The sequence below is a fragment of the Strix uralensis genome, chromosome Z (assembly GCF_047716275.1).
Source record: "Strix uralensis isolate ZFMK-TIS-50842 chromosome Z, bStrUra1, whole genome shotgun sequence".
In the NCBI taxonomy this organism is placed as follows: domain Eukaryota; kingdom Metazoa; phylum Chordata; class Aves; order Strigiformes; family Strigidae; genus Strix; species Strix uralensis.
The window spans coordinates 69,619,154-69,898,119 of NC_134012.1; the positions used below are offsets into that span (position 1 = coordinate 69,619,154).

The 278,966-nt window shown below is 38.9% G+C and overlaps 1 protein-coding gene across 1 annotated transcript; it reads right to left on the reverse strand.

Annotated features, from left to right (window-relative positions):
- Positions 1-18,266: 18,266 nt before the first annotated feature.
- Positions 18,267-193,886, reverse strand: FBN2 (fibrillin 2). Its single transcript, XM_074855232.1, has 65 exons — positions 193,663-193,886; positions 192,713-192,795; positions 188,884-188,982; positions 188,229-188,324; positions 185,787-185,882; positions 152,844-153,041; positions 141,040-141,165; positions 130,104-130,229; positions 127,967-128,119; positions 126,963-127,196; positions 125,998-126,135; positions 120,623-120,742; positions 119,965-120,090; positions 119,216-119,338; positions 118,017-118,139; positions 111,975-112,127; positions 111,028-111,081; positions 105,567-105,692; positions 101,818-101,943; positions 93,351-93,470; positions 87,804-87,941; positions 86,553-86,603; positions 85,954-86,079; positions 82,766-82,993; positions 80,114-80,239; positions 77,683-77,811; positions 75,415-75,540; positions 74,569-74,694; positions 73,651-73,773; positions 73,402-73,527; positions 69,285-69,410; positions 68,079-68,201; positions 66,615-66,737; positions 64,833-64,958; positions 62,087-62,209; positions 61,591-61,713; positions 56,823-56,984; positions 55,709-55,777; positions 54,947-55,072; positions 53,739-53,864; positions 53,060-53,212; positions 48,226-48,294; positions 47,562-47,687; positions 46,600-46,725; positions 46,053-46,178; positions 44,368-44,484; positions 42,266-42,394; positions 41,837-41,956; positions 38,397-38,522; positions 38,007-38,159; positions 37,379-37,444; positions 36,982-37,107; positions 36,758-36,877; positions 35,416-35,538; positions 34,857-34,988; positions 33,396-33,521; positions 30,860-31,066; positions 30,038-30,163; positions 29,016-29,138; positions 28,747-28,863; positions 25,669-25,797; positions 23,913-24,032; positions 21,868-22,099; positions 21,035-21,194; positions 18,267-18,641 (listed from the first exon to the last, which is right to left on the reverse strand). Exons 1-65 carry the CDS (start codon positions 193,884-193,886, stop codon positions 18,267-18,269), a joined length of 8,697 nt encoding a protein of 2,898 aa, XP_074711333.1.
- Between the last annotated feature and the right edge of the window lie 85,080 nt (positions 193,887-278,966).

The following is a 278,966-nucleotide window of genomic DNA, read 5'->3' on the forward strand; positions in this document are numbered from 1 at the left end:
AACTTAGTTCAGAATAGTAGTCCACTGTGATATGAGGAACTGTGTTGGGAGAATAACTTGTAAGAGGCAGTTGCAAAACCATTTGTAAGCAAGACATGTTTGGCCTTCACTAATGTACATTCAACTAGAAACTGGTTGAAAAATCTTAAGAGCATAATGAGAAATAGCAAGTTTTTTTCTCATATCAAATTATACTTAGAACCCTTGAAGAACTTTAACCTCATCGATTTTGGTGCTTCCCGGTGTAGCTGGGTGACTGAGAATTTTTATTTGAAAATTAACCTCTAACAAATTCAGACCTTTACTATGTATCATTAATTTACTAAATACTTGTTGATTTAAGTCTTTCCATGCATTTAAATCTAGGCCTTGAGAGTGAGGTTCGGAGGCCAGTGGAAAAAGAACACTTGTTAAAAGTATACTGCTAATTTCTATGGCATTGGCTCTAACCTGTCTCAGTATGTAAAGAGGTAGAGAAGGTATGTAGCGGTTTTTCCAGATCTCCATATTTGCTGGAGAAGTGGTTGATCTAAGTAATGACACAGTATACTACTAGCTGAATTCACAGATAAATGACTTCATGTTTTTGAAGCTAAAAATTGAAAATTGGATCAAGGTTGATGGCATCACTTTGCTACACAGTGAAGATTCACTGCACGGCAACCCATTTTGGTTTTGAAACAGGAAAGCAGGACTCTTCATCTTGGTGAATGTTCCTCATTAGTCTAGTTACACTTCTCATATAACCCCTGTAGGATCCTGTAAATCTTGCCTCTACACCTAAAACCTGGTTTATGTTCAGCTGGACTGGGAGCTAGGCTTCAGGTCTTTGAGACTACAGAGGCACTGAATGGTGTTCTTCAGTACCACTGCCTTGCTTCCGTTTGGTGCAGAGTGAAAACTTCTGCTACTCTGCCTCTCGACGATATGGTGTAGAACAGGTTTTCAGAGTTAAGGCTGTGGGTTAGGCTGATGGAGGCTGATGCCTGCATTTAGGAGAAGGTGAAACAAGCAGGTGGAAATTATCACTTCCTGAACTTTTGAACTGAAAGAGGAAATACTGAAATACCTTCCCCAAACAGAAGCAGGGAAAACCTTCCTCTTCAAACAAGGTGCCTCATATGCCCAGAGGTCTATCTCACAATGACAAAGAAACTGTAATCTATCCTTTGGGCTGTATACATCAAACTCCCTGACAAGGTGCACAACCTGTGTGACCGGGCCTAAGTCAAGCCCCTGCTGAGTGCTGACATCCCTGTTCTTACTGGTATCAGTAGGCACAGAATTGAGAGCAGAAAAAGGAATGTGAGGACAGTTTCCATGCCGGTCTCACCTTTGATGTGCTTGCTTTCCCTTCCAGAAAAGGCTGGCTTTGTAGCTCCAGGAATCTGCTTTCCACCCTGCCCTCTGCTAGCCTGCCTCCCTTCCCTGCTTGTGTGGGCCCAGGGGTGCTCAGGTGCCATCACACAGCCTGTGCAGACATGTTTACCTACATGTCACAATGTATATGGTGAGAGGGAAAATGGATTCGTTCAGGATTTAAAACGTCAGGCAATGCCAAATAGAACTTTTCAACCACGCTCCCTCCAAAGAGCCCCATCCCGCTCCCCCTATAGCCCTTCCGTCCCTCGCTCCGCGCCATCGCACCCCCACGGCGGCACCGCCCCATCCGGCAGCCCCGCGCTCCTGTTGGCTGCAGGCTCCTCACCTCGTTCTCTTATTGGCTGCTGCGGTGGGCTTGCCCTGTCGCTCGCAACGGCCGTTAAACCGTCGGCCGGCTGCGGGGCTGCGGCGGGCCGTGTGGGGCCTGGAGCACCCCTGGCACTGCGGGGTGAACAGCTGCCCTCGCTGGTTTGTCGTAAGCCTGCCCTTCTGTAAAGTGCTCTGATGTTTGTTTATGCATGGTGTTGTGTGCTGAAAATATATTTTTGTTGTGCTTCAGTGAAATCTTGCAAAATATCCTGTCAACAGGAATCTAATGGCAGTAGCGCCTGGACGTGAGAGAAGAAGGGCCCCACAACTCTGCTCCAACCCTGTGGGGGTCTGGGGAAGACTGACCCTCATGAGCTGTAGCCAAAACAAATTCTAGTGTGAGGTTCTGGGTCTAGGTAGCTCGTCTTCATAGTCCCTCAGTTCCCGTCCACAGTAACAATTACAAAATCCTGCTAATACAACATGATTTTTAGTGAAAGAAATAGGAAACACTTTTTTCCGATCAGTTTTCTAGTATTCCAAAATACAACAGTAACGCCAGGTGGCACTATTGTCTTTCAACATTTCAGGTGATGCCTTAAACTGCCCTATCAAATACACTTTTCTTGCAGTATTACTTCGGTTTCATGGGCGAAACGACTTAGTGCTTTGAATAAACGCGTGTCAGCATAAAAGTATTATTTTGCATGAAATTTTCAATAATTTTGACTCTGGCTTGGAGAAAAGTTTAGTATTCTGCCCCACTCCCTTTGTGGGAAAACTACTCTTGTTTTGTTCCAAAGAACGAAGGAATCTCCATGCAGATGCTGCCTTTTGAGTTGAAACAGCCTTTTTACCACCAAGTAACCATCATTTCATAGAGCACTGAGTGATGCTAGCTTTTCTCAGTGGCTATTTCCAGCTGTGTTAACTGTAGAGAGCAGAAGAATAAACACTTCAGGCAGAGAGAGATGTTAGAAAACAAAACAGACTGACATGTCCCATCTAGTGTCAGAATGATCCATAACATTTCAACAAGGCATTTTTGTTTCATAAATAGCAAACAGTACAAACATCTACCACCTTCTGCAAGTACAGAGGTAGGAGCAAGATGATAAAATCTTAATGTCATTCCAAAATATTCAGGTACTGGCTGTTTAAGGTATTGGAGGAAATTGAATAGTGTAGCACTAGCCATTTCCAAGCTTCTTAAGCCTGAGAATAACTTCATCACTCTGTTGAAGAGTTTTACAATTAATAACTAAATCTTGGAACATGTCTCTGCAATTAAATTTGTCTCTGCAAAACAGATAGTGAAATGGAGTCACAAGAAAAGGATTTCCACAGACTCTGCTTGAAAATTAGAGAGCTGGGATTAGCCTTGAAACATCCTCACTCCTGGTCCTGTATGGTCATTCATTCATTCTTTCAGAGGAAACTGCCTGGCTGGCTGGTTCAGCTACAATGTTGCAAATTATAGGGTCTCTTGTACAATTCCTTTATGCTACTGTTACCAATTACATAGATTAACATTTAGAACAGTATTAAAAAAATTAATACATGAAGGAGCAGATGGCATATATGTACAAAAGAATATGCCAGACAATCCAACGTTAGCGTGTGTGTTCTGTAAACATTTTGGTCAATTTAATGCAACTCATCTCTGATGAGCAGTGGGGGTAAAGCAAAAAAAACCCAACAGATGTAAAATATAAGCACAAAAGATAAGCATTGCTGCTTGTGGTAAAACATAGTAGTTTTAAGCACTGGTAACCTAGAAATCATAGCAGGTCAAAGCAGAGTGACTGCCAAGAGGAGCTTGCACCTCAAAGGAAATGACATTTTATGGAGTCAACCAACAACAGCCATTCACAGTATTACAATATGAAATCAAGGCTAACCACAGAATAGTGTGGGCTTTCACATGGGATTTTGGCTAACCTCATACAGAATTTCATTTTACTTTTGATAGCACCATTGAGTGTTGTTAATTTTAAGAGTCTTTATTCTCAATAAAATGTTTCTGTATCCTTCAACTAACAATAGTAGTGTTTCAGACATGGCAGGATTTATTAGGAAAGTTCACGCTTTGGCAAACACATGCCAAACCTTACAAAGCACACTTTATCATTGATATTTTTATCTGAATTGTATTGCAGGGTTTGGGTGTTGCTGCTTTCTTGTTCTTGCCATGTTTGTAAGCACCTAGAAAAATAAGGCTTGATTCTCAGCTGGGACTTGGGAGTCACTGGGATACAAATAATTCCAATGGGTAAAAACAAAAAGAGGTTATTATTACTTGTCAACTCTGGAAACTAGGTCTCCCCTCTAGCCAGAAAACAGACCTGACTTTTTCCATCTTGTGCTATTGGCCAACCCTGAAACTCTTAGGTCATTCTAGAAACTCATTCTGTCCCAGACACAAACCATTCCAGTATTAATTTATGATTTGGAGTCTGTCTGTGCAAATGTATCTGTGTGCCATTGCTCTAAATGCATCATAATCAAGAAATTTTCACTTTACCAGGATTAGGCAAGGTTAGTAATAAAAAGCATCTTCTACTACAGCTTTGACTATAGGTAGTCAGCCTCTAAATAAAGGGCAATAGGTTCTAAGTTTGTAGTCCTATCCTTGTTCTGACAGTAGTTAACCATATTCTATGGCAGTTTTTATGCCAGGAGGTGACTTAGTGGCAGATTTGGAATTCAGATAAAATTCTGATTTCTAGGTTTTGCTGTGAATACAAGGAATATTCTCTTTACACTATAACAAGAAACACTTTTAAATGATTTCTTTGTATTACTTCTAACTTAAAAAAATTCCTGTGTTGTGGGATAATTGTTACTCATAAAGAAAAATCAAATATGTACCACAGCTTGTTCATTCAGTCCTTAAACATAAGGAAAGATCCAAGCTATCTACTTCCCAAATCTAACCAAAAGGAGGAAAACATGTTACGTAGTTTCACTGGCTTCACTACAATATATGTATGGATCTTTGAAATTCGTCTGTGGTATATGGAGCTTGAAGGAATGACAAGGTTCTTCCTAAGACTTAAGATTTTCATGATAGCAGTAGTAATGGTGGGGCTGGTCAGGTCACGTTGGCTAACAGATTTTTGAAGCTTGTACTGTTTGTCCTCCAGGTGAGCCACTAGTTAGTTATGGATAGGGTAAATTTATTTTTCTTATATTTAAAAAGCTTTAGAGAAATTCTTTTATGCTCCCACCTGCCCTCCTGGCCCTGCTTTAGTAAGAAAGCTGTGATCTTAAGAAATGTATGTGCATTGTTTGTTCTTGCTGTTTATTTAAGAACTGTTTATAAAACAAGTCACCAAGTTCTTTTCCAGGAGTCAGTAACACACAGAAGGTTTTAAGATGTTTGGCTCTATTTTGGGGGAGTTTTCATATTTGTAAAATACATTGTTTTGGGAGAGACCTGTGGAGGTTGTCTAACCCAACACCCTTCTCAAAGCAGCTCCAGGTATATCAGATTGCTCAGGACATTGTCAGGCTGGTTTTAGTGTCTCCAGGCCTCTCTGGGTATCTGTTCTTGAGTTCAAATTACAAGTTTCCATCATAAGGATGGTCAAATCAAACTTTCCTGTGTTGCCTCTCATCCTATTGTGCACCAGGAAGAATGCATTCCCCTTAGGTTACTGAAGACATGAATAAGATCTCCCTACTGCCTTCTCTTCTTAAGCTGAAAAAACTCAGTTTTCTCAATCTCCTCTTACATGTTGCATGCTCCAGCCCAGTCACCAGTCGTCTGGGTGACTATGATGGACTTGCTTATTTCCTTAGCATTTTGCTGCAAGTGAACTGAAGCCCATTTTATTGTTCTTCACATCTCTCAATTTTCAAGTCGAACTAAGCTGTGGATTTCCAAACTTCATCCCCATACATGTGATCAATATACTGGTATTCTTCACAGGCAGCCAGTCCCTGCATCCACCTTTTGTGTACTTGCGTTTTGTTGCATGCAGAGGTTGTTTCATCTGTGCTGGCCTTCTGCCATGCTTGCTCAACTTCCTACACATCTGATTGGAAGGTTCTTGTGCTTTTAAGATCAGCTGGCTTTTCTGGGTCTCTTTGCCCTGCAGAGCAAGAGAAAGAAGCCAAAGTCTGCTCTCCTGAAGTCCAGGGCTGTAAATCTAGCTTTTGTCTTGCTTACTTCTCTCAGGATTTTAAACTCTGCTCTTTGTTGTAGTCACTGCAGGGAAGACTGATCTTGGCCTTCAAATTCCCAGCCAATTCCTTCTTGTGGGAAAACAGATTCAGCAGAGATTGTGTCCTAGGTTGCTTTTTGAGCAGCTGCATTAAGAAATTATCACCGAGATGCTCAAGAAATCTCTTGAATTGCTTTCCCAGCTGTATTACCCCTCCATCAGATATTGCTGTGTTTAAAATACCCTGTAAGTACCAGAGCCTGTGATCAGGTGGCTTCTTCCAGTTGTCTATTTCAAGTATGTTCTGAGACATTTATACATATGCTCTTAGGAGAGTAGAAAGGAATATGAGGTCACCTGCAAAAATGGTAGAGGCATCCCATGTCTCAATTTAGGAGTTCAGGGTTGAAAAAATTTAGATCAGTCTGCCACCACGATAGCTGTGAAATTATATGTTGAAGCCAACTGGTAGAAGATGAATGCCTGTGAATGAGACGCTATGGTTCTGAGTCTTGTTTTGGAGGGGACATCATAAATGTCATAAGGGACTTTTAAGAGGATGGGAATTCAAATGGAAATCATTAACTGGCCACATGCAATTCACCTAAGGATGAAAGAAAGAACATGGGTTAGAGAGATTAGTGGAGTGCATGTTTTAGGTGTGAGAAGAAAACTGGGAACTCAGAGAGTAAAGACCCAAGGGATAGACTGAGCAGATGCATGAACCATGGACTAGAACTGATGGTAAATAGAGTGCTGAAAAGAGGAGGAAGGCCACAGTTTTTCTCTCACTCTTCTGGAGAAAAATTAAGGTCTTGTGTGGAAAGGTAGGTTGACATAAAAAGGCATTGGAGAAATGTTATAAGATACCTGCAAGTGCAGATGTGGGGTGTTAATCAAGTAAGGATGCATTTGAAGGAAAAACTTGATAGTGGAGGTAATCAGCTTAACATTTTGAATTATTTTGTTATTTCCATTTTCTATCAAAGCTGGTGTGTAGAGTGTATGAATGCCCTCTGTGCATACTAGATTTTTTTTTTGAGAAAGCACAGTGTACTATGGAAATGCTTAAAGCATTTTGCTATTTTTTTCCATTTTTCATATCTTTTCTTCATAATTAACCATTTGGTTTTTGAATACTTAATATTACTTTCATCATTGAAAATTTTGGGTTTTGACAGTTTATGTGGACCATATTCTGCTTTCTCTTGCTTTTTAACAAATCTTGCTTTTTGTCTTGGTCACTTTAGAATATTTGTTCTTGGTTTCTTTCATAACCAGCTTTCATCCTTGTATGCTTGTTTGGTGTAGACTGCATTCTGTGTCTGAATGCATGGTTCTTTGATATGCTAGTACAGTAGCATGTGACAGTCTCTGTGTATTTATGAGGATTGGTGATGAGTGTTCTGCTTTTGGAGATGAGACTCGAGAATGTTATGGAGAAAAATATGGGAGAAATCATGACACTAAGAAATTAAGAGGGAATTTTTAAAAAAAAATATGGCTGAAAGTGAAAATTTAAGAAAGAGTGGTTAATTAGGTAGCAACACTAAACAAAAGCAAAACTAAGCAGTTTTCTTAACCAGCTGATGGTTATTTCACAAAAAAATTATATAGTATTAACTGATGCTATTGTTAGTCTGAACAGAGATAAAGGACTGAGAGAATTAAGAGTGGTTCCTTCTCATGTCTAGAAGACATTTTTATTATATTCATTTTGGAAAGTATCGTCTGAGCAATAGAGAAGGTAAATCGGGCACTCTGACTGTAACATTTTTGCATGTTCTGTGGATAAATAGGTATGAACAAATTTTCTGTGGATGTTGGTCTTGAAACTTCAGAAATATTTTAAAAAATGCTGCTTTCCACAAAAGATGGGTTTGTTGTGTTTGGTTTTGGTTTTGTTTTTTTTTTTTTAAATTAACCATACCAAGTTATATACAGATTTGAGGCCCATTTCTTGTTCTTTTACTGACTTTTTGTCTCAAGCAGCAATGTTTTGGTGGGTTTTTAATGTAAATTTATGGGAACAGAGCATTTCAATTATTTGCTTTGCTGGTGCTCAATTCAAGCGTTGGTTACTGTGGTTTGTTTTTCTTGGCTATTTCCTCTGGACTGTGCTTTCCTTAAGAACGCATGCTCTGATGAAGGGTAGCTTAGTTTTCCTTTCACTGAAAGAAGCTGGGGAACATACAGGAGTAGACATGTTAAATACAAGCACAAATACAAATACAAAAGAGCTAGTTCAGTCCCTTTAAAAAGGAAAGGATAGAGTCGGAAGACACTGAAGTGCCTTACAGCATGTTGAAGTCACATCAACAACGTGACTGAGTAATGCTATCATATTCTGTTCAGTGTTGCATGAAGCAAGTGTTGCTGCTCTTCTCAGGAGAGGAGACTAGACTGAGTAAGTGGTGGATGTAACTCACTCCATTCAGAAGGAAACAAGACTCATTTGTGGTTAGCTCCATATTCCACAAACTCATGTATTTTGAAGTGGGCACATTTATAAAATTTACATCTGTGTTCTCAGCAGCTGAAAAATGACTTATAACTCTCAAATTTCCTTTCAAACAGACGTCTTCTACTTTCATCTTGGCTTTAAAACTGGATTCCAGGACAGCTACCATTTAGCCAAAAAACAGCTGTTTTGAGACAGAATGGATCTTATTATTCTGTGGGATACTTAGAAATAGTGTTTCTTTGCATCATATGGTAAGCAGGCAAAGGAATTTCAATCCATTTAGCTATGTCTGGTATACTCAGTATTTTCCATGGAGGAATATTAATAGATGGAGCTATCCCAATGAAGCTCAGCTCTGTTTCAAGAACAGCAATTTAAGACCATCTCTGTGTGCTTGATCAGTGTAACAATAGTGCACGTTGTAAGGATTTCACTGAGTTTTGGGTATACTGAAATCAAAGGCTTAAAATACTGTGCATTATGTGTCCAAGGATTCAATAGATTCTACTTCTACAAAGTTCAGAAGCCTGCTGAGAAACACATGGCGCTCTCCAGAGATGGGGCTACTGTTTACTAAACTGTTTGGTGATGTTAGTCTTACTGATCAAGAGTGAGAGACATAGAACTGAGGTATCTCAGTAGTGAGTTTGGCCTTAAACATACTGTAGTTCTTTTTTTGTTTTTAATTTTCTTTTCTAAGCTCTGTGCACCAATTGATAAATTTAGTGACAGGCATTTCAAGCTGAATCTTGATTCTTAACTGTCAATTTTCAGTCTCTCAGATAACAAACATCAGATCTTCTCAGGCTTTTATATTTAATCTTTGGGTTATGAGTTAAAACTCCTGGAAGAGAAGAAAAACCTCTTTTTTACTTCTAATTGAATTAAATTAGTTTAGATAAATCTCTTAGCAGTATCATACATTATTAACTTTATACAGGGCTGGAAGATAATTTTGAAACATATATGTTGATCCAAAAATAGACAACTTTTGGCCATTTAAAAAATACTTTTTCTAAAACCTATTTTAAAAAAGAAGTTGGATCAACTGTGCTATCCAGTTTGGTTTCTTTTAAATTGATCTGTGTTTAAGTGCATTATTCATAAGTAAACTAGTTTACTTTTGTTCATGAACAATAAACATTTGATGAAATAATACACCTTTGGGAGTAACAAAGGGAAGAAGCACAGACACTTCCGCATCAGCCTTACACACTCACTTTGGAGCATTATTACAGATGTGTAACAAGACTGAACATGGGATTTTACTTGGGAAATATTGATAGGGTCTTCCATTATTGTGGTAGCAATGGTGCCATTATGACCTGTTGTCATCAACACTTGTATAAAGATACAGAGGCAATAAAAGTTGATGCCAGGAGTGAGCTGGTAAGTTCTAAATACTTTTTTAAACCCTCCCCTCCAAAGTGGGAATGACTGCATGAGTTTACATAATCACAGATGATATAAACCTTAAGTATTATTTTAACTGTAAAGAAAACAGTAAGCGATGGGGACATGCATGGAAATTATAGAGGGAACAAATTCAAAACAGATTCCAGTAAGAGTGATTTGTACATAAAAAAAAAATGTTGGGCAATTCAGCACAGAAGGTTGATGATACTAATGTACCTAGGTTTACAGTAGAAACAATTAGCAGAAACACCTGGTATGCTGGGAGATGTGACTGTCTACTAAAATGCAAGTTCTGAAGGAAAGTGGGGTTTTTTTGTTTCTAACTTCCCCTTTCCTTCCTTCCACTCCTTGTTGGGACTTCATAAAAGGCTTTTAGACTAGATGAGATGTGGGCCATAGGGTAGGTTGTTTTGTTCAGTTAACGTTGCAAAATGGACAAAAATATGATTACAGTTTTCAACACAGTGTTTAGTGTTATTGGCTGGATTTTAGATTCACCTTTACATGAGCTGTTAAGAATTCTTTGAGTTGAAGATACAAAGCCCAACACTGAAATAGGACATGTGGTGCTTATCGTATTTCAAGTTGTATGGAAGCTGAGACTTTGTCTCACCTGTGTGCCTGCATGTTTTCTGAAGAAATTGAAACTTTGTGGCTCTTGTAGACTTATTGAAAAATGATGAAAGTTTAACTGAAAGAAACTGAAAATTTAACTGAAGATCATATGAATGCACTTATTTTCACAAAAATGTCAGGATTATGCTGTTAGTAGAGCTGGAATTTTCCTGCAGATTTATTAGTTGATTTGCTATCATAGTTTGACTATCCAGGTGAACAAACTTTAATTTAGAAAAAGTCTTCCTTGAAAGAAGTAATCTTAATATGTGCAGTGACCTTATCTGAAACTTAGACAGGGATTTGAGAAGACACACTAAGGGAAAATAAAGACCGCAGCAAACTCATGAATGAATAAATTAGGTTCTTCAGCTGTGTATTTGAATCAATGCCAGGAAAAGAAGGCATCCATCAACACTGTGACAAATAATAGCAGTCATTTTACAGTATAATGGCCTTCAAAAATGTGACACAGAAATTGTTAAGTTAGTGTTTGAATAATTTATGAGTAATTTAGATGGAAAAAGAAAGGAACTCTGTGACTGCCAGATAGTGTGGGACTGCAGACTTTGCTCCAGTACTGAAGCTGAAGATTGTGGTTGCCCATAAAACTAGGACCTGGAAACAAGTGTAGCTTGGATGTTGAGGATTCAGGAGCAGGCTAGGGCTATGCATTAGGCGGTGCTGAGTCAGTAGGGTTGAGAGGGAGACTGGTGCTGAGTTTAAGCATATAATATGATGTTTATATGATATTAAAAGTCAGTTTGGAGGAGGTAGGAGTTGGGTTTTGCCACAGTTCATCTGAAAATTCCCAAGTTTGATCACTTCATCACAGTTTAATCATGCATACACCCAGGTAAAAATACATGTGCAAAATAGTGATGTAAACTTCCTATCTCTATAGCATACCAGATGTGTTATATTTGTACTAAACAAGTTTTCCTCACTGATGTTAAACTGTTTACAGGTGACTCAGTCAGACCATAGATCATTTTTGCCTGTCAGTGTTGTGTGGGAGCCGTACTGCTCAAATGTTCTCATTGTTTCCTATATCTCATGTGCTCATAATTGCCTTTATTTCTGATTTTTAAGAATTTATGGCTTTCAGAAATGTCATATGAGTGAGGGAGAACAGTGCAATTACCTTTTAAGCTTGGGTGTGAACTACTTTGCAGGCTTTCTATTGAATTGGTAACTTTTTAGTTATTTCTTGCCTATTTTCAGCCTTCTGCTAGATGATTTTTCTGAAACAGACAAAACAGCAATGAAACTTGTGCCTTTTGGTGATATGATCTCTGTGTTGATTTTTATCTTAAAACTAACGTTTTTCAAAAAAATTGAGCATAGACTTGAAAGTTATGGCCTGGAGGTTATTTAACACTCCCACCCCCCCTTTCTTTTTTCTTTCTCAGCTATGAATGCAAGTCTAAAAGCATAGGGTAGAGAGGAGAACAATGAACTTTCATAAGATATCTGCACATTAAGAACAGTAAGACCTAGAGATATGGCAATTATTTTACAAAATTCAGAGATCCATGGTTAGGACCTTGTATTTGCATCACTTAGATATATAATGCATTATTTTTGCTAAATAAATATACTGGGATTGGGGTCCTGTCTTCCTGAATGCATATGTATTCTTTGACTTCAAACCACAAGCTGGACCTTGAGAACACTAGCTGGTATTCAGCTGTCAGTTTGGTGATCTGGCCTAAAATTCAAAATCTTTCCAAAATTCTGTTGTAGCAGACAGTAATTCAGTAGTTCTCTTCACTGCAGTGGAGCCTCTGTGTGGCTATCTGCATATGTGTGTTCTTTGTTTTGGAATTATTTTTTTTAGCAGCTTTTTTGGAGTCTTGCCCCAGGGCAAATCTTAGTGGCAACTGACAGGATTTTGTAGAGTCTACACTGGGCAAGAATTGCTATAGGATGAAGTATAGAAACACCAGATATTTCTTTAAGTATATAAGCAGCATAGAAGTACCAGAATTGGATGAAATGTCAGTAATGTAATACCGCCAGCAGTAAAAAGATAGATGACATGTTACTGTTAATGGAAACAATAAAAGTATTTCAGATTTACTTTATGTAGGAACATCTTTAGACATAGGATTTTAAAATGTACTGTGCACCAGAAAACTGCTACAGTATTGTTCTCTTTTTTTTTTTTTTTTTTTTTTTTTTTTTTTTTTTCTTGTTTTTCTGGTTCAGATGCAGTAGCAACCTAGTGCTCCAATCTAGCAGTTTTCTTGTCTGGACTTTGACAGTCTTAGCTTTCCCTGTACTTTAATGCTTCTGGTAAAACAGTGAGAATGGTTATACTTTTAAATATAAGGGTACTGTTTCCTTAAGTTACTATAGACCTGCATATGCTTCCCAGTTTTAGTGCCTCAGCATATTCAACTGGTATTCATATGACTGAACTGGAGTTCGGACCCTTGAGGAAGAGTCCTGTGTTTCTCATTCATTATGGGTAATGTTCACTCTGTCACTTTTTCATAATTTCTTCATGGTGTCATTTGTAGCAGTGGTTTCTAATGTTAGCTAGATTTGAGCTAGCTGTGAGCACTTCTGTTTAGGGCATACTGTAGTACAATATAGACACACTTTGGTGCATGGAAGTGCTGCTGAGCTCCTGCTTTGGCCTTGGAGTTCAGAATTTTAAACCTCAAAATCCCTGTTTGGGTAACAAGTACTTTTCCAGGCATCAAAGTGATGGCACACTACCAGCTGTTGGTGTTCCTTGTATCTCAAGATTTGGTTTTGGCCATGGGTAAAAACATCTCATTCTTGACAAACCCAAGCAGCGAGGAGGCTTTGCTTGCACTAAATTCACGTCCAAATACACAGGTTAAACATTTCTGTGATCACGCATGTTGACATACAGTTGGCATTCTTGGAACAAGCTTCACAGGTCACGTGAGACCACCTCCTTCATCAGTTCTGTAAGGCTATGGGAGCAAAGAACTTACTTCCTATCTCTGCTATAGAAATTTTGTGTCAAATACATAAGCAGTTGCACTAGGGACTAGGATTTTGGTTTAGATATAAAATGTTGTACTTCTGCCCTCTCATGTTTTCCTTCTCTCCTGCTTTAAGTGTGAATGTAGAGTTGTGAATCTTCATCCATCCCTTCAGAGTAAAGTTTATAAATTCAGCCCTTTTCTTGGATTTAAGATATGGTTAGTTTAGGTGCTTAGGCTTCATTCGTAACACATGGGAAGAATTAAGAAGCACAAGAAGTGAGATTTTTGCTGTATTTAGTTTTGCAGTGCGTTGCCACTTCTGAATCCTTCTGCGGGTTTAGCACAAAGGCAGATTCTTCAGCTGTCGGTCTGCAGACCACGTCCATTACATCAAAGTTTAACTGGTGATTCCAAGTCAGTCTAATAAAAGCCTGTAAAAAAATAGTCCATTCTAGAATGCTGACTGAAGAGCCTGGCCTATGAAAAGCTGTTACAGGCCCCATCCAGTTAAAGGAACATGAAATAACTGGGTGTTTGAATTGCTGTATTATTACTGCTGGTTAGATTAAGAGGTGTGACTATGAAGAAAGGACATCATCTGCTCAGAAATAGTTACTGGATACTTAGGCTCAGCAATACTTCCAGCAACGTTCCCTTGGCTGTTGAATTTGAGCCATGCTTGAGGAAGGATGAGCCCTGAGAAGTCTGGACGACTTACAACACATACATAGAGGTCAGTCTGGAGCATTTGAGGATAGCAAAGGAGGCATGCATTCTTTGATGGGCCTGGTAACATTATGTGGCTATAGTAAATCACACTGAATTTTAGTGCTGGCATGCCAGGAAGGCACCTGTTTAGATCTAGAGCTGAGGGGCTTGAGTCCTTGCAGTAAAGCTGGAAAGAACTGAAAGACTTTCCTCAAAAAGAAATTTTAGGTTATCAGTTATTTACACATACTTATTTTAAAATTACTATAATGAGGAAGTGTCATAGACTTGCTAGAATAGTGCCTAGCCTAGGCCTAGCTTGGATGTTACCTTTACGCACTACAGTCTTGCTTCAAGTTGCCAAGAGATTTATACTGCAGCCTCTCTTAAATAGCAAGACAATTTTCATTTTGCTGTTAGCAATGGATTTTGGATTTTTGTAGCTTTCTGGAACACTAGTCTTTCTGTTCAGTCAGCTTTCTCATTAAATGTTTAGAAGCTAGAAGCCTAGAAGCTATTAAAGGGTAGAGTTTGGAGAAATGAGTATACCATACTATGATAGGTTAGGTGGAAAGGAAGCATCTCTGGTTTCAGTTTCTTGCTTGGGCTTTTTTATTTTTAATCCAAGATATTTGTTCATCTGTATTTGAAGCTGTGGGTGACTTCTTTCTGGGTATTGTGCATAACTGTCTTGTGCGTTTTAAGATGGTAGAGAATAACACTGGCTTTCTAGTAAGGGTATAAGGTATTTTTTGTGCTTTGTACTTACTGTATGATTAGTTAACACAGGTGTTATCTGATGAGTTTCTTGCTCAGGAAAAAAGGCTTTAAATCTACTAAGTGCGCATAACACATGCAAATAATCTCTGTCTACCAATAAAATCCTCCAGAACTTGTAGCTTAGAGAAGTCATTAGTAAGAGTGTTGCTACAATTTTCTCTCCTTTTTTCAGAGTTGGCAACAAAGGATAACACTCTACTGCGTTCAGTCTGTTGTTTTTTCTTGCAGTAAATGTTTCCTGGAAAGCTCCCATTTTGGACAAAGAGTAGCCTTCTTGGAAACTAGCTGTTAGAGTTGTTAAGTCTTAAGTCAGTGCTGCACTGGATGTATTTATCAGACCTCTAGAGGTCTTTTTATTTCTGTGGACGTCAGTCATTTTACCCAGAAACAGCTTTGAATCATAATGAAACTTGCACAATTGTATCTGAAGGTAATGTCAAGTAAATCTGGTTCCAGGCAATTTCATGTTGTCTTGTTTAAATTGGTGCATTATTAAATGTCAGATAAATCTGAATGCATATGTAGGTTTCAAGGAATACTCAAGGCAAATAACTCTCATCAAATAAATCAGTGATTATGAAATGCAGTTAATTCCTGATGATGTTCTTTCTGGAGTGAAGTGTATGCTTCCTTTAAAAACTTGTATTTCTTTTATTATGAATATTTTAGGGAAAAGGAGAGGGACAGCAGTGTAGCAAGAGAAGTATGTTTGCTTGGATCTTTGAAAGCAAGGTAAAGAGCAATTTTATGCTGAAAAAAGTTTTCAAACACTAGGGAAACTCATTGTTACTGCATCCAGTAAGAACCTTAGACCTGCAACTTGGCATTTAATGCAAGTAACTTGTGAAGTCCCACTCCTCCAGAACAGAAATAGAATATGTAGGGCTAATTCTGCTGGTGCAGACTCTCTTTAGTCTCATATTCAGAAAGTAAAGAGTACATCTAAAACAAGCATTTTGCATCTTAATCCAGTGCTTAACACAATGTGTACGATTTCCCTTTCTCTGGCTATTATTGCTGTGACAAAAACATACAGTCAGTATTGGCTGTCACTTAAAACCAATCACCAGTTTAACTCTGAATGGAATAAAAAGTATGGCTTATGTAATGAGGTCTTTGTGGAAACCTTGCATACTCTAAGAAAAAACATTTTTTGCACTGTTGGGTTTGACTGTGTACTTAATGAAGGGTATTCAAGGAAGGGACTGCCAGCAAGCAGAAGATGCTCTTATCTGATTTTTGCTATTCGGGTAGGATGGAGGTTTTACACTCCTACTCTTGAATGTATGGGGTTTTTTTTAAAGAGATAAGTTATCAAACTTAAATTGTGATGGTCCTTCAGCCCTCATTACACAGATAAGCAAAACCTTCTGCAAGGCCCGCCCACTTGAACCTAATGTCCAACAGACTTTGAGAGGGTTGAGGCAGAGTTTTAACTTTGAGGACAGTTTAATTCCTGTGTTTCAGCTCTGTCATGACAGAGCGACTAAGTCAGAAAATGCTGTATAACTTAAATGTCAGTGAGGAGGAGTTTGTCCCATAACAGTTCCTTTTTCTGTTCCAAAATCCTTCAGATTCACAATTAGATGTTTTGTGTAAAGAACACAGACATTTCAAAGAAAAAAAACTACCCAAAATAAGCTTTATTGCAAGAAAAGTGTTGTCTTACTGATACAGACCTTCAAAGAAAACTTTTGTTAATTACAAACATTTGAATAAAAATGTACAAAGTTTCTTTTTCTTTTCAAAATCCCCAAACTCAAGAAAAAAAGGAAAGGAAAGGAAAGGAAAGGAAAGGAAAGGAAAGGAAAGGAAAGGAAAGGAAAGGAAAGGAAAGGAAAGGAAAGGAAAGGAAAGGAAAGGAAAGGAAAGGAAAGGAAAGGAAAGGAAAGGAAAGGAAAGGAAAGGAAAGGAAAGGAAAGGAAAGGAAAGGAAAGGAAAGGAAAGGAAAGGAAAGGAAAGGAAAGGAAAGGAAAGGAAAGGAAAGGAAAGGAAAGGAAAGGAAAAGGAAAAGAGAAAAATCACTGAGTATAACTTGATATAACCTTTGGTCAGCACTGATATGCGACTGAAACAATCGTGGACTCAGCGTGTGCATTGGCTATTTTCACATATGAGATTCCATTACAAGACTAGTTACAGGCACCAGCTGTCAAAAAAAGCACCATTGAGACATACACATAACACATAATGGTACGACATTCTAAAAAAAATTACTAAAGTAAACTAAATGTCAGCTCATTGTACAAACATCTTTCTTACAAAATAAGCTATGATAAAATGAGGCGTACGGTGTATAACTACAGTATTAATGAAACTTCTAAAAAATGGATTTCAAATACACATTTTCCTTGTCTGCACTGCATAATTATTTTGCACATATGGCAGTCCTGATACAGCTCTCAGTTTTTAGTAAATGCACCATTAATTCAAGCCAGCACCAAACAGTATGGAACATCACGTGTTCCCTTCAGAGAGACATTTTCTTCAGCTGCCTACAATAATGCAAGTCTGTAGAGCACCCTTTCTGAGAATGAGGTGTGGTTGCATGTGTGGTTCCTTGAGGTTATTGGAAGGAAGTACAGTAGAGTTTGGTTCTGCAATTCCAATGGTATTAAAAGCAGTCAAGGTATTTTGCTACAGCAGTTGTGCCTCTTCTTCCATTATTTGATGTGGCTGATTCAGAATGCAATCCTATTGAGCTGCTGTGAAATATGATCGCTGCAGAGACTGATACTGTAATTATTGTTAAGACTACTTTTTTTCTTTTTTTTGAATACTCAAAGTTTTGCAAGAGCACTTTAGAATATCCAGAAGATGTGCTACAGTGCTCTTTCAGCTCTGATATATTTTAAAATTAGTTGTACGCTATTTGGATGACTGGCCCAAATACAAAAGGAAACATCTTTCAAATCTATTTTTTTTAATTAAGAAAGTACCTCTAAAATGTTATAGCTCAAATTTATAAATCTAAAGAAAAACAAACATGTTTCCCTTTTTTTTTTACATAATTTGTTATTTTCTCCATATATTACTGCATTAAAAATAAATAAAATTCTATATTTTTTTTTTTAATTAGGAACTATAGCAAAATACCCGAAGTGTTGCAGACTGCTAACAGGAAAACAACAGCTCACATTTTTGTGCCATTTAGTGCCATATGATGACTTCTTGAACTTTATCGTTTTAATATACTTTAAATTGAGGTTATATAAAAGATACAGTAACCATGATCACCATTGTGATCAAAGTTTTGGCGGTGGCAGATTTATGTTACCCTTCTGCAAGGGTGGTTCTGCAGTCTTAGCAGGATGGAAGGAAAGAGGTCTTCCCCTTTTGCTTCCTGCCCCAAAAGTCAGTGACTGTTTCAAAGCCTTTTAAAAGCAGATATGCTCAGGTGGGTAGATAGGTGAATAGAAGAAGTGACTGAAGAACTGGACTCAGTCTGGAAGATGGCTAGTAGAGGTCTATCCACAGCCTCATTCTGAGAGCTTCCCCGAGCTCTCCTAGGAGGTAGTTGTCCTCATTGCTGTCTTCCAGTTTCTTTAGCTCCTTTTTCTTATATAGAGGAATGCTAGTGATTTCCAGTGTGTGAGTTCCAGGCACTGACTTTTTCTTAACTGTGTGCAAATAACTCAGTCCATCCCTTTGATGGATTCGAAAGATGCCATCATCATTGCCATGTGAGATGATGTAGCGCACATGGTTGGTAAGGGGCTCAATGGCTGGCATGAGTTCTAGGATGTGCTCCTTGTTGTCAAGCCTGGAAATGTTGACTCTCATCTTCAAAGGACTATCCATGTCTAGACTTTCCAAGCTAATCTGCTCGATCTGAAATAAAAGAGGAAAGATTGTTTAGAGCAGGAGAGAAACAGTTATTCACTTGCATTGAGAGAATAATACGTGATTATTAACAGTTTCTGCATTTGGGAAAATCTAGCTATGAAAGAAGCAATTGTAAAAACCTTTCCACCTGGGAGAAGTGCTTGATTCTGTATACACACCCTATAAATCTTAAAGGCTTCTCACACAGGCTTAACAGGATAATTAAAGTTACAGCATCAGATCTATGAAGGGGGCTCAGATTTCAGATTCTTTTCAGCATCTGTTTAACTTCATGCTTGCAAAAAGTCCATGTAAAGAAGAAAGCTGTGTTTACTACTGCAGTAAAGACTTGTACATAAGGCACAGTCTTGTTATTATGATCAACTTCAGTGGGGAACATTACAGAAACACACACCACAACACTGTATGGGAATTTCATGAAACTTCTCGCAGCATTTGGTGATGAGGAAGTACAGTGGTTATAAAGTAAACAGAAGTAATGAGAGAACTGCTGTACTGTTAGCCTTCTACAGAAAAGGCTAGCGTGTCATGTTGTGCAATTACATCCTATTCAGACCACTGAAAGGAGTGTGGATAAAAGTCCCAGCATTGTTTTTCTGACAAATCAGTCATGTCTTCTTTTTTAATTTGACCTTCAGTATAGTTATGCTGCAGGTGTGAATCTGTTCAGAGGTGTTAGCTGTAAACACACTTGTGGCAGGGGGGTGAGAATGAGTGTATTACTAGGAAAGCTGTCTAATAAGCAACAGCTTCTGAAAGTGTTTCTACAAAAATACACAGGCTGTAGTCTTCTTTAGGAAACCTGATACCAAGTGAGGTAGCTAGCCTACAGGTCAAGATCTTTTCATGCTTGTAATGATAACAGAGGATTTCTCTCTCTGGGGGAATTCCATCACATGTGAGTACATATGTGTCACTAATATGTAATGTCATTAAAAACACATGGTGAAAACAAGGAAAATTTGTGGACAGGAGCAAGTACTGTAGTGTTTTAAATACTGCACCCTGTAGATGTCACTAGTGACAAGATTATTTCTTTTTTCACATAGTTTTATGGTTGTGAAACCTTTCACTTTTACTGCCGAGGTAGTTCTAATACTAGAAACTGAAAATATTAATGCTATTAAAAAACATAATAACAAGGTGTAACAGTTATGAACTACATATGAAATTAACTGTGCAACAGAAAAAATAGTTTTCAAAACATCTGTGTATTTCTGTTGTGGGTTGACCACAGGATTCAGACTGGAACAGGTCCAATGGGAGTGGTAGTAGGGAGAGAAAAAAGATGTTTGTGGGAAGTGTGGATGTGTGTGGGGAAATCAAACATTTAGATTTTAAGTGTCAAGACTATATCCTTTAGACCAGAAATTATAGGATTACTGGCTTCTTCAGAAACTGCTAATACAAGAACTGGCTTTGATGGCATAATGCAAAGTAGCATGTACTAAGGCTGGAGCTTTGCGATTGTTTTATGTCCTTTCCCATTTAGAAAGGAGACTTGTTTCTCCATTCTTTCAATGTAATATGTGTGGCTAGCATACATTACCATTTGATGGTTTGCATTTTGCCTGTTTGCATTACACAGCTCTTGTGTTACTGAAGGAAAATCTGTGTGTGTCCCCACTTCTAAATTGAGTCAGTTTCCCATTACCGCAGATTTCAAGACCAGAACTAATGCTACAAGACAATATCCTATCATACAGAGAATGCAGGTAACAGATATACAGGTATACTCTTCTAACTTCTGAAAAAAAAAGCATCTAAAAGGTGTAAATAGTAGGGCTGTCCTTTCATGAGTATTCCATAACTTATTTTTATAAGCCCACAAAATGCAGTAAGAAAAAAAATTAAATCTGAAGTGTAATTCTCTAATACGCTCAGCAATTCTGCATATATTGGATTTAAGAATATCAGCTAGGTCATGGACTCTAATCCCCCACAATTGTGAGCAACCATGGAACAGACAGAGTAAAATTATCTGCAAGATCTATTTAGCTGTCCCAGACCATAAAATGCTCTCCAGTCTTCTGACAACAGAACAGATTGCAGACATGACCAGTTTCCTGGCTGTCTGTAATTATAGGAAAATTATCTCCCTGAATATATTTTCAGGAACTAGACCACGTCATACTACAAAGGATTCTTTACAAGCTTAAAAAACTTCATCTGTTCATAGCTGTTGATGTCTTTCTGATTGTGACATTGTTCCTGCCAATACGATGTAAGTGTGAAAACCAGTAAGGCAGGGGCAAGAAGATTTTCATGATTGAATGTGGCCTGTTATAAAAGTCCCTCCATTTATTTATAGTGTTGAGTATGATATCTCTTAAAATACCTCGAAGTATATTATAGTGCTTATTTATCCTGGTACGTACAGTGTTATTAGCACTTCTCTTCTTCCTGTTGTCTTTTTTGGAATAGCCATTGATTTTGCACTCATAACATGCTTCAGGGGACAAAGCATTCTCTTTATCAGCATCTCCATCCAGTGGCAGGTACTGGCCTTTGTTAAATCCCATCCCTGAGACACAGTGGCTGTTGAATAAAAATATCTGTTTTAGTTACTTCTTGTAGTTTTATGAACTGTCCTGTTAAATGGAAAGGGAGTGTATGTAATCTGTACCACAGTGTCTGTATCCCCATCTTTTCCCTTCCCTCAGCAGGAGGTCTGTGCATTAATTTTCTTCACACTAGTGTGGCATACTGGATGAAATACAACTGTTGGCTGAAGGCCTGCAGGCTTTTCTAGTTTTTATTTGCAAGTTTTACAAAGAAATAGAACAAAAACAGCCTGCCCTGAATCTAGCCATTGTCATGTACCAGAACGATGTTAATTTACATTTAATGTTCTGGGTTGATCGGTGTGGCTTAAACCCCTTAATTATCTCAGTACAGATGGCACCTATCCTTATGCAGCAACAGTCCTCATTAAGCAGGTTTGTGAAGGTGTTCTTGTGCTGATACTGGGGGAGAAAGCAGAACTAATTATTTAATGTTGCTTATATACTAGATTTAATATGAGTGTCATGCTGCATATACTGATATGTCTTTTTTTCTAGCTTCTGGATATCGTGTGCAAAGGTAGTAGAAAGGATGACTTAGTAGCCTGTCCTTCATTTGCACCTCTGCTCTTCAGTCTGACTAGGGTCCAGCCTTTTTATAGCCTTCTGAATGTGTCTTTGATGAATGACTGTGTGGAGGTACTCACCCTTGTCCAACTCTGTAATAGCCAGGTGGACAGCCACAAAGATAACCACCTTCAGTGTTGGAACAACCATAATTGCAGGGGTTCTTGGTAGAAGAACACTCATTCACATCATGGCATGCACTGGAGAATTGGTCATAAGAAAATCCAGATGGGCAGGCACACTTATAACTTCCAAGTGTGTTGTAGCAAGAAGCAGAGCCACACACATTAGGATTGGAGCACTCATTTTCATCTAGGAAGCAAACAAAAGTATATTGGTATCTTCTACTCTGATAGACATCAGGCAACCATGATGTAGCTAACAAATCAGAATATCTTCTGGTCCTAGGGCTCTGCTACATCCTTGACTTGGTCTCTGAAGAAAAAGTACATTGGCAAAGGTCCCAAACACATATAGCTGGGCTGAAAAGGTATTTTAGGATACTGTTACTGTTAACTTTATATTGACTCAATGCTCCCCCTTCCTTCAAGGTATGTCTCCTATTTTGCTTAGGAGTTTTCTTTCCCCTGGAAGGGTGCACTCCTACCACATAAAGTCCACAGAAGATAAATGAGCTGGAACTCCAGTCATACTCCAACCATGACAGTGTTACTGGGCACTTTGTACTTGTACCTGGGGAAAGTTGCTTTGTACTTGTCCCTGGGCAAAGTTGTACTTGTAGTGGAAACCTGCAGGCTCTGTGAGGAGGAGGACAATCTAAATAGCCAACCAAAATGAGAGAGAAAAAGCAAGTATTGTCTTCACCTTGTGCATGCTGAATTAAGATACAGAGAAGATGACTCCCCCAGTCAGTGTAACTGATTTGGTTCCAGGCTATATTGTGAAAAATGAGCTTGTTGTTCATGCTTTTGATAGGTGGCATGTGTTGCTTATTTTACTTATCTTACCAAGGTACTAGTTTCCTGTAGGTGTTCTTGTCTCCAATACAATTAGCGCATGCTTTACCCTTCTTGCCTGCAGTTACTAAGAGACACATTCTTTTGAAGCCTATCTATAATATTCAGAGACTATAGCTGGTTTGGAGTTCTGTGGGAGTTGTTCATTGTGTGTTCCTGTCCCTCCCACCCCAGTCCTTTTCTTCCTTTGCTGTAGAGCAGTATTAAGTAAGGAGTGATGATGGAGGTTGGGACTTCAGAAATTGCCTGGTGTGCTACTTAATGTAAAATGGGTGTAATAAAATAATTTATATGTCCAAGATCAGCCTGTAAGGAATGTATGGCAGTGCTCACAGCCATCCTCTGATTATGACACCATTAACAGAGAACCATGAAAGCAAACCTGAAAAGGTATGTATGTGGATATGGTGCCTTGTGAACCGTACAGGCTGGGGTTGTTTGGATGTGTGTTGGTTTTCATTAAAAAAAAAAAATTCACACAATTCATTTGGTGTGGGAGTTAGCTTAGTTCATGAAACATAGAAAAGAAATTATGGATTGAATGAGATAAACATACAATAAAACTGCTGATCTGATTAATTTGTCCCTGTTCCTAGCCCAAAGAACTAATGTTGGCCTTAAGACTGCGTTTTGGAAGTAGAAAACCCTTAATGGTTATGTTGGTACTTTTTCTCCCCATTCACCATAGATGCTATTCTGTAGTATTCTCAAATTGCTAATGATGGTGAGTGATTCTTACTGATGACAGGTGAGATATTTTTCTTTTGGTTTTGTCTTCCCCCCCCCCTCCCCCCCCCCCTGCCCAGGAGAGGTATTTACATTGATGCTTTCAGGTATTCAGGTGAACATCTTTCCACCTTTCTAAGATGGGGATTTTTCTGAAGAGAAGGGAGTCAGAATTTTGGCCTTAGTAGGAAAACTCCTTGTCACACAGAGTTTCAATAGGATGAGTGTGTTTTCTTGTTACCGTATGTCATTGACTTACGTTGGAAGTAGTGAGTGTATGGAAGGAGGGGGAAAGAGGTAAAAAAGATCTGTGTCTGAATACCCTTTGTTCTGCCCATTCTAGTCCTCGCCTGGTAGTTGACACTATAAACACTATGGCACCTTTGCTGTTTAAATGTATTCTGTGCTGTTTGGTTCCTTACCGACACACTGATTCCACTGGTAATGCTGAATATATCCTTGTGGGCATCCACATCTGTATCCACCCAGGATGTTTTGACAGTCATGCTGGCACCTATGGTTTCCATCACATTCATCCACATCTTTGCAATGCGGAGAGAAGTAGAACGTGAAAGAACACATGATTATACACATTGCCAAATATGTTACTCACTTTGATCATAATTATTTGAACACCAGTGTTTATGACAAAGGAGTACTGTTCTAAGATGGAAGCATCATTCACGCTGATCTTTTGGAAAGCCTGGAAGTAAATTAATAGTTCTTTCTATGAATAATCCGACTCGAGCTTTTGAGCCTTTACATTACTCAGATTTGGAGAAGGAACACTATTCCTGGTAATCCCACATGATGTTACTGTGATGTAATGTTTAGAAACTGAATGTTTATTTCAGTTTTCAAACAAACTAAACTTTCAGTCTCCTGGAACATATCGAATATGAGGAATACATACCAAATTTGGATGTAAGTGCTTACCTTTGCAATTAAAAAGAAAAAGCCATCTAAAAAGTCTCTGAGGTAAGTGTAAATAGAGGAGAAAGCCACAAAAACACCACAAAATGTAAAAACTCAGTCATCTGAAATAGTTTCTGTAATAAGTAGATTGTAAGCAGCTTAATGTGTCAGGTACAGTATGCAATTCTAGTAGAAAATGAAAAATCATGCATGGTATCACAGATTCTAAGTTACACTCTAGTTGTACTCAGTTTGAAACAAATTTATGGAATTGTGATGACCCAAAGCCTGAGGTGCAGAAAACCATCATGCTAGGAACTGAAAGTGTCATTTTATCAGTAATGGCATATAGAGCACTTCTGATGTGCCAGTTGTGTATGTATCTTGTAACTGCTTTGATATGTGTAACTTCACGTTTTGTAGGTGCTGGGTGAAGTACACAATAAGAATGTATCTACGTTGTGAGAACAGAGTAATCTGACAGAAGATAACGCTTTCTAAAACTTCTGGCTGCATATATTCTGCACTTACTCTAGAAATAGGCTCTAAATATCAATTCCTGTTTTAAATGCTGTATCAAGGTAGCTGACATTTTGAGCTGTCATAAATTTGGCATGTATACCTCTGCATTTCTAATTCTCAGCAGCCAGATGGCCTACTACTGCCTTTTAATTCCTTCTTTGCTCAATAGCTAAGGCCACTGAAGAGTCTGGAGCCCTCAAATAGAGATTTCCTGACTGGGGCTCCCTTTTAGACCAACTGAGAGAGATGAATCTCCACAATATAATTTGTATTTTTCATCGTAGTGAATACTCTTCTGAATATGTATCTCTAATAGGGTAGAAGACTTGAAGTACAGAATTTAGAATCTAATCTTAGGGACCTTCAGGTGGATGATTACAACTAGCTGAAACAAAAATTGTAGAGAGATTCGGTTTAGACTGTATGAAAGTGAAAATGAAAAGAAGAAACAACTAAATTTTTAGATGTATAAATCTATATGAAGTTGCAATGGCATCTTAGAAAAAGTTGTTCAAGAGTTCAGGTAAAAAGTCACTTTTTATCCTAGTTTGTGTAAAAATTTCTCACACACTATGTTCTTACAATCATGCTTAAAATTACTCAAATACATACCTGTTTCTTTCTGGGTGTTTACTTTTACTATGGCTGGTGCTCTGTTTTATCTGTCTTTGACATCACAGGATTCACTAGACACAGAAGTAAGGATTTGCACCATAAAAAAATTTGACATTTGCTAGTTACCTTCACAGTTTAATCCAGTAGAATCCAGAGAAAATCCCCTTTGACATTCACAGGTAAAACTTCCAGGGGTGTTTTGGCAAATTCCTTTTGATCCACAAAGCGATGGCTGAGAAGCACATTCATTGTTGTCTTAAAAATAAAGAGGAGAGATAAGAAGGTTGGTACACCTTGTGGCATGATTTTAGGCATGTTCACATAACATTTACAGAATCACAGAATTGTCTAGGTTGGAAAAGACCTTGAAGATCATCCAGTCCAACCATCAACCCAACATTAACAGTTCCCAACTACACCATATCTCTCAGCGCTACGTCGACCCAACTCTTAAACACCTCCAGGGATGGGGACTCCACCACCGCCCTAGGCAGCCCATTCCAACGCCCAACAACCCGTTCTGTAAAGAAATGCTTCCTAATATCCAGTCCAAACCTTCCCTGGCGCAACTTGAGGCCATTCCCTCTTGTCCTATCACTTGTTACTTGGTTAAAGAGACTCATCCCCAGCTCTCTGCAACCTCCTGTCAGGGAGTTGTAGAGGGCGATGAGGTCTCCCCTCAGCCTCCTCTTCTCCAGATGAAACAACCCCAGTTCCCTCAGCCGCTCCTCGTACGACCTGTGCTCCAGACCCTTCACCAGCTTCGTTGCCCTTCTCTGGACACGCTCGAGCAATTCAATGTCCTTTTTGTAGTGAGGGGCCCAAAACTGAACTCAGGAACCGAGGTGCGGCCTCACCAGTGCCGAGTACAGGGGGAAGATCACTTCCCTGTCCCTGCTGGCCACGCTATTTCTGATGCAAGCCAGGATGCCATTGGCCTTCTTGGCCACCTGGGCACACTGCTGGCTCATGTTCAGCCGGCTGTCAATCAACACCCCCAGGTCCCTCTCTGACTGGCAGCTCTCCAGCCACTCCTCCCCAAGCCTGTAGCGCTGCTGGGGGTTGTTGTGGCCCAAGTGCAGCACCCGGCATTTGGCCTTATTGAAACTCCTCCAGTTGGCCTGAGCCCATCGCTCCAGCCTGTCCAGATCTCTCTGCAGAGCCTCCCTACCCTCGAGCAGATCAACACTCCCACCCAACTTGGTGTCATCTGCAAACTTACTGAGGGTGCACTCGATCCCCTTGTCTAGATCATCAAGGAAGTTGTTAAACAGGAGTGGCCCCAAAACCGAGCCCTGGAGGACACCACTCGTGACTGGCCACCAACTGGATTTAACTCCATTCACCACAACTCTTTGGGCCCGGCCATCCAGACAGTTTTTTACCCAGCAAAGCGTGTGCCCATCCAAGCCACTAGCAGCCAGTTTTGCCAGGAGAATGCTGTGGGAAACGGTGTCAAAGGCCTTACTAAAGACAAGGTAGACAACATCCACAGCCTTTCCCTCATCCAATAAGTGGGTCGCCCTGTCATAGAAGGAGATCAGGTTTGTCAAGCAGGACCTGCCTTGCATAAACCCATGCTGACTGGGCCTGATCATCTGGTTGTCCCGCATGTGTTGTGTGATGGTACTCAGGATGAGCTGCTCCATCAGCTTCCCGGGCACCGAAGTCAAGCTGACAGGCCTGTAATTTCCCAGATCATCCTTCCAACCCTTCTTATAGACGGGCGCCACATTGGCCAATTTCCAATCTGTCGGGACCTCCCTGTTCAGCCAGGACTGCTGGTAAATGATAGAAAGCGGCTTGGCGAGCACCCCAACCCACTCCTTCAGCACCCTCGGGTGTATCCTATCCGGTCCCATAGACTTGTGTATGTCTGTGTGATGCAGTAGGTCACTGACTATCTCCTCCTGGATTGCAGGGGGGTCGTTCTCCCAGTCTCTGTCTTCTGGTTGAGGAGGCTGGATTCCCTCAGTACTAGTCTTGCTATTAAAGACTGAGGCAAAGAAGGCATTAAGCACCTCAGCCTTTTCCTCATCACTCGTTAACACGTTTCCTCCTGTGTCTAGCAGGGTATGGAGGCTCTCCCTGGTCTTTCTTTTGCTGCTCACATACTTATAGAAACATTTCTTGTTGTCCTTGATTGCTGAAGCCAGATTAATTTCCAGCTGGGCTTTAGACCTCCTGATTTCCACCCTGCATAGCCTCACAGCCTCTTTGTAATCACTGTGAGTGGCTAGCCCCTTCTTCCAAAGGCTGTAAACTCTCCTTTTCTCCCTGAGTTCCAGCCAAAGCTCCCTGTTTAGCCAGGGTGGTCTTCTCTGTCGCTGGCTTCTCTTACAGCACCTGGGGTCTGCCTGCTCCTGAGCCATTAAGACTTTCTTCTTAATGAGTGCCCAGCCTTCCTGGACCCCTATACCCTTCAGGACCATCTCCCAAGGGATCCTGTCAAGCAGTTGCCCAAACAAGTCAAAGTCAGCCCTTTGGAAGTCCAGGATGTCAGTTCTGCTTTCCCCTCTCCTGGCCTCTCTAAGAATAGAGAACTCTAATATGTCATGATTGCTGTGCCCTAGTCGGCCTCCAACCGCCACATCATCCACCAGTCCTTCTCTTAAGAGGTTGAAATCCACAGAGTGCAACAGTTTATTCTGAAAATTTAGCTTTTGATATTTATATACAAGATGACCTCACAATTCACGCAGAGCTATGAGTAATTAAGAAACTTGAAGTGCAAGCTGTCATTCAGTTATAAGTGTGAAAGACCCAGGTATTTAATTGCTGACAGTGGTAGAATGCTGCATTTCTGTATTAGGTGAGCTAGAACAGTTTCAGTTGGCAAGATTCATACATATGCTTAAGATTTAAAGACATCTGTATCTATTAAAAGAGAAAATGCAGTCTGTTTTTGTTTAACTATATTTTAAATCAGATTTTAATACTTTATCCTTTTGTCTCCATGTGGTTATACTTAGAATATAATAATATGTATTAAATATGTACAACTGTTTACTAAGCAAGAAAATATAAATGGTGGATAGACTGATTTTTCTTTAGGTATCATTGTTGATTTTCAAAATCTGTTTTCTGGACTGCTGATGTTATTGCTCTGTATTATTATTGTTTATACAGAGCAAAATACATGAATGAGAATTGAGAATGTTATTTTTACAGAAAAATAAGAAAAGAAAACGGATGTTTTTTTACCAATACAAGCTGTGTGATGTTGCGTAAAACCAGGTGGACATTTGCATGTGAAGCCTCCAAGGGTGTTGACACAGAGAAACTGACAATTGTGTTGTTTGGTTTGACATTCATCAAGATCTGAAAGTAAGAGATGTAGTTGTCTTAAGAAAAGTCAACAAAAAATAGAGGTACATTCGGTCTAACTTGATAAAAAGACCACACTTCAAAACTATTTCATTTTAAGTCACGGTGCAACAGAATTAAAAGTTACTGTGTATAACTTTATTTACCTTTACATGTCTTTCCATCTTCTTGAAGGATGTAGCCCCGAGGACATGAGCACTGATAGCTCCCTTCTGAGTTTTTGCAGATAAAATTGCATGGTTTAGGGGACTGGGAGCACTCATCAAGATCTAAAGAAAGAAAATGTTAAGTATCTGTTGTACTGATTTCTTTGTCTGTCTTTGAAGGGTGTTTTCTAAATAGGACTGTATTTAAGAGAAAAATGTTTGTAGAAGAAGTCCCCAATTTACATTTGTTCAGAGTTCCTATTTCTTTCTCTACGGATGTGTTGCTATGGAGTTTCTATAGAGTTGCCACTACAGTGACAAACTGAGGGACAAACTGAGTGTCCTGAAAGAGTAATATATTAGAGTGACAGTGGCATTAATATTTTCATCTGAGAGCTAAGTATTTATTTTTGGGTATACTTATATGTGTTAACGAACAGGAAAGTGGGAAAATGTAGACCATGAAGGAATGAGCAGGTTTGTCAGTCAAAATGGTTACACAGCTGAAACATATTTCAGTGCTCATTCTACTGCAGGAATATTGCCAGTACAGTTTGCTTCTTGATTTCCCCAAAAGAAATAAAAAAATAGAAGTGTGCATTAGGAAAAGAAAGATAGAAAAGAGATAAAAGAGATAAAGAGAAAAAGCTGCTTTGATACAAAGGTTTACAGAGGTTGATATGTGTGGAGGTTTGAACTCAGCCGGCAGCCAGACGCCACGTGGCCGGCCGTTCACCTCCCCCCTTTCCGGTAAGATAGGGGAGGGATAAAAGAAGAGAATTCGTGGGTTGAATAAAAAGAAAGAATTTACTAAATATAACGAGAACAACAGTAACAATAGTGAGGAGCAGACAGCCCGCGTGCAAGCCCCGGAGAGAGAGAGCGACCCTCCCACCTGGGCATGACATCACATGGTATGAAATACTCCAATGAAAATTAACTCCATCCTGATCGAAACCAGAACAATATGTCATTAGGTACAAATTAAAAAAATAACTGATGATTAAGATGCTGAATCTTACCAATACAAGATGTGCTGCTTATGTCAGTAGTATAGCCAACTTTGCAAAAGCATCGGAAGGAGCCCATGGTGTTAATACACTGTCCATTTCTACATAGGTTTGGCATGACCTTACATTCATCAATATCTGTGCAGAAAATAAATATGTCACCTTTCAGTTTTAAATTCAGCTTTTTTCTTCTGTTCCATTTTTGCACAGTTCCTCGTCATCATGTTTCTGATAGGAACTTTACCTTTTCTTTCTCTTTAAAAATGGATCTGAATGCAAAGTCAAATATCCTTCAAACTTTCATTATTGCTTTTTGTATCAAAACCTTCCTACTATTTCATTGGGTACCCAGGTTCCAGTTCTGCTAACTCAAAATACAAATCCCGTAGAAGTGAATTTTCTTATGACCAGTTAGATGATGTCAAAAATTATTCAAGAAAATTTTAAAATATGTTAGCTTCTGTTTCCTGTGTAGAAATAGTAACTGCAAAGCATTCAGTGAGACTGTTGTTAGAACAACTGTTGTTACCTTTGCCATGTATGCAACTTTTCAGCATACAAAAGCTTTGAGATAATTTCTACCTTTTAGTTACTGTTTGGTACCTCCTGTTTTAGATCCTAACCCTGAAAATTCTACACGGCTTTGAATATTCTGGTTGCAGCTACTGTTTAAAGGTGGTTTTAATTTCTGGTCTCTCAGCAGCATTTGAAAAATCAAACTCTGTTGTTTCACAGGAAATTCTTCGACGGAATTTCAAAGAGAATTCTGCATTTTCTTAAATACGTGAGCATATTATTTTCCTCTTTTCTGCCTCTTTTCATCTCTGCTAATACCTCTTCCATCTGTAGTATAGCCTGGTCCATGTGGACAGAGTTTCTTATATTGGGTGGTTCCGGGAAGCGGACAGAGCTCACACTGGTTACCCCAGCCCCGGCCTCCATCACAGCAGCACTCAGATTTAGTGACAAGATTCCGGCTGCTTGAAGCCATCTGACACATTGTCTGTAAAACTTCAGCAAAGCAAAATCCTTGGCGATTATCTGTAAGGAAGAAGTACAGAGATCAAGAAAGAGTAAGAGATAAACATCAGATCCATCAAGCATCTGATGTATTATTCTGACTCTCTATCAACACATGCAAGCACTAGAAGATTATTAGCAACCAGTCTGTGAAGTCTATTTTGACTTAGCCTTTCAGATTTGTTGTGTCTTCTGATAATCTGCTGCCATTCCAAGTGTATTCCAGACGTCTCTAAAGTTCAGTACCTGCATGAGTTGGGTGAGAATTTTATTCTAGGGAAGTTGTGCCCTGGGGCGTATCTGGTGAGCTTGCCTGATAGTAAAACAGGCTGTGGGCCAAACTGAGCTTCCACTTAAGCTGGCTATGTTTGGCTTGCATTTGAACAATTTACTTGGAGTGGGGTTAGAAGTTTGTTTTGTTTGTTTGTTTTACTGGTCAGTATGTCTGATCATCCACCCTGATGCAGTTTAAATGACAAAAGCCTTAGCACTTAAAAGTGTCTATGAAATTCAGTACTTTTACAGTGGAATTCACATTTTTGTTGGAAAAAATATTTATATGACCTTACTGTTGATCTATTCCTTTCTAATTCTGTTTTCCTTAATTTTTAAACCTTTTGGTTAATACCTGTCAATCATGAAAGAGAAGCAAAACTTCAGAGTCATTAAGCTCCTACAAGTTTCCTTCAAACAGGCAGCTGAGGAAAGAAGAGATCCCAGTTTCCAGTGCTAATGGAAACTCTAAATTTTGCAGAGATGGTGTCTTCTAAATAGGCTATGTCACCTGTCTTATTTGTTAATTAAAATGGAGACATTGTCTATGGTCTGACAGACACTAATGTTTTTAAATGAAAGATTTTATTTTTTTCTCTTAAAGCTAAGATTTAAAATCCTTCAGATCCCTTAGAATGTGTATATGTATCAACACTCAGCTGTTCTCTTTTACAAGTATGAGAAGTAGAATCTGTTTCTTATGTGAATCAGGTAAAATGTGAACTTTGACTTTAGGCAAAACTTACTTTGGGTGCCTGGTAACTTAACTGTTTACATCAAACAAAGCTGTCCTCATTGAAAATGTCAGTTGTGTGAGACAGGACATTTGCTCTAGTAATGTGCAAGATTTCTCCTAGATAGGTAGATAGTGGAGGTCTTTATGCACATTATGACTTGAAGAACATATAATGCTCTGTCCCCAATTTGAGATGTGTAATAAATTTTAATGTGAATAAAATATAAAGGTTTGGACAATATATTTAAAATAATGTAATCTAAGACTTAATATTTGTGCTTTAATTCTAAAGAAATACTTTGTTTCTGCCAGACTGATTTTTCATTGTAATCTCTGACCTAAAAAACCCTAAAGGAAAAGCAGCAACAAGCGAACTAACCCAAAGCATAGTTTTCAGAAAATAGTAAGAAAATCATATATTAAATATAAGAAAGCAGTAATGATTCTCAAGCAGGTTATTTCCTTGGCATTAATGACTGGCTGGGGTTAACAGACTGTGGCATGTTCTTCCCATCTGGTCTTAATCCGTAGGAAATTCCCTGCACTTGCAATGTTATTGCTTTGCCATGAAGTCAGCACACTACTGATCACAATTTACAGGGAGCTGGTTTTATAGTACCTACATAAGGTAATATACAAGTATTTTTGATGCAAGAATACTAATAAATACAGTTTCAGTATTGTGAAACACTTCGAAGTATTTACACTTGAACACTGAGCATAAAAAAGTAAGGTTTTGCAGTTCTGTTTGGTTTCTAAAAAGGGAACAATTAATTTTATAGTGCAAATAACAAGTCTGAACATAATGAAAAGGAAGTACAGGTTGATGAATATAAACCCTTCATCAGGATTTAAAGTGCAGGTCTGCCTCAAGACTTTTTAATGTATCTTGTATTTTTTTGGGTGAAATCTTAGTATTTTGTATTCATAATCACCGTCTGAATTAAAGGTACAGAAAACTCAGATGCCTAGTTGCAGTATTGTGGTGCTTAAGATTGCTTTCTGAATATGCAAACACTTAATTTTGCTCTGCATCCCAGTTTTTGATCTAAGTTAACTAAATTCTGCTTCTTCTTTAAAAATGTCTGTATTTTGTCTGGATAGTGTTGCTCAGCACCGTATTTATGGACTTTGGAATTTAGACACTTCTATGTGAGGCCTCTGGCTGCTAGACTCAAGATGCCTGTCACTCCTATCATTATTATGTATTATATAATTGTTTAATTAATAAGGATCATTATTTAATTTCTGTAGATACCAGAACTGTTAGGTTCTCAGAAGCCTAATTTACACTCTGTATCCTTTAATGTAAGATGAAATGTATACGGAAGAGGCATTTACCAAGACACTCAATGCCTGATGGACTTGACAGGAATCCTTCATTACATTCACATCGATAGCTCCCAATAACGTTCATGCAACGACCATTTTCACAGATACCTGGCTTGGTGCGGCATTCATTTTCATCTTTACAAAAATAGAAAAAAAAATATTAAAGAAATTGTTACAACAAAATATAGCAGACTCATAGAATGCATTAATTAGTCTGCACAGTATTTGCAAAATATTTGCAAGAAGTGGAAAGTCAACAACTGATTAAGCCTGGAAAGGACTTTCCTAATAACACTGTCCTATTCCATTCCTTACGTACTGCATGCTAGGATGAAAGCTTTAATCCTTGTATGTTCTTTGCAATGTATAATAAGAAGCAGAAAACCCTTGCAGCAGAGCAAGTTCTAATCAGAACTTTCACCTGGCAAGCAGCATTTATATAAAATTGGAATACATGCATGATTTGAGTAACAATTTTTCATTTTGTAATCATTAAGTCTCTGAACATGTTTGACCTTTTCTGAAATCAGTCACATTTCAGTCCGCACATCATTTCTCTGCAAGTTTACAATCTTAACTGTATTTTCTTCCATAGCTAATGGCACAGATCTGTAAGCAATTACAGATGCTTAAATCAAACCTCAGAAATACATCAACTGATTTAAAGGCAGCATTACATGGCAAAAATGGCAAAATTCTTGTTAATACAAATTATCTCCCCTGAAAAAAAATCATAAAGATCTGTAAAGGAGAGTAGTCATTCTCTTGCTGAAGGAACACTCTTGTAAAATGAGATGGATTTTTTTTTTTTTCCTCTGAGCCAGTGACAGCCTCAGCTACTTCTATCCACAGAGAACTTTGGAATGGTCTTGGGGTTTTTTATGTACAAGAAGAAAGTATAATTTGCCAAAATGTAGTTATTGTTTCCCCCTCAACTAATTCAGAAAATGGTGGAGGAAAGCTGTTTGCTTACTTACAGGATGGAGAACTATTTTGAACTATGGCAGTTTCCACATCTTTTGGTCTTCTTTTATACGTTGTTTCAGAATCTTACGGTTTTAATTCTTTAAGTAACTGCCACATTATTTATAAACAGTATTGATGCTAAAGGAAATGTAACTTTTCATTTATGTAATTTTGCTTCGTACTCATCAAATGAGGTCTCTTTTTTTTTGAAACTTCATTTTTTAAATCTAACAAGTGTCTGAAAAACATTCTGATTTTGTTGTACAACAAAAGAATCAAAACCAGTTTTTCTTCTGAAACACTTATTAGTCACTCAGAACTACTTCCAGATAACGCTCAAATCTTGAAACAGAAAGAAAGCTTAAGATGTTGGGCATTATTAGCTATCTTAAGTGTCCTTTATGAATTGCTATTTTCTAGTTTACTATATACATATACAGAGAATTTTTCAGTGTTTGCTTGTTTGTATTTCAGTAGACGTCTTCTTCCCTTTCTAAGCTTTACCTGTGCAGCCTTCTCCATCAGGTCTCCGGGTCATTCCAGGAGGACATATGCACATGAAAGTACCAATCAAGTTTTTGCACATCATGCCTCTTGATTCACAGTCATGAAGACCTTCAGCACACTCATCTAGATCTGGAAAAAATAATGTATTTTGTGTTTGAACTTCCTTCCAGTAGCTTCAGTTACTGAAGAAAACTAGAACTTTCTCAAGAAAAAGAACATACAGTCTTCCCTAACTAACAAGCACCAAAGAAAAAATCTGAGCGCTATGCTTAATTGCAGTTGCTTAATCTTTGTGAACTGTATCATCTTGTCACGTTAAAGATGAACGTCACCACTGTGACCTTCTTGGCTTTACAATCCCCACCAATGGGTACACTTCATAACAGAACTAGATACTGGTCTTACATGAGTTCTGAAAGAGTAAATCATCATCCGCTTGGCTGCTCGCTATATTCCACTGAGAGGATGAATGCAAGATGCACAGAAATGTTTGGATGATGCTTTGGCCAGTGCAGGGTGATGGAAGTTTGGGAAAAGTTTATACATCAGTCATTACCTTTGCACATCTTTTGGTCTTCTCTTAGTTCATAGCCGACTGGACATGTGCATTCATAGAAACCGTAAGTGTTGATACAACGAAAAGCACACAGCAAAGGATTCTGAGCACACTCATTTATATCTGAACAGAAAGGAACAAAATAATTGTTCTCCAATTGTTCTCCACTATGTTTTAAAACAATCACCAAGAAGGTTTTCTTATACCTCTGCTTCTCTTGTCAGCTAAAAAGTATCAGAAATGTAGTAATTCAAACCAGAGACTTGTGGATGTTTGATTTTGAGTAGCCAGAGAAAACTTAACAAAACCCTGCCTAAAAATAATGGCATAATAAATATGGAACTACTTGAGCTTAGAACAGCAAATTGGGACAGGCTTGTTTCAGATTTTTATTAGATGATGATTTTTTAATGTATTTTTGTGCAATGAGAGATGTCAGGTTTTTCTCCCAACTCTAAAAAACAGAATTCTTGCTTCAGAAAGCAAACTAATTATGATTCATAAAAAACAAAATTTGTAAGAAGCATCCTGATGAGCATCTGCTGAGAGCAGAATGGTTGTACACAATTCCCACACTGTGAAAAATAAGAGGTACTTAATCAAATGTAACATTGGATTAGTTTAAAACAGATGAAGGAAAATACTTCTCTAAGTAGTGAGAGTAGTGACATCCCAGATTTTGTTGCCACAGGATACTGTGGAGGCAGATAGTATAAGCAGATTCAAGACTGTAATGGGCAGATTCTTGGACAACAGATCTATAAGTGGATACTAAACCCATGCTGTAGGGATTCATCCCCCAGTTTACATCACATTTTCCCTGTATCCTCAGCTCTTGTATTAGAGGAGTGAACTGCAGAAAGCTGTTAGTCGTGCTTGTATGCTGAATTTCAATGTTGAGGGATGAAATAATGGACAAGATGGACCAGTGGTCTGACTTAAGTTTATTATGTTCAGCATAACTCATTTGCTATGGTATGAGTGGGTCAGTGCATAACTGCTCTGTCTCAGTTATGAAAAATGCTCTGTAAATTCAGGCATTTTTTCCATGGTTAGCTACACTGTTTATGAGGATATTTTGGGGGCTCAACAGTTACTTCCTTCCCACTCTGCCCTTTCCAATAAACCACTGAATAATGTAACATGCAGTTTGGGAAATCCTGTGATAAAGTAAAAATACCGCTTAAATCAATTCAGGACTTCCTTTTCAGTGACATATTTCAAGCAGAGCAACTTTTTTTCATCCTAGTTATTACAGCATCAAAGGCCTGGTTAATAAAGTAATTTGAATACCAAGGACTAGAAAAAAATGAAAGGGAAAAAAATTACGAGGACAAGTTACCTTCACAATTCATCATTGGGCCTGGTTCAAATCCTTCGTGACAGCTGCACTCAAAACTGCCAATCACGTTAGTGCATGTACCGTTTCCACATGGGTTGCCAACTGAACATTCATCAGTATCTATATAATGAAAAAATGCAAACTGTAGAGAACTGGGGCACGTTTCAAAATGTATTTTAAATTCAAGTATTACAATTCTTAGAATTTATGAAATATGGACACACCGATGCAATGTACTCCAGTGTAATCTAAGTTGTATCCCATGGGGCACTCACAGCGGAATGATCCGTCAGTATTGATGCAGTGACCATTTGAGCAAATCCCTGGGCTTTCAAGGCATTCATTGACATCTAAAAAGCGGGAAGATATTAGCAACCAATTAGCTGACGCATTTCTGTATCAAGTCTTAAAAAAGCATTTTAAAAAGACTAAATGCCATATTCTGTTCTCCAGTCATGGAATTTCAAAGGTAATCTTTTAACTATCATAATGGTCCACATTTACTGGGTCAGCCTCTTGTCACCTGGGGCTGTGGGGAGTAAGCCATCACATACTATAGTATCTGACTCTAGTTTTACGTATAGATATATTTTTTTAATTATGAGGAAAAAGAGTACCTACCTTCACGTGTATCATCAATTCCAGGAATAGTTCCATGACCATATGGACACAGGTCCTGAAAAGCAACTGAAAGGTATGGTTTTTAAAAAAAAGAGTGAGTGAGAGAACTGTGACAGATGGTTAAAGCCATCCAAAATTCTTCTGTATCAAGTTTTTCAAAACTGTCAACTGTTTAAATCATGGTCATTACACTGTCTTGCCAGAAGCAAAAGTAATACTGTCTCTAGTCCAGGGAATTAGCACTAGAACTTGTTGAGCTTTCATGTGCACATGCTTAGTGCCTTCTTGTTTCTGTACTTGGAAAAAAACAAGAACTGAAAACTGTCAATTACTTCAGGGATTCTTGGCACTGTCCCATTTTGTTCTTCTCTTTTGCCTAAAGCAGGCTAGATCTATAGATGGAGGCTACTAGTTTATTTCCCTAGAGAGCAAAACCAACTCAGTATTTCTCTTTTTCTGTGATTTCTTCTATTTATTTCTTTTGTTGACCTGAAGATGGTTCTAGAAAAGGCCGTTAATAGAGAATGCCAAAAAAGAGCTCTCCTTCTAATGATCAAAAGGTACAACACAAATGTGCTCTTCTTTCTCTCCCACCTAAAAAGGCTTTATTTGAAATCTTGATGTGTACCTTCTTCTTCCTTTGGACAGAGCTCACAAGGATCACCCCATCCTTCTCCTGGCATTTTACTGCAGCAACACTTTGCCTTTGTGGTGTTGAAAGCCTTTGGCACTGAGCATTTCCCATTCTCAAAATTAATGAAACAGAAGCTCTGGCGAGTATCTAAAAGAGAAAATACAGTTATGTGGAGCTAGCACCTCTGACCTGGTTAGATGATAACTGGCAAGCCCTGAGAGGAATAATGTTAGGCCTGCATTTTTCATACTGTTTCGAAAGCACCTTCCAACCCTCATAAGGGCATTGTTTGGAAGGCACCTGCAGAGGTCTCTTTTTACTCATTTCTACAGAGTATCTGTTATCTGTTAGAATAAGTTATTACATTCCTTAATCATAACTTACCAAAACATCTCCGACCATTATCTGACAGCACAAAACCTGTAGGACAGATGCACTGGAAACCTCCTGGAGCGTTCGTACAAGAGCCAAAGAGACAGATGTTGGGATCCTCGTTACACTCATTAATATCTGTAAATTAAAGAAGAGGTTCACCATAACCCCACTGGCTGTGAATTCCTTGGTTAGGAAAGATTATTTATTTATTTATTTATTATTTCAACTTCAGCTGGGGGTGCTCCTCCAATAAAGCACCCAAGAGATAAAGCTGCCTGAAGGTTCCAGTAATTCTTTCAAATTAGAGCATTTCACTGGCATGCACTTTCCTCTCCAAATACCATTCTCTGTTCTTTGTCACATTTGTATTATAGACATTAAATAAATGCTTTCAGACTGAAACAGAGGAAAAGATGTATTTGTGATAAGAAAATCCTTTTTCTGTAAACAAAACATCCAAAGATGAATTTTAAAAAATTTTTATATTGGGGTTCTTTGTAACTGAAGATGGGCTCTTTTCACTCTGACTGATTCTTGAACTGAAGCTATAGCTAATTATTAGTAGAAGGATACCTATGATTATATTTATATATTCAGATTTATATTTACCAGTCTTCCACTGCCACTCTTGATATGTTATTTAAAATTTTTCCTCTTCAGTTGCATAATTTAGAATATTTTGCTATGACTATTTAAATGTGATTTATTTTTAAAAAAATAGAGATCTTTTTATAGCAATTAAAAACTTAAACCAAAATAAAAGAGCACAATATAAACACCAAGTGCCTGTAAAATTCTGCAGTTCAAATAGCATCAGGCTGCATATCCTGCATCTATATAGACAACAGAAGAGTAAGAAAAGTAATACATTAATAGACCTTTAATTTTTCATATCTATTATTTAAAACTGTAGTTTAATTTATTCTATTCTGCAAATATTGACAGAAGATATAAGCCTCCTTCATAAAGTAATTTGTAAAGGTAAGTATAATTTAATAAATTCTAAAGTGTATTTTAATAATCTTCAAAGCTATACTCGCAGTACAACCCTTCCTGAGTCTTTCTGCAAGAGATATTAAAAGAACCACCACAGAGACCTATGGCTGTATAAGCATTCTACAATAATATCCATATTGATCTTAATCAAAGTGTAGGCAGGAATAGGTATTCTCCATGAAAGTAAGCTTCATGGATCTTGAGTCACAAATTTGTAGCACCATTTTTCCTGTTATTTGTTGGACTCTCTACTATATGGAATCTTCGAAAACTGATCTGTACTTAGCAGATAAGGAAACAATGGAAACACAGTCTTTATCACTAGGAAAATGTAAGTGGAGTGATGGAAGAAGTCAGGTAGGAATAGACTCTGTGATGTTACTTCTAAAAAATATTACCTTGAGTCCCATTTTCAGAAGTTACTATTAGGTACAGCGCATGAACAAACCACTGTAGCATAATCTGGCATATAACCAAACCCTGCAATAGTTTCCCATGGACAGGCTCTTACTTTGTGAAGCATTTTAAATCAGCTTATTTCAGTGAAAAAAAGGTAATTAATTTCCCAGTTAGTATGGCAGTTGTTAATATACAAAGCTCAGCTATTCAGCTGCATTAATGGGATAGAAGAACTGCTCTTCTGAAGTACTGCTCACTAGTGTAATGAATGCCTTGGGACTAGTGGAAGAAACTCTTTTCGTGGCCATGATGAACAGGCAACTAGCCAGACTATGGAAGAAAATTAGTCCTCTCCTCTTCATTCCCATAAAATGAAAGGAAATATATTAAATGGGTAGGTGAAAACTATGAATTTTTCTGTGGCTCCCATCTGTTTTGTTTTCTCCTGCATGTAATCACCCTGAGCTCAAAAAGTAATCTAGCCATTGCCAACCTTCACATTACAGGCAGAAATAATGAATTCTTATAAAGCTGTTTGCATATAAGCTCAATAGAAAGTAATGGGGACTGTACATTGCAAGAGTTGTCATAATATTCATCATATCATCATGTAAGTATTAATACAATCACGTGATTATCTAAGCATTTTCTAGGAACTTTAGCTGCTAATTTTCCAAACATGGCAGAATGAAGAAAAAGAATGTAATTAAGTCCCTTTTACTTGGTTTGGGCAAAAATCTGTTTGGCAGTCACCAGTGCTGTTAAAAACATCAAGAGATTCTGTGAGGATACTAAAGTGGCTATAAACAGTGATCTTCCTAGAAAACCAAAAGCTTTCATTTTAAATTCATGAATTTACAGCTGTAGGTGATTTGGATTTATCTCAAACATAATTGCTACTATGGAAATGGCAGCTGCCAAAAGAAACCACAAAGGCAAACTGAATATGGTGGTGTGATACAAAAGGATGAGAGAACTCTGGGGCTCAGAAAATATATCCTCTTGTTCAAGACAAAAATTAAAAAAGGTTCCTGTGATCCAGTTCCTGCGCCCATACAGGTCAGGTGACTATAGGCTAAATCTTTATGTCCTCACCAGTGTTTTCTTCAGTCTATACAAGGACAAGCTGCTCATTTATTATTGGAAGTTATTTGGATGAATGTGTGTCTGGGGTGTCACACCAGCTAACTTCAGTCATTTAAGCTGAAAAACAGGTTTCTTAAGATAGTCACAGTGGAGAGACAGGTGCTTACTCTCTCCTCTGACCATGCAGAAACCTAAGACTTCTAGGTTAGCTACCTAAAACTAGTTGTGTGCAGTGCCCCACATAGTTAATTTAAATGTCCAATAAATTCACAGCAGTCCTGTGCTTTGCTCTGCTGAAAAAGGGAGTTGTAACTTTGATTTTATTTCTCATTCTCTGCCACACCAAATCTTAATTTATTGTGTGACATTCAGCTTCTGAATGATATTCAAGGCTTTAAACGAGAATTATATGAACAAACAAGTACATGCAAACTGATGAAAGGTCTGCTGTACCCTCTTCCTCCTCCTGTGGAATCAGAAAACAATTGTTAGAAGAAACCAATTTAAGCAATTGTTCCCATACGCTCCATAATTTTATCAAGATTTTTAAACTTCATAGCCCTCTGAAACCAGAAGCTTAGTTCATCCAATGATTGCCAATAATTACCTTTCTGTAAACATTATATGAATTCAGTACACAGGTTGGTTTGTTTTACGAATGATATTTAAAAAAGAAAGTGGATGAAAGATAAAATACTTTTTTTTTAAAAAAAGGAAGTATTTTTATTTGCAATAATGAAGAAGTTAATGTACAAAATAAAGTACAATACAGTACAAAATATCTTGCCTTCCATTTTTAAAACCTCTTCCTGAAGACTCTTCCTATTTACTTATTCCCTGTCACCATGATTTTAAGTTGGGCGACATTCACAAACATTAGGGTGTACAACTACTTTCCACCACATTAGAACCAGACACTTACTCTAATCTTTAAATTGTTCAGAAGCAACAAATACAACTTGCCTTACCAATACAACTTTCACTTTTGACTTCATATCCTGGTGGACAGATGCATCTGAATGATCCTTCCAAATTTTGACAGGTACCAGGAGAACAGGAACCAGGTAGTGCCACACACTCGTTAGTATCTTTGGAGAGCAGATGAAATCAAGAAAGGTTTAGAATCATGTAATTCTTATGATAACAAAACAGGCTTATTCATGAAAAAGACTGTAGGATTCTTTTCTAATTTGCTTTTTCTAAGGCATTTAAATGCTTGAAGATTAACAACTATTCCAAAACCCAGTTACTTCCACTGTTTTTTCATTAAAGTAACTTTTTTTTTTTTTTTTTTAATACTTCGATACTCAAGACTGTGGTGCTTCCCTCTAGATGGGAGCTAATAGTTTATTTCAGCTCATCAGTACTTTAACATGTCCATGTGGTATCATACATACCAATGCAATTCTTGCCATCAAGAGTAAGTTCATATCCTTCATCACATAAACATTTGAAGGAACCAATTTCATTGAAACACCGTCCATTTCTGCACACCTGACCAAAGAAGGAACTGCACTCATCGATATCTATAAAAAAACAAAAATAAAACCCCAGAAGCAAGAGTTGAGTCCCAGAATAGTATATACAGTATGTTATAAACACGCTCAAGTTGCAGTATATATTTTGGTGGAAAAGGCAAATCTTGCAAAAACAAGGGAACAGCTTACAGCTACTGGAAATTAACTCTTGCTCAAGTACATTAAGGTATATATTCTATTTAAACAACACTCTTTTTTAGTAGGGTATTATAATTTTCAAACTTTCAGCATCACCTCAGCTACTGCATCTGGAGGCATTCAATTACTGCCAAGTGACTCTATGAGACTAACTCCAGACACAGAAAAGAAAATGTAACATGGAATGTTCTGGAGTTTATCTGGATTTATATGTGCTCGCGTTTCATCCTAAAACCTGCCTTGTGATTTTCCAATTTTGGAATATGTCACTTGCTTTCTGCAGGATGATTTTCTCCTTCATAACAGCTCTGAAAACGAGGTTTGAAAATGCTTATTAGTTTGTTGAGTTACTTAAAAAATGCAGACTTAAAGGAGCACTGCATATTGAAAAATACAGATGAGAAAGTGTCAGAATAAATGAAAAGATAAAGATCAGATAAGAATCATGGCTAAGAACAAGTTGCACTTCACTGTTTTACAATACTTGAATTTGAATGATGAACACTAACATCAGCTTTACTGAAGATGTTTTAGTTGTCTTCAGAGGCATTACCAGCTCCTGAATAAGATGCACCTTCTGCTTCAGACAGTACAGCCATGCCTGTGTTACTAGTTTATTCCATAATGCATTTCTTCTGTGTTACAGTTCTACAAGCACAAATACCTCCAAAGTATTATACTGAGATGGGCTAAACTGCCTTTGAATGACTGGGATAGTTTGGAAGAAAGCCCCAAGGCTCTCCAAACTGTCAAGAGGAGTGCTATCAAAAGGCCAAGTCTCCGAGTCAGCTTGGGCTCCCTGGCCTCCTTGAAGGCACAGCCTGGAGCAGAGGTGCTGGATGCTCTGGGCAGTAGACTGGCAGCTATACTGCCAAGGGAAAGAATCTCCTTGGCAAATAGGGCCATTCTTTGGCAGCAGACTCTGCTTACTTGAACAAGTTTTTAATTTTCTCTTTCCTCAACAGGGAGAGAATTTCAAATACTTACTTAAGATGTTTTATTTCTCTCCTGAACCAGAAAGGAACCAGTAGACTTTGTTCTGTCTTCCTTCTGTAGCAGGAAGGAATGTAAAGCCTTCCTGTCTTTTGGCTTATGGTCTGCACAAGGGAGAGGATCTCCAGAGACTTACGAGCCTGTTCTTCAGCCCAGGGAGATTTTAGTTGCTTTATCACAAGTATCCAGGAATTTAAATTGTCCAAACCCATCAGATATTCTGGTGTCCTGTGCTTTAAGGAATAGGAAATAGCAATGCCTTTATAAACTCTGTATAACCAGAGTTCATTTTAGGAGAGCAGATTTGGTAGATTAGTTGTACTGGCTTTCTTACTGCTGGTCTGCTTCCTCTTTCGCACTGTGTGTAAATGTCAAGTAATATGGTGAAAGAAAGAATTGATTTTAAATTCATGAGGCATCACTGGTGGTGTGATATAATATATGCTTATTGGGAGTGTGCCAGTTGTGAGTATTGAAAGTGTGCCATTTATTGGACTGTGCCAGTAGTCAAGGACATGTGCTGTAACTGCCCAGTAAATGTAAAGGAATTGAGGGCTTCATTAAAATGTCAGTTAACTGTAAGGTTGCCCAAGTGTTCCAAAGATTTCAGGTTTACATTATCTCAAACTGGCCAGTAAAAAATATTTTTCATTAGCTTAAAAAACGATAGTAGTGATTAATCTCTAGGGCTGGTAACAGTATCAGTTACTGCACTCAATTAACTTTCTTGGCACCCTGACCTGTCTTCTCTCTGAGTTTTAACTACTTACCATCCTCCTTGGCATACCAACCGGCAGCAATGAAAATAAAGTTTGGATTACATCACCTACCCATACAATCATTATTATGAGTTAATTCAAATCCTGGATAACACAGGCAGTTATATGATCCAACCGTGTTTTTACAAGTTCCATTTCCACATGGATGGTGTTCGCATTCATCAACATCTGCAAAGAGAAACAAAACTGTACGCGGGAACTGATTTTCCCAGGTACATGTTAATGTGGTATCTGTGCACAGTGACAGTATTCTAAACCTCAGTCACTCCTTTCATCTGCCATGTCTTCTATTTATACTAGTGATTTTTACAGCTTCTGGGTACACATAGTAAAATGTTACACGATGCATTTTTTATGTGTTTTTTAGAATAAAAGATACTATTACATGCAAAGATAAAAGTAAGTGCATGTGCAGTATCTCAAAGGCTCTCTTTTTATTTTTCATACTAACATTTCTTAACTCATTAATGTACACTAGTGATCAGAACTTAGTACAAAGGATGAGCGTCACAGCCCTGGAAATATCTCAAATTTTATGTTCATATTTTACTCTTAAGCCCATGAAAACCTGTTCAAAATGCTCTATAAAGGAGTTTTGTGTCATTGTTCACAAGTCAATTTACATTATGTCAATACTATATCCAGAATTATAAAGACTGCTTACAAACTCTCGGAAGCATGCGTTTTTAAAAGACACTAAAATTCAGTGTTTCCTGCTGTGTGTTTCAGTAATTTCTGGAGTTTCATGGGGATCTGGAAAGCATTTAGATCTTCTCCTAGTTCTTGTGGACCTTCTGAAACATTTTATTTATTTACAGAAGGTAAATATTTTGTTGTATGGATCACTTCCATAACCTGTCATTGTCTAGATTTGTGTTTCATGCTATGAAATTTTTAGAATTAGTTTTAGAATTATTTAAGCTACTGTTTTGAGTAACTGGGCTCTCAAAATTTTGCATTGTTAACACAAATCACTTTCCCAAATATCCTCCTCAGATGGGTTTGACAAATGTGATTTAGTCCAAATATGAGAAGACTCAAGTTGTGTATGAATACGTGAATAGGTTTTAAATGTCTGTGTTCAAATTGGAACACACATGTTACGGAAGACACTGAACTTCTCTATAGCTTATAACTGACATTTAGATGATCACTATTTCAGAATCAAAATAATTTTTTGGCTATCTTTCTCAAAGAGAACCAAATTTACAATATGCATCGCCTTTTCTTTTTAAAACCCTGTAGAACTGATTACAAAACACTAAAAGAACAAGAAAAACAGTAATATTTAGCAGTCTTATTTCTTATATCATCTCTATCATGTCAATAGAAAATGAGTATAGATTTAAGATACATTAAATGTGGGATTCTGTTTTTTAAATGAAACATGAACTCAATGAATTTCTAAATAATTGAAAAGACTGTCTTTTTTTTTAGTCTTCAAACTCTATCACTCTGTGGTATCTCCTAAGCTGTCAAATAAGCCACTATGATATATTTTTATGAAAATTGGGTTAATAATATTCTTCAGTAACATGGAGCTATCTCTGAGAATACTGTGATTTTTTTTCTTCAAACTAATATATCCACTCCAAGAACAACTTCACATAGTTTATTCACAAAAATCCAAAAACGTCTGAATCGGTCTTTTAATGTCACTAGAATGTTGTCAAAAATCTAGACTCATCAGTTTAAAAAAAACTGAGCCACACACAAAAGCATTTTTTTTTCCATACCCATGCACATAGTCTGGTCTTGGGATGCCTTAAAACCATTGTGACATATGCATTGGTAACCTCCTTGCATGTCCACACATAAACCATGACTGCAAACATTAGGAATTTCCAGACATTCATTACGATCTATAACAGAAATATAAAACAGATGGTACACATTATGGACTTTTATTATTCATTCATTTTACAAAACCATGTTTTTACAATCTGTTATTATTAAAACCAAACTCAAAATTCTCTATAACTAAACCTGAATCATAACAAAACTTCAATTCATAGGAACTTCTTGCCTATACACCTCAAGGTCAAAATTACTGTTAGGATTTGATTGATACATCAAGAACGTTCTTTTAAAAGTTTACCATGTCTTTTCTTTCCCTTCTACAGAGAAACAGGGCTATAAAGTAAAAACTGTTACATAAAACAGCAGAATACGCAAGGTAACAGAAAATAAATGATGCTTTTACCCTTCGAGATAATCACGCAGATACCATGGATAAGGTACAAACAGATTCAAACAGATGAGAAAACTCAACTGATTTCTTACCAACACAGGCACCATTGGGTGAAAGTTTAAAACCTGCAGCACATTCACAGCGGTAACTACCAGGGCTGTTGATACAGTCTGCATTTCTCTGACAGAGATTGTCTCCATTGCTGCACTCATCAATATCTGAAATACCAAGAGCCATGGTTCAGACATTAGAAACCATGAAAGAGTTACTTCTGCCTAGAATTTAGATTGTACTCTCTGTCTTGTGCAAGATGAATCTTTCACCCTCAACAAAGCATGAATATTCTGACCTTCAGCCTCCTGTGCCATAAATGCAAATGAAAAGCAAAATCAATACAATTTCATCCATAACACACTTTATGCATGAAGGAGGATCCTATGAATCCAACTTACTACACACTGAAGTGGCTTTGCAATTTTAAATGTCTGCCTGAAGAAATTAGTTTGTATTAAAAAACGTTCCTCTTTGTCTTTGAACTGAAATATTAAAAGGCACAGTTTGTTAGCTTTTTAAGGTGTACATGTCAGCACAAGACCCTTGAATACCAATGACAAAACTCCTATTAACTTTTAGCTTCTATGAATACCTCTACCTATAAAAATGTAGAACAGACACAAGATAGAAAATATCAAGGAAACTTTTCTTTGAGGAGTTTTAAGAACAAGAATTAAATTTCCCCCCTAGAAAAAGCATTTCATTTACTTATAATTTACTTATAACTTTCATTTACTTATACTTACAAAAGCGTTTCATTTACTTTCTATTTAGGAGTCAGTGAATTGCTTGACACAAAGCTATTACAAATTTTATTAAGTACATGTGCATATGTATTAAAGAAAAACACATCACAAACTGATTTATAGACTTGAGCCCTACAAACCAGCTCACAGTCTGTCTCTTAGATTTTGAAAAACATGTGAATTAAATGTTCCCCTTCCCTTTAAGATAAGCATACTTATGGGGCTAAGTAGAAAATAACATCCTATCAAATCACCTTCACAGACCAAGAGCAGGTCATTGTAGCTGAATCCAGTGGGGCATTCACAGCGGAAGCTGCCAATCTGATTGATGCAAACACCATTTGAACAGATTCCTGGGATTTCCTTACATTCATCAATGTCTGAAAGTGAGATGAGCTAGTCAAAGTACAGTACTTTATGGCTTTATGTACTTCTTGGATTCTCAATTTCACTGTGTATAAAACTGAGTTGTATTAAAAGTTCCTTTTAATCTACAGAAATTGTATACAGGATATAAATCTAAACATACACTCATTATGAGAGAAAATAAATTATGTGAAGTTCAGGAAGTGATCAAAACAGAGTAATACTAAATATTAGACAAGATGCAGAACTGTTACAAGTGTGCAGATAAGTCCTGCAACATTTTTGAAGCCAAAACCTTTTATCTTAACAATTAAAACTCAAACCTATGAGCTACGATGGAGGGTGAGCCAACGATCATAACAAAATGTAGACATTAAAAAAAATATATCATCAATATTTCACACAAAATTGGTCTCACAATTTATGTCACCACTGTAACTCCACAATGAAATTAGAGTTTTATTATATGAAATGTTAATTTTGGTACCATTATGCAGCTGCAACAACCTATGCAAAACAATTTTTGGTTAAAATAAGTTTAGTGAAACTTACCAACGGCTTTTCCGGTATGAATGTCAAAAGTGAAGCCAGGAATATTCCCGCATATGTTCTTGAATTCAGCTAGAGCAAACAGAGAACAATGCCTTTGTAGTGAGTATTTATAAATCTTCCAAGAATTACTTATAGTCTTCTCAGCTTTTCAAGGGCTGATACAAGCCATATCTACTCAGAAGGGCCATTGCCTCCTGTACAAACTGTGTTGAAAATTCAGATTGCCACTAAATGAATGCAAATTAAAACACTAATTCATACTTCTTTTTTCTCAAATCTTTGCAGACTTTTGCACATGAGTAAATGCCTGGTTTGAGAAAGCAGCACTTCAGTTTTTAAATACAATGCCTTAACTTACCTTTTAAGGTTTATTCCTGCTTTCTAGACATCTGTAGACAGAATCTGCAGCAAGTTTCAGATAGGAGAAATAAAAGTATCTTACCAGTACCTAGCTTTCTTTGATGATACTATCTCTGTTCATTTCTGCAGAGATTACTGCAGCTTAATTCCACTAAACTGCAGAGCAGAACGGATACCCTGCTCCAAAAAAAGTATTGGTTTAGTATATTCATTTTATATCCTCTTTCCCAAAGCACCTTGAAAATGGGAAATGCACAGTATAAAATATAAAATCAATGGACCTATGGTTTTCCTGGCAAGGTGTATGAAGTTGAGTGGATTTGCAACATATAGAGAAAAATTTCTAGCACGGACTCTATTATTGCAGGATGTAAGAAATAATTACTTCTTTTTAAAAAGTATTTCTTATAAAGCATCTATGTTGGCATAAGAGTTTACTGGTAAAACAGTGCTTTCAAGAAGAAAATGTATTACACCTTTACAGTACATTGATAAATTTTGATCTAGGTAGAAATATGAAAAATGACAGGCCTACAACTATAACTATGTCAAATTTGTAAAATACTGACTACCAGTGGAATTGTGTACTAAAAGCCCACTTGTTTGAGGGGAGCAAAATAACTCCAGTGTGAAGACACAACCAGTTTGAATTGACAGTTTGCTTTAAGTGTGTGTTTGCAAACAATAACCACGCAGCTTCTGTTCTGTATCTTTGGGGATCATATCAGCATTCAAATTCTCCAGAAAAATATTAAGTATCTTTCAATATTAAGTTTCCAAACTATTGTTAAGCAAAAATTCCAAAGAACACGGTAAATATTTGTACATTCAGGGCATTAAGCCAAGGTAAAATATCCTTCTAAAGAACATGGATAAAATTTACAATAATGTCCCACTGACATAAAATTCAAGGGGGTTCTGGAAGTGTAAAATATGAAGACTGCCATGAGTCACTGTGACAGGTCTACTGTTTGTACTGCTGAGGACCTACAGGAGGCCTATTTCTATCCAACAAGAGGAAGCATGTGGAGTCTACCTTTAACTCACCTCTAAATCTAAAATGCAGACAAATTATTAGTCATCTCTTTTAGCACCTTCTGGTTTTGTGAGTAATGATCTTTAATCTATAGAGGTGATAGTTTATTTCTCTACTGGCTGTACTTTGAGATTCTTGATCCTCTGTATTTTAATGGCAGCTCTTCAGTAAATTTTGTAGAGTTTAACCACTGGGGTTGTAACTTAAGTAATTCTTGTCTCCCTTACACCAAACATTCTTACTTATTAAAATTTCAGCAAATCTAGTTGATCATTGCTCAGAATGAGATTTGGCAAAATATTTTTTTCACATTCAAACATTTTTGTTATGTTCTGTATAAGCCAAGCAGGATCCAATATACCTGAACTTCAGCATTTTCTTCTTTCTTCCATCCTATTGTTTAATGACTGCTTAATGCCTACTGAGGTTATTCTTGCAGTACAGGATACTGGGCCATAGAAGTCCCTGCCACAGTGTTTTACCATCCAGCAATTTTCTGCTCTGTTATACTAACTTGTTTAAGTTTTGAGGGTTAGAGAACAGTTCTTTTCTGCAAGGAGCTTTATGCCATTTTCTGCTGTCAGTAAACCTGTGAAACATATACTAGATAAAAAGGGTGCCTTGTGTTCACTACCCTGTCTCCATGGGCAATGACAACCTACTCCTTTGATAACGCCTAACACATCAGGTCTGGGAGGATGAAGAAGAGGCTCTAAGATCTTCTTTCATTCTGTGTTATGCTATTACGTGTTCTATGTAATAGAGCTTTTTCGATTTTTTTTCAGTTTGTACTGTGTAGAAAAAAGAGCATGTAATTAGGTAAGGACTGTATGATAATGCCTTTATACACAGTGCCAAATTATCCATACACAAACACACCAGAGATTTACTTTCTGAAAGCTTGCCTGGCATTAATGACTTAAAAAATATTTCAAAACCCCATATACTTATCACTGTATTGTTTTTCTAGGACAAAAAGATCTATCACATAACAGGAAAAAAACTCTCTAAGGTCAAGGACTCTTGAAATGATCGAACCATGAAGGAGTTCTGTAAATACTTGATTACCTTTTAGCAGTGAAGTAGCTTTTTTAGACTTCTTTGTGTGAAAAACCAACCAAACAAGAATGATTATTTCTGATCAAAGTGTACATGGTAATGGTTATGATCTGTAATGTGTAAAACCAAGCAATACAGTCTTTACTACCTAAAGTCATCAGAGATAAATTGTTAAGCATAAATATATGAAAAGGAAGGAAGAACTGTTCACAAAGGAAAAAAAATGCAAATGCATTGGCATGTTAAGTTCATTTAGAGAACAATACCATTCTCATCAGAGCAGAATAATGCTCTTAATGAGATACTGGGCTCAGTCTAGCAAGCTGGTTAAGGTCAGTGTATCATAACCCCCGTCTGTGATGTGTAGGCCCGCCCCCAGACTTCAGAACAACATAGAAGTGCAGCTATTCAACCATTTCCACTTGGAAATTGTGTTTGATCCCTCATGCAATGTCTTTTCATGGTGAAAAAGGTTCAACCATGTCTCCAAATACAGTAAAGGCATTTAGAAGAGCTAACAAGGCAATATTGAAATATTTCAGGAAATATTTTAACCCTGTAACTGCTTGCAGACTAAGTGGAGTTGTCTTAACAGATCTTTAAAAGCTGTAGAAGTTTTTGAGAACTTCACTCTGATGAATTTAAAAGGAGAATTCTTTCCTGTATCCAAGATTATTAATTGCATGAATCCCTCCTAGTACCTTCCTGTACTTTTCTCATCATGTCGTCATCATGATGGCGATTTTATGGCACTGAGATAAATGACTATGGGAAGGAATTTTATGAGCTCTCTGTGATAGCAAACATGTATTTCCTCTCTCAGGCTTATTTCCATCTCCCATTCCTCACTGCTAGGAACAATCCTTCATTCTCCATCCTCCTACTTAAGAAAGAAAAGGAAAAGGCTGTTTTTTTCTTTTCAGTCCCATTTTCCTCCTCTTTACTGCTTGTGTGAGGAAGTCTTTCCTAAATTATCCATTTCCCTTATGTGATCAGGATGAACCACTTCAAACAAAAGTAATACGTTGCTTACACTAACACCACAAATGATGCAGCACCAGAGGTATGGATACGTGGCAGTAAACTTGGGGCAAAGTCAATTAAACAATAAAACGTCTTTGTACTGAATGGGCACCTGAGTTTTTTAGTTTTACATAGGCAAACTCGCTCTTTTTTGCAAATATAAGAATCTTTTAATGAAGGCCAGGTGTTACTGCCTGGTTTCCAAGTTGGTGATTCTCCCATCAATTATTTTTCTGAATTGAGGTTTCAAGGGTGTTTTGCTCCAGGCAAGGAAATCCATAAAGACTAACTGATAAAGAACTGAACCTTATTATTTTCACTTTCCTTTACAATGCCCAACTTATTGAGATTTTGCAAGTTCATCACCTTCAATACAGAAAATGTAAAAGCAGCCGAGAGGATCACACTCAGATGTGAGACACAAGTGAAAAATCTAGAAAGGCAATACATTCAGTAAGGAAACCCGATCTTTTTGTTCTGACAGATTAGGACTGCCAGGATAATGTATCCCCAACTATGCAGTAACTAAATTATACTATCCTAAAATAATTATCCTGGAAAACAGACCAGGCATCTCTTGTCAGCCAGTATCTTCAAACCCAGTATTATTGCCTGATGACTGCTCTTCCAGAAACCTCAAATTGACAGCTTTAGAGACAGGAGTTCTGTAATCAAGCATTCAGAAAACTTGTTTATGTCTACTGCGCCACGCTGGTGGGTCTTACCTACACAAACATAGATTTCGGACATAAATCTAAATAATTGAAAGTAATTCTATGTCCATACACCTCTGAAAGCCTTGGTATTGTTAGAAAGAAAGGATAAAACAATATATATATACAGCCCCACCAACAAAAATAAAGGTCTAAATAATTAGATCTACCTACAGATACCTGTCTTACAAACATCCTTTTAGCTACAGGGCTGACATACTTTTGCTGCAGATGGGAAGGTCAGTCTGTACTTTCCAGGCCTTTTTATTCATCTCAGTGACATCTGACAGTAGTTTGTTCCTTTGCCCTTGCCTTCAGGGGCAGCTGAGAGGGAAAATATGTATGTTCTTCCTGAATTTTTTTTTCATCCAGCGGGAATGATTGGTGCCTTCTAACTATTCAAGCTGTATCTTTCCACTCAATATGGAGTGATACTTCTTCCACTTAAATATATGGAAGAAATACCTATTCTTGTTTAGCACACCAAGACTTAATCCAGTCAGTGACAGGATGGCAGGATACTGTCACTCTGTTTTGGGAGTACAGCAAAGGTATTTTGGGGCTGAAATGTTAACAGCTAATAAGTCAAAGGAGCAAATAAGCAAAGAAAGTAACAAAATGGCATGATTATAGTAGGCTTTACCTGTTCCTGGAGTTGGACATGGTTCACAAGGTTTGTTCCAGGCTTTCCCAACATTGTACGTGCAACAACACATCTTTTTGGTCACATTGAAGGGCAGTTCATTCTCACAGGAGGTTCCATTATAGCCTCTGTAGCAAAAGCTTTTCCTCATGTCTAAATGTGAGAAAAGAATCACTTACAAAGTAACCAACAAACTAACTTAAGTGAATATCAACCCCCTACCACCACAGACAGTGGTTCATTAATTCTGGCTTCTGAATACAACCCAAGCACATATATGGATGCATTTAAAAATAATTTAAGGATTGAAGTAATCTACAGTCTCTGTTTTAGATTTACCTGAAATTTGGCATATTTTCAGTTTTCATTCAAAGACACAAAGGAGAAAAAGAAAAATTCCCAAGAAATCAGAAACATGCTGTAGATGCTCATCAGATCCATTTGTATAGTAAATCCTACCATTTGGAAACGACTAGTGAAAATAAAAAAAGATTTCTGAGTTCTGTTAAGGAATAAGAGCACTTGAACACTGCACATCAATCATTGGGATGTCTTTCCTGGCTACATGACAATAATTATCTGGGAGTTAAAGGTAGGAAAAAGCAATACAAGACTTTAGAACTGGCCCTGAAACTGTCTGATATTCAGAGAGTTCTAGTAAAGATGACATTTTGCATACCCATGCAGTTATGTCCTCCGTTCACCTGCATATATTCAGGTGGGCAAATGCAGGTGTAGTTCCCCAAGGTATTGTAGCAGGTGCCAGGACCACAGACACCAGGATGCACAACACACTCGTCAATATCTAGAGACCAAGTGAAAACACTACAATTAACAACGGAAAAGAGGACCAAGTCCTAGCAAACGTTTCTGAGAAATATGACCATAATAAACCATGCTAAGGTAACAAAAATGTTTCCTGTAAAGGCTAGCTTGGAAACTACAGCTCAGATTTGGGTTAAGTAGCTATTGTAACAGCTGGTGAAGAGTAATATTGTTAACCTGTATTAAGGCCAGCCAGTGAAGTGCAAGAGAACAACCTAAATAAATTCAAAGTTGTTGAATTTACCACTGAAACTGGAGCACCATCAGCTCCACAAAAGACATTCACACTTTCTTCTCACAGGAATGCTACTGTCAATTTTCATTTCTGTCAATGTGTTCACTACTTCACTGAGAAATGACCTTTCAAGTACTCTATTTAGAAATAGGCAAGCTGAAAAATAACATAGTCTTGCTGCTCTAACTTTGGATCTTTTTAAGGCATTTGTGGTGTAAGGCTTTTGTGCCCATACAATTTTAATTTCAAACCCAGTTTGGTCAGTTTTCTTTATCCAAGCTTAGCAAAGTCTCAGGATTCACAGTCTCTGTTTTGAAAGGAGACAATTTGTTTTTTCATGAAGTGAATGAAGAAGGGGAAGCTGACTTGCAACACTCCAAGCTAGGAGAAACCATGAAAGATTCTTTACATTTTTGGGTCTATTTACAATTTTTGGTTCTAACACTTACCAAAACTCTCAAACACAAAAGGAAGACCAGTATTAACTCTACTTCATGTTGTGTAAATTGAACTGCTGCTCTGAAATACTGTGAAGAGAACACCTTTTCTCATTTAAAATACATGGAGCCTAGTGAAACTAGCAGGAGATACAAGATACTGAAGGGAGAAGCCAGAAATCACAAATAACCACCTTAGTTTACTAATAGACATAGCTGAGATTGATCACGTAGAAACGAACATCCAAGTGTTGCATATTAATTTTATATTAATCATATCACTGGTGCCAAAGATAATGATGTATGGGTACCATATCCACTTAGGGATACAAGGTTAAAAATGACAGTGTTTTTTGTAATAACTGCACTGTGATAGAGAAGGGTATCAACCTTCACAGATTCTTGTCTCTTCACTGAGGTAGTAGCCTTTTGGACATTCACACTGGAAGCTGCCAAAAGTATTGATGCAATTTCCACCTTGGCAGAGACCTGGCAGTTCCTGACATTCATCGATGTCTGAAAAGAGAACAAAACCCACCATGTTTTCATTCCAGAAAGAAAAGAAACAAGAGGCTTTGAGTAATCCCCTGAAATTTTACCAACTAGTAGCTTTTAACTGTCACGTGGATTTTTTTTTTTTGCTTCTAAATTGCACTCCATGAAAGCATGGATGGGATACTCATTCTCATCTACTTAAAGAGCTCTTCAGGAGCACATTTCAGCTGGATGAGCCCATGGAGTTCAACTTCCATTACTGTTTACAGGAATTTGGCACCTAATTCCTCATTCCTGCGTGCTCACTGGTACCAGAGTTTCTTTGTCCAATGAATATTTCCTGAAACGTATACCTTCCACTGATAAGCTAAAATTTTCATAAATGACTTATCCTTCAGGGGCCAATTTCAAAGGCCAATTCAAGTACAGAGGCACACAAAAGGTATGCATCAGCTTATCTTCCTACTGAAATATTGCTAGACTTCTTCAATATTCTTTTACAGTACGCCTTTCATCATGTTGTCCAATTTATATTAGCAGATGGTTTTGCTTTGCATTAGATGTAACGGTATCTGCAAGATATAGTTCCTATATACACCTCTCCGAAGTTGACACTTTTTTATTACCAGCCATCACAGACATTCATGATAAACTCACCCTCTAAAATAATAGTGATGGGATTTGGTCTGAATCCTTCTCCCCCTGGACAGAGAGTATTATATTCCGCTAAAGTATAACAAGAGAGAGCATGTCAGTCATATGAAGAATAAAATGCTAACAGCAGAAACATAAAATTTAATTTGTGGTTTCAACGACTCACTGGTGTTCTACTTTTCTTGACCTATTCACAGTAAATAAAGCAAGTGTATTAGACTAGTAGAAAATCAAGGTAAGATTTAGAGTTCTGCTTAAAACATTACCAGAACTTCAGATACTCTTAAGGCAGGCATAATGTTGTTTTCTCTGTACTGTGCCTTTATAAAGGCACATATTTTCCATTTTGACTAATTGTTTAATGTGAAATGTCAGTATACCATCGATAAAGATACGTGTTAAAATTGGAATCCATGCTATTATAAGACTACTAAGAACAACATGCTTGACATTTCTGTTGCATTATTCATTCAAACAACTTCAAAGTTCTACAAAATTGCTAAGTATCATTGGTAACAGTTTTGAAAGTACTCAGAAGTGACTTAGAAATAGTTACCCAACAATTACCGACACTTTCCTTTGAGAACTACTGTAGCTCTCCAAATAAAAGGCATGATTTGAGTTCTAAGCATTACTAATTTCTTTATTTTCCTACCAACATGGAGTTGCTGAGTAAAAATTCCTAGTAGATGCATGCAATCCATTCAATTCTTAAGACACATAAGCATATCCACAACTACCTTCATTTTTTTAATGGGAGAATTAAAAGCGAAATAAGATAAAGTGCTCCAAAGTACCCGAAGTACATAGGCCTGGTCCAGTGGGATGTGCCTTCTGAAGTCACCACTGATTACTGTGAGAATAGGCACCAAGTCAGTCACAGAAGACTAAAGGTCAGGTCTTCCGCTACTCAGGTATCACCTCTGCCTCACCCCTCTGACAGTGGCAAGGAGATTTTCTTTTACAACTGTGTCAGAACACTGCTTCATGAAGTAAATCAGTTTCTTAAATGATAGATGTATAATAATACAGTAAAAGATTTCAAATACTTTTTCCATCCCTTGTTAGCGTCTTCTATACTAAGAGAGTGGAGGAGAATAAGAGAACATTTTCTTACTGCTGTTTACAGGGGGACATATCTCACAGGGGTTTCCCCAAGCCTTTCCCAGAGAGCAGCAGCACGAGGAACGACTGACTCCAACCCCTATTTCAGTGTTGCAGGATAGGCTCCCATCCCCTTGTGGTCCATACTTCAGGTAGCAATTGCCAACACGGTTATCTACACATAAAGCACATATGACTACAGCTGCACACAATGAGCCAGACAAAGGAAGAGCAGGCATTAATTTTAAAATTTCATAGCTAGAAGCAGGAAATCAGATAACATTATGCTTTTGAAGTCATTGGCAAGCTCAACTACTCATGTACACTGACAGTTACTGATGTTGAGAGAAACAGCAGGGAAAATGGGTGGCTAAGTACCCAGACATGAGTTTAAAATGTCTGTATGTCTTCCAAAGTCACAGTATACTCTAATGTAGCACATACACTATTCCGTCTTTCACTCCAGAAAATACCAGAAACCTTGCTGCAGTTTGCTGTTAGTATTTCTTCTCCATATTCTGATCATGACTAGGCTATGACTGTTTCCCATGGAATTAGAATAATTTTTATATTTTTCTATGGAATCACAGAACAAAGTCATGTCAATGGAAGAAATCTTTTACTGGCAAAGAAATTATCCAAAAATTATTAATATTGAAACAAATAATCTAAATGTGCAGTAAGTTTGAGGAAAATTAGTTTGTTAGTTCACTCAAACTGTAACTTAATGATTTAGACAATTGCTGGCATCAGTAGAATGAACAAGGAATTTAAAAGAAGTAAAGCTATGAGTTTTCTTACTTCTGCACATATTCTCTCCTTGTTCTTTATAAATGAAAAGTAACTAGCAGTGAGTCATAAACATAAGGAACGAGAGGATAGTCAATTACTATAATATTTACTACAGCAAAATAAGATGAACATTAATTTCCTCAAAAGTAGCACTATAATTCTAAAGATCATCTCTGTGAATTAACTTGCTATCAAAGGTTGCCCCTAAAGAAGCACAGAAACCCATTCAAAATTTTTTCATAAATTCGTTGTATAAAGGCCGCAGTATCTTTTTCCATTTTTACTATTTGTTAATGGTATGACTAAAAACCTTATACATTCATTTTGGAATGATTTCCCAAATGCATATTTTACCAAGAAATATCACATTTTTAATTTACTGCTTCAGAAAGTGCCAAATGCTACAGTTTTAGCAATTTACATGGAGTAAAATGAACACAGTATGATAAATGTGGGTAGTTCATGCTTTCAGAATTTCCAGAGCTTCACAAATGTCTTTATATGACATGATTTTTTAAATTATCCTGAGGTTTGGGACATATCTATGAAAAAAACTTGAAGACAACTGAATTGTTAGGTACTACTTGTTCTCAGGATCCCCAAGTTAGTTAAATATGTTTAATATACGAACACAACTTCAAGTTAATTTTCAGACTGAGTATTTTTTTAAAGGGTTTTAACATCAATCAAAAGAAAACCTTCAAGCTTTCCAAAGGATTTAAATTTATTAAAATTTAAGCAGTAATAGACAAGTTTGGGTGAAACTTTCTGCACAGTTTTAAAAAGAGTGTACTTTAGCAGAGATTGAGAAACAGGAGTGTGTTCCTGGACCCCATATATTCTACAACAAATTTCAGTATCTCACCATAAATGCACATTGTTGTAAAGCTAAAATGTTCAGTTAAGAATTGAGTGGCAGATGCACATGTATTCTGTACCTCTGAGCTTCTGATGAAAAGAAACTTCAAGCAGGATATCTTTATCTCCCTAGGGGCAAGATTTGTCTGAGATCACTGATCAGCATATATTAGAGTGGAAGTCCTTTTTTTTTTTTTTTTAAGACAATATAAAATGGTCTGCTTTTTCAAAAGGGCACATCTTGTTCTCATTGCGGACTTGAGCTGAAACAACCCAAACATGGTTATTCTGAGAATACCTATCTCCTCCTGTTCTCAGAGGAACTCCATGCTTCTCTCCATCTGTGGTAGCATGAGACATCTGCTTTTCTAAGAGAAACCAAGAAAAGATTTGGCCTCATTCTTCTTGGGAAAAGTGAAAGACAATGGCCATTCTGGAAGACAGCTTCAGCCCAAGCCCATTAAGAATAACAGGAGATGATAGACCTTGGAATGAAGGCAGAGCCTGGAATTCTCTAGCAGAATATCAATACCAAGTAAGCTTCAGTTTACTACTCACATGAACTGTCTTGACATGACACCATGTTCATCTTTGCCAAGCATAATATTTCTGTTTCTTCTGAAAGGAACTAGAATTTAAATTCCTCCACCTTTTTTTCTCAAGTATGCAATAGAGAGTGGTATTGAAGAGAACCAGAACCTGCTGTCCTTTACATGAAGTTTCTGGAACATTTTTCAGCATAACTTGTGCATTCCAGAAGCAAGAAACTTTCCTCTTTCTTGGTGAGAAAAAGGAAAGCCTATGTGTTTTGGTTTTTTTTTTTCCCAAATGACTGCAAGCTTAGAGTGAAAACTGGGTCATGTTTTACCATGTGCCTGTGACACAAACATCATTGCAAGTGAAGTCACAATTTGGAATTGGAGACCTGAGACTATAAAGAATCACAAGCAAACTGAACTTCAATTTGTCCATCTTTGGACTGCCTAAGTCAGTGAAGTAGACATACCCAAAGCATACCAAATCTAGAACCAGAACTAGTATTAGAATGGCAACTGTCTCTGTTTCCACTTCCCCTGCAAAATCATTTAACCCTCTGGAAATATTACAAATGAGAACTGTTGGTTCAAAACCTAACAATGCCTATAATTGTATAAAATAGTATAACTAATATATTTTCAGTTGCACATGGTGCCCCATCTCTTCAAGGGCTTTGAAAAGAATGGGCACTGAAGTGTTATTTCAATCATGGATTAGGGCTTTATTTCTATTATCTTACTCTCATCATATTTCATGGGAAGCAGAGAAGCCTCTTGCTTGCCCCTGTCAAAAACAAAAGCTGAATGTTCACTGAGTGTTTTCTGGACTTTGTCATAGAATCATTTTGTAGAGAAATGGAAAGTGTACACCTGAGGCTTGCAGCTCCTCCCACAGACAGGTAAGTGGATTTCAGTTCTGCCACTGTCTGAAAAAAACTAAAAAAAAAAAAGAATCCAACCAAAAAACCCATGTTTGCTCGGGGGCCTAAGTCTTGGGAGTCTCTTTTCAGTACAATCAGTTGTTGAGAAACTAAAAATGCTTCTTATATAAGGGAAAGGAGAAGAGCCTTTGTACCAGAGAGCGGGACAGCCCTAGTAGTATTTCCTTGGGACAGAAATAAGGAAGGGTCAAATAGTTTTTCTGCCACTTTCTTATTCAACATTTTTTCTTCAGAGATGGAGGGCTTGCTCTATGATTTGGGACTCTAGATTTGCTAGATTTACCCTTGAGTAGTCTCCCTTCCACTGTGGAGGCTTCCTTCAGGAAACACGGCACCCCTGCCAAAAATGTCATTGGGACAACTGGTCCCAAAATAGAGCGCCAACTCAAACTCCCACTTTTTAGTGAAACACAAGTCAGCTAGCAGTAGGATAATTAAGTCTCATAGGCTTCTTCAGAGATCACTTAAATTCTTTGGACTTGCAGGGCTAATCATACACAGCATCTGGCTGTAGGAAAGAATGAGAATCTTAGTTATATGCTGCAGAAAGGGAGCCAAAAAGGTAAGATTCCATTGCTTCAACTGAATCTTCAGATGAGGCAAAGCTAAAAGCTAAAGTCAGACTGCAACTGCAGAAGAAAGGTATTAAGGCAGGAATTGTCAGAAGAGTCTACGGGAGACAGAAACATACGTTTCGAATTCAATGGGAATAGATTATGCTACACTTCAACTTTAAAAATCTCAGGTTAAAGATTTAGAATAAATTGGTCAAGACTGTGGATGTCTAAAGGTCTCAAACAGGACTTCTTTCTAGCATCCAGAGAAGCAACAAGCAATATTCATAGGCAGAAAATGGAAAAACATGGAAAAGATGAGAGGTAAAATTTGTTCTGAAGAAAATCTGTATTTCGTTAGAAATTATTTGCTTAGAATATATTTATTTGCCACCACACTGTAGTATTATTGTAAACATATAGAAAAGGAATAGAGTCCAAACTACCATTTCAGGAGAATTTGAGTCTTCCCAAGGTAATAAAACAAAAAGGCTGTTTTCCAAATAAAAAGTTAGAAGGCTTTCCCAGGATCACACCCAAATGCTGTGTGGGCTGAACCTTAGCCTCTGTCTAAACCCCACCCTTCCCCAAAACTTCTGTAGGTTCCTAGTATATACTCTAATCACATAACAGTCCTATATCATGTAGCAAGGGGGAAAAGTAATGAAAATTCACTTTAAGTCTGTGTAAGCCAGAGACAATTACCTAAACTACAGTGAAACATGTCTTTTACTTTGTTTCCAGTGAAATGGGTACCACAATCAGTTTTAATTCCAGTTTAAACTTAAGCTAAACACATAAATCAGTCTCAAGACAGATCTAGGATTAAAAAATTCAGTTTTTTAAATGAGAACTGTTGACTGTCAGGAGAATGAAAATACAGGTAATATAGGTTTCAACAAATTTTAAAAAAGTGTATTTTAAAGAAACTATAAACACCATTAATCAGTTAAAATAATTAACTCCATCTCCAGAAACCTATATAACAGGATATGCAGCATATGGAAGTAAGATTTTTCTATCTAGCTACCCTAATTCACATCAAAAGAGTCATGCTGGCTGTGATTTCTAAAGTAATACTTCAGGTAGCTTCTACTTACCCACACAACCCACTCCAGTAGGATTCAGCTGGAAGTCTGGAGGGCAGTTACACTCATACCTTCCAGGAGTATTTACACAAAGACCATTAACACAATTAATGGGATCGGCACATTCATTGATATCTAAAATAAGAAGGTTATGTTTATAAATCTGCTCCCTGGACACAAAAGAGTAATTTTACTTTTTAAGACAAAATGGGCAAGAAAATTTCAAATGCAAGGGAATTTTAGCTGAAATTGAACAAAAGAGTTACTAATAATTTACCAAACGTTTAGGAATAACCTTTGTAGAGCTGCATATTTAAGAAGCCATTCTTTTAGTTCCATTCTTACTCCAAAGCATGCTATTCTACACTTGGCTTGTTTAGTGGGGAAAAATACACACTCATTGTTCTAAGAGAATACAATGCATGTTTTGTGAACTCATATCTAAATTAACTTGGTGCAATTAAAAAAAAAGTAAGTCTTGGCATTTTTCTGAACAGAAAAGATATACCTGTACAGTTTCCCCCGGTTCGATCTAGTTCATAGCCATCATCACAGATGCAATGAAACATTCCTGGTAGATTATTACAGGTACCAAATACACATATGTTCTGGAAGGAGCATTCATCGATATCTGAAGGAATATATTAAGATCAGAAAGTGACATATCATTATCATATTAGTATTACAATAGTGTGTTGTACTACTGAAAGCAAATTAAGACACATGTAACTTAAAAAAAATTTTAAAAAGCAACACTGAGTAATCACTTTTGGTTTTGTGTAGAATGCTATAGCTAGGGATTTGTGAGGCATTCTCCATTAAGGTGCTTGGTACTTATTCCTGTTTTACGAAGTGTGAATTAAAAAATCACAAAACTGACTTCTCAGGACTCAAAATGAAAACTAAGTCAAAAAGTCAGTAAGTTCCTTTCAAAATGTGCATTAAACAGAATGAAGTGTAACACCATACAAAGGTGTCAGTCATTTCCTAGCTCATAGTCTGCAACATTTCTTACTAACGGCAAGTAAGATTTTCAATATACCACTCTCAGGAAAAAAAAAAAAAGTATAGTAAGAAGAAAGAGAGGGAGTAGGCATCAACAGTTACTTATATCTCCTTGGAGAAAGAATACAAGGAATATAGGAAGTAAGAATTATCTATGAGTTTCTCAAACCCATGTTAAACCAGTTACATAGAAACTACATATAGGTGATCTAAAATGCGTATAAAGGACTGCTCATGTAAATTCAAGATGAAATTAGGTGACTTTGTTAACTTAGTGCTAGAAAAGAAGTTAAATATTAACAGCACAGAGTGCAAGGTTCAGACACAAACTATAAAGGACTTCTGAGCTGAAGATAAGTAAGGTAAGAGGGAAAAAAAAACCCTGCACGTACTGTCTGACAGCAAGACTTCTAAGTTGCCAAAATAAAGCAGCTGTGCAGAAGGCTAATGAAACTCTAGCATGTACTACTGAGCTATTTTTAGCAGAGATGGGGAAGTGGGAAGTATTAATACCATTCTACAATGCACAGCTAAATCTTCATTTGAAATTCTGTGTGCAGTGCTCTCTTCAAGAGTGATGAACTAGAACTGCATGAAGTATAAAAAAGGGATATTAAAATGATTAGAGTAATGAAATATCTATTTCGAACTTGGCTGGCTTGCCTTAGACAAAACTTGAGAAGAAGCCTCTTTATAGGAACATATAAGAAGGGGTAATTTTTGAGGGGGAGAGAAATTTTTAAGGGAAAATTAAATTTAAGATAAATGCCTAATATCCAACAGTCCTGACTAAATTTCAACTGGAAATTAAAGGAAGGTTTCTAAGTGCCTTGGAGTACAGCCAAGGAATAACCTCCGAATAAGGTCGTGAATGCAACTAGTGTTCAGACGAAGCTTTATAAAGTTATGGAAAAGACTGCATCATTGAGAAGCTAATGTACTGACATCTCAAGGGTTTTCTGAAGAAATTGGATGAATTATTTGTATTACAATTATTGTAGTAAATCCGTGCTTTGGGTTTTGTCCATTGATTGCAGAAATCAGCCAAGGAGTCATGTTATCATCGGAAAAATTAATATATCAAGTTTAAAAGAAAACAACAAAAAACTTTTTTTAAGTATTCAGTACCCAGATCTTTTGGTTCTCCAACAGCACAATTTAATCTATGGAATGCTTTCAGACCTCTGTTGGAATCACAGTAATATAATAATACCAAGCATTGTTTCAAAATTCTTCAATTTATTTTCCAGAGCATTGTTGTGGACCAACTGAAAAGCCAAATGTTGGTAACCTGCTGTCCCAAGAATTAGAATCATATTGTTTTTCAAGACAATGATTGGCTGATACCTATTTGGGGATTTTTATTAGAACACTGACATGACTATAATATGACAAAGTAACTGAGCTGCACTGAGAAATTCAGTAAAGATGATTGTTAATACTTAGTAAGTATTATCAGAAGCACCTGCAATTTTTCTACAGCTGTAAGTCTGATTCATACATGTACACCTGAATATTTGAACAGGCTAAGTTATGGACTGAATTTTAGATACTGCATCTTGGAATCTGTTTTTAATGTCTCATCAAGAATTTTGATTTCCTAAGATGTTATGAGGTTTCCACCATTAAAGATGAAATAAATTAAAAAGATTTGGAGCACCAGCTAAAAAGACTTTATCTACTATATGGCTCTCTTAAATTAAACAAAAAAAAGTAAGAACGTAATAGGGAATAGAAGCTGAATTGGACTAGAAAGATAGTAATTTCTTTTGTACTTCAGATGATCTGCTACAATATTGAGGGTGAAAGGGTGATGATAAGAAATGTGTTACAAATGTGCCATATATAGCAGTGATTTGCCTACTTCAATATTCCTGAAAGCATTTATTTTACAATGAGGTCACTTAATGCAATTTGTGTCTCCTATGTAAAGATACTAAATAAACCAGTGATGAATACAGGATTTTCGACATACTACTCACTATGACAAAAAGGAAATATTTAAAAAAAAAACAAAATTACTGTGCCAAACCCCTGCTCTGGGATTTCTGGACAGGAAAACTTCATAAAAAGATCAAAGCTACCTTCAACAAAATTCACACTGCAAAATGCCTGAAGAAATTACTTATATGTGAAGCATGTGATGAATATTCTGCTTCCAGGTTGAGGTCCTTCCAGCACTTCTTATTGTTTGCTTTATAGAAGCCAATCCAAACTCAGAAAATGAACTTGAAGTACCAGTGGCTTACCTTGGCACGACTTGCTGTCCAAGGCGGGAGTGAATCCCATCTCACACTCACAACGGTAGGCACCAGGGACATTCAAACACTGTCCATTTTCACACAGATTAATATTTTCTGCACATTCATCAACATCTGTGGAAGACAGCAAATTTCTTTGAAACTACATGTTTCACTAGCAAAATACACATAATATTATCCTGATGTTCAAAATAATAGTGCTGTTGAGAATTGTTAATATTAAGCAAAAAATTGACACCTGAAGATGAAGTAAACTGAAAGACTGCAGAAAAGCAAACATAATGTCATTTCCAAAATTAGTCCTTTTATCTTGCCAGGATTCCTTACTCCTTGTCTTTCATTAACAGATTTAATTTTTTTTAAATAATGCATGGTTTTCAGATTCAGTACTATTAGCTTTGACAAATAAGTTGGATATTTTGCTTACAAAGTTAAAACTTTGTCCTCCTGGTATATATTGCTATGTTACTTTGACATACAATACATTCAAAAGGCAAATTTTCTTAAGTGAATCACACGTAGAAAATTATTTTCATATGTATTTTAGGAAATACTCTTTGAGGATTATGAACATTACAACTACCACTTGCACACTACTGGGGATTCTTCTAGTATGCCCCCCAAATTATTTTTTTTATTTTAACAGCCATAAAAGAGCAGAATGACAAAGCAAGGCATTCACCATTGAAGTCATCATAAGAACTCATAATTTGCTTATGATTGTCCAAAGAAATTTTCAATATACTTTCTTCATTTTAGTCAGTCCCTAGTATCTCACCTGATTTTTAAAAAACAGATCTGCAAACGGTGTGTGTTAATAATAGAGATGAAAGTTCTTGTTCATTAATCACAAACTTGAAACATAGGCAAATATTTGAAGATCCTTATTCTGTCATAAAAAAAACCTTACAATACCAATCAGAAGACTGTCTTGTTAAGGTGTAAATTAGATTTTGATTTTAAATTAGCCAGTTAGCTAATAATGAATGCATTCACATTAGTTTCTAGATATTTTACTATTATCAGGATTCATTCCTTCAAACCTTCAGATTTGCTGACTACATATAGGACACGTTAGAACTCAGGAGCAGAGAAAGAAATTGTTGCAGCTCCACTCTGTAACTGATAAAAACCACAGTAACTCAATAGTTGGCTATTAATGTTTAATATAAAATCTTTACATTTCACATAAACCTTTACACGTCAGTTTATTTCGAATCACTTGCTGCATGCTAAACAATGTTCATTATTAATAGTGAGCATTTACCAACAAATTTAAATGCAGACATCATAGGCAATATTTTTTAATTGTAATTTGTTTTTCTGTTTAAAAAGTCCTATGTTAATGATTAAATCCTGCTCAACTAACATAGTGAGGGGAAAACAGATGATGCCTTCCCTGCCAGAGACAGACCTCGCCTACAAGACAGGAACCGTAATAGAGAGCTGGTGTTTTGTCTTCTTGACTAGAGAGCCTGCTGCTGCAAGCAGCACATGTGCATTAAAAAAACTTGGCATGCAGATGAGAAGAAGGAAGAAGCAGACAGTAACTTCATTCAACAAATGGGCCCAGCGAGCCCAATTTGGCACAGAAATCAAAAGAACAATCAGTTGCCTCTGTTCACATTTCTTCAGCAGATAGGAAGAATCCTGATCTTAAAAGATACTTTTACATCTCTTATCTTGCCTTTCAGGCTTAGACCAAATTTGCAAAGCTTCCATGAAGCAGAAACAATCGATCACATGTCAGCTTTCACAGAAACTTCTTACCAGAACAAGCAAATCCATCCCCAGTGAATCCCCCCGCACAGACACAGCGGTATGACCCTGGTGTGTTCACACACTGAGCGTTCACGCTGCACTGGTGGGTCCCGTTGGAGCATTCATCAAGATCTGCACATCAGGGGGAAAAGAGTGCAAGCAGTAACAGAGCAGTTAGCATACTTGGTTTACAATTAACTGCCAAGCTAACAGGCAGAACTGCAAAGATGATTTATGTCTCCATAAATACATGAAGTTCTCTTTAGAAGATACAGGATTAATCTATAGTAATTTCATTTTAATATTTCTTCCTTTAAGTTAAAATTCATGGGATTGGGTAAAATGTTCCCAAGCCATCAGATAGAATTCAGCTTACTCATTACTGCCATACATTTGGAGAGTCTTCTCAAGCAATAGAAGAATGTGACAACAATGTAACCCCATAAAAGCTAATGCAAGCTTTCTTATTTAGTTGGATGTCAACTTGGATGAAAAAAAAAAAAAAAAACCAAAGGAAAAAGAAAAGAGTTTTCTTCCCCTCAAGGGCATGTTTGATGGGAATGGCCATATGGGTCCGTGACGTAAGAGTCACACTACCTAGTGCTATGGGGTAGCCGACAGCCCCTTCTCACTCATCTGCGGAGTGGTCTCCTGGAAGAACACTACACCCAGGAGCTATTGAAACTATAAGGATGTTGCCAGGAAAACTTTTTAAAAGTCTTCTCCTTCAAATGGGACTTTTTATTTACTTAGTAGAACCTCACATAATTTTAATTAAATGATAATAACAAAGACATGGAGGCCTTCCGCTTTTTCTCAGATGTGGCTTTAAAAGCTTAGAAGATCTGGGCTGCAGTAAAATCTCATAGTATGGTACTTTTACATATTACACCAACAAAGCCTGATTCTTAAATGAAGCTCCTCTTCTATAGATCCCAAAATGTTTGGGAAAAAAGGTAAATATTACAATCTTTTACACACCAAACTAAAGAATGAAGGCTAGGGGACATGATGCTACTCTAGCAGCTCAACAAAAGTAGAATCAAGTTTCCCATACTTCAAGTTCAATCTGCTTTATATTAGGGCCCATAAACTAGCCATGCTACAGAACATTTACAAAATATGGTATTAATTAACAGAATTAATATCTTACTGTCAGGAAATCACAAAAAAATTTCCATTTTGTTTTTGACTGATTTTTAAGATTTTCAACATTCTAGCACTTGTATATAAAATTTGTAAAATACATAGTTAATTCAGTAAGAATTCAGACAGGTTTTTGAGATGAAACCAGTTCCTTCCTCAGAAAACCAAATCCCTGAAACATAAGAATTTTGCATACCCATCTATCCACAGAGTGCAGCAGATGTAAGAATAACACTTTGTTTCTAATGCAGTAATCACATAGTCACATTACATGCTTTCATAAAAAAAAAGTAAGAAAGATAAAAGGTTTGTTTTCTATATACTTACCAATACATTTGATGCCATTTCCAACCCATCCTTCTCTGCAACTACATTTAAAACTTCCTGGTACATTGACACATGAGGCATGCATGTCACAGTTGTGAGCACCCATTTCACACTCATCCACATCTACAACCACAACGTAAACTATTAGTATTTACATCAAGAGCACTGGAATATTACAAATTATGTTCCTTTTACATGTTGTTTATTTCCACTGCGCAGGTTTGTAGTCCTTTAAAAAGCAAATGTTCAAGACTACAGAGTAAGTCAAGCAAGTTACTTTGTATTATGCGTTAATAAAAACTAGTGACAACTGAATTTTTATTTTGTTCCTTGTTTGCAAACATGACAAATTTAGTCTGCTCTCCAACAATTATTTTTCAGTTTGAAATTAAAGCTATCTTCCAGACATATTAAAAATGCTGATCTTTTTATGTCTTAAAATGGGATGAGACCTTTGGGTGCACAGGCATGTTTCAGTTATAAAAATGGTTAGTCCCAAGATTTTAGTAATTACAGAACAAATTCTTAAAGACCAAATTATAGGAGAACTTCTGTCAACTCTTCCAGAAGAATAAATTTAGATTAACTTAGCTTCTTGAATGCAGTGGACCCAGCTTGCAGAAGACAAGGTACTGCTTAACTATCACAGGAACTTGCAGAGTTTGAAACTGACTGACACCGATTCTTTAAAATTTACTGGCATGGGTTGAAGGATGACATATGCTTTCCCTTTCACATCACCACCTCTTTTCATTCTTTTACTTTTTTTCTTTTGTCCTGTTTTTACACTACAGACTTATTTCCTGCAGCTTTAGTTGACAGATGAATTCATACTTTAAGTATGTATGACAAATGAGTACTGATAAAATACTTCTAATACAAATGCAGCTGTGCCCACCCAAACTATGTTTCGTACCACAAATGCTCACCCAATCTACACTGATAAAAGCTTTGCCTTTAAGATTACAGTTATGTAAGGGGCCTCTCACACCATATGGTACTGGTCAAGTAACATATCTTGTCAAACTCTGGATACATGCTGACAAATGTAAAATGCTTATTCTTATATTTACTATTGTGTACAGATACCAATCTCTGACTTGTGTGTGAACATTTGTGCATTTATTTTACTTGAAAGCCAACCAAGATATGTGCACCTGAAAGTCAACCAAGGTACGTGACATACGTGCTGGAAATTTGCTTTACCTGTGCATCCAGTGGCTCCTTTCTTGACCGAGTATCCTAGCTGGCAGTGACAAATGAAGGAACCTTTAGTGTTTTCACACTCCCCAAACATACAGATGTTGGAATTCAAATCACATTCATTCACATCTGTAAGTGCACAGAAATTCATTATTAGTTGAACATTACTGTCATTTAACAGCATACTTTGTCTTTTCGGAATACTTTCATTCAGGTGAAAATATCAGAAGCATGGTCCACCCCTATGACATGTGGCATTTATTAATCTTCTTCATAATGTATTTCAGCCGTTCCATTCTGTATTCTTTTAATTCCCTAAAAACAAGTAAGGATGAATGTGTAGCCCAAATACCACAGTGTTTTCTAATTTGTTTAGAATGATAATTACTTGACTATGAAGTCAATTACTTCTTACAGGAATGACTTTAAAGCATTTTTAAAAAACATGTTCTTGATCATAATATAGCTATAAATTTCTTCCAAAGAAGAATTTACATAGTAAATTGATTACTTCTTTTGTACTGATACTATCTACAGGTTTCAATTTGCACATTTTGATTACTATTTAAAATTGAATAATGATATATACAAGTGTGTTGATACCTCCGAATAACATTTGTTAAAATTATAAACACAAGCAGTTCTTTTAGTAAGAATTCATCTTAAGAAAGACAATGAATCTTAGGAAACAATGAAACTGGTATAAGAACAAACTAGACTTGGGTACCTGTCAAGCGGGTAACTGAGGAGTTTCATATGAGTGTTCTGAGTCATACTGCATATGGCTCATATGGCCCAAGGGCTTTTCAAATACCTTGTCCAATATTTCCATTTGTGCCTTGAAATGATATTCACTAACAGTATTATACTATGACATTAAAGACAGCTACTATACTGTGGACGAAAAGGCATTTCTGGTATTTGTAGTTCTTTTGAGTGAAGTAAGATGCCATGTAATGCAGCCAAAGCAGAGGCCCACATCACATATAAATTAAAAGTGTATGGAATATAATTAGTATTAGCTTGCCTTAAACCCCAATATAAGCATGCTAAAACAGTGTAACTAGCAATAGCATGTAAGTATTGCGTAATACTGTGATGGCACAGTCAGACACAGTTTTGCGTAAGGATATGAGCAAGAAGACTGCCAAAAGGACAAAGAAAGATGGGTGTAGCTGCATGAAGGACATGTTAAAGTCATAGAAGTTGCCAGACAAAGGATGATATAAGCACAAGGGACTGCAGATAGGCAGGAAAACCTCACAGGTACACCAGAAGAATGACTGGCCACACAACAAAACAAGACAAGACCTACAAGGAGTAGAAGGGACCCTCCTTTTTGAGGGAGGCAATAGCATAAAAACAAAAGCATGGAAAATTGAAGACGACAGACAGACTCACCTCAGTTCCAGCTTTTCTTGTAAACAAGCGCTCAAGCCCAATCACCTTGACCTTTGTGACTAAGCAACACAAAGGGCTGGAAGCCAGTCAATGCAAACTACCCGCAACAGCTCTGTGATATTGTATACTTGCATATAGTTTAGAATGGGATTGTTAAAAAGTAAGTTTTGTATGTGCAGTGATAATGATCAATAATGTGCAAGAACTGACCATTGGCAAATGCGTTGTTATTAAATGAATTTAGTAAAATTTAATTCTGTATTTTAAAACAGGGCTGATTTCATCAGTCTTCTAAATACTCTCATTACAGCAACCTTTATTTCCCTAGTATATTCAGTTGTTACACTATGAGGCAAAGAAAGCTGCCATGCTCTATGTCTCTTCAGTTGCAGGAGCTGCAGACTTATCTCTGTAGTTCTGCTTGCTGAGACATCCCTGGAACATAAGAATTGACCTGCTTCTTCCAAAATCTCACTGGAAAAGCCTGAACTATGAAGCATATCAAACAGGGAACTCAACATCACAAGGAAACTTCAAACTCCTTCTCTTAGTAGATCATATCATGGCTATGAGTAGCTCTGGCACAGCCTTCCATTTAGGTTTCAGGGAATGACTATGGATCACTGGCAGCTTTTTAGTACAGACATATCTATCACTTTGCTATGTCATTAGAGAATGGGTAGCTAGGAAATATTTTTTACTAATGATCCCAAGTGTGTACGTGTGTGTGGCAGAGCGAATTCCTTGTGAAAGAAACAAAGTCCCTCTGATTGTGAAAGAAGCTGAAATAAACTTCAAGACATTTCAAGAGAGGAAGAAAAATCCAAATGTCTATCAAAGCTAAGGTTAAGTAAGAATGAAAGAAGAGGTCAATAACCATTGTCCTAATGGTGCTGCTGAAAGCAAGTTTGGGAGAAAGTAAAGAGCAGAGACATTAAGAGCATGCTGTTGAGAATAAATGCTTCCAAAAGTTAGAGCTATCTCTGGCACATACAAAGACACGAAGCCACCACAAAGGTAACATGCAAGAAGTCAGGCTGCAGGTGGAATGGGGAAAGACCCTTGCAGAAAGAACAGGTGATAAGTTACAACCAGAAAAGTTTTCCCACAACCATTTAAAAAACCAAGATAGTCAGAAGGAAAAACAGGGCATCAGGACTGTAGATGTGCTCATGTCAGACTCCCTTTCCAGACACTTCCAACAATTGACTGCTCAGCACGTGCTGCCTTGACGCAGACTGAAGTTTCAAGAGAGAGGTAAGTTTGCTACTGATGTCTCCCTGTTCTTCCCGATTTTACTGAGTGTTGCCTGTATGATGAAAACTTTCCATTAAGAAGAAAACCTCTCCTAAAGAATAATGTAGTTTGTACCTGAACTGTGTTTTAGATTCTTATACTGCATGCTAAATCTTCAATATAGGCTTTCAACTATAATACAAGGCTTCAACATTATTCTAGAATTTACCTAATTTGAAAGCTAAATAGTTCATAATTAAAGATCTGGTTAAAAACTTGAAGTTAAAACATAGTCTTATTGTGAGTTACACCTAGGTCAACTTTTTGTCTTTATTCAGATAGCTCCAATTTTACACTAGTTAAATGACAAAGATCATCTAATTTCACATACTGTCATATAAATACAAGATACTACAAATATTTTTGCTGAAAAAAAAATTAAGTACTTTGTTGAAAGTAGTGTTAGGTCCAGTAAGAAACTGCAGTTACCCCAAAGGCTTCTTGACAAACTGGGTGATGCTGTTAGCAAGGAAAGCAATTATATACATGGCAGAAATTCACACTTTCTCACTGTAGGTTTCTAAGTTTAATATCAGATGCTGTTTCCCTAGAGAAGAATATTTAAGAGCAGTTGTGTATAAAATGAAAAAAAGTACAACTACTAAGATGGCTAATACGAAAAAATTATTGAAAAGATGAATTCTAAGTTTTTAAGTTCTTTGCGTAAACATGGAGTCTGTGCACAAAACTTAATACAAGAAACTGAAATAACACCAAAGTGAAAGTGAAAAAAAAATTTTAAATTCAACCCTAACTATGGAAGAAAATAGACAAAACCAGCTCAGGACAGCTTTGCTCTGCATTACGTATAACTAGTTTCTCCCCAGTGTGTGTGTGTGAGTGTGCACACGTGCAAAGTGAATGTTTGTTTGACAGCTCTCACGAAATATAGAAACATGTTGTTAGTATAGCCAAAACCACATTAAAATATGAAACATAAGAAACTTTATATTAAATCTAAAAGGTAAGAACATCATATAAACACCAAGATAAACTAAATAGGTTAGGTTAAATTGAGGAGATACTTTTATTTTAATTTCCTTTATAATTACTTATGATAACTTTCTGTAGTTGAGGGAATAAACTAAAACATTTTTAAGAGACAGAACAAAATGCTGGGGCACTCAAATAATCTCTTCTCAATAGAGGTGTTTTAGAGGAATCATATAATTACAATTAAATCACTCCTATTTTTGGAACTATGTGATTTCATTCATCTTTAAGGACTTTTCAAATGTTTTTCTACCCTTCCTAACATCCATAGTGATAGACAAGAAAGAGCCACAGATTTTTTTTTTTATACTATACAGTTTCAATACCTACTTTCAAGGATTCAACAGTAAACCCTAAAACATTAACTGCAGAATTTTTAAATTAATTTAAATTAATTTTTAAATTAAATTTGGTGTATACAGCTACTTACCAATACAAGTTTTCATGTCCATAGAAGCCATAAATCCATCATAACAGAGACAGCGATATTCCCCTGGAATATTAGTACATTGCCCACCATCACAGATATCTGGACTGTTTTCACATTCATCAATATCTGGGGGGAAAAAAAAAAGCAGATAATAATTCTGTCACTCTGGTATGGATCGCCTAAAAAAATACCATATTCATATTGGCTGAAACACATGATGCTGAAACCTTTAAAAATATTAAAGCCTACCTGCACATGTCCTGACATCTGGCATTAGAGCATAACCATCACTGCAGCTGCATTCATAGCTGCCGTCTGAGTTAGTGCAGTGTGTGTCACACCCTCCATTCATTATCATACATTCATCAATATCTGGGGAAGCAACATTAGTAGTAGTAAGTCTGCTTTTATAAGGAAAAGTCATCTTCTCTTGCCATTTCACTTAGCAGATGAAAAAGTTTATTGGTGATACGACTGTGAATTTTATTCTCACTCTACTATCTCTGATTTATATTTTGTTCATCCTTCTTGCTTTCAACTGCGTTTTCCTCTGTTGGAGCAAGTGGCTACTTTTAGCTGTTGCTTTTGTTCGTACATATTACTAGGATGTAAAAAAAAGTTCAAAACACAACATGTGGAAAGAAGGAAAAGCCCTGAGAAACTTATGATTCATTAAAGCTTGAAATGTAGCACAAGTTTATATTTTTGCAAAAAACCCCAAAACCAACAAATAAAAAAACCTCTCAATACCTCTGTTTTCCTTACCAAGGTGATGACAACTACATAATTCAGTATTACTACAGTGAAGGATTTAAGAGATGTATACAATAAGGAGAAAAAGTAAAAGAGAAACTATCAATGCATGGGGCTCTTCTTGCTTAATCAAGAAATCAATATTTTCTAGTTGTTTTTAATGGAGTAGTACCACATGAATATTTTTTCTGAAAGTATTCTGTGGAGTTCAGTACAGCAACAATCTTTTTATTACTTCTTTATATTTCTAAGGTAAAAGAAGGGTCCAAAATAGTTCATGATATGCCTAACAGCAGATGAGAAGATGGTCCTGCTCAGTTTCAAAAAGAAGGTAGGAAACTAAATAAAAACAAAGACAGATGAAACAATATATGCTGAAGCACAAATACATAGGTGAAGGTGTACAACACTTGCCTATGCAGCCTTGTCTGTCAGGAGTGGCCTGGTACCCAGAATTACAGGAACACTGGTATGTTCCAACTATGTTCACACACCTGCCATTTCTGCAGAGACTGTCACTTAGTGAGCACTCATTTATATCTGGAAAAGAATCATTCATACCAATTACTTGTTATTCAGAATGCAGACTCTAACTGCTCAAATGCCAGAGAAAGAGGGTCAGAGGCACTATTTTAAACTGGTGGCTTTCAGGCTTTTTCAACTTCTTTCTTGTTCTTAGCATGTTCCAGTTCAAGGTATGGAGCTCTGAACAGTATCTTTAAGTCAGTGTCCGAAGGTTTATCTTCTTTGTCTCTGGCCCACAAGCATTCACTGAACAATCTGCTGGTTTAAACCAACTCTTGAAGCAACTATGCATCAAACACAGAAACCAAAGAGATAATATGCATTATGTATTTTGCATTTTTTCCACCATTTTGGTGAATTATTTGCAAAAAGGAGAGCTGTATTTAAATAAGGGATGATACTTTTTTCTGACTGTAGGAACAAAGTTCACTTTGTGCTTGTATGTATTTCACTTGAAAGTTGCCAACATGAGTGGTACAGTCCTTTGAGTTGCTAAATAACCTGTAAGAGGCCTGGTGAAATACTCCTCTTTGAAGGCAACAGCATTAAGGGCACTGGAGATTTTACAGGATCTGTTACAAGGCTTTAATTTGAAGATATTCATATAAAGGAGAAGCATGAATTTGTGTAAGATACTCCTGAGACCCCATCCTTGCCAGAGGCAAAAAGTTTTTATAGCACAGATGACTACTCTTCTTAGAAGGCTGAAGACTACTATTCTGAGTTGAAACTCACCTATGCATTCCTCACGTGACAGCGACAGCTCATGTCCCAGGGGACAGTCACACTGAAAACTCCCTTCGGTGTTCACACATGTACCACCTCTACACAGCAGAGGGTTGCGTTCACATTCATCAATATCTGTGAAGAAACCATAATAAACAAATACAAAAGCATTACTAAGGAGCAACAAAGAGAAAAGCAATTTCAGTGTCTGTAAGTGACAAAATCTGGAGGTCAGAAATAAAAGGATTGTTTCATTGAAGCAGTGCTGCTCCTTTTGTCATACTGCACAACAGGGCAAACAAAAAACCTATACATTATTAACTCTAAAAATGGGTATTTTTCCCCTCTAGAAAACCAGAAATTCATCATTCAAAATTAAGTATTCTAGGAGACACAGGACACAAGAAAAGACAGCAACTGTTTGGATGGTTGTTACTTAGATCAATGTATTAATGTGATGAAATTTTCAAAACACTGTTTCTTAATGCAACCAGACACCCATTTCTGTATGCATGGAAATTGCTAATAGGGAAGTGTGTGTCAACTTTTAATTAAATGGCTATTCAGTTTGATAACTCCTACATATGTCGTTCTGTGGCTGAGAAACATGCTTGCTACAGTTTATAATGGCAAACAATATTTGACTTACAAACCTGATAAAAACAGCTAACACTGTAGATGTGGATGAAGAGAAATATTACAAAAAGATGTTCAAGGTGCAGGATGCACTCATATTTTTGGGCTCCCAGGAAGCATCATGGCTACCTATTCTTGAAACTAGACTATTAAGATAGGCAGGCTAGTGTTATCTCATTAGCCTGAGAATTTAGCCAATATACCATTGGGTTTTGCAGGTTATTCACGTGAGGAAAGAAACTACCTGATAATAGAATTCAACATGTCTTTTGCTATAATCCTGCTTGGATAGTCCTCACAGCTCCAAAATGTTTTAATTGAACATTATGCCCTCCCTTAGTTCCTACATAAGGTCCTCAAGAAGTAATTTCTTGACTTATCTCCTCACTCTCTGCTTATTTATGTGACATCTTGCTTTCCTGCCTTGTTCTTACAGATAACATATCTCCACCATACAGTACTGATTCTCTGCATTTGTACTGTGTCTCTCATAAACGCTATTCAGCTTCCACAATTTAGCTTTTTTGTTATGTTCATCTGTGATTCGAGCAATGATTTTTTGCTGACTTTTGGAGTATAAAAGCATCACAATTTGCTTGGACATCAAGTAAGGTGATAGGAGGCCTGCATGGCCTCCTGGCACACAGGGGCATAGGACCACTTATCTGAGTTCAATTACAAGCACAAAACAAACTCGAACACAAAAAGGAAGAGTAAAATAGGCAAAGGCAGGGACAACTGATGCAGGAGAAATACAGAGCACTGTTTTGAGTGTGCAGAGATGAGGTTAGGAAAGCCAAAGCCACCAGGAGTTGACTCCTGCAAAGGATATGATGGGTATAACAGCAAAAAAATAAGGGGAAATGGGGGAAGTGAGCTGCTGACAAAGGACATGGAGAAGACCCATAAGTGCTAAGAGAGAGCTGGTCAATGTCATTTTGAAGCCCCTCCTGACCACCCTTGAAAGGTCATGGAAATTACACAAGGATCTTTAGGGTGGGAGGAGAGGAAATGCCAATACTATCTCCAAGAAGGGCAAGGAGGAGGACCCATTCATCAAGACGAAAATCTGACTGCATTTTCATTATATGTTTCATGATGTATTTCATGAAGTACTCCACAATACTAACTCAAGATTTTTTAAGATGGCTAGTAACTTTTGATATCTCCATATCTATTCTTACAACTTTAGACAGATTAGAGAGATGTGATCTTTCATGAAATGCTCTCAGAATTTCTTGAGTCCTAGAAGAATCAAGGAAAAGTGAATTACACTACTTTTGAAACTCTAGCCTTCTATTCCTAACTTCACCAAATGTTTGGATAGCTCATCAGCCACTTTAAAACTACATGAATGAATAGTTGCTGCCATTCTAAAACATCTATACAGAAACGTGTAAAAGTAATTAGCAAAAAGAACAAGCAAAGCTATATGCATAGTACATAGACGTGCTGAATTCTATTATTAGGCAGTTTATTCCCTATCTGTCCTATAAACTGTGTATCAGTTTCATTTGTTCAAGACGTCACAATAATTATGCATATGAAGTGTTCAGTGGATCAGACTAGAGTATAGTACAGAGTACAGTCAAGCTTTGTATGGTAAATGGACAGACTCCAGGTCATCCTGCCAATACTTACCCATACAGTTCTTCATCATCATAAATCCACTTTCATAACCATCAAAGCACTCACAGTCAAAACTTCCAGGAGTGTTGACACAAGTACCACTTCCACATAAGTCTGGGGAGATCCGGCACTCATCAATGTCTGTTTTATAGTAATGGAGAGGTAGAAAAAGTCAAACAGAGTTTAAGGTTACCCTGCTTTTCACAGAAGTGCACACTTGGCCATTATAAATCAACTCTACAGAAATCATATATAATATATAAATCAACAGAGAAAAATGAAATTAATTTAATATTTAAATGAATATCTGGTTATGCGAAACAGTTTGTGGAAGATTCATAACGCAATGCCTTCAGAGCTCTCAACTACAGATTAAACTATGCAACAGGTAGGCTTCCATTAAGTGTAATTTAAGGTTAGATTTCTAAGGAAATTACTAACTGTAACAAATTCTGAGTTATTATTAGAGGTATTATTAGAGGGGAGGGGGAGGGGGAGGGGGAGGGGGAGGGGGAGGGAGAGGGAGAGGGAGAGGGAGAGGGAGAGGGAGAGGGAGAGGGAGAGGGAGAGGGAGAGGGAGAGGGAGAGGGAGAGGGAGAGGGAGAGGGAGAGGGAGAGGGAGAGGGAGAGGGAGAGGGAAAGGGAAAGGGAAAGGGAAAGGGAAAGGGAAAGGGAAAGGGAAAGGGAAAGGGAAAGGGAAAGGGAAAGGGAAAGGGAAAGGGAAAGGTCTTTGTAAAACACTCTGGTAGTGAGTCAGGAAGCTAAGGAGGAATTTGTAATATGGATATGATCCAGTGAAACAGGTCAGTGTTGAAGGAGAGGACTGGAAAAAAGAACTGGATAGCCTTATATTTACTATCTCCTCATGTCTTTCCAGATTTCTGCCTTCCTCATTCTACTGCTCATCCAGTGTTTTTGGTGTGAACTAGGGTTAAATGCCTTTGTTTCATGTTCTCCTCTATACCCTCTACCTTCAGCTTCATTCACTACTATGTAATTAACTTTTGCATATTAAGAAATCACGAGTCTTTACAGGGAATAACAGAATATTTGAAACAATGAAGACATTAGTCCAGGATAGGGCATAGGATTGGTTCTGTCATACAAGAATTCCACAGAGCAAGGAATCAAAGAAGAGCATCAACATGATTGCAGTAAGTTGGTTAGCTGGGTAGTAGACTCATTTGCCTAAGTGGTTGAGGAAAACTAGGAAAGTATAAGCTTAACTAAAAAAACTGTTAAAGATTTAAAACATTTCTTTTTTCACCACATGCCAGAGTCTGTTTTGCCTCTGTATTGCCAGGTCAAGATAGTTCAGTCCTCACACACAAATGTGTGGAGGTGTCAGATGGTAACCCACGTGGTGGGCCTGGGATGTTACAGAGTACCTGGCCTCCTGCAGGCTTTATAAAACATTTTGTTGCTAATTTAAACCAAAAAAGAAGTCTTCCATTTAATAAAATGTGGTTCTCCACAGCTGCTCAGTGGAAGATTTTCATCAGAACAAACTTTCAGTGGAAAACTACCAAAAAAAGCATCTGTAGGGAGAAGTTTCCTGATTTATTCCTGTTAGTTTAGAAATAAAGTTTGTTAAACGCATTTCTCATCAATGCAATCACTATAAAAACACAGAAATCACCAGTTAGGGCAACGTTAACATCCAGACCAACCTCAGTCAACATGCCTTACCACCCACACTTCACATTACATAGACGACTGTGTGGTATAACAAAACCTTCTTCATTTTCAGCATAGAGCCACCCACAATGGTTCTCATAAGAGCTATTCAGGTTCTCATGAACAGAAAACTATCAAGCTTATCTTCTGTTCCAGGCAGTAAATAACAAAACATTAAACTTTCAAATTAAATGTACATCTCTTCTTGAGTTAACGCTGCACTGAAGTCAGAATTGCAGAGGTGCCTCTGCGTGTGCTTGGCTATCAAATCAAAATGAAAATGAATTTGCAGTAGAATCTCCGAGTTCATTTGGTAATACAATGATCAGACAGTAAGAAATGTAAATTAAGTTAATCTGTATGTTAAAACACTGAACTTGGCTTCGCCAGTGATCCTCATTGATTTCTCAGGATGTACTGAGTAAGCACGACCAGAGCATCTGTAACACCAATTAAAAAAATTCCTAATCTACGTCTACAAAAAGAATGTTACATTTATTAAAGAATCACTCTCTGAAAAGCCATTCTGTCCAAAGATTAAGCTCTTAGAAACTGAATTACATTAATTTTCCACATCACCAAGCTATGGAGGTTCCTTCAAAATGCCCCAGGCATGTGGTAGAGTCCCCGTGGCAGAGTCACTGGGTATCTTCAAGATGGACAGGGTGCTAGATAGCTAGATCTAGGCTCCCTTTCCCACAAAAGGTCCTTTCAATCTGGACTATTCTATGATCCTAGGAAAAACTGGGGAAAATGCAAGACTTACCTGTACAGTTTCTTTCCTCCATATCTAAAGTAAATCCACTGTTACATCTACATTTGAAACTTCCAATTGTGTTTCTGCATTTACCATTCATGCACATACCAGGGAACACTTTACATTCATTGATATCTATGAAATAAAACAAAAGATCATTCTTAAGCACAAATGTATATATAATTAATGTGAATTTCCTGTTCCTTTTTACCAATCATATTGGGCATAAAAGGTTTGGGTTGCAGGGGACTGGAGGGATGGCCTCCCCCTACACAGGTTAGGAGAATGGAAAAATGAAAGTGAGAAGGCAAGCAGGAGGGGACACTGTTGGAGACATGACTGGAGATGCACTTTTGGAAGGCAGAACTCCATGTCCGAGGAGGAAACCCCAAAGCACTGCCACCCCTGGAGGACCTATGCCAGGGAAGAGACACCCCTGAGGGACCACAGCCTGTGGAAGACCCACACCAGGGCAGGGACACCCCTGGGGAACTGCAGCTGTGGGTGACCCATGCCAGGGCAGACACATCTCTGAGGGACTGTAGCCTACAGGTGACCCAAGCAGGGGCAGGAACACCCTGAGGGACAGTGGCCCATGGAGGATGCTTGCTGGGGTAAAGACACCTCTGAGAGATTGTGACCAACATGCAATCCCTGCTGGGGTAGGGAGATCCCTGAGGGACCATGACCTGTGGGTGATCCATCCTGGGGCAGGGACACCCCCCCAGGGACTACAGTACATGAGTGATCCACACTGGTACAGGACATCCTGGAGGAGCATGGGCTGTGGACAACCTACGCTGAAGCAGGAACACCCCTGAGGTCCTTTGTCTATGGAAGAGCCCATGTCAGGGCACAGGAAATGAGTAAGAAGGAAGGGGCAGTGAACGAAAAGACTAAGCAACAAAGGATGACAAAGAGAAACCACTGCAGGGCCCTGTGCTGCCAACTGCCTCATCCATGGGACCAGTGGGGGCAGACACCAGGAAGGGTGGAGCAGAGGTGCTGGGCTGAAGCTGAGCCTGGCGGTAGGGTAGAAAAGATGGTCCCCTACCTGTTGAATTGTTTATGCTTTCTTTGCTTCTCAATATCCAAAGCAGTAATGAAAACTTTATGTTAATCAGCAATCAACCAAATTCAGTGAAACTTCCTAAGTTGAGACTCTTTTGCCCATGATGTCAACACGTGTATTGTGTTCTAGTTTGCTTTGTACCACAATGAATATTCATGGTGCTCCTGTGCCAGCTTGTAAAAGATGTAACCATTACCTGGTTGATTAATTGAGATTGCCAGAGTGGTATCTGGAGCTCAGTTTAGAAAAGGGTAATTTTTCTTTTGTTAAACATTGAACGAAATGTTTCACCTCTTCTAAACGCATTTTGCTGGACAGCTGGATAACACAGGCTGTTAAAGGATCTTGCACAAGACAAATAAAGGTTTTTCCTGTGTCAATCTCTCTCACAGGCACCCCCCAACAGCATTTACAAACTTAAATGAGCTCTTCTTACACTCTTTGATATAATTGGCTGGATCAATGTCCTTACCTGAGAATCATCTTTGATGAAACAAGATTCTATCTCCTGTATCTATGTGTTAAGTGTGAATGCAAGAAAAGTGTGGTCCAAATACAAAAGCAGAAACAAGATGCAAAACCTTACAAAAATCTTGGAGTGGACAAGATTTTATTATAATTATTAAACAATTAAGAATTTATTATTTCTAATTAAATAATTTTTAATAAAATAAACAATTATATTATTAATTTCCTTATTTGTTTAGCAAATCACCACTTAACGTTAAGAGCTTTGCCTGAGAATATTATCTCCTGAAAATCACAACTTATTTATGGTGAAGTAGAGGTCCAGTCTGTTAGTTTTCTCAAGTAACTCAACATATTTGAAGACAAATGTTTCAGAATACATCCTTTTAAAAATAAATAAAATACTAAAACATTTCCAGATCACCTCAGCTTCTGCACACAGAAATTTACAGTTTTTCTTCTCAGTTCTCAATCACCTAAAATATCTCAGATCTGGTTTCTTAACATTTTCCAGCCTCTTCAGTTTTGTTTTTGCTCTACTGCAGATGAAGCTGGTAAAAACTGGACAAAAGACTTTTATTTACTTCTTTATCACTGCAGCTCATTATTATTGCCCTCATAATTTTAATGCAGCATACCCCCTTGCCTTTTAACCACTTATTAATTCTGCAAACCGCAGAAAGAACCCACCCTTCTTAAGTCTCTCTTTCAGAGAACCCTAGCCAAATTTTAGTAATATTTTACATTTACATCTTAAATCCCTGACTTTGTGGAACTTCATCTGACCTTTAATTCACTCTTTCCAAAGCACTACCTCAAAAAAGGTGCACATTTTCTGTTATTCTCATCATTTAGAGCTCTGCTCCCTTCAGTCCTGTCATAGTAATTTTCTTTTTTCTCCTTACCAATTTCCACCTTTTCCTTTTAGGCTCCTGTAACACTCCTGAGCACCATGCAGGCAGAGTTTCCCACCTGTAAGGTCAGCTCTTTCAGGCAAACACTTTTACAACATCTCTAACCTCAAATATATAACAAATATAGACACAAATCCTGGCATTTTCTCAGAATATTCACCCAGACGTGCCTATAATTAATTTTTAGATCCAAGAATGAACCCTTACCTTTATAAAATGGCCTGCCAGTTAGAATATCTCCCCTGTTGGAAAAGCCAGGACCTCTGGGGCACAGAGCCTCATATTCCTTGGTGCCAGGCTTAGGACACTCCTCGCAGTCAGAGCCCCAGGCAGCCCCCACCGCACAGCAGCAGGCATCCATGCGAAACTTGCCAGGCACAGACTGAACGCACTCATCTTCATCCCATTTCAGGTAGCATTGCTCCATGCGAATATCTGCTCATTTTACAACAAAAAATAGGCATTTTACCCTTTGCTAAAGTTTTCTGTTTTTCAGAAGAACCTATTTCTGAGGCACAAGTATATGTTCAGCCATCTGAAGTTGCTAATTCTGCACTATGGTTAAGTTTCTGTATCTCTGCTGTACCACATAAAAGTATAGGCATTTCTTTGGTTGTCTTCCAAAATCATGATATACCATTACTCTGACATGATCATGCTTTTTAGGTTTCTATGTGTATTTGATAGGACAGAGACGTGTAGTTCTTTACTGTATCAGGCATTCTCATTTACAAACTGACCTGCATTCATAGTAAAGAAAAAAAGAATTCCTACCTATGTTTATTTTATTAAATTAATTTACTACACAAGGAATACAGAAAAAAAATTCTGAACGTTGTTAGGCCTAGCTTAACACCAGTTAGCAGGAAAAAACAATATGGTTTCCAGAAAAATTAATTATGGTTATACTTAATGGTCCCATTTGCAGAAAAGTAGGTCAACCAAAAGATAGATCAACCAAGTGTGCAGGCAAAATCTGGACTTGCATACCCAACTGTCAGGAAAAGTATCACATACTGGTCTATACACAGAAAAAATTAGCGTTGCTATATCTTACAAACAGTAAAAAATAACAACAACCCATGTGAAAGCATCAGTATATGCCGTACTTTTCACTTATTTTCAGTAAAGAAAAAGTTTACAATTTTTAGAAAAAATTTTAGTAGTTGTTAAAATTTAAAATTGATATCAAAATGGATTGTTAAGTCTCTATGTGATAATTTCTACAACACAGGAGAACTTCTATGCCCAAATTCCAAATGTCTGGCAAATAATACCAATAATGGGAAATGGACAGTATCAGTTATAACAGTGCTAGAGAAGATGTCTGTGATACTATGCCGAAATTTATTGGTAGCTTAATGCTCTTCAGGAAAAGAGTTATTTTCGTTGTGTAAGGAAGATCACAAGGACACACGTGTCTGATAAAATAACTTCTTTACATATTCTAGAGCTTCCTGACATGACTGAAATGGACTAGAGGTCAAGCTGTATTTTCAGGATAAATATAAGCATTAATACTTCATATGATATACTGGACTGGAAGTTAGAATTTAGCAAACCTAACAGAACTCTTAAATGCTTAGTGTAAAAAGCTTTGGAGAAGATGCAAGATATAAAAATAACACAGATGAGCTGCTGAACTGTTTTCCATACAAAGTTCCATTCAAAGTTGTTCAGATTCATAATATCAATTTATCCTATGCACATCTGAAGTTAAGCCATTTAGAAGCAAGTAGAAGAAATGAAAATTGTTCAAAGAATACTCATGGTTTCCTGTAAACTATTCTGCATCAAGATATTTACTTTAATTTTCAGAGACTCAGCAAACACACTGATAATAAGTATTTGCACTAAAATCACTGTAGTGGATCCTGCAGGAAATAAACATACCTCAGAAATACATGACATAGTGCACAGTGTAGCATAGGAGAAGGCACATATCTTGCAATACAAAAGGTCATTTTTTCATTAAAATAAGAAAAGGGAACATGGCTTTGAGAGTAAAGGAATCCTGTGTCTTGCTTGAAGATAGCTCCTTTGTTCCAACTTTATATCTACCAACCACAATTAAATTCACACCTGTCTATCAAATTTCTCATTAATAAATAATACAGGGCTGATGGACACAGATGTCAGCGACTGGCAACAGAATTACTAAGCTGGGGAGGGGGAATTGGGGGTGTGTGGAATATAAAGTAAAACCTAACATGCAAAACTGCATATGATATGCACAACATAACAGATACGTGCATCTCGGCAGACTTGGTTTTGAATTGTTTCTTTTTTCCTGAGACATTTATACTGATTGTACATACCTGCTTCATTTCAAAATTCTGCTTATTTAAAAAAAAAATCTCTAGAATTACATTCACATTATAAGAAACCACAACCTGGTAACTGTATCAGCTATTGGTAAGGCATAGTGCAATGAAAGCAAAAGTGTTTGCTTAAATTTGAATTTGCTTGAGGAAAGAGAACACTGTTGAAATAAAAAAATAAAGGTTAGAGTAGGAAAACCCTTGACGTCAAACAAGGGCTGAAAATTTTTTTTGGTTCTGTTGCACTGTTTTCTTAAAAGAAAACAATGCTGTCAGTAATCATACTGTTACAGTCCTTAGAAGTGGTAAGAAAAATTAATATGGATTCCAGAATCTATTCTAAACATTCAGTACCCCGACTTCATCTTTTTTCATCTCTGACCATTGATTTCTAAAGGTGCATATTAATAACACTAACTACACTTTCTACAGGATACTTCTGTTTTCTTGAACTTACACAGGGGTTCAGTATTTTCTACACCTGAAGTACCTTCCTAGAGAAATGCATGTGTTCACTCACAGATATCATGTTTTGTCAGTAGAAGATACTTATGTGTACATCAAAGATGTAGTCTTATTTTTATCTACATTCATTCTGATTACTCTCAGATCGACCAATTTACACCAGCATATTCGTGCTACAAGGCAGTATCTGAGTTTCACAAAATGACTAGATAGCAATAGAGAAAAGCACCATTCACACTGCATTACAAGCTGCTGGCTGACCAGCTAACTGCTCATCACCCAGCCTCCTAGTGACTCGAGTCAGGACATTTCTGTTCATTCGTGGGAGTCAGAGCAAGGGCAGCACTCTAGCAAAATGTATTGACTGTGCTGTGGGCAAAACAAGTTTTAACACAAACATTCATATTCCCCCACAGGATTAACAGCTGTTGCCTGAACTGGCATGGACACTTGCTATCTAAGCAGGCATGAACTAAAACATACACTTGACAAACTGCTTTTGGAGGCATTCAGAAACAAACCAAACACCCTTTCATAACCTTTTGAGAATAATTTTGGACAACTGTTGGACACCGCTAAAAAGCTGGCAAGAGTAGAGTGTGCTCTTACCTAAACACACTCGCCCTGTTCCATCCAGTGTCAGTCCTTCAGGACACTCGCAGTGAAATGAGCCTCTGCTGTTGACACACCGTCCATTGGGACAAACCCCCGGGAAAACATCACACTCATTTACATCTGTTGGGGAAACAAAGAGTTGAGTTATATGCTAACTCAAAGGAGACAGCTACAGCTTTATTGAGAATTTAAGCTACATGAAAGAAAGCGAGAGGCTTCTATCCATACTGTAGGAGGGCCTGAACACTTCTGAACAAGCATCTTGCTCAGTCTCAAGGGAATCTTGCAAGATTGTCAAGTCATAGGGCACTAAGATGTCACATTCTCTAAGACAAGATGTTGGATATGGATGAGAGAAAGCAAAAACTAAAAGGATTAAATTTATTTTGGAGGAGCAGCTCCATCCTCTTTGCATCATTTTGATATTCTCCAACAGTGTAACATAACACTTCCTAACAGTCACTGTTTGTGAAGGCATTCATCTAAGGCCAATATGATTATGCCTGACAAAAACAACAACATAATAAATCCCCTTTTATCTCATTTTGAAAGGAAAAAGTAGTGACATATTCAGTAAGAAGCAAAAACTTCACCTTCACAGGTAACACCCTTCACTCTGGCAAATCCTCTTGAGCAAGCTGTGTCTGCAATCAAGCCAGAAAGATATATGACTGCCTTAGAACGACAGAAATACAGGGGTAAATAATTTAACAATAAATATATCTCTGGAATTCTCTAATGATTTGACTGCCTAAGGTGGTAAATGCTCTAGACTTGATCAAGAAAAGTGCTGACTCATACATGTTACTTAAAACAACTGAATAGTTGAGGAAATTAAATCTTAGACAACTACTTTCTCATGTGCTTTCCTTAATGGAGACCAGAATGCTCAACATATAATCATATCAATCTCTGTACTCAAGATGTATCTGAATGGTAAAGTTGCCTAAAGATTTAAAGCTTTAGTGATGTCAGTATCACTAAAGGCTCTTCTTCCACTGCAGCTTAATAAAGGATTTGAGCAATGACATTATTTTAGGATATGCATGTAAAATGTAGCATAATGTAGTGATATGAAAGTTTGCTGAAATTTAACTAGTTAGAGAATAGGAAATTAAATGGCCACATATATCTAGTCTGAGCTAATTAGCTCTATAGATTGATTAGTTTTTGACTAGTTTTACCAGTCTAACCTGACCATGCTGCTTCCTGAAGTCCAAAGTAGTATCTTTGCTTGATGCTGCACCACACAGTGAAGAGCGCTGTTGGATGTTGTTTGCACCATGCTTGTTAGATGGGATACATGTGCCCACATTTATTGTTCCAATTAAAAATTAAAGGATAAAACATCCTGACACTGGTTCAGCTGCAAATGGCATTATTCAAAATTTATGGGGAGAATGTGGCAGTGAGCATTCCTGATTCCAACTTATAGACCTAGCCCTGTAATCTTAACAGTAGTACTATTCTGCAATCAATAATTGTACATAAGATGTGTGCTTCAAAACAGCTGGGAAAAGTGTTAACAGCCCACAACATAAAAAGCCCTCAAGACTTTTAGCGGATATTTCACTTTACTATTGTAGTCCTTAGTTCCCTACCCCAATGCACAGTCCCTGTGGAGATGAAACATGGGTAATTAGTAAAAGATTTATTCACCCGCTATTTCCTGGTAACTTCAAAGTTATTAGGATTATTTCTCATGGTGGAGATTACAATGATGCTAAACAAGACACCTTAATTTCATAGGTTTTTTGCAGTTTGTGTTCTACACAGAAAATTATGAGTATCTATCTAGTGGTACTTCCTCTCTTTCCCAGAAGATGCAGGATATGTGAGCATACCTAATTCACATCGCTCACACGGGCTGCCCCAAGCTGCTCCTAAAGTAGCACAGCATTCAGATTTCAATGTAGCACCATTGATGTTGACTTCACAGCGACTGTCTTGGATGTTAAGCCAGCAAGTCCCCTTCAGGCTATCTGCAGCGGAATAGAAAACAATATGGAATTGTCACAGAAAAGAGAGCTGGCATGCCATGTTCGTGCCACCAGTAGACAGAGTACCAAGCGAGCACAGGCTCTGCTTTAAAAGACGACCTTCCATCAGAGTAATCTGTACACATTTTAGTGTGTACAGCAGAACTGGTGGAAAGGAATAGTGCTATCACTAAAAGTGAGCAACAGAGCACACTGTTTGAGGCATTTTATAGCCCAGGTCCCACAGCTAGCAGAGTTCCCCCAGATACTACAGTGGATTTATTTATTTATTTTATCTAGTGACGGATCAGTCTAAAACACACAAGATAACAATAAAAGCAGAGATCACAACCTGTGACTCCACCTTCCAGCTCACTGCCTGAACCACTGGGTTATGAAATCCAGGTGCTCTTGCCTCTCTCTCATTCAGTGAACTTTCGAGGTTGTCAGGAACGAAAAAAGGATAAAAATGTGCATGGTAGGGGTGTGCTATATTCTTTTAGGGGTCTGGTTCTGCTGGTGCATTTGCTACGCTTTTAACATGCCTGTCAGGTTATACTCCACTCTCTGCTCCTGAGGGCTCAGCCCCAGTATGCCCATCTCCTGAATCACAAATCGGATTGCCAGGCTGGGAACCCAGCCCAGCTCAGGGCAAATCCATACCAGTAAGTGCCCAGCCACGTTAGGCAGCACCTCCTGACTGCTTCCCACACTAGAGAGCCACTGAACAGAGGGGAGATTTTTCAGTCACAAGAGTTGTCTCTGCTGCCTGAAATCCTCTGAAATTCCCTTCTAGGTACCCAAATCTTCAAGTCTTAAAACCTATGCTTTCAGTGCCCAAGCTGTTTTTTAAAATGTCAGTTAGATCCTAAATCAGTTATGTACTTTAAAATTTGTACCCACAGCACCTTTGCTCAGTGCCTTTACAATGTTACACTTAAGTGGTATAAAATTTCTTAAAGCAGACAACAACCTTTGTGATCAGATAGCAAAGCAATCCCTAAAGATCTAACCCAGACTGGGAGGTCAGCTTGGGTAGAGTTTAAATGCATGTGCATACTCAGAGTTCAAAACTAAGCAAGTGGTCCAGATGAATTTAATGAGATAGTTAATGAAAGACAAATAGGATTTGGCTTTAAGATTTACACATATTATACGTACAAAAAGCCAGACTGTGTATTAGATGCTGTTGATCAGTATTACTAACGCCTCATGTTTAGGAGCAATGTGCTTAAGATAGAATGATTCCACCTTATTTTTTTCAAACAACTTTCAACTTTTCTACAAAATGGTAATGTTACAAAATTATGTAGACCACAGAGGCCACAACCCTTCTTTGTCTTAAGTAACAGAGAAAAAATTTGCCCAAGAATGTGACTGGAATCAGCCCTAGAAACTGGGCAACACACTTCATTAACAGTTAAAACAGTTGTATTATTTAGGTTAATGTTGGTCTCAAACATGTGGGGAAGAATATCAGACTTAAAACAAGTGCACAAACTAACAAGGGGTATAGAAACATGGGAAAGGCATCTTTTCCATTCCTTGATCAGCCTTTAGCTAACCGTTGAGACTTGGGTTAACATAACAAAACCAAAGACAAAACTTGGGCAGTCATTAGCTGGGTTGGCTCTTAGGATGGGCATATCCTTTGTCATCGTATGTCCTAAATTCAGGGACCAACACAGGGAGAAGGAATATAGGTTCTTCAGCTGATCTTTTACACCACATTCAGCTTGCTGCCTGTATATTGATGTCTCTGCTTTATGTTATCAAAATGTAAATGCTTCCACTGTTTTATTCACTAGAAGTTTGTTGAGCTCAATATTATTTATTTTTAGTAGCCAACTTTACAGGATGAAAAACTCAGAAATTATTTAAACTCTACAAATTAGCCGGCGACCTTCCTCACACCAGCTGCTATTACATTATCCTGTCAAAGTCTGCTTGTCTTATCTTTTTCAGACTATCAATTAATTTCCTTTATTTTACATCATCTCTCTCATCCAGACAAAATCTGCAATGGGCAGTTACTGTGACTTTTTCTTTGGTGAAAAAGTTTTTATCCAGCATCAAAGCATTCTTTCTGTTGCTTGCATCTCTGATTCTGACTTGAAGAATATATGAATACTACAGGCATATGGCAGCCTACATATTCTGCACTGTATAAATTCAACAAATCTTGACTAAAACATCCATAAAAAGCATATACTGTGTATTTCAAAAAGCACAAATGGCAGTACCCCTACTGTATGAGCAATTCCAAAAATAGCAATGCAACACTTGTAGCACCAACAGATGTATTTCAAAAACAATTACAGAATCACAGAATCATCTAGGTTGGAAAAAGCCTTGAAGATCATCCAGTCCAACCATTAACCCCACACTGACAGTTCCCAACTACACCAGATCCCTCAGCGCTACGTCGACCCGACTCTTAAACACCTCCAGGGATGGGGACTCCACCACCTCCCAGGGCAGCCCATTCCAACGCCCAGCAACCTGTTCTGTAAAGAAATACTTCCTAATATCCAGTCTAAACCTTCCCTGGCGCAGGTTGAGGCCATTCCATCTTGTCCTGTCGCTTGTTACTTGGTTAAAGAGACTCATCCCCAGCTCTCTGCAACCTCCTTTCAGATTTCAATTCCACTCTTTTCCTCTAAGAGTGCAGCCTTGATACTGCAAACACTGACAGTGTGCAAGCAAAATAAATGCAAAATATGTATTTTTGCTGAATGCTTTTATTGTAACTGCTGAACTAACACCGCTCATTTGCCAGAGGTTTGAGCTTAAGTTTGAGCACAAATGTCGTAAGTTGAATTCTGACTGTAACTGTGAGCAAGTAATTTTTTCTCTACCCAGGAAAGCTCACAGAATGAGACAAATGTCTCATGTCTATGCTCATTTTTTTTTAGGTAATATGGATGCAAATGGCTCAAGCCACCTGGTTCTTCAGTCTTGAGGCTGAGCAGACTGAGCAAAGGAACCAGAGGAACTGACAGACTGAAGTCTTCTGTCCACAAACTGAGTAAAGAACATGCATCAGTCATATAGCTTCTCCATATAAGATCAGTCTAATGTGCTGTACATGACTTCAGTCCATGAGACAGTGAAAAACAGCAAAAAGACCAAGTAGCAACAAACACACTGCAGTAATAAAATCTAAAATAAAATTAACAGTGATGTTATGTTAATCCTTTCTTATTCTAATACTGTCATGTGCTTTTACTTAAAAACTCTGTGCCATTTTTAAGTTCAATAATTAATTATTATCATGAAAGAAAGAAAGAAAAACTCTTATAGTGTAGGACCGATTGTGGTTCTGACACGAGAGCAAATTTAAAATTAAAGAAAAACTAGAGAGGTGTCAGAATCTGACATTGCTTTACTTTGATGATTCTTATGAAGAATACAACCCATTCACAAACCACAACACTATTTTAGCCATACACTTATGTTTTGGCATACACTTTTCATATCTGATGCCTCTGGAATGCTTTACAAGAGCAATCTGCTAAAAAAATTAGGGCAAATAAATTCAATATACAAGTCTTTCACTGTAGTTGTAATGGGAAAAAACAACTTGCTCTACTGTAGAGATTTCAGATGGCATACATTTGCAAGTTTTTCACAAAGTGAACTACCTACAACTTCCAACACCTCACTCACTTTTCAATAATCCAGTCTGCTCTCCTCTTATCACTACCAATTACAATGGAAATTTTGCCAAGGTAGAAAAACATACAACTGGGGGCTCTAACAGTAAAAATCTGTATGTCTCATTTGCTGTACTTCTGACCCTTCTGTCTTAATATATTCTCACCTGTAGTACAGAAACCTCTTCCTGAGATGACTTTGGTCAATGCAAAAAATTAATTATTAGGCTCACAGTATATAGGTGGTTCCTATTCTTCACTTTTTATCTGACTGTTCAGGGGTTTTTTTGTTTACATTTTATGTTACTTATCACTAATATGGACCAAATGGGACCTTACACTGTAACCATTTCAATGGAAACTCTTTGCAAAGTAAATCCAGAACACTGTTATAACTAGGCCCTTAGTGAACTTGTAGCACCTTTGGATGTGAGAACACAACAAGGTTAGAAATAAGCAGTACAAAAAAGCATAGGTTAGTGTGGTCATATCAAGAAATCAGCACAATGTGATAAAGAACAAAAACAATATTAAACTTTACTGGCCAGTGATGCTACAAGGAAATCTAAGAGAAGGCTTAGGCACAGAAGTAACACTCACTTAAAAAACATAGGTTAAAAGGCGTAGACAGACTCCATCATTAAATGGAAATTAGAGTCTTTGCACTCAGTTTCTTACGAAAATCTTGGCAAGGCAAGAAAGTTGAACCAAGAACAACCAGACAAATCCATCTTAAACTAAAAGAACATTTTAAATTAGCACCATCCAGTTGTTAATGACACCAATTTATTCCACATATCCTACAATGGCTTCAATTATGTTACAGAAATAAGATGAAACAATGGCAGCTTGTGATCACCTGAGAAGTACTGATGTCTCCAATCCTTTGAGTTTTCTTGTAAAGGCAAGAAAAAAAAATTAATGAATGGCTTCCAAAGAGAATGCCAATGACATCTTGCAGACAACTGTTGCTGCTATCTCCAAAAAAATCTGTGCAGTGCTCTGCTTTTTTTCAATGCAAAAGAATCCTCAAATGATGCTAACATTATTTTTATATATATATATATATATAGTTTGTGTGTGTATATATATAAAATCAAGACAATACTCATGAGTCTGCTGCAGGGGCAGGGATCCTGACAAATTCAGATCTGTCTTACCTTTACCAGTTTCCTACAAAAGAGGTGAAGTATGAGATTGTGCTATAATGCAAAAGCCATTAACATTTCCTTATAGCAAGGAAAGTCGGTCTTCACAGTTTATGAAGAATGTCTGGAACCCTAGAAGCCATGTGTTTTCCTATCACTATTTGAGTAGATGTTCCCCAGTTTTACTTGCTTTCTTGTTTCAGATTTAAAAGTGGACAAAGAACTGAGTGGGAATTTCTGCTTTACAGTTTCTCAACTACCAGATTAATCACCTATAGCGTTACTCATATTCTCGTTCTCCCAAAGGATGAGATAATTCCTATTAATAAGACATCCCCACTCTCTCCCACCAATTGATACTTGCATGTCACCACTTTCACCATAGTTTGGACATCCTCATGAATTATGGTTCTCCCAGTTTGTTCCTGCTCCCATGGAAGCCATCAAATTAGTAAGTGTTTGTTTGGTTTTACCTACAGAACTAGACATATTGTCTGCTATCATGGGGAAACTACCCAAATACATTATTTTCCTCCTTAGTCAATCAATATGATCAATGTTTTTCAAGTTAGTAAGAAAAAGGGAGAATAACAGGAGAAAATACCCACCAATACATATCAGTCCTGTAGATTCCAACTTGCTGCCAGGTGAACATTCACAATTGAAAGATCCAAGATTGTTCCTGCAGGCACCATTGACACACGGGCTGCTTTCACATTCGTTTATATCTATAATCCAGAAACAAAAGACACTGTTAGCATTACAATGTGCTCCTGTGAAAGTATTACACAGTATAAATGCTTTGCCAAGACTGCCTGGAATATTTGTCCCCTGCCTCCTCTCAGCATGACATTCAAAAGTTACAGGGACAGGCAAGTCGCATGCATTTGCACATGTACAGGAACACAAATTCTGAAAGTGTTAATTAAACGGCTCTTTTCTACAAGGATAGTAATTTCCAGCAACTTGGACTATAAAGTTTTGCACCATCAATTATAACTGTCCTGTGAGAAAACAAAACTTTTTTTTTCATAGAATGCAATACATTCCCAGCCACAACATGCAGTTAACAAACAAAGGCCTTATTGTTTCTGTCATTTATGGCTCCATAAGGCTTTGGAATAATTAAGAAAACCCTGTCAGAAGCAAAGTGTTACAAACGCTGGCTGCAATTCTCTAGTTCTGGGAAGCGTTCAAGAAATAGGAGTTGAAACTGGAATACTGTAAATGGTACTTCCCTCTAGCCCCTAACTCCTTCTATTTACTACCCTGTGAGTTTTTTAAGCTTGTTCACATGTAAAGAATAGGACCCTTGCAAACAGTATTATGTAATGTTTGGGGTTTTTTTTTAAAGTGAAATCAGTTTTAAGATTAAAACAGGACTAGCAAGTTCTTTCAAAGAACAATTACAGATGCATATCCACTATTTCTTCCTGAACTCAATGAATTTCATTTTTTGATTTGGATCCTGAATCAAGCCATACATTCTAATCTAACCTGACAGTTCCTTTGGTGGGCCAGAAATAAAACTGTTTAGTGCTTCTTATGTTTGCTAGTAGTGCTTGAGGAATAATGTCATATCCATAAACTAAAATAGCCTGATCTGATTATACATTATATTAGAATTAATTATATATTAATATATATTAATTATATAGTAATACATATTAACTATATATCAATACAGGATCTAGTTAAGCACTGGAAACATTATTAGCATCAAAAGATCATTTTCAAGACAAACTAAAATATCTTCTTTATTTTTTAGAAGTTATGAAAAAGGTACCATTTGCTATCTGATACATTATGATGCATCAAGTCTTCGTTTCACTAGACATGTATTCTTTCATGATCTTCTGGGGTCACAGGAAGGAATATGCATTTAAAAAACTTACCAAATTATGTATATATTATTAAAAAAAAAAGAAATAAAAATGAGAGATGGAAAATGACCAGAAATCAGTAAACTTAGGAAAGTGTGATCTCTCTCTTCATGCTAAAAGCAAGCACTTAATTAAAAAGCCAATCTTCATAGTCCCTTTACTTAATGGAATTACCTACAAAGAGCAAATAGGACTTGAACGCCATCAAGTTTCTGAATAGCGACAAGAGCATTACATTTGTGCAGTCTACTCTTAAATTTGTGGATTACTCAGTTTACACATTAATCATACACAGATGCAGAAAGATAAAATCTAGGAGGCCTTATCGGGTCAAGAGAGTGTGTTAGATGAACACACCCACACAACTTCGATGGCTGGCTCTACTGGGCTAACTGCACTGTCAGCATCCAAGCTGGTAAAACCCATCCTGCTACAGGCTAGTAGTCCCACAGGGCATTAGACAGAACTTCCATGTTTCTCTGCAAACAGTTTGTTTAGAAACAGTTGGTCATGCTGTCTCAGGTTGGGTCCTGAGCCAGATTACTATGGAGAGTGCAGCACGATGTATGAGCAGGTAGGCCCACGCTGGGTCCGGCACTGCTGATGTACTGAATCGATGTGCTGGGAAGTGCAGTACAGAGGTACTCAAGCAGATCTAGGTAAAGCCAGTTAGCTCTGACAGAGTAAGCTCTAAGTCCCTCTGTATCTGAGCTGGTGATCTGGAGGGCTTGCCAACATTTTTGCTCTGCATCCCTTCTCTTCCCTGTAAATACATTTCACACTTTATAATCTGAGGTTTTATTATCCAAGGTATGCTCCCTGCCTTGCCTTCCGCTCTCTCCCCAGCCAGCAATACCTGGAAGTGGAGAGCAGTCTCTGCTGCTTTTGCAGAGAAACCAAATATCTGGTTTCCACAATCAGAAACAGATCACACTGAGACAAAGAAACCATCTTAAGTATGCACTGTATGTCGAATAATTCTCCATATAGAAATGCTCTTGGAGAAGGATACACTTTTTCTTCTGTTCCATCTGCGATCTCGCTTTCAGCAGTTTGGTTAGCTTTTAAAAAATGATAAAAATTGAAAAGACATGACAAATTAACTAAATTTAAGCTATATATAGTTTCTCCCTGTCAAAGGCATCAAATGTTCACTGTCTCTTAAAGTCCAAGAACAAAGGGACATGCAATGAAGCTGGCTGGTAGCAAAACAAGTAAAGAAATGGTTCTTCAAACAACAGGTAGAGAAATTGGACGTCATTGTCCTAGGATGTGGAAAGCTTGCATTCATCAATGGCCGTCTGGACAAGTTCACGGAAGATAAATTCACCAAGGTCTGTATAAGTTAAAGATCCTACTTCTGGTGTCAGAAGTCCCTGAAAACACATCTGTGGGGTATATTCAGAGGGTATTTTTGGAAAGTAATGTTGTATACTTGCTCTGGGTGAGAGGGATCTTTGATCAGTCTCTGCATTTACATGCTTAGTTTTATGCAGATATGATCCTCTGTCTAGTCAACTGCAAGTGCTCTTTCCTGCTTGTAGCTAAGATGCAACTTCAGAGAAGTTCCCATGAGGAACCAGGCATAATCTGTGCCACAGAACTAAAAGCAGTCTCCACTGAGTAAATGCTAAATGAGACTAAAACTTGGCCACATCTGAGCACATTTACAGATTAAAGAGGCACCACTCTGACACAAAAAATACTCAAGAAATTTCAAGCTGCAGCAGTATAGAGGAGTAACAGCTTTCTAAAGGAAAGGTCACAAGGTCTGCATGTTTCCAAATATACAAACCAGTATTTTCTTGGAAATGAACAAAACGTTTTGTCTGAAATTTTTAAAGGCAAAACTAAAATCTAGTCTGACTCAGACACCCAGTGAAGAAAATTACAGGTCAAGTGCTTGAAGTCTGCTGAAGATGTTTATAGGTAAAACCAGGTAATTTTCATGTGAATTGTCAAATGTTTTTAACAGCTGGCATCCCAACCACACACAGGTCTGCACATACACAAACAATGTGCAAGACAAAACACTGTAGTAAGCAGATAGTTGCCACTATCCAAAACATCGCTTCAGTCATGTTCAGGATATAAAAAGAATGCATGAATCTTAAAATACTTCACGTTTATAGATGTAATATCAGGTTACCATTCCTATCTTTAATTCTTCCTCATATTTAGCAAGTTAAATTTACAATCAATTTTCTTCTAGGAAAATACATCTTGAATTTCCAGTTTTTAGAGTTAACAAGAAACCCAAACCTAAGAAAAAACAGTTGAGGGCCACATCTGGAAGTCAGTGTCTCCAGAACTACAACTAAAGATAAGTGAGTAAGTGGAGACGGAGGGGCCAAAGCATCTAAAGTTCAAAACCTTAAGAACAGTGAAGCAGCTCGCTTGATTTCATGGGCCATGTTCTTCATTCTCTGCTCAAAGACAGTGAAAGGAGCAAAAAATGCTCAAACTGAACATAGAGGTGAGCAAAAATTGGGAAGAACAGAAAGGTGATACACTACTGTCAAAGCTGACCACTTTCTAGACTGAGAGAACTGCCTGTCCATTTCAAGTCAAAGGCAGATGATCTAGTCTAAATCCTCACTCATGTTCCTTGGCTGAACAGCTGACTTGATCTACAAAGGAAATCCCCCCTTCAGCCTCTCTGCTTTTTCTCCCAGTCTCAGTCTCTATGCTTCTCAAGTGCCAGTGCCAGCCCTGCACTGATCCCACAAACAGTCACTTTCCATTTTCTGGGATGAGAACAGCAGAAGTTGGTCGCCAAGACTGGGGGTGAGGGAAAATGCATCAGTGAATGAGACTCCTCCTCATTTCACTCTGCACTGATGCAAGCAAAGGAATACTCATCCCATTTCTCTCTATGAAGTAGAAACTGGGATAGCAGCTTTCACTGAGGATTAGGGTATGCATATCTGGAGGCATTAACTTTTGGTTGTTTCTGAAATGATCTTGTGACTATGCTCTAGGCCTCTAACCCTGAAAAAAACAATTTGTTACTTTCTGCATTTGACATGTTTCAGCACTATGCCAGGAAAAAAGAAAAAAAAAAAAAACAACCAGCCAAAAAAAGAAACAAAAACCAATGCTTTTGGGTATTAAAAGGTTTATAATATTGCATTGACTACTTCCCCAAACCACCATCCAGGAAAAAAAAAAAATAAAGGATGAATGCACTTCAGCATTAGTGCTCTGCTGAATCAGGTGAAAAAGTATCATTTACACAATGTAAACAAACTCCAAAAATTGTTTCCATACACCTTCTTATAATATTAAATGGTAATTTTAACAAGAGTGAGAAACCAAATTGATTTTAATACCATTTTATATTTTAAAATAAAAGCCACCATGTATGAAAATATTTATTGTTTTTTTTTAAAAAACACTTTTTTTTTAAAGTGAAGTGAGAGTACATTGTAAATGTCAGAGAAACAAAAATTGAAATAGTCCATTGTACATTCCTGGAAATGAACTTCAAAGCACATCTGGCTTACGTTTAACTAGTTATGTCACTGGAAACACAATCTAAACCACAGAGTTTGTTGTAAAAATCTCAACTTTCACAGACTCTGGAGCCTCAAACAACTCCCCCATTCCCCACAACAAACAGATAAAAAGTTTCAGTTGAACTATAAATGAAAACAGTGAAGGGTTTTGTTGTTCCTTCACAGCTACTGATGAGCATAATATTAATTAAAAATATACTGGTGACTAATAAGCATCAGAGCATTTTCAGAGCACAACACAAAGTTTCTGACTACAGAAATCTTTTACAACTAGTGAACTTGTAACTCCAAACCAAATTATGTAGTGTTCCTCTGAAAACAGAATTTGGACAGAAAGAGATTAATTTATTCCTCTACTGCCAATCCACTCAACGTTAGAAACAAATACAATACATTTAATAGATTCTATAGACAGCTTTTTAACCTGATCAGCTACATTTAAATGTAAATCTAATTATGAATCTAAGATGGAGATAACAGATCCTTCATGACCTATGTATTTAAGTTAATGTAGGTAACAATATTGAAAGAAACTGAAAATCCTTCAGATTCTGCTGTACAGACAACAAGAGGTATTTCAAGCTGATTACACTGAACTACTTTCAGAAAGGAAATACTCTTACAAATCTAAAGTTTTAGTTAATGATCAGTTGTTTGTTGGTTTTTTTTCCCCAAATGATGAAACAGGATTTTTTTTTCTTCTATTAACAAAAGATTTTATTATTTTAAATATTACTGCATCATTCATGCCCAATCACAGTCTCATTGCTCAGAGATCAGCAGACACACAGGATTATGAAATACAGGCAAGAAAAGCACAGCCACTGTTAATTTACAAAGATGACAAAATATCCCCCTTTTCAGTAACAAGCTAAACCTGATGACTACCATGAAAGGGAGATGACACAGGAACAGACTATCCTTTTTTAGGATCTTTTGGAATATCAAATAATGCTCTTTCTTTGCAGGAGACACAGTACAAATATTGCAAACATGTACAGATATATGTTGTTTTATGAATATCTAAAAAAAACGTTAAAAAAAAAAAGAATGAGAGAAAATGCATTAATCAAAATCTCACCATTCCCACCAAATAGAAACCCAAACAGCCTCACTTAATGAGCTTGAATGATCCTCTTGGTAATTAATGTTTTACAATCTAATAGATTTTAATTTACATAACAACCTGCTTAAATAAGGCGTGTGAGCATTTTCTACCTCATGCTCAGGTTGGCTCAAGTTATGAAATATCTCAGTTCCTGTACTACCAGATGACTGTCAGAGGCACTATAACATGGTAGTTTGAATAAATCATACTGGTTCTTTACTCATGTTTTTAGAATTGATTCATAAACTGGTAATTTGGAGAATGCACCTAAATCCCTTAGATGAAACTTAAAGTGGTCACATTCCTTAGAAAAATACACTTAGGTGCCATTAAGAGGGGCCTTGGCTGACATTTGGATTTCTGCTAGTATCTTCTCTTCATATACTTTCCTGTAAATTCTATTTTATCTTAATTGTAACTTTTTTTTTGATACTATGGTTTTGCAGTCAGTATCAGTTGGCAATGCTACCTGAAGAAGTCACCCTGTCCTCAATGAACTATTAATTCAAATGAACTAGTAAATTCATTTCCACTCCAGAATAACCCTCCCTCATACTCTTATCCATTTACACCCCTGTCAGAAAAAAAACTAAGATGAGGGACTCCCAAATTTGATTCAGTACAATGATCCCCAAACTTCTTCTAGCCCAGGAGAAAACACACTGCAATAATGATAAGGATGTCCAGAAGACAGAAAAGATCCCTTTTTTCCTAAGGTTGTGGTGGCTCAATGCAACCATGAAACCACCTTTTTGTTGGTGTTGTTGTCAAATCCTTATTTTGAGTCTCTATATTAATATTACTATTATTATTACCATTAAAAAGCAAATGTATGTTTCATATTTGAAAACCTAGATACATTTTACTCAGTAATTTTGGCTAGGTTGTTTGCATTCTGGCATTTCATTCATCTACCTTTCGCGGTCAGTGTTATGCTTTCAAGTTGATGGCCTTTTCATCTTGGTAATGAACATTTCCCTTTATCATACTATTCCAGTTTTTCCATCTAGAAGACTCCTTAAGAAACATGCACATTAAGGGCACACAGTAAGCTGTTTTCACAGCTAGAAATCGTTCAGTGAATGGAAATTAAATGTATAGACAGAATCTGAAGAATAAATTTCACCTGAACATTGTGGACAGATACTACGAATTGAGACAGCAGAGAGGCCACTATAAGTCCATGGGGTTATGATATAAGAAAAGCCCTACTCTGAACAAGTGCTACTAATTTGTAACACATAGGGAGAGAAGAAATTTTAACTTTTAAAAGTGACCTCTGAAACACACATGTACTAAACTATAAAGGAACATGATTTCTTTTGAACAGAAGGGGTGAAAAGGTGAATGATTTGATACTGCCAGAATTTAAACCATTTCATGAGATGTTTTCAATGTAAACATATGTTCACTTTCCAAACAGTTGGAGACATTCAAAACACTACTGCACCCCCCATGTTGCTTGCTTCCACTCCTCTGCTGAAAACTGGCAAAAAGCACGAGTGCTCCTCACCTACTTCAGTGCAAAGCTAGCCCATTCAGCATATGGTGCTAAGAAAATGGTGTAAGTTAACCTGACTGATCTTACACAGCAAGAATGGTTTACAGAGTGCTTCCACTTTCTAGATGTTTGTTCAGCTGTATGCCAGTAACTTCTGTCTGACCAGTAGTTAACAAGCAGCTGAGAACAATAATGTCTTCCGCTGCTTCAGACAAATTTGGACGATGACACCGGCACATAATAGGTATTCCATAACAAAGGATTATAGTTTCCCCATCACTCACTCAAATATAAGACTATTTACTATAAAAACTTTTTAATTATAACAAATATTGAGATTTACAGATCATGGAACCAAATAAAAAATAATGCAAAAGACCAGTAAAATTCTACTACTGTGAATACTAATGAAAAATTGATACAAAAGCTAATGCTTCTATTTTGACTTTTTTTGTACAGCCTTGTTTATTTTTTTTAATAATTAAAACTCCTCATTAGTTTCTGCTACGTAACATTTTAATTGCTTGAACATCTGTGTTCATTAGTAATATAAGAAAGCAATTTTGACTATACTGTAAAAATAAAAAACAATTTTAGTATCACCAAGCAGTAATATCAAGATCCCGGAATTCAAACATCACATAAAGCATCACAAATACCAGAATGTGATCTAGAATTAACTATCATCACAGATTGAAAGGAGAAAAGAAAGAAGAGACTGTGATCAAAATAGATGCATTCCCCTAATTGACAGACTAGGTGTCCCTGTTACATGATCAAAGGCAAGCACATATTCCCCTTTATTCCCGCTTAAAAATGTTTTATCTAAGGAAAGGAAAATATTTTCATATAAAAATGATCTGACCTTTAAAAGAAATTCAACGGCAAGACCCAACACACTAAAAAACACTGCAGAGAAATTACAAGAGGAATGCAATGACCGATGCAATATCTTTGTTCTGTCTTTTCCACTGGTATTTGTTCCCACTCTGAATCTTTTGCGATCATTTACCTTTAATGTTATATAATAAGCAATAAAATTAACACAACTTGCAGATTTTTCACCTTCACATGTGTCTGTTTCAGTGCTGAACACATAACCCTTTGGACAAGTGCAGCTGTAACTTCCAGGGGTGTTTCGACAGAGCCCGTTATCACACAGCAGCCCATTCATTGAACATTCATCAACGTCTGCAAAAAGAGGAGTTAGACATACCAGTGAGTGCAAATGCCATGACATGCCTTCACCTCCACAAGTAGCCCCTGTTGCTTTCTACATCAAGAATTAGGTTGCTGGATGTGTAGTCTTCTACAACAGTGACTGAACAAGGGAAAATGCCAATTCTTAGTTTCAAAAGTCTAATTCATTGTCAGATTCTTATTACTAAAAATTCTGTTCCGCTTTTAAAGTTTTTCATTAGCAGGCTCTAAAAATAGTTCGTGGTTAGTCTTGAAACAATAACTACATTTACCTGGAATGACCTCAAGATCTTTATCACCATGACAACTTCATGAAGGTATGTTTGCTTTGAAACCAGCATTATTTTTATTTTTTTTTAACACAGAAATAACGGTATGTTAGATTACTGTTCTGAACCTGGTTTATGGGCAAAGACTGATTTTGTTATCCATGAAACGAATTATCTCCATTAAAATCTAAATTGTACAGTTCATGTATGGCTGACATCTCAAGAGTACACATATGTACCTCCCCTCCAGAGGTATACTGTATTATAAGAAATCCCTATGATTAAGACCAGGATCTCAAGCATACTGAATAGGAAAAACCCATAATTTAACATTACCCCTGAACTCCTCTTATACTAACTGCAAAAAACGCTAATAAAAATAAACCAATTCTTTTCATTGCCCTATTCTTTATTTTTAAGTACACACACCCCTCCACTCCAATTTCAAGCAACTGTCCTTTAATGCCCATCACATGTCACAAATACTTAAGGTCATAGAAGAATACTGACAGGACGAGCCATGATAAACCTGACACTTCTCCCTGCTTCAGGGTGCCTCCAGTATTTTGACTGCTTGATTTCCCAAACATAACACTGCAACTGAAATCTTAAATCAACTAGATTTTTTAGAGAGTTTAAGTTTAAAAATAAAGAAGAAAAGCAAGAATGCAGTATAATTACAATCTGGAGGCTTTTGGTTTCCCAACTAGATTAGATTTTGCAAGCTATGCTTACAAATTCCTTTAGGATTCAGACAGTAAAGTCTAAATTTCCCTAAACGATGAATCTGAGATTTAAGTTTGGTCGCTGTAAAGAAGTTTTTCTAAACTAACTTGTCCTTAATCTAACCCCATCTGATTTTAAGTAAGTAAAGGAGGATGGATTTGGAATTTGACATTTTCAAGAGCAATAGACTTAATTTTGAGCTTGCTATCATACAATGCTTTAATCCAATCTAGCAGTGTTACGAACTTATTATTTCCTTAGAATCTCACAGAGTAACTTAAGATTTGGACTGTAATCTATTGTTATATGCACTGTAAAAACACAGTATAGCTCATGCTCTAAAAACAATTAAAAACTGACAAAAATACTGTCTGCATTCTGTCTGATAACCAGTTTTACTTCCAGATAGCTCATAATATGTATCATTAATTAAAACATTTCAAACCTTTGAGTATTCATAATTAAGTTATTTTGTGCAAAAATTATCCTATCTAAGAATAAATGCATCCTCACAGTCAGTATGCTTAAATAATTAAGCAGACATATACCTATACTAGAACTTACATAATCCCAAGTGTAACTAGATAAATAAAATCCCTTGCCATAAAATCCATTTGGAACATGATTATTATGTGAAGTATTTTAAAGAACCACTGATAGTTTTCTGCAGCAGTGATCATATTTAGGGTCTTTAGAAAGTAACTAGCTGTAAAATTCCTTAAGTCAAGCAGATGAAAAGAAACACTTTTATTACCTTTTGTTTGCTTTATATCACTAGGTAGGAACGTTTAGTATTAACATTATACTACAGTTATATAGTCCACATTTTCCTTACCAAAGATGGTGGGGTTTTGTGGACCACAAATACCACTGATAGGTCAGTAAACCTTTAAGTGCAGGGAGCAATAATTTCACAAAATAAAAACATCCAGCGGTAGGATGATACTTACGACTTTCTAATGGTTTCAGATAGATTTCCAGTAGCTTTTAATGAAAAAAAAGAACCCTTCCGTTTCCTGTTTAAAATTGAAGGACTATAACAGGACTATAAGCAGTATTACTGTAAAATATGCACTTTTTTTGATGTAAGAATTCCGCCCCCCCCCCCCCCCCCCCCAAATACTGAATTTCATGTATGACCATGAATAGTAAAATTAATTAGACAGAGTGAAACATGTAACATAGGTATCTTCCTAAACACTTACAGAAAATGTATCTGCAACAACAGTCTGGCATAAACTCAAACCAAACTACAAATGACAATTAGAGGTTTCTGAAGTGAATTTTTCTTGTATACTGGTGACTTGAAATTCTCGAGAACAAAACAGCTGTTACACTTTAGCCAACCTAAGAGTGGGTCATTGCTTCCTTCATGAGCTGAAGCTTTCAGAAATTAGAGGACTAAGCATGCAGCAATACATTCTGTTGTACTTTTGTAACTTGGGGACATAATGAATTATTGCATACTGCAGAGATTGTGCACATAGGCCACCAGTTATCATTTATTATGATGACAGCCATCTGTTACATTATATTATGCAAAATCGTGACCTTCAGCTCTTGACAAATTATCATCCAGCCTTCAAAGGGACACGTTTTAGCTCTTGACAAATGCTATACGTGAAAATGTATACATGAGCTGTGTGGAAGGATCTGGGGGTTCTAACTGACAAGCAGCTGAACATGAGCCGGCAGTGTGCCCAGGTGGCCAAGAAAGCCAACGGCATCCTGGCTTGTATTAGAAACAGTGTGACCAGCAGAAGTAGGGAGGTGATAGTCCCCCTACACTCTGCACTGGTGAGGCCACACCTTGAGTATTGTGTCCAGTTTTGGGCACCTCAATACAAAAGAGATATCGAGGTGCTGGAGCGAGTGCACAGGAAGGCAACGAAGCTGGTGAAGGGCCTGGAGAACAAATCCTATGAGGAGCGATTGAAGGAGCTGGGACTGTTCAGTTTGAGGAAGAGAAGGCTGAGGGGAGACCTCATCACTCTCTACAACTACCTGGAAGGACATTGTAGAGAGGTTGGTGCTGGTCTCTTCTCACAGGTGATTAGTGACAGAACAAGGGGGAACGGCTTTAAACTGCAAGAGGGGAGGTTTAGACTGGACATTAGGAAAAAATTTTTCACAGACAGAGTGGTCAGACAGTGCAATAGGCTGCCCAGGGAGGTGGTGGAGTCACCATCCCTGGATGTGTTTAAGGGTCGTTTAGATGAGATGTTGGTGGATATGGTGTAGGGGAGAACTTGTAGAGTAGGGCTGATGGTTGAACTCGATGATCCCAAAGGTCTTTTCTAACCTGAATCATTCTGTGATTCTATGAAAATATAACACAACCTGATCCATGCTTCTGAGAAAATGAATTCCTAACCTGCAATGATACCTCCTGCTTACACTTCCCAAACAGTAATACCGCCCTGCCAAATAACAGAAAAATAAACCAGTAAGAATATTAGCTATGCGGTGACTGAGAAATGCAGTTTCATTATGAGATTTTTTGCATTTTCACTGTAGTTTTAAGAAGTAGACGTCTTGCAACCTAAATTCTGTCAATTCAAATAAGCATCAATATGGTGATGAATTATTCAACAATAATAAAAAAATTGAGCAACTTACCCACACAATTCCTTCCAGAAGAATCAGGCTCATAGCCACTGTTACAGTTACAACGATAGCTGCCACGTAAGTTTTCACAAATTCCATTGGTGCAAATATCAGGATCCAATGCACACTCATTAATATCTGTATTAATCAACACAGAAGATAACCAGATACTGAAAGATATGAAAAACCTGATCCTGTGATAGATGTGGACAACATCTGACTCAATGGATGTTGGGGCTGTCATTCACAGCAAGGGTATAGCAAGGGTGCAGCCAGAAGGCTGAAAGAAGTGATTATCCCCCTCTATTTGACACTAGTGAAGCCGAGCCTGGAATACTGTGTCCAGTTTTGGGCCACTTCATGAGGTTCACATGGGTCCACTCCTCAAGCCTGTCAAGATCCCTCTGGATGGCATCTCCTGCCTCTAGTGAACCAACTGCACCACTCAGCTTAGTGTCACTGGCAAACTTGCTGAAGGTGCACTCAACTCCTCTATCTGTGTCACTGATGAAGACATTCAACAGTGTTGGTCTCAATATGGACTCGTGAGGAATACCACTTGTTACTGGTTTTCTCTTGGACATTGATTCGTTAACTGTAACTCTGCACATGATCATCTAGTAATTCCTTATCTATCTAACAGTCCATCCATCAACACATCTATCTCCAATTCAGTGAACAGAGAAGAACGTTGTGGGGGACAGTACAAAAGGCCTTAAGGAAGTCAAGGTAGATGATATAAGTAGCTCTTCCCTTGTTCACCGATGCAGTCACTATCGTAGAAGGACACTAGATTAGTCAGGCATGATTTTCCCTTGGTGAAGCCATGTTTGCTATCTCTAATCACCTCTCTCTTCCATATTTTGACATAAATTCCAGGAGGATCTGCTCCATGATCATATTGCACGCTGAAGTAAGGCTGATCGGTCAGTAGTTCCCACAGTCCTCCTTTTTACCCTTTTTAAAAAATTGGTATGATATTCCCTTTTCTCTAGTCACTGGGGACTTTGACTGCCATTTTTCAAATATGACGGAGAGTGGCTTAGCAACTACATCTGCCAGTTCCCTCAGGACCCTGGGATGCATCTTGTCAGGTCACATGGACTTATGTATGTTCTGGTTCCTCAGGTGGTCTTGATCCTGATCGTCTCCTGGGACAGAAGGAACTTTGTTCCTTCCCCCAGTCCCTGCCTTCATGTTAGAGACTTGAGAAATATGGTAAGAGTGATTACCAATAAAAACTCAGGAAAATAAATTGTTGAGTACCTCAGCCTTCTCCACGTCAGTTGTCACTAGTTCTCCTGTCTTATTTGTCGTGTTTGTGTGTGTCCGTGTACAGTTTCTTGTAATCTTCCTTTTCTGACCAATGTCCTGTAGAACTTTGCCTTCCTTGCCAAACTCAGCTCCAACTGAGCCCTAGCTTTCCCGATCCCATCCCTACACACCTGGGCATCCTCTCTGTATTCTTCCCTGGATGCATGTCCTTGGTTTGACTGCCTAAGCATTTCTTTCTTACACTTTAGTTTGACCAGGAGGTCCTTACTGAGCCACGCTTGTCTTCTGCCTTTCTTGTCTCATTTCTTACATGTGGGAATTGAGAGCTCTTGCGATCTATAGAAAATGTCCTTAAAGAGCTGCCAGATCTGTTCTGCTTCTTTATCCCTGAGGACAGTTTCCCAAGGGGGTCCCATGCACTAATTTGTTAAACAACTGAAAGTCTGCTCTCCTGAAATTCAGGGTCCTGGCTTTACTCTTCACCTGGCCCATATTCCTCAAGATCATGAGTTCTACCAGCACATGATCACTGCAGCCCATGCTGCTGTCAGTCTTGACCTCATTAATTAGTTCATCTGTATTGGTAAGGAACAGGTCCAGTAACACTTCTCCTCTGGTTAGGCTATCACCTGAATAAAGAAATTATCCTCAGTGCGCTCCAAGAGTCTCCTGGACTACATACAGCTTGCTTTGCTCTTTTCCAGCAGATGTCAGGGTGATTGAAGTTCCCTAGCAGGATCAGTGCCTGATGTATGAGAAGAGGCTAAGGGCACTGAACTTGTTTAGCCAGCAAGAGCGAAGATGAGAGGAACATCTATTAGAAGTTCTCTGGTCTTAATAAACAGTTACAGAGAAGGTGGAGCCAGACTCTTCTTTGAGGTACACAGTGACAGGGCAAGAGACAGCAGTTACAAATTACAGCAGGGAAAATTTTACCTAAACACCAGGAAAACAATTCGTCCCCATGAGAGTGGTTAAGCACTAGAGCAAGCTGCCCAGAGAGCCTACAGGAACTCCATCCTTGGAAATTTTCTGAACTCCACTGGGCCTTGAGGAATCTTATCCAACTTTGAAGTCACCCCTGCTCTAGCAGAAGGTTAGGTTGGATGACCTCCAGATATCCTTTCCAACCTAAATCATTAGGGAACTACATGTTTGTAAGAATACCTGGATGCAAAATATCTAGCCTGTGTACTCAGTGCCTGTGGTTTAAGGATGTAGGTAAGAAGTTATAAAATATTAGGTAACAGAAATACTTTTCCTAATACAGAACTAATGCATAGGTCAACACCACAGCATACTCAGTCTTACAGGAATTATAGCACTTGTTGGAAATTTAAAATTTTTCTCAGATCAACAAAATAGGATGATGAATGAGGTATATTCCCCAAATTTACAGTCCCATATAGAATTTCTGCTGTAGCTGGAAAATTCCAAAATATTCATAGGAACTGAAAGAATAGGAACAGGCTAGTTTAATGTTTTTTGCCTCTGAGGAAAAGAGGGTTTTTCAATATTAAGTTATTTCTTCCCATACGGTAAACCCATTACTTTAAATAGTTCCCTTTCCAAAAAAAGAACAGTAGGGGTGCTGGCCTAGCTGTGACTTCATAAAAAGCTTGTTTTATACTGCTCAACTTTTTGTAAAGGACATTTCCTCTTTAATCATAGTGCAGTTTAGATCATAATTTACACATACTCTGATATGCATTTGGAAAAATCATGCTATGCCTGGATTAAGCTCAAAGCTATGACACATTTGAAAATTTCATAAGAAAGCATGAATTAGCATATTATTTCAGCTTTATGTTTTCTTCTGACTAATGAGTTTTCTGTAGTTTACTAAACTTGTTTGCATCTTGGGGACTGTACTGGGTCTGGCTGAGCCAGAATTGGTTTTCCCCTGTAGCAGCCCTCCTGGTGCTGTGTTTTATGTTGGGAGCTGGCAGGGTGTTGATAGCACACTGGTGTTGTGGCTACTGCTGAGTGGTGCTTACACAGCACCAAGGCTCTTTCCGACATTTCCCCCCCACAGTGGGACGGGGTGGGCAAGATCTTGGGAGGGGACACAACCAGGACAGCTGACCCAAACTGACCAAAGGGATATTCCAGACCATATGACGTCTGCTCAGTATAAAGCTGGGAGAAAGGAGGAAGGGGGTGGGGTCACCCTTGGTCCTCCGAGGCAACCACTACATGTATCAGAGCCCTGCTTCCTGAGAAGGCCCGACATCGCCTGTTAATGGGAAGTAGACAATAAATCTGTTTTCTTTTTTGCTTCCGCGTGTGGACCTTTGCTTCGCTGTGCTTATATTAAAACTGCTTTTGTTTTTTTCCTATCTTATTTTCTTTGCCCTCTTTGCCCTGTTGAGAAAAAAGGGGGAAGGGGGCAGGGGGAAGTGATAGAGCAACTTGGTGGGTACCTGGCATTTAGCCTAGGTCAAGCCACCACAGGGACAAACCACACAATTTCATGACCCTTTCTCTCCTTATCAAATTAATGATTTCAGAAGCTCCAGACCTTCCTGTTACTTTTTATACTGAACCAGGCTGCAAAATCTCTGTCCTCACCTATGTTCAGATTTCTCTCACATTGAGTCATGAAGGTTTTGTGCTTGCTAATCACAAGAGGAATGAGAGGAGTAGGGATGTGGTGATGAACTACATAGTTTGTTAATTAAGACTGCATCAACTAAAAGTCAAATAAAATCTCTATGACAAGAGCTTCACTGATAAAGTGAATTCCCACTCACTCTCGATAAAATGAGGAACACAACAGAATTTTTATTAGGGATTGAATGTAGGATCAGTATTCCTCTCCTTTAGGAAACGGAATTGCAAACAAAGTCCCTTGGTATAAGCAGTGATAGGAGTAACAGCAAGAAAATTGTCTGCAAGGTCACAAGATGTACAGAAAATACTAGCATTTTTTTAATAAACCTACACAAAGAGGGACTTTAGCTGATACATGAACCCTGGAGAGATCATACAGTTCGCAGAGATCACAACTGGTTTTATGTTTTTACTGACAAATGGTATTTTCCATAGATACAAAAGAACATCTAACCTCCCTACCAGACTATGGGCAAATTCTCCTGGTAGGATGCTGTTTGTACACCAATATTAGAGTATACTGACATTATTTCTTCATGAAATTTAAAGATTCTTCAAATGGACTTTGTATAATTCACTGAAAAGAAAACTGAGAGAATTTACAAACTTTATGGATTTCAAATTACTTTTAAGTTTGGCAACATGTTAAGCAATGAGCTCACAGAGAAGAGAAAAACTATGCATACACACTTACAGTACTGAACAGAAAAAGAATTTATTTTATTACAGTACTATTTTAAAAAGTTATGTAGGCTATTACTAAGTATAATGATCAAAGAGTCTCATTCTGTTCCTGCTGAACTGGAGTTTTAATGCTGACAAGGATAAAAGCTATACAAACTAAATGCCTGGAAACATTAAATGTACAGTATCTGCTTTAATTTGGCTGCAACTTTATTAACTCATCAGGAACCTACCTAGCAATAAATCACAATATTGTGTTCCACCATTCCTTCTTCAACCCACTCTACTTATTTGGCAGTTGCAGCAGGTGTCACCCCTACTTCAGGCCTATCTCAGCTATTGGTTTTAAAAATCCTTCTCTCTGTGGTACTCAAAACAGGAGCTGGAGCTTCATAATTCCCAGTACTAAATGCAAGTGCTCACTTTCAGGACTTTTTTTAGGAGCATCTTTTTTCACAAGCTCCCTTCCAACTTTAGCTCACCAGAGAAACAATCCCTCTGTGGAAATGGTCCATGTAGTGAACACTGGATCTGGTGTAAAAAACTGCTGTATTACTATCCCAGCTGACTGAATATCAACTGCAAATGCAAGTGGCTCCTGTCATTCCCCAAATGAGGGAGAACTGTCTTATGCCTATTCTAAAAAAAATAAATTATAGGTCAAACCTTTAAAATGGATGACCTCTTTTTTCTTTCAGGGTCAGGCAAAATCCAATATTGTAGAGAATTAATTCTGGTGTTTTCTTTAGGCAACATTCAATTATTATACTTTGATAATGAAAACACTAAAATCAACACATTAATCTTGAGGCAAAAAACTCCACTCTAGTATGTTCACAAAAAATATAACTATTTTTTTTTAACCTTGAATCATATACATTAAAGAAAATGTGCAACATACCTCGTCCATCCACAGTAATACCTATTCCACTGCTACACAGGCCATGGAATTCAGCTACTCAATTGAAGCAAGAGATGTGGGGGAAAAAAGAAAATGTTATTTCCAGTTTTTCATCTTTTTAATCCTAAGCCAAATCAACCTGAACTTTTTTCAAAATAATTTTTCTACAGTGTAACTAATAAAATGTCAATGTTCACATGAAATAACTGTTTATCAATAATATAGCTAAATACATCAAGGAGCATTCCACCCTGAACTTTCAAATATATACAAAAATGAAATTTGATAACAAGAATTAAACACTCAAGCGATTTCATTGTAGTCTTGACAGTACTGTCTCCTTAAGTTACTGATTTCAACCATAATGCCAGTTTTACTCCATTTCTTCTAAGTAGTTTTGTGTTATCTCAGAAAATGACCCTAAATGGAAATGCTGTCCAAGATAAATCCTTTCAGTTCAGGAGAGGTTTTTTAATCAATCCCCCCGGTTTATTTTGAAAACTGATTCTTATAAAATGAAATACAAATTTCTAAAATTAACATGGGCTGCTCTTAAACTGGATTGATTCGATTAGGAAATTTACAGATTCATCAGAGAACTCTGCCTGTTCTCTTTAAAGTACCATCACTTATAGCCACACCTAAATCAGGAATGCAACTTCATCCGTAGCATACTCACGTTCTTCGTCTTGAATTTTGCACAGTCTGGTCAGCTCTGGAACTAGGTTCACCTCAAATGTTACAATGCATAAGCCCACAAACACTCAACATAAAACACCAGACGGTTTTTCTTTAAAGGAGAAACCATTTCCAGAATCAGTGTACAACTCCATTCAGTACCCTATTCACTTCTCTTTAAGGCATGAAATAAATGAACAACCTGATCTGAACAACATTTTTTAAGTCTGTATGTTCACTGTAGTAGTCAAACAAACACAAAATTTTACCTGAGTTTTTAGCAGGGCAGGGGTGACATGGCTCTCCAAAACCATAGTCAGGATTGGCACAGCAACATTCAGACTTTGTCACAGCACCAGGGAAAGGACGGACACACGCTCCTTTTTTGATGCCTCCATAGCATGTGCTACGCATATGAGTATCTAAGAGAGTGCAAGCAAAGAAATAAATAAATTCCTTAGGCTGAGAATGAAATGTATGCATACTATCTCAATGAGAGCTTAAAAAAAAAAAAATTTTGTTCCAACAAAATTGTTACATTGGCTACATCTGCATTGCTCTGCTACAATAATCCTTATAGCATCAAGGACAATTTTCAAAATGGTTAGCTCCTGGACCTCTCTCGCGAGCACTTTAAAACCACCTAAACTAGCATACTCAGAGCAAATTTAAAAGCACTCCATAGGACCAACAAAGATGACCCACACACCAGAGCAGCTATGTAAATCCATGAACACATATCTCAGTAAGAAACACAGAATGGCTTGAATCAGCATGTGGTGACTAATTTTTTCCTTCGAGCAGTACTACAACCGTAACCTAGACACACGGATCTCTTATTTACTTCCAAAATGGTTCCTGATGTAGGATAAGTCACCAGCAGTCCAGGGCTGATAATATGGGCGTCACCTGTTTCTGAAGGAGGAGCACAGCCTCCTACTGTATTTACAAATTTTGAACAGAATTGCAATTTCAGCAGATGTTCAGACCAGCATTTATGTGACATGGCTATCTTAACAGGTTTATACATAAGATGGCACCAGTGCTGGATTAGGGTCAGGATATCAAAGAGGTCCCAATACCTAGCTAGCAACAGCAGTTTAGCAATTCTTACTCGTGACTAGGTAGTGGGGAAAGTGGCACTACTGCCTAGAACATAAATCTCTGGAGGTTTGTGACTGAAAAGCCACCATGTAAATTACAGTGCCATCCCTTGGGAGAGGGCTGGAAAACACGGCCAGGACAAACCACCACTTATTACACAACAGATACCTGGAAGATCTCCAACCTCAAAAATCATGCTGTAAGAGACAGCAAAAAAATTATACAGGACAGCCACACAGCTCCAGAACTCACCATATGCATACTACCAGTCTTGCAGCTGATTTAGTCATATAAATCAATTTGACTGACTTGTCCAGTAAGATGTAGTAAGACTTATCTTCCAAGGCAGGCCTTCAGCCCTACTTTTGCAGATATAACCACCTGCTATACTTACCCAAGAACTATGAGAATGTCTCTCAGACTGCTTTTTAAGTATTTTGTTGCTTCGGGTTTTTTTGCTTTTTTTTTTAAAGCTGTTTTGGGGTTTTGTTGCTTTGGTTTTTTGGTCATTCCAGGGCTAGATGCCTGTTTCATACTTGCTTACAGGATAATATTGGAGATGTCATTGGACAGCCCACCTGAGTGTGTGGTTGAGAACTGCAGGATACAGATGGAGTAAACAGCCTTTAGTTTTCACTCCTATACTTTTACAGACACTTGTTGGTGCTACAGAAATATCCTATGTTTTAGGCATCTTTATGGACCAGGCCAGAACATGGCCTTAATTTATGCTCCTTGTCAATCTCTCATTAAAACTACCATACACTGTGGCCTGGACATGAGCCTGGCTGCACCCAGAAACTGAGTAGGGTCTCAGGGAATCCAGACAGTTACCTACTTAAAAAATTACCCCAAAACAACATAGAAAAGTTGCATGAAGAATCTTACAGTGGATGTTCAATATCCTGTGTCAATCCAAATAGGAACTGGCAATTCCTTATGTGTTCTGCCTGCTCCTTGAGTGTTGTAAGCTGGCTCCTATGAAACAGAATTGCCTGTACACAAATGTTTTCTCTTGCTTTTGGTATCGCATGGAACAGATAGTTCTGGAGCACAGCTAAATGTAGCCCCTATTTCAGGGTTTATTTCTTGCCAAGAGTCTAGGCGAAGCCAGCACAATTTGCTTGCACTTAACAGCAGGAGAAGATTACTATGCTTGACAACAATCAATAATTTTTGCAAAGGAAATGTTTGTTCATGTACTCTGCAAAACAGTTGCATTACATCCTTTCCCTTGACCTCTGACACGTCCAGATGCCACTCTGCCATGAATAAAGGGGCTTCAATCATTGCCCTGTCACAAAAGGGAAGGCTTCCCCCTAGCTATGTGGCTGGGCAAGAATGGAGAAGAAATTCAAGGGAAGGAAATGGCACTGAGGGAAACTGCAGGGGGAGAAATGGTTGGAAAGTGTGAAAGAAATACTCTGTAGAAAGGTCTTCAAAGATGAGAAGTGTGTGAAGCAGCTGGAGAAAGCTACAGATGTACTGAGCAACTGCTCTGTGTAAGAAAAGAGCAAGTACATAAACCAATGTTTTTATAGAAGCAGCACAGGGAACCTGGGGATGATTGCCTAACTAGTTACAGGAGAACAGTCTTATCTACACAGTCAGTGATTCACAAAGCTTGTGCAGGATGAAGAACCAAGCTGGCTTCTCCAGAACCAAAATAGCCATCATATGACAGGAAGAATGTCCTCCCTGGGCTGTGCTTCCCATGCTGATAGCAAGGCTGAGAAGGACAGGCACTGTGCTTTGTCCGTGGCTTAGTTGCTGTAGGCACCTCACCAAGTTCTGGTTCCCCATGTCACGACACTTCTGAGTGTGCACCTTAATGATGAACCTGCGCTGCTCCCCATGTATAGTTTGATCAGCCTTTGGCTACTAATTTCAGAACACTGGAGAACTTACTTTATGCCATGAATCAGAGTTTAGCATTGGTGCTGCTGTAACTGTGCACCTGTTTATAAGAAACTCAACTGTATCCCAGGGAACAGCATTTTTAGACTCTTAAATTTTGTGGTGTAGCACTTCAACATCTGCAAACGTTATCTGTGGTTAAGGTCAGGTGGACCAGTGGTTGACCTATTCTCAGTGAAAGTCACTGCACCCATCCAGGTTCCTTAGAAGGTCAAATCACGCAATTCTCATGACAAGCACTTTGAGGTATGGTTCTGTAAAATAACCAGGGTAAAATAAAACTTAGTTATTTTGTCCTCATGGCTATAGCTTTGAGCAGAGACGTGAACTGCAGACTGAATTATAATTAGAAGTGTCTCAGCAGAGAACAAACAACATTGCACAAAGCTATAGCCATAGCTCAGTACAAGTTCTGAGGTGATACACAAACACAAACACACACAAAAAAAAAAAAAATCCAGCATGGAGCTGCAGTTAGAAGTATAGCCAAACCTGAAATGCTAGTTTGGCTCTGAGTATTTATCTAACATTTCTAAGCATTTGTTCTCCCTTGTGGTATTTTTTTCCAAACTTGTATAACTGTTTTAATCCACAATTGTTTTGTGTTTGACTCGGCCATACTTATTAATACTCAAAAAAAGGTGATTTATTCTATGAGTAGTCCCACCAGAATCAATGGCACTATTCAGAAGTAAAAAACAGCCCAAAGTATGAGTATGAGAATCAGACTATAGGCTCTTTGATTTTATCTTTTTGCTAATTGCCTAGCACATTTATGGGGATACTGTTATTTATTAACTTTCAGACTACAAATATTCTTCTAGCAGCAGAATGTCTGAAAAGTATTATTCAGTTCATGCAATATAAGGGACAGAATAGTCCAACAGAGAATTCCTGTAGTTAACACACCATGTGTATGTATATATAAACATATATATACATACACACACACACATAAAATTCTGAACAGCAGATTGGCTTGGAAATTCTATTCTAAAGGTCCTGTATGAGGATAGTTTTGTTATGCAATGTTTGAAATTTCCTATGTTACTTTATGACTGGAATAATTACATCATCTTTTTAAGATGAATTTTCCAAATAAATCATGATTCTGCCTTATGGTTTTTGTCATATTAATGATACTTCCTGTTGAAAATTTAAGGATTTATGGTAAATCTTAAGGCTATGTGACATGTGGAGCTGAATATTTTCAAATAAAAAATAGCATTCACAGCTGATGGTGAACTTGTGAAGCCTTTAGCTGCTAGAACTGTGATGGCATTAGGTAAATGAAAGCACAGAAAATTGAGCACTGCTTTGATTATTTGCAGCTGTATCACTGACAGGGGTAAAGATGAGGCCAACTTGGACCACAAAAAAGGTACTGAACAGCTTGTACTCAAATCTGGTTTTGCTGCTGTGCCATTAAGCAGTGAAATTCCTATATTAAAAGGAGTATATCAAGCCTCTTCTTACTGTTTTATCTTTTCATGGCTTTTCTCCAAATGTTTAATAAACCAGAAGAAAACAACTTGGCTACTACACAGGAGAGAACAAGCCTTGCTTTTGTTGGTTCAATCTTTCGTACAGTTTTGCTTACTAAAAAATCTCATTTATTTAAAACAACAAATATTTGGATTCCAACTGAGAGACTGAGAAAGTGTTTTGGCTTTTTATTAGCCTATTTTTTAAGCAATTCTGAGGTTTTTCCATGCATTTTTTAAACTGACGTGGTGGCAGAAAGGGCCAGCCTGCACAGGCACTTGATAGGAATACTTGCACTAGGCTTTATTTTAAAGAATGATGAAGTTCTGCACATTTTAAAATTTTATTTTAAATGAATTGATAATAGCAATGTAGGATGTAGTATCTCACATCCCTCTGTTGCCAGATAACCTCCAAACACAGTGATGAAGGCTGTCTTTTCTTTATGTGGACACATGCAGATAAGACATATATGCATCCATCAGCAAGAACAGTCATTACACTGATTAATATATACGACTATTGCAGAGCTAAGCCAGCGGTCTCCTCTCTGCCTTTACTGCTTCATCAACCTGTCAAACATCATGACACAACCAGCTGGCCTGATCTAATACCAGCTCAAATAGCAGTCCACTAATCAGCAGCATCTAGCACACAAGGCCACATACCAAAAATGAAGCTAATGTGATGGTGCCAGAGGTGCGCTTTTCACTCAAGGAGGCACCGTTCCAGGCACATTTGCTTGCTGAAGCTTAATGTCATGCCTGTCCACTAACTGAGTCTTGGGTAACCAATATGCCTGACGTTAGATACATTCATGAGCTAGGAGAGAAGAAACTTACAAGGACAGAGAACTGATATTCTGATGGTATCAGAATGATGGTATCTCCTGTGGATTAAATTGGTTTAAGCCACTTTGCAGTATCGCAGTCCCTAGTGCATGTAGTCCCATCACTCCCAGAAATTTTTGTAAAATGTATATTCCTCTCCACCTCTTTCATCAGCAATCAGTAGAAAACAAGTAATATCTCTTGCCCCCTACCCTTTTTTATGCTTCATCAGGTTGAAAATGCTCCATTTTTCTCTGGTGAGCTCCCTGAAGCTATGCTAGAGCTCCTGGTGGAGTTGCATGAAGAATCTCTAAACTGTTACGCAGCAACATTTGAAGGGATAAAAGGCTGCAGTTCCAATTATATGACAAAAGATTATTCATCAGCAGACTAGAAAGGCTATGCTTCAAAACCAAAAAGAGATGCCAGGAAGAGTAAATAGCGTAAATTTAATTTATAGGAATAACAGGTAAACAAGAGGTGGTGCCACTCTGATTCCACAGAGGAATTTAAGCTTCTTGACTTTTAACACTAGGTTTATGGGATAGCACAATGCAAGATTTCCTAGTAATTCTTAATAAGGATATCCTAGTTCACAGAAACAAGTCTATCTGGTTTTCACTATTTCTCCTGCTAGAGCTTCTTCTTTATTAACACTATGGTACAGAGAGAAAGAAATGAAAAGGGGAATGTGACAATATCAGTGTTGCAACCTGTTGTATGTACCTGTTTTAGTGATCTGGAGCGAATGATACACAACTGAATGTAAGTACCAATATACATACATATACACGCACATACATGAATAAAGACACATAGCAGAACAAAAGAAGAATACTCCAGATTTATCCTAGAACAGATCCTCTGTAGTTTGATGTCAACATTATCTAGAAGGATGCCATTTGATGTATTTCTTTAATCTGACAACCTGATAATTCCACTTGCTTTTCAATGAAAAGAAAATATCTCACTTACCTACACACACACGACCATCAACTCCAACAGTCAAGCCAGGTGGACACTCACATCGAAAGGATCCTTCAGTATTTATGCAGTGACCATTCATGCAAATTCCTGATGTCTGACATTCATCAATATCTATCGGGAGGCAACACAATTCAACAATCTATTAGCCGTTTTTAAGCAAGATTAAAATCAATATTTTTAGAACATTACCAAATGACTTTATGATAGAGATGAATCATCAATATATCCTTGTTCTGTTTCAAATAAAAATCTCATCTTGGAATTACACTAAATAATCAAAATTTAAGCTGTGCATTAAAAAAAACCCCAAACAAACCCAACCCAGAAAAACTCTAGGATTAGAGGCACTTCAGATTCTACATTAAGCAAAATTAGTAATAAATTTTCCCCTTTGTCAATCCCATGATACTATAATTTTGTTTTAAACTGTGGTTAAGGAAGCACCAATCACAGAATATCCATATGACAGTAAATCTTAATTTTGAAGAACTTTTCACTGATCATCAATTTCTATCTATGTCAACAGCCCAGCTGCATGTACATTAAGAAAACTACAATTAATAGAAATGCTTTAACTTCAAATCAGAAAACTAACCATTTAGATGATTTAGATGACTTACTAGAAATGACTCAAGTCCAAACCTACTGGCATCAACAGGTATCTTCCATTAGTTTGCTTAAACTGAAGCTATATCAGACTCTATTCTTAAAATGTTTAATGTAAGTTTTCAATGACTCCACTTTTAAAAGTTTGTAATGCTATGTGGCAAATACAGTTTAAGTGTTATGCACTCTGAATTGCCAGAATAATGATGTGGTAAACATACTTGTTATGTTCGTCCATACAAAATCTTTTAAACTTCCCATATTGCTGCTCACTGTACCATTTCATGAAAGACCTGCATATTTTGGTGCATTTACAATGCTCCAAGGCTTTTCAAAAGCTAATTTATCATCTGTTGTAGCTTTCACAATACTATTAAATAATTCAGTTATTTCCTTCTGTAAGTTAAAGACCTATTTCTATTCTAAGCAGCTTAAGAAATCTACTGTAGTGAGTTAGTAAGGTATTAGTATGATATTAAATCCATGTGACGAGATTGCCATTCCTGCATGAATTAATGGACTGTTTTCAATCAAGATTCAACCAAGATTGTCTTAATGTGTTACCTCTCAGTTCTACATACCAGTACAGTAACGCCCATTTGGAGCCAGAACAAATCCTGGTTTGCAGATGCATTTAAAACTCCCATCTTCATTTATGCACATCCCATTTAAACACATGTTTGTAGTGGTACACTCATCATGGTCTGCAAAACAGTGCAAAGAAAACTGCTTATAGTTCCGCACCTTCCAGAAGATGACACAGTAAAAATAAATGATCAGGACTGATGTGACACATCCCTTCACTTGAAGATTAAATTCTTTTCACTCTACAGACAATGCAGCAATTTTTTTTCCCATTGTGATCAGTTACTTTTCATGTTTCAGCAGACTGTGTATAGGAGAACAGGGTATGTCTTTCTTTCTCACATGAAAGGATAAAAGCTTCAATTACCTGATAGAATTAAGAGCTTATTGTTTACCTATGAAGTTTGTTTTAGACACAGTATAGTCAAAATTAAAAAGTTACTTCTTCAGCAGTGCTGATACATGGAACACTTGCTATGAAGCTTTAGGAAAAAATGTTATTCTTGGCACTGAGTTACCTGGGACTCTCGAGGAAAGATTAGTTTCAAAAAAGTATTACCTCAAGTTTTCTTTGAAATCACGCAGTTCCATACAATAGCTATTTGAATGCAGGGGCTATAAGTTCACCTCATGTTGTACCTTATTTCAAAAAAGGTAATCCTTAATGATCCTTAATTGTAGTATGAAGTACAATTTCTAGAATCACCAAGCTAGTGCCTGCCCCATTATTTATAAGAGTTCTTACCCACACAATTTTTTCCATCTGCAGTCAGTTCAAACCCAGCATTGCAAATACACTGGAAACTTCCATCAGTGTTTACACACCGTCCATTTTTGCAAAGAACACCATTCTGGATGCACTCATCTATATCTAAGGCAAAAAAATAAAACCACAGAATCAGAGAATTACTGTAAGATAAAAATGTATATAGTGACAATTACTGCTTAGAAAAATACTGACATGTTATTTAAATATTACTTAGAAAAAAATTTCCAAAGATGGTTAAAAATTCATTCTTATTGCATCAAAGATAGGAAAAATTATTGTTTGACAGACTGTATAATAAATGCTACATTTTTTGATGCTCAGCAATTACTTTATCAACACCTTTAAAAAAGTACTCACACATTCATCTGCATACATACATAAATATACACCTGTCATACTACTAGTCTATTTCTTGGTTTTTTTGTAGAACTCCCAGCTGGGGAATCCCTTGGCCAAGCGATAGATACTCCAGAATAATGGATAAATGTTAAAAGACAACAACAGAGCAAATGGAATGGTAGCCTAGAACTAGAGCTCCAATTAATATAACAACTGTTGAGATTTACTGAAATTGCATTGCTAACTGTGTTTTGAACTCCAGTGGGATTTGACATAAGGGGTCAGAACATCTTACCGATGCAAGCTTGTTTGGTAGGAGTTCTCTGGAAACCTGCATGGCACTTGCAGTAATAGGAACCAGGTGTGTTGACACAGTCTCCATTGGAGCATGGGTTTGATGTACATTCATCAACATCTGTTGGCAGCACAGAGGAGCATTAGTGAATTCACAATGTATACAACATTTTTTTCAAGTCTGGAAGTTTCTAAGTGAAAAAGACAGTAACTAACAGTTAAATGCTAAATATTAAAACTTGTTCTTGGTGCAAAATTGCTACTTTCCTAAGAACTCAGATCTGCTCTTAGTCCAACTAGGCAGACATTTTTAATAAGTGAAATGCTCCTACGTCATTTATACACATCTTGAAAGCCAAAAAAAAGAAAAAGTATGAGGATTTTGAGACATGGGATCTGACACCTGCCTTGTGAAAGTGAACAACACTTAATTCTTCTTCGGAATAAAACCAATACAAATTAAAATTGGCATTTTAAAATTAGAGCAAATCATGACATCCCACCCCACCCCCACCCCCCCATTATATTACAAGTTTATTGTAGAAATGTGAGAAGGGGCCACACACCAGCAGGAGGCATTCTTAAAAAGACCATGATCTGCGTACCACATCTAACTACTTATGCCCCATTGCATCCTCAACCCCAGTCTTTGTATTTGAACAATGCCAGATTTAATCTAGCCCTTCTCTACAATGTACCTTATTTTCCTTTCCAAAGGTTTTTGGTATTTGCGTGCACCAAATACACCTTAACCACCTTAAATCTTAGGTAACTGCTCAGAAATAATTCCCATTTGACACAGGGCACTGAAAACTTTAACTCCTTTCAAGAACCTATCCCAAATTTGATCCCAAGTGGTTACCAATGAGTCAGTTCTGTCTTTGGCCCGAGACAGTTATTCCCAGTTCTAAAATAACACGGATTGCTCCTCTCCTTTATGCTCCTCTACAGAACTTCCCAGGATCCTTGCCCTCTGTGAACTAGGGAGTGGAACAAATGCACCCCTCTGGTCTGGCAAGCAGGATTGCTGGCTCAGTTTCTCCTGTAGCGACCAGACGATGACATGTGCAGCTCATCTCTGCTATAGCTAAATTTACAGATTATAAACTGAACTGATCCCTTGATGAAATCCCTCTTTCTTCATCAATCACCTTTGCTAACTTGACTTTTATCCCTACAGCTATGCCCTCCACTTCACTTACAGGTCTGAAATTACTCATCTCTTCGTTTAGGTAGGCTTTAACACCCAAAAGACAGTGATGACTTGAGGGCTTTTTGGTATCCGGCTGTAAGCTGCCCTAGGAAGCTATGGCTAAGTAAAGCCACTTCTGATCAGTTCTTAGTAATGATGATTTTCCATGCATTTTGCTGTGTATGCTACCAGAAATACCAGGAAAAACCCAGCATAATTTTGGTGATCATTTGTATTCACCCTTTATCAGGTCTACTTCTAAAACTTAGTTTATTACATCTTGGAAATAATGGGATGGAATGAGAAATTAAACTTTCAAGACATTTATACGCTGAATAAATATGTACTTCTAGAAAGCACTGTGCCAGGAATGACCTGATTCTAAAAAATGGCAAAAGGTTAAGTTTTGTTCTAATTTAACCATAAACAAGGCCATATATTTCACAGGATTTACTGTTTTAATGCATACATAGTTAAAACCTATAGCATCAATAATCAAATCACTGATTTAATGAGCTGGTTACAGCACTCTTGGTGCCTAGATACTATCAGATCATTCTGGGTAAACAGCTAGATGAATAAAGGCAAAGCAAATAGAAGAATCAAATACCTCCTTCTCATGAATATTTAGCTCATTCATATTTGCATAGCAGCTGATAGCACCACTCCAGTAAAACCACAAGAATGAAGCAAGATAAAGAAAAGAGAAATTCAAAGTGTTAAATACAGTGAAGAAAACATTAACTGCATTTTTATACTGCAGTAGACTTCTATGTAACTATAGTAGCTTCCTGCTCTCGTGCTTCTCCACCATGCCTGGCTATTGGGATGCCCCTTCTCATGAGCGCTAGATTGGGTATTTTTTCCTCCGTGCTCAGCTGATGTGGGAGGTCCAGGAAGATCACACATAATTCCTTCAGAACAAAGTCCTCAGCTACCAACAAAATGTCAAACTCTAAATCACATTTTCACATGACTAGTTTGTCAAATGTCTTAATCCAAATGACTTTACTGTGTATTTACCTTGCTTCAGTATAGGGGATGACAGGGGAAACTTATAAATACTAGATATGGCATTCATCTATTTTGTTTAGTTTTCCTACAGAGAATGACATTTATGATCTTATTATAGGCTTCAACTTGCTTCATCTGTTAAAGAAAACGTTCATGCTAGAAATGGATCTCACTGTAAATTAATTTATAAATTGTACAGCAGGAATGCAGTGTTTTCTCTATGAAATAGCTGACTTAAGCTTAGAAAATCCTTTCAAAGCCATGTGCATCAGATGATTTCCATACAAAATATGCATCTTAAGATGCTCTTATTTTTATAAGCTTTTGATAGAAGAGGGAAATGGCAAATATATGTTAATATAAAGGAGTTGTTGGCTTTGAGCTTGCATTGCAAGCATGCATATTCCAGCAGTACAAACAGGAAACATCTGAGACAGAGACATTTAACCCATTTATTCTATCTCCCAGACCACCCCTCTTGAGTGTCAAATATTTCTCTTTCACCACTTGCATCACACTTATCTCCAGTTTTCAGTGTTTCACCTGTAACACTTGTCAGAATTTCATTAGACACAGTATGGAACTTCCAAGCTTCCCTTAAGACTTACTGCAATGAGTCTGAAGATATATTACAGAATTTTAAATATGGAGACTGGTATTCGCAAAACAACTAACATTCAACACAGCAGATTTACAGGCTTGCTGCCACTTTCAAAGACTCTACCGTTTTATCCAGAGTTTCTATAAACAGAATGAAATAAGGAAAGGTAATAATATTACAACTGCCTATCATTTTGGGGAAAGGGACTGACCATTCAGTGGCAGATCACTTAAGACACTTACCATTCCTTGACCCATCAGAGATATATGAGAGCAGCATAATACAAGTTTAGGTCAGAGAACAGTATGTGATGCTATTATTTTTTGATTTGGCAGGATAATTCTGAAATTAAACTTTTCTTTAACTCTTTACAAAAATATCTAATGATTTCTGGCTTCCTACTTTATTGCCTGGGAAGTAGGCAGCCAGAGAGATAGAGGAGTATGGAAGCAGTGTTCATTTATATACCATTAACCTTACCCCATGCAGTGAAAGGTAACGGTTCCCAATGCCCCAAGACTGTTCTTTCAGTAATGAGTATCCAAGTTAGATTCAAGCAAGCCTTTAACTTCATTTAGTATGTATCAGTATACACAGAAATTCCATGTAGTTAAGTCCCTGCCTACATTTCCAAGACAACTTTCTGTGTGATTTACAGCAACTACCATTCACAAATCACCGATTCAGTGCGGCACTGAGGATACTCTGGCTATTTCTTTATAATACAATTAGACATTATCAGAAAACAAAGCTGTGTTATCTAAGATAAATATTCATAAAGTATACTCTCATAGAAAGTCTTCTGACTACAAGCAATCACTCAAAAGGCAACCCACTGAAGTCTTAGCATCATTAGTGATGACTGGTTTGTTTCACACAAAAAAAATAGACAAAATGACACTTAAACTTGCTGGAAGTCATTATTGGTATTTTTTCCCCACTTTCAATCTAGGACATTACTGTAGCTGGCACAGCACATTCTGCTTTTTTAAACCAGCTGAAATTTTTGTTTTGATCCCAGTGCATCCAAAATTTTCAGATCACTGTTTCATGCTGAGGTGTGCATTACAAAGTCCAGACTAAGTTCCCTAAATGAATACACCTTTTTCCTGGGCACATAACTGTGTGTTAGAGGATTAAACAGGTCAACAATATTTTGTTTCCATGCACCTATCAATCTAGTCTCACAGTTTTCAGGAACTTTAACCTCAAACTGAAAATCAGATACAACTTCGCTATTATCACAAGCCTGGAGTGGAAGGTGAATAGCAAGGCTGGTGGCCTACAGGGTGACTCCACATAAAAGAGACAGAATACCAGCCAGCTGTTAAGAACACAGTCTATCTTTCAGTCAGTCAATTTCAGCACCCAGACATATAAATCTGATGGGACTTTTAAAACACAAATGGTTGTCCTACTTTATTTTTTCATGCATGATTTCTTCAATGAGAACTGAAAATTAGAAGTTTAATTAAATCCATATAGCTGTACTTGCTGTGACCGAAGTATAAAGGGGCACAAAGACAGAGCGAAGGAAGCATTTCACAACAGGCTTAACCACAGAGTTTAAACCCTGTTCTGGACTAATCTCAAAAGCCACTCTCAGATGAAATTAGTACATTAATATCTGGCTGGGAAGCCAAAAAGGAGCCAAAGGCACAGAATGATTTCTTTTGTGCCAGTGGTTATTGAAACTAAGAACACTAAGAACAGAAGTCTAAAAGGTCACCGAAGCTCAGGAGAAAAGCCTATCGCTAACAAGATCTTGTATAACATTTTTCATTCACAGATCTCAAATTTCTTTATAAAGACTCATTAAGCAAATGTTCAATCAAAAATATAACCAGACCTTTCTATTTAGGATCCTATACATTTTCTAAGCTATATCCTGCATACAGGATTCTTCTCCACACAACTACCCCACAAGAACCCGCAAATTTTGTATTTCCCCTGAAATACCTGATGAGCCTTTGACATTGCAAGAGTGAAGTCCACAGTAACTGAACAAAAGTGCGGAATTCCAAATTCAGCTCTTGTTATAAAAAGTTAGCATTCAATATTTTCATATGGAATGTAAATATAACCAAAAGTTAACTCGTGCATTTTTCTAATTATTTGATATCTTTCAAACTGTCATTCATCCTCACGAGTAGGTAAAACATAAATTCTGCCCTTCGTTATCTTGAACATAACTTGACACTAACTCCTGTAGTAAAAATAGAGCTATTTGAGTGTAACAAAAGAGAACATGAAACAGAACTTACTTTACTGAATGTAAAGACAAAAATGTACAATACCCATCAAGGACAAGGAATACTCAATATCAATACTTGCGATTAAAGATTTTTTTTATTTTTAAGGAAACAGATAACTCTCATGAAGATTTTAAATTATTCTAGTGAAAGTAGTACCATCGTCTTTGCGCTCTCTTTCACAACAGTAGTATCATTAAAATGAATATGTATGTGGGGGAAAAAGAATATGCTTTGCTATTTTTAAAACCAGACTTAAAGCAGAAACATATTAGCATTTTAAAAGTGAATAACAGATTTTAGTAATGTGCACTTACCAATACAATCACCATTTGCATCCTGCTTATATCCCATGTTACACTCACATCGGTAACTAGAAAGGGTTGGTATACAACGTCCATTTAAACAGAGGTTGGGATGGTGCTTACAGATGTCTATTGTCTGATTGAGTATTGCTAATAAAAAAACCAGAACACGAGAAAAATATTCATATTTTCAAATAGAAGTAAATATGAAGATTATAGCTGGCTTCAGAAAGTATGTTATCAGGTGCATAAATATATGCACCAAATCAAGTATCTTTTTCCAAGCATGTTGACATGACAGTTAACTAACAAAAACTAGCTCTCAGAAACAAAAAAAACATCAGACAAACAGTTGTAATTATGATTTACCATTTATGTGTACAGCCTGATGAGATTGTGAGTGGCCTCATGAATAAACCACGATTTGGGTGAAAGACGAAGCAGTCTGTTTACTTTGGAATGTTTACTATTTTTGGTGTACCTGTCTTAGTAATACTCCTTACATTTTATTAACTTTATGGCTCTGATCCTAGAGATGTGCTTGCACATGTTATAAGCAACTTTACATATATGAGACTTCCCTCTGAATATTATTCACCTTGAGCTTCCAGTCAAGGCAGTGTTCCTGCAGAATCGGTAAGTTTTACATTTGGAAGAACGAGGAAAGAGAACGGTTTATTTTAAACCCTGGTGGCTTTTTGAAAACACTTAGAAATTTGGAGTTTCAGCACACAGACACATCAGCAGGGACAGCACAGGCTCAAGGACTCTATAACTGAAGCGAAGAAAAAAAATCTCTTCATCCGAACTCTTGTTAAAAAAAGGGCTCCTGAACTCCTTAATGTATCAGCTGAGGGCTCTTAAATGTGTTTGAATACCAAGGCATTTTTATGTGTTAAGAACACCGTATCATTTCTAGACTAAAAACTAAGCAGAAAGAAAAAAGAGAAACAAGTCACAACAATGCAAGTACTTACTTAGCCCTGTAATTACTGGGCCACTTCCAGCGGGACTTTGACCACCTGTCCCTACCCCTGCTCCGCCTACACCTGGGGAGAAACCATTGCTTCCAGGGATGGGAATGAATCCTCCTCCTCCTGGACTGTAGCCATTACCATTGCCACCAGGAAGGAACCCATTTCCTCCAGTCCCAACACCCCTGGAACCACCTCCAGCAGGAGTGCCATCCACACACAGTCTGCGGTGTTCATCTATTAAAACAGGAATGCACAGAGAAGCATAAAGTAAATCAACTCTTTAGAGTCAGCTTATAAAGAAGATACAGATCTTTGTATGCTACAAAAACTGAACACCAACTCCTCGCTTCTTTGTTGTTTGTTCCCTCTCCCACTCTTAATCTCAGGCAGATCCCATGTTTGTGACAGGTGTTATTTAAGGAAGGACACTAAAAAAATAAAAGGAAATACTATAATTTACAACTATTTGTTGAAACCTTTTTGTTGATGTGTTGCCAGCAGGACTGTAACTCCCTGGTCACTCAGAGATCTTGATATAGATAAACTGAAAATACGTTTCACTAGGGATGTGGACCATTGTTCTGTGAGCAGAGTTGAAAGAGTAAGTGAAATACTGATGCATTTCTAGTTCAAAGTAACCCAAAATGTAATGGCACAAGAGAGCAGCTGTTCCTTTAAATCAAAATGAACTATGGACCCACAGAGTCATTTCCTCTTTGAGCCTGACCACAAAATCTTTCCCATTTCCCAAGAACTACTTCCAAAGTCAACAAAAGGACATTAAAGAAACCAGTCCCAAACAATCATGGACCAGAAAAAAATGGTTCACAGATGGTAACATCAGTATTAAAAACACAAGAAAGAATAATAATGTAATTCCTGACTTTCTTTTTTCCATTTAGCCTACATTTTAAAGCAGTTTAAAATATACCAGTGACCTCCATCCTAACTGGAATGGACAGCAAGACGGAGAAAAACAACCAATCAACCAACAAGCCACTCACCAGATCCTCTGATAGGACACACATCTGGAACAGACCCGATGGCCCAGCACCGGCCAGACTCACAGCAGCACTGCCTTTTGGTCAACCTACCGGGAAGCTCCTGTGCACAGTGGCCATTCACTATGCTGGAGAAACATGTACTTGCCCTCTGATCTGGAAGTTAATTTAAAAAAAAAACAAAAAATAGTAACATGAACTCTCAAAATTACTTTCCCTTATTCAATTCATGGAAGGACTAAAATGTGTAAAAAGTAGTATTAATAGACCCACAAAACCAAATCCAAAAATACCCTAGAACACACCCAATAACCAAGGTGATCAGCACCAACACATTCCACATCTAGCTTAGCGCAGGATCACATATTTGCAGTGACGCTAGTCTTGCATTAATCCAACATGCAATCTTAAAGTCCGCTCAAGCTAACAGGAAATATAGATGATACAAAAGATACAAAGCAATACAAACAGAAACTAGATACAAATATACAAAAAGCCTACTATGACAAAAATTGACACATTTCATGTAACCTCAATATCACTAAATTCATTTAATGAATTTTTCCTTGGTGTAGATGTATCTGATTGAAGAAATGCTATCCAGTCTGCTCTGCTCAGCAGACCAAATGGACAACAGTATTTTCAGTAGTGCCATGTGAAAACTACTCTATATAAATATGTCAGTACTTAGTATATTCTAGTTCCTTCAAGAACACACCCTAGATCTTTTATTGTCACACTCCTGAATGCTGACTATGAGAAAAGCTCAATTAATTTGGAAAGACATGATACAATAACTGAGCACATCCTGATATTTTGGTTAAAAGCAAATATTTATCTTCAACTGGGAAGAATAATTTGTATTAATAAGGATTACATTCTTCACTTTTCTCCTAAGTAAAGGGGAAATTATACTTCTCAAGTATTCAAATTATAGTCCAACACTATAAACATTTGAGAGCACAAGAACTCTCAGACACATGTTCATTTAAGAGAAAGAGACTCTGTGACATAAGGGCCTTAGTGGACTAGGGCATGTGATTTGTGTGCAATTGGGTTTGGGAGCCGACTTTAGAAACCAGATTGTAAAACATGCCAAAATCCACAGAAATTTTGATCATATTGGAAATCATAGGTTCTCAGTATTCCTGAGGCCAGCCACGATATATTTGAAGTCTGGCACTCCTCAGATAAACCTGGATAACAAAAGCTGGCTACATTGTGCAGAAAATTATCCATGTGAAATCACTTGTAGGTCTTGTGTTGCTACTGGCATTTATCTGTAATTCAGAAACATCTTAGGAATTCTCATCCCTTTCCCAACATGAGAACAAAGTGCTCTGAGATGTCTGAAATAAGAAGAACCACATAAGATCTAGAGAAGACACTATTATTAGCAATTGTCAATGTTTTTTACACACAGTATACAGTATTTTTAGTTAATTCATCACAATGGCTTATACCATATATTTGACATGTGCAGCTGTATAAAAGCAATTATCACATGTGAAAAAAAGCACACATCTTTCTTATAATATAGGAACAGGTTTTAAATAAATTGTGCTGTAAGAGCTGCAGTCTACTGAAATCTAATATTTGTTTTATTATCTGTTCCAGGCAAATTAATGGCACCTCAGCATACACTACTTAATGCCTTCTGAGTTTATATATGTGCCTTATATTTGTCTCTAAAGCTATATGGGATGGAACTTGAAATACTGACTAAGGATAAATGTTTGCTCCTTCAGAACCAAAGCAAGCTTAGCTTTTTTCTTCATCAGATGCAAGTTAGAGAAACAAATATAATTAACATTTCCTATATTTGCTTAGACAATAGAGATAGTAATTGCTTTTTTTCTAAGAAGATCCAGATCTCAGACAGGAGTTTCCTGGCTACAATACAGCTGACACAGAGGGATCTACTATTTACATAAAGATGGTTGCAATGGCAGTGATCATCAGAGGAAGATGTTATGAATTTTAAGTAGCTGGATCAGAGGTACCAGTGAGTTAGCATATAGTGAGGTCCTGAGGTGCGGGGGGGAGTGCTAGGTGGTGGGATAGAAGTTCTGATGCTGCTGTGTATAACTTGCCTTAATAACCTTGAGAGCTCCAAAAGACTATAGGGTGCAATACCTACCAATACAGCGGGAGCCATCCACAGATGTGACATAACCCCGTGGGCAGATGCAGAAATAACTTCCTACAGTGTTAGAGCATTCACCGCCTTCACAGTTTCCTGGGATGATGCTGCATTCATCAATATCTACCCATAAAGGAAAGGACATAGGATAATTAGCAGAGCATTTGAACATACTGTATTAAAAAGAGGGAAGACAGCTTTTCTGAAATGAAGTTATTATTCAACTCAAATTGAATAACATATTGCTGGTGTTTGAAGACTGCACATAATTTTGTTTGCCATCTAATGGAGGCTCTCCTTATCAAGTGAGAGTACATGAAAGTAGCCTGGGATTTCCTCTAAATGACACATACTGAGTGCCATCTCTAGAAAGCATGCAAAAGCTACAATGCAATACCAAAATACACATCCTGATTCTGAGTGGAAGGAAGGAGGATGGTAGAGCAGCCAAGCATGACAGCTCTGGGCTTCTGCGAGCACAGTAATATTGCTCATCAGATCGGAGTGCTTTCTGGCCTTCTAATTCGCCAACTGTAAGCAAGAATTTTGGCCAAGCTCTTCAAATGCAACCAAATGTTGCTTTTTCACTTTCTTTCAGATATTTTTAATCCATTCAAATGTTTCTGGTAACTAAAAGCAGTGGTCTCATCTGAACACTGAAACAATTTTGTGTGTAAATACACATAACGTGAGATGTCATGAAGCTGATGAATGAGCTCTTGTATGTAACAAGGCACCGCTATGGCACTTGGCACCAGGACTGAGAGCACTGTGTGCTGTTCCAGCACAAACTGGAGCAAAATGAGGAGCTGAGGCAATGAGAAGCAATAGGAGGAAGCAGTCTGACTGTATTGTTGGAGATGTGAAGCACAGCAGAGCAAACTGGAATGGAATAAATACAAGCGGGAAGAACAGCATGAGAGTAAAGTCTGTCATGACCATTTATACAAACGAACCATTTTAAGTAACCATTCCACAGCTGTGACAATCTTCAGACATATGAACATTTTTAGGATCATTTTTGTAACCTAATTTTGCTTTTAAGTGACCTCTTTATATTAACTTTTGGAGTGGCCTTCAGTGAATGTGAACTGTGGCCCAGGTTTAACCTGGAAGGCATTCTGAGAAAACATGGGGAAAAGTGGGACAACTTTCTAACTAGCTTGAGACGAGTTGTCCTGGTTTAACCAGGATAGGGTTAAGTTTCCCCAGCAGTGGGGGGGAGCTCTAGCAGGGTTATTCAGATACCATGCGGACAGGACGTCACATCCTGGCAGGTCACATTTTTCCTGGCGCGGAGCGCGGTGCACTCGTGGTTTTGTACATCGTGCTTCAAACTGCTGTATTTGGTAGCTATTTTGCTCTGTTCATTGCTATCACTATTACTGTTATTGTTATTGTTGTTGTTTGTTGTGTTGCTATTGCACTGTTGTATTAAACCTTTCCTTATTTCAGTCTTGGGGCTTTGCATTTCACTCCCTTTGTGGGGGAGGGGCAGCAGCCGCGTGGTCTCAGACCCCGCCAGGGGCTAAACCACCACACGAGTTATGTTTTCCAGTTGGAATTATGATTCCACAGGTTTTGCATGGCTTGATACCAAAGGTAGTCACAGATACAAGACTTTGGCTTAACTTGTTTGTAAGAATCTGGATGCAGGATTAATTCAAATTAGCTTTCACACTGTGAAACAAAAATCAAAACAAAAAGTCAGACTGTTGAACCCAGACTCTCTCATAATGCACAAGTATCTGAAAGAGTATAACAGAAATTATCTTGTGATGTGTCCTGGTTTAGCCAGGATAGGGTTAAGTTTCCCCAGCAGTGGAGGGGGGAGCTCTAGCCGGGTTATTCAGATACCATGCGGACATCACGTCCGGGCGCCGAAGCGATACGGTCGGGTCAGTTAACACCTGTGTTATGCCATCGCTCTTCTCACTGCTGTATTGGTACATACCTTGCTCTATTCATTGTTATTACTGTTATTGTTATTGTTGTTGTTTGTTTTGTTGCTGTTGCACTGTTGTATTAAACCTCTCCTTATCTCAGCCCCGGGGCTTTGTATTTTACTCCCTTTGTGGGGGAGGGGCAGTGGCTGCGTGGTCTCAGACCCCGGCAGGGACTAAACCACCACATGATGACACTGTGAAAGTCTTCACATTCCTTCTAAGAAAGCCTTGGGACCCCACAGACCATTCCTTGCACTTTTACACAGACCTATAATTTCCTTGGACCTGTCACTCTAGAATCTATTCTCTTAAGATGAATGACTACTTGAGAAATAAACTTTAGCAGGTGTTAATTCTTAGGAGGCTTTTACATGATGAATACTTTGCTCCCTCACTTGCTACATTCTCCATGCTGAAAACTCAAAGAGTGCCAAAAAGATCTGGCGTGCACAGGGACTATATTGAAAAGGCAACTCGCCACTGTGGGAAGATCCACACATGAAGAAGTCCCTTCAGATATGAATCTACAGAGGACGTTCAAGTACTGAAAGGAAAATTAAGTTTTGCCACAAGGCCACTAAGAATGAGAAAACTGTTCTTTGTAAAGTGAAGGTATGGATAAAACACTCCCTCTCCCACTGCCATGGCATGTGGAGTGTCATTGTAGAGAAGACACTTTATCTTACAGGTAACATCTTCAAACTTCCTAACTAGTCCACACATTTAAGCATCCTGTGGCCTTTGTTGTTTGGTTTACACTATGAAGCAGAATCAGAGGAAGTAGAAATTTTGTCTTTTTAATAAGGTTATTTATTTAACCATTTCAGAGGAGACAAAAAGTTTAAATTTCACATTAAAATAGTTACAAAATTATGACAACTATTCCCCGCAATTTTAGACATCTGCTCAAGTGTGAAAAGAAAGTGTCATTTTTGCTAAATCAAAACACTTCTAAGAAATAATGCTTTCACTTAAGACTTCATAGTTCCCCACTGCAGAGATTCCAGAATTCCAAATAATGGTATAAATCAAAACCAAGTAATTCCCCAGGAAATCTCTGAAATCTTACATTAATTTACTATATTAAAGACAATATATATAGTGTGGTGAACTGCTTACCATCTGATTTAATCCAATGAAATGAAACCATGTGTGTAAGTCAAAACAGAACCAGAACCAGCTGCATGCCTTATTGAGGTCTTTCATGAGGTACAGGTCTTTCACAACCCATAAGTCTTTTAAACATGAATACTGTCTTCTGTATACACACACAGTCTGAAACATCACATCAGAAAGACAGGCAAGAAATTGGACAAAATGAGGACTCTGCAGGAAGAGCTTACTTTTTCTGGAAAGTGACACCTTCTGATGGCAGAGTCACTGGATGCTCATGCAAGAAAACTCCCTTATTTTACCATCCCTTGAAGCACACCTTTGATCTCAAGGAAATACTACATACTCTTTTTCACTACTGTAGTGGTTCCAAAAATAAATTCCAAAGTTAATTCTAAAGATCAGAGGCACCCAAACTTTGATAAAGGTATCACAATTTAGCAGCATGGAAATATTGTTTGAAGATGGAAATGATGTACACACGAATGGAATGGCACAAAGCTGGTAGTAACTGCCATCAGTGAGATGCAAGCAAGTTAAATTTAAGAATCCCTGTTCTAGGAACTAGTTACATAGCATTTTCAAAACACCTGTTTCATTCAGTCACTCTCTTTTAGAGTGGGTCTTAAATCTTGTAGGTTTCATAGCATTTTTTTGATAAATGAGGTACAAGAGCAGCTACTATACATAACAAAAAAAACCCCACAAACCACAAGAAAAATGAATCTATAAAAATCTGACTACTAAAACCAGCAGGCACTTGGAAACTGAAAGTTTCCCCTTCATTTTCACTCTGTTTGGCACAGGTACCTGTTACTTTAAAGGCAGTAATCTTAATTACAAGAACACAACACCTGATCTTCTACCAAAAGAAACCAAATTGCAAACTACTTGGTCATGCAGTACAAAGCCCATTGAGGTAATAAGTAGGTGGAGTTTGTAGCTCTGGCAATTGAAAAACATAGGAAGGAAGTAGTTAGCCACTTCTGCAAAACTGCAGGACGTAGACCATCCTTCTCACCTGGCTACATGCACAGGAGTTTAACACTGTCTAGGACTCTTGTCCAAGAATGACATGGAGCTGGGAAGGGAGGAAGTACCTTCCTGAAATCTGGGCTGTGACCAGAGTGGAGGGAAGACTCCACAGTTTTCTCCTTGTGGAGAGAAAAGTATTTTTTTAACCAATTAACATGGAGAACTCTTGTGGAAGAATAATCTTCTTACTTACTGGAGCAGCACCAAGTCAGTGGATTTTTTTTCACTACTTTTTGAGCTAAATCTCTGCTTCTCCCTCCCCCTCCCTGGTTCTTGCTTGTGCAATTCTGTCAACAAGATCTGTTACCTCTGACTGGAAATTCTGAGACTTTACCTCAGGAAGAGCTATTTTTAGGATGGCTGGCTGAAAAAGTTACTCAATTTCCTCCCTTCCCCCCTCCAAAATACACAAATTAATGGTCTCAGGGAAAACGCTCCAAAGATAGTAAGAGGAGATGCTGTCTTAAGGGTCAAAAAGACTAGTGGTGTGAATGGCTGTGGTTTCAGCATTGTACATGAGACAAGAAAGCCAGTCTCAATGTGAGAACCAATTTAAATGTGTGTCATAAATTCTGCAGGTGTGAGTATTAATAGGTGAGCTTCTGCCAAAAAAACCCAGCCTGGCTACCTGTAATTCAGAATTCAAGACTTTTACTGCTACAGTAAGCAAGATTTTATGAATAACTGAATTAAAAGTACCAGAAAAGGGGCTCCCAACTGCTGAGATCTGAAAAAGAGTTAGTTCCTTGAAAACAGTATTAGTCTATAGTAATACCAGGTAGTTTCAAATCTGAATAACACTGCAATGAATTTATGTATTAAAGCAGGAAAACCAGAAATAGAACTGTTTCTTTTAAAAGGTTCTTTGCATTTCGGTGCCACATTTAAAAAAAAAACCACAGGAGTTAGCTTTTGTCACATAGTCCTAGCCTTTTGATGCCAATAGTACAACTTATCTTTGTGGAAGTGCAACAGAGGCACCCTACCTCCTAGAATACCTCTGACTGCAAAGGGTGTCGTAACTAACTACATTTAGTCAAGGACCATGATGTATTTTCTATCTGAGAAGATAAGCGGACTACATATATTAGATCCTTGGAGTACTACTAAGTAGTAGTTCACCTCGTAGGTAAATCAGGCAAGCACAATTGAAAGCTTATTTCTCCTCTCAGTTTATCTATATAAAATCCATCTCTGAACACCCATAGAAGTAATCTCCATTAATTCTGGAAGATAACATCCTAAAAATGAACAGAATTTCATTCCTAAAAAGACAGTAAAACCTCAACATATTGTAGAACACAACTTTTAGGCCAAGAAAGAGAAGGATTTGGGGTTTTCTTTTGTGTAGTGAAGACATCACATTAGTACACCGGGTATCTGGAATTTGGTACAATCCCTGTAATGGTCTTTTCCAAATTTTTTCAGCTCTGTGCCCATTTCTTGAATCCTTCCATTAGTTGCCTTGTAGTGGAAGGAGTTGTCCTGACTACTGTGGAAGGTCTATAAATCAGGAATATAGTAAAGCTTATAAATAAATTCAGTGATGATGAACCCTGAGCTGGATTAATTTTAAAGGTTGTTATTTTCCCAAATAGCCTAAACTACCTAGTTACATTTCTGCACATGAGGGCACACACAGAGTTACACATACAAGTTGTTCTCATGTGCTTTGGAAATCCTTTAAACACTCTTTACTGATATGTAATTGCCATTAATTTCTGAAAGGGCACTGTCAGTAAACTGTAATCTGAGGCTCAAGATAAACCCAGTAAGACAAATATATGCCTTTTTATTGATTTTTTTTTAAAGAAACACAGGAATATAATGCAAGCAAATAGCCTAGAAAATCAATGATTATTGCTTAGAATAGTTCTAGCAAAATCCATTATAGCACAAAAAGCACACCATGAACATTCCTACTTATTCTAACAATAGCTATTGTTTCCAGGAGGAACAACAGGAAAAATAAACCCTAATCCACAAAATACACCTGGATGTTTAAGGGCAAAGGATATAGCAAGGGATCTCAAATCCCTCCTTCTTAAGTGGAGGACTTGCTGTTAAATAAAGAAGGTCTGAATAGTTAGTGTAGGATTCCAGCCTCTGTCTCTGAACACTGGAGCCTTGCCTGGTTACTGACTCCCAACTTGGATTTTGTCCTTTTTAGTCAGAAAGTAATACCTGATATACTTAAAGAAGGGAAAGGAGTGAGCAGAATACTCCATACTACATCACTTTTATAATGTTTTAAATAAAAAAACTTCATTAAAACAATGCAGTTTCTATTAATTTCTCTATAGGGAGGTTCTAACACATAGGAGACCAATTCCTTACATCCTTCCCAATGGCCCAATCCATATAGATAAATGATGTAACTTCACTGAAATGACCAGTCCCACTAATTGAAAGTGTAATTGCTTGAAGGACTAGCTATAGTTTTATCCTATGAATTAGGAACCCTCAAAACTTTTATTAAAAAAAAAAAAAAGCCTGAATATAACTATGGCTTGGCTTTCATTCTCCGCTCCATTCTTGGAATAATGTAGGCATTAGGCCAGTATCATTTTTGCATTACCACCCTGGCTATGAAGCATGGGGAAATGAACAAGTAACTGTTTCACTGATTTTTTTTCCCCCAAAAAATGGTACAAACTGAGCACTGCAGGTTGTTATCTGCATAATTCCTTGTGGGGAATTACGTGGCTAGGGAAGCCAGCACAGAAGCTGTGACCAGGGACTAATTAGTACCTAACTTCTGCCACAGACAGAAGTGGCAAGGCCTCAGAAGAAACAGAGCCGGAGATATGACCTGTTCTGCAGTAAGCTGCCAACAAAGCAGGAAATGAAAAGCCATTGATTACTGAACTATGAAACAGAAAATATTTCAGACTACAGATGATGTTTCACTTCTATTATGCATGGTCCCATAAACACCACAGATTTTTCAGCAGATATTTGTTAAAAATACATTCATATTTTCCTGTGGATACTATCAGAGAGAACTGATGAATAACATTTTTAACAATTAAAGCAAAGCTTTAGATAGGTTAAAGAAGCAGAATGCAAAGAATGTTTTCAGGAGGAAGGAAACCTATCACTGAATAAATTCTCCTTTTGGCATCAAATCTGGAGTGGAGATGCCAGGCAGAAACATAACATATACAAAACAACCCGCATTTTTTGGATCTCTATGAAAACATCTATTTGATGTACTTTAAATGCATCCTTGCCTGAGAGGAGGTATCACGTCTCCTTCACATGGAGCTCTACTAGGGTTAACAGCAGTAAAGTATGAGCACTGACATGGGCAGATTACAGACATCATCGGAACAGGACTTAATTTATTGAACTGAGACAGCAGTCCATCATAACAGATATCCAAATGCTGTCTTTGCTCTGATTATGTATTTACCGCATTAGAAATGCCTTTTTTTAGGACTAACACCTCAGCAGCTGGCTTGGGCAAAAGCACTATTGCCTTACTCCTGCCGTACAAGTCTCATGGAATAATATGAAATACACCGTGATTGAGAGAATCAAAAAACCAAGTGCGCTTCTGATGAACAAGGATAAGTAATTATTCATCAAAAGATGTAAAAGTTACTAACGTTAATCACTGCATTTAACACTATAAAAAGTTCTAAACAGGCTCAAGCTGAGACTCCTGACAAAATAAACAGATGTAATTCAAAGAACACTAATTTGAATAAAAGCCTTCCAATGAAACACCTTGCAACTGACAACACAAATCCAAGATGAGTAAGAACAAAGCATTTATTTCTAATCTATACATTGCCTACACAATCAAATACACTACGTGTTTGTTTAGCAATTACATCTGGTTTTAATTCAGCTTTGAAATGATGAGATGATTATAGTTCTAACATTTTCAAATCCAGTCTTTCAAGTGAGGCATCACAGTCACATTTTGGAAAACATTCAACATTTGCAAGTTTTTTTTCTGATAGTTGTTTACATTTAATGGCATAATTACAATAAATTTTTTCTGAATTTTGTGTACTTTATGTTGTAATGCTCAGTAAAGTTAAGCTTGAATTCTACTGAAGGATAAACTATACTGCCAGAACTTTTCGAAATCATGATAACTGTACTTATTGTTTGATATACCACATAACACAAAATTATGGTAAAACCAGCCAATTATGCAGACAATTGCAAACAGTAGACGTTTATTCTCTTCCTAAATGTTGTGTAGCCATTGCAGAAGTGCAGTGCGGAGAAGCTAATGACAGCATTAAGATACTAACAAAACTGATCATGTAAGATGTATGTCATATTTAAAGTGGCTATAGGTACCTGTGCTCTGAGCTGGTAGGATAAAAGTCAGCTCTGCTGTGCCAGTTATATATCTACATCAGTACAGCATCATGTCTGACCTGATAGTAGTGCCAGACATTGTTATATAAACTTAGTCATAAACTGCATGTAACTGTTAATGATATCTGCCAATGTACCTTTCCAAATTATTAGTCAATTATCAGAAAAAAGCCATTAGTGTTGATCATTACTATACATTTCATACTTTGTGTTCTCATTTATCTATTACTAATGTCCTTGCACCCATTGCCACTACTAGTCAATAAAGAAATAAAAAGGAAGCTATAATTTTAAGAGCCTGTGATCAAGTGGCAGGCAATTCCAATAGCAGCTGGGGTTTTGCAGTTAGCAACGAATGGAAAGGGATGCTTCATCCTTTGGGCTTCTTTACACATAGGTGGTGAGGAGAAAGAAGCCAAGTAAAGGGTCACCACCTGGTAAGCATGATGTCCTTTTCTAAAAACAGCAGAAGCAGTGTATACATGGTCTCAGTTACCTCCTTTCCACTTTTTCCAGCGTGGACAAGACCAAAGGAGGGCTCTTGTGAAGGGAAAACAAAGCACCCTGTCCTCTTCCTTGTCTTCTAATTATAATTCTCCTTCTTACACGCTGATGCCTCATTGAGGGCCTACCCTCAATTGAGGGCCTCAATCCTTACTCAGCCACTTCTTCCTGTTCGTTTCCCTGCCAAGAAAAATCCCACTACCACTTGCTTACAGTTACATTCCTATTCTGTCTCCCACAAAAAAGATTTAACTAGGATGTGCTGCCCAATTTATGCTTAGCCCTGTTCCTCACAGGTTGCTCTGAGAATGATTTGGGTTGGAAGGAACCATAAAGATCACCTAGTTGCCACTGTAGCACAAGGTAGATGAAATGCCTTGGATTTAATTCTCCCAAGGGAAATGGCTATAATTACAAATTTCCCTTTCAGTCATCTTTTGTAGGATTCCTCACTCCACTTGGTGCCTTCTGGTTTCTACCTCAATCCTGAAGAAGGCTATGGAGATGGTGCCATACTGTTCTGTTGCTCTACAACTCTTCTACTCTTCTATTGTCTTCAAGGTATGGAGAGATTCTTTTTCCCAATGTCTCAGCAAGGCTCTTGGTGTTCCCTTACTTCTAAAATGGTTCAAATGGGCCTGCTTTCCCTGTGACTGTGACTGCTCCCTGCAGAGCCCTAAATCTCTGTGTGTATGCTGGATACCTATCAGCACACTTGTATACAGTCAGGTAGATATACATGTGCACATGTACAGGCACATACATTTCTAGTATGAGAGAGGAGTTTCTAGTTCTCCTCCCATGGTAAGAAAAGCTCTATTTCTAAGGTTGCAGCTCTATTTCTTGCACACTGTTTCTTTGGAGGTTTTAACAAGATATAGGCAAGTTTCCCCTAGAAGAACTCACAACAGGAATGCACTTGTGTACCGAGCAGAAATTGAAAGTCAACATAAAAAAACAGAAGGAAGTGGAGGACAGGACCAGAGAAAAATACCTTTAGATATTTTTTTTACTTACTCTTTGGTATTACTTGCAACACCACCAGATGCGACATTTTCACTTATAAAATGTGATTTTAAAAGTGCCCGTATTACTTAATTTTTCTGTGAATTCTCTATCGTATACAGGCAAAACTAATGAAACCTCTGAGACAACCTCCAAAATTGGCTACATACCATGTATTTGTTTGTAACTGAATACTGAGTATAAGGTAATTTAGTAACATACTTAAATAGCTGCCTAACTACAAGCCAAAGCCTTGAAACCAGCAGATCTCTTATGTGTGTAACTTGAATATGAAGGTACTCACTGGTTGGGACGAAGTTTGAGAGTTCTGATTTCTTTTGAAGGCATGGCAAATTCACTCAAATCAGTGAAATCTTCATCAAACCCATAAAAACTCAGCAATTTTCAATTGCATTAAACTATACAGAATTGCTGCTCCTAATGTATCAACATTTCTGGTGAATAAACATGGTCTATGTTTATTAAACTATGCTTATTAAACATGGTCTATTTGATTTTTCATCCAAAAAAGAATGGACATTTTTAATGTATTTTTTACTTATCCAGGCTCTTCAACACAAACTGTCCATAGCAGTAATTTCTTACCTCCATTACCAAAACTGTCGCATTTGCTTTTCACGCTGTAGTCAGTAGGCTGAAAATACCGACCTGCACTAGAATATTTTGGGCATTTTTGAGAAAACCAAATCCTAATAACTCAGTTGCAGTTATATACTGCTCACACATGCGCTCTTTATCAATAGTTCTAAATTTTGAAACAGGATAAACACTGTCTTTACCCAGATGAGTCAGACAGAAAAACACAATAGATATGCAAAATATGAACAGCAAAGTAGAAACGTAAGAAGAAACAAAAAGCACAATGCATCTGTTCAAATCAGATGCTGCAGCTATTCAGAATGATTCATTGCTAAAGCAGTCAAATGCTTAACCACTTTTTAGGTACGTTCTCTGACAACATCACTTACCATCACATTTTTGAGTTGCCTCATTCTGCTTGTGACCAGCAGGACACTTGCACTCATATGAACCTACTGTGTTAATGCAGTTTCCTCCTTGGCAGACTCCAGGGATAGCCTGGCATTCATCAACATCTACAAAGACAAAAAAGAAGGAGTGCTTGATATAAGATACAAACTTTCAGCATGGCTTTTGCTGAAAGACAGACAAGTCTGAAATTATTCTTAAAAATAGCCACAGCAAACCCCAGCACGTTTCTCCACTTCAGCACCAATATCAGATATGACAATAATAGCAGTAACATGACTCAGACCTTCATGTGTGTTGTATTCAATTCCATATAAGCTCAAAATGTGTTACATGTGTTGACTTATGACTTTCATAGCTTTAAATATTTAAGAAGTGTACTTAAATCAAATTTGTACAACTTCACCGTTGGTATCCCATGACCTCAGATTGTTCCTTATATATGGCCACTACAAGATGCAGATCCTTATTTTGAAAGAATTTCTACCTGTACATATAGACTACCTTCCTGTTCACCTTAACTAGATATGATAATTCTTGCAGGACATTCTTTCCAGACAGAAGTCAAACTACTCAAGTTAATAGAAAATAGGTGCTATTCAGCCAGGATAAGTTATATGGCAAATGATGTGTATAACTTTATTTACTGAAGTAGTAAGTAGGCTAGAATTTCATAGATTTCTTTAGGCTGGACTGTCAATGTTAAATAAATGCTCTTAGAAAATATATTGCCATTTTTGCTTCATGTCTTACTTTCAGTAACTTCCTGTTGTATTTTATGATGTGCTATTTCCAGTTCAAATTGTGTTGGGTTTTTTGTTCCTTACTCTCATTTGTTTATACATAAAACATCCTGTATTTGTGTAGGCTTTTATACAAAACTATCACGACTCAATGTGTAAGTGAAAATGGGCAGTTAAAGTAACACCAAGTATCACAGAGGCCTCCATGAAATAACCAGTGCTAAAGCAGACTGAAATTATTTGTACACAAAGGGAGAAGTGGCTCTAGACTAGTGCATGATACACACATGTGGGTATTTAGCTTCTCAGTAGCTCTTTTTAAAAGTTCAGTTAATCTATGGCTATCAGAGTTTAGAATTATGCAACTGTACTAATTCGTTCACAACAAAATTTCACATGCATCCCATCGTTCATAGAGGAGAGAAGGCTTGGAAGTTTTGTTTCAAAATCTGCAGAAGCTCTTCTGTGAGATTTCATTGTCAAAGTTTGCCCTTTCACAGAAGAGGCAAAAAATCAACTGATTTTGTTAGTTCTCTGCATTGTGAAATAGAAATAAAGGAAAGTGGTCTTTGCAGGTTGTAGAAAAGGGAACCACATGGCTTCCAAAGAGTTTCTTCTGTGCAGAGGTCAATTACATGCTATTTTCTCTTCTTGGATTACAATTAATTATGGAATTCAATTATAGAGTTAAAGCAATACACTGCCTATTTAAAAAACACACAATTTTATTTCACTCCTTTCTCCATTATGATTAAAATACCTATTTAAGATTACTATATTTTTAAAGCATTTAGGAAAAATTTTTCATCTTTTCTTCACCAGATTTTTCATTAGTGCCAAATAAACAATGAATTTTAACCATTATCCTATTTCCCATTTTCAGTCAGTCTTCCTGTTAGCTTGTACGCATTATTAAATGAAGCAGCTGGTAAACTTTATTTAAGATGCAGAAGAAAGCATCTTTCCTCTTCACATTCATGTTTGTTTTCTTTCTCTATACCTTTACCCTTCCACAACCAGCTCTTTGACACTATGAATGTAGAGAACGATGAGACAAACAGTGGGACAAATATATTAATAGTAGAATACAGTACTCCTTTTCAGGAGGATGTTCAATATTTCTAAGCATTTACAAGACACTGGAATTCCACCTGAGTTTGTGAATTACAGTACTTTGAGTTTTTGTTACTCCTGGTGTTTGTGCTATAGATAAAACCTATGATATAGGTTTTCACCTGCTTTTTCATTTAAGCAGGTATAATTGGTCATAGTCAAGGAAGTAGGCAATTTAAAATAAAAAAATTTTTTTTTAACCACTGGACTTGGTTTTAAATACACTTGCTGGAGAAGTTTGCATTTAGTTCCTCAATCTGTGATGATTTAGTCAGCACAGTACCGTGTCGAAATGCAACAGACTGTAAATGGAATAAGGACTTTATCAGACGCATAAACTTTTTGCACGCTTTTTTTTTTTTTTCTAAATAACTAGTGCTTGGTGCAATCTAGTTTACCTGAAAAGCAAACTTTCTGTCTCTGCAGTATTTTCAGGAATTTGGACATGATTTAGCAACATCTAGACAGAATATGGGTTCCATCATTTGTTCACTCCCAGTGCACCCAGTAGCTCCCTTCTGAGTAAAACTAATATGGTGTTTGTCTTTTGACCCTTGGGCCAAAATGCATTCATCACACACAGTGTGCCTGTGCCTTGTGTCATTTATTAAGGCTTATTTAAATTAAGCCAACTATGTCAGGAGATCAGAAGTTAAAAATAATCACTGCTTATCCTTCACAGTTTTGTAAATCAAAGCTGTCAAGTAATAGCAAATTAATGGCAGTAGCAGCAGGAAATAAATACTTCCCAGAAACAGAAAAGGTATTACTGAAGCCTTGAAGTTAACAAAATTTTAAGATCTATTGATTCCATTCATTTCTTTCAATTCCAATCCTATGGTTTTAAGAGGACAAATGAATGTTAAGCTCTGATAAAGTCTGAAAAGCCAATCCTGATTAGGCAACACAGTGCAGTGCTTGTCCAGTGAAGAAAACAGAAATGGTATCACTAAGAAAGGTGAGATTGTGCAAATCTTTGAATCACATGTGCTATCTTGCTTTTCTGTGCTAATACTAATATTAATTTGTGAGATCTTATATGTCAATTATTCTAAGTCATATTTAAATGTAAAGAGAGTAAGCATATTCAACTTCAGTGTTAGCTTAAAAACATACATACACACTACAAGCCTGATGTTTGGTCAGTATGATGAAAACCCAAGTTTGTTTTAATATATCATTAGTGTTTCGGAACTGAGAAAAGTCAGAAAGGACAAAAGTATTATCTTAAAAGGGCATATTTTATGAATTGCTTCCTAAATGACATTTTAAGATGTAATAATATTTCTTCTCAAAATACAACAAATTTGAAATGAAGCATATTTTTCATTTACTTTTTTATATCTTTGACAGTCAGGCTAAGCCATATAGGAGTTTTAGTATTGTTAATTATCCATTTACTCATGCTTTTAAACCAAGCACATTACACAATAAACTTTTTGCCATTAACAGAAAATTAGGTGAATAACTCTTTAGATACAGTTCTGTTATTTAATGTGCTACAGGTTAGGCAGAATGTTTCCATGTGTTCAAAGGCTTGATAATATCTGTTAAGTGAAAAAAGACTCTTTGCTTTTGCAGAGTTTTTTCTGCAAAATGCCTGCAGGATTTGCACAGCTAACTTTAAACATGTACCTTTGAAAACACAGCCAAATTCAGCTTCCCTTTCTGAGAAGTGAACTGTTTCTTAAAAAACTCAGAAAGCTCAGGAAATATGAATCCTCTCAGATTTTGTATACTAATTTTGGAGAGTGCACTTTTTATTTACAATGGTAGTAATAACAATTACCAAAACACAAATCTTCTTTTGAATTCTACCTATAATATGTACAGGGAGTTTCTTTGCAATGGATTTGACATGTGGGAACTAAAAAGTAAACTCGTCATCAATACAATGGAAAACTCTTGGTTCTTCCTCTGCATCCTAGATAACAGAAATACTACAAATGCAAACACACAACAGAAATAATATTAAGCTTTTTTTGTGTGTGTGTGTGCGTTTTAATATTTATTTTCATGACAGCAGGACGGGAACCTAGATGACACTGTTTAAATACTGTCAGTAAACCAGACACATTAATTCCAAACACTGTATTATCTAAAAATCATCATCTATCACTCTTCATTGTGAATTTGAACCTTCATGTATCTTCACTCTTTTGTCCAGTCCATGTCAGTACCTTTAATATACAGTGTAGTATATTCCTACTGTACAATAGATTTTTTGGGATATTATCTTCTGTAATGGCTATATATACTTAACAATGTCAGCAATGGTAGCAGAAAGAACAACTTTCATATTTTCAGAAGCTATTCAGACAGGACTATTTTTCTCTTCTTAGTGCAAAAAATTAACTGTCTGAAGGGAAAGGGTGTAGCTGAGAAATGGACTGTTGAGGAATGCAGGGAGGAACTGAGAAAATGTCCACAGAATTTCTGTCATTATGCTATTCCTAAGGCTGTGTAGCAATGGCAATAAAGTACTTTCAAGTGGAACATTTAAGTTCCTGCTGCCTGAATTCTTGGGAAGAGGGATGTCTGAACAGCTACAATTTCTGTTTAAGCAATGACTGAATAGAAACTGTTGGGGGAAAAAAAACTCCACAAAACCAAACGATTCAAATTTTGATTGGTTTTGCTTCTCTAATTTTTTTAAAGCTGTTCATGGTAACAATGAAATAACAATACTATCATAATCTTCTATACAAGCACATTACTAAGAGAATATAATTAATCCTGAAAAGATGTTAAAGAACCATTTAAGATACACTAAAATTGCAACATGCACATCCTGTGAAGGGTAGGAACAACTTCATACTCAGTAGTTAAACCTCATCACACTCTGACATCTAACACATATTGAAATTATGACCTATTCTACTGATTTCAACTTGTTCGTATCAACTCCTGAACTAGGCCATCTGCTGATGTAAGCATTCACTTCACAACTATGCACTGAGTGAGTCTGGTCTAACTGGTATGTGACAAAGATACAGCTTTACTCAGGACCAAGAGGTTTTGTGTTTCTTTAATAAAAGTCTCTGTAAATCTGATGTCATCAGCCAAAAGAAAAGCATTGAAAAACATTAGCCAGAATCCTGTACTTGGTTCTAAAACCCTCAGAGAAAATATTTAATGCCAGTCTCATCTGACCCTTCTATTTCATGAAGTGAAGACTCCTCAGATAGGAGTTATCACATTTGGACAACTGTTTCCTGAACTGTTAATACTCTGCTCTTGTTAAAATTTTTGTAGCACCTCCCACAGAGCTCCATCTTGATCCCTTTTTTTTCTTCACAGTTTTCCTCGCTGCAGTCATACCTGCTGTCATTATTGCAGTTTCTGTCTACGCACAACTCACAGATCTACACCCCTTCACTCCTTCTACTTGGATTAAATTCTCCATTCACCTTTCTCTGCCAGGATGAGTTTGACACAGAAGTTTTAAGAGTTGATTATATTTCCTTGCAGTGTTGCAGTGTAGTAACAAGAACCTCAGTTCCAATTTGTTCAACATACCCCTTGGCTCCCTTCCTAGAGTTGCTACTTTAACCAGCTGGAGTTTTTTTTGACCCCCTGTGAACAACACTGCTCTATTGCTTTTTTCTAAAATTCTCACACCTAAATGTAGCAAAATCGTGTAGCTTATTTCTACAGACTATATACCCTAATGTTGAATTTGGAAAGGTAAACAGCGTCTCCACAGTGTCAAGTGCTACATCCAGTCCCTTCAGCAGAGTGGTCTGATAATTCAGGACAGAGTAGACAACATGCTAGCAACCTGCCAAACACCACAGAACTTAGATCAGGAGGAATTACTAGTACTCAGAGCTTAAAAGGCACTATCTCAACTGTTGGAAGTAAAGGCAGTGATTTTGTGGAACAAAGAAATTCTTCGTCTCATCTTTTCCACACCAAAAACCTAACTCTTCTTCATCTGTTTGTGCCTTACCATCATCGTGTAGCATCGCATGCCAACTGCTGCTGACATAAATCAGATCAGATCTTCCTATAAGATAATAATATGCCAAAAATGTAGCAAAAATGATGGCTGTTTAAACTTCCTTTGTTCATCCATCACACAAAGACTACCACATTGTTTCTATGCTTCCCAGTGGAATTCAGCAATGAACTGCATAGCTTAAAAATATCTGCCACACAGAATAAGCTGGCAGAAAAAGAAAACACAGTATTGTGGGCACGGGTGCTAAAAAGCTCTACTGATCTCTCGTATAATTTAAATGAAGCCCCAGAAGCTATGCCAGGATCAGTTTGGCAGAGAAATTTTAAGAATTCGTTATATCTGGCAAACATCTTCAACATACAAAGGAGTTTGACTTGGGGACTGTAACCAATGTGCATGCCTTCAGTATGCTGTTTCTGTTCACGACGTTGTTATGAAAAGAATGTCTAAAACATACTAATCACTTCAAGATGAACAGTAAAACATAAGCTGTTCTACACAGACAGGTCTATTTCTGACATATAGGGAAAGGTGCAACCAAATATTTCTCTTTAGTATAATTTAGATGCTTTAAGTAGTGTAAGCACAGAAAAACAGGAAAGCAAATATTTGAAATGAAGAAAAATGAAGTGATTTATTGTTGCTTAAAGCTAATCTAAGTATTTTAAATAAATAGATGCCTTTGATAAGATAATGCTGTGAGGAGTTCCATAGCAGTGAATTTGAGCCAATAGCTTCAGTTGTAGTTTCAGGTCAACCATACCACTGTGTGAATGAAAATTGAAAGAAAAATCAAAAAATATGTTTCATCAAGTTTTAATTTCTAAGAATTAAAAATCTTATGACATCTTGATCTTCTCTCAATTTTTCAGTTCAAATTCATAGAGGACTCTTACCAAGAACTCTTATGGAGGAGACCTGAAGTAGAAATCCAGCCAAACAACTGACTTTGTTAGATTTGTGGAATTTTAAGTCACTGAGCTATGATGTAGTGTAGGGGAAAGCAGCACTAAGAATGTTACAATATATGGATCCGTGGAGAAGACTGAAAGAGAAGGGAAATAAAACTGAGAAAAAGAGGACATTATCTAGTCTCTTTTGAAGCAGTAAAAGAGTAACTTTCCTGAAAACTTTTACAACACCATGAGCAACAGAAGGTGCCTGAATCAGGATGTTTTTCACAGAATCACAGACTGGCTGAGGTTGGAAGGGCCTCTGGAGGTCGTCTGACCCAACCACCCTGGTCCAGCAGGGACACCTACAGCAGGTTGCCAAGGATCATGTCCAGCTGGCTTCTGAATGTCTCCAAGGATGGAGACTCCACAACTTCTCTGGGCAACCTGTGCCAGTGCTTGGCTACCCTGACAGTAAGAAAATTTTTCCTGCTGAGGAGGATTTTCCTATGTTTCACTTTGACCCCATTGCCTCCTGTCCTGTCACTGGGCACCACTTAGGAAGAGCCTGGCTCTGTCCTCTTTGCACCCTTCTTTCAGGCATTTGTATATACTGATAAGATCCCCCCTTCTCTTCTCCAGGCGAAGAGTTCTAGCTCACGCAGCCTTTCCTCAGAGGAGAGACGCTCCAGTCCCTTCATCATCTTTGTGGCCCTTCACTGGACTCTCTCCAGTAGCTTCATATCTCTCTGTCTCTCTGGAACTCAATGCAGTGCTCCCAAGTATGTCCTTACCAGTGCTGAATAAAGGGAAAGGATCACCATGCTTGACCTGCTAGCAATACTTTTTCTTCCACAGCCCAAGATAGCATTCACTTGCTTTGCTGCAGAGGCATACTGCTGGCTCATGTTCAACTTGGTGTCCACCAGGACCCCCAGATCCTTTTCTGCAACACTGCTTTCAAGACCAGCACTCAGCAATGCTGGTGCCTGGGGCTGTTCTTCTCCAGGGGCAGGACTCTGCATGTCTCCTTGCTGAACTTCATGAGGTTCCTATCAGCCCATTTCTCCAGCCTGTCAAGGTCCCTCTGGATGCCAACATGACCCTCTGGCCTATCAGTCACTCCTCCCAGTTTGGTGTCATCTGCAAACCTGCTGAGGGTATCCTCTGCCCCATCATCCACTCATTAATGAAGATGCTAAACAGGACTGGATCCAGTATTGACCCCTGGAGTACAGTGCTAGTCACTGGCCTCCAACTAGACTTTGCGCTGCTGATTATCACCCTCTGGGCCCGGCCATTCAGCAGGCTTTCCACACTGTCTGCTCATCCAGCCTGTACTTCAACATCTTATGGGAGACAGTGTCAAAGCCCCTATTGTGAATTACCTAACAGAAATTCTTGCTAACACATGCATACACGCAAATAAATCCTGCTACTGTATGCTGCTTCTTAGTTTGTAAATAGGGAGTTAAAGTAGAAAGTTCCCCAGCACTACAGGGCATCACCTACACAAAAAAAATAGAGATCATTCTAATCAACTTTATCACTTTGTTAAGAACTCTGCCACAGAGATCTGCTTATGCATGCAATGCCTGCAGTATCCCAGCTGTGCTGTTTCACATAGATTTTGGAAGCTGTAAGATATGGATACACACAGACAGAATAGTATGTATATACTTTCTGAAATCTGAAAACAAACAAAACAAAAAAAAAAATCTGTCACCCAAAATTATTTGAACCTTTGTTTATCCGCAGATTGACTTGGGATTGATTGATCAGAAAGGATTTTGCTCTGTTAATTTATTTCTCTACACAGATCATAATCAGAACTCAAAGAACTGTGTTGATTTACAGCATCTGATATCAGCCCAAATACTAACCTTACTCTGCAATGCTCTGAGGGTAGGTGACCCAGATGGAGGGGCTGTACTTTGGCTGGGGTCCAACCTCCCTTCTGCTGGGTCTGACCTTCCCTTCTGCCCAGCAGCAGCACAGTGGCACTGCTAGGTTACAAGAGAAGGTGCAAAGGCAAGCGATGCAGCTGATGATGCAAGGTCTAACTTTACAGAAACAGAGAAAATGGGAAGAGATTATAAGATAAAGCAGTACAGATAGTCAGTGCTAAATTGGAAAAAAGGGCAGGACTAGGTATGCCCTTGAAGTGCAGGCCCTAATATGACATCCGGAGCACTGGGATGGGGACATCTGGAACGACCTCGATGAGGAGCCAGGTGACTGGCCATATGATGGTGATCATACCACACAAGGAGTCTTCCCCGTTATCAAACATGAGGTAAGTCAGGGGCCAGATGGGAGACCTGACTGGCACATAGTTAAGACCACTCCTTTTTTTCCACCTGGACTGCCCTTGTTGAACCTGTCAACTCCCCTGGGAGTACCTTGAGACCTGCAGACTGGGCAAGGAGTACCTTTTAACCACCCCACCAAGGGGCTTAAACAAGGCCTCCTTTTCAGCATGCATAATAATGTCTGGATCATTCAGACTCCTGACAGCAAGACCCTAAAAGCTCCCCACAAGTGGATCCAGGGGTAACAGTCTGGCCCTTCCCCACTGAGGCAGTTTTCTGTTCTGCAGGAATGTCATGGGTCAATTTACAACTCAGAACGGCATAATTTGGTTCACTTGTATGGTACATGGTCCTTGTATTTTGTTGAGACCCCACTGCCAGTACTGGAGGGAGTGAAGAGGTCAGTATGGGTTTGTGTAGGTTTTCTGAATTTTTGGTGCAACTGTTCACTGTGCAGCACCATGCCTCTAAGATGCACACAGCAAGTGACATTACACCAGAGGTGGGCTAGACCAGGCTCTGTTCTGGAAGGGCTTGGTGCCCAGTTGCTGCTGGTAGGACGTGGCCAAACAGTTGCATTTTGAGTGGCGTCACAGGCTCCCAAACCATGCCAATATGAAGTGGCTTGGCCTCTTTTTCCTGAGAGTCATTAGTGCAGCCTCACAGACAGATGCTTCCATTCAGGGATGCCTTAAAAGTAATGTAGTCTTACAAACGGTAACAGATTTTGCACGAGATGTGGCCATTAATAATGGTTCATTTTCTGCCTTGTATTGCCATGTCAGCATCAGCTGAGAGCTTGCCTTTACACTTTTATGGCTCAGGCACTGACATACCAGAATTAATAGCAAACATTTCCAAAAGAGGAGTTTCCTTCAGTACCACTGAAGGTGTCCAGGTGTGTTGTATTCCTCTAGCTTCACGTGCCATGTGCTTGAGCCTAAATGACAGTGAAAGCTGTCTGGAAGGGGTAGATGTCTGGACGACCACCAACACCACCCATACTTGGGACTGGACCACCCCAAGCAGTGGATTTAATTTAACTCACTTTAATACATCAAAGCCTAAAATCTCTGTTTCCTATATAATGTGAGATTGTGACATGACAGACCCAGGCAAAACATGCAATGGTACTCTCTGAGACACTGATTGGTTCAATTAAGAAGCAGTAAAACAGCAACTCCCACACTCATTTCAAATTCCTTGGTTTCAAAAGCAAGATGTTTCCTGGTACAACCACCTAGGAGGAAAATGAAATCTAAATAAGTGGGCACACACAGTGAATTACTCTAATGTCCAAGAGTTTAAAGTCATTGACTCACCTCAAGAGAAGTGGGTCCTGGGGTTTTATACTACACATCAAGCTTTATTCATGTGAGAAAAGAATGGTTCCATAGCGGTACGGATACCCCTGCATATGGTACATCTGTGTAGTGATGAATATGCCTATTCCAACTTTAACTGGTGGAAAAATGAAAGCTGGGAAAATGCCAGCCATCTACACCCTAGGTACCATTCTATTTTGCCCTAGGAAATGGATGTTCCGTATGTTGCACCCCTTAACTGGGCATAACAATCAGGTGAAGTGAGAAATACTTACTTGGGAAGAAATGAGTGAGGGTCAATGGCTGAAATCTGTAACTGGTTTATTCCAGATAGCAACATTAAGGCTAACATTATCATCAGAGATACCCTCATCCAACCTGGATGTCTGGTGAACAGCATCAGATGTTGGTCAACACACAACAGCAAGCCACCTCCAAGATGACACTACAAAACAGTCTGGCACTAGATGCCCTCTTGCTCAAACAAGGTAGAGTGTGCACACTCATCAACACAACAACAGACTGTTGTACCTCAGACTCTGAATCTTATTCCTTGAAGGGGCAGATAGCAGTATAGGGTCTGACTGCAGCACCTACTTGGTTTCTATTGCTTCTTGGGAGGGTTCTAAGACAACACAGCCTGCAAACTGACCATGTGCACCAGCCTGTAACAGGCAAGTAGTACATTCTCCTTCATGAGTTCTAGTATCCTCTGTTACTGCAATCGTTATGCACCTTGTTCTGAAATTTAGCCAATCAGCAGAACAGACATCTATCTTTCAGGATAGGTGGATTGCAGTATAGAAAGGAGAAGCAGCAAGTTTCTTAACATCATGGAGAGATATTGAATAAGGCAAAAAGTCTTTCCCTTTTCTCATACATTTTATGAATCTAAACATAGAAGACTGCAATCCTTCCTTACTCATACATGTTTCTAGCCCTGTACAAACAACTGAAACAGAGCATCCAGAAGGTTCGCCATGTGCTTTATCTAAATGATGGGATTAAAAAAAAAAAAAAGTCTGTATAATAACTCCCAACCACTTCAGAAAGAAACCAACTCAGTAATAAGAAATAGTGAATTTTTCAGTAGAATGAATGAAGTATATATTAGTTAAGGGCTAGAGCAACATAAGCGAGTTGCTTGATTGGTGCTCTACTACAGTATCTGATGGCTGTGCTCAACAGATATTCTGACCCTTTCATGCCCTGTATTTATGGATCCTTGATCGGCGTTCATTTTTTCCAGGCCCTTGAGTTTAGTTCTGTATGTACACTAGCTAAAATCTGGAAGCAGCAAAGCATATCCATATTTTATCAAAAGACGCACAACACACACAAGGAAAACAGTGATTTTGTTTTAAGTAGATGCAAGGTTTTCAAGATGCGTACCAGCAACACAACAGTCAAACACAATTTAAACCAGAAGGCTTACCTTGACATGCTCCAGTGCGAATATTAGGGATGAAACCACGACGGCACGGCTGAGGCTGAGCAGGGCACATTTCACAGGGGTGACCCCATGCACGCCCAATGGTTGCACAACAGAGGGTTTTTGTGCAAACAATTCCAGTTAGCTGGCCCTGACACATCTGGTTGTTAACTTGTGTGAAACATGGACCTGTTCTGTAATCTGGAAGAAAGGAAGGATCATTGTATTATACAAGACAGTGTACTTAGTAACTAAAGAAGGAATGAATTTTTAATCCAGTAGATACCTATATTAAGAAAATTCCAAGAGCACCTGGAAATTTAAGTTATGTTATTGCTCACAGAAGTAGCATGACACCTTCCATGGAAAGTAATTATTTTCACAAGGTTATCTTCTCTTTCAATTTATTTTGACAGATTCAAGTAATGAAAGGCAGCTGGACCCAAAACCACTCTGTGTATTGGCAATCTATCCAGTAAAATCCACAGTAAGTGAAAGAGTTTTACAAACAAACAAGCAATCAATCAAATGAGCAGATCAGATTCAGCAAACAAGGACTGGGAACCGGTTTTCTTGTTCCTCAGTTACTTCACCGTGGTTCACGGGAGGGAACTACAGACCACATCAGCCACACATTTGTTCACTCCAGATTGATCAAGGTCCATGACAGTGACCGTCACAGAATCAACACTCCTGGTGGAATGTTTAGTGCAAAATAGTGCTACCTACAGAGGACTAATTGGTAAACCATCACTTCTTTCAGAGGAATAACATGAGATAATACAACCTATTCAAGCTATATTGAGTACACAATATAGCCTACAAGCTGTATGAAAATATACTCCTAGTCAAATTCCTGTAAATAGGTAACTCATTAAGGTTCAACCCATATTAAAAGAACAATTTTTTGACCTTATGAGGCAATACAAACCAGGAACAACAATTAACTGGAATTCTCTAGGAACAAATGAGAAACAGATGGTTGCTCTAAGCCAGATTTCATCTCCTTACGGGAACTTTAAGAGGGAGGGGAAAAAAAAATAAAAAAGAAGAAAATGCGAAGCTTCCACTCAGACTGAGTCACATGAAAGAAGGCATAACAGTGAGCTTTGACGTGTTTGGAAAGGGAGAAAATGGTCTTCCCAGTGAGACTTCATATTAAGCTTTTTTTGCACTAAGACACAAGTCTCTTAAAGTAAAAGCTAGCTCAAACAGAAATAAATGTTCTGCTCCCTATCTTTGGTAAGGTTCATTCAAGTATCAATCTGGGAAAGACTTTTGCACACAGTTTTCTATACACATTGACAGCTAAATTTCAACTGAGATCTTCACTTTACTTAAATTTAAGCAAACACATAAAGTATCCATAACAAAAATGTGTAACAACAAAAGAAGATGAAAAGATCTTAAATACTTGGTAAGGTCTGTGAAATTTAATCTTTCTTGATTTTCACTAGAAAATAACCTTCAGAGCTATACCTTTGAGCTACCCCTGTATCCATCAAGCTACAAAGACAGTACTTTTAGTAAAATACATACATTATAAAAAGAAAATCCTGTCCATTAGAAGAAGGTTTCAGTAATCTCTCATCCAACATACAAGACAGGCAGCTTTACAATGGTCTCAGTTTAATCACATTGCCAAATCAGAGAGATGAATTTTTAACATAAAATACAGATGACTGATAGCAGAAGACAGTGATGTCATCAAGCTATAGCCTCACATAAGAACGACAAGTATTTGAAACACAGACTTCAACCATCAAAGATTTAAATTCCAGTAACTGACTGTAATCTTGTCCGGATTTTAGTTAAGGGGTAAGGGTAAGCAAAAGACTCCATCACAGATTATGACTGTACGCTTCTTTCATATAAAGTTTACTCAGGTGTTACAAAGACTGTGGGGAATACATGATAGACTGCATTTAACCTGCAAATTATCAGCAGTGGTCAGCCTGCTATCAGAAGAAAAACAGAACTGCTCAGAATTTAAGAACTGAAAGAAATGGAATTAAATCCTGGCTCCAGTGAAAACCAATGGGAATTTCGCTATTGAATTCAATGACATCACTATTCCATTCTTGGAAAACAGTATTGCACTCTTTAGCAAATAGCTGTACTATAATTTATTGCCTAATATTATCTGTAAAAGCATCCTCTATGTCACACAGCAAAAGTAATGAGGTTCATATGCATGGAAAAAGCTTTTACTACTGCTCAGTGAGCAGACTTCCATTCTAATTCAACTGAGTTATATACACCACTAATATGATAGTAATACAAATGATTAAAAAGAGTTCACTAATTTAGTTTTCTCATTAATGACTGAAGTACAAATAATAGGCAGATTCGGGGAAAGTTTGTGGCCTACTCTATGTATTGACAGCTGACTGTTTGACTGTAACCTGCACATTGCAGAATTTTTGCCCAAGTGATGACTGCAGTCAGAACAATAAAGATTTAGCCTTTCCTGAAAATTAAGATTGATTTTAGACTCCTCATGAATGAGATTTTCAAAAACAGGAAGCTGACAAAGATGAAAGGATGGTATGGGTAAACCTGAAATGACCATGTATGAGACACTAGCAACACAGAGTCTCATTATAACATATAATCACTATCAGAAGAAAGCTAGATTTCCACTAGTGCAAGGGTAGTGATCTCTGGATCCACACAGATCTGTATGGAAATACCAAATTCTGTCCTACTTCTGAACTTGTATTCTCCATCAGCCCAGATAGGCATGGATCTATTCCTGGAGGGATACTCGGTGTGCAATTCCTCTGCAGAACTTAAGCATGATGGCTGGTCGTGCATTCCTGACTCCATGCACTCAAATGGAGTTCAGTTCTTCATGGAGGAATGCTCTCTAAAGTTTCCAATGCTTGCATTCATCAGGACCAATGACCTTGACATTCCAGCTCACTTTGCAATTCCTGTTCAGAAAATAAGTAGTTTTGCTGGACAGTTTTGTATTTTTATAGCATCTGTTCTCTGAGGTACGCTTTTTTATAGGACCAGTCTTTGGATAACACGAAGCAATTACAGTATGAGTAGAAATACAAATTATGTATTTTTCTATTTAATGGTTGGTGATCCATAGGAATATTCTGGCCAAAGATCCTCCACGTTAAGAGGTTTGGAATTCAATCAGACAAGATTAAACTTGGAACTTAAACTTGAGTTGTGAATTGTATTTGAGTTGAATTACCTTCCCACAAGACATAAGATGATTATGTATATACTCTGTCAACCCTAGTAATGAAAAGGTCAGTTTTGAGGGTGTGTTTGAAAGAAGAATTAGAGAATATAACCAGACAACAAAGAGTGTTTGTGCAAGAGAACATGAATGAGTTAGATAAAAGCAGGAAAATCTAATACACATATTGGCTAATATATCCTACTGAGTAAGAAACATATGTTCTGAAAACCTGTATGTATGTGCCTACTCATGCCTTAATGAACAGAGAATGCATAAATCATAATGTTCAGGTTCTATAACCAAGAAACTTCCATCAGTGTAAGTCTGCAGGAGGGCATCTGAAAGTCTGGCTACTGCAACTTAAACAGCAGAAGAACAAATGAAACTATTATTAAACTTCCAGGTAGATTTACAAATAAAAATAAATTCAACCCAAAATGCTGAGATGCTGAATGATATTTCAGAATAATGACATAGAAGCGACAGATCCTGAGCTCCTAAGAGAATGCGCGGCTTATACAACCTTGGGCTACAGAAGCAGAAACCTAGCAGCAGACCATTTCCAGATCACAACAGGAAAGTATCCTGCTACCTGCACCCAGCAAGAGTGGTTCTTTGCACAGCTATGGCTACCACATTCCAAATAGGATGCTGGAAAACTAGAAAAATTATGCAAAGAGTTAAAAGAATAATTTAAGATTTCAGAAACATGCTTTATAGTACTGTTAACATTTAAAAATGATATTTTAAATATTTAATTTAATAATTTAAAATATTAACAAATAACAAATGTATCAATCTTAAAAATCTTTAACCATTCCATTTATCCAAAATGAAGTCCAAAGGTAAAGAATCTGAGTAGTTGCTGGTCTTCTATCCTGAGAGGAAAATGTAAGATTTTACAACATGAAGTGAAGGTAGGCATGCTTGGGCTAATAGTAAAGTACATCTGTTCCCCAAAGGTCCCTAGTCACATAGTATATTTTTACTTATGGGAAGCAAACATACTAAAACTACATGCCATTCTGAAGATACTCTGTAGTTTCAAATGAAGCTGTGGATTTAATTCAGAAATTACTGTGTGAGATTCTATGGTCTGTTTTACACAGTCAGTCAGACTACACTATTATAATGGTTTATGTGACCTTAAAAAAACAGAGTTTATGACTCAAATCATCTTTTCCATATTGGTTTTCTTGTCTTATTGTTAGGTGTTTCTTCATTTGTTCCCTTCCCAGCATTTCTGCTGGAATAATTTTGCCAGAAAGAACACAGATTAGAACATACGTTATAAATCATTTGTTGCATAGAAAGGTTAACTGCTTTGGTGAAAGAAAGTAATTTTCAGCACATGTGTTATGCGTTTTTTTAACCTCAGAAAATTATATCCAATACGCACCATGACTTGAAAAATAACAACCTTTATCAACAATCCAAATTTTTAATACAATTAAATTTAATAAGTATTTTTTTATTGGCATCAACATAAAAAGCTCCCTGAAAACAGCATACTGAACTTCTAAATTTATACTGCAGCATTTCTATTCTTTCCTAGAAGCGTGCATTTGGTATTCACAAATGGGACTATCCAACTATCATGGTTCTTGTGAACTTTTTCATTCTTTTTTAAAATTGTAAGTCTATTCTAATTCTACCTGTAATTTCACAAAGGCTATTTGACAGAGCGCCACAAGGATTATAAACATGAGAATTCTATTGTTGGGTATGGTCCAATATCCATCTATTTTTACTTCCTGTACCTCTGCCTAAAACCAGATGATTCAGATGAAGATGTAAAAGCCTGCTGTATGTAGACATAGGATAATCTGTCTGTCACTTTAAGTTTCCTCCTGGTGTCTAACACCCACTAGCTCAAAACCTGAAACACAATGTTTAACATCCCAACTACCATTTGTTGTTCTTCAAGACAAAACATGAAAATATTTTGGTAGAAATATTTCTACCTGAATTCTGTCAGTCTTAGCCTCCACAGTTTCATACTGTGTTAACTAACTACTCTTGCCTGTGAAAATTTTACCTCTTCTCAGGTAAATAAAAAGAGAAAAAGTGAGACAAAGAAAAAGAAAAGTAAAAAGGCACCTAGACATGTTGAAATGTCCACTGCAAGTTATCTGGTAGAATATGAAAACTTGCAGTTTCTTTTTATGGGAAAGCAGACTGAAATTTGAACTGAAGGCTCCCAATACCAAAATACTGTTTCTGTGTAAAGCCCAACAGTACTATTCATGGTGCAGCAGTCTCCAGCACCTACATGAAGCCTATCTGAAAGCTCTGGAAGGTTAAAAGGACATAGACTGCAGTGCTGGAGCATCATATTATCACAAATCCTGGATTTCATGTCTGTGAGTGCTAGATTAGCAAGAAGGAACTGTGAAGTCTCTTCTATCATTTTTATTTAAACAAAATTCCACAGAAACATAACTAAATAAGGAAGCTATGTGTCTGGAATTAAGTATTTTTAACTATAAGCTATTTGGAATATTGATACTTCTATTACTAAAAATAAAATACTGAAAACATTAAGTATGTTTATCAGTATGAATCACATGAGGACTGAGTAAAAGAGGACATCTGAGATATGCTCTCCTACCCCTGTCAATTAAAGAACAAAACCTAATACTTGATAAATCTGGTTCACTTCCTTACAAAGCAAATTTGCCTTTCATAAGGACTTTTTATAGAACCTCTCTCCCATAAGTATGATTTAGCAAATATTAATGAATGAGAAAATAAGTCATTTCAACTTCTATTGCCTCACTTGCAGGCTCAAGTGTAGTAAACAGCTTATTACTGATATCCCAAAAATTAGTTTTATACATCAGCACTATTAGATAAACAACTTAATACAGGGCACCTGAATGCTGGAAAGTAGTACCTGCTGTTAGGTTTACCAGGAATTTTATTCCCTTCCAAAAGAAAAACTAGCACAGTGAGTGAAAGTCCAAGAGATTGGACTCCGTGTCAGGCAACCTTCAGAGTGGACAGATCAGGTCTATACTGGCAAAGATCTGAATTTAAATTCACCTTGCTAGAAGATGCTCCAACAGAAAACATGCTGGAGAAGCACGTGTCTTTACTACACTTCTGACAGGATGCTGTGGTAAATTTCCCTATAATTTCTACTAACATTCAGAGATCTCCAGAAACCTGAAACTTATCTTTGCTGCTTGTTGAGCACCTGCTCCTTGATTATTGATGAGATTTTTCAAAGAACCTGTATCTGAATTTTATCCTTTCCAATGCTAAATCTAAATGCTTCAATAATTAAAAGCATAATTGAGCTCCATCTTCCTGCAATGAGAAATCACACAATGTGTGACTCCTACCATAATATCAGCAGGATTGGAAGAGCAAGGCATACCCCATTCTCCTACTGATTCTACATAAACAACAGCATTGCCCAGACCTTGTGCTTCCAAAAAATGGGAGAGCAGGGCTTTCTGAAAGGGTTGGTAATACTCATAGTTGTACTTGAGTTCAGACCACAAATCTGAAATGTATGCATATGCAACTATTATTCTTCTTGTTCAACTTCCAACATCTGCAGATCATAAGTCACAGTATGCAAAAAGATATTTAAACATTACAAAGATATATATGTTTGTTTTATTTAAGATTATCCAAAATTGTTTTTCCTTCAATATTTTAATCATCCTAATCTGGAATATTGTTCTCTTTGCGGTAATGTTTAGCTGCCAACACTGAGGGTTCACCATAAGGGAGGTTTCAAAGGTAACAGGAAGTTATATGAATTGTACTGATTCAGGCTTGATATAAATAAAAAGCATTTTTTTCAAAGGTGACATCCAACAAGTTATGGAAAAAAGACTGTTGGCTGAAAATGAGAGCTAGTCTCTTGGAAAATGAAAGGGACTTGGCAAAGCTATTGATTTCTCTTTGAAAAAATAGTCTATGGGCAATACAGCTATTTAAACTAAGAAGTTCACATAAAACAAAGCCTCAATACTAAAGTCTGAGCCTCCTTCCCCTGACTTTCTTTTTTTAAATGAAACTTGTGCGTCAAGTCCTTAATTAATTATTTAATACAATTAACTTTATGATTAACATAAACAATAAACAGCAAAGTCTTTCAGACATTTTAAATTGTGGATAACTTAAAACTGAGACATTCAGATTCTTCAGTCATTGTCTGAACCAATGATTTTCATAAAATTTATTCTGATATGTAATAGCAAAGAAGAAAAGATTAGTTAAAAAAGGTTTTGAACATTTATGTTAAATATCTCAGGAAAGCTTGAACATTTTTATACAGCTGACAGTTTTCAGTTTCAGGATGAATTTTTACTACTGTTCTACTGGTCCCACATGACCATTTTTGACCAGCTCCCGTGATGCAATAATTCCCACCAAACAAATTCCTGTGATTGATTAGGCAACTTAATATACACATTGCAATTAAAAGTGAGTGGAGGGCAGCTAAATGAAAAGAGGAAAAAAAAAGCATGTTTAATGCAGCAGTCTATGTGGCTTTTAGCTTTTAGCAAAAACCCAGTTTCCACCAGTACTCTGTCATGTCCATTCTAAGCACATTCTCATTTTCCTCTTGCTGGAACAGGGAAAGCAGCTCTTTTCCAAAAACAACATTCCAGGGTTTGCACACCCATTTTAATGTAATTGGTATTATGTCAGTTGTAAGCAAATAAAGTATTAGTATAATATTATCTGCAGATCTTAAAACTTTTTTAAATTAAAAATAATTAATTCTTACACACCTAAGCACATCGGAAAGGATGGCGAAGTACCAAATAATCAACAGTATTACTAAAATAAAATGAAATTTTCTGTAATCACTCTGAACACTGAAGAAAATAATTCTAAAATTTTAAGACACAAAACAGTTTGAAAAATATACACACACAAAAATCAGAGAAAGATAGAAACATGGAAATACTTTGCTTTTGTCATTTATGGGATTTAGTTGCTTTCAGAAGCAAAGTATTTCCATACACCTACAAATTTCTTGGAAGAAACTGTTGCCATTTGCAACAGCGGTATCATACACTGACTGCTACAAAGTTTCAAGTGCAGAATAAAAGCTGGGAAATAAATACACCTGAATCTTGGTTCCAGCAAGATCTCAAATTTTAGTTTGTTTGGAGGTTCATCCAAATATATATATTTCCTTATACTTCCATAAGCCCTGGTACTATGTAAGTTTGCATCCGATTTTGGATATTGGACTCTAATGAAATACCTCTATGAGCAAACACACAAGCTGAAACCCAATTAAATATTAATCATCAGTTATTACAAGTTACAGGCTGAATTACCCCTATGCAAAGTGTACATGGAGATAAAAAGATCACAAGAATACTTTTTTGCAAGAGTCAGCAGTTCATAACTATTATCCTAACATCAGCTTGTTACATCTTTGCTGAAATGTCTGCAGAATTCAAAGCAGTGAAGTAACTCTATCATGCTGCCTACTGCTCTCTCCTCTTATGTTTCTCGTTTGAGTTAAGAGGAATTCCGAGCATATTGACATTCTGGTCCACAACTCAGCTCCTTCAGAGTTACAGCACAACAAATGATACCCATCCTCAAAGTCCCAAGCCTCAAACCTCAAAAATTTAATGGAAGGGAAGTCAGAGATCTTCCTCTCCACCTTATACTCAAGGATAAGACTTAAGTCCACCAAATATCGGAAGACTAGAGTGAAGCCAAGGCCATTTAAATCCTCATTAGGAGTGCATGCTGTACTGCCAACAAAGCTTTGTAGGTGGAACAGGGGAGTGCAGAAAGCTTTTCTGTTGATTTTCTACTACAGAAAGGATTCTCCTTATCTCTGTTGAAACTCTGCACCCTGCACAACAGCTGGTATTCACATTTCATTGACAAGATTTGCCCATATGATGAAAAGAAAAAGATATTACTCATTAAAACTTAGACTCTGGAGAGCCAGACAAATGCACATTATATTCTTTAATTCCTTCATATCCCAACAATTAAGAAGTCAATAGCTTGCTATATGCCTGCAAAGAAAACATGGACCATAATATGAAAACTTCAATTACATCTTCCATAAATTTTTGGCTCCTCTCTACAGGAAATCACTGCTATTCAGTTCAACCTCAAAGGAACAGAATCCCTTGTCAGCAAAGAGGAAGTTTAAAGATTCAGGTATGCAGATGTGATAAACTTTTAAGAGTATTGAGGAACAGTGTAACGAGCACAGTGTAAACTCCCCCACCCCACTCCCACCCCCTCGCTTTGGAGTTCAGTGCCATTACTCATGCCAGAAACCAATCCCAGTAATGAAAAGTGAGGCGTTTTGTACTGGCTAAGACTTCCCACATGTAGAAGGGTTTGCAGAACAGGTCCATAGCAAATTACTCTCAAAAACTCTAATCTCACCATGGTATGTCAGGACACATTTCAGTTAGCTGAGTGTGAGAGCAGTCAGAACAATTTAAAGGTCAAACATACAGTTTTCTATAACTGCAATACTTAAAAGCAGCTAAAAGTAACTTAAACTTTTCTGGTAGGTGGAGAAGTGGCCTAATGAGTTTTCCAACCCTCTGGCAATCTGCGTACTACTTTGTGAAGTCAAAAATAAGAAGGAAGACATAAAAGGATATGATGTTCACATGTTAGACCCCAGCTGGCCACAACCCAGAGTCAAAACAAAGTTAGGCACCATAAGGTATGATGGAGCCTCTGCTGAAGTTAGATAAACGTGAATGACTAGAGCCATGGAGCCTCCCTCACTAACTGTATTCTTCCTAGTACTCATTTTAGGAAGGCCTTCAGAATACATCCATACTCACAAAAAGAGGAGGAAAAATATTTCATAAACAATTCCTGTGTAAATTAAGAAAAGCGTGCTATCCTGATACTCTGCGTTGACAATTAAGTAAAAACCTAGCCAGTTACTATTTACTAGAGTTCTCTCTGTGGAGAAGCAGAAGCACAGTTTCTCCTTCACATCTCTGATCTTCTGATTTTTGTTCAGCAAAACAAAAGAGCTTTAGAGATTTACCTCTTTGGCTTATACAATATTTTCAGTGTGACACTACAAAGCTGGGTATCTTTTAACACTCAAAATACAGGACAGAAGTTAATTCAGGGGATTCATCTCATCTCAATAAAGAAACAATTTACTGCCACTTCTCATATACCAAGCTATTATTCTGAGGTGGAATAAACCAGCACTCCAGTATTCTGCAAGACTGGATGCAATGTGCTCTTGACTGGCTTCAGCAAACTATATCCCTGATAATACTCTTTTCTGTATAACCTTATTAGAGTAACTATAGCTTTTAAAGACATTGCATAACTAATGCTTATGAAGACAGATATGGTTGAAAATTCAAAGCAGATCAAATTTAAAGAATTTTAAACCTTCATATTTAATTCAAGTTGAACAATAGTTTACAATTAAACATTTTCTTTGATACATAACTGACATGACTTCAGTGTCAAAATGATTAAAACTTTAATTCTGAAGTCCAATATGCTTTTCACCAGTTACATGAAGCTTTCTTTTAGACTGTTTCAAGCTGAGTAACAGAAATATGTTCTAGCCTCTGTCTTTCAGTTTCCCTTTTTATTTCTTATAGACCAGTTCAGTGCTACAGTATTTAGTTAGTAAAACCAGATCAATATTTAAATGCAAACAGTGGTTCTAAACCTGAATTCTGTTCTTAATCAAAACTCCCAGTAGCTTCTCTGGGATTTCTGCCAGACTTAGCAGTGCAGGACTGAACCCAAAAAGTCTATTTTCATTGGCTTCAGCTGCTCCCTAGGAATCTGCAAAGACAGAAGACTCTCATCTCTCTGTCAGCTGAAGAGAGAGTGATGACTGCAGTATGCTACCAGCCTTGTGAAGGGCACTCCATGAGGGGGAAGGCTGTACACAGGGAAAGACAATGAAGTCATGGCAAAGAAGGAAGGACACATACACTGCACATTTCACCCTCACCAGAAATAAGTGGAAAAGATACTCAAAAGTCAGTACTTCTTAATACTATATCTGCCAGCTGCCTGCATTTTATAAGATCCAATCTCAAACACAAAATTTGTCAGGGAGCTGGCAGCAGAACAGACATGGTGAAAAGTATCAGGGCATGTAAAAAACACAAGATGAGAAAATAGAAAAATAAAATTATTTTCAAGTATCTGGCATCTGTCTAACCCCCAACCACAGAGCCACACAGTTTTGTGTCCTCCACACTCATCCTCCTGGCTCAAGATTTAGACAGTTCTATTAAACTCCTTTTTTATTAATCAAAATAAATATAAGGTTTACAGTGAATGGCTATGCCCTTTAAGGGAAAAATAAACAAATATCTTCCCATTTCTTATTTTTCAACCTCAAGTTTCCATGAGAAGAACTGTTCAGGTGTTATTGAACAATATACTTCTTCTCTTTTACTTCTCACTTCAACCATTGAGCCATAGTACAACATTACAAAAGAAAACACAAGACCTCTTTTCAGTCTCTCTCAGCTCTAATTTGGTACCTCTGTGTACACAGAACATACATGCACACACCCAAGGTAAAACAACAATTCAACAATTGTGTTGTATGATGACCCTCTTCATGCGCTTTACAGGAGTTAGATCATTCTATGTGACAGTGGTGACATAAAATATGTAATGATTTATATTAAAGTATGCAAAATATAAACAAATGTAAACACACATTTATACTACTTATATTAAAAATAAAATACCTTCTTCATATATATGTATGTATAAACATATATAGTTACACATACACAACACTGTCAACAGCGCAGCAGTTAGCATATCTTTACTATGCTTGCTTGCACACCCCTGTGTAAGAATTTGAGAATATTTAAATATAAGTATTAAAATTTGGGAATAATTCTATAAATTATATAGCTATCAAAACTATAACCACTAAAAACACCCAGAGAAGTGATGTAACTAACACTACTGATACACCCCACAAGCTTCAACAGTTTAACAATAAAATTCTAAGACTACTGACAATGTGTAAAGATGTTTACACATTACATGGGGAGCATGCATGCTAATTTACATAACAAGCAAGGCTAATTTAAATATAATTAACCCATAGCAGATGCAATGGTTAATTACAGACCAATGAGTGTAAGTTTAGATAGGTTTTTACTAATCATGTAACAAAATAAATAGACTGTAGGTACCTTTGTGTGGTGTGCTAGCTTTGTGGAATTACCACCTAGCACCCATCTCTGCATGGACATGAAATAAAAAAATACCTTAACCCTCTGTGTATTGGCTTGCATACTGGGTGAAGAACCCTTCTTTTGGGGTAACAGATTAATTATATGAACCAGTCTAGTGAGAGGTATCTTTCCCTTCAGGCTTTCCTTCAGAAAGCATCTCCGTAAATGTGCTTAATTCGTGTCTGAATGTCACTGTACTTGCAGATGTTACTAGAAGCCAGTGCAGAAGCAAAAGCATATCCCATGCATTTAAGGGCTTTTCCCCTTCCTCCTTCGGAGGCTTTAGTTAATGCAACTGAAATGAACAGAAATCTTTCCACTAGATTTCAGTAAAGCTGGATTTGTTACAAGTTTCTGTGTTTGAATTCTACTTTTACATGCAGTCCCCACCCCTTCCTCTCCTAATCCATTCTAGGCATTTCCTTATATTTGTTTTTTTCTTCTTAGAGCGTAAAGTGTGAGGTGAGGCAGAGTAAAAAACATCATAGCACTGTATTTTTAAAGTACCAACAAATTCTTAACAATACGTGAAAGCATTAAAAAAATATTGCTTGTTATGGTGCTGTATTTTAGAAATAGGCACGCATCACGAGTAACTATGCTTTTGGTTCAGTTCATTGTAATTTTGAACTTTCTATATTTGATTTAGACAATAAGCAGAGTAACTTCAGACAGAAGACTGGCAACAGAGACAGAAGGGAACTGTAACAACACAGCACTACGAAGCAATAGAATTACACCTTTGGAGTGTCATGGCATTAATAAAAAGGAAATTTGCTAAAATACTATTACACCAGAAGGAAATGGCTCTACTTCTTTAAAAGTTACTGTCCCAGAAAATGAAACAAAAGAAAGTTCCTTGGTTGGAATGGTTTTTGCTTAACTAATGTGAAGATCTGTAGTTTAAGTAAAGTTTGTTGTTTTATATTGTAAGATACTCAACACATTAAAAGTTTTCATCATCTAAGATACACTAATAGAAATGAAGTGAAATGATTTTCTCGGCAAAAACGAACAGAGAACTCCAGTTATTCCTAGTGCCACACTGAAACTGTGATTTGGCTACCTTGTCAAGAGGAGATAAAATCATAGCTTTACTGTGCTTGTCATGCTGGCACATCTGTGAGCAACCTGATGTCTCCCAAAGTTAAAACCGCATTAATCATCTTGCTTATACTGGTTAATGACTAAGAATGATTGCTCCAGCAACTGTCAGAAATCAGACATCACCTACTAAAGTCCCTTCTTCAGCCTCAATCAGATGTAGGGTTATACAGGAGCAACATCAGTCACTTTACACTAATAAAACACTAACTGCAGCTTGCCCTGAAAAGTCTTCCCCTGGCAAGATTCTGATAGCCTTGGGGAGCCCTTAGAGCTCTGCAGTTACAAAGTGGCACAGCTCAGTATGCATTTACAATAAGAAAATAAAGGGTCCAAAAAGGGGACTTAAACCAGAAACATTAATTCCTGTTCTACAAAATCAAGGAAAAGTGAAAGTTTTATGTAATTACATTGAAATAAAATTTTTGTCAGTAAAGAACTCTGTATTATACACCTTAACTCTAACATGGAGAGGGAACATCTCTTCACATACATGCCTAAATTGTCATATTTGCATGCAGCAGTTAACCAAAGGAATCCTTTGCCTAACGAATACAAGATTAGATTCTAAATTGTACCATCTAAGACTTAATTTTGTGACACTGATCTCCAACTTTCAATCAGCCAGGGTTTTAAAAAAAAAAAATTGTTTTTCAGGAAAGAAAACATCTTACAGTTTCAAACGATGTAATTTCTATACTGGAAAATGTCTCTTCCATTATTACATTTTATTATTTTCACATGGTTTTGGTTTAGCTGGGAGGCCTTGCTTAAACTTTCCATTTACTGCACATATTGCAGATTAAGCTTGCATTCTACAAATATTCAGAAGCAATGAAAGTTTTTGGGCATCAGACTGCTGTGTGTGAGGTATGTACATGATGTCTCCAGTAGTACAATGTCTGAAAAGTCACATTATAGTAACCCATCAGTTAAACTAATTGAAATTAGGTCAAAAATTAATAAGGATTGTGCCTTTATATTTTTCCTGTCATTTATGCAACAAGGCACAAAGGCTGAAAAGATCTGAAAATATGCTCTGTATCTAGCACATAAACCAGGTTTTAAGTTTTCAATGCATAGAGAAGACACAGCTCAAGGTCTTGAAGCAGATGAAGAGCAAAATTTTAGCTCACACGCAAAGGTCACTTCCTGCCAGTCCTAACAAGAAAACCGCAGATTCAGAGTAACACAGTGTCAGGGACTCAGGAATGATACACCCACTCTGGAAATACACACACCTGTGCTGAAATTACAGGGAGGATAACAGAAACAGGCTACTGTGTCTCACCCCAACACAAAAGCATAATTAGGGAGGAAGAACAGAGCAGGAAGGAAGAGGCAGAACACTGGGCTGGGTATCATGACAGTAGGGAGATGTGTCTTTTTAGGCATGGCAGGAAATCATTTCTCTGAAGTCAGAGATTTATATCTGTAGAGAAAGACAACAAAGATTCCTGCATGAGAAAAAGTTTAATCTGACAGTTTTAGGGTGTGAAGACAAGGTCTGGACATCAACTATGAACATATTTTTCCTTGATGAGTTGCACTTATTGAAAGCACAATTCATTGGAGGTGCTTTGTGAGCCTGTTAGTTATATTAGAGACTGATTTCCAAGAAGCACCCAGCACTCTCAATAAAGTCAAGTAAGAAAAATGTTGTTCATCACCTTTGAAAAATCAGGACACTTAATCTTACTCGATTCTTGCAGGCTAAGAATCAGTATAATGCAAGACAGATGTAAAATAGCTTTTCTTGGTAGACAATGCTAGCTACTGTAATGCTGTACTCACATTAAAATGGTATTGCACAACTGCCTCTCAAAAGGAAAAAAATCAAGCAGAGAAGAGACTATACATGGTCATCACTCTGCAAAATTTTCTACGCCTCCTCAGCTCTGATTAAGAATATATGACCACGTTTATTAAGCCACTGACTGGAATGAGGAAATCTTTTGCCATTGTCCATTTGTTTAGGACATACAATGTATGCCATACCCTACTTGAAAATCAGCTCAAAGCTTACATGAAATACAAATCTGTGCACATATGGGAGAAGTCTGCATTGCGTGTTAAGCTGCACAGGCAAAATACAATCCTCAGGAAATGTCATCTGAAGATGACAAAGTATTCACAATAATTATTTGCCCAATAACTTGCCACATAAGTAGTCAACAGTTTATTTTTTGAGAAATAAAAATTTCATACCATAATGGCAAAACACGCAAAGACTCTAAAAAATTAGCAAGATTGTCAGTTACCAGAAAGCCACATGCCAAGGCGAGTGTCCTTAATGTGGCAGTTAAAAATTCAGAGAAGAGCAGGAAGACTTGTGCCACTACTCTTCTAGCAATATTTCCTTCATAAGGATTATTATTACCTCTTTTTTTTTTCACTTTACATTTAAGATCAGTAAGGACTGATCTTAGTGACATCCCTCCTGCTTTTTCTGAAATTTATCCAAAATCTTTGTTGCACAGCTTTTAACATCTCAGTGAGTTCAGCAGCATGCCAAGATTCCCAGCCAATACCTTACCAACGTTTTTTCAAATGTGGTGATAGTGTGTATAGCTCCACTGCTGTGAACCGACAGTGTGTTGAAACTTGGCTATGTACTGACCTTAACCATTAATGCCTTCATTTTCCATGGGGTTCATCAAAATGCTTTTTGTCAGTCCCTGTTAGATGCAGATTTTATCCATGCTGCTTTCATTCTATTCAATTTATATCCTGACTCTTTTCCTGACACTGTTTTCAACAGCTTATTGCTTCATAAGGAATATTTCAATTCCTGCTTTATTTGTTATTTCCATTGACTTTCCTTTGCTGTTCTTTTGGACTTTTCATGCTTTGAACACTTTGTATATCATTGGCTATTAGTTGGACAATTTAAGATAGTGATTAAATAATGAAAAATATTCTCTATAAAGAGTAATCTAGAAAAAGGTTAGCAAGAGGCTTTTACAAACCTGTGTTCCTAAGGAGATATCTGCCTGAAAATGTCATCATTTTCTTCCACCTTTACTAGATCATGAAAAGTCATAACTATACTAGAAACATAGTTAATATTGATCCATTAATAATCTAAATATCAATTACAATTAAATCCCATTTTACTGTTATAAACTTAGTTAATATAAATGAATTCTACTAGCACTTTGCTTTCCACTGTATGGAAAGATAGGTATCTGTCATCTATGTCTATCTATCATTTACAAAATTTAAAATTCTTAACTAAGAAACTTGAGCAAACAACACCCTCCCTTCCTTGCAGTTAGAACAACCAGAAAACCCACACCACTTGAACCTTCATTGGCTCAAATTACAGAGCAAACCAGCCTGAGCATGCAACTTCTAAAGGAAAAAAAAAAGTGTCCTCCCAAAGGAGACTTTCTTGTCAAACATGCCTTTTCATAATTTTGATAAAATTTGGCAGTTACACGCTTTGTGCAGCGTTTTTGGTTTGGCCATGTTCTTGCTTCTTCCCAAACAACAAACATGATGCAGCTAATTCTTCTTTGTTTTTCAAATTACAATGATTTCTATGACTATATGAATTATTAACTAAATCTTTTCAAAGGCTTTTAATCTTAGTATCCAAATACACACTGATTTGTTCTTGTTAAACTATGCAGCTGGTTATATGGTAGTATTCCTATTCTGAAGGTTGGGCAACTCAAGCATTTTTGAACAGGGAAAACGAAAGGGGAAATGCAACTTTGCGGGATAAAAAATTACATTCTTTAAATAGCAGGAGTCCTTTGCAAACACACACAAATCATAACACGGCAGTCTCAATGAGTGCTTAAGAACAACATAAATCAAAGTCTATTTTTACTCTAAAGAACATATACATTTGTTTCTTTAACAACTCTACTGAATTATTCATAGATTTCCTATATTGGTATGAGGCCACACTGACATTATGGCCCCACAGAAAAATGGTGACAAACATTCACTCATGACAAAGAGCATCACACCATTTTGGTATGTCAAAGAATAAGAAGGCTTATGATGATTCAGGGCCGTTATCCATCAATGTCTAAAGCCATAGATACAATGAGTTGCCAATGGCCATACTAGACAGGTCATAGAACAGTCAAGTATTTAATTATGTAAGTAGAGCAATCTACAATAAATGTTCACCAGATCATTTAGACATCTTACTATGAGAATGTTCTGAGTATGGCAAAACCCAAAAGGGGTTCTGGGGGCTCTGGAAATTAGAGGAAAGAACAGGCCCAACATCGTGTCACATAGCCTTGAAAACTTGTAAAAATGTGTAAAATGCCATTATTTCACCACTGTCAGAACAGCAGCTTTTCTCACTGTTTACTCACCTGTTTTTGTGAAAGAACTCAGATGAACTACCATGTGGTAACAACTGGAATAACAAAGCTCACACACACCCACAATGATACATTTTGCATATAAATGTATGACAGATCATGCACACACTTACCGTATTTGTAGTTATAACACAGTAAGAAACTGTGAGTATAGGAAAAACAATCCAGGACATCAGTGCTAACACAGTGGAATCATACAAAACTATCGTACAGTCCTATAGTGATGGTGTTATGGTTTATTTTCAATTTGCTGCACCAATAATTACATTTTTTGATTAATTTCAATTTCAAAAATTACTGTGAATTTCAAGTTGAACTCTGAACAATTCTTATCCGTTTCTTGTATTTTCCTTAAATAAGAAGTCCACTATAAATCTACACTGTCTGAGAAACTTTTTTGGAGGTACACTGCATCTGGCTGGGATGGAGTTAATTTTCTTCACAGCAGCTGGTAGAAGTGGTGTTTTGGATTTGTGACTAAAATAGTGCTGGGAACACACCTGTGTTTTGGCCATGGCTCAGCAGTGCTCTCAGTGTCAAGGTTCTCTTTCTTTATCCATTTCCTACTATGCTCTCCCCCGTGAGCAGGCTGGGGGTGGTCAAGAGGCTGGGAGTGGACCTGAGCTGACCAGAGGGATATTCCATACCATATGACTTCATACTCTGCAAAAAAAGTTGGGGGAAAGGAGGAGGGAGGGGGCAGGTTTGTGGTTATGGCATTTGTCTTTCCAAGTAACTGTTACACACGCTGGGACCCTGCTTTCCAGAAAATGGCTTAATAGCTGTCTGCCGATGGAAAGCAGTCAATGAATTCCTTATTCTGCTTTGCTTGCATGTACCACTGTTCTTCACCTATCAAACTCTCTTTATCTTGACCGACAAGTTTTCAGCTTTTGCCCTTCAAGTTTCTCTCCCCTATTCCACTGCAGGGGAGTAAGTGAGCAGCTAGGCCGGGGCTTACCTGACAGCTAGGGTCAACCCACCACACAGGCTGTTGGCTTTGCTGTCATCAATCGTATATGTCGAGGCTTCAGCCTGAGGCACTCGATCTTTTTTTCTGACAGCCTCTGTCTAGTTCCCATGTTTGCAATAATTGCTTTTTGTGGATGCCGTTAGCATGCAGGTCAATGACTAAGGATGGGAGAAAAAATTACTTTTTGATTCACCCGGTCAAGAACTGAAAATCTTCATAAAACTTAGATCGGAAAACAGTAAAATCTTGTTACTGCATTTTGATGCTCCACACTAAGGACAGTTAAAAGCTTTCCATTTAAAGACTTCTTCTCAAAACTTGATATTAATAACAAAAAATATGTCATATAGAACAACTGGAGGACAGGGAACATTCCCAAGAAGATTATTTGTTTCTGTACAAAGGATCCATGGCTGCAGTTTAAAAACCAGAAGATTAACATAAGATTAACATGAAGCAGGTTAAGTCAGAGCGTAAAAGGCAGACATAAACCCCAGAGCCAGAGCACAACTTTATTACCAAGCTAACAGAAATTCCAGAAATTCTTCACATTAAAAAAAAAAAAAGCAATAAATTGCAGAATCCCCATAGTTTCCATTCCTAAACCTGTCCTCATACCAATCTGAATTTAAAAAACATTCAGAGTCAAGAAGTATGCCGTAAATCTCCTTTTTCAACAGCTAGGTTTTAACTGATGTAGGAATACTGATAAGTAAAGCACTGTGGAAGAATCAAATCAATGCCACTTTTTTGAACAAAAAAAATCAAACCGTATATACCTAGTATAGTTCCTTAATGCATCAACACACCTATTAGGTGGAAGCAGATACACTCTAGCATGGTACCCAAAGGACCTCAACCATAGGCTCTTCAAGAAAACAAGGGATGAAACAAGAGGGAAGTTCCTTACATGGGCAAGAAACAAGAAAGAGGAAATTGGGAGTATGGGACTAATTTTCACACTGGAAGGAATGCTGGGACCCGCACTGATACATGTAAGTGATCTCAGAGTGAGGAAAAGGACAAAGCTTGTCACAAGCACCATGGAAAAAAGAACGACAAGGTGTCAAAAATGATTACAATGCCACTTGCTCAGAAAAATCCTGAGCCACAAAATTATCTGACCCTGGGAAAAAACTTGGGGAAATGCCACTTCTCCTGATAAACTGGCTACTGGCAGTGACGGGATCCTAGGCTAGACTGCCCCTTTGGTCTGATTTTGTACAACAACTCTCCCATATGCTGCAACTTCCTCTCCAAACATTTTCATTCACCTAATGTTCTTGGATAATATAAACCTCTATACAACATGAAAAGTGTTTCAAATTATACCTCAGGAGGATCTCTTTATGGGTAGTTTTTCAACTTTTACACAAGTACTTATAAACAATACAGAAATTCAACACAATTTCAAGCATTTGTGGTGGTTTAGTCCCTGCCGGGGTCTGAGACCACGCGGCCGCTGCACCTCCCCCACAAAGGGAGTGAAATACAAAGCCCCAGGGCTGAGATAAGGAGAGGTTTAATACAACAGAGCAACGGCAACACAGCAAACAACAACAACAACAACGATAACAGTAATAACAATGAACAGAGCAAGGTATGTGCCAATACAGCAGTGAGAGAACCGGCTGCGCCAACCCACTCGATCACCGATTCTTCCTGCGCTCTGGCGCCAGGACGTGATGTCAGCATGGTATATGAATAACCCGGCTAGAGCTTCCCCCCACTGCTGGGGAAACTTAACCCTATCCTAGCTGAACCAGGACACCATTATAGAAATAAACAACTTTCAAGGTTCCTGAATTTCCCAGAGGATCTCTCAAGCCTTCTCTAACAGTATTTGTAAATCCATCAGTAAATTTGTCTAATTTGTCCTAATACATTCTACAGTCACAAAAGCAAGGAATTGATTTTTTTTTTTCCATTTTCACAGTACTTCAGAACTGGGTTCTTTAAGTTATTTTTCCTTTTTTCCAATATTAAAACTTGCCTACAATGCCTACATAAGCAATACAAAACATTAGTACTTGCTGAATTTGATAAGTTTTCCTATTCAGTTGAGTATTTCAGGGGCCTTTGCACTTTCTTTGTTAGAGGCAAACGCTGTTGACAAGTCTCTCAATTTTATTGTGATCTCTAACTTACCAAGATATTCTGCAAATACCTCCAGATCTTTTTCCAAATATATTACAAATTAATTAGTTTAACAAAATTATTAATTTTCCTCATTTTTCTGAAGAAATTATTTTTTCTTCTGAAACTCTAACAAAGCCATCATGGCTTTGCTCAGCTCCTGTAGCCTCACACCTCCAACTAATTAAAAAAAAAGTCAGATTCCAATGCATCTGACAAACAGTACAATTTTCACTGAGGAAGGAAAGAGATAAGACTAGAGAGAATTTTGCAAAGACATATCTTCCCTCTCCTCTGCAACACATTCCCACTTCATGATTTTGGTCTACTGCTCTATATTATCAGACCCTTGTTTCACTTTTCAGTGAACGATCTCTAGATATGAAACATAACCTAGCCTAAGTCCTATCTAACATATAAAACCCCAGTAGTTTATGCTCTCCTGGACTTGTTCCTCCTGTAGGTAATAGCAAACACTGGTTATCAAATACCAGTACAAATATTTAAAAAAATATATATATGAAGAAAATATAACTATTTGCCATAAGTATAGAATATAACAACTCTGCTACAGTTTTTGCTTTCATTTCACAGTTTGGAGCAGTGTAGCTACAGGGCTTCTCTTTTAAACCTGACTTGAAGTGAAGAAGCTTTCCCTGTGTCTGTGCATTCAGAGACAATACGAATACACCCACTTTGAGAATTATTCAAGTAACTTACAAGTATACGCTATAATAGTAGCGGCATTCAAGCATAAAGTGACTTTGCTGTACGCATTGCTGATACTTACCTTGACTTTAGTAAGGCCTTTGAAACACCATTTTCCACAGCATTCTCCTGGCAAAACTGGCTGCTAGTGGCTTGGATGGGCACACGTTTTGCTGGGTAAAAAACTGGCTGGATGGCCGGGCCCAAAGAGTTGTGGTGAATGGAGTTAAATCCAGTTGGAGGCCGGTCACGAGTGGTGTCCCCCAGGGCTCGGTTTTGGGGCCACTCCTGTTTAACATCTTTCTTGATGATCTAGACGAGGGGATCGAGTGCACCCTCAGTAAGTTTGCAGATGACACCAAGTTGGGTGGGAGTGTTGATCTGCTCGAGGGTAGGCAGGCTCTGCAGAGAGAGCTGGACAGGCTGGAGCCATGGGCTCAGGCCAACTGGAGGAGTTTCAATAAGGCCAAATGCCGGGTGCTGCACTTCAGCCACAACAACCCCCAGCAGCGCTACAGGCTTGGGGAGGAGTGGCTGGAGAGCTGCCAGTCAGAGAGGGACCTGGGGGTGTTGATTGACAGCCGGCTGAACGTGAGCCAGCAGTGTGCCCAGGTGGCCAAGAAGGCCAATGGCATCCTGGCTTGCATCAGAAATAGCGTGGCCAGCAGGGACAGGGAAGTGATCTTCCCCCTGTACTCAGCACTGGTGAGGCCGCACCTCGATTCCTGTGTTCAGTTTTGGGCCCCTCACTACAAAAAGGACATTGAATTACTCGAGCGTGTCCAGAGAAGGGCAACGAAGCTGGTGAAGGGTCTGGAGCACAGGTCGTAGGAGGAGCGGCTGAGGGAACTGGGGTTGTTTCATCTGGAGAAGAGGAGGCTGAGGGGAGACCTCATCGCCCTCTACAACCTCCTGACAGGAGGTCGCAGAGAGCTGGGGATGAGTCTCTTTAACCAAGTAACAAGCGACAGGACAAGAGGGAATGGCCTCAAGCTGCACCAGGGAAGGTTTAGACTAGATATTAGGAAGTATTTCTTTACAGAACGGGTTGTTAGGCGTTGGAATGGGCTGCCCAGGGCAGTGGCTGGAGGTGTTTAAGAGTCGGGTCGACATAGTGCTGAGGGATATGGTGTAGTTGGGAACTGTCAGTGTTGGGTTAATGGTTGGACTGGATGATCTTCAAGGTCTTTTCCAACCTAGCTGATTCTGTGATTATCTAACAGACTGACTATGATAATGCAACCAGAGGAAAAGTGGAGGGAATACTAATCAACACATTCTGAAGTATCCACAGAAATTAAAAGAGGGAAACAAGAGAAAGATACTAAGATTATACTATCTTAACCATTACAACCAATGACATGTCCAGCATTATCCATATATTTTTTTAAATTACAAAATATTAAATCTTTTGCACAGCTAGAAGAGAGAACTTTTCAGATACCTGCTAACAACAAATGAACATATACTCTGTAGACATTTTTGGGGGGTTTTAATGCTTTAGATAGTTATTTGTCAGCTTGTGAAAGGCAAGGGAAGAAAAGACTGAAAACCTTGTTATTGGAGATAATGATGGATGGCAAAGATAGGTAATGTGGTGCCTGAGTCCTGTAATCCTACTACTTATTGATATCTAAGAGCATGAAAGCAGCTTTCTGAATTTGCCCTTCAGAACTACTGGAATCCGTCACAGATTGATGTATGCAAATTGTACAGGTCTAAACCTGTAGAAGGAAAGGAAGTTCTCTGAACAGGGTCTGCACTTAACTGTATGTATAATAAACATCTGATAACTACTCTAGTCTCAAAGAAACAATGACAGTAACTAGCAGGTTCTTCTAACACAACCTACCTATTTTCCTGAATCAGGTTTTACCTGATAAAATTTCACCTCTTATTGCTGCCAGTATTTGCAGTTGTTATCTCTTACTATCTCCAAGAGAATTAGACATATGCTTTTTTATTTTAAACTGAAGCTTTTTTAAAATTAATACCATCACTGTGGCATTTTGCTTATAATCAACTTTCTATTACATGTGAAAAACGCTGACAGAAATGTTTTTTAACAGAAAATTTAGAAAATAAAGTAGGAAAGCATGGTGAAAATGGAAAATTATAGGAAGATTCATATTTTGCAGAGCTTTAAACTACCACTAAGTTATTTTTAGTTAAATTGATTAAACTTGAGTGATTTTAGTTGAATTAGACTTCAAGTTGATGCTGTAACTTGCATTTACCCCAGCAGTGATGAACAACCCCTTTGAACTGGACCACGTAGTTAGAGTACACTACAGTGAACCAGTATTTTTCTTCCTCACTCAACAGGTCCTGAATGACTCCTTTACGAAGCTGCATAAAATCTCAAGGCCATATGCTCCACTTCCCAATGGCTAAAAGCAGACTGAAGATTAATTAAACTGGTGTTTAGCAGGTAAATATTCCACTTACTGTGCACTGAAAAAAATACACCAGGACACATGGCCCTGTGGCAAGAAGAAAAGAACAATGTTGGTTGATATTTGAAAGCAGCATTTAGTAATTATTTTTTATTTTATCTTATTGACTTCCTTTCTTCCTGACTTCTCCTAAAATGCCCTGCATTTTCATTTATACTCACACTCCTAGAGCATGCAAAATTCAACAGCCTTATACCACTTTAATAAAACAGACAGGATGACCCCCGCAGTTAAAACCTCAGACTGACACTCAGGGTATGTGGTTGATTGCCAAGTCTGATGAAGCTTCCCTGCTCAGCCTTCAACAAGTAACAATCTCATGTGCCTCAGCCTATCTCAGGGGCAGGTAAAAGAGTAATAATACTTCCTTTGTCCAGTTAGCTCTTCAGAGCAGGGTCCCGCTTAGGCATACACACATACACCCTATCCCACATGAAGAACCTCTATTTTGGTTCAGGCTAATAGTAGCCATTATAAAGCAAAAAACAGCAAAATTAAAAAGTTACATTCCCACAACTCCTATAAGGAGAGAAGAGCCCAGTGATGAAAACAGCATTTTTGCTGTTAAGCACCTGAACAAAGTTTACAATCATTGGGAGACAGCTAAAATAAACCAAGCAACTTGAGAAAAAGCACAGGTCCTTTTATAACTGCTTGTGAAGCAGTACGCCAGGGCTGGCAGGCAGGAAACACCTTGAATATAACCTGCCATAGACTTCAGAGCATGAAGTTCTGCCATTTATGAGATTACAGGGGTAAGACCAAATATACAAGATCTGAACATACCCCCAAAAGGTTTTCACTTCTTCCTATGGTACTGTTACCATCAACAAATATGGAAAAGTTCTGTAAAGTTAAAAGATCTTCTGAAGTTCTCTCAGAGGAAAGAGCAGTTTCTGAAAGTTATATAATTCCCTCCTTGCTTCATTTACACCTAATCACTGTCACTTAAGCATACACAAGCACCTTCAGCAGCACTACAGACTAAATATGAATTGTATGTTTTCTTTATAATAAAAATATATTTGAGAAGTATTGAGTCCTATATAAAATTGTGTCAGTTTGCTATATAAGCTTCATCCTGTTCATATGTATTATCCCAAAATGTAACTTCTAAGTGCTAGTTTCTTCAGTACAGCTCTCCTTCAGTTCTGTTTTTTATGTTCTTTCCTCTTTTGCCTCAGTTACTATACACTATTAACGCTTTCACTGAGAAAGCCTTTTGTTTCCTCCCACCTCTGTCTGTGTGGTGTTAATTAGCCTCTTCATCCTCTTCCCACCTTGAAGAAAACCTTTTTCTCATTTTACCTCTTTTTCCCCCTTTTTCTTCTACTGTCCTTAGACATAGGATCATCACTGATTATTTTCCTACTGGGAAGGGTCAGATGAAGGTAACATATCTCAAATACAGCGTTAGATGTATGTTCTCCTACCCCAGAAAATGAACCTCTATTTCAGTTATGCCCTTTGCCTCAAACCTTTTTCACTATCCTCTGCAACATTCTGTTCTTCAACCCCAGGGACACTTCACTTAGTCTGTTGCTGTCCCTCCTTGGACTCTTCAATTGCATGGGCCAAGTTCCTGTAGGCACTGCAAAACCGGCATAAAAATCCTGTGTTGCACAGAGGAGGGTTTCTACCGACTACCTGGCTGCATCTATGCAGAGTCTTCCCTACTGACCAGTAAAAACCTGCAGGGAGACAGCTGCCCCCATCATTGACTTACTGCATCTGTCATGAGGCCAGGCTCTCAACTCCTTTGATAGACAGAAATTCCAGAATTCAGACAGTCAGAGAAACTGTCCAGACTCCTGTACTGGGAATACCAGCTGCAACAAACACATTACGTTAAGACACAACAGTAATTTTCTTGACAACCCAAAAGCTCCCCCCTTTCCGAAGTTCTCAGGCTATATTCAACTACTATATTTCTTTGTTCTTCCTCTTTTCTCACCCACCCAGGCTTGATAACTTTATCTGAAATCCTCTCCCTTCTTCAAAAGGATATTCTTCCCAAGCTGTGCATTTCTATTCCGTCCAAACCCTTTTGCTTCCCATTATAAGCCACTCATGTACAAAGTAAGCCAGTGCTGTTCCTTCTCCTCCTACATGGAGCGAAGGCAAACTCAGATCAGTGACAGGATTCTCCTTTACCATTGCTGCACCCTCTCTTTAACCCATGATAAAGAAGGAAGAAAACATCATTGCTTTTGTACTGCTTCATACCCCTACAGATCATCAATTAAAAAATTGCACAGGCCATGTGCAGTAATACAAATGGCGTTTGCTCAGACAGTCTTGAGAAACGAAAGGAACTGGTCACACTAGAAAAAACTGCTCTTATGTGTACAACTGACGATGAGGCCTCTTAATCAACCGGTTTCTTTTTTCAATTATTTTTCACTGGGAAAAATTCAACAGCAAAATGTAAACATCTGGTTTTTTCTTTAAAAAAAAAAACCACAACAAAACAGACAATATCAAATGCTTGAATCTTGCGTGTTTACAATTTAAAGACAAGAAGCTGACCAAAAGAACAGATTTTGATCGGAAATACAAAAGGTCATTGTATATATCAGAAAGAGTAAAGTATGAGCTCCCAAACAGGTTCTGCTTTGTTGCTAACTCAGCAGCAAGTCTCAAGTTAAATACTGTAATCATGCCAGTCATTAGTTTCTGCTCAGCCTCCTGTCTCCAGCCCAGAAATTAACCTGTTTGGAGCCCAGACAGTTGAACAAGAAGTCACATTTTATCATACAACTGAGGCTGGGAGGCCAGTCTGAAGGAAAGCTATGTATGTTCTATATTAGGAAGAAAATACCTAATTTAAAAAGTTTAATTTCTGAAGAGCAGTAGGCTCGTTATGAAGCACAGGCAAAGGAGTCAAGGAGGAGTGGTAAACCTCTATGTCAATAACCAGCTGGAGCGCATGGAACTTTGCCTGGGGATGGATGAGGAGCTGACTTGAGAGCTTATGGGTCAGGATTAAAGGGAAGGCAAGGACAGGAAACATTATAGTGGGGGTCTGCTAAAAGGCCACCCAACCAAGAAGACCAAGCAGATGAGGCCCTCTATACACAGACAGGAACAGCCCCATGTTCACAAGCCCTGGCCCTCACAGGGAACTTCAACCACCCCAGTATCTGTTGGAGGGACAGCACAGCAGGGCATAAGAAATCCAGGAGGTTCCTGGAATGCATTGATGGTAACTTCTTTCTTCAAGTGATAGAGGAGCCAATGAGGAGGCATGATATGTTGGGCTTTGTTCTTACCAACAATGAGGGGTTTGTGGGGAGTGTGAAGCTCAAGGACAGCCTTGGCTGCAGTGACCATGAAATGGTGGGAGTTCAAGATTCTTAGGGCAGTGAGGAGGGCACCCAGGACATTCCCTACACTGGACTTCACAAGAGCAGACTTTAGCCTCCTGAGGGATTTGCTTGGTATAGGAATAAAGCCCTGGAGGAAAGAGGGACCCCAGAAAGCTGGTTAATATTCAAGGATCACCTCCTCCAAGCTCAGGAGCAGGGCATCGTGACAAAGGGGAGGTCAGGTAGGACCGCCAGGAGGCCTGCATGGATGAACAAGTAGCTCCTGAACAAGCTCAAACACAAAAAGGAAGCCTACAGAAGGCAGAAGCAAGGACAGATAGCCTGGGAGGGATATAGAGAAACTGTCTGAATAGCTAGGGATCAGGTTAGGAAGGCCAAAGCCTTGACAGAATTTTATCTGGCCAGGGATGTTAAGAGCAACAAGAAAAGCTTCTATAGGTACATCAGCAATAAAACGAAGGCTAGGGAAGATGTGGACCCTCTCTGGAAGGAAATGGGAGACCTGGTTACCAGGGATATGGAGAAGACTGAGGGCTGAGGTACTCAACGACTCCAAGTTGTATACTTGCTCCAGCAAGTGCTCCAGACACACTGCCCAAGACACAGAAAGCAAAGGGAGGCACTAGGAAAAGGGAGAACTACCCACTGGAGGAGAAGATCAGGTTTGATACCATTTAAGGAACCTGAAGGTGCACAAGTCCATGGGACCTGATGAGATACATCCATGGGTCCTGAGGAAACTGGTGGATGAAGTGGCTAAACCACTATCCATCATATTTGAGAAGTCATGCCAGTCTGGTGAAGTTCCTGTTGACTGGAAAAGCAGAAACATAACCCCCATTTTTACAAAGGAAAAAAAAAAGTTACATTCTTCAGCAGTCGGTGTTGGGACTAGTGCTGTTTAACATCTTTGCAAGGCACAGACAGGGGGACTGAGTGCACGCTCAACAAGTTCGTCAGCACCACCAACCTGTGTGGTGCGGTTGACACACTGGAGGGAAGGGATGGCATCCAGAGGGACCTTGACAGGCTGGCCCATGCAAACCTCATGAAGTTCAGCACAGCCAAGTGCAAGGTCCTGCAAATGGATCAAGGCAATCCCAAGCACAAATACAGACTGGGTGATGAGTGGATTGAGAGCAGCCCTGTGCAGAAGGACTTGGGGGTGTTGGTTGATGAGAAGCTCAACACAAGCCAGCAATGTGTGCTTGCAGCCCAGAAAGCCAACCACATCCTGGGCTGCATCAAGAGAAGTGTGGCTAGCAGGTTGAGGGAGGCGATTCTGCCCCTCTGCTCTCTGTTCAGCTCTGGGGCCCCCAACATAAGGAGAACGTGGATCTGCTTGAGTGGGTCCAGAGGAGAGCCATGAAGATCATCAAGGGGCTGGAGCACCTCCCTTATGAGGACAGGTTGAGAGAACTGGTTTGTTCAGCCTGGAGAAGACAAGGCTCTGGGGAGACCTCCTAGAGGCCTTCCAGCACTTAAAGGGAGCCTACAGGAAAGGTGGGGAGGGACTCTTTATCAGTGAGTGTAGTGATGGGACAAGGGGTAGTGGTTTTAAACTGAAAAAGGGCAGATTTAGATTAGAAACAAGGAAGAAACTCTCTACTGTGAGTGTGGTGAGACACTGGAACAGGTTGCCCAGAGAAGTTGTGGATGTCCCCTCCCTGGAAGTGTTCAAGGCCAGGTTGGATGGGGCTTTGAGCAACTTGATCTAGTGGAAGGTGTCCCTGCTCAAGGCAGCGGGGTGGGAGCTAGATGATTTTTAAGGTCCCTTCCAACTCAAACCATTCTATGGTTCTATAATTCTAATTTCCAAATAACCATGAAATGTAGCTTAAATCTCATAACAATAGCGTTCTACACATAGAATTGAAAGGCTAAGACTTTTAAGGACAGGTAAGAAATATGGATGCCAAAATACTGATATTTAATTCCTTTATGTGGCTTAAATTCTGCAACTTAAAAGTTTAACAGTGAATTGCAAGAAAACAAACTTCAATGCTTTCATCACCACAAAAGTTACAATACCCATATGTACTAGAATCTTTTAAACAAGTCAGCCTATTTCAAGTATAAGCATCATTATTAAAAACTCTGAGCCAGCATCACAGCTGGAGTCTATCTCCTATTAACATGATTCCAGAGTCCTGAATCTAGTCAGAGAATAGAAGCAAATCTTAACCAGGAATGATTGGTTTATCTGGGACAAAAAGCAAGCTTACTAAGTTGTCTTGCAATAAATAAAAGAAATCTGAATGCAATCAATTAAAAAAAAAAGAAATGAGTTTGCAATATTACAATTCTATCATGTTATAGTTCATCATAACTATCGTCCATCTCGGATACATAGCTTAGACTGTTAAATTTGGAGAAACGTAAGCTCCATCAGAACTAAAGCTCAAACTAAAACGCAACCTAACATTGTCCAATCCCTTGAAAATCCATTCTAAAATGACAAGACTTGGTAGTCTCTTATTTTAGCTAGAAGGCAGGTGTGCATTCCACTAAGACATATTTCTGAAAACTGCTGTAATTACTAAAAGAGTTTTTAACAGCATAACGCCTCCTATTTCCCCACTAACCAAAATATAAGAGTTGAGTCCTTGCGCTTTGTTCATAAGAAGCGACTACAGAATGGTCTAGATGTAACATGTAAAAGCAAAAATCTAAACTAACAGCAATGAATAGAAGTCCATAAATCTGGTTTTAAGAATGAAAGTGACAAGCAATTAGAGACAAAGAAACAAATTCACCCTTTACATTTCTCTGTTGCTTCTGACATCTAGTGGGTGTGCAAAACAGCCTGGAATAGCAAATAAAAACTCCTGGTTTTTCAGTGTTTGTTTAGTTATTTCGTTCATCTAGATGAAAATTATTTCCATTTCACAGTCAACAAATTGAATAAAATGGTGCAAGATATCTTCACAATTTATGTGCAGCTTTGAGCACTTCAGAGATGAATTTGAAACACGTAATCCCATAGGATTCCCTTCAGAAACCATCTCTAAACAAACACATGAATGACAAGAAGGTGTTTGGGAGCAGCCAGCATGGGTTTATCAATGACAAATGCCACCACTGCTTTCAACCTTAAGGTCACTGGTGCCAAGGACAAGGAGAGGGCAGTGGATGTTGCTTGACCTGAGCAAGGCTTTTGAGACAGGCTGCCATTGAGAGATTGTGATTGGTGAGATATAGGCTGAGTAAGTGAACAATAGATAAGGTGAGTGGAAAATTCACTGAACTGCTGGCTCAAAGAGTTGTGACCAGCAAAGTCCATCTAAAGGCCAGGACGAGTACCGGGACAAGTAACAGTTTAATGTCTTCATTAACAACCTGGGTGATGGTACAAAGAACACTCTCAACAAGACTGCAAATGACACCAAATCTGGGGCACCAGTCAATATGCTGAAGGGCAGGCCTGCTACTCAGAGTAACCTAGACAGCTTAGAAAAGAATGGGCAGACAGTTATCTCATGAAGTTCAGCAAAAGCAAAAGAAGTTTCATATCTGGGATGAAATAACCTGATGGAACAACATAGGCGGAGGGTAACTGCCTGCCAAGCAGCTCTGCGAAAAGGATTATGGGGGTCCAAGTAGACAACAACATGAACGTGAAGCAGTAGAGAAGGCCAGCTGCATGGGCTGTCAGGATGAGTGGTAGCATCCAATTCAGGGAAGTGGTCCTTCACCTTGACTTGGCACCTGTAAGACTGCACCAGAGTACTGTGTCTAGTTTTGGACTCCCAATACAAGAAATAGACACGCAGAAGGAGAGGGCCACCAAACTGGTTAGGGAGCTGGAGAACTTACCCTGTGCGGAGAGGCTGAGGGACCTGAGCTCATATAGCCTTAAGAAGAGAAGATTTCAAGAGAACTTTATTGCTGCCTACAGCTACCCGTTCAGAGAATACAGAGAAATTGAAGCCGGACTCTTCCTGGAAGCTCACAGCAATCAGACGAGAGGCAACAAATACAAGTTGGAACATGCAAAACTGCACTTAGGTTGTTTCATTTGATTGTTTTTAACATGAGTGGTCAAATACCGGAACAGGTTTGTCCAGAGATGCTGTGGAATCTCCATCCTTGAAGGTGTTCAAAACTTGACTGGACATGGACCTGAGCTCTCAGCAGGTACTGGACTAGGTGGCCTGTGGAGGTCCTTTCTGCTTTAAATTCTTTTATCAACCTAAGAAGTCTACTTCTGCCCTGAGCGGGTGTCTCATCCACTGCTAATGTGAATTAAGAATGTGACTTTCTATTTTCTATTAATGCAAATGATCCCATTACCCTTTTTAGTCCTGACAACCTTCTGAATATTTCAAAGGCATAAGATAACAGCGCATACTAGTATTCAGCATTTCACACTATGGTTGCTCAGTTCTTCAGTACCCTTTTTGATGAGAACATGTATTTGCAAACACACCAACTTTGAGAAAGACATAGTATAGTATTTCTGCTAAGCTCTTCACCATCATCTTTGATGATGCTTGAAAACTTCATGTTAAAGGATGTACAACATTAATGTTTTGATAAGCAATTTGCACTATATCCACTCATTAAAAATCCATTCTAAATAGACAGTAATTTGGGTTACACTTGTCAGTTTGATGCACAAAGAATACGTTACATCTAATTATATATCTATATATCTAATTATATCTAATGTTGAGTGGTTCTACATCACTACATTTCCACAGTTTTGGTTTCAAAATACAAACAATGCTCTGATTTATTAAAAAACAAGAAGTACAGATGTCTTACAGTGGAAGCAGGTTTATTCTAAATCACTATGTATGGACTTAGTGCCTTAATTAGTCTAACACTAAAAACATTTTGTTCAGTGTCATTAAAACTGACTTTGTCAGCATCTCTAAGCCCATAAAAGGCAGCTAAGGGATTTCTCCATTACATTTTAAAATAAAATTCTAGTTTAGTCCCCAATTCATGAAACCACTACAAGTTAAGCCATGTCTAAGGTGTTTTCTTGAATAAGAATGGTTTTAGGAACTGAACTCAGTAATATAGCAATTGCTTATTTTTTCACTCCATATCTGACTTTCTCCTATAGGATAGAACTAACCAGAGCAAATAACTTCCCAGGTTCTTCTTATGATAGAGGTGTTATACAGAAAAACAAGCCTTTAATTAGTTGCACATATCATCAACAATTTTGCTGTCATGTTATTTTGTGTAGCTGAGAGCAAAAGCTAGCTCATCTTTTAAGTATTACACAAACAAAATAAGCAGCCTAAATTAGCTCAAATTCCTACCAACTGTGACAACTTTGTGCTTGCCAGTCTGAAATGTGGCTACCAGACTAAAAAGGAAGATATTTTCTAAAATTACAAATAACAAGTGGTTTACTGGAAGCTTACTGGCTCAGCCAGAAAATTCACAACATAAGGTACATACATACTGTATTGCTGCATATAATGGCTCATAATTTCCTTCCTTATTTCTTTTACCTCTTTCACACTGAGGGCCAGTAAATCCATAGACACATGCACAGCGATTAGGTCCAACACACCGTCCTCCATTCCGGCAGCCATTTTCACAGACAGCTTTAATCAACAAAAAAAGTTTTAAAAGTTACAGTAATGGTATTTCAAAGATTACCATATGCAGTATTCAAAAATATGTCTTTTCCTCTCAGCTACTCTAAATCTTTCTGGACCTGGAGATCAAACTGATCTCCTTCCTACCTATCATCACCAACAATAATGATTGTTCAAGTCAAATTCCATTAGCCCAAATGCCATTAGCACCTGTTAAATGCTAATTGCAAGCAGCTGTTTGTTTAATTAATCATATCCAGCATAAATTCTTAGCAGATGTTTAAGTATATTTTTAACAGTTGTGCAGCTCTAGTCACTAATCATAAGATCTTTATCACTGAGGCTATCAGATAAACGCTCAATTATTTTGAGAGCTTTTTGAGCATAGTAAGTTGTGCCATTCAATCACAACAGCAACAAATCTTCCAAGAAGGGAGGCTTGGGGAGTCCAAGAGGCAGATAATTTAGCTCTCAGAGTTGATACTGCTGGCAGAAGTCATGTTTAGAGTAAGGGAAAAGAACTACCAGTTTAACTCATCTTTAAGTACCTTCAAAAACTGTTTCCTACAAGATCACAACAAGAAATAAAATTAGTTTTGGGGGGTATAAATCTAGAGTATATATAGATGGAGAAGGTACTTTACAGCTGTGGGACTTAGCTCATGCTATTTATCAACAGTGTGAATCAAGAACAAAGCCTCCTGCCAACGCACTGAAATCTTATCAATTTGAAGACAGACAATTCTTCAGTGAGGTTGAAAAATACTATTAAAAGAGTGCTTTAACTAACTCAATCTATTTTCATTGCTTCCAAGACATATAGCCTTGTTCAGAATTAGTACATGTTCCAAACCAAAGTATTTCACCTTAAAGGAGAGCCCCACAGTTTTTAAGTGGTTCTGAACAGCAGCAGATTTTGGGCTAGAAGTCTCTAGGCTGCCTTTCTACACAGGTCTCCCCAGTTTGAGGGTGGCATTTGTAACACAGTGGTGAATCCAGTGCAGAAGAATCTCAGCAATCTATTTCAAACTGGTAAAAGTGTGCACATCACTCCTATATCACAAGGAGGAACATAAAATATACTGTTATGTGGAAATGTGATAAAGCCTTACTTCTTATCAAGAACTATAAGCCTGAATTACTTTTTACTGAGAATGCATATCTTATGCATAAAATGAAGACACTTCTCTGCATGTATTACATTGCTGAATTAATGGACAATGACACTTTAGAAAAATTAACTTCAGTATTTTTAAGACACAATTATATTTCAGTAAAAAGAAATAAAAACATATTTACGTTTTTCAGACATTCATTCCATACTGTGTCTAGAAGACAAACATTCAATCTTACTTGAAATTTTAACTATCCTATACACTGAGTCCAATCTCTACAGTTTCTTCAGATTTTCCATATTGCTTTAGAGTCGCTGCTTGAAAATTCAATCCTCTTTTCATTTATTCACTGGAAACATGCCCCATCTGAGAGCATTCAGGTGTTGACCCAGTACTTTAAAATTGGCAGGAAGGGGCCACCAACTCTTAAAAGTAACTCTGTGACTAGGGTCATAGTTTAGGATTACAATTATTACCTAAAATTTTAGAGAATTTTATCCAGATAGAAACAAAGCAACCACAAGACTGCTCTCCAGCATTTGCAAGAACAACCAAGACAAAAGGATGTCCTTTCGGTCTAACTTGTTCTTTGCAGAGCTGTCTTTTGTTTTTCTCTAGTTCCTTCAGACTACCTTCTGCAATTAATTTCTTAGCTGATTAGTAGTCAGTTAACCTCAGAATATACTTTGAGTCTTTCTTCATCCCTGCAGCCTTTAGTGATTTTTATTGTTTACTAAATTTGTATAGCTTGCAAACACTGTACTGTGATAGGTAGAGCTGTGCAAATAATTGACTTTCTAGCTTGCCTGACAAACCAAAAGGGTATCAAAAAGCTTGAACTGCATTTAGTCTTTTTTCCTTAGTCAAGTAGAAAACAGAAAAACATGCTTTAACCTAGCAGTTAGGCTGTTCTTCTGAGACAGAGAAATTTCATCAAAAAGAATGGAAAATGAATGATCATCTGCTAAGAAAAGGAGAGTGAGATGTATACTGCCACTGCTCCCAAAGGATTTTCCAAAACTATCTGGTGAATTTGATCTCTAATTTGAATTTTAGAGATACAATGCATGAACTGACTTGCAGCTAAACCATACATCCCAAACAGCATTAAATTTCTCTCAAACATTTCATTCTATTTCAGCATACCGGCTTTTTGATCTTCCTACTCTACCAAAAGTAAGAAGCTAACTTGCAGGACTTACGTGGATTTTTTAGATGCAACAGAGCAGTTACTTACGCTGTGTACAGTAAGTTCCAATGTAGCCCTTCTGGCACTGGCATCGGTCGTCTGTGCACGTGCCACCATTCATGCACCTGATGCTGCACCGTTGTACTGCAGCAGAGCCCAGGCAGAGAGATACCAGTGTTAGGCAAAAATACCATGTTGGGAAACAAACGTGCATAAAAACAAAGACATCTGAAAGCAGACATGAACTTTGTACAATATATGCTATCTATTTAAGTGTACATGCAGGTATTCTTGTAACCAAAGCCCTCCAAGCTGTAGCTATTACTCAGCTATTATTTTAAATCATGAAGAGTTTGTTTTGAGTTTTCCATTACTATAGTTAGCAACTTAGAACTTTTAATTATCTTGGAGGCTGTACAATCTTCATTTCTCAGGAAAATGGACTCAATGAAGATGTTAATACCGCACACGTTTATATTTAAACTTGCTTATCTCTTAAAACACTTTTTTTTCAATCTGTCACACTGAGTAAACATGCACACATGGTATATCAAACTTTAACAAAAACTAAAGTGTAAGTTACATATATGTATGCAGTAATGACAAGTTATGTTTAAAGAATTTACACAGTTATTTTTGAGTTGATACTCAAAAGAGAATTACTTAAAATGAAATCTCTAATGAAAATATAGTAAGTCCTTACTAGATTTCAATCCACAAGTAGGTGATATTTGTCCATTTGCACAAGTGCACATGTTAGGACGGGAACAAAATCCATCACCACAGCTATTTCTACAAATCGCTGAGGAAGAACACAGTTAGAAAGACAGTGATTAACAGTAACCTTAAACTACAGGAAAAAAACCCCAAAAAGTATCCTAACAGCTTCTTTTAAAAAAACCCAAAACAACCAGCACTTGGATGCTCAGTCCATTGGGACAGAACCAACTGTAAGTTAAATAAAACAAACTGAATTTTGGTATAATCAGTATCTCTGACAAATTTAAAGACAGAATGGAATACGGCATACTCAAACACTAGTCTGACCACTGAAACCAGATAATCAACTCTTTCCCTAATTAGAAATACCAGCCTATCACAGAAGCAATGTAGAATTATTAAAATTATATATTTTAGACCACAAGACCTGTAGAATCTTTACCAAGAATCCAAGATTTGAATGAATATAAACAATATAGATCATAAATGCCAATTTATGGTATGGCTTCTCTCTTATAATAGCTATTTCAGAGGCACTTTAGGGTCTCTCTTTTTTAAGATTACCCATCCTTTACACAAAGCTGTTTTGTGGGAAGTCAATGAACAAATGATGGGCTTTGCAGATTTGGCTTAGTTTTCCCCAAGTATAGTTTTCTGTACTCAAGTATTTCCACACTGTCATTCTGAAACTAACTTTATAAAAATCTCAGGGAAGCCTGTCTATACGATACTATGTGCGCATAATGTACATGCCATTGTGCTCTCCCCTGATGCATCAAAGTCATGCCTTCCCTTCTCACTCACCAGCCAGGGGAGCTCCATTGCACAAAGGAACGACAGGGCCAGGAGAGAGTTAAAGGCTAAATCCAGATTCTAAAGGACATCCAAATGAATACATCTAAATAGTCTGCTGGATGAGTAAATACACCAAAGGAGAGCCTGAAATATTAAGAGCCAGTACAGCACAAGGCCACCTCAAAAAACATGTATCATGCAAAAGACAACTTGTAAAGCAAAAAAACCAAGAAAGAATTCACAATTTCTTTGTAAATAACTCCGGGGCTTCGAGAGAATCACGCACAACTCCACTGAAGGACTAAAAAAGGAACAAGTACCTCTGGTAGATAATTTGCCAGAATATACCAACCACCTAAAAAGCCTGTCTATATACATTGAAAGGAAAGAAAAAACCCATCTGGCCACATACGTAGAAAAAAAGAAAGCAGAGATAAGACCCTTCCCATAATGCTTGTGCTCCCCTTCCGATTTAGAAAAACATGCATAAATGAGATGCAACTCCCATAAGGAAGCAAATTGTTTTCTTGCCTCACAGAATTCAAATATGCCCCCAGCGAAATGTATATGCTCCCTTTTACCCTTTCTCCACTAAATCAGAAGCTTTGCACTGATGCTAAACATCATCAAACCAGACCAGATTTTGTAAACCTGCATCCTCCTCAACATACTCCAATGAAGGCAGAGAGGAGGAGACAAAGCTACATTAGTGGTCCACTAACACCACTCATTGGGCGTCTGAAAGATGCAGTGTGGAACATCCACATTTATCGTTAAAATTCCTATACAACTATGCCCTAAATGCAAAGGCATCAGATGAAAGAGTTTGTGGGATTTTGGTATTTAGTTTGAATTAGAGACATACCACTGACTGATACAAAATACTTTTCCCATTAGCAAACATAAAAGTGAAAAACGGGACTCGGATTTAGAGCACTTACACAGGGACAGGGCTGTCTTATCACTGTTCAGTCCATCTTTATACAAGATAGCTCAATCTCCTCGTTAAGCGAGGTCTACACCTTGTCATTTTATTATCTGTTAGGGAATAATTTTTTATCAACTGAAAGTCTTATGGCTGAAAGCATAATCTAAGTATGCTTTCACCAGTACAGTTTAATTTATTTAAAGAAAAGTAAAACCCAACCAGACCTTCATTTTTTAGATAAAAGATCGCTGTAAATTATAAATACGTGAGACCAAACAACCATCATCATGTTATCAACTGGAAACACTGTAAGGTCAGAATGGTTTCCTGTTGACCTACCACTAGCTCATAGATCTCTCCTCATGAAGTGATACTTTAAAATCAACAGTTACAATCTGCACTAATTATAATCAATGCATCTCCAATAAGAAGTTTGCTAGCTTGCCTGTAATTGTGTGTAGGAGGTTTTATCTAGCTAAACAGCGCTAGCTAGAGGGACCATCACCTCAAAAAATGTTTAATGTGAGCATAGAAATCTGTGCTCTTAAACCTTCACCAAAAATCAAATAGAAAAGTGTCACAGCCAATCTCACAGATGGTCTAGCAAAATCATTCACCCCTCAAACATATTAGAAAGCTGCAATAAAGTTCCAGTAAGTAAACAGCAGATAAAAGATGTCCTTTGTGCACATAAATTGATAGCAAATCGAAGATTATTCTGGATGTGAAGAGACCTGAGACTGAGGTCTTTAAGAGGCACTGAGAGTCACAATTTAAGGACAATTTATAAGGATTCCTGAAAGCACCTAAACCATCATCTCTCCCTAATTTCACTTGAGCTAGATGCCCAGCTGAATTTGAAAAACCTATCAACAGCATATTAGGCAGCCTAAATCCATTTTAAAAACTCTGGTTTACATTTAAGTAAGCCAAAATTTTAGGAGATGATAAATGTGAACTGAACATTCCGAGAAGTAACTCTTATTCCACAGTGGTACTGGTATCAGCATCTTCCTCTGAATGACATGGTTAACCTCTGCTAGGAAATGCCAGGTCAACCGTAAATGAAAAAAATACATGGCAGAGTTATAAGAAATATTAGCAAGAAAAACTGACTCATGTAAAACAAATTGATGTGAACAGGTTGATAGACCTGAATCATAAGGCAACAGCCCAAGAGTCACCTTTAAGTTTGGCAGATCTTGGCTTACCACCCATTCCTTCTCTAGTTTAGCCCTGGATGTCTGTTTGTTGGGTGGAGTATTACAAAGACCTTCATTGCTTACATAAAGGCCAATATGTTCTTGAAACTGAATTCTGAAGTTGAGCATACTTACAAGCAAAAGAGATGGTGACAGGCTAGGATGAATGGGAACAGACTCACATTAAAATTCAAAGACTATATGAAGCATGTGTATAATATCAGTTTTTATCTAATTCAACTTAAATTCAACTTAATTCTCTAATTCCTTTCTACATAGACAACGTTCCCTAAGTACTGCGTATCCCCAGAGTACTGAGCAGATTCCCCTCCCTTTTTTTTGTCAAGCCATGTCAACAGCCACATCTGTTAGCACAGTACCAGGCAGTAATCCCAATCTACATGCTTCCTAGCTATTAAATCACAACTAAAAATGACAGACAAGAGAATAAGCACCCCAGATATAAAAAAGGTTTCCATTTCATCGTAATTCCAAGCCTAGCACAGAAGTTTCCCAAAACTTCAGTTCTGATTTGCTTCATATCAAAACCTTTTGGCTTTGTTTCCTGTTACTATAGTTGATTATTTGATTTATGGAAGGTTTTTTCCTTCTTCCTTTGTTGTCATGTTCTTCTTTTCAAAAAACTAACTGGAGATATGCCCTTATGAACACACCAAAGAAAATATAGCAATTGGCCAATCTTTTGATTACAAGAAATGAGGTCCTGTAAATCCATCATTTTTTCCTTTTTTTTTTTCTCTTTATAAAAACAAGGCAAAAGACAGAACTGAATTCTCTTTTCTCATACTGAATGGAGCAGTAAATCACAGAATATTTATTTTTATTATTACCCCTAGGGCAGTAGCAACTTGAAGTCAGACACTTACGAACAATGCATTGGTTTCCTCCAGGGAGTGTTTTCCATCCAGGGCAACAGTACGAATGGAATCTAGAGCCACACACATTCGGCCTGTCACACAGACAAACAAATAAATGTATATACAAAAACATAACTCAGTGTAAATAGAATCTAAAGTTTTATGCACACACAAGGGAAGAAGCCAGCCACATGAAAGAAAAAAAGCGTAAGGCAAAGGCGTCTACAAAGAAATCATCCCCCAAAGGAACACAATCTTTCTCCACTATAAGAAGTTCCAAGCCACTTTTTATGTTGTATTCGTATTAAGAGGAGAGGCAGACTAGACAACAGCAGGCCACGTTCATCCCTGCTGGAACTGCTGAGGATACACAAGGAGCAAGTTTGGCTCTACATTCATATAGTCTCAGAAGCCATGCTGTAAAAATTGGCTTCGTGCTGCCATCTAACACAAGACAGAAGGGATGGCTGGTCATGTAATAAACTCATTCACGTTACCAAGAACCCCCCAAAACATCAGAAAAAACAGGTTTTGCATAGTTTCTCGGTAGGAGCCAAATTAAAGTGAATGTCAAAGTAACTTTAACATCACAACGTGCTCGAATAAAAAGCCCCATTGGGTACATCTGTTAGTTGGAGCGTAGGCCCCCACGATGGCTGCTTTTGATATAACCGCCCTAATTAAAAGACCGTGCTTCGTAGCCGAGGACAAAAGGCCAAGCCCCGTTCATCACCACTCCTCAGGCGTATCGAGGGGCCGAGGGGTGACATGTACCGAGGTCCGAACGAAGACCACGGCGGCGGGTTCGAGGTAGGGGCGGGCGGGAGGCGGCTGCGGGAGGGGGCTGCTGGCTGGGGAGCGGGCGGCGCTGCCCGGAGGACCCCCCGCCGGGGCCAGGCGGGGACGGGGCTTCAGGCTGCGGAGGGCGGAGGCCCGAGCGCGGCGCGGCGCGTCCCTACCCGCGAAGCACGTCCTGCTGTCCTCGCCTGCGGACCCGGCCGACGGCGGCGCTGCCAGCCCCGTCCTCCCGGTACGCGGCGGCAGGGTGGATGCGGCCCGCTGCTCCCGCCGGGCGGGCTGGCGGCGGCTGCTGCTGCTGCCCGGCTGCTCCCTGCGCCCAGAGCGCCAGGCAGCCCAGCCAGAGGAAGCAGGGCTGCACCCAGAGCCACCGCCGCCTTCCCATCTTGCGGCTGCCCCGGTGGGAAACGGCGGCGGGCGGGGAGCGGGGGAGAGGTGCGCCTGTCCCGCACCGCCGTCAGCGGGCACGGCTCCGCTCCTCGTTAGGGGCAGGCTTCAGCCGCGGAAACTCTTTCTTCTCTCCTCCCCAGCCTGCCCTGCCGCCGCAGCCGTCAGCGGGACACGGTGATACCAGCAGCAGGGCCCTCGTTGCATCCCCCCTCCTCTCTCTCCAGAGGGGAAGAAAGAGGGGGAAAAAGAGAAGTGGCGTTGGTGGAGATTTACTTTCCCCCCTCCGAAAAAGGAGATCCAACGGAACCACGTTGAACTTCTCTAGGACAGACAAGCGCAAGACGATAATCGGCAACAACCGCGTCCAAAGAAAGCGCCCGCTCGGGCCGAGAGGAGCGCAAACATCTCCGCCCCGCACGAAGGGCGGTTTTACAGGGGGCTGGAGGGGCGGGAGAGGCCCAGAGGCGGGGCCGAGGCCGGGGCCGGGGCCTCCCGGCCGGTGCTGCAGCGGCAGCCCCGGGAGGAGGGGGCGAGAGACTGGGCTGGGCTGGGCTGGGCTGGGCTGGGCTGGGCTCGGCCCGGCCCGGCTCGGCTCGGCTCACGCGGGGCGATGCGGGAGGCGCCGCGGCGGCGGGCTGGGCCGAAGGGAGCGGAGCGGGCGCCGCACACGTGGGGCTGCGGCGGGGCCGGGAAGAGGGGCGGGGAGGGAGGGGCGCTCGGCGGGGGACGGGGGGTGCAGAGCACATGGAGGGAGCGCGGGGCAGGCAGAGCTGGCCCCGACAGGGAATTCCACGCCTCCCGTCGGCCCCCTCCTGCCTTCCCAAACCTCTGCGGACCGTACCGTGAAATGCGTAGGGTCCCGCCTTTGCGGAGGGACTTGTAAGTAAATCCCTGAATGGAAAAGCACCTGGGGTTCAAAAGAAAGGTCTGGGCCCAAGCTGTAGGATGAGGCCCAGCCCGGCAGGGTGACGCCTCGGGCCGGACCTTTCACCTGGCCTGGCAGGGCTTGCAGCCGGCGCGGGGGTGGGGTGGTATTCGGGCAGCCCGCCCCACCCCCCGCGAGTGGCCCGGGGCCTCGCGGGGCTCGCCCATGGGAATGGCGAGCAGAGGCGCTCGGTGCGGAAGCGCGTTCCCGTGTGGCATCGGTTCAGCGTCGTGTGTTGGTGTTCTTGTCAGCAAGCTGACATGTTTCTGCAAAAAACATCTTGAAAAGCAAAAACTTCTTGGAAAGCATCAAGAGCTGAGAGACTTTGAACTGCATTCGTTTGCAGTTGCCTTCAGGAGTCGTTTTTGCAGTTTCACACCTTAAAGCTCTACTTGTTTTCCTCTTGCTGTTTCTCTCTATATAAACATCTTCAAAATGAATGCAACACACACCCCCACCCACCCCCACCCCCAGCTTGGCTAGTTTCATATTTACTTTTTCAGGCCATAAACCATGCATTTACCCCGATGGGTGGAATACTTAGCCACCAGCATGAAGTGCTCCCCGTGGGTTGTTCTCCTAACAACAGGTCACAATATGGTTTTGTCATCTAAGATTGATTGCTTTGAATTAGAGCTATACGGTTGAGCACCTCACCATACATACCATGGCATACTGTGGCAACCAGGAAACGTTTAGTTGTCCTTAAAAACAAAACAAAAAAGTAGCAGCTGCTCTTAGCTCCATGTGCATGTTATCTGGCAGTTCTACTTCTGCGATGAGGAGCAGGACCCATGTTTTGTTATCTCTGAAATAAAACCCCCTAGTCATGAAACCACTCCCTTATTCAAGTCACTGTCCTTATTTGCTGGTCCGGTGGCTCTAATAGAGGCTCCATTTACAGATCTATATTCTGATTGATTGGAAGCCAATGTATTTAGATTTGGAAGGTCAGCAAAAATAAGATTGCATGGGAGGATCTGAATCTTTAAAGGTAAAACGTTGAGAAATTAAGGGAAGTGTTTAATGAAGACAACCAGGTAGAAGAGTTCAGGAACCTCATGAATATAGGTGAGATTTGGAATTTCTTCAAAACAGGCTGTTAAACCTGACATGAATGAGATGCGTCTAACAAAGCCAGGGAGAGAGAAGGAATCCACGCCTGTTTGTGTGAATAATTATCTCAAGAAAAATGCAAAGAATAAAAAGGAAAGAACTGATATGAGATAAGCTTAGGGCCTTGGATATCAGGAAGCATGGAGATAAAGAAGTAATTCCCAGAAGTTAAACAGAGCTACATCTTGAAAACAGCAGCACAAGAAAATCTTAAGGAAAAAAAAAAGATCAGTGAAAACCAACAAAAGTAGTGAATCATTTAGACAGCAAGGTTGGGCTAGAAATTAGGAAAAATTTATTGTTCAAAGCCAAAATATATATACTTTTTATTGTTTATTTACTTTGAAACTGTACATATTGAGCACAGGAACAAAAGCAAATGGTCAGCAGCTACCAGTGGTTTGTAAAGTGATTTTAAAGACTCGGAGACCCTGATGCATTCAAACTGGAAGAGGACTAAGTATCACCTATCTAGACTTTTGAAAGGAACTAGCACACAAAACTGTGAAACATTCACTAGCAAGGAGTTTTAATTCTGGTAAGATTGCGATATCAATGGTCCATGTAGGTATGTGTACAAATGAAGTACTTACCAGCAAATCAGTCTTCATTAGAGAGGGGACCATCAGTACTTTTTATGGGTACAAGACACTGATCAGACATCATTTAAAATAATGATTATCTTCTGATCTTCACATTAGAAAAAGATGTTATAATTGAAGTAGCTGCACATAAAAGCCACTAGTATGGTCAAGGGAAGAAAGACACTACTAAAGGGTTTGGGTTCTTCAGATAACAGAATTTCTCTTAAAAAGAATAGTGAAGGAAAATAGAAGGAAAAAAATATAAAGTTATGATAATTTAAATTAGTGCTACAACTGGAATAGTTTCTTAGATAAGACAGGAATACAGCTCTGCATTGGAAAAAGTAGAACTCAAAACTTTAAGTCCTGTTAAGATAAAACTAGATTTCTTTAGGAAAGATATCATAGGTGGTGTCTCCCATCTCTTACAAAGCATTTGAATTCAATGATCCCCAGAGGTTCCCTCCCATCCTATTCCCTACCTGTTATAAATAGAATAGCTTCTTTCATGGAAAATGCCATGATATATTGACATCATGTCACTGATGCAGAAGAATGAATGAGCTCTGCATTGCTCTAGCTGAAGTTCTACTTCAAGTCTGACCAATTCTGATCAAAATAGTTCAAAATGTTATATATAGTGGATGTTCAAGAAACATGTAAGAGTGCATTTACATGCAGAAAATATTCACAGAGAAAAACTCATAATGCATATTACTTCAGAATCCACATTTTTCCCACGTGGTTGAATTTTTCTTCCCAAGCAAGAGTGGGAGTTACTTTTAAGCAAAGACACTCCTGCTATTTTGGCATTTGGAAACAAAGTAAAACTGTGGGCTATCACTTTCCTAAAGCAAGTCCAAGTAAACTAGACTTCTTGGATGTAAGTAATTTCTTTTAGTCCTAAAAATTATGTCTTTCAGTGGCCACATTTTTTTGTCAAAAATATTCTCAGTTAGTCATTACCCTGAATCATTAAAAGCACTCAGTGTTGAATGCCTAGATCAGTACAAATGACAAGAGAATGTCCAGTTTAAAAAAACACCAGTTTCTTTCTTCTTAATGCTGCTGTCCAAGCTGCTGTCATACTATTTTCCTTCCACAGCATTAAGAGGAGTTGAATCTATTGTAGACTGATCCTGTCCTACAGAGTTTTCTCTTAAAGTTAATGGAAGAGACTGCAGTATTGGACCCATCTGTTTACCTAAGGCCATAGACTGAAAGCATAAATCACGTAACTTGCAACAGATACTTGATATGAAAGAATATGCTTGCCTTAAAGGGTTTTTCAGTAGGATAAAGCTTTTTTTCTTGTATTGGGTTTTTGGTTGGTTGGTTTTTGTTGTTGTTTTGTTTCATGGCTAAGACACTACAGTACAAATTATATAATTACAAACATGTGAACTTGTGCTTCTGTATATTTCAGGAGCATGGCCTTATCTTTTCAGTGTTAAGTGCCAGACACCAGTTTTAGGACTGTAATGTATGGTGTAGTACAGAGCCACAGACCTAAGCACTTGGATATATACAGGTACAGGATGCAGTTTGCTGGTCCTTCCACATGGATATACTGGTAGCAAGGGATGTATCTGAGTGTCTGGCCATACCAAGTATAACTGGAAGTGTTCAGGTTTTAGGTGTCATGAGTAATACTTCCTGCTTCCTCCATGAAAAAAGTGCATGAATAATTCTTTCAAGGTGATGTGGTTTTATTATAGATAAAAAGTGGTTCAAATGATAAAAATTGCTTGTAAATGACCAGAATAAACTAAAAAAATCTAGGCATTTAAGAACGTGTAAATATTTTTCTTCTTCTTTCTCCTTTTCTAGTTACATCTCAAGTTCCACCCACACAACTGACTTGGTCTGTAAAAGCAAGTTTCTTACTTGTTAAACATATGCATGTTTTCAATATCATTTCGGTATACCTTAATTTGACAAGAGGGCAAATGCTCTCACCTGACTTCTTACCACCACTATTTTGGACCATTCCAAACATAAACATGTTTTTAAATATGTCAAAACACACTGAAAAATAAGAAAAAAAATGAAAAATGGTAAATTGTGCAGTTATAAACATGTTGAATGGAATACCTGTGAGCAGTTTACTCTTTCCTCTTTTTGTTCCACTTTAATAAAGCAAATTATGAGATACCTGTTGCTTGCCAGTAGACCCTGGGCTCCCACATACTAAATCCTGTGGAAAGTGGGACAGAGTGGAACTTGGGTTTGGTAAGAGCTGAGGCATCAGAATGAACTCCTATCTGTGTGCTGGTGCCTCGTAAACACAACTCATTTCTGATAAACTGTTTTCCTTCAGCCAGTCTAACATGTCACCCTCTCTTTCTGACATCTTCCTGTGAATGTTTCATTGTCATGTTAAAATAAATGTTGTAAAAACTGAGTTTTTGGACTTGTCCTCTTGAGCCAGTCCTCCCTTTCCTCTGTGAAAAAAAAACCCAAACCAATCTTGTAAACCTTCTGTTGCTCAGTTTTGTAACTTCTGTATCATCCTTTACTACATCCTCTCTCTCCCCAGAAGTACATGTTCAAGCTGTAATGTCTACCCAGATGCAAAATTGATTCCATGGGTCTAGTTTTGCACCTTGGTTATTGCTGCCTCGTACTTTCTGGCCTTACCTTATATAAACGCGTTTGAGATTACTGCTGACAGAAATTTCTCTAACTGCAGAAGCTCTCTGACTCTTTACAGCTGTTCCCTCATCCCCACTGGATCTGATACATGCTCCCTGTCTTCACCTTTTCAGTCAGGATCAAATCTTTATTTGGTACCTTTCTCCAATATCTTCACCACAGAAACATTTAAAAAGTAATTCTGGAAAAGCCTTTGGAAAGTCATCTGATTAATTCTCTCTCTGTAAAGCATAAAAACCCCAACTACAACCTGTATCCTACAAATTGACCATTTAACCTGTGCCTCAAGTACAGGAATTCTGCAGGGCTGCAGGTGATCAGATGCCATTGATTTAACACTAAAAAGTTTTCCACGTATCTAATAGGAACCCTATTTTCAGCATTTTTAAACACCTCCTGCCAATTCACTTGTATTTTCCAGCATGTTCTTATATGCTTCATGTCTGAAGAATATCCTTCTGTCCTTTTTTGTTCTTTCCTGACAAAACCAGTGTGTGTCTTTTTTCAGGCTTTCCAGGTCTTCATTCATTCTTGTTGCCTTGATTGGGCAGACCTTCTTCAAGTGAGGTGCTCAAAGCTCAAAAGAAGTCTCTAGCTGAGACTGTGCCCAAGCTGATCAGAGAGGAGGCAGTAATTCATTTATCTTACAGCCTGAAATCAGTGTTTATAGACTACAGGGTGCTTGTATTTTTCCAAACAGTGCAAATGTTGTTACTTACTTTAGCTTACAGTATTCTGTAATACTCCAATCTTCTTCTGCAAGAGTGATACCTAAACAGTAAAAACACTTGCATTTCAATTTATTGATCTGTGTACTCTTTTTTTTTTTTTTTAATTATTTTGCCTTTTTGCCACATATCTAATTTACTGGACCATTTTGAATTCTAATTCTGTCCTCCAGTGTAGTTATGCTTCCTCCAGGTTGGCATTAATCTGCAAATGGAATAAATTTTCTACCATCTGGTCTTTAAAAAAGACATATTGAAAAGTAAGGGTTCCAGGGCTGTCTGAAACTGATGCATAGTATTTGCTTCCTACTTGGCAAAAAGCTATTGATAACTGCTTTAATATTTCTTTCACTGATTATATATTCACTGTGTAATTTAACCTAGACTGTGATTTCTTGCACGTTTAGAAGGATGTCATTTGAGACTGTAAGACTATTTCAAAAGCGTTACTAAAATCAAGTAGACAACGTCTATTTTTCTTGTTCTATCCCTGTGCTATGTTATCTGCCCATTGCTTGCTTTTGACAAGTCACTCTTGGTTGTTTTTAATGTTCTTCTTTTCACATGGAAACTTTAATTATTTCTTTTTCAGCATTATTTTAGGCCAGGGAATTAAATTAGTTGGCCTAACTTCTTTTTTCCTCTCTTTAAATATATGCACTGATTTGGTATATGCCCATAATTTGGTAAACAACAAATAAAAACTAGTAAACAAAAAGAGAGAAAACTAGTTTATTCCAACTCTAAATTTATTCTCAGTAAAAAAGAAATAAGTAAATAGTTATGAGATCTTATCTGTGCTTGTCTGTAAAATTTCAATGCATATAAAGGATATTACAACCATTTAAGAAGGAATACTGATTCATATTTTTGACTAATTCACTTATAGTTGCTCTACAGTGAGGATCTCAGATATTGTTCCTCACTATAAAGTCCCTTACATATACAACATAGAGGTCAGTCATCCCAATCATCCCACAGAGTTGCAGGTTTATAATTTATAAAATTCAAAATTATTTTAGCAGTGGTTTCAAAGTAGTGCTTTCACTGCAGATGAAAAAAAAAAAAATGTGTACTTTAACTGAGGTGTCTTGAAAAGAAGAAATGAAAGCATTAAGTGGGGCTTATAAAATAAAACCAGGAAGATACTTAAGACAGAAGACAACAATTTGAAAAAAGCAAAAAAGCCATCACAGTACTGAAACATATCGTAAGGGAACTATTCCATGCAATAATACAACAAAAAATACTTCAGTGCTACAAAGATTCAGCTACAAAAGGATAACATAGGTTTGAATGCCTGATTCTTGAGAAGATTAGCCATAACTTTAAGATGACAGCTACTTTACCTTTATAATACACATGAAAATGTAAACAAGGCAGAATATCTTAGCACATCCTTCCAGGACTGATTTGTCTATTTTGTCTGTATAACCTCATATTATTTGGGGATTATTTTTTTTTTGAGCATGGTAGAGGTAGGGTGGACCACTCTGTACTGATTTTTCTTTTCTATTAAGTAGAAAAAACAGAAGTAAAATGTTCCTAATTTAGACATCTCAGCTACTGGAAATAAAATCCTACTTTAAGTTCCAAAATTTATCATCAGAGGGAAGTAGTCAAAGGAGGGAAGCAAAAATTAAGCACTCATCTTTTTTTCTAGATGCAGAAAACGTTAACCAGATTTTATGTGCAAGAGTTGGCAATGGAAATAAAATCTGTATATATGTATTAAGTGAAACAGGAGGTTGAAGCCATCCCTTCCTAGAGCTGAGACACCTCAGTGTCAATTTTAAGAAAGTTAAATAAAGTTAATTTATTAATTTATAATAAATAAGTTAAATAAAATATAAAGCACAACAGAGATTCTTGGATGTTCTGTTTTGTCTATGAAATAAAGCATATAGCTGCTGCAGTACTTCCCAGATTTCAGGAAGACATCTATAGTTACAATTATTTTTATTTGTTTTCATTCTAGAGACTCTCTCCTGAGGAATCTGTAGGTGGGCTCAGTTATTCAAGGAAGTTTCAATGGGCATTAAACCCTGGAGTATGTGGTTTTAATTATTTAAATACCTTAATAATTTTACAGCTGAATGATTTAAAGTAGTTGCTCTTTTATAGGTTCTTTTAAACATTTTCTGACTCAGCTTCTCTTTAACAACATCTTTAAAAAGAGAGGATTGAGGTATCCTAAATCTCACTGAGATGATGTGTTCAAATACACATTCCTCTAACTAAATATAACTAATATTTCTTATGCAGTATGTTAACAACATCTTCACAGTTACTTTGTGCACTGAGGCAGTTTTCTTTGTCTAAACCAGTGGTGAAATTCTAGGAGTTGCTGCTACAAACCCTTGAGTACTGCACTACAATTAGGAATCTGAAAAACTAGAGATCATGTTTAACATGATCTGTTTTACATGTTAATGCTTCTGCATGCCCACATGAAGATAAAGTTTTAACTAAAGACGACAAGGATGAACTGGGAGAGTGTTTCAGATTTGCAGTCAAGTTTCAGTTCACCTGAATTCCACCATTCATGCAAATGGTGCAGTTTTGTACTGACTGTTATTCTGGCTGTATCACTGCTTAAAGCCTATGTTCTCTCTTTTAATTAAATATAACTTCATCTGTGGAATCTCAAAAGTAAAGCAATCTTGACAGTAGTCCCAAGAATCTCTGATAAGCCCCAAACTAAGCAGTAGCATTATCTAAATAAAAATAATTCTTAACAAGGAATTAATAAACAACAATTTTCTGTTGTGGTTCCTTTGTGTTCTTCCTCTCTGATGGACATGAGACCATTGTTTCTGCATACTAGAACCAAACTTTATTTTTACCAAATTAAAATGGATTTATGGAATATAAATACAGGCAGACTTTGACTCATTGCATGCTGTAAGACACATGCAAATGTTAAATTGCTAAATTACTATCATGGCAGTTCATTTATGTAGGCACATAACTTTGAAAGGCAAAGCTGGTAATTTTCGCTCAAGTGTAAATTGAAACAGATGAGTGCCAAATTTATGTAAGGTTCAAATCAGCATAATCTTGATATGCAAAACTCTGATCATTATTCAGGAGATTGTAAAAAGGTCCATGCCCAAAACACATAAAGAAATAAATAGCAATTATATATTCTATTATAAAATCTAATATATAATATACAATATTATATATATTATCATTATGGAATGCTTCAAAAATCTGTGATGGCACTACATGTACTAAGAACAATTCAAATCTTAGTTGATACAAAAATGTATCAACTTATTTCATCAGCATTCTGCCAGCATATTGTCATTATGGCATGTTACATACATCATGCCCTTTGTATAGACTAATGGAAGGAAAAAGAATAGGTCATACACCAATGTGAATTCCATAAGAATACTGGCACTCAGCAGAAATGTTTGTAATGTGGCTTTCCAAAGAGAAGGATTTTTCTGAGTATACTGATGGTCTCAAATCCATCTGTAGTGCCTCCAAATATAGGTACATGGTTTGGTATATAGACTGCTACACACAGCCTCTTAAGCAGATATCTGAAGATGCAAGGGCTTGAAAATGCTATGAAACTGTCTGCTTTTATTTTTATTTTCTTAGAAATATAATTTTAGTCTTTTTAAATATTAGACCCTAAGGTATGATCAGTCCTGATGTTTTTGTGAGGTAAACCAAATCTCAATTTGCAGTCACATGAATCACAAAGTATTAGGGAGAAAAGCCATGTTAATTCCATACAGATGTGCTGTTGCATTCCTGTAAATTTTCAGACTGAAAAGGAAATGCTAGTTACACCTCTTTCCCCTTCAGCCTACGGTAGAACATTTCACAGATCTCATACGTGTTTTGCATTCAGAGAAAAATAGTCATAGATCTCTTTGACCAGATACTATGTTTTCAACTTGCTATTGACATTTTAAAATCAAAAACCTGTGTTTGCTAATTCAAGCATCATATCTATGACATCTGTGTACATTTTTTAACAATCTAAAAAACCTAGCCTATGGGCCTCAGATTTTTTTTCAACTTGCACACATAAAAATATGGACAGCTTTATTCTCTTAGATGTTCTCCTTTGCTTAGGAAGAAAGCATATTTATGTTTTTATATATGTGCAAATATACAAATGTGATTTTATATATGTAGAATGTAAATATTTTTTAGATGGACTTGGTATCGACTTCCCAGTTAGAGCTAATAAAACCAAACAAAGAAAATGTGATAATACCTTAGCCTAGAAGGTACTTTGCACAGAGTAAGAGCAAAGATTTGTGAAACTGCCATGATAGAGCTTTTCAGACCAACAGCTAAAACCAAGCCACGTTCTCCAGTGATTTCCATTGGGCATGGACCTTAAAGAGACTTTCAGTAGCGGAAGATGTATGTGAATGTGACGGTAGAAAATATCCAATATCCATCTTCCAGGCCTGAGAAAATTCATAAACCCAGCCAGACATGGGAATGACTAGAATAATAGAAGGGCAGAATATGCTGGTTTAGGTGAAGCTGTTACAAACTTTTCAAACTGAAAAGTCAACTTTGCACATCACAGTCCAGTTTTAAAAGAAGGCATACTTCAACATAGTTGCTTTGTTCAAAACATTCATCCTTCCATGCCATGTGCTGAATCTTTCCAGTGATGTCTGTGCTTCAACAACTGGTAATACAATTCCTGTTTGTAAGCATAGGGTATTAAAACCTCTTTAAGTCACTGCTCAAGGGGCTCACAAAGTCCTGTTGCCAAGCAGAAGTGGTCTTTAACTAACAGTCCAACAAAATTTGTACTTGAACCTATGAGGATACTTCCATCCTCGTAGAATGTGGTTGGGGTCAGGACGGACACCTACTCACGCAGCAGATCCTCTTTGCAGTTACAGTCTAATGCACTGTGTTATAAAATACCTTTTTATTATGTTGTAGTTCAGTTATCTTTATTGGAACAATGCTGTTGTGGAAGTGTTTTCTAGAATCTTCTTTTTAGCTAGGTAATGCCAAAGGCAGAGGCTCTATGTAATGTTCTTGAAGTTCAACAACTTACAAAACATCTTTTTTTTCTCCCTAATCTGTTGATTGATAGCTGTTTATCAAGTTGAGTGTCATTCAAGATGATCTTAATTGTAAAACAATTCTGCTACTGTTTACAATTGCTACTAGTTTTTATATTATTACAGTAACATCTAGGGGCTTTATTAATGGATCAGGACTGTGTTCTGCAAGCGTGGGATAAACACATGTATTAAAGTTTCTTGATAACTAAATATTACTATCAGTATAAAAGAGGCAGGAATTATCTAGTAGAGACTGCACAGAAGAAGTATTGGTAAGCTTCACAGGCAGATTCATTATCCATGTGGCATAGCTATTTACTAAAAAAGAAAGAGAGATATAAATGAGGGGGGGAGAAGGATGTTTTACAGGTACCTTCAGGATTTATTTTTCCAATGAGGAAAAAGAACAAGAAAGATGCAGAAATATATCAAGTTTTTAAGCATCCTTGTCTATGAAGGTTCATTCCACAGGCCAGACAACAGTCTCTTGATCCCAAAGGGGTGTGACTGCAAGAGTCTTAGAAAGTAAGATTACATAACCTATATTTGATATAATAGAGGATATGGAATCAGTGAAACAATGGAAGACATTAATCTTCATATTAGCAGTCTGGATATATATTGCATTTCAAAGCACTAGACAAAGAGTGGCCATCACTGGCATGTGAGATGACAGTCAGAAAAAGACTTCTAGTCATACAGATGGAACATCATATGCAGTGCAAACGATGCAGATTGCAAATGATGGTGAGAGTATGGGCCTCACGGGCAGGATGGCAATCCTACTAAAAATAGTTAGAGAAAGGAGATGGGAAAAACATGCAGCTAAGTTTTATTTTATCCTTGCAGACCTTGCACAGGGTAACAGGCTGCATTACAAGACAACAAATTAGAGAAACAGAGCCAGATTTAATTTCAAGGACAAAGACTTTGATTAAATGAGGAGACTAGAACCAAAAAGGAGATGACTATAGCTTCAGTTCTGTGGAGGAATGATAATCTATAGATGAAGGACAGAGCGTGGAAAAATAAGAAACCTAGAAACAGAGTTCTGAGGTTTTTTAATAAAGTTGAAGGACTAAATTGTGCATTTTATCTTACCTCATGTCAGATAACTTAATCTCAGAAATTTTAAGATTCATTGACCAATTATTCCTCAAATCAGATTCAGATCTTTTTTTTTCATGAACAGTCTTAAGGCTGTAAGATGATAACTATTTCCAATAGCCTACCCTCTTGACAAGCAGCAAATTATTCTCAAGACTAAAACATTTGGAACTTGCTGTATTTGCTATTTCAACATATTCTTAACTGCAACAATAGAACATCAAATTATTTTGTCCCATTTTGAGAACAGAATTAGGAAATTAACATTAGGATAGAGAGCTTACAGTTGTTACTGAGAAGTTAATTTAGTCTATAAATGAGTTTCAGTAATGAAAGATACTTTAAGGATAGTATGCAATACAAACTTCTATCATTAATTTAGCTATGTGGCTTCAGAGTTACATGACTAGTTTAAAACAGTCCTTTGTGCTGTCTCCAGTACTGAGGGACAAAGCCATGGCTCTAATCTTAGACACTTCTCATAGGACAGTGTGCCCCCTTCCCCTCCACGCCCTCCATCCTTTGCATCTCTTTACTGGCTAACTTGGAACACACACTTGAGCAAGAGCAGGTTAATCCTCTACATACTTCATAAGCAGTATCAGTCATCTAGAAAAGTATCTCATTAGAGAAATTGGAAAATAACAAGAAATAAAGAAAGAACACAGCTTTTTTTTCCCCATTGTAGTGATGTAGCCACATTTTTAAAAAAAAACTTTATATCCACAGGATTGCATCCATAGTTGTCTTGGTATAAACAGTTGTCTCCCTACATATGAAAGTATCAAGAAAATTGTAAAATATCACTTCATATACTTTCATTCTTCTGGGAAGAATCTCAAAATAATTTAAGGTTTATTCTTCAAATATTTCAGTGAATGAGTAAAAGGGGATAAATTTATTTCCTTTCTTTTTATATCTGCAATGTAACATGTTCCTTTCCAAAATGTCATTAATTTAATTTCCAGATTTTCCTGTCATTTTAAAAATACAGTACCAGAACATTCTGAATCCTCTTAAATCTGTAATTTGAAACTTCAGGGAGTTTATGCTTTACTTCACCAAGAAGTAACTAAATTGTTACCGTTAAAAAAACTCCAGACAAACAGCCCACAGTTTGAAACACAGTTAGGTTGAATCAAATTTACACTGATCTTCAGGAAAAGACGTTACCGTGATCTACCATCAGTAGTAGTATGGCACTGGTGATAGTGATTGTGTGAGACTTTTTGGTAGAAAAGTGTTTTCATGCAGAATGATGTCTCTTACTTTCAACTACTTGTTTTAAATAAAGAAGAAAACAGAACTTGGACTTTCCAGCACTGAAAGTGGATGTATTTCCCATTAAATGTTAAATCCATTAAATCATCATTCACACAAAGAATATGACGTTTCTTTCTACACACTCTCAACAAAACTAAAATTACTAAAAATTTTAACTAGCCCAGATCCTCAGTCAACTAAACCATCACAAATCCAGGTAACCCAACTTACTTTCATTGCTTTCCTTTAGACTTGCCAACAGTATCTGTACAAACAAGGTACAGAGAGAGGAGAGCAAAATGAAAGCACAAAATGTGGTGAGAGAAGTCAGCAGACAATTCATATTTGCAGGAAGAAGACAGTGTGAATGAGCTAAGGATATATTGGTTTGCCTAGAAAACAAAAAAATTCTTCAATACAAATTACTCCAAATTTAACCTTGGAAAAACCTAGAGCAGAAACTGGCAAGTGTGATTGCATGGGTCTACCTCTTATTAATGTTAACTGAATTGTTAGGTCTACAGTAAGTTAAGGAAAAGTAGTTTAAAGCCTTTTTCATTTGCTGACGCAATGTGACGCAAATCCAGATTTCTTCACCCCCTTATTCTAATATTATCATTCTTCGTGTTATTGGCAAAATACCAATATAAACAAGGTAAAAAATTAAAATTTTTTCTAACCACTGCAAATTTAATTACCAGCTATTACAAAATAGTTCAACCTTGCTTATTTATCAACATAAAAACACACATGTATCCAATCTTTTCCTCAGTTTTCTCCTTGTGTAATACCATACTTTTTCTGACAATATAGAATCAGTATTTCTGATTGGAATTATAAATTTAATATTTTGAGTTCATAATTCCCTACTTTATATAGAGTTTGAACTCTACTACTAAAATTACTTGTAAGGAGACTCTGGCACCTGAAAACACAGTAATGGCTAAGATACTGTTCATTATGCACAGAAAGACATAAAGATACAGAGCAGGAAGAGATGGAGTCTCGGTTCAGTATCTGAAAAAGTCTGGGCAACTCTTTTGGTCACCTTTGTCATCATAATTCAAATAAAACTGAAGAGGAAATTTCGTTAAAGTTCTTAATAAATGATCACGACATGAACTGAAATATCTTTTAGGTAGGTCAAAACAAATCAACTCAAACTCTTTTAGGCTTATGAGTAACAAGCTGAATAGTAATATCTGAGTAGAAAATGTCTTTGTATTAATCCAGAGAGTAGCACTGAAAATGTTGACTGTAAAAGGAAAGACAAAAGTCACTATTGACCTCTTAAAGAAAGGCCTTTGCAGTAGCAGAACAAGACACAACAGTCATTAACAAAAGAGGTAGGCAGGGGCTACTTCTGATAAATTGTGCTGTTCAGAAGTCACTCGGAACTAAGGGTGCCCATAGCTATCTGCTTCTTGCAAGATTTGATTTCTCCACAAAAGGAAAGGAAGGAACTGATTCTCCAGTCACAACATATCCTTCTAAAAAGAACGATTCCCTACTACTGCTGGCTTCTCTGTTGTGGTTTCAACTGCAATAGGGCTATTTTTTTGTCCTTCTTAGCAGCTAGAATAGTGCTGTGTTTTGGATTCACTATGGGTTTGTTATGAGAAGAATGTTGATAATGTACTGATGTTTTTAGTTGTTGATAAGAAACCAAGGACTTTTCAACTTCCCATGTCCTGCTAGTGCACAGGTATTCAAGAAGCTGTGGGGGAGCATAGCCAAAACAATGGACCCAAACTGGCCAATGAAATATTCCATATCATGTAAGGTCATTCTCAGTATATAGATAAGGGTTGATCAGGAAGCTCACTCTGGCTTTTGGGATTGCGATTTCAGGCTTCTCTCTTCTCTGGGATTGCTAGCCAGGAACAAGCTGGGCATCAGTCAGCAGGTGGTGAGCAATCACATTGTGCATTACTCGCCTGTGTTTTCTATTATTACTATTATTATTATTTTAATTTCATTTTATTTCAATTATTGAATTGGTTTTATTTCAACCTACAAGTCTCCTTACCCTTACCCCTCCAACTCTGTCCCCCATTCCCTGGGGTGCGGGAGGGTGAGCGAGCGACTGTGTGGTGTTTCTGGTTGCTGGCCTAGTTTAAACGACGACGCCCCATGAAGGCCCATATTCAGTTTAAGCATCCTTCACTCTTCTCATTTGTAGTAACAGGCCACAGGAACACTCCAGGCCAGAGAGTTGTTCAGTTGTTCTTTGTTTGATTCGACGGGCACTTTGATCCCTGGCATGGACTTCAGCTCTTCCCTAAATGATTGTGCTGCCATTGCACCTGGGAACTGTAGGTTCAGACTCACTAAGTCTGCTACCATGATAATTTCTGTCCAAAATAGCATAACCAGCTTTAGTCGTCTGTGTTCAGTCGTCTGTGAGAATTATAATAGCAGGCTGTAAGGACTTTCCAGATCATAGATTATTTGCATGCAGATTAACAGCATAATGATGCTTTGATCCCTGACATGGATATAAGGACAAAATTTTTTCTGTAAGAACAGCCGAGCAATGGGAGCACATTGTTCAGAGGTTCTGCAGGCTCCATCCCTTGAGGCTTCAAGCCTGGATGGGGGATGCCTTGAGCAAGCTGGTCTGGCCTCAGGCCTGACCCTGCTGTGAGTGGCACATTGGACTACAGACCTCCTCAGCTCCTCCCAAGCTGAACCATCCTATGATTCTACAGGCATTACATAAAGAAATTAGAGCTAGTTTTTATTAGTTTTATTATTGTTGCTTTAGTAAATAATTTAAACTGCTAGGTTTTGGGGTTTTTTTCTGTGTCTTTAAGTTATTGATTTTGATAGTTCTTTTTTCGATAGCATAACCTTATACCAAATGGTCTCTATTTTATACAGGTCAGGGAGGACAGACTTCATCACTTGCAAGCATATTCAGAGCAATTTTTTCATCCCCTTGAAAGAAGTTCATAGAGCTAACATACCTCTGAATTTGTTATACACAAATGTAAAGTTAATTTGGTGATTTATACCTTTGATTGCTTTTGCAGTGGAGGAGAAACACTTTTTTGTGGTAAGACAGGCCGATCACTTTTTTTATTTACCTATCAATCACCTAACAGTGACCTGGAATATTTTACAGGAAGGAAACTCCATTTGCTGGGGAAGGCAAGCTCCCTTTAGCTCAGCAAGACTTTCTCAAGGACTACAGGGATGCTGCTGGTCAACTGTGGGAGACATGGGCCTGTCAGCCTTGCACAGCCTCTGAGAAGCAGCTAGGCTTTGACGAAAAACAGGCCTTGGAAGAAAGATAAGAAACTGCTGAGTTGTGCCAAGGTGGCAGGGAAAAACAATGGACAGCCTTGGAAGAAAGAGAAGAAACTGCTGAGTTGTGCCAAGGTGGCAGGGAAAAACAATGGACAGCTGCAACACTGAACTGTGGAAAAGTACTGAACTGTGAGAAGTTACCGCCGCGTGAACAGCGCATGAACAAGAAGTTGATTGGTCTGCACAGCGCGTGTTAGAGTGGTCTTATGCTGATAGGAGAAAAGGTTGATAACTGTCTAATTGCTGATTTGCTAACTATGAAGTAAGAGCTTTAACCATAGTTTAAGTATATACTATTGTAATAATAGAGGGTCTTTTCCTTCTGCACTTCATGGAGAGTCCGTGCCTCAATTGCCACAGTCAAGTGCTAGATGAATCCAGAGCCATGTTCCGATTGTGACAAAGAAATTACTTTATCAGACTTCTGAGGAAACACAAATCTATTCATGTTTAGACCCTGTTTTTTTATATGATGCAACTTTCACTTTCTACCTGTTCTCCTTGTACTTTGTCTATACTAAAGTATTTTGGTAGTTGTATTCTTTTTTCGCATTGAGATTTAATACATTTTTTAAAAAGGCATTTAATTTCAGACATTAGAACTATTCCTGAATCTCTAGTGTTTTGGGTTTTTTTTTTTTGTCATTTTACAATCATTTTTTTGGAAAAAAAAATCTTATTTTCTCCTAATTAAGCACATCAAAAACCTGCAGCTGTACCGGATTATAATACCTAAGGCAAAGTAAAGACATTAACTACAGAGTATCCAGAGGATAAAGTAAATAGTCCAAAGGACATAAACATCAATTTGTGGACAGTTTAAATAAGCACATTATAACCTGCATTATCAACTCAAAAAAGGGAAGTTGTACTCTATGTCTTAGAATATTTTCCACCTCAAATTTGTAACATGCTCTGAGTTAATTACAGGTATAATCAAACTTTTACTCTCATTCAACACCCTACGCACTTTTAAAAATGAAATTAGGCAGTACTATAGTAACAGGACTCCTCTCTCAGTTTTCCATTTGCTAGGCTGCTTAAACTGTAACATGCCTTCAGGAACCTCAGTTGGGCCATTTAAACAGTGCTATCATCTCCCTGTTCTTGCCAGTTTTGTATGTAGGCTCACACAGAATTTTATATTGATGTGATTACCTCCCACAGTCTTTCTGACTTGTGCTCTCCCAAGTACAATTCTCATCCTGCTGTACGGTCTACATGCTTTGTATCCAGATGTTACGCAGCATCTGATCACATGAATCCAGGCTGTTACCTGATCAGCCATGAAAGTATCAAGTACTAGTCCTTAGTAGGTACTGGTCTTTGCAGGGCTTCATTAGAAAAAATAAACTTCAGAGTAATATTCACTAAAAAAGTCCCATTAACACTGAATTTTGAGATCCTTCATTTGCACAACTTTAATCTATATATTATGCTTTATAGATACTACATTTTATTAAATCTTTTGATCAGTATTACACAGTGTGACATCAGATGCCTTATAGATGCTGAAATATTACACATGCCGTTACTTTTATGTACAGTTCTGCAAAGTATAGTTCTTGACAAAGTAAGTTTTCCACATAATGTATCCATTAGAATTAATTATATATAATATATAGCTATTTTAACTATTAATTATATCACTGAGAAAGCCACCATTATTTGAAATCTATCATTTGTTTAATTGCTTACTTTCCATTAACTCTCAAGTTAAACCTGTAATCCACTGGATTGTATGCTCTGATGACCTTTTAGCAGTATTGACTTAAGGTTTTTTTCCACATACCTGGACTTTACACACTCTTTCAGTGTAGCAGAAATTACCAAGGCTAACCATGTTGAAACTTGCAGGTACATCTTGTCTGAAACATGAGATTTGGAAAACTAGTTCAGCTGATGGTATTTATCTCTTTAGTTTTTGTTTGAATGAACAATACCTCATCACTGCATATCATATCTATTTTTCTGCCCCCTAAAGGACAGTCCCCCGATTTCTCATCTCTGTAATATTGCCAGGATTTTTCTAATTACTGATGAAGTCTAAATTTTCTCCTGTAATCTCTAGCTTTTGCTATGAATATTTTCTCTTAAATATCAAAGTCATATTCCATACTACCAATTCCCTTTGTATTTCTCTCTATCTGTATAATCTGTGTCTTACCATATTAACACACTAAAACAACAGCTAGATGCTGAAAGCAACACATTGCAGGGTAATATAGGGCTTTTGAAGGGTACAGGAGCCAGGGGACTTATCCTGGTTTAGCAACAGAATTTTACATAAACCTAGAATAAAACCTAGAAAGCAGCAAAAGCAAGGCAAAACCCAAACCAAACCAAGCCACCAACACCCCAAAAAACTACGACTCACGTTTCTTTCTACTAGCTTGTCACTCTCCTCATTGAGTCCTGAGAATCCTCAGCAGCCCTCAGCCCACAGATGGAAGTTTCCCAAGTTTTCTAGGACCTACTTCATCCCTCCCATGTGCTTAAAGGTTTCCCATTAGTTTCCTTCACATGATTTCAGGGCTTGCCATTCCTTACCATAGGTGGGTTAACAATCAGGGAATTGTGCTGTAATTCGCTGCGTTCTTTCTTACTATCTACAAATATAGAAAATAATTATCAAAGATTACCATAATAATTAAAAAAAAATCAGAATCTTACTGCTGTTAGATCTAATAAAACCTACAAAAGAAAATACAATAGGTGACACTAAAAAAACACATGACTTTGCCTGTGGTTTTCCCATGCGCTATATATATAGAATACATACAATCTCTTAAAACTGTTAAAATGTGCTTTCCTAGAAATCCAGTATAATTTGAAGGGGAAATTCAAACAGCAGTGCAAAGGTCCTTCTCTTTCTTTTTATTAATGCGTTTTCTTGGAGATAGCCTGGAAGGTCCTAGACAGCTTGCTTTCAGCCTCAGTGGCAGGTTTTAACTGACTACTCTTGAAGCAATTGTCGATGATCTTGGCTGAAAATGGGGGGGGGGGGGGAGAGAGAAGGTGGAGGGTGAGGAGGGAGTTGCTTTTTCAGGATGGGAAGCCTGCCATTGAATGTCCTTAGCTAAGCCTGATCTGGAGGGGTTTATTTATTATCCAGCTGTGGGTTTAGCAGGTGTTTTCACACCAGGTGCAAATTGCTTGCATTTATTTTGCATGCATTTTAAGTAACTTTGTATTATTTTGCTTACTCAGTTTTTGTGTGTCAGTCTTATTTCTCCTGTAGCTTCCCAAACCTCTTCAGAATAATCTAATTTTCCAGGATTACTGCCACCAGTCTACATTCTTCTTTCTTAGTATCTTTAACAACCTTGGATAAAACCCATCTGGACCTCAGAATTTATTGGGTTTGAGTCATTGCAACTCATTTATCACTTCTGTCTTACTGACCTTGAAATCATCCAAGACATGGCCAGTTCAGATGAGATTTCATTACTGCATGCTGTCTCCAGTAACTGAATTCAGAAACTATTAATAACTGTCCTGAATATATAAACTTCAATAGAGAAATATGTATACACAGTGGAGAATCCCACATCTTCAGTTTTATTCAAGATAAATGTGTGCATATGGGGAGGAGGGGTTGTTTCTGAACAGTAATTTCCTGTAGCAACATGTTGCATGTTACATTAAATTAAACATACATGAGTTTTCCATGTCTAATGTCTACCTAGGTCTAAAAAATGCTGATGGTTTTACTTACTACCTGCTTTAGAGAGATAGCCCTTTATTACCTTGGTGTTTTTGTCCTCCAGAATCCTAGAATGTGTTTCTCTTCAGGCTCAGTCAGCTAAAGTTTTGAAGAAATACAGAGCAAAAATATGAGAGACTGAACTTTTGTAAGCAGTTGGGAGTGGCAGCTGGGAATGCTACATTATGGTGTGAGCTAGAATGGTGTTGAGCACCTTTTTTCCCCATGCCAATGCTACGGTCCGCTGCTGAGCTGTGACCACTGACAGGTGCAATGTTGTATTATAGCTGGGCTATAAATTTACATGTTTAACAGTTTAAAATTGTAAAAAGTATTTCCATAGGAGGAAACTTCAAGTTCAGTGTAGACTACAAAAGTATTTGTGCTGCCTATTACCACCTAGTTCCATGCTGTTAATTTGTGGTATTATGTAATTTTTAACTGTGACTGTAAAGGGTCAAGATGACAGATCTGGAAATTGTAGTCCTTTATTAAGCCTTTGCAGTGATAAAACTCATCCCAAGTTTCCATATGCTAGCCTGCTGGTATGATGCTCTTGTTCTAGACGGTCCGCTTCTGGTAGTGAGAAGGTAACTCAGTTCCCTTCAAAAATCAGAGAAGTAACAATGGTAACGAGTAGTAACAAAAGAGGGGAAAAAGAATCTACTCCATTCTTCTGATAATGTAGAACTGCACCTTACTAAGTATTTTCTACTACTTTGTGAAGTTTTATTTTCATGTCTGGATTTTTTGGTATTGCCACTGAGACTGCAGACATGAGCGTGTATTAGTGTCAGATCTGGTGGTAGTTTTCTGCGTGCTGTAAACAGTGGACTGGCACAAATTACACCAGGGAAAAAACATGGTCTCACAGCTGCAGCAGAGAAGGGTGTGTTAGGCACCATACGGTACAAATGCAATGGCTACATGTGGTGCAGGATAATGTGCACCACCACCCCCTCTCAGCTTTGAGACAGATAATATTACTGGCTTGGGTTTTCTGTGAGTTCTGCTCACTGTTATCAAAACTCACACTGTATCCACTTCATAATCAACTTTAAATTCTGCTAAGAAATGATCTTGTGTACCAACTTCAGCCTACCAAGCTATACAACATTTAGTATTTCCCAGAAAAAGAAGAGCTGACACACAGTTACGGCAAGATTGCAAATAGGTAAATTCAGTCTTTGTTTAAGAGAGCATTACTGGAGTATTCTGAGGGTTATTGAAAGCTTGCTTTTCCTGTAAGAAGCATCAGTATCCGGAAAGAGTAAACCACCCAAAATACACTTTGTCTACACCAGCTACTAAGAGGACAGTTCTCTCCAGCACAACACGTTATCTCTACTTGCAAGACAGGCAGCAATGGAAAGTGATACAATTATCCCTTTTTATTGTGACTGAAAAACATATGCCAGTAGTACTACAGTGATTTCTTTCCATCCTTCCTAATGATGTAAGGTGAGAGATGTTTATTTGTCTAATGCAAGCATGTAAAGTAAGGTGCCCTTCTGCTTCAAAGAACTAGAGAAATGTGTCTTTTTTGAGCAGAAGCAGCAACACAGAAATATAAATAAATTCAGTCTTTCCAGAGGGGGAAAAAATCAGGAGGAAAAGCAATTTAAAATCCATTTATGGAAAAGCTTTACAAGGCAGCATCTATTCAACAGAGTAATCAAATCTATCAGATTTATTTAAATAATTCCTTTTGTCACAATTCCGATTATTTGTTCTCAGGCATGCAGCTTTTTGCATCTTAATCCCATAACTGGTCAATCTTACTTGCTTACTTTAATGACTACTTAGAATAATTCACTTACCATCGGACCCTTTGAAAGACAGGATTTCACTATTTTGCATTCAACATTTACAAAATGCAGGCTTAAAAATGTAAAATTGTAGTTAAATGTACTTTCTCTTAGAGAACTTCAATAAGAATACATCATGCTTGGGATAGCCTGTTTCTTTTGCTCCAGCTAGGGCATTGACTCATCACCAAAAGGATGCAAAGGAAAAAAAAGACTAGAAACACAGATAATCTAGATTACCTAGAACACAGAGAAAGGAGAATGAAAAGAAATTAGTGAAGGAAAAATGAACAAAAAGAATAAATCTAAGAAAGTCTTAATGAAGCAGATTAACAGAGGGGAAAAATATGGAAAAATACAAAAAAGTAAAACATTCAGAAAATGTCAGTGAAAAAATTAAGACAATATATGTATTTAAGACAGAAGGAATAAAAAATAATTGGCAAGAAAATTATAGTGTCTTGCTCAAGCAATAGCTATTTAAAAAAAAGTTTTTTATGTCAACATTTTAAAACTTATTTGTATTTGTTATATATTTCTTAATTTTCTGATGTATTTCTCCACCCCTTGCTTATTTAAAATTAGTTATATATTATTATTTCCTTTATCAGAACTTGCTACTTTTGTGTCGTTTCTTTGAGAGTCAGAGGAAACTTGGTTAACTGGACATGGGAGAAGATGAAAATAAAGAAGTTTTGTGGTCTTGTTAAAATATTAAGTTCAAATAATGGCCCTGAACGGCAGGGGGTTGTAGTGAATGGGGCTACCTCTGGCTGGTGGCCATTCACTGGTGGTGTTCCTCAGGGCTCAATATTAGCGCCACTTCTGTTCAATATATGTATTAATGATCTGGAGGCAGGAATTAAATGCACAGTTGTTAACTTTGCTGATGATACTAAACTGGGAGTTGCTGTTCACTCTCTCAAGGAACAAGAGGCTTTGCAGAGGGATGTACATACATTGGGCATTGGACAGTCATCAGTGGCAGAAATTTAACAAGAGCAAATGACAGCTTCACCTGGGATGGAGGAATGCCAGACACAAGAATAAATTGGGAGAGGAGTGGTTGGAGAGCCACTCTGCAGAAAGGGATCCAGGAGTGCTGGTTGACACTAAGGTCAGTATGACTCAGCAGTGTGCCCTGGCAGCCAAGAGGGCAAACTGCGTCCTGGAGTGCATCAAACACAGTATAACCGTCTAGACAAAAGAGGTAATTATCCTGCTGTATTTAGTGTTGGGGAAGCTTCCTCCGCTTCCTGAGGAGGGGAAGTCGAGGGAGCTGCTGATCTTTTCTCACTGGTATCCAGTGATAAGACACATGGGAATACTTCAAATCTGCATCAGGGAAGGTTTAGACTGGACAATAGGAAGGATTTCTTTACCAAGAGAGTGGTAAAACACTGGAACAGGCTACCCAGAGAGGTTGTTGATGCCCCATGCCTCTCAGTGCCTTAAAAAGAGGCATTTGGAAAATGGTCTTAATAATAGGCTTTAACTTTTTTTCAGCCCAGGAGTGGTCAGGCAGTAGGACTAGATGATCATTGTAGGTCCCTTCCATCTGGAAATATTCTATTCTATTCTATTCTATTCTATTCTATTCTATTCTATTCTATTCTATTCTATTCTATTCTATTCTATTCATATTTGTGAAAGCTGCTAAACTAAACGAAAGCAGAAAGTGACCTTCTCACATTCCAGCTTCTGGATAAGGTTGCACCTTTGGAAATCTTGGCTACAATTTCCACTGAAAATGCCTTCTCTTCTGGGACTTAGGTGAGCACCCATTCATGGGCTTGTGACAGTTTCGCTCTGGGTTGTGGCCACTCAGGTCTTGAAGGCTGACCTGCAGGCTCAGGGATGCCACAGCCTCTCTGGGCAACCCACTCCAGTGCTTCATGATCCTCACAAGGATTTTGGTTTTGATGCCTTATCTCCAGCCTGAACCTCTCTAGTTTCAGGAGACGCCACCATCTCTCACCCTCCCACCAGGCAGTGCTGGGAAGAGCTTGTCGCCAGCCCCCTGATGCCTTCCCCGTAGGCACCGGGCTGTGCTGCGAGGTGCCCCAACGCCTTCTCTGCTGCGTGCTGAACCAGCCCCAACCCCACAGACCCTCCGTGCCTCCCCTGAGCCCTTCTGTGCCTTTGTCCCGGCCTCCCTCCTGCCCGGGACCCCAAAGAGGAAAAGTGCCCAGACGAGGCCTGACGGGTGCTGAGCAGAGGGGATCACCCTTGTGCCTTCTGGCTAGGGGAGAAAGACGGGAGAAAAGCTGCCAGAGCGAGGCAAGTGCTGCCTGTGCCCGCCCGTGGGGGGAAGCGGGGCAGCCCGGAGGGCCGGCCAGCAGTGCTGGGCTGTGGGGAGCGCCTGTGGGACTTTGTCCTGCGGCCTCCCAGGGAGGCATGAGGTGTTACCGAGTGAACCCTCTCGCCATATGTGCCTGGAGACGTCTGCCAGGGCCAGAGCGAGCTGGCGGGGTCCTGGGAAGACACGGCCGAGGCCTCAGTGACTGGCGTGAAACACCGATGCCGAGCACAAGGACAAGAGATGGGGGGATGGAGCGGGCAGGGGTGCTGCGGTGACCCCAGCTGCATGCGCTGGGGCGGCAGCGTGGCTGTGGTGAGTGCCGTGGGTGAGGACGGCCCGTCGTGATGTCACCGAGCAGATGGGTTCTGATAGCACCCGGAGAGATGGGTTCTGATAGCACCGAGTCCTCGAGTGATTGGTCCTGTGGTACCGAGGCATGGGCTCTGACGTCACTGAGCGATGGATTGTGACCAGGCGTTCCTCGCTGCTTACAGCTGGGCACCGAGTCCCACCCAGCTGGTTTGTGCCCGCGCTCCAGCTGAGCAGGTCGCAAGGCTGGAGTGTTGAGTGCAGCGTTGGTGCTGGTGGTCTGGCTGGGGAGTGTTCCTGCTTGCCTGACCCCAGAGCCCTCACAGGATTTGCCCCGGCCCTGCCAGGTGCAGGCAGCCGGGGCACCCAGGAGCCGTGCTTGCAGCAGCAGAGGTGAGCTGTGCGGGGACACCTCACCCTGGGGAGCCGGGAGGGTTTCCTTCTTGAGAGACCTGCGCATTTCTTCCAGCCCTCCTTGGGCCAGCCACTGACCGTGGCCTCTCTTCCTTTTCTAGCGTGACACCAGCTGCTGCATCACCAAAGAGAGGGAGCAGTTCACCATCCCCAGCTCCCCCCAGCTCACCGCAGCAGGTGGAGAGCATGGCCACGGAGCCAGGCAATCGTTGTCCCATCTGCCTGGACAGCTGGGACGACGCTGCCTACGTGATGCCATGCGTCCACCAGTTCTGCTACCGGTGCATCCTGCGGTGGGCTGAAACCAAGCCCGAGTGCCCCCTCTGCAAGAGGAGAGTGCAATCCATCGTGCATTTGGTGCGGGCAGATGACGACTTTGAAGAGGTCATCATCGGACCATCTGGGCTGGCATCAGCGTCAGCTGGCACTCGCCGGGCAGGAGAAGTGCCCAGGCACGCAGCCACCCACAGCCTCCCTCGCCCTGTAACAGCCCAGCTGCAGGCGGTGGAGCCGGTGCCCGGGGCTCCTCTGGGTGGCCTCCAGCCCGACACCTGGGCGTCCCTTTTTGACGACCACCCAGCTCTCCTCCAACGCTTTCTGCCCTGGCTGCACGAGCAGCTGGGGCTGATCTTTGCGGAGGAGCCTTCGGCAGCGGCTGCGTTTGAGGAGCTCATCCTGTCGCTCCTGGGCTTGTTTGGGCTGCGCGAAGACGTCCTCGCGCGGATGATGGAGGCCTTCCTGCAGAATCGCGCGACGGCATTCGTACGCCAGCTTATCGATGTCGTCGTGCAACGCTGCAGCGGGGAGGCCCACCGCCTGCTGGGCCTCGAGGACGGCCACGCTGCCCAGGAGCGGGAGGGCAGCCCCGCGCCTGCCCCTCGTCCTGCTGCCTCCGGAAGGGAGTCTCCTGCCCCTGGCCCAGCCCCCTCTGGCAGCCCTGCTGGAGCCGATGAAGAGGAGCGGCCCAGCACCTCAACCGCTGCTCTTCGGGGGGGTCCCAGCAGCCCCCCTGACGCCCCCATCCCTACACGCGGGGAGCGGGAAGAGCCGCGCGAGGATTCGGGGGAGGCTGTGGCAGGCCCCTCCGCTCCCAGACGGGACAGGGGCCGCTCGTGTGCGGGGAGACGGAGAGCCCCGAAGAGGAGGGCCGGCAGCTCCCGGGGCTCTTCCCAGCCACCCAAGAGGCCGCCCCGACGGCAAAACTAGGACCAGGCTGCAGGAGCTGTCGAAACCAGGGCCGGGCCAGCAGCTGGGGCACGTGCCAGCCCGCAAGTCAGTCAGAAGGCTCTCAGTAGTCTCAGCCTGCACCTCAGCAGCCGGTCCCGGGGCAGATGTTTCCAGCCAGGGGCTCTCCAGGGCCAGCCCGTGCCCCATCGCTCATCCCCCCCGGCCTGTCCTGCTCCTCACCGCACCCTCTGCCCCCACGTCCCGGGGCTCTGCTCTCCTACCAGCCTGCGCTGCCCGGTGCAGCCTCTCTACGGCGACGCCCAAATCTCTCCTCCTGCGTGGAATCACGACTTGGTGCTGTTCTCTGCCCCGGAAAGAAAAGCACGTTGGAGGGCGACCAAATGTAAAGACGCAGTCTGGAAGTCTCTGAGCTGCAAACTGCTGGGTGAGTGTGCTGCAAAACTGTCACCATTGGCTTGCCCTTGTCTTATGCCCTTTCCTAGGTATTTTCTACTGGCCGCTATCACTGACTCACTTCTAGTCTCTTCAGTGCTCATCATAGCAAAGTGTTCCTCCTTTAACTGCAAAAAATGACTTGCACGCTAGCCACTAGGTAAGGCCTTTTGCAGACCTACTAGCAGAAAAGGGTTCAGAAATAAGATGCGGTCATACAGGAATTGGTACGCACTGAGCCACCTGTCTGCGTAGTTTGACTGTCTTTATGCTAACTTCCTTACAGAGAAGTTCACACCAGACGCGGAAATTTCCTGCATGATTTTCCTTCTTCTGTGAGAATCAGAATGACAGCGTACCCTGCCCTTCTACAGATCGGCACCGTGACGAACTGATTTCTGCAGTCACCTTACTTTTCTGCGTCAGTGTTCACGTAAGTCATGAATACAGATCCATTGGGAGTATGCACGTTTCCAGTTTACAGCTGAAACAAAACCAACAAAACTTAGAAGGTTAGCAGAAATCTCCTTCCAAGGAAATAAGTTTCTTGTAGTGACAAGTAAATTCCAGGTATGGAGTCTGATAGAAATATAACCAATGACAATGGCAAAAAAACCAGGAACAGAATCCCGCTACTTCACCCTAACAGCCAAAGTGACGCTTTCAGAAACTGTGTCTTTTGCCCTGCCAGCAGCCATATACAGGTGACTAGTCGGCCCTTCGAACCAGTGTAGCTCCAAACGGACGCAGGACTGTATACATATGTTCAGAGATGTGTACACACAACCTACATGCCCTATTTTGGGGTCCAGGGTCAAATGCCATTTCCCCCCTCCGCGTCATTCTAACTGTAAGCGTATTGGAAGAGGCAGGTCCAGGGTGTGACAATATTCTGCATTCTCCCACACCTAGCTTTGCTGAAGTAAAGCTCCTTCACTTGCAAAAAACCAGTAGATCATCAGCCATCAGGTGAGACGCTTTACAGCCCTAGAAGTGAAGGTTTAGAAGTGAGGCGTATTTCTATGCCGCTGCGTAAAATTATGCCACTTCAGGCAGTTTTAACTGCACATAGCAAGTGCTCTTGTAAAATTCCATCAGGACCTAGTAAAAATCCTCCAGGATGTTGTTATCTCTCTGAATTGGAGGTGCCGTGGTTGAAGGTATTCTCTTTAATTAGCTGAAGGAAGAATGCGTTGGTTAGCTGTAAAACTGCTTATATCATGCTCTGGAAGTTAAGCAGTTTGCAGAGCTGAAGAGCAAAGCCAGGGCTCGGTTTTGGGGCCACTCCTGTTTAACATCTTTCTTGACGATCTAGACGAGGGGATCGAGTGCACCCTCAGTAAGTTTGCAGATGGCACCAAGTTGGGTGGGAGTGTTGATCTGCTCGAGGGTAGGCAGGCTCTGCAGAGAGAGCTGGACAGGCCGGAGCGATGGGCTCAGGCCAACTGGAGGAGTTTCAATAAGGCCAAATGCCGGGTGCTGCACTTGGGCCACAACAACCCCCAGCAGCGCTACAGGCTTGGGGAGGAGTGGCTGGAGAGCTGCCAGTCAGAGAGGGACCTGGGGGTGTTGATTGACAGCCGGCTGAACATGAGCCAGCAGTGTGCCCAGGTGGCCAAGAAGGCCAATGGCATCCTGGCTTGCATCAGAAATAGCGTGGCCAGCAGGGACAGGGAAGTGATCTTCCCCCTGTACTCGGCACTGGTGAGGCCGCACCTCGGTTCCTGAGTTCAGTTTTGGGCCCCTCACTACAAAAAGGACATTGAATTGCTCGAGCGTGTCCAGAGAAGGGCAACGAAGCTGGTGAAGGGTCTGGAGCACAGGTCGTACGAGGAGCGGCTGAGGGACCTGGGGTTGTTTAGTGTGGAGAAGGGGAGGCTGAGGGGAGACCTCATCGCCCTCTACAACTCCCTGACAGGAGGTCGCAGAGAGCTGGGGATGAGTCTCTTTAACCAAGTAACAAGCGACAGGACAAGAGGGAATGGAAGTTGTGGCCGCACTCGGTGATGACGGGCTCGGAGAAGAGCTCCAGGCACACGGGGCAAGTGGCCTCGGCCGGCAGGCTCTCGCCCAGGGCCAGCCCGGCCCGCGCCACGCTCGCCACCGGCCGCCGCGCTTCCCGGAAAGGGCGCCCGGCGGGGCGGGCAGGGCCGCGGGCAGGGCTGCGGGCAGGGCCCCGCGGGGTGGGGGGGGCTGCGGAGGAACGGGTTCGCGTGTGCGTGTGCGCACGGGTCTGCACGCGTGTCGTGCGCTCGTGGGTGTGTGCATGCACGTGCATGCGTGTCTGGGCACGTGTCTGTGTGTGCGTGCGTGTCCACGCACATGTATGTGTGTGCATGCGTGTGCACGGGTCGTGTGCTTAGATATGTGTGCGTACATGTGCATACGTGTCTGCGCGTGTGTCTGTGTGCGCCTGCGTGTCCATGCACCTCTGTGTGTGCATGTGTGTCCACGTATGTGTCTGTGTGTGTGTGCGTGTCCGTGCACGTGTATACGTGTGCACGCATGTCTTGCGCTTCTATGACTGTACATACATGTGCATACGTGTCTGGGCACGTGTCTGTGTGTGCATGTGTGTCCATGCACATATATGCGTGTGCATGCACGTGCATGCATTTCCGTGCACGTGTCTGTGTGTGCATGGCTGTGCTGGTGTGTGCATGTGCGTCCATGCACATATATGCGTGTGCGTGCGTGTGGTGGGCTTGTATGCATGTGCATGTGTGTGCATGTGCTTGTGTGTGTGCATGCATGTCTGTGTGTGTGAATGCGTGTGCATGCCTGTCCACACGTGTGTATGCATGCGCATGCATGTGCAGGCACGCGTGCATAGGTGTGTCCATGCACTGGCACGTGCATGCATGTGCGTATGTGTGCAGGCGTGCTGGCACGCAAGTGTGTGTGTATTGGCATGTGCATGTGTCTGTATGTGTGTGTGCGGTCACGTGCGCTGACGCGCACCAGCGTGCTTGCATGTTGATGCGTGCATGTGTGGGTGCCTACATGCCTGTCTTTGCACTGGGGTGTGCAAGTGGGTGCGTGCGTGCGTACGTATGTGTATTTACACGTGTGTATACACGTCCATGCATGTGTATGTGCATGCATGCATCTGTGTTGGCACGTGTAGGTATGTCAGTGCATGTATGGGTGCACACGTGTGCCTACGTGTGGCCATGTGTGTTGGTGTGTGTACCTGCACGTGTGTTGGCACGTGTGTGTCTGTACCGGTGTGCTCCTGTCTTGACGTGCACGTATGCGGGTGTGAGTCTGCACGTTTGTGCAGGGACAGGGAAGTGATCTTCCCCCTGTACTCGGCACTGGTGAGGCCGCACCTCGATTCCTGGGTTCAGTTTTGGGCCCCTCACTACAAAAAGGACATTGAATTACTCGAGCGTGTCCAGAGAAGGGCAACGAAGCTGGTGAAGGGTCTGGAGCACAGGTCGTACGAGGAGCGGCTGAGGGAACTGGGGTTGTTTCATCTGGAGAAGAGGAGGCTGAGGGGAGACCTCATCGCTCTCTACAACTCCCTGACAGGAGGTTGCAGAGAGCGGGGGATGAGTCTTTTGAACCAAGGAAAATGTGATAGGACAAGAGGGAATGGCCTCAGGTTGTGCCAGGAAAGGTTTGGACTGGATATTAGGAAGCATTCCTTTACAGAACAGGTTGTTGGGCGTTGGAATGGGCTGCCTAGGGCGGTGGTGGAGTCCCCATCCCTGGAGGTGTTTAAGAGTCGGGTCGACGTAGCGCTGAGGGATCTGGTGTAGTTGGGAACTGTCAGTGTGGGGTTAATGGTTGGACTGGATGATCTTCAAGGTCTTTTCCAACCTAGCTGATTCTGCGATTCTGTGAAACCCTCATCGGAGACTGTTCTGAGAGCCCCACAAGCTGTACCACTCACTTGTAAGAGTACTAAAAGTTGGGAAACTATTTGTCAGAATCAGTGGCCTCCTGTCTCCTTCTGACTAAATTCAGTCCAGAGGTAGCTGCACTTGCAATGAAAGAAAAAAGATCTGAAAAAAGAAGAACCGGGCTGAAGATGTGGCTTGGCGACTGGATGAGCCTTCTAGAGCAGTTGTTTGGGGGGGAACCTCCGTAATTTCTGAGTGGCAGATACAGTGCACCAGACCAAAGCCAGAGATACAGAGAGCTGGAATAAAAGCCACATGCAATGTTATCTGTCTATTTCAGGAGAATCGCGTCATGAAAAGCAAGGTGGCATGACTTGAAAGCAGCAGGTGGATGACTTAAAGGAAACAGGAGGTGGTTCTCGTGCAATCAAGCAATGGGACTTCTTGCTGCCCAGTTTTGTGCATACCAAGCTTTTCAGATGTTCAAAACCAAGAAACCCAAGCCCCAGAAGGAAAAGCACGTTGGAGGGCGACCAAACATGAAGACACAGTCAGGAGGTCTCTGACCTGCAAACTGCTGGGTGAGTGTGCTGCAAAACTGTCACCATTGGCTTGCCCTTGTCTTATGCCCTTTCCTAGGTATTTTCTACTGGCCGCTATCACTGACTCACTTCTAGTCTCTTCGGTGCTCATCGTAGCAAAGTGTTCCTCCTTTAACCGTCTTTATGCTAACTTGCTTACAGCGAAGTTCACACCGGACTTAAATGCAATGTAGCTCCAGCTGTAAATCGCCACGGACTCTGAAAATCTGATTGCTTTTCAGACCTGTCACAAAAAGATAAAACTAAAATTATACAAATTGTGTCACATGTTAATTAATACCTGTCATATTTTAATACCCAGGGTCGTACCCTGCCAAAGCAGGAGCGCCAGGAAGCCCACCCAGGGGAAGCGCAGCGTCCTGCACCTGTGGAGGGACAACCCCAGGCACCAGCACGTGCGGCGGGCTGCCCGGCCTGGAAAGCAGCTTTGCAGAAGCAGCCCTGGAGGTCCTGGTGGGCTCCACCTTGATCATGGGCCAACCGTGTGCCCTGGCCACAGGGAACACTAACGGTGTCCTGGGCTGCATTAGGAGCTTTGCCAGCAGGTCAAGGAAGGGCGATCCTTCCTCTCTACTTGGCACTGGTGATGGCACCCCTGGAGCACTGTGTCTGGTTCTGGGCTCCCAGTACAAGAGAGAGGTGCACATACTGGAGAGAGTCCAGCAAAGGGCCATGAAGATGATTAAGGCACGGGAGCATGTCTCCTCTGAGGAAAGGCTGAGCGAGGTGGGACTGTTTAGCCTGGTGAAGAGAAGGCTCGGAGGGGATCTGACCAATCTAGTAAAAGGCCCGAAGGGAGGCTGCAAAGAAGGGAGAGCCAGACGACTCCTGGTGGTGCCCAGCGACAGGAGAAGGGATACTGAAGAGCAGTCTGGACATGATCCTGGCTAAGCAGCTCTAGCTTAGCCTCTGCTGCCTCTGCTGGAGCAGGCGGCCTTGACAAGACGACATCCATCGTTCCCTTGCAGCCTTCCAAACTTTCTGTGCTTCTGTGAAAGTACCTGAGTTGTGTAAAGAATCTGTTCTAATAAATTCGTTTTGGTTATACAAAGTAAACAGAGAAAGGGAAGTAAGTAGTGCCCTGGCGTTATCCACCCGAGGGTGTTAAGAGAGCTGGCTGACGTCATTGTGAGGCCACTCTCCATCATCTTTGAGAAGTCGTGGAGATCGGGGGACGTCCCACAAGTCTGGAAGAAGGCTAATGTCACCCCCCTCTACAAGAAGGGCCTACAGGAGGATCCAGGAAATTATAGGCCCACCAGTCCTACTTAAATCCCTGGGAAAGTTACGGCACAAATCCTCCTGGGGGCTATCCCAAGTCAAAGGAAGCACGTGACTGGGAAAAGCCAGCACGAATTCACCAAGGGCAAATCGTGCTTGACAAACCTGATCGCCTTCTACGACGAAGTAACCTGCTCGGTTGATGTGGGGCGAGCGGTGGACGTTGTCTGCCTGCATTTCTCCAAGGCTTTCGATACAGGTCCCCACAGCCTCCTCCCAGAGGAACTCATGCGTTACGGTCTGGACAAGTGGTCTGGGCGGTGCGTGGGGAACTGGCTGACAGGCCGCACCCAGAGGGTGGTGGGAAATAGCTCTTTTTCAAAGTGGCAACCTGTCACGAGTGGGGTCCCCCGGAGCTCGCTATGGGGCCCAGTGCTGTTTCGTATCTTCATAAGTGACCTGGATGATGGGATCACGTGTTGCCCGATGAAGTCTGGTGATGATACCAAGCTGAGTGGGGAAGTGGACACTTTGGAAAGGAGAGCCACCCTGCAGGAACACCTGGATAGGCTGGAAGAGTGGGCTAGCAAGACCCCTTATGAAGTTCAACGAGGACAGCCGTAAGGTCTTGCACCTGGGAAAACAATCCCAGAGCGCAGCACAGACTGGGATCTACCCAGCTGGTAGATCATTGTTTTCATTCAATTGTATTCAATTTTCTAAAATCTGAGTACCATAATTATGCCTCAGAAAACATTCATACAAACACCAAGACATTTCTTATAAAGTCTGGTAGCTTTTCAGACCTGCCACAGAAAAGATAGGCACAGAAACATCTTAAACTTCATTGAGCTAACTGTCTAGGAAATAGCTTTACCCTTTCACAGGATGAGGCCTAATCCTCCCTGCATGTGGCAAGTGAGGCATGGACTCCTGATGAAATCCAGAAAGAAAGTGAGAGCTTATTGTTACAACGGTACATACTTATGCTCTCAGATGCTGTTGGTAAAGCTCTTACTTCATAGTTAACAAATCAGCAATTAGACAGTTATCAACCTTTTCTCCTATCAGCATAAGACCTCTCTAACATGGGCTGTGCACACCAATCACCCTCTCGTTCACGGGTTGTTCTTGCTGTAGCAACTTCTGGAAGTTCAGTACTTTTCCACAGTTTAGTGTTGCAGGTGTCTGTTGTTTTTCCCTGCCACATTGGCATAACTCAACAGCCTCTTACCTTTCTTCCAAGGCCTGTTTTTCATCAAAGCCTAGCACTTTCTCACAGGCTGTGCAAGGCTGGCAGGCCAATGCCTCCTACATCTCCCCTTTCTTTGTTTTGCAGCTGCACCTGCAAGACTTATTTCAAGACTTTATCAATTAAGGGTGAAGCAAACTTCAAAAAACACAGCATACTTAATTTCACAGAAGGCTAGAAACAATACAGCAGTTACAGTTACTAGTTAAAAGAGTAGGCTAATTTCACTACTATTGATTTTCACTTTAAGGGATATGACTAAATACTACAAGAATAAACAGGAAGGAAAACACGCAACAGCACACTTAATGGGGTACTAACATTCAGATCCGCAATTGCTGGGGAACCCTGGATGCAGTGAGAATTTAGAGTGCCCTTCCTCGCAAACCGGAAATCCTACGCAATGCGTCCATCCGTAGGTGAGGCATTCAAAATCACTGCAAGCAGGTCCAACCTCTAAATCAACGGGCCAAAATAACTGGCACTTTTCTTTGAGCGGAAACATCTGATTTCATCCTCCTGTTGGGTTCCACGCAGAGCCTGGCCACCACTCAGGGGGGAAAACCAAGGGAGTTTCTATTAAGGTTAAACACTTGAGTTCTTAATATTGCTAAACAAAAGAAGTTGAATACACACATTCTTACAGCATTTCATCCTTATTAATAACTAAATTTTGTCTAGACTACATCTTTCACTGGTGACTAATAAGCTTATATATTTCATTAAGGAGTTGCAATTACTGTTAGCGTTTTCTCTGAAAAGAATTGGCAACGGTAGCGTATTTTGTCCCATTGCAGTAGCAAGCATTACTCATACATTCTGCTTAAATGATCAGTCGGCACAGGGGCATCCACAGCACCCACAGCTGGCTCCTCAGTGTCTACCAAAAGCTGCCTCTCACGCCTCAGGTATGGTTGCACACACCTTGCCAGTAACCACCGGGGACCGTGACCTGTGGAGACACAAGCATAACCTCTTCCCCAGGTTATTAAAGGATATGGTCCTTCCCAGTTACCACTTTCCAGGTTTTTTGCTAACACTTGAGCCTTGCCCTGGACTTCTTGTTGATCTGGTATCTGTGACGAGAAGTGACACAATATTGGTGGCACCTGTGAGACAGGGGAAATGTTTAAAAAGTTCATGACATATAATGCCTTATTTAGCCTTTTGTGAGGTGTAGATTGATACCCTCCATCTCCCCCTTTTTTGGTGTTGTAATAGACGCTTTAGTGTGCCATGTGTACTCTCCACAATGGCCTGTCTGGTCGGTAAGTGAGGAATACCGATCAGATGCTTGACTCCCCACTGTTGAAAGAAAGAAAAAAGAAAAGCAGAAACATAAGCAGGTCCATTGTCTGTCTTAATCTGTCGTGGCACACCCAAGGAAGCAAATGCAGCTAAAAAGTGTCTTCACACATCACGTGCTTTTTCACCTGTATGGCAAGATGCAAACACTGCTCCAGAAAAGGTATCAACAGACACATGTACACATTTTAACGTTCCAAATGCAGAGAAGTGAGTGACGTCAGATTGCCATAATTCTAAAGAGGCAAGTCCTCGAGGGTTGACGCCACTAGCTGTTGAAGAGAGGGAGTCCTTCTGGCACTCAGGGCAAGTGGCAATGATGTCTTTAGCCTGACACCTTGATAAAGAAAACTGGTTTTGTATTGCTCTGGCGTTTTGGTGGAAAAATGCATGTGAAAGCCGTGCTTCCTCGAAGACATTAGGTACCACCTGTGCCACCAGAGTCATCTGCTCATTGATTGCCTTCAACCAAAGGTCCAGGTAGTGCAGTATGAGCTCGAATATGTACAATAAAATAAGAAGCCTTACGGTTATTTAATAATCTAAAAGTGTGTGCATTAATGTATATAGCAGTGGATTATTAACGTCCTTCAGACATGAATTCTCTATATGCTGTATCTTTGCTTTGAAATCTTAACAGCAATTCAAGACAACAATTAACACAGAATTACTGCCTCCTGCTAGAGGAGATATTTCCCCTATGACACTTAAAACATTGAGCCCGAACAAACAGGCAGCACCAGTGACCCAGCAGGTGGGCACTAGGGCCCTCTGTCAGAGAACTCCGCACTCCGCAGCTGCAGCTGGGCTGCACCTCACACACGCAGAACAATCACACAACCACACAAAGAGGCCCCTCACACTTATTACTCACACAACATAAAATGACAAATACTACAAACATCAAAACACCATTAAGAATATATAAAGCCATTGCTTATTGATTATGGGCTCTTGGCAGACAAGAGACACCGCATCCCGGTGTCAGCACCTTCTGTAAAAACTGCCGCTTTTGGAGTTGCGGGGGGTCGCGGGCCGAGAGCGCGGTGCCGGGCTCGGCCGCAGGCAGTCACTCCGCGGCGCGGGGGGGCTCGGGGAGGCCCGGGGCCGCCGCCGCCAACTCCACGCGTGCAGGTGGGGGGGCGCGAATGCTGAGTACAGAGATCCACACACTCGGTTTTTCAGATAGAATACTTTCCCAGCGTTAGTACTGTTTTTAAAAGTGCCAGCCAATCCCATGGGACCAATTGATATCCATGAGCGATTGCCTCCAGTATACCTGTTATAAATGAGTTTTGAAGCCCGTCCTCATTAACGGTCTTCTGTAGTTCTTTAATAACAGAAAAATGCAGTCCTTCCCAACGTGGCTGACGTCCCGGCTCATAAATTACAGGAGCAACAATCTTTCTCGCCATGTCCACATCCCCTTGCGCCGAGGCTTCTTGCCTCACTTTTACCCACGGATCATCCCCAGCTACAGGAGGACACAGGCCAGAGTCTCTTTTAGGATTTACAGTGTCAGGGTCTAAAAGATTATCACAGTCTAGAGACCCAGCATATAAATCTTGCTCCCGGGGTTCAAAATATGCGTCCTTGCCCTCTGGGTTCTCATTCTCTGTGTTAACAGCCTGGCTGTGTTCATTATTTTGTCTTTTTATTATCTCAAAAATAGTTCTCCATACGTGCAAGAGTTCTGCCGCAACATCATTCCCTTGGGTTGCACAGTCCCACAATCTTACTCCTGCTGTATCCCATATCAGAACAGTGAATATAGTAACCGCGGCTGCTACCCAGTTTAAAATTCTCAAGGCATGAGAGTTAATATGCACCTTATATTTAGCTAACAGTCTTTCCATCAATGCAAGCACTGGCTTTTCTTCCAAGGGTATTGACCTACCCATCGCTTCCCCACAGCTCACCTTGCTCACCCTGCAACGGTGATTGGTGCCGGCTCCTGCTTCCTTTCAGCAGCTACTTAAGTTCTGTGGGGTTTGCCACCGGAGTGATACAAGCTGGTCACGCTTATTTCCTGCACACATGGGGCACCATTTGTGGCAACTGAGGCACGGACTCCCGATGAAATCCAGAAAGAAAGAATTTATTGTTACAACGGTACTTACTTATGCTCTCGGATGCTGTCGGTAAAGCTCTTACTTCATAGTTAACAAATCAGCAATTAGACAGTTATCAACCTTTTCTCCTATCAGCATAAGACCTCTCTAACATGGGCTGTGCACACCAATCACCCTCTCGTTCACGGGTTGTTCTTGCGGTAGCAACTTCTGGAAGTTCAGTACTTTTCCATAGTTTAGTGTTGCAGGTGTCCATTGTTTTTCCCTGCCACATTGGCATAACTCAACAGCCTCTTACCTTTCTTCCAAGGCCTGTTTTTCATCAAAGCCTAGCACTTTCTCACAGGCTGTGCAAGGCTGGCAGGCCAATGCCTCCCAAACCTGCATGTCCTGCAACTTCTGCTGCACGGATGAAAAGTGCTCGTGTGCATTCTTCCCTTTATTTGACTCACTGGGAATCCCGTGGAGAGGACTGAGGAAGCAATCCTTACGCTCCCATCCTGGTAAAACCCACAACTCCATTCAGCTTTAACGTGTGTCGAACAAAATAGAAATCACCAGGCAGGGAAACCGCTGCTTTCCCTCCGCCACGGTGGACCGATGGGGATGCCACTTGCATTTTGACACGAAAGTGCCACTTGCATTTTGACACACCAGTGAAAGAATGCTTTAAAACATTGTCATTTCTTCAAATGCCTTGTAAACACTTCTGATATAGAACATCTCAAAACACAATCAGTTTATGAACAACACTTCTTTTTTGTTTTCTGTACTGAAATATTTTATTTGTATTTAATTACTGTTGAATTGGAAAAATACCTTTACATAATAAAATTTAAAATTATACAGATTGTGTCACCTTTTAAGACCTGTCAAACTCAGTGCATTTTTGTGCAGATTGTATAAAACAAAACGATCTACTATTGATGTACGTGTTTCTTAATCGTATGTTATAGTTCTATGTGTATGCAAAACTCTTCACGTAAAAAAAAAAAATTAAAAGGAAGATTTCGGGCAAGTAACACTGTGAGCTACATGCTGTTACGCTCTGTCCTTAGGTAGCCTGTTGTGGGTGAGAGCAGAATCCACATCAAAGAATTTTTAGGGCAGACTTGGTAAAAAAGTCCACTCGCAAAGGAGCCAGCCTAAGGGGCATGGCTTGGATCCCTTGCAGTAACTGCTACACCTTTATTAATACGACCTGCAAGGAAGAAGTATTACCTTGCACTTAGCTACACTTCTTCATGAAGTGGGCACTTAAGAAGGTCTTGTATGTCATGTCAGAACGATTACTTGCAAAGCCGTGAAAAAGGTGTTTTGTGGCCAAACATTGTCAGGGGTAAAAAAAAAAAATATCTAAGTAAACATTTCAGTTCTACTTTTGTATCTCAGCATGAGCTACTATGCTTATAGTCTGCAATATTGAGACATTAAATTATGGAATGTATATGTGGATCCATGTGGCTGTCTAAAACATTCCCCAAAATACGCCAGCTATTCTGGACTATTCCAGAAAGGGTCAGTGTTTCCCCAGGCCCTTCCTGAAATACACGCCATGCAGTTTAACTGGATGTCTTATTCTTTAAAGACATGTCAGCTTCCTGCGTTTTCATTTTTGAACTTCAGAACTTTTGAAGCTCTGACCACTATTGGGTATTACAAGAAACTCAGAGGCCAGAATTCACCCTCACCAGAGTTTCATGGGGCCCAGATAAGTTGCTGGCACATATGGTGCCTCGTGACAGCTGCCCTGAAACCAGAGAGGAACAGTATTAAAAACCGCTACTTGGCCTCTTGTCATTCCACCCGACACCACGTTGAGAACAGAATCGCACTGGCTCAGGGCGGGGTCAGCAATGAATCGTAGACCTGGATGCTCTGGGTTGTGGCCACTCAGGTCTTGAAGGCTGACCTGCAGGCTCAGGGATGCCACAGCCTCTCTGGGCAACCCACTCCAGTGCTTCATGATCCTCACAAGGATTTTGGTTTTGATGCCTTATCTCCAGCCTGAACCTCTCTAGTTTCAGGAGATGCCACCATCTCTCACCCTCCCACCAGGCAGTGCTGGGAAGAGCTTGTCCCCAGCCCCTTGATGCCTTCCCCGTAGGCACCGGGCTGTGCTGTGAGGTGCCCCAACGCCTTCTCTGCTGCGTGCTGAACCTGCCCCAGCCCCACACACACTCCGTGCCTCCCCTGAGCCCTTCTGGTTTGCCCCGGCCTCCCTCCTGCCCGGGACCCCAAAGAGGAAAAGTGCCCAGATGAGGCCTGACGGGTGCTGAGCAGAGGGGATCACCCTTGTGCCTTCTGGCTTGGGGAGAAAGACGGGAGAAAAGCTGCCAGAGCGAGGCAAGTGCTGCCTGTGCCCGCCCGTGGGGGGAAGCGGGGCAGCCCGGAGGGCTGGCCAGCAGTGCTGGGCTGTGGGGAGCGCCTGTGGGACTTTGTCCTGCGGCCTCCCAGGGAGGCATGAGGTGTTACCGAGTGAACCCTCTCGCCATATGTGCCTGGAGACATCTGCCAGGGCCAGAGCGAGCTGGCGGGGTCCTGGGAAGACACGGCCGAGGCCTCAGTGACTGGCGTGAAACACCGATGCCGAGCACAAGGACAAGAGATGGGGGGATGGAGCGGGCAGGGGTGCTGCGGTGACCCCAGCTGCATGTGCTGGGGCGGCAGCGCGGCTGGGGTGAGTGCCATGGGTGAGGATGGCCCGTTGTGATGTCACTGAGCAGATGGGTTCTGATAGCACCGAGTCCCTGAGTGATTGGTCCTGTGGTACCGAGGCATGGGCTCTGACGTCACTGAGCGATGGATTGTGACCAGGCGTTCCTCGCTGCTTAGAGCCGGGCGCCGAGTCCCACCCAGCTGGTTTGTGCCCGCGCTCCAGCTGAGCAGGTCGCAAGGCTGGAGTGTTGAGTGCAGCGTTGGTGCTGGTGGTCTGGCTGGGGAGTGTTCCTGCTTGCCTGACCCCAGAGCCCTCACAGGATTTGCCCCGGCCCTGCCAGGTGCAGGCAGCCGGGGCACCCAGGAGCCGTGCTTGCAGCAGCAGAGGTGAGCTGTGCGGGGACACCTCACCCTGGGGAGCCGGGAGGGTTTCCTTCTTGAGGGACCTGGGCATTTCTTCCAGCCCTCCTTGGGCCAGCCACTGACCGTGGCCTCTCTTCCTTTTCTAGTGTGACACCGGCTGCTGCATCACCAAAGAGAGGGAGCAGTTCACCATCCCCAGCTCCCCCCGGCTCACCGCAGCAGGTGGAGAGCATGGCCACGGAGCCAGGCAATCGCTGTCCCATCTGCCTGGACAGCTGGGACGACGCTGCCTACGTGATGCCATGCGTCCACCGGTTCTGCTACCGGTGCATCCTGCGGTGGGCTGAAACCAAGCCCGAGTGCCCCCTCTGCAAGAGGAGAGTGCAATCCATCGTGCACTCGGTGCGGGCAGATGACGACTTTGAAGAGGTCGTCATCGGACCATCTGGGCTGGCACCAGCGTCAGCTGGCACTCGCCGGGCAGGAGAAGTGCCCAGGCACGCAGCCACCCACAGCCTCCCTCGCCCTGTAACAGCCCAGCTGCTGGCGGTGGAGCCGGTGCCTGGGGCCCCTCTGGGTGGCCTCCAGCCCGACACCTGGGCGTCCCTTTTTGACGACCACCCAGCTCTCCTCCAACGCTTTCTGCCCTGGCTGCAAGAGCAGCTGGGGCTGATCTTTGCGGAGGAGCCTCCGGCAGCGGCTGCGTTTGAGGAGCTCATCCTGTCGCTCCTGGGCTTGTTTGGGCTGCGCGAAGACGTCCTCGTGCGGATGATGGAGGCCTTCCTGCAGAATCGTGCGACGGCATTCGTACGCCAGCTTATCAATGTCGTCGTGCAACGCTGCAGCGGGGAGGCCCACCGCCTGCTGGGCCTCGAGGACGGCCACGCTGCCCAGGAGCGGGAGGGCAGCCCCGCGCCTGCCCCTCGTCCTGCTGCCTCCGGAAGGGAGTCTCCTGCCCCTGGCCCAGCCCCCTCTGGCAGCCCTGCTGGAGCCGATGAAGAGGAGTGGCCCAGCACCTCAACCGCTGCTCTTTGGGGGGGTCCCAGCAGCCCCCCTGACGCCCCCGTCCCTACACGCGGGGAGCGGGAAGAGCCGCGCGAGGATTCGGGGGAGGCTGTGGCAGGCCCCTCCGCTCCCAGATGGGACAGGGGCCTCTCGTGTGCGGGGAGACGGAGAGCCCCGAAGAGGAGGGCCGGCAACTCCCGGGGCTCTTCCCAGCCACCCAAGAGGCCGCCCCGACGGCAAAACTAGGACCAGGCTGCAGGAGCTGCCGAAACCAGGGCCGGGCCAGCAGCTGGGACACGCTATGTGCCACCCACTACAGTGTTTCTTGGTCCTCACAAGAGGTCCTCTGCAAGACGACCATCATCTCCATCACGCACTTTTTGCGGGTAGATGGCAACTCTTGGGGGCATGTCATCACACCTTCTGTAGTGTCATCAGTTGTCTGCCGCCAGGCAGTAGGAGCTCCTGACCGTTCAGCTGCCCACAGCCCTGCCGCAACAGAACATCCACCTGTGGAGCACCAACTGCCTAAGTCTTCTCTGAGTTTCCTAGAGCCACACACTTTTCCAGGACCTCCCGCTTCTCTTCCAGCCCATTCTGCCCAGACTACATCAGGGTCTGGGACTGATCTTTGGGAACTGGCATTCTTGGGCAGACATAGTGGAGGACCTCTTCGTGCCCCTCCTGGTCCTCTTCAGGCTGGGTGAAGATCTACTGGTCCATCTGTTGAGGGTCTCCCACAACAATCGCTTGGTGACATTTGTGGACCAGTTTATTGATCACATAAATTAATTTATGTCGCCAATGGTAAAAAATAAAATATGTAATATTTATTTCAAATTCTCTGTACTTTTATTGTAAATCAGTATAACAATGTCTTCTGGTTTTTAGTTTCAACAAACAAGAAAACCAAGCAAACAATAGGGGGACATAGAAACACACATTTTTTCCCCCATGGGTAAAAATTCTGAAAATTTGACATGATTAAAAGAAATGAATGGATGTATTGTGCAACCGTTGCTCTTGCTAACTACACTGAAATCAGCATTTCAGATTGTATGGTTACATGTGGAAGAATGGCAAGGAGACAGGTGACGGAGTTCAGTACAGCTGTTTCCTAGATTCTTTATAATAAATCCCTTTGTGCTTTGTTAAGGCAGCAGAGATGTCTATTTCACATTGTAGCATATTCTTGCCTATGTTGTCCTTGTCTGGGTTTCCCCGTATATGTTCACCTGCAAGGCTGTCTACTAGCCATTGTGTCACCTAAATTTATTGTGCATGCGCATTTTTACATAAAACCTTCATAAGCCCATGCCCATTGTTCCTTACCATGGACCATCACTCTGCAGTGCCTTGTACCTTGCTGCCTGCCATTCACCTCGCTTGGGTACTTGTTGGGGAACCCCCACTGGGATGCTGAGATAATAAAAGCCTTTTGATCATCTTTGCGTGTATTGTGTTTGTGTATCCAGCCCTGCTAGGGTCTGGTGAGGTGTCACCACTGGCAGAGGGCAGTCTGGTGTCACCACGTGGATATGACATGTGGCATAGTCGGCAGAATACACAAACAGCAATGCCATGGTTCAAAAAGGCAAAAGGGGAAAACAAGAGCTCAGATGGAGCTGCTTGTTCTTGCAGCGTGCCAGGACGGCCCCAGATGGAGCTGTGGGAGTCAGTAGCTGTGTCACTTTCTAAGTTGATCAGCCCAGAAGTTGGTCAGAATTAGCAAAGAAGGAAGGAGTAATGCTGGGGGCCATTGAATAGGGTTTACGGAGCCTGACTTTTTGTGACGCTTCAGAAACATCACAAAAGTAGGCAGGGAAGTTAGGTTGGGCTCTGCTAACTGGAATAAATGCATTGAGTGATGATGTATTAACTTTACACCAACGGGTGAAAGAACTAGGACATGAAAATGGAGATTTACAGGACGCAAAAACTATAGCACAAGATTTTATTACCACCCAAGTAGAGAAGAGTCAGGATTTAACCCATAAAACTGAGCAACTAGTGTTGAGAACAGCAAATAAACTTTGGGGGTTGTATGGTAAGGCTCCGGCAACTGTTGCACAAGTTCAGGCAGTTGTGTCACATCCCTCATGGAATCCTCAAGAGTGGGATGGTAATATTTGGAGTACCTCTTCAGATTCAGACTCTGAGATTGAGTGTGAAATGGAACTAGGACCATCCTTTGTGCAAGCTAGACCATTGGTACAAATGAGGGAAGAATGGCAAATAGGTGGTAATGAGATTGAGCAGCATAGGAGATATACCCCAGAAGAAATATGTGAGTTTCTAACCATGTTCCAAGAGCAACCTGGTGAGTCTTTGTTAGCTTGGATGGTTGGTTAGAGCTTGGGACAATGGGGCAGAGTCATTCTCCTTATTGAGGGATGAGCTAAACTTAATGAGTCCTTTGTCAATGGGTGCTCAAGTGCAATATTATATGGCTAGAATAACATCTCCATGTGATGGTGCTCGTAATCCTGTGCAAGCCCCTTCATTATATCGGTGGTTATGTGCTGCTATTGTAGGTGCATACCCTACACCCACTGAGCTAGCAGCTGTGGTAGGAAATTGGCAGACCACAGAGGAAGGGATAGGCAGGTTATGACAACTGGGAGTAACTACTGGATTAACAGATGGTGCTGGTCCTGATGGGGTGGTGATAACTCAACACATGAAAACACAGTTGCTTAAAGGGGTTGCGAATGGGTTAAAACCACTTCTGCTGGGAACTGGAATGCCTGCTATGGGGACTGCAGGTGTTTTGATAAACTTAATGAGGGACCTAATAACAGTGAGTGGAGGGTCAGAGAAACAGGTTAGAGTGGTATGGAAGGGTAAAGCCAAAGTGTCAGGTGGAACATTGGAAATTCCTGGCAAAGCCACCCAGGAAACAAATGTGGGCACATTTATTGCAGGCAGGAGTGTCAAAAGATGAGATAAATGGCTTACCAACTTCAGAGCTTTTTCAGAGACAGCAGAGACTACCCGCTAATCAACAAAATCATGTTAAACCCTCAGCTCCCCCTGCTCCTCATACACTGTGGACATTACCTGGGAAAAGGCAATGAAGGGAAGGTGGGTCCCCCGAAGTCCGAGTATCTGTTGCAGCCTACCACCTGGGGGACCGATGCCTCTATGTACCCCTACATATTCAGTGGCACTTGAGTGGAGAGATACCAGTTTTATCTTTAGTGGATACTGGGGCAGAGGCTTACATAGTGCAGTGAATCCATGCAAATCTAGTACCCATATCTGTGGTCTGCGTGGGTCTGCCACTCCACCGATAAGGACTGTAGTCACCCTAGCTCTTGGAAAAAATCCTCCGTTCTCTACCCCAGTGTAATTAGCGTCAATCCATGAATACATATTAGGAATGGATGTATTGCTGGGTTGAGACATGCAAACAATGCAAGGATTGTTTTCATTTGGACAGAACCCCTCCCTGCCAAAAGCATGACTGATTACATTGGTTAGAGGATACCCAAAGTGGTCCCATGTTGAAGTATTTGTACCTGTGGTTGTCTTTCAAGTAAAACAATATAAAATACCGGGAGGAGAGATTGAAATCCAAGAAATGATAGATGCTCTTTTAGAAGCCCAAATAATTTGCCCTGCTTTGTCTGCCTTTAACAGTCCCATTTGGCCTATGAAAAAAAACCCAAACGGATGGTTCATGGAGAATGACAATAGATTATAGGGAACCGAATAAAGTAGCCCCACCTCTCATGGCCATTGTACCTGACATGATAACATTGCTGGAGGGGGTGGGGAAGCACTTGCAAGTGGAAAGCAGTGATTGATTTAGCAAATGTCTTATTTTCAATAGCTATTTGTTCAGCTTCACAAGACCAATTTGCTTTCACTTGGAATGGTAAGCAATATACATTCTAAGTTTTACCACAAGGCTACAAACACAGCCCCACTATTTGTCATCAACTGGTAACAGCTGACTTGCCTACTCTGGTAAAAAACTGCACTATACATCATTACATTGATGGTAGTTTAATTACGGGCCCCTCAAATCTGGATGTGACTAAACAACTAGAGATTTTAGTAAATGCTCTCCAAGAGAGGGGATTGGCTGTAAATCCAAAGAAAATTCAGGGACCTGACACTAGTGTTCAATTTCTAGGGACAGTTTGGAGAGCGCAAATGAAAGCTATCCCTGAAAAGGCGCATAAGACAATTCAACAATATCCAGTGCCTACCACTGTCAAATAGTTACAAACATTCCTTGGGCTACTGGGTTTTTGGAGAACCTTTATACCTCATTTAGCATATCTGATACGGCCTTTACAACGGCTGACTAAAAAAAGTAGTCAGTGGTCTTGGACCAAAGAACACCAACAAGCCTTTGACCTGTGTAAAGAAGGTGTAATTCAACGTACTGAGCTTTTTGCACCTTATGAAGGATGACATTTTGAATTGGAGGTTACAGTTTCAGATAATACTGTATCATGGGGATTGTGGCAGCAGTGTGAACAAGCTTGGCAGGAACCTATAGGATTTTGGTCATGATCACTGCAGGGGGCAGCGAGTCATTGCTCTCCATTGGAGAAACATATTTTGGCAGTGGTATGGGCTCTCCAGGACACAGAACAAATTATTTGGCATGATCCAGACACGATACATACACCTATCCCAATACGAGCCTGGATAAATGATAATACAGACCGGGTCCATGGAGGTGTAGCAGTCTGCCATCCAACAGAAGCTTCTTTAAAAGGAGAGAGAAAGGAACTGAGTAGCCCATATGCCACCCTGTTAGGTGAAATACAATTTACACACATGCCTGCCTTATCTGAACCTGAGGGCCTGCCATTGCCCACTCCCCCTGTTGATATTTCAACTGTACAGGAAGCCTCTCCATTTGAAAACTTGCTAGTTGACAAGCGAGGAAAGACATGGTTTTCTGATGGAAGTGCTGTATATTCTTGGAAAGGAGAATGGGTTTGGTGCGCAGTGGCATATAATCCTACTACAGAAACAATTTGTTTTGCATCAGGTACAGGCTACTCCAGTCAATGAGCAGAGCTGAAGGCAGCTGAGATTGCCTTAAAGGACAGAGATGCACAATATCTGTATACAGACAGATGGGTGCTTTATAAAGATTTATGGGCATGGCTACCTACATGGGCCAATGCAAAATGGAAAATTCGTGATAGGGAATTATGAGGAGGACCACTGTGGGAAGCCATCTAGTCCATGGTCCAACAATGAATAGTTGCTGTGAGACATGTCGATGCACACCAGAAGCAAGATATGCTCAGGTCACAATATAATAATGGTGTCCCTACTGAATTAAAGCAAGCTTGAACAGCCCATGAAAAAACAGGTGACAGAGGCCCTGTTACTTCCCAGGTGTGGGATGTGTCAAGACATCATTTTGCACTAGCTTTACACTGGTATAGGACAGCTTGAGCAAATTGTCCTGCCTGCATGAAAATTACCAGAGTGCCCTTCCCAGGCATACAGGGTCACATTAGGAGAGGAAAACAACCTTTTGCCACCTGGTAAGTAGATTATATTGGGCCTTTACCTTCCTCTGGAGGACAAAGATAATAACCACTGTGGACACTTATACAGGAATTCTGTATGCACACCCTACTATTCATGCAAACCACTCCTCTACTGTCCAAGGAGTAGAAAAGGTGGTATATACCTACAGAATACCAAAAAAATTCCAGAGTGACCAGGGTAGTCACTTTGCAGGGCACTCTGTTCAGGAATGGGCCAAAGATCTCAGAATCTTATAAACCCTACACATTCTTTACCATCCCCAAGCCAGTGGATTAACTGAAAGACTGAATGGTTTACTGAAAGAGCAGATATGCAAATTAACTCCTACTCAAACACTAAAAGGTTGGAATAATGTCTTGGCTCAGTCTTTTCCTTTTAAAGAATCACTGCATTGGTCCGTTCATGCTGTATGAGAGAATTCAATTTAAGCCTTCAGTAATAGCCTCAATCCAACTTTCTGTATTAGAAGGGGGGGTAACCCCTAAACTATTAGCTACAGGAGAAGTGGAATTTTTTCTTCCAGCAGTGTTAGAAATTCAAGATCAAAAAACAGTAAAGTTTGTCCTGGTTTTGGCTGGGATAGAGTTAATTTTCTTGAGCTGGGAGTTAGCACAGCCAGAGCACCGGACCCAGATTTCAGCCAGGATAGGATTCAATTTTCTTGAGCTGGGCACAGCCAGAGTGCCAGGCCTGGATCACATTGTTTATCATTCATTTGTATTTCCTATTATTGTTTTATTATCTCACTAAACTGTTTTTTTATCTCAACCTACAAGGTTTTTCCTTTTGTCCTTCCCCTATTTCCTCGGCTGGTGGGGAGAGGGTGAGCAACTGGCGGTGTGGTGTTTGGCTGCCAGCTGAGTTCAAACCATGGCAACTTGCACTTGAGACTTGAGTGTCCAAATCAAACATGCATGTTTTTTTTACCCCTATACAGCCCATTCCAATAACTCCATTACTAATAACTGCCTCTCAAGATTTATCATTTCAGGTTTTTGCATCAGCTCCTGTTCAATTTGCATCAGGGACTGTTTGTCCTAGGGATTGTCATGCAAACTGCTGGTGCTCCGACGATTTTGCAAGCACCTTCAGTGTACCCCCTGGCCAGTGTTTGGATACTAACACCACAACAGAAACAATGGCCAGGAACAGTGTTAGCGCATGGGCCAGGAGCAACTGCATTAGTTCTTCCTGATGGAGATACTATTCTTTTTATGTTCCCACTAACAGGTTGTCTTGACAGTATCCATAATCTGTTTTGATTGCTTATTGTCCTTGGATCTCTGACGTCAGCAATTGACCTACCAGAACATCCAGGGACCCATGTGAGTACTTGGATATGGTTAGCACAATGATCAGTCAACCTGGTCCACCTTCTGCATAGCTGGTTGTCCTTCCACTGATGATGTATTACCAACATGCTATCAGGGAGTACCCACACCATTAGCTATCTTACAAAATTACACATTTTTAAAAGAGTTTCAAGACCAAGTTACACCTTTAAATTTGTGTGATATGGGAACTGTATCCAGACATCTGACAACATGGACCTATGAGTTCTCTATAGCCAAAGTCACACAAGCAGAAGTGTGTTTTAATTTTATTAACGCTACTTCCCCAAAGGTTTTCATGGCAAATACACAGCTCAAATGTAACATCACCATGAACATAACCTATGCCTCCATACCTCGTCCTACCCCTAGGGTAGTTTCTACTTTGTGGAACCACTGCTTATACCTCTGTGCCTGTCAATTCCACTGATGGCCCCTGTGCAATTGGTAGGGTCATCTTGAGTATCTGCCCTTACTTAGCCACAAATAAAAGTTTTTCAAGGCACACCTTAGACAGCGCTTGTGACCCACACATTAATCAATTCTCTCATGGAGAAGCTTTGGGACTTTTGTTTAGTTGGGATCCCAGGGGTAGTGGACACATAACTACAAGCAATTGGAATATGTGGCATGTGCCTTGGCACAGGGACTAAACTGAACATCTAAGGCCGTCACATCTTTAAATAAGGAATTAAGTGCAGTTCAGCAAGGTACATTGCAAAACCAGCTAGTAATAGACTATCTGTTATTATGACACAATCATAGATGTCACGATTTTGCAAGTGTGTTGTTTTAACATAACTGATGAATCGTCCTCTGTTGAAAATGACATCTATCATATCCAGGATATTATCCAACATATTAAGCAAAATGATGCCGACACTTGGTTAGCTAACTGGTTTGGTTCCCTAACTGGTTGGCTAGGCCATTTCTTACAAAGTGGACTTCTGTTTTTGTTTTGTTTTGTACTCTGTTATGTTTTTATTTCACTACTTCTCCAGATCCCCTGTCCAAGACATAAAGAGCATAACAAGGATTGGGATAGCCTTTAACTGATTCCTCCATTGTGGGGGTGGAGTGTATGGTTATGTGTGGAAGAATGGCAAGGAGATAGATGATGGAGGTCAGTACAGCTATTTCCCAGATTCTTTATAATAAAACCCTTTATGCTTTGTTAAGGCAGTGGAGCTGTCTATTTCACATCGTAGAATATTCTTGCTTATGTTGTCCTTGCCTGGGTTTCCCCTTGCAAGTCCACCTGCAAGGCTATCCACTAGCCATTGCATCACCTAAATTTATTGTGCATGCGCATTTTTACGTAAAAGCTTCATAAGCCCATGCCCATTGTTCCTTACCATGGACCGTTGCTCTGCAGTGCCTTGGACCTCACTGCTTGCTGTTTAACTCTCTTGGGTATTTGTTAGGGAACCCTCACTGGGACGCAAAGGTAATAAAAGCCTTTTGATCATCTTTGCGTGTATTGTGTTTGTGTATCTGACCCTGCTTGAGTCCGGTGAGATGTCACCACTGGTGGAGGCCAGTCCGATGTCGCCACCCAGATCTGACACAAATATTCTAGAGTCAGTGACATTCAATACTTTCCAACATGCTCATATATGCTAAAGGCATGGGAATTCACTGATGGACATCGAGAAATACACTGAACAAGGACAACTGGAATTTCTGGAATGTCTGAAAGGCACATTGAGAGCAGGTGCTCCAGTCAGTTGTGCAACCGATTACAGATCTGTCATATGTTGCCTAGTTTGGCAGCTTCACAGATCACCATCAAAAGCTAACCAGAATCCACCAATAGTTTGACCTTGTCACCTTCTCTAGTTTTGCCTTCCTTCAAGCCTGGAATGTACAAGTGTCAGCTAAGCCTCTGCTCCACATGATGAGTATTTCTGTTATGTACCAAACACTTGTCTCTAGGAAATGGAAAGGACGATGGCTAAGAGGGTGCTGTGAACATAGAGTGGCACATCTGGCCACTTTTGCATTTGGTAATTAAATTTTCATTAAAAAGTAAAACTCTCCTCTGCATTTCCTCTTGCTTGTACTTTGACTTACCTCTGCAGTCATGTGAACAAACTGTTCTGCCTACAGCTGCTTGGCAGAATACCTCCTGAGCACAACAGACCAACCAACCAGAGATATTGTCTGACAAGGCAGACACAGTACAAGACTGAAAAAGTGCAAGAATTATTAGCATGTTGTCCTAAGCATTATATGAGAATTCTGGAGCAGGAAAGCATGTATCCCAAATATAGTAATTTGTGAACCTGCAGCTGAGAGAATTATGCAAGTCAGGCAGGAAACAACTGCCTTCTGCTAGACAAATCAGAGTCTGGCTCACCAGAACATGGTCTGAAAGATGCATCTGGAAATCATGCTTCTTTTAATGCCACTAAGCAAAGCTCCTTAAGAATGCATTCTCCATTCCAGCTCATATTTGGTCCCTGCTACTTTTTTGCCCCTGGTTACACTCTGTTTGGTCAGAATCTTTCAGTGAAAAGAGCTTGTGTGCATGTGAAAAGCACAAATTATGCATTGCCAAAGAGATATTTTTCCACTGACTTCTGTCTCATTTAATTGTTGAAGTGAGTTTTCTGAGACGGTTCAATGTTATTGGGGAGAGAAATACATAATTTTCATGGAGATCTTTGATTTTTTTTTCTTTAATCTATGAGGAAATAATTCAGACAAAGACTTATAATATAGTATTGTTCTTATAGTATTGTTTTACTGCAAGTACAGCTTGTTTGTTTCCGTTTCCTTATTTTGGAGCATATTCTGCCCATCCTACCATAGCTACAGATTGTGAGGGTGGAGAACACAAGCTGTTTTCCTAGCCTTCCACAGGACGGGTGGAATTATACACTTTAACTTAAGCACAGAATTATATATGATAGGGTTTGCGCTGTGTTTGTGTGTGTGGCAGGGATTTTTGGTAGCAGGGGAGGGGACTACAGTAGTGGCCCCTTGTGAGAAGCTTCTTGAAGCTCCCCCAGCTCCAAGTCAGATCCACCTCTGGACAAGGCCAAGCCAATTAATGATCATGGCTGTGCCTCTGTGATAGCGTATTTAAAAAGGGGAATCTGGGAGGAGTTGGAGTTGTGAGGAGGACACCTATGCGAATACCAAGGTCAGTGGAAGAAAGGAGGAGGAGTGGGGGTAGGTGTGCCAGATCAGAGACCCCTCCTGCAGCCCATGGTGAGAGGGCAGGCTGCCCCCCTGAAGTCCATGGAGATCACTGGTGAAGCACATGCCCACCTGCAACCCATGGAGGACCCCACACCAGAGCAGGTGACTGAGCCCAAAGAAGGCTAGGACTCTATGGGAAGAAACCCCTGCTGTTGTAGTTCCGTGCTGGGAGGATTGCAACACATGGGAGAGACCCATGCTGGAGCAGCTAGGGAAACACAGTGGCTTGTGGGACAGACTCATGTCAGAGAAAGTTTGTGGACGACTGTCTCCCATGAGAGGGACACCATGCCGGAGCAGGGGAAGAATGCGAGAAGGCCTTCCCCTGAGGAGGAAGGAGTGGTGGGACTGACTGTAACCTCATCAACCCCATCTCCTGCCTCCTGTGCCACCTGGGAGAGAGGAGGGAGAGAAATTAGGAGCACAGCCGAACCCAGGAAGAAGGGAGATGTGGGGCAAGGTGTTTTTAAGATGTGGTAATGCTTCTCACTGTCCTACTCTGTTAAGTGTTGTTACTGTTTGAATTAAATTGATGTTCTTTTTCTTCCCCTAATGAGCCTCTCTTTTGCCTGTGTCAGTAATGGGTGAGTATCCCTCCTTGTCCTTACCTCGATTCCTGAGTCTTTTGCTTTATTTCCTCCTTCCTATTCCTGAGGGGAAAGGGGTGAGTGAGCAGCTGCATGGTGCTGTTTCCCTCTGAGCTCAAACCATGACAGTGTTGAATAGAAATGGAGTGTTGGATAAACTCAAAGAAGCAATGTAGTTCTTGCTCTGGATATAAAATATGCTTGCACATTGCTTCAACCATAAAAACTGCATATACTGGCATTACGTAAATTGTAGGTAGAAGATTTTAAATTTTATCAGTAAAAATTTTTGCATTGATTAAATGGTGCAGTTAAGAAGTGGACTCCAGGTCTCGTATGGGAAGGATAAAGGCCTAATATGAAAAAACTCTCTAGACTGGTCTAGAACTGTGATTCCCATACTTGATCTGTAGCCACAGTAACTAGTTTGTGGCTGCCCTATAGAACATGAATGCTTAGATTTTAATTACACTTCATTGACTTCATTTGCAGTGTAAAGTTGGACAGTGATACATGAAAAATACTGAGGTTTAAGAATTATATTGGTGCAAAGTATTCAGGAGCCATTGGTCCAAAAATTAAGTTAATTATTCAGGTTAAGCGATGTTCAAGTATCTTTGGCTATTAAATCTGAAAAGTGACTGTGTAGCTAATACTGCAACATTTTGATTCCATAACGTTGTGGGTTAACCCCAGCAGGCAGTTCAGCCCCACACAGGCACTCACTCACTTCCCCCAGTGGAAGCAGGGAGAGAATTGGAAGGGTAAAAGTGAGAAAACTCATGAGTTGAGATAGAGGCAGTTTCATAGGCAAAGCAAAAGACCCACATGCCAGCAAAGCAAAGCAAGGAATTCATTCACTACTTCCCATCGGCAGGCAGGTTTTTCAGCCATTTCCAGGAAAGCAGGACTCCATCACATGTTACTTGAGGAGAGAAATGCCATAACTACAAATACCCCCCCTTCCTCCCTCTTCCCCCCAGCTTTTGAATGCTGAGCAGGGTGGAATATAGTCTGGAATATCTCTCTGGTCAGTTGGGGTCAGCAGTCCCAGCAGTGTCCCCTTCCAACTTCTTGTGCAACCCCAGCCTGCTTGCTGGTAGAGCAGCATGAGAAGCAGAAAAGGCCTCAATGGTGTGGAAACACTGCTCAGCAGTAACTAAAACATGGGTGGTTATCAACATTGTTTTGGTCACAAATCCAAAACATAGCATTATATGACTTGCAATGAAGAAAATCTACTCTATCCCAGACAAAACCAGTACACATAATCTTTACCATATAAGAAGCATATTATACGGAATTTAGGGATTAGTTATTGATGAACATTATTGCAGCTGACAGATACAAAATAATTGAATTAATTTAAGTCCTCAAGTTCTTTGCTCTCTAAAACTTTGCTTTTATGCAGAGGTCAAAAAACCCAGGAAATCACTTGACTGTTTCTAAGAGAGAAACCTGCATACACACAAATGTTCGACAGGTTAGTCTGTACCTGTGAGGAGGCACTTCTTTTTGACATTTGCTAGTTCTGCACAATAACAGTCTATAGAATACTTGCACAGCCTCAGGCTTGTATCATGCTATCAGTAGATGCTTTTGTCCAACTTTTAAAATAAATACTCTTTCTGAAAAAAATGCAGTCATGCATGTGGATATCATAGACCAAAGTAATTCCACATCTTTAACCATCCTGGATATACTATTTTAAGAGGCAGCTATCAAATGGTGACCACATGTAAACTCTTGTGTCAAAAAAGTTCTTTTTTGTAGGCTCAATATCAGTGTGCTGTATTTTACCAACAGTAATGTATTGAAGCATGAGATGTGCATTAACACAAAAGTAAGACTTCCAAAAATTCCAGTTCTCAGCTAACAGTAGCAGAACTGGTAAAAAGAGTATTGTTATTTTCTTGTCCTACAGAAAATGTTCTTGATATTTACAGACTATACCCCTATTTTTTCCTTAAGGTACCTTCAAATACTTTGACAAAGGTTAAGATACCAAATTATATTTAGATTAATATAATGCAATGATATTTCTAGAATGTTTTTATCCATTTGTACTTGTGAACAGTAAAGTTGATCGCACTATCAAAGGCTCTGGCCATAGCATATCATTGGTGAGAGATATAACACCACATCTACACAGACAACTCCTAACCAAAAGAAAAACAGAGACATTAAATGAGGGAACTAAAGCCTTCCTTTAGAAGATAACATTCCAGTATTTCTAAATCAAGCTATGTGCATTCAGATTAATATTATTTTAATAGAAGGTCTCAATGTTTTCAATAATAATAAAATATCTTCAAAGAATTTTGAATTTTCTTACGTATTTTTTGAAGGGAAAAGTTTTATATGAAGATACTCTACTACTTCTGGGATGCATCTATATTTTGGAAGGATTGATCACTCAAAATATGCCAATATTTCAAACCCCACAATTCCTCATAATTATCTAGCTAGCTTGAAAAATAAATAATTCTAAATATTTAAAGTTTTACTTAAGTATTGAAGATGTATCAAGTTGCCATTGAAATCAGCATTTCAGAAATTGAATTCAAACAGGAGAGCTGCTGGAGGCCTTTATTTCAGATCCTAAAGTCTAGCAAATGAAGTAAATATCCATTACAGACAGAACAAACACAGATAAAGCTTTTGCTTCTGACAAATCCATGTTTTTTTCCAAGTTGATACTAATTTTTGTTTGTACATACCAAGTGGATATTCAAGATTTTTAAGAGAGAACAATTTATAATCTATCTCCCCATAAATTCCCTTTAGTTATGGGGAACTGATAGGAGGAAAAATAGTCTGTCCCATCCATTGCAGGTGACAAGGACTCTGTCCTCATCAGGCAATAATCAACTTTACTTTACTGGCAGTCCTTACTCTATTCTAACTGCAAGACCCACCCTTTTTCTTGCTCATAACCAGAATGAAAAAAGTCTCACTGACGTTTTTCCCTATCCTTTGGGCCAGGTGCTGGCATACTGACACAAAATGACCTATAATCATATGAACAGTCATAATGATTTCAACAGGATTACTCTTGGAGTACAATAATAGCGTGAAGAAAAGTGTCAAGATACGGACTTTTCTGGGTCAGCCACCGCTCTGTGACGTCAACTATGCATACCTCTCTTGCCCATTCCCCACCCAAATATACCTTTTAATGTCCATTTGAACCTTAAACATGGACTAGTGTACACAGCTTCTAGTTCCTCCCACGAGAATTTCTGATCTAAAACTAGAGGAGCCTGGATTCGGGATTCCCTGGTTTTCTACCAGGGCAATGCTGTAACTAAGCTGAAGAAGGGTTTTCATAACTTGTTGCAGGATTTTCACAATTAACCCTTTACTGGCCAAAGGAACAGTGTCGTCTTAAAACAGTGTCAGCAGTACACTACCTTCAGATTTCCTTATGCAGACTGCTGCCAAAGTACCAAAGTGTGCCAACAGCTACTAAATACAGCTGCTTAGTGACCTCAAAGCTGAAGTCTAGACATAAAACTAAGAAACATCTTTAAAGAAGTTCTTTTAACATAATCCAAACCAACACAGTTTAGTTGGTTACAAAATACTTTAAGCCAAAATCTTACATTATGCAACTTTGCCCAAAACAGGTACTTCAGTAATGGAGACATTCAAAGGTTTTTTTTTTCCCTTTCCTTAAATTGAGTGAAGCCAGTTTTCCATCTCTAAGTGATGCTTAGATTCCTATATTAGCCAACAAAGAAAAGCAAAGCAATTATATGAATGAACATTTCTGTAAAGCCTTTAATTCTGGCAAATAAAGTCACTGAATTTCCCAAGTGATTTCAACATGTCATAAAAATCAGGATCTCCTTAAACATGAGGTGACAGTGAACGTGGTGGATGTCTCCTTAAGCACAGGGTGATTTGTGAATGTAGTATCCCCTTCATGCACAGCTCCCCCCACCCCCATCTTCCTTTTTTCATCCCAGTTTGCGACTGGCACAAGCACTACTTTTGAACGAAGCAGACATTCCTTAGGATGTACTGCCAAAAATAATGGAAAGCTTGATACAATGGAATGGTATAAAATGGTACCTGAAATGCTTAGAAAACCATAAAACTTGATGTTGCACAGCTCTCATAGTCAGTGCCAGCTACTGCAGCTGCTAAGACATACTTGAGGACTCTGAGGATATTTTTTCCCTTTTTCTGTGGAGTCTCACATCTGTCTTTAGGAAACTTTGTTTATATTATCAACAGTTACAGCCTATAAAATGAAGCAGAAAAAGGCTTCCGTGCATTCACAAGGGAATGAAAAACATGACAAAGTACTCCTAACAAATTCCCTCAAGAATTAATTGTGGAATGAAGTGTAGCATCTTAAATGTTCTTCAGTAACTCTTCCAAATATAATTTGTAACCCTGACTTGTTGCTAGCCACAATACTGCACAGCAGAAATCAGAAGCGACCTACACCCCACATTGTATAACAGGGTTCTGAAATGCCACGCCATGAGTAGACTCAGAGAGTTTCCTCACCACCACTAGGTGACCCTGCTAAAGCTATGCAATGTGCTGTGTGTGAAGAAGAGACGTACTCACTCTGTCTGTAGCATTCCTTCCTCCTGGCCTCACCATCAAAGACAGACAAGAAGACACAGATCAGCCGGACCATGAACTTCAGAGAGCAAGTAACTCCTGTTCCTCTAATCAGAGTTATCTGCATATTGACTTGGAAATAGTCCTGAAGCTGATCTAACTAAGAGTCAGAAAGTGTGATGGAAGGCAGATATCCCCCCTGCTGCTGTTTCCCTGGAGGATAAAAGCTAGAGGGTTTCTCTCTAATGTTCTGAGCCAGGTGCTTAAACAGGCCCAGAAGGATTTGCTGAACACTGCTGAACAGTAATAGACTCACCTTTTCCTCACCTTTTATTGCAATTTTATTTCAGTAGTCCCAAAACATAGGAAATAGATCTTTGCAATCTTACAAGTAACATTTGAAGATAATCAGTGAAATATTTATAATTCCTCTGAAGCAGATGCTATTATTAATGTAGCCTATCTGTGCCCATGATACTGTGGATTAACTGAGCACTATTGTCAGAAATTCAGTGTGGTAGAAATAGGATTGCAGAAAAACTTTGTAGTACTTTTGACATTCTTATCTGAAACTGCAGATTCTGATTCAAACTTGCAAAGAGTTTCAAGAAGACGTATCTGGGACTGAAACTGCAAAGTGTGTACCACTCCTCAAACAAAGAAAGGATAATCAGAACCAGATCAGGAAAAGATATATCTGGGGAAACAAAAAGAGAGTGAAAGCAAGTAATCTACTATTTGAATGTAATGGGGACAGTGTCATGTGAAGGTCTCTGCATCCTAAATTAGTTTTGGGAATACAATAAATTAATGAAGGATTTATATGGTGTCTTTCCTCCCACTCTAATGGTGTTTGTATGCAGCTTATAATACTTATCCCAAATAGGGAAGTCATCAACAGTGAATTTCTATATACTCAGGGCGAGGAAGGATGCAAAGGAAGTTTACAAGCAATTGAGAAATTCACCCTATCCTCCCCTGGCAATAAACCAGCTTTCCAACCTGAAGGATATACATAGTATATTAAATTGCTCTTTCAAGAGGTGATGAAAAATTTGACAAATTTACTCGTACATAACTCTAAAACAAAAACTTGCTATCTTTGTAATAATGCCTTCAATTATAATAAGGAAAATGAACTCAAAGAAAACTTGTGAAATGCTTGAATACTGTAGTCCGGAAATTTACTAACTCCTCAGGTTTGGTAATACCAAACATCACTTCTGAGAAATTATCTCCATTCCCAGTAGCACCGAAGCCCAAAGAGACTGCTTCCTTTTGTAAATACAATGTTAAGTATTGTATATGAATTATGTTTTCTAAGAAAAGTCTTACTAAATTTTGAAACTCTCTGGAAAGCTAAGTTCCAACAATGTTATTGGGCATGAAACATCTTTATTATTACTTTCTAAGAAGTTATAGCTGTTTATCCATGTGAATAATTTGCAAAACTTGCATGTTTTTGAAATATGTATGCTTTGACTGCTGACATCTTTGTATAAGTATACTATCAAACTTGCTGGATAGTGATGTTGTGCTAAAGTTAACTTTTTTTAATTACTGAACAAAAAGAAGGCATATATATATAACTGAACAAAGAGAAGACATGTATAAATATACATATATATATATGAAATAATTATGCATTTTTTCCAGGGAAGTTGTTTTGCAAAACTACCCAAGTAAGTTTACATATAAAATGACACAGCTGATGCCACGGTAACGTAGCTGACTTTTAACAGACATGTTTCTATCTCTTACAGATCTGAAAAAATAGCATCTGTAACTTTGAAGAGATGTTTACATGTACACTTTGAACATTCACTCGCACAGTAATACTGTGCTACATGTCATTTATGTGCAAAGTTCAAGCCTGGAGTAGGGTAAGATAAGCTAATATCCAGGTGCACAGCATACTCCTGCTGTCTCTGAGAAAATAATTTAATTCCAAGACACACACTACTTGTTGACGATTTTTCACTGTTCAAAACGAGTGAAAAGAAACAGACAATCAGCATCTGCACACTATAGTGACATGATGCTATCAACTTTTGGTACTTAGAAGAGTGCCATAACTTACTCCTTTTTGTACTTAAGACAGTTCATCTTTCAGATATGTAGCCTAGGCCCAAACGTACGTTTGAACTGCACTCTCAGAGACACCTGTACTTAAAAAAAAAAAAAAAAAATAAAAAGCAGTAAAAAAAAAGTAAAGCTGTGATTAACACAAGTTTAGAACCTAGTATGGCCAGATTTTGAAAATGTACTGCCTTTTTTCCATGTCTTAAAATGACATAAATTAAAAGATATGTTGCTTGGATACATTTGCAGGCATGCTGTGAGATATACATAAATTACTACACAGCTGTCACCTGCAATCTTATACAAAACCATTTGATAATTTTTCTGTGTAACTTTTTTTCCTATTTTGTGCCCACTAAACCATCTCCAGGGTGATAGGTAACAAGTTTCTAAACTCATAAATAGCTTAAATAGTTGTGATTTAAAACAGACAACATGATAGAAATGTTCCGTGGCTCACAGCTTTGCAGAGCCAGAACAGGAAACTTCACATCATTAGAAAGAGAAGATTGCCAGGTGCCTTTTAGAGACATAGGTAGTTACTTCTAAACATCAGTTACTACTGATAGACATTAAGTAACTCATTCATAAAAGGAGAAAATTATTTGGCATTTCTTTAAAAGAGAGCTTCTGCTTTTCTAGAAACTTTCACTCACGGCAATTAAGATACCTTACTCTAGGAGGTGGAAGGAAGAGTACCAGTATATTTAAAGAACTAGATAAAATATTCCTGAATTAGTTTATTTCATACAAAATTCACCCACAAAGACCTTCATAACAGAGTATGACTTCTTTGCTTGTAAATTAGGCAACCACTTTAATCACAATGTAGTAAACGTGTCATGTGTTTCTCCATTTCCCTCAGAAACACAAATGATGGGAATATAGAAGTTTTTCACAACTCTAACTATGGTGGTTGACTAATCTTATGTGGTCACATCAAATGAGCACCCCTAAAATTTTGGGGCTACATTAATCTCTTGATGTGACATTTCAGGGAAAACTTCTATGGAATTGCAAAACAAGTACAGTTATTTTTCATATTTGTCTTGTAGAAAGCTAAATTCCTTAATTTAGCTCCACCTCAATTGTTAGGTTCTGACACTGGCCTGTACTACCGGGTACTCCTAAAATGCTGTGCCTTTCACCCATAATATCCAAGTTGATTTAACGCAGAATGCCAAACCTAAGAAAGAGAATCAACTTGCTGGGGCCAGTCGATACAGCAGAGATATGGAGAGTGTAATGTTTGGGGTACAAACACTGTGCCTCATGTTCACACTGATACATCAGTTTGCTCGTCCAAAAGACACCCGCAAGGAAACAGGCAGTACTGGCAAGCGGCACAATTGGATACAAATCTCTTTTTTCTTTTTTTAATGTAAAAATTGCTTTCACAAAATCCTCCATGCAATAATTTCAGCCATAACATAAGAGAAAATGTCTCTGGCAGAATGAAACATCTTAATAACAGTGATTTAATTTTTTATTTTTCCTCTTCGAAGAGACATTTGCTATTGCTTCTAGCAGGACAGCTATAGAAAGCTATAGAAACTTTGCTTTTACCGCATATAAAATAGTTATAGAGTGTATAAGAAGTTTCTTTTTCAAAATTGTTGTTTACTATTTCAGCCAAAGGAATTGCATTTCTTCCCCCCAATAACAGAGGAATGAGTATGTTATGGTTAAATCTTGCTGGGTCAGCTTATAGGTTTAATATGCTTTCAGATTGCAATTTTTTATTGGGGAAGCAGTTATTAAGGCAGCTTCCCCGTAAAACAAACAAATGATCAAAACTCCCCCACAAAACCAAATAACAAACCTCAAGCATCTAACAACTAGATTCCTTTATATTAATAACAAAAAAAAAATCAAATCAAATAAAATTCTACTACTCTTGTCTTTAATTTCACAGACGGGAACTGGAAATGACCAGGCATCAAGCAGCCTCTTTGATAATACAGAAATTAGCAATTAATTTTCACATACACAGGAGAGAATACAAAAATCTTCTTTCTTGATTTATATGCTGTGGTCACCATGAAGAAACAAATGATATTGCTTTCTGGATTAGAGCCTTGAATGGTTTAAATCATGGACAGTGTAGAGATTGCTCTTTCCTGTGCCAGACAACTGCACTAAGCCCAGAAAAGGTAGTCGTTCAGAAGTAGTCTCCAGCAAGGTCGTCCACTCTGGAAAATCTTCCCTGCAGAACAAGACAGTGGATTGTTAATCTTTTGACACTACAATAAGGCTGTCAAAGACTTCAGGCTGATGTTGATTATATGATTTTCAGTAGCATTACATTTATTGAAAGAAACTGTAATTGTAATTATAATTATAAAACCCCAAGAACATTATATAAATCATTTTTCTATATGATTTATTGGGTATTATTATATTTATGACTTAAATAATTTTTAAGGTTACCTACGAGCACAGCGGCACATGAAGTCAATGAAACCGATCTGCTTGCTCAGTTTTCTTACCCAAATCCCCTCACGCTATGGCAAAGCTTGAGGTAAAGACTCCACACACACACCGCTTGGAGCCATTCTGTGAGAGGAACAGAGGAGGGAAACAAGCTTCAAAGCCTCAGGCAGACAGTGCTGCCCACCTCTGGTGTTGCTGCATAGTCAGAAGCTGGCATGTTTCCCAGGAGAGGCAAATTATCTGTCTGATATCATAATGTGGAGTCTCTTTTTCCTCCCACCTGGAAAGGCCTTGTAGCTCTTCTTTTAGCCATCTCATTATAGCATGGAAGGGAACTATCACTGAATTTCAGTATATATTTCCAAGTTTCAGGCTGTGGTTTCTGAGTACGTTCAGCTGCAGATAATGCTGCATCACGTGTTTTTTCCTGCTGAGCAGTCTCATAAACTCAAACATTTTCAGCTTGTATAACTTAATTTTATTAAATTACAGTGCATTGGTGTGATATACAGGTACATCTTAGAGGTGATGGTGATTGTTTTCCATTAATGCATCCTAATCCTTAGCAAATTCTTGCTAACAGTGACCTTTACCACTGTTAACGCTGGAAGTAGTTGATGTTAATGTATGAGGTAGTCTGCACTTAGGAGAAAGCCTGCTGTTGTTCACAATCTGAAAGCACTAACTAAAAATTAAGTCATTACACAGTATCTGACAACCTGTTAAAATCTGGAAAAAAAGAAAATATCAAAGAGAATTAACTTTCAATAAAGTAAGCGTTGCCACACCAGTTTGGCTGTCAAAAAATGTCCTCACTTGTAACTATGAAGGACTATTTATTTAGTTGTCTCCTTTTTAGTATTTCCCTTTCCAACAGGTTGAATTTCTGGTGTACAATTTCATTAGACCCTCTGGAAAATACAGCACCCAGTTTGCTTTGGGTCTGCATCATAGTAACAAATCACCAAGCCTGACTTTCTCAAGGAGTCTTAATAACCTATGCTAAAACTTCCTTAAGCTTTTATGTTCCCCAGGGTGTCCAGCTACACATTCTGCTGCAGTAAAATAGTGATAATATTATATTATTACAGCAAAATGTGTAACAGGATCTCTCACAAGGAATGAGTAATAAAACTTAATTTAGCCTTATAAAACTTAAAATTACAAGTGTTCCTTCATTCGCAAGAAGCATAGTAAAATTCCATACTGCACTAGACATTCAGAAACTCTTAACCTCTAACTACTTCAATTTATAACTTAGCAATTTGCTTCTCACTCCAAGGGCACACTTTGATTGTGTCTAGCACAGTGCAGAGACCGAGTCATTTCTGGCTTGAGTGACTTTGTGTACACAGTGCAGTAGTAAATCATGCAAACACAAAGTTATGTCCTGAAAGTATGCAGTGATGCAATTAAACTGCATCTCATTCTTGAACAGACTTATTTAGCTCCAGTTCCAGGCTGGAGTTACTAAAAAGCTATTATGGCTAAAAATATAACATCAGGCCACAAAATCAGTTTAGCTCAACTCCCCCCCCCCCCCCCTCCCTGTTTTTTAAAAGTGATCTTTATAGATGTAAAAAATATGATTTCTAATGTTGGTGGTACTCAATTCCTATTTTGAAGCAATTTTCCTTTCCTATCTTTTCCTCTACCATGTCTGACACATGCTGTTTCTGACTCAATTAACCGCTTTAAGAACTGTGATAAAAATGAGATCATTGTTGCATTTTATCTGTTACACCGGTCTATTTGTACCTCTTAAAAAAAATTTCTTAAAACTCTCTCTCTGCTATGAAGCCAACAGACTACCATTGTCCAGTCATTTTTCATTCAGCTGCCTAGCATAATTATTTTTATATATTAACTACTAAAACAGAAGTATTCTTTCCCAAATCTGTGCTGTACTTTCCATTCCAAAGCCTGCCTTGGAGAGCAGAGCATCATTGTTCTCTAGGTGAACAAGATGTCCTAATGCTGCAGAGAGGCTGGACACAGTGAATGTAAACAGAGACACTCTTTACAGCATTGCTCTGGGACTTCTGTTACTGCAGCTTCATGGGAACACAGGCTGAGTTTGGATTAAGCTAGTTTAGGGTGGAGATTAGCAGGTGGTCACAAAATTGATTTTGACCTGTTATTCTAAATTAGGAAGGAAAAAGATAATAAGAGGGGTCATATGTGCATTGGAAAAAGCATTGCAATTGCCAGAAAGAGGATTCTGTAGCCTTTCAAGCTTGACAGGTTACCAAAGTGTCTTCCAGTAGATGCCACAGTCTTCCAGTGCAAGGGTATTTGGAATGAGGAATACCAGAAACAGTAAGTGAACAGCTGGTCAAGGTCAGTGAAGGTTTTGTCTGTATTGAACCTATGGAAAGGGACAGAGAGAGTACAGAACCAGCCAAAGAATTCAAGACTTGACCTTATCCCAAACCCTCAACTATTTGGTACCACCAGCAGAAACTGAATCTTCAACTTTAGTATTAAAATGTTAGCAGAATTCCCTGGTTTTGCTGAAAACAAACAGTAATTTTGCAAAAGTAAGTAAATAAATATTTCGTGGCACCTAGCCTATCTTTTTGAGCAAGTTGATTCTGGTGTTCAGGTTACTCAAACAGCTCAGTGATGGGGATTGGTAGAGCTATCAATTTGCATTTAAAAAGATTTTACCATAGGCCTACTAGTTATTCTTTTAAGATGTCTCTTCCTCACCTACAAAAGCACTTCTTTAAAATCTCCGTTATGCTATTTTGAGGAAAAAAAAAAGGCCCCCAACATTTAACTGGTTTTGTTAAGGGAATTGCTTGATTTAGCTCAGCCTAGCTGCAGAAATTGTCTAAAAATTTTCGTCAAATACATACGTCTACTGAGTATATTCAAAATTGAGGAAGGATATGTGTGTATGTATACATCCATGTATATTTTAAATATGCACGGGCAAAAGGACCAAAAAGCTGCTTTATGTATATACAAAGCTCAGCTCAGCCTTAGGTCAATAGCCATGACTGATTCTTGCATAAAGTCCTCTGTGTGTGAGTTTACTTTCCCATATTCTCCTGAAGTTAATAAAAAACTGGAAAAGTACAACGCAATACTGTATAATTAAAAAATTGAAAGCATTGTGATAAAAATCAGCCCAAAATAATCTAATATAAAATTAAATTGCCTCGTTGATACATACTATGGCAAACATACTACACTGCATCACACAGCACTATCTGTTCCTTCTAGTATTTCACAAGCAACAAATAGTTCTGGAACAACTAATAGTTCTGGAAATCAAGATTCCTTTTGATAAAATATTCCAGGATTGAATAAATAAACATGGAATTAATAAACTAAGTAAACCTGGAGTTGAAATTTGTTATATATACATAAAACAATAATACTGAGAATATTCAGTATTGTTTGTAAAAAATGTAAAAAAAAATAAAGCCATTAGTTGTAGTTTGTTTTCTTCCTACCAAGAAGACATTGGAATCAGTTTCAAAACATGAAGGCAACAAAAACGTGCAAGCCTAGGCTCTAATTCTCCAATAAACTCCAGGCTGAGTCTCATGTGCTTCATGGAAACTTTTAGTACAGAAATCTGAAGAAACACCATCTTTTTTATGACCATCATAAAGAAAAACAAAAAATGAATAAGCATGATAAAACATATGGGCTGTGGTAACACTAGCCATTTTGGAGTTGGGATACGTATCTGTTTATTACTTTTGCACATAATTTGTTGTTGAATGTGAGGTGTGTGCACTAAGGAATGTCATACTATAATAGATTAAAGCATAGAAACATCAGTGACACTGAAATAAACTTCAGGAAATTTTGCAAAGCTGCATTAAGACTTTTTATGTTATTTTACTTTGTAAATTCTTGGAATGTGTCTTATTTATTATTTTCTGAAAAGCAATAAAGTGTTATAACCTGAGAAGGGGAGTGTCTGGACCTGTGTGTACTGTCCATAGCCCACTTACAGCAGTAACTGAAACCAGGAACTCACCTTAGGCATATCAAAATGTATCATGTGTCCCTCTGCAATCTAAAACGTATGCGTAATAATGTAGGAAATCCTAGCTTATCCTCTAAGGGGCTTCACATACAAGGATTTTCATGTATACTGTTAGTGATTATAATGTTAGAAGGGCAGGTAAGATGGGCATCACCTTCACCATAACTGGTATGTTTACAAACTTTATCTACATTATGCGCTGACATTTCAAACTAGCTGCCAAATCCAGTTGTAAGCATAAAAATTTCTTGTGAAAGCTATCAGAATGTGATTTTGTACCCCACATTTGTCACTCACTCTCAATTTACACCGTTTTCTGGTGCTGGCTTTGCTGACATTTTCTGTTTACAAATGCAGGTGCTTTGATTTTATAGGCAGATGTAAAATGCATTTACAGCTTCCAATATGTGCAGAGGCTTATCCACAATGTCCTTATTCAAGTACACCTCATGTTTTACTTGACCTAGAACATACCTATTGAGAAATCCATCTACTTTTATGAACAGAAAGGTTTTCACTGGGAAAAATCTTCCTATCAATAGTTCTGCTAGGTCTTGTGAGAATATGTGAGAATAATACATGGCGTACAAACACCATGCCTGTTAGTATAACCCATAGAAACCAACTGTAGTGACTAAGCATCTCCAAAGCTCGTTACTAGGTGAGAAAGCTCGTTGCATGGAGCTTTGAAGATACTGTTCCAATCCTGATAAAATCTTCACAAACCCTACCCATGTTTACTTTTGGAAAGGCAGGCAAAAGGTGCCAGAAGTCTGCCAGAATAATTAGTTCACAGTTCATTTGGCAGTATTATTTCCAAAAGATCCTGAACTGATGATTTCCTAAGAAAACATGTAGTATTTCACACTTGTCTGATTATAGCAGTCAAAATGTTAAAAGCACTGGTCAAGGGTTGAAGTGGCTGCAGCATCTGTAATTTTGTTACCAGATCCAGAGACCTTCTCTTCCCCCTTGAGGGTACTGAATAGTGTTGAACAGGAGTTGGTAGGCATGGGCCAGGCCCCAGCATGTTGCAGTGGTTTGTGTCTCTCTGGAATTGCCAGGGTGACAGCATACTTTTTCTAAATATTTTACTAGTTTTTCAGGATTCTGCACTTGTTCAGGGGTGAAGTTCCAAAACTTTGGAGGTGCCCACTGTCCCTAGGTACTTGCTTGTGCTATCCCACACGCCCTGCCACTCATAACTCTCCAGCCTTGGGGGTAGATCTCCAAGTGATACCCTGAAATAGTTGCTTAACCCTGAACAAAGCCTGAACGACATGCAGGAACATGCTGGCTCCTAGCAATAAGGCAATCACATTAGTGTCAACATTCCAAGGATATTCAAAATTTTCAAATGCAATTGTAAGTAGCTTGGAGGAGAAGAGGAAGGTGAAGGAAGGTGTCTCCCCCATGGATTGACTTTCCGAGGAGAAAAGGAAAGGGTGTAGTTGTTAACCCGTTCCGCTAGATGACCCCCGAAGTACAGAGGTGATGACAAAGTAAAGACGTGAGTACAAATACTGGACTAATCTCAGGACTGATAACTTTATCATGCCATAAATCATTGCTACATAGTACAGCAAAGAAAAAGTCTTAATCCACCTCCCATGGGTGATAAGCAGCAGCATGGGGACTACATATGGTAAGTGAGGTGAAGCATAGCACAACTCTAATAGAGAGCCACAACTCTAAGAACCAATAAACTGACATTATTGCCAGCAAGTATTAAACCAATATAATGAATGATTATAATAAATTCATCTGCCCTTGCCAGAGATAACTGTTGTTATCTCAACCCTTTGAGCCCCATGTTGAGCACCAAAAAGAACTGTTGTAGTTTAACCCCAGCTGGCAGCCAAACACCACACAGCCTCTTGCTCACCCTCCCCTGCCCAGGGGATGGGGGCAAGAATTGGAGGGCTAAAGGGAAATACATAGGTTGAGATAAAAACAGTTTAATAATTGAAATAAAATAAAACAATAACAATAATAGAAAGTACAAATGGGTAATGCACAATGTGATTGCTCACCACCTGTCAACGGGTACGCAGCCCGTTCCTGGCTAGTGATCCCAAAATACCAAGATCCCACAATCACAATCCTGGAAGTGAGAGAGAACCCCCTCCTTCCCAGCCCCCCCTCCTTTATATACTGAGCATGACTTTACATGATATGGAATATTCCATTGGCCAGTTTGGGTCCGGTGCTCTGACTGTGCCCCCTCCCAGCTTCTTGTACACCTGCACATGGACAGGACACAGGGAGTTGGAGAGACCTTAATCTCTTAGCAACAACCATAAACATCAGTGTATTATCAGCATTCTTCTTGTATCAAATCCCATACTGAATCCAAAGCACAGCACTATTCTAGCTACTAAGAAGGCAAATTAACTCTATCTCAGCCTAAACTAGGACAAAGAGTATAAATTCAGCTTAAGGAAGGACATTTTAAAAAAAAATCACTATTGCTGCACTGATGGTAATGAAATTCAGAACCACTTAAAGTGCCATTGGTCAGAAAAAGGAAAGAGTAAGGACCTCTGGAAATCGAAGAGAAGCTTGCAGACTTTTTCTTGGAGGTGTGAGAACATCTGTCTTCTGGCCTTTTTTCCATTTCTGAAAGTTCCTTTTCAAGACTAGAACACCATTTATTGTGGTGTAAAGTGTTCAGTGTAACATGGAAAATTTGTAATGAACTGCATCATATTTTTGTGATAGGATTTTCATATCACATTTTCACTGTTTGGAGTTCTCAGGTAAGAGATTCTCAATAAAATGTACACAGAATATGATTTCATAGTCCATCAATTAAATAAAATAACCACGTTTATGACTAAATAGCATATAAACAATCTTGAAAATTTGGTATGTATCCCACAGTGGAATAACTGACCAAGAAATGGTGTTGGGTAGACCATACATAGCAGTGGCATACTGTAGTCAGCTAACACTATGAAAACAAGGAGTCAAGGCTACAATTAGCAGTTAGGTTTGCAACCATTATATTGCTCTACTGGTTCTCTAGAGACCATCCTAAAAGCACAATAACTATTGTAGTTCTAAATCCTGTGTACAAGTCATCATTTTCTGGCTTGAATACTACTAAATAGCTTGGAATTTTAACAATAGTTTTCAGAGCATCCTAACTGTGAACATTAAACCCCTAGGGTGCCAATTCTGATTCTAAAATTGCTGAAGCCTGTATGTTCCCACAAACATAATTGTCTCCTTTTATGCCTATAGAATTTACCACTTGTTTTGCAGGAAAATGATACAGAACAGGTAAATCAAACTAAATCAGAGCTGTTATTAAGTGGGAAACACAATGTCATTGGAAGTAGCACTTACATCAAATGGTATTCCCATTATTTTCTTCTCTACTGACATAACCAATGCGTATCTTACAGTGGATGTGAGAGATTCTGTCTTTATAAGAAACTCAGTGCTGGCCCAGCACATCAGATTCTGTATGAGCATCTCCATCAAATTTTATATATTGTAATAAAACAAAGCCACAAAGGTAAAGTTCACAAAGAAAATGAATGCCACATTGATTTACAAACACTTCTATCAGCCTGCTGGCAGCTGTTGCATTTTATGTGGCCCCTGTTGCCAGAGTACTTCCTGTAGAAGTGCTCTACTCTGACATACTGAATGTCACAGAAGACACAGTTCAATTCTTTGCTATGCTTGAGAACACTGAACTCCCATAGTACAGAGCGATTAGGGTATTCACTGAGAAGAGATTTTCGATCCAATTCAGTCATTAACAAGTGTCTAAAGAATGTTAGTGACACACAGTCAGTTACTGTGATAAGAATAAGAAACAACTAACGGAGTGTAAAACCTAAAAGGAGTGCTTTCCTGCTCCAAATTCTGCTTAATGTTCTTTTATAATTCTAGATCAATAACAAAGAATTGTTTTGAAGAATCTGCATTCTGGTATTTCTTCACAAAATCTTGCTGTAATAAGTACTATTCATATACAAACTACCGAACATAAAAAGGGTAGCAAGGTGAAGTCTTATACAAGCAAAAATTAATTATAATTTCATAAGTAAGGGATAACAGGAACAACGTGGGAGGCTTTTTGTTTGATTGATTTTTAAATAATAGGTATTTTGGTATTAATTATTATTTATTATTATTGATTTATTATTTAAACAATAGGTGTTCCCAGAAAACTCTTCTCTCATTTGTTCATAGAGATTCAAGCAATACAGTATAGTGGCTCTTTATTTTTCTTACCAGTAGAAAATGATTCCTTGTGCCTAACCTAGATCTTTCCAATTTAAGCCCATTTCTTTTTAGCTTGGCCAGGAGAATGATTTTCTGTCTTTTTTATTGCAGCCTTTTCCGTAGTCAGAGATGTATCTGACCTCTTTTTTCCTGATGCAAGAGAGATTTTAATGTAATTGTAATTGTGTACAATCATAACTAATATTAAAGAAAGAATTATCTTGCTAACCTTTCATTCCAACTTTTTCTCATTCCATGGGTTGTGTTACACTGAGAGGGTAACCAGTGAACACAGCACTTCTTCCATATCCTAGGTTAGAAAACAAGACTAATTCTCATATCAGTATCAACCTCTGGAAAGAATATATGAACTCATAATATGGGTTGGAGCATTTTCTTTCCAAATCAAACTCTGAAATTTACATGTTGTTCAAGCACAATAGTGCAGCTGCTACATAGTTGTGTGTACATAGCTTTGTTCTGAGATGACTGTAAAGACAATTCAGCTGCAGATAAGGGAAAAAACACCTTACATTTTCATAGAGTTTTTATTACATACTAGTTGCTCTCTACAACATTATAGCCACTCTATAAAAACAAAAATAACTAACAGTCATCTCTTTCCCTACTCATAAAATGGTGACATCAGTTTTAGTAAATGAGATATTCTGTTCTTTTCATTGATGTTTTATGCAGTTGTGTAGAAATTAGGGTTAATTTACAAAACACCCTTCAACGAGTTCTTGCTGCTAAATGAAGAGCTTGCTTTGTCAACAGATGCATATCAGGTTTTTTTAAACAAAGAAGACAGTGTGGTTGCTCCATAGATAATCCCTACAATTAGATAACACTTCCATACAACCTATTCTGCTCTAGGGCACGAGACATTCCAGTGGGAATAGGGCAATGGTGCATACCAGTCAGCTTCCCTATTGCTTTTTCAGTGTTGCTTTTAAGGTAAAGCCAAGCTCTCTTTCAAATATAAATTGGAGTAATTTTAAAAGCTTCACAGGAGACACTCCAAATATATACAGCTATGACAAATTCCAACTTAATACCTGACATTTTTAGTAGCTTGAAGCCTCAATAATTTAGTTCAAAATTGTGATGAACCCGTGCAAATGCTGCTCTGCAGTTAAGAATACACTACACATTGCTTACTCAGACACTTAAATAATGAAGAGATTATGGCAAACATAAACACCACTGTATTCAGCATTTGTATGCTTTCTGCATGAGATATTCTGATCTCTTGCAACTCCCTTCTTGCCTCCAATTCTTTGATTTTAATTTAGTTTCTGTAATTGAACCAGATATAAACCCACTCTGGTAGACAAACAGATCCTGTAAAGAAACAAAATTTTGCTTGTTCACTCTAAGGGTAACTTGCCTTACCTATGCTATAACAGTGCAATGTTGTTAAAACGATCTCAATAAATAAACAAAGAAAGGTAGTAAACTGGGGCAATGTCTTCTATTACACAAGACTTTGACTCTTTTCCCCTTCAACTTTTGGGTCAACTAATTCCATTCATGCTTTACACCACATACAGCTTTCTAAACAGTAGAAACTCTACCAATACTAAGACTTCTTGCAAGTGAGCAAGAAGCATTCCATTCTTAAAAATCCATGATAATATTTATTATCACACAATTTCCAATATTGCATATATGCTAGGAAGATAAGGAAAATTATTTGGTAATATTTTTTTGAATATTGTTTGGTAATATTTTTCTACTGCTAGAAAAAGCTACTGCTTTAAGCATAGGGTATCCTATTATAGCACTATTGCCATATGTGGCTTTTTGTCTTTCTCGTAAATAGAAATGTTTTTCTTAGGCACACAATATTTGTGTATCCTATTTATACAATTATGTCAAACTTGGAGGAGGGGAATTAAATGACTGGACACATTCTGATTTTTATTTTAATGATGTTTGACGGTTGAAAAAAATGACCTATAAAACTCCAGACAATGTAGTTCACAGCTTAGCTACAGTTCTCATTTTGTTGAAAGGGGACAGAACAACAACTCTGTTTGGAAAACCATAGCCAAAAAGGGAAAGTAAAATAAACAAAAAAAATTTTCTTGCTTCTGCGTGTAGGGAAGATACTGCATTCTGATTTCATCTGGAGATTGTATTGATATTGAATTCAATGGGGATACTTTGATTTTTATGGACATCAACAACAGCAGAATCAATTTTTGGGAATAGTCCTGTGACATTCCTCTCAAATCAGTGACACCCTACCTACTGTCCATTTTAAACCTAAGTCTTTTTTTGTGACACTGTAGTACTGACACTTTTGAGATATGAAGGGGTTTTTTATTCAAAAGTTACGGTTTGGGTGTGATTCCTTTTTTGTCATCTATATTCTTCCATATTGTTGTGATAATGGTTTTTATGTCCTATGGATTATATGGTAGTGTCAAGCACAAACATACAGAGGCATATGGAAGATTTAAAGCAAAAATTCAAAGGAAATATGGTTTGGGAGCATGGACAAACATTAGTCATATCAGTTCATATTGCTTCCATCTATAATACCTTATGCTTTTCTGGTTTTATGGAGCCATAGCAGTCCGTCAATGTGTTATTTAAGACTTTCATAGAAAGCAAAGCCTAGAAGGCTTGAGAGAATTATTTGTGTGAAGGAGTAGGGAAGCTAGAAAACCCTACACATCCTACAGCTCCTTCACCAGTAACAAATACAGGTTGGGTTTCTTTTTTAAAGAGTTATTTTTAGAGAAAGATGGCCGGTTACTTATGAAGTCCACAATTAAAGTGATAATCTCTTATTTCACTCTTTTGTCTCATAAGAAAGAAGATTCTTAATGCTGATTCAGAGAACCTTAAACACATATTTAAACACTACCATTTTGGATTATGAAGAAAGCAACATTTTTAATCCAGACTGACAGATGTGTAAAATGCTAAAGCTGACAGCAAGAAAACTTCTATTGTGCATAATCATATGATTACACTGAATTGCATGCCTGACATAAATTCATAGCTGTATTAATCTTTAAAAACTTTACTTATTAGAAGTTGACATTACACTGTGATTCTGTTTTTGCACTTTCAAGGACACAATTGTAAAAATTCATTAATAGCTATATAAATAGGAAATATTTGCTTTATTACAGAGTGAGTGAGGAGTTCTTATAAAGTACCACTTAGAAACATGTGGCTCTTTGTGACAGACCTTAAAGACTGTAGGTGGAACAGGGAGAATAAAGAACTAAAAGGTTCTTTTTGGAAGCCTACTGGAGTTCTCCAGAGATTTTTGTGCAGGCTTAGCAGTCTGTAGGTAGAAAAAGATTCCAGCCTTTGTAGAGATTAACTGTGCTGTACTTCTAATGTGGTTTGGACTGCAAAGAATACAGAAGGCAGATTTGAGACCTTGTAAGAAAAATTACCCCCTCCTAAAGGAAAAGCTGAATAAACATTTCAGAGCAGAAACTGAGTGGAAAGCAGCTCTCTGGTAAGAAGTGTAGCATTTACATGGAAGTATCTCTCGTATCTATATAAATGGTCCTCCATAAGAAGAGATGTCCCTTACAGTTTACACAGGATATACTGCTTAAAAAGTGAAGGATTTGACTAATCTGAGAAGCTCATAGCCAAAGGAGGAATAGCCCATTATCTGTTTGACTGTTCTCTGTAAACTCTCTGAGTGTACTGGAATATTACAATACTGTACTTGTATGTGTGTGTAAAGTCACTACTGAAAAACAAACACAGATATCAAATTTTGAGATTTTATCACCATCAGCCAGAACTGTTAGCTTTCAAAGACAGTAGATTGTCAAAAAAAGTGATGGAGAAGATGTTAGCTTCCAGATACTAATGGAGATTACACAATACATAATGCAATAAAATACACCATGGAGAAATCATTGATGGAAAAGTGTTACACAACATTTCTTATCATATTCCCTCACTTGCAAATGAGTTTCAGAAAACAAATAATATTTTATTTTGCCACTCTTGGGTGCAGAGGGCATTGAGGCATTTGAAGAGAACTTCAAAGGTTTCCAGATGTTTTTCCAGTTCAGATATGACAATGATGGCACTGTTAAAGGGACTCTGCCACTGTCTTTTAGAAGAACCTATATTTAATTTCAGTAGTCTTATATAAACTTCGTGTTACACATGTTCAAGCTTGACATGATTTATTCAGTTAAAGAAATAGTGTAATAAAGCGGCTTTGCAGGGCTCACTATAGCAGCAGAAGAAAATAAGCATTTATTTTTATATGTAGAGGTACCTCAATTTCAAGAAAAAAAAAGATGCGAGATCAAGTATTTGAGAACTCATCTTATTTTTTAAGTTTAGCTACTTTCTAATAAGAAAAGGAGAGTGAGCAGTTGATGTTCCAACAAGAGCTGAGACCTAATAGTATAGTGGTTTTTCTACCCATGCTTTCAAATAGAAGGTCAGCTTTTATTTACCATCTTAAGATTCTAACTACATATTCACTACAGAAGCCTATAAATTTCTTTCTGTTTGGAAAGCCAGGAAGGCTGGGCATAGGGAATAGGTAAGGAACTGAAGAACTTAAAGCATTCCCTAGGAAAAGTTCAACTGAACTTGCCTTCCTAGTGTTATACCACACTCAGTAAGTAATTTTTTATTGATAGTCAACCTGGTCAGAGAAATGGGCATAAGAATTTTGTGGCTTACTGCAGTTGCAGACTCTCACACAGCTGTAGATATAGGCAGAAATGTAGAGCTAAAGCAATGAATTGCCTATACAGGAAGCAACAATAGTCTAAGATACACAGATTCCAGTCTCATAATACAGGACTGTAGACCGATGTCTCATAAAAGCAAATGGGTTTCTCACAGCTAGTTTGATTTTTGTTCACGTGTATTTTCTCTTTCCTTGCTCCTCCCTACACACCACTTAATGTGGTATATATACCCCAAATTGTTGAATCTTACCTTTACCCTAAACATGCAATAGACAAAAACCTCAAATAAAAAAGCAGTATGATTTAAGTTTGAGAAGCTCATAGAGCAAACTGTACCTACCCAGCATGGCCACCTTTTTTTAGAGGGGGAGGGAGAGTGGGAGCACTTCTGATCTGTGAGGAAGTTAGTGCTTCTTTGCTCCTTTTTAGGCTAATGGCACCACCTGTCTGACTGGTTGTCCAGCTGCTGCCTATCACCCTGGCCAACCTGGCACCAGGGGGGCAGCTGTGTCTTCTTCTCTGATCTCCAGGCTTGTGCCTACACACCTTTAAGAGCAATTTAAAAACATGTATGAAAAGTAAAAGACTAGAAATGGAGACAGCCTATGTCTTTTGTTATTTCTCAAAGATCTCAAGTGTTAACTCCTACAGTAAGAAAATATAAATAGAGCGTGATACATTGTGCCTTTTTGTCCTCATTTATGCAGGCACTGTTCAAGATGGGTAAGAGCTTTCCTGAATGCTCTTACATGCCATGTCAATTACTGTATGGTGTACAAGAAAGATCAGTGAGTATCACCTAGACATGAAGCCCTGGCAGGGCAGCTGAACAGATTATAGACTCAGAAAGCACCAGCAAGATTTTTAATTTTAAAGAATTTGATAATTTAATAAACACTGAAATTTCCTCTTTTGATTAAATTGCAGTGGCCTATTACTCACTGCATAGTAGGATCCCTCTCTGTCAAGGGAGGAAAGACAGAGTTGGAAAACCTTGTCAGGATGATACAGTAAAGAAGTTTCAGAAGAGTTCTTTCAAAGGAAAAGAACTCCAGTAAAAATCTACAGGAAGGAAGTCTGATTAGTCCCTTACTTCCCTTTCTATATAACATTAAATTAGCAGAGCTGATTGCGATATCAAACCCAGAAGACAGCCAATCCTAAATTGTACTAGAAAAGGCAATTTTGAAAATTCTAATGTTCCTGGAGTCCCGTTCCGTTGACCCATTAAGATGTGCAATCCAGTACATGCTACACTTCTCCAAATGATTAGTTCTCTCTTCTGTCAATATGCCAACTTGTCTGCTCCTCACCCAAAACACGCCATGCATTCCATTTCTCCAACCCTGTACCTTCCTCCTCTCACTTTTCATGTCCCCATCTGAAATCATGGATACAAGTACTATTCTTGCTGCAACCAGTGATACGGTGGGGTATGCACAGGGATCCGCAGCATAGTGGACATAGGAACACATTGCTGTGTGCCTGCTGTTTTGCCTAAATTGTCTCTCTGGAGGCTCTGTGAGATGGTTTCACACTGCCTTCCTATCTGTGAAAGAGGTGTTAGTTATGTCAACCATTCCTGGATGGAGTCTGCAGCCAGGCAGGAATCATGGAGCACCCAGCAAAATATAGCTTGATGTGGGGAGAGAGTGACCAGGTCTCCTGAGAAATACATAAAGAAAAGATGAGAAAACAACTGCCAATATGCTGGGCTATATTTACTACCAAAGTTTCCACTATCTGCATTATTCAAAAGATGCAAAAGGAAAACAAACCACTTGCAGTTCTCATGCCAATCTGCTGGCACACCAGGACTTCTGCTTGAGCTTCTCAGAGCACCTGAATAGCAGCAGACAATAAAACCGCCTGAGATTCCCTCCCCAGTTTTGAAGGACATGTGCTTAGCAAGGCAAGGAGGGGACATACAGCGTTAAAAAACAACAGGGAAAAGACAACAGGAGTTAATGACCACTCACTCAAGCCGTTGTTGGGTAAGCTCCATGCTTATGAAGCAAATGGGGATACCCTGGCCCTCACCATTTTACTGTAGCAACCAGGATCTTTCAAGTACTTCAGCATATAAACTGTGAGATTTATGCTTCATCGCTTTCCTTTCCTATCAGAATTCTTGTCTTTATGGATTAGAAGCAGAGGATACTGATAGCACACTGTAAGTGGGCACTGTGCACCATACCATCAGAGACAGAACTTGATGCTATTTGCCCTGCAAATACAGAGCCTGCTAGTGTTCAGAGTTACGGCTCAACTATATCCTCATTCTTCTCTGAAAACTTGGCATAAGCCTTTGTGATATCACTGCATCAGATCTTACCTAAATACAGTAATTCTTCATCTGAAAGCTATTTTGAGTAGATGCAGTTTCTAAATTTGATTGGAACAGTTCTTTAGTTCTAGTGCTATTTCAAGTTTCTACTTTATATCATATATACCCAAAAAGCATCGGAGAATATGACTTTTATTTTTTAATCCATGTGGAATATCCTTTAAATCCACAGAATAAGAGAAAGAATATTCTGTTTTATCTAACTAGTGCTGTCATTTGAATTACAGTTCTGAACAGGACTAAAAGTACAGGCAGCTTTTTTCCTTTATCTCCTGCCTCCGTTGCTTTTTCAATGCCCAGAGCCATACAGATGAGGCACTGTTGGTATCTTCCCAACAGCAGCATCTGGCTCTTTGGCAAATTGTTCCGCTAACTGTTCTGACCTACTGACCACTCTAGCACTGCTAATGAATACTGTGTAGGTTGGCTGGAGTGCATATGGGTCACCTCTTTTAATTCTTCCTCTTGGAAGTTATTTTTATGTCAGTAGCATTTTATTTTGAGGACTTTATCATAATGACTTCAGTCTATCTGAAAAGAAAAAGGCAAATCGTGATTAATTTGATATTTTTAGACTGTAAATTAGAAAAAAAAGTACTACATGTTTCTTTGGTGCCACTTAAGTGCTAATATTTCTGGTTAAGCTCAGCCATTTAATCTCTGTTTTCCTAAGACTAAAATTCTTGTGCTGTAGCTCAGTAAGACGTAGGAAAGTTTGCAGAATTAAAAGTTTTGTCTAATAAGTTTAAAGTTTTCTTAAAGAAGTCATTGATATTATTCAAATGAAGTCTTGACATCTCAGTTTAATTAAGGCAACACTGTATTTTCTGTATTTCCCACATGTGACATCTATTTCTAACCCAACCTGATAAAGCATAGAAGGAGGGAAAAAAGTGCTGTGAAGAATAATCTGAATTTGTTAGAGTTTTATTTCTTATCATGGTTTATAAATATTTTACCACATGTTCTGCCAAAAGTCTTGCATTTAATGAACAACTTAAATCTTTTCCCCATGTATCCTGTAGTACTGTCTCTGAATGAATGTTCTATATCCCTAATATCTGAACAAAACCAAAGCAAATAAAGCTGTGACATCATGCCAAAATCTCTTCAGAATACATTGGGGAAATTATTTAGGAGGGGCCAAACACTATGTTACTGTACCTACTCTATCAGATTGGTAGAGCAGTAATCATTTATTTTTCTGTAATACCTGTGTATAGGCAAATAATAATTTAGAAACCCATGCATTTAGAGTTTAAAAAGTCCTAACAGACTACTGTGTTCCTTCATTTGAAATTTGACAAGTTACCACTGTATTCATAAATAGAAAAAGATGCTATACTTTCTGAAGTTGCCTCAACTGCAGAAATTCATTCTCTAATTAAAAAAACCAAGCAAACATGTAATCTAAATCTCATAATGTTTTACAAAAGCAAGTAATTCACAAAGTGGAGGAATCCTTTGTTATAGATGGTACTATTTTATCACAAAGTAAAAATTTTCATTAATATTTGGGGTCATTTGTATTTATTTTGCAAAAGTCTCACAGAATTTGAAGTCTAGATTTTCAATATATATTTGTCAAAGTTTTTTCTATTAGGGTAAATGAAAATTAATGTGATACTTCACCAAATTTTATTGTGGACTTTTTTGTTTATGAGTTAAGGTTTCAGGAAGCAGTTATACTTCTTGTCCTGAGAGCACACATATGTTGAGTCTTGTCACAGAAAAATCCGATAACTACATAGAAGTCAGCATCCTAGCTTTCCAGAAACTCTGTAGATAAGAACATTGATTGACTAGACACACTGCTAAGGCTGATATCCCATCTGTAGCCCTCCTTGTCAGTAAACCATCAGTCAGTTGGCGAGTCCTGTGGCCTTCTGGGCTCCTCTCTAAACTTAGATATGGGAAGAAGTTGGACAAGTGATGCATTGGCAAGTGCATTCCATACTGGGGGAAGATTAGAATAGAAAGTATAGATAGACTTAGGAAACTTGAACTATAGGACTAGGATAAGAATATGATACTCCTCTGAAAGATCTTGAATGGTGTAAAGAAATGAAAGAAAGGAATGTTGTAAACAATGGAAGAAAGAACCTACAGAAACTGTGTAACAAAATTAATTGAAAAGAGAACTTAATCTAAACACCAAGCAGTATTTTCTAAAAAATCTACTAGTGGAATAGTTTATTAAGGGAAACTCTTTTGCTTGAGTCATTTAGAACTAGACTGGAGCAAAGACTGACATGGTAGTGGAAAAGATGATCTAACTCCTGCAATTCTGTAATTATTTTAACTGCAAATTTTTTGGTTTTGTTTCATTAGGGCACCTTTCCTTCATGGGGAGGCCTTAAAAACCTTGTACAGCTGTTGTCTGACTTTCTCCTCTCTGGCACTCTGTGTGACTTAAATAACACCTAACACATTGCACTTGGAACATGTAATGTTGGTGTAGCTGTTCTGCTCTTTTCAGCCACTTTACCAGAAATACTGTGCTCCAACTTTGGCCTTGGACAAAAAAGAAAAGAAACTGTACCTTTTTGCCACTTCAGGTTAGCCACACTTTAAAATATCATCTAAAAATATGTTCTGTTAGTACATTTAGTATCTCAGAGTGGGAATGAATTAAGATTTAGGGATGGATTTTTAGCACTGGCCTAACTTTAGTGCCAGCTATCTGATTCACACTGCTTTTCCAAAAAGACCACTGAATTACTATTATACTAATAGTCAAAGATAAATCAACACAGTGGGATGGATTTTGAGAAGTACCCAGTAAAAGTTATCCTAACTTCAAGGGCAAGCCACAGAGGGAAGCCAATGATGGGTTCTTTTGGAAGTCCTAGCCAGGAAGTTTTGCAGTATAAAACAAGGTACAATACCAGCTGTATTGTTGCTGTGTAGGGAGAAAACATGTATTTATATGCCAGCTTAATCCCATGCATGTGTTTCTGTTGAATTTTTTTGGAGTGGATGCACTATGGTTTGTCATGCCAAAGGCTGAGAAGCACTATTAAATACACAACTCACTACTATGTTCCTTTGATTTTATCTACACTGATGTTAATGTTTTCAGGAATAGGCCCTTGTTTTGGACAGTTAGCAAAGAATAAGTACTAGAGACTCTGTTAGATCAACAACTTAATTTTTTCTGTTACGTCTGTTCTTAATGCCCAGCATTCCATTTTCCTAAGCTCTTCTTCATTCTCTTGAGACTTCCCCAGTGCTGAACCTTGTCATTATGCTGGATATGTATTTGAAGAGAAAAAATCAAATAGGCCAAGGATGTGTTTGTCTTCACATAGGAAGGCAGCACACCATAAAGCAAGTAGGTTTATCTTTTCTCAACGTAGCTACTATAACTGCTTTTGAAGTCATGAAATCAGTACAACACATACATGAGATGAAAGCTATTAGGAAATCAAAGGGGGAAAACAAACATAAAAATGTCTTGAGAACTTAAATCTTGATTTGTGACAAAATATACAAAGTATTAACTAAGCAGAAACTATGGGAAGAGTCCATAAATAGCTGAAGCATATGAATATCAAGAATACCATAGAATCACTAGGGCCATGGATAAGGGTATAACTGTAAATAACAGGATGCAACTGAAAGGGGAAGATGCACACTGAATTTCAGGATGAGACCCAATAGCCAAGTATATGGATAGAAAAACTAAATAGGACCTTTTATTTTCTAACATGTAGGATTTAAATAGGTAGATTTTCCATAGCACTTGTCTGCTCTGATTTAGGAAGGATAGGCTGTCTGTGACTGAATAATATATGTAAATGATAGTTGTGCTCTAGAAAGAAGATTACATACTCTGCAATTTATTAAATTTGTAGTTTTGTATTGGACATACTATAAGTAGACCTGTATGTTAAAGACTTGTTCCAGCTAGACAATTGGTACATTTTATTGCTCTTTTATGACTGTGTGTGCGTTGCATTTGTGCTTTACATTTTTTTGAAGCCTTTCCATGTTTCTCATGGACTGTGGGATAAAAGCAGAGATTATCTATTCCATGCTCAGAACAAGAGATTCAAATGAATTCGTGAAAGCTCTGTTTGCTAACAGTTTTATGTCGTTTAAATATTACATTAATAAACACACAGAGACTGTCTGAATCTCTCCTCAGAGAACAATTATCAGAAAGCAGAATAACACCATCACTAGTGCCAAAACAAAAATGAGTTTTAGTTAAAAAAAGATATTATACTGTTAAACCTGAGTCTTAGTGCATACCCCAAATTTGAGCAGACTTTTCTGGGATTACTCAGATTGAAGTGCACTGTTCTGTTGCCCCAAACACTGCATTTAGGTCACCTTCACCAACATACATGGGAAGCACATGCTATATATTTTTCTGACAAAGATCCCCCTTTCTTCACTCTGTATGTGCATGGCATTGTTTTCTGTTGTTCACTGACACTCTGCTAGTAGTCTGTGACATCTACAAAAAGTAACTAAAATCAGGTTATTGCTAGTAGTCTTAAATTCATTGGGGAAAAAAAGCAAGGATTTAGAATCTGAGAAAGGCTGAAAGCAAATGCTTAATGAACAAGATCTGAGGGACAGGAAGTTAAGAGAAGAAAAAATCTTTTGTTACCAGATTATCCTGTCCATCATTGTTTGTTTAACTAATAATCCATTACTAGTGCTAGTGATTAATTGATAAATGAAATTAAAACTGCTAGCTGCTGCTGAGGATTCTCATATCAGACTTGCATGCCTAACAGCTACTGCAACTGTAAGCTGTCATGACTGATGCATAATAGTGAAGATCTAATCTATCTTATATATTTGTTATATAACCATTTTGTTTTTATAAAAATTACTTAAAATATTAGATTGTTTCACTCATTAGGAACTTCCCAGAATATATAAAGAAAAGCAAAATAGTCTTACATGAGCTGTTTTGACTCATGTTATTTAACGCAATTTAAATTATTGTCAATATATTAGAAGAATTATTATATATCTGTTTTTCTTGTAACAGAGAAAGAAAAGAATACCATGATCTTTCACAATTTGTGTAGTCTCCCATTATTTATCGTACAGGTACAACCATTCTGTGAGGATTCACTTGAGAAGTAAGGCCATGTTTGCCAGCGGCATTTAATTTTACATTTAAGCAATTATTTCATACCAAGAAAAAGTTTACAGCAATCCATCCCTGTGGACACAACTTACTTTCTTTTAAATTGTGCAGGGACTGATTTCTGCTATTAAAAAAAAAAAAAAAAAGAAAAATTTAAATGGATTTTGGCAGTTCTTTTGACCATGAGGTACAGATAACACTGACTCCTGTCTGTGATGGAGGCATAGCTATGCAAGCCACCACAGCTTTCTCTTTGTATTTTAAGACCCAATAGCTTAACTGTTTTAGTCTGCAACAGTCTGTCAACTAAGCCAAATTTCTTGGTGATTCTATGATATAGCCAGCCAAGTGTACACTGAGGCACATACGGGGACCACACACACCATTTTAATTTGTAAGATTAACTGGACTTGACATTTCCTTCATTTTTCATTTTAGAACTAGATGATTTGAATTATTGGAGATATTATTATATCAATGAAATTAATAGTATTGCACTATACTAAGTCCAAGTTAAAGCCCAATTATTTCACATCCCCACTACTACAGAACATACTCCAAATGGTTTGTTGAAACTCCCAAACAAGAGAAAACTACAGAGGTTTAAAATAATGTCTACTTTATCTCTGGCTGTCAGATCCTAATCTGTTAACAACCAAGTTCCATAACATCACCCTGTAATCACATAGGAAAGTTTAAATTGTGACTGACCATGACTGCAGCTGCACAGATGTGTTAACATCCTTTTTTATATCATTTATATTTACTTAGGTTCAGATTTTACTGCTACCATGCAATGTTTGGATCCAAAAAGTCTGATAATCTGCCAAAGCAAAACCCAAAAGCATTACAACTAGATCCAGTTCTTGCTTGTAAACTTCTCACTGCTGCTGTGGTCAGTCCCTTTATCCTATAAAGACCAGTGTCTTACTTTTCATCTTAAATAGTATTTGTGTTACTTATCTGAAATAGCAGGTGAATTCTGAAAATGACTGGTAGCATGATCAAAACATTTATCTGCTTTTTATAGTATAAAACAAAGCTTCAAGGTTTTGAGTAGTTGAAAATATATTTTCCCTGGCACACTGGAATGTAGATACATCAACTTTATTCTTGTAAAATATTGATTAAAACATATTTGCTGTATTTTAGCAGTTTTACATTTTGGACTACCTGTTTAATGAGAAGTATATCCAGGATAGACAGATTTGAGTAGTTTTACAATGAAACCACCGAGCGAGAACTTATTTTCACTGCTGAACATTTTCAGGGAATATGTGTGGAGAATGGATATTTGCCAGGACTATCTAGAAGAACACAAAAAATAACAGCACTCAAAACAGACTATTACTGTCACTTAAAAGAAGACATTTTTTTATTCCTGGAAACGTGTCTGAGAAGTTGATGAACAAGCACATCTAACACCACCTGCCTTCTACCAGCAGGCATAGTAGCCAGCAGCCATAGTCCCCATAATAGCTTCAGCTTTGTAAGATCATTGTAACTGACTGGTTTTAGCTATTACTTTCTTTCCTCTGCCTTTAACAAAGATGAAAACACTTTCACTTGTTTTTTTTTCTTTATTGCTTTGCTAATTACGCCCAAGTGATATTTATCAGATCAATATATAGAGCTGTCTAAGCAATTTAAATGTTTTTCAATAGGAAGTTTACTTGAAAATCACTCTTTAATATTCTGCTCCCACTCTTCAAATACACTCTCAATTTTCTATTTTTCATATGTAAATCACAACTCATTATAACTATTATTATACAAGAAAAATATCTGATGTCACTGTTTTCCCATATGTTTTGTAAGTACTGCACTTCAGAATATTGTAATTTATCTTTCTATCCCTCACACAATAGTTTTTAAGAAAAACTAATTGGACTGTTACATAGCTCTGACACTAACCTACAACAAGTAACCAACTTCTGGATTTTCCTTGCAGGTCAGCAATTTGCAACCATCTTTCACAACTTGCTTGAAATGCTCTGTTTCCCTGTTGGCCTGAGGAAAGTAAATAGAAGTACGTATTTAATATTTCTTTCATTCAGAAATTCTCAAGGTTCCATGGAAGTGAGTTAATGTCTGTTCTGAGGGACTAATTCTCTAAGGCTTTCTTCATGTCTGAAAAGAATTAACAAGAATTTGATTAGTCTTGTATCTTGGGGAAAAAAAATTAATTTGGGCTTTTTGCTGAGGTAATCAGTTCTACTAGAATGTTCTCAGTGTTATTTATAAAGCAAACTCCTGAACTTGTACATAAAGTATAAATAACCACTATAGTGTTTTGATGTATATTATAGAAGTGGCACTGTATGCTGTTCTAAACTTGAAAGCCCATCCCCAGATATGAATGGAGATTTGAGTGATTACTTACACGTGGGTCATTTATGACAAGCCAGGCAGGCTTGTGGCTTTTCAAGAACAACAAAACACTGCGTGCTATCTCAGTCATACATTCTGAAGTCAATGAAAGCCACATGCTATAGATAAACAACTTCTGCATTTTCCAAATAGTTTTCCAACAAATCAGATTCATAATTCATCTACAAATGTATTCAACAAGATGATGTATATTGACAATGTCCTGTTATGGTAGTACTCGTTTCAATATATCCTTCCAGACCTGAAGCATGCTTCCTTACTATGTTTTCCTGTCTTCTAAGATGCCCAAAATTTATGGGTGACAGTGTATAAAACAGTACTAAAGGGAAATACTGCTTGCCTGTATCTTTTTGGTTAATAGCAGTGAGATCTGTGAAGAATGTATTACAATGGGTTAAATCCTTGGAACTATTCGATTTTCCTAGATGATGCTAAAAAAAATATTTACTTCAGTGCTATAGAACTGTTGACACAAAAATACATTTTCAACTCATCTTGGTGGAGCTGCAAGTTCACACTGAGAATTGTCTGTAGTTCTAACTCCAAGAGAGAGTAGGAGAGCCAGAGACTGCATTCTTAACAAAATACTTTGTGATGTTTCAGAACAAAAGAGAAGTCTGTGTTCACAAAAACTCAAGCTTATTGGAGCAATAAAATAGCTAAAAATAAGCTTCATGCAAACTCCAAATTCATCCCCAGGAAATGGTCAGATTTCATGGACTGCCTTTCTGAATGTCTGGTAAAACTATTTCTCTGAGGTTACATGGACCCTATCATTTTATTTTCTTTTAAATTTGAACTGACATCAGAACTTCTACCAATTACTAACTACAGTGATTAGTCCTTGTATATCCCTTATATGTGACGGAAAGTCAGTCTAATCCTTCATGGGATGTAATGCAATACTCTATAATGCTGAAGTCTAAGGTTGCCAATATTTTACTTTTGAAAAGCTCCAAACTCACTTTTCTATTTTTCAGTAGAAGATAGCTGTCATCATTGTTGCTTGATAATAAGTATCCATAAATCTAATACACTTGATAAAATCAACTGGAGTTGATGTTTCTTACAAGCGCAGCACAGGAGTTGTAACTCATTAAAGAAGATGCAAGTTGTGCCTCTAAGCCATCATTATACCTTTGTGATCCTGGATGTTTCAGTAGCTGAGCTAGTTTTCAACAATTTAGTAACATAATGGATCATCAACATTGCAACAGCTTCCTTAAGCTGCTCTATGGATATCATAGCTACTTGGAAGTTCTACAGTGCTATCTAATTCTGCAGC

Coding starts and splice junctions, on each gene's coding strand:
- FBN2 (XM_074855232.1), bottom strand. CDS start 193,886: ATGGGAAGGCGGCGGTGGCTCTGGGTGCAGCCCTGCTTCCTCTGGCTG. Junction 192,796..193,662: donor CAGCAGGACGTGCTTCGCGG/GTAGGGACGCGC, acceptor TCTGTGTGACAG/GCCGAATGTGTGTGGCTCTA. Junction 37,108..37,378: donor AATTGATGATACACGTGAAG/GTAGGTACTCTT, acceptor CCCGCTTTTTAG/ATGTCAATGAATGCCTTGAA.